The sequence below is a fragment of the Neofelis nebulosa genome, chromosome 6, assembly GCF_028018385.1.
Source record: "Neofelis nebulosa isolate mNeoNeb1 chromosome 6, mNeoNeb1.pri, whole genome shotgun sequence".
Taxonomy (NCBI): domain Eukaryota; kingdom Metazoa; phylum Chordata; class Mammalia; order Carnivora; family Felidae; genus Neofelis; species Neofelis nebulosa.
In genome coordinates this window covers 142,438,709-142,688,750 of record NC_080787.1, presented here as the reverse complement: position 1 = coordinate 142,688,750, position 250,042 = coordinate 142,438,709, and the positions used below count along the sequence as shown (strand labels likewise).

Here is a 250,042-nt window from a genome sequence, read left to right as displayed (position 1 = left end):
AAACATCTTCCTTTTAGAATGCCTCTGGTGGGGCTAAGGGGATTGCATTCAGTCCGGCTCTTTTCCTGTCGGCCACTGAGGGAGTTTCAGCAGAAGGAGGCTGAAATGTGTGATTCTGAGGCTTGGAATGTGTGATTCATTGGGTGCTTTAAATACAATGTAAGGGCCGAGCTCGGGGGTGCGGGAGGTCTGGTAACAGGGCTCTGGAGACTAGCAGGCAGCTATGGAAAAGGAGGAGCGCCAGCCCCGGCCCATTTTACCGTTAGCTTGGGCTGGCTTTATGCCCAGAGCAGGGGATGGCAACACTTCCTCTCCCTCCCTGGAGTTAGGAGGGTTCTTAGTGCTGAAGTGCAGCTGGGGAATGAGTTAAGTAAATTTTGGAGGTCTTAGCTGGAGGTTGGCCCCCTTTGGAGAAAATGCCACTTGTGATCAAATGACCATGCTCAAAATGCGTTTTTCAGAAGTCAGTCTTAACTATAGGCGGTGCCCAACTTCAATGACTGCACAGGTTTTTTGTTGTTGTTGTTCCCTCAAGCCCTGATGGAAGACCAAAGAAGTTTCTGGGTCCTCTACCTTCATTCAGTCAGATGCTACAGCCTCGTCTTTATTTTTATTTGGGGTTTTCCCCTGAATTGTGTTCGAGAAATAGATTAACTGCTTTAAAAAAAAAAAAAAAAAAAGTATGTATCTCTACTGCTGAGATACATAAACAGTAGTTTAATACTGATTTCTTAGAAATGACATGGAAACTGCTCACCTCAATAGTAATTTAATGGTGGACATGTGCCAGCAAATGAAAATGTGGAATGATACTTTTCGACATGAAACATTAAAATAGTGATTATTTTTTTTAACTCTACCAGACCCAACTCAACACCCAGCCCTTTTTGTAATAAATATCTTACAACATGACTACAGTCATCAACTAAGAATCATGGATGATAAAACCTATGTTCGCACATAAAAGCATCACCTGCATTCACTTTCACTATTCCAAAATGAAATTAATAGGTAATATAACCAGCCTCTATACACACATATCAATCTAATGTTCTAAATGAAACATAAACAGATATGAACATTTTATAGTGAAATAATTATTTTACTATGTAAATATTGTCACATGATTATATTACAACATGTGTGGAAATAATGAAACAAGGCACGTACCCGCGTCTTTAGATAATATCGCCGTGAATACGGCAGGTACGAATGGAGACTGGTAGCAGGTGTGCTGTGTTGGCGACTCAACACCAGGAACAGATTGATGTCAGTAATAGGATTTTCTAGAATGTGGCCAATTATTGATGAGGTTGTAGATGGAACAGAAGTCTGTGAGAGCTGCGCCCATGTAGTGCTTACTGGGTGCCCAGCATTGCTCTAAACACTTCCCTAACCACTTTATGAGGTGAGTGTCACTGTTCTTCCCATTTTACAAACGAGGGAGGCATCCGAGGGTAGACCGCCGATAGCCGCAGAGCTGGGATTAAAATCGAAGCAACCTAGCTCTGCCCAGCTTGTGCATAACCACTTCACTGGACAGGTTTCTCTCAATTTGTGGAGTAATTGCTGGAAATTCCAACGCCTATTCAAACTGGACTAAAAATTCCCTGTGTGGTTCTAGATAAAATGAGATTAGAGACCCAGATAATTCTAAACTGGGTTTCCATCTCCATGAACTGCTCGGTGGCACAGTCGAATGCTGTGCTGATGGGAAACTGGATCCAACCAGTAGGGCTCAGGCAGCACTGGGTCCCACCTGTTGTGGACGCCAGTAGTGAGGCTCCCCATCACATGTCCCAAACTGCCTCTAGGACAAGGTACTGTCCTCTTGAGAACAAGCGATTTAAAAGCAATTCTATTGTCATCATTGAGTGTTTCGGTCTTCATGCTATATCCTTGCCCGCTGTCTATCTCTGCTTCTTTCTCCTTGCTTCTCTACCCCCCAAACCTGAAGTTTAAGAATCAGTTTTATGGGGGTTATTTTTGTTTTTCTTTTCCTCCCCCCAAAAACCAAGCATTTGTTGCCACCTGTGGCCCAAAGACCATGAATGTTACCAAGTTTCAGTTTGTTGGCCCTCAGAAAACCCTAAGATACTTACACATAATTTTATCCCCTGAAGAACTTAAGTAAATTTCTTTGACATTTGAATACTATCGGCAAAGAATAAACATCATGCAGCTTTTTGTGCCACCAGGGGCATAAATGAGTTGGTCATTTGGCCTAACTTGGAGGTCTCCATGTGTCTGTGACTAGTCTTTGTGGACACACTTGTCCATTCACGTTTTGCTCCAGCCTTGTGACCGAATCTCTGCATTATTTCCTTTGATGAGACTACATACCACTACCTTAGAGATTATATGGAAGGTGAACTTTTTTATACATTCATGCTAATCACCTGGAAAGTGAGTATTTAAAAATCTATTGATTGAAAACTGGCTTAAATAGTACACAAAAACACTGACGTTTTTTAAAGTTTATTTATTTCTTTTGAGAGCGAGAAATGGGGAGGGGCAAAAAGAGGAAAGGAGAGAGAATGAATCCCAAGCTGGCTCTGCACCCTCCATGCAGAGCCTGCGGTTGGGCTCGATCTCACAAACCACGAACGAGATTACGAGCTGGAATGAAGAGTCGGGGGCTTAACCGACTGAGCCACCAAAAAACACCTTTCTGATGCTCCTTCAAATATGTGAAGGCTTTGTGTGATGAATCAAACCTAGTAGGACCATAGCACGTGGTTGGTGATCCCTAGAGGGACTTAAAAAAGAAGAAAAAAAAGATTTTATAACCTATAGGAAATGGGACTAGAAAAAATAGTAATCTTACCAAACTTACCTTATAATTTTTTGGAAATGTCTCAACTGCTAAGTTTTGCCCCAGGGGTTTTATTTTTGGCCACAATTATTGCTAGAGATATGCTGGTCTGACAAAGTTTTGACAAGTGTGAGGTTTAAGGTAACTAAAGGAAGAAGAGATATCATTCAGATTTGCTGGAGCACCATGTTTTTCTCCAGTTTCAGGGAGGCGAGTTCTGTCCGAACCCTTGCGTGTGTGTGAAAGAATTTTGTCCTCTTACAAAAGTCCTATGATAATGGGCTTTGGCTTACTGATTTGGAAAGAAGAGAGAAGATTTTGTTCACAGTCAACAAAATAACATCACTCAGCAGGAGACTGTCACACACCGTCTTTGAGAACCTTTGGGGCACTCCCCTTACAGAAATGCATGTGGTGTCGGGTTATTAAGGACAAGATTCTGATTGTACCCCGATCGTCTTAGGCATACTCTAAAATTCGATGACAACATTCTTGAAGTTCATTTTCACGTGCTGCCAATTGACAACAGACTTCAGGGGTCAAAACCTGTGAGGCTGTGGCCAAGATTGTGGGTTTTGATCCTACATTCTCCCCTGGATCCTGCCCACCGCTCTGCAGTCACTGCTCCTGGGAAGATGGGTGACAGTCTGGGCATTCATGACATGCTCACAACCAGATATTACACACAATGCTTCTTTATGGAGCTTCTTGTCTCTCCGAAAAACTGTGAAACTGAAGCTGTAGGAGAAAATTAAGAAGTAAATCTCAAAGGCATTTAAAAAAGAAGAGATGGGGCGCCTGGGTGGCTCAGTCAGTTGAGTGTCTGACTCTTGATTTCAGCTCAGGTCACGATCTCTCAGTAAGTGAGTTTGAGCCCCATGTCGGGCTCTGTGTTGACAGCTCAGAACCTGCTTGGGATTCTCTGTGTCCCTCTCCTCCCGCCCCTCTCCTGCTTGTGCTCCCTCTCTTTCCCAAAATAAATAAAGACACATTAAAAAAAAAAAAAAAGAATTCTTTTCCTGAATTCCAGGGATAGGGATATTCTCATCACTTTCTCTTCCCTTGTGCAGAACATTGTAAGTACTCAAATGTTTGTGAAGGAATGACTAAAAGGAGAGAAAGAAACCAGAAAACAAATTACTCTTTTCTTGTTCTTCCGCAGACCAGACCAGTTATAAGGGATCTACCCTGTAATTCTAATGTTAGGGTGACAGGGACCAGATTTTAAGACATCCCTTCACCATATGGACATATCTTGGTCTGAACATTTTGATTATTTTAGGGAAACATGAAAGAACTTTAAAAATAAATTTAATATAAGGTAATACAGTCTCTGAAGTTTAGAAATTGCCTTTTAATTTTTCTCACTCATAAATTGCTCTCGTCAATTCCGTCGGAGGCTGTGCCAGGATATGAGTGGAGAGATTGCGGGGAATTAGGGCTAATTTAGAAGTCTTTGACTTTTGGAAATTGGCTGTAGTTAGAAGCAGCTGGGGGCTCAGCTCTTGAGGTCAGACAATCCAGCTGTCCCCCTTTACCACTTACAACTTTGTGACTTGAAGGAAGTTACTTATCTCTCTGCTCCCCAGTTATCTACGAAATGCGGATAATAATAGAATCCACTTCATAGGCTTATGGGGGTTAAAGGAGATAACGTTCGTAAGGCCCTTGGTATCGTGTAGCACACAGCATTTAATAGATCTTGACTTTTGTTGGAATATTCTAGTAATAGTAGTGCATACACCATCTTAACCTCTAGTAAATAAGACATTCCAGAGCCGGTCTATGAGGAATTGCTCATTCTTTTGTCCACAAGCAGCAAAAGAATGCCTTTGTCACACTGTCAGAAAGCCGCTGTGCTGTGTGTTGCCTGTAAGTGTGGTTTTTCACTGGTACACATCTCAGGTGCTCAGAAGTTTTGGCTGAGTCAGAACTCAAGTGATAAAAGCCTGTCTCTGATGGGGCACATCCAGAACCACAGTCTGGCTTTAACAACCAGCTTGACTCATCACCAACATGCCTTCTCTCTTTACTTCCCGCAGCTTTCTTCAGCAAAACTGTGTAGGAAAACAAAATCTGCGCATTGGCCCGTGTCCTGTTTGGCTGAATGACTTCCGCCTCTCATCCCCAGTTTCAAGTGGTACCCCCAAACTATTTCTGTGTCTCATGTGGTTAGAAGAAAAGGAATCATGTAGAACGGTACCCATTTTGAAAATTTTCATGAGAAGGAACTCTTTACATAAATATGAAATGAGTAGATTGTGTGTTGCCTTTGCAGAAGCTGAAAAAGACTGTCCTTGGATGCCTTTTCCAACTAATGCTGTGGTCGCCGGGAGAAACCGTGGGAGGGACACCAGGGCTGGAAGATGATCTTTAGGCCTGGCTTTCATCTGTTTTATGGAGCTGTGTCTGACTTTCAGCCATCTGGGCATGTGCAGTGTATCAGCCAAAGGGTCAGCACACACACCAACAGATGCTTAGCCAATATAGACACAGTGGTCGTGGATATTGTTTCTGGAAGAACTTTTGTGAATTGCCCTGATTGCCCATGAGTCTCAGTTCATTTATCTGTGACGTGGGACTGGGGTGGGACTGTGAATTTTACACACACATTTCACAGTGAATTTCCCAGCCCCTTTGGTGTCTCTCTTGTGTTTGTGCCTCTCCTCTGTTAGGGGAACCATGTGAACGTATGGCTGTTTGCCCATGTTAAATAAAAACCTACATAATCAGCAGTCCACACAATTCAACTACTACTTTGCAAAAGCCCCAAGGAAAGAGATCATACTTTTCCCCCTTCTTTCTCTTTCTAGCAAAACTCAATTCTCTTCTGTACTCTGTGTCACAGCTGTATGTTGTACTAATTATCCCCCTCCCTGGAATTCTCACTACCCTGAACACCTAATGTTCACCCCCAACTGTGATTATACTCATCTGTTTATTTCCTAGGAAATAACCCATTGAATTCCTAGGAAAAAATATAAGACAATCATGGTGGATTGACTGAATTGGCATTTTATAGTATTTGTGCTCGTGGCAATGCCAGTGGATGGACAAGCATTGCCCATGGGCATTCAGATCAGATGAGCAGTTAAAAAAAAAAGAAAGAAAGCAAAACCAAAGCAAACAACAACAATAAAAACTGGAACCTGATCTTTGGAGAAAAGAATCAAATCAAGACCTTTCAAGCTTTGCTTCTCCTTTTGCTCTTAGGGCATTTAAATAAATGGAAGAACATTGAAGCAAATCTTGTTTAGAGTAGTACATTTTACTTGGAAGTGCCTTTTTCAGACTTCTCAATGAAGGGATGCCACTGAAATGCCCCCTTAGAGTGTATTCAATGATGTGAATTGAATTCTAGACTTTAGACAACATAAAATACACATGTCGAGGTGTAAGATTTGGTTTGTGTGTTGGTTTTAACTAACAACGAGTTAATTTTAGCTAAGACTCTTCTCACACCCCTTACTTAGCACTTACTTTCAGATTCTTAAATCCTGAGAATGGATTCATCCTTCCAGATCCAATCACTGGCGTGAGTCCCAAATTCATCCCTATGAGGCTCTCTTTGATCCTACTCTGGTCATAATTAATTGGTCTCTCCTGTTTTCTATAACATTGAATCATCCTGTTAGATGTTTGGCTCTCCAGATTGGATTATTATCCCTTCTAAAGCAGAGTCTGTCTAACTCACATGGTAGGCAGTAGAGCAAATATTATTGAAGTAACTAGATGGAAAAATTAATGACTGTAAAGTCAGAAAAAAATTAGGAAAAATTATTAAAATTTTCTGTAATGTAGAATTTCATTACATTGGCTCTCATTCTAAAGGAAAACATTATACCAGGTGTCAGAACTCAATCGTATTTATAGGAAGAATAAACCCAGGTTGTCAACAACAGCTTCTTTGGTTACAGGATTACAGGAACTGCTGAGAACGTAAGCTCTCAGAAGTCTACAGAGGACTCATTTAAGACTCATACAGGCAGTTTCAAATTAGGCATAGAAAAATGACTAGTTGGAGAGTAGGGGCCAAAGAACGCTCCTATAAACTTAGGTAAGGCCAGGGACCATTCCGGTTTTATGACGTTTTGTCGAAGGAGAGTATTTGGACCTGAGAAAGCCAAGTGTGTAAATAGGAAAGCTGTTGAGTAGACGGTGTATATTCCTAAGGGCCTTCATCTCGAGGGGGTGAGTGAAGCACTCCTGAGAACATTATTGCTGTGGTTTACAGACAACCACACGGTTGCTATCATCTGAGACTGTGGGAGTGTGGTTTTACAGTAACGTCCTTCGCTCATGGTGACACTGGGCTCGCCTGGGTCTGTGGGGTTCTACTTTACTGCTCTATGAAAACAAACAGGAATTCTGCTCCCCCAGGAACCTACACTGAAAAGATAGGTAGCAGGAGATGTTCAACTATGATGCAGTTCAACAAAGGAAAAAAAAAATGAAGAAATATCAGATACTTAAATAAATAAATAAATAAATAAATAAACAAGTCCTTTGCAAATCACAGTTAATGATGAGGATTACTGGGCCTCCTTCTGGTTGCATGTCCCCCGTGAATACATCTGGGCACTTTTTTTCAAAAGCACTCTCGCAGAATTAACTGAAAATGTGGACTACACTCATTATATGGGAAATGGGATTGAATTCTATTCTTGGCAATGGAAAATCCTTGGGGCACGCAAATGGCAATGCTCTGCTTTTGTTTTTTTCCCTTGCGTGGGGAGCCCTTGTCCTGAGCACCCCAGGAAACCCCGCCCCCCGCTCTGTGGGCCTTTCTTCTTCTTGCCCTTTTTACCTTTGGCCCCCGGCTCTGCTCTTTTGCCCTATGTTTCCCTGATGCAGCTGAAATGGGAGAAAACACAGCACATTTATTTGGCAGTTAGGGAAATGAGCAACCCAATCCAGCCCATGCAGCTTCATGCATGTGGAGTCTCAACACAGTCTTCTGAACAGTGTGGGGAGATGAAAACGCCCCGGCAAGGAGGTAAGAGCAGAGGTGAGCAGTTACCTGATGGCTTCCCCAGAGTTCGGGGAAGAACCATTGTGGAGACTTTCCGCTGCTTCTTTGTTTTCCATTTCATTGATTTCTGCTCTTTTATTTTCTCCGTCACTCCATTTCCTTTGGGTTTATTCTGGCTTGTTTTGTTCTTTAATGCTTAGGTTAGGTTCATGCTGAAACAGTTCAACTATTTCAGTGACTCAACACACGAAGAGTTTATGTGATCTTCATGCAGAGTCCACTGTGGATGCTCCAGGTTGGGCAGCTCTCCGTGACAGCCTTCCTTTGACCAGTGACTCAAGGACTCAGGCTACTCTTATGTTATGGATTCTCCAACTTGGGGCGTTATCTGCCTGGTAGGTTGAGGTGCAGGACCTGTGAAAGTGAAGCTGCATAAACCAACTTAGCCTAGAAATGATGATCACGGCCACCCTCGCTGTAAGTGAGGATGGGAAAGGGATATCGGTGAAGAGTAGTAGTTTCTGCCATGTTTCCTAAGTTGGCTACTTAGCTCATTAATATACAACTCCTAAAATACTAGTACTTAAGACTGTAAGTTTCCCTTGAAACATCACTTTTGCTGTATTTCACAAGGTTTGGCATGTAGTATTTTCATTATCATTTAGTTCATTAAATGATATTTAATTATCATTAAAAAACTAATTTTTAATTCCATTATGACTTGTTTTTCGGTCCATGCATCACTTTGAAGTCTATATATTTTTATGACATTGGGATGGGGAAGGATCTCTTACATAAGACAACAAAAGGACCAACAATAAGAGAAAAGGTTGATAGATTCAACTACATTAAAGTTAAGAACTTCTGTTTATCAAAAAGCACTGTAAATGAAATAAAAAGAAGGCTACCGATTGAGAGAGGATACATTCTAAGGATTAGTATTAAGAATATGTAAATACTTCCTACAAGTTGGTTAGAGAGAGACCACTCAGTACAAAAATTAGCAAAAAACATTTTTTGGAGGATCCGTGGGATCTTATGTGTATTGCTGGTGAGACGCTAAGTTAGCATGTAAATATTCATATATCACATGACCCAGCCATTTCATTCCCGGGGACGTCTTCTGGAGAATAAAATGGTTAACTACCTGAGAGGTAAATGCTAACATGTCAACGAATGATCCCCTACAAGCTGATATCCCCAAAAAGGAATGGGGCTCCTACAGAGCTCCATGGAAATCGGTTATGAACCATTATTTAGGACAATAAAATCTGATTCAATGCGAGGCTTAGATCCTATTTCCTTGGTGCTGCCAGGGGAAGAACTGGTTGCTCCTCACCGTGAGTGCTAATGAGGCAAATCCTGCCGCTAATTGGCAATATGTCAGCTGCAAACACAACCCCTAATCATGCCAGGGGAGGGCCCAGGCCTTTTTAACCATGCAGCTTAAAAGCCCCACGATGTGTAGGGACTCTCTTCTAGGCTCTGAGGTTGGCCTTCGTTAGACTTCGGTCTACTGCCCTAGATGAAACTGACAACAGGGACCTGCATTCCTTCCACGCTTTTCTGAGTGACCCCAACAAATGGTCTCAAGGGGCCCATTTGTGCCGCTTGGCCATTTGCTTTTGTTTGCACAATACAACCTAATGTCCACCCACAAAATAATGTGGACGTGGTGGTTTATTCGCACAATGGAATAATCTGCAGCAAGTGAAGATGAATGAATTCTAGCTCTTCACATCAAAGATGAACTTTACTAACATAACGTTCAATGGAAAAAGTAAGTGCCAGAATTCAACAAATAGGATAACACTCTTTATGACATTCTAAAACAGCTAAAATTGAAGAAAATATTATTTAGGTATGACATCTAAATGGAAAGTGAAAAGAAAGTAAATGAGTAACACCAAGCCCAGGATGTTATCTCTGCTGGGGTGGTAAGAGCATGTTATGGGCTAAACAGTGTCTTCCACACTCCAAATATATATGTTGAAGTCCTGAATCTCTGGCCCTCAGAATGCAATCATATTTGGGGATAAGGTATTTAAAGACGTAATGAGGTCTTTAGGATGGGCTCTAATTCAGTACGACTGGTGTCCTTATAAGAGGAAATTTGGACACAGACATGTGTGTGCCCAGAGGAAGGACCATGTGAAGGTACAGGGAGAAGATGGCCCCCTAGAAGCCAAGGAGAGAGGCCTTGGAAAAAACTGAACCCTGCTGACATCTTGACAGCAGACTTCCTGCGTCCCGGGATGTGAGAAAAAGAATGTCTGCTGTTTAAATCCGGTCTGTGCTACTTTGTTATGGCCGCCTGAGCAGACTCACACACAAAGGGCTGTGCAGCATTATTGGCTACCATTTCAAGATGAGTCATGAAGAGACACAGTGGGTCCCTATGGATTGTGTCCTGCTCACTGGAGCTTCTCTGGAAAGATGCAAGAAAGAACAGTGAAGAGGGAATTTGTCTTCCGGCTCCTCCCAGCTCCTTCGCCCGTCGGTCAGGGTCTGCCCATGGAAGTTAGAGTCCCTATACTTTCGTGTTGGGTCACTTAGCCTGTTTGGTGGCAGCTCAAGAAGCCAAAACCCATGCCACGCAGTGTGGCCTTTCATCTGGGTCCACTTAAAGGAGGAGCTAGAAATCTGTATGTGCAGGTGGCCAGCTTGGTTACGTGGTGATGGTCCAGGGGATGCCCTGCCCTTGGAAATGGGTGCGCAGGTGAGTTGGGCAGGTGTGGGCAGGGGCTTGAGCAAGTGGCAGGGGTCTGAGACCGGGTTGTCCCGAGAGGGTGGGGGAGGTGCACAAAGCTTGTGGCAGGTCAGTAATATTCTAGCTCTTGGTTAGCATAGTGGGTGCAAAGGTATGTAATGGGTACATAGGTATTCGTTTTATTATCTTTAAAATGAAATTTAAAAAAGTATGAGAAGGACAAGTACGGACCAATGATGATGATGTGATACAAAGAATCTAAGATCAAATGATGAATAATTCAATTCCGTGTTCCTGAGTTTGTTTTTCTATGTAAAAGACAATAGTTGTTTTGCAATTCTGAGAACCTCTTATTCTTCCTACACCCAAGAAATTAGTGGACTATTTTGAAAAGCTAATTTAAACCTATTTCAGGAAGAGAAAGAATCAAATCCAACTATGGTAAAAATCCAGCTATTGAGTCTGATTAGTTTTATTAATAAGCTATTTATTGTTCCAGATGTTAAAACACAATGTACAATACATTTGATTATAGAAACGTTTCTCTTTAAAGAAGGTCTAATAAAATAATTGAATACGTATGTGTCTAATTTTCAAGACTTGCAAATTCCTTATGTTTCATTAAAAGGAGAAGAATTGTTACATATGCACGTTCACATCCATTGTGAATGACTCACGTGGCTGCAACATGCAGCCATGTGTGGTTATCAAGGACCCTGAACTTGACAAACATTCCTGCTTTCCTTAACATTCCTTTCCTATTGCCTCAATTAAATAACACACAAAAAAAACATCTTTCTTTAATTTTCTTTGTGGCAATGCCTAAATTATTTTATTAGTTATGCAAAGTTGTGCACCCTGTGGTTGACTTTTTCTTTTCTTTTGTAATTTACTTTTCATTTGGAAAAGAGTGAAATGCTTGATACATTGAGATGAAGGCTAAAAAAAATCAGCCATGCACAGTACTAGTCACGGTCACTGCAGGAAACAGATGACACCCTCAAAAGGGGTCATCGACGAGAGTCTGATGAATGGGTTATTTACAGAAGTGTCATCAGATGCAGAGATTTCCTGAGAGACAGTTGAAGCATCCCAGCATCAGCAGGAGGGACCATAAGTTAAAGGAGGGAGAGGCCCCTGGAATCCAGTGAGAATGAGGCAGGAGAGGGGAGGGGATGTTCACTGGAAGCCATGATGTTTGGTAGAAGATCACTGCCAATGCAGAGGAGGAAGGGAGGGAATGAGAGAGAGAGAGACAGAGAGAGACAGAGAGAGACAGAGAGAACAGTGTTTCCCGACCTTCCTCTCCTTCTGTCAGTACCTCTGGCCATTGGCAGGATACAACCAGAAGTCAGAGGGCAGGAGAACCTGGTTGATGGAGTGGTTCACGGAGGGCAGCTTTCTGTGGCCCAAAGCAGGGGTCTTTGGGAAGAAGCACCTTTGGGAGAGTGAGAGACAGATGTGAAGGGATGATCAGAAAACATTTGACACACAGGGCAATTGCTACAGTAGTAAACATATTTTTAATAATTCTTTTGAAATGGCACACAAATTACCTTGCCCTTCATGTTTTGATAATTGCCATATTCGAAGACTTTTTCATTCTTCCCTTTAAAATTTTAGCTTTCGATAACTTAGTCCCATTTCAAAAATGAGGAGCTACATAGGGGAAACTTGTCCTTGGATTTCAGGAGACCATTGTCATTTTTGACCCTAGGGACTGATGGGGGAAAGGGCGGTGGAGGGAATGTGTGCTCCTCATGAGGAGGGCAGAATGCTAAGAAGCATGCACACAAGCAGGGGAGGAGCAGAGAGAGAGAGAGAGAGAGAGAGAATCCCAAGCAGGCTCCCTGCTGTCAGTGCAGAGCCCAATGCAGGGCTCCATCTCATGGTTCATGAGATCATGACCTGAGCCCAATCAAGAGTTGGACACTTAACCAACTGAGTCACCCAGAAGCCCCCTGTAATTCGTAAGTGCTTTAAGATTGCCTTTTAGTGGGAGGTTTCAAGATTGTTAATCTGTAATGTAGAAAGCTATCTTTAGCTAATAATGCATGATCTCACACGCGTGATCTCACGTACACGTGGAATCTTAAAAAAATAAATAAAAGCAAAATACTAGCTCATAGATCCAGAGATCAGATGAGTGGTTGCCAGTGGCAGGGATGGAGACTGGGCGAGATGGGTGAGGGGGGATCAGAAAGAACAAACTTCCAGTTACAAAATAAATCAATCCTGGGGATGTAATGTACGGCATTATAATAATAATTAGTACCAGAGAATAATACTGTACTTGCATATTTGGAAGCTGCTAAGAGGGTAGACCTTCAAAGTTTTCATTACAAGGAAAAAAAATTGTAATTGTGCGTGGCGATGAATGTTAACTAGGTTTACTGTGGTAATGATTTCATAATATATACAAATGAATCATTGTGTTGTACACCTGAAACTAACAGAATGTTTGCTATCTGTAAGTTATCCCCAACTAAAAAAAGAAAGATGTCTTTAGGAAACTTAGATATTTCAAGATGAAATAGACAAAGTGCTCTGCTTCATAAAGCTGGCTGCTTTTTCAATGTGCCTTTTCAAAGAATTCTCAGTGGTTTCAGGGATAGATAATAGAAGGAAAAGGAAAGCTGATACATATAAATAGGATAAAAAAAAATTGAGTGAGTCCTTAGCTTGGATGGAGCAAGATTACTTTTTTCTTCCCTGGGGAAAAGAAGGAAGCTCCTAGGGTGGATGTTAACTCAAAGAGTCCATTCAAAAAAGCCGTTGGCTCCCTTACTCCTATGCATCTTTCTTGGGAAGGTTATGGCCCTCTGTCACCAGGATTCCTGACTCTCCAGGCTGCGGTGGAGCCCTGGACACCCTCTTTCTGCATAAGTCACCGGGGGCTGAGATTTGCTTCCTGTAACACCAGCAGGACGGAAGGGTCTAAAATCTGAGAGTAATGCCTGAGCAGACCCACAGCGCATGTTGAATGGATGCGGAGAATATTTAGGTGGAATGAGGCTCCAAACATGTAAGATTTGGAGGGAGAAACATTCCTAGAGCCAGATGCTTCCTGGAGAGTCCTCTCCGGGTGTGCTCTTCCCAGGAAAGTAGGGGGTGTGGGGTAGAAGGGAAAAAGTAAGGAAGAGGTTTCCAAACCGAATCTCTGTATCACTGGATTTTATGTCTTATTACAAACTGATAAAGAGGAGGGGACATCCTGAAAACCTACACCGAGTCTAAGAGGTTTCCCACACTGAGCAAAGATCTGTTAGCTCCAGGAGGGCGAGGTCTTAGCTTTCCTGATAGTTCCTAGAATCTAGAAACACTTCTGGCATATTCCGGTGATGGATTCTCTTGTAAGTGTCTCTTGAATTTGATTATTCAGGAGGAGGAGAAAGCTTAGAAAACATTCCTTGGTCATATTGATGCACCTTGAAGAATCCTCCTCCTTCTTTAGGAGTTTGGCAGCTAAACAAAGTTTTATATAAATATTTTTAAGCCACTGCCTTGTTGAACTTCGCCAGATTTCTGGCTTGCTAACCTCGCAATGACAAGGCTAACATTGTTTTATAATTAGACTTATGGCTCTCTACCTCCTTAGAAGATTATAAGGAAATTCCAGAAACTCTGTGGGTGCTACCATATCAAGCATTCCAGAGAGCAAAGCAAAACAAAACAAAACAAAGCGTAGTCTGCCATTATTCTATGATGACAGTTACTGTCAGAAGCAGAAGGGCAAGAACATTTTTCATTGAATGGAACTTATTATTCGGTGGAAAATTACTGAACCAAAAGACTCTCCGGAGGAATACTGAGGAGCATTTGAGTAACAACTTTCTGCCATGACCCCTTGTTTTTCTCTGCTCTGTGGCTCCTTACTCTTTAATCATGAAATGTGATTTCATTTTTGGAATCTCAAAAAAGATGTAAGGCAATAAGCCACAAAGCTATGACATTTCTTGCAAAAATGTGCACAGCAAAGGTAAAAGCTTCCTTTCTGCTTTTTACTCGACGCACTGGAGTAGTTCACAAACTAACAAGCGTCAGGCTTTGCGGATCTTGGCTCTACACCTCTTTCCAAGGAAAAATATTTGCCAGGTATAATACTCAGCCTGCAGGAAGACCTCCACCGATCTCCTTCATCAAGTGTGTCATTTCCCCATCATCCCCATCAGTGTGTGAGTGTAATTTCCTCACACACTGAACAGAGAGGACGTGGGATACCAATGGTGATACTATGGAAATGACAGCCTGTGACTTCTGAGGTAGGTCATAGAGGATGTTGACGCTTCCACCTTGCTCTCTCTTGGACCACTAAATATGGGGGAATCCAGTTGCCATGTTGGAAGGGCACTTAAACAGTCCTTTGGAGAGGACCATGTGCTGAGAAACTGAAGTTTCCTGAAGCACAAATGACCAGTCCCAGATGCCATCCCAACAGTAACCTCACCTGAGATCCCTAGTCACCCAACAGACTCTCCCCAAATTTCCTTCTTTTCTAAGATTTTATTTTTTCAAGTAATCTGTACACCTAATATGTGACTTGAACTAACAACCCTGAGATCAAGAGTCACACACTCCACCGACTGAGCCAGCCAGGCACCCCCATCCCCAAACTTCTGATTAACAGACACTGGGTGGGAAAATAAACGTTTATTGCTTTTCCAAACTGTTAAATTTTAGAGGCTTTGTTATACAGCGACAGATAACTAATATACCAAGTGATGAGTATTAACCTGGAATTAGAATTAGCCATTATGAATGGTCAGAATAGACACACGTATTCAGATAATAAATTGTTTCTGCAGTGTATAATTTCTGCTAGGATTTAGGAGGTCAAGGGGATGCAAAGGAGCTTGAGTTTGGGGAGGCTGATTTACCAGCGGGGCATGGGTTAGAGTGGGGCGTGAATGATGAAGGATGAGATACAGAATGGGGTAGGAAGAGAAATGTTTGTCTTTAAAATTCCTACAACCTTAATAATGACTAGGTCTCCGAAGGTAGATCTAGATAATAAAGGCTAATCCTTGAAGAGTAAAAATAGACATTCATCCGAAAAATGCAGATGTTGAAATGTAGGCTGTCAAGGTTGAACTCTGGTGGGACCGTCACTCATCACATGCCTACTCACAGTAGAGACTGACCTTGCATTCCTGAAGTGCTTAGAAAACAAATCTCAATTCCTTGAAGACAGAATTTCAGGTAACCACTACCAACTATTTGAAACGGTCATAGGTGATAAAACTCTTAAGGGGGAGGGGCCCCTGAAATAGGATTTGCTATCATCCTTCCTTACAATATAAGGAAGGGAGATACTGTCTCAAGGCCAGAGGCAAGAACCGTGAACCGTAGTTCCACTCACAGCAGCTTGGGCTACTGGGTCCCAGGGAGAGCCCTGGTGCTACAGCACAGCTCGTTCCTGCACTAATCACGGTGAAGATGTTTTACAAAGCACTGTCGGATTTGTGAGAATGTGCGGGACCTGCCCACAGTGAGCTGAGAATGATGAGTGGAAAAAGGACAGGCAAGTGTTCCCAGGACAAATTCGCACTTCAGCCCTGGGATGCGGAGCCTCAGCCTCATCCGTACAATGCGGGCTCACCTGTTAGGACTAAAGGAAGCCAGAGTGGCCCCAGTGATCACCTAACTCTCAGCAAATGCAAACACACATCTTCTTCAGAAGAGGCTTCGGGGAGAGGAAGGAACTGGGGGAAGCAGCAACACCCAGGAAGCTTCAAGCCTATTGTCATATTCTGGTTCTTAAGGCTGCAGGCTGGGTCGTGCTTGTATTTACATGTGTATGTAGCACTTTTATTTAAACCAAATATAGATACACAGCTAAACAACACTATCTGCTTTCTTTACCTGTCCCCAGAAAACAGATGGAGGGGTTCAGGCAGGTGAGATCAGGTGTAGGAGTTGAGTTATCTGGTTCATCTTGCTAACCTGTTGAGCTGTCCTGACCACTTCTGCTTCAGAGAAAATTAGGACCCGAGGGTCTGGGGGGGAGCAAAAATGCATATGACAGGTCTCCCTAACTGAAAGTAAAGATCTGGAAAACGTCTGGGGCAGAAAAAAGGTTGTAGTTGTGAGATCCACTTGAATGGAAAAATGGAGTTGGGGAACGAAGGAAGCCTTTATTAGTAATAAGAGGTAATGTGCTGTTCATTCCTTCCACTACCGCTACCTGATAGGTAAGGACCTCCCGTGCCCCCTCCCCTGACAGTTTTCAGGAGAGGTGGTGTATTTGATTTGTTCTGTTGCGTGACAAGAGGTAGTAATAGTAAGAAGAAGGCTGTGTGTTCCTCTACACTACATTATCCGTTTAAATACATGTTCTGATTTTATGCTTCAGCCTCTACAGATCTGAGTTCCTAATACTTTATACTTTTGGACTTGTCCTTTCTCATGGATGCTGCTGGAGTACAGCTCTGAGACCAGGATTTTTACGTCACCTTTTTCTTCATCTTTCTAGAAATTGTCTTTTAGTTTCCTACCTTGCTAATGAGAATGCAAATGGCACAAACCCTACTGAGCACAATTTGGCAATGTTTAGCACCATGGTACCTCCCGTTACCCTTTGATCCGGCAACCACGCTTCTAGGGATTTTTTTCCCCAGGTTTAAACATGTTTAATTCCAGTATAGTTAACATACACACACTTTTAGGAATTCACCCCCAAGTTACAACTGGCGAAAATACAAAATGCAACAAATATGCACAATGGCATCCATTGCGGCATTACTTATGATAGCGGGTAATGGCGCGAGGAATATTAATGTGCACCGGTAGGGGACTGGCTGAACACACTAAGGGGCATCCACATAATGGGAAGCTACCGAGCAGTAAGGGGTGATGAAGCTCTGTATACTGCTGGGGCATCATCCCTCCATACAGTACGTCTCCTGATATATTCAGCACATGGAAACAAGGTATGCCCGCCCCCTTTCCTCTTCACCTTTCTTTGGTGGGCAGATTCCGACTCATCCTTAAAACAGTCCAAACAACTGCCTTCTCAGAGAAAAGCGCTCCTTTCCATTCATCCTCAAGATGGATCAGGTGCCCTTCCCCTCTGCTATCAAAATAACACTGTACACTCCCTTGTCACCGCACTCCCTGAATTGTGCCACAACATAATCTCTGCATCTGTCCGCCGGTCCATGTGGGTACCTCTTTGAGAAAAGGGTCCTCAACTGGTTCATAAAACACCCAGTGATGGATGAATCCTAGCTGAGTGAAGGAATGACTACAGGGAGAGCATCAACAAAGGAATTTGAACTTTAGGTGAGGTATCGAGGACCTGCAGAAGGATTAAAAAAAAAAAAAAAGACATTGAGGAGCGCTTGGGTGGCTCAGTCGGTTAGGCGTCTGACTTTGGCTCAGGTCATGATCTCACGGTTCGTGGGTTCGAGTCCCACATCTGGCTCTGCACTGACAGCTCGGAGCCTGGAGCCTGCTTCGGATTCTGTGTCTCCTTCTCTCTCTCTGCCCCTCCACTGCTCATGCTCTCTGGCTCAAAAATAAATAATAAAACATTAAAAAAATTTTTAAAAAGACATTGATTTCAACTTACTTTTGAAAGATAAGAAGGTATTTATTGATTGCCACAGAGATACAAAGGTACAAGTGCAGGGGAGAGAGTTGTCCAGTCAACAGTCCATTTGGTGGAGGAGGGGGAGGCTTCTCAGAGGAGGTGTTACCGGAGGTGAGACTTGAGGATTCATTCATTCATTCATTCATTCATAACAGAATTTACCAAATACTATTTGATAGGCACTGCGATAGAGACCAAGAGTATAAGATAAACAGGTTTCTGATTTGGGAATCAGACAGGGGGAGTGGAGAAGACGTTCCAAGACAGGAAATGACTCTGTGGATACCCTGGGCTGCGAGACAGTAAGGCTTTCAGGTTGGTTACTGAGCATAGAAGGATAATACGTGCAGCATGTCCCATGTGAGCTTAGACTGAAGGGACAAATGCTACGTATCCTTTGTTTTGAGATTGAAAACTGGCATGAGAATGGTAACTACACTCCAAGTACAGTGAGCTTGCTATGGGAAAAGGTGCTTGCTATGGGGAACACCCAGAATTTTAGAAATCTTTGAATTGCAGTATAATCACCATGGAGCAGTTACTAAAGTCTTCTTTATGTGTGAAATAATGATGATGATCCCTCAGAAAAAAGGCATTAATTCTGAGTTTAATAATACGTATGTTAACCTGGCTAAAGGCAGGATGATACCAAGACCATTCTTTTCGTTTTGGGGGGGGGACACGTGTCAATAAGAGGTAAGCAGAAGGCGATGTTGCCTTGGGAACTCACATAAAAGCATACATATTAGTGCTTTGAGCAGAGAGAGGTCAAAACCCTGGAATTCATGCTCCCGTTTTAAAATAGAGTAGATAGTCCTCGCTTTGCATGACAGTGCAGGACCATTAGTATGACCATATAAGCTGACACTTCTTATAATCAATGGGAAAAGTTCTTACTCTTCTGTGAACTTGGAAAAATTTTGTCAAAACATCAAATACTTTCTGTCAGCTATAAATATATAGGGAAACTTAAAAAATAGTAAAACTGATATATTTAATACTATATAATTTAGAACATTATAAACACTGAGAATTAAAGTGTTTTACTTCTTTGCAAAGCACTTATCGAAGGCGCCTGGGTGGCTCAGTTGGTTGAGCGTTGAATCTTGGTTTTGGCTCAGGTCACGATCTCCTGGTTCGTGGGACTGAGTCCCGTGTTGGGCTCCATGCTGACAGCGCGGAGCCTGCTTGGGATTCTCTCTCTCCCTCTCTCTCTGCTCCTTCCCTGTGTGTGCACTCTCTCTCTCTTTCTCAAAGTAAATAAATAAACACTTAAACTTATCAAGAATAACTTGTACAGTGCTTGCCTTCTTTGAATCTTTCCTATATCTTGAAGAATTGTCATGCTTCTTTCCTAAATTTGAATTAGCTTCCGACATTTTATCCTTTGTGCTTTAATGAAAAGTATCTCTGAGAGTTCTTTAATGCAATTTAATTTATTTATTTAGCCCACACCACTTCTTTTAGGACGTCTTCATGTTTTTTTGTCACAACTTTCGTCCTCACTTATGTGACTGACTTCACCTCATTCACTCTTTGTCTGCCTATCAATAGTCTCAGGACGAGAGCAGTGTCTACATTCCCATGGTTGGCTGTTTCTTCTAGAACTCCACTCACACTTATTTGACTGGAAATTTACTTCAGCCTTATTACTTTTTGTTTCTTTGCTTCCCTTTTGTTTTGATGCTTTTGATTATCCCTTTCTGTGCGCACCGTGCTGGCTGTGAGTGAACTGAATGACAGATGCAGTGATCGATCACTAATAGACATGGAAAAAGGGGTGCGATTGGTCACTGATCATGAGATGCACCCGTTATTATGTAGTGATTAGGGGACGGAGAAGCTACCAACAGCTTGTGCTCTGTGCAATTTCTCACAGTTAACATCCTTCGGTAACTGCAATTTGCACCATGTTATTGCACAATGGGGGTCATTTAAACCATAATACCTGAAATTCATGCATAATGGAAACTTACAAAGTGTGCACTACTTGTCTGTGAGGACAGTATCCAGATGGGTTTTTATATCTTAATTTCTGTGATGACAATCATACAATAAAGCCACCTACATATTATCATCCTAATACATTTTTAAGTTTATGTACAAAAAGCTACCATTGCTGATTGAGTTAATCCCGGATATAATTTCTCCCCAACCTTTTTCCTTCTCTGGGTCAAATATGATCCTAATAGCATTTGTCTTCCAGCATTCTTAATTTCAAAAACAGGTGAAACTTACTGATGTGATCTTGAATTCCACATTGACCTTATTGTTATGTTAACGGATCCCTCAATGCACTTGCTGCCAGTCATGGCCTTTTTTCCCCAAAATTAATTGATTAATTAAATATAATTTCTTGTCAAGTTAGCTAACATACAGTGTATACAGTGTGCTCTTTGTTTTGGGGGTAGATTCCCGTGATTCATCGCTTACATATGACACCCAGTGCTCGTCCCAACACGAGCCCTCCTCAATCAATGCCCATCACCCATTTCCCCCCTCCCCTATGTGCTCTGCCCCCCCCCCCCCCCCATCAACCCTCAGTTCATTCTCCTCCTAGTTTGGACTCAGTCTTTCAAACAGAGCTAGGGATTTCCCCCCTTCATCTTCCTTCTCCCAGTGTCTGTGAGAAGCTCTCTGTAAACTCCTGTCAGGGGTGGGATGTACAGATTCCAGAGAGAGAGAGATGCTGGGACCACCCTGTAGGAGGGCTGTTTGACATTCATTGCACAGACCTGGGGAGCTACTCTCCCTGTGGTGGGACCAGAAGTTCTGCCTCAGGCTCCTTGGTGATGCTCAGGGTGTGTTTTGTGAGTTTAGCACTGGTTCCTTCCTTGCTGTGTGGAAGAACATTAAAGCAGTGAGCCCAAGCGTCACACAAGGCTGAGAGCAGTGAGCCTTCAGGCAGAGGCTCTGGTGTTATTTTCCCCTTAAATGCAGAACTTAGAGCAATAGTCACATCTTAAGAAGAAAAAAGAAAAGAAAAAAGGGAAAAAGCGGGGTTAGATTGTCTTATTGCGAGGATGTGGATAATAAAAGGAGAAATTTGTTCTAAGGGAGATTTCATTATAGACTTGCTGACAATTAACTGGGGAGTTGTCTGACTCAGTCCTGGGTGTTTTCTGGGTGTTGTCCTTGCAGAGAGGAGAGCCCCTCCAGCCTTCCAGTCTCTTTGGGGTCCATGTTTCTCCTGTTCCTCTGCCCTCTTGGCTGGTGCAGCCTGGGGCCTAAAGCTGGATAGTTTGGCTCGGAGTCTCAAAATATTTTTACTGTTTATTATCAACATGTAAAAATCTTCTCCTCTTCACTTGGGTCTGCAAAATTTTAAATCAGAAATGTCATGTCCAAAAAAAAAGAAAAAAAAAACACAACAAAACCTCAGCTACACTTTAGCTCACTTCAATTTTGGCTGCTACATGCATTTCCTGGCTTCTTGGCAACCCACAAAATGGACATATTTGAGACAGTAACAGCATAATCATTGAGAGGTCATGGGTGAATATTTTAGGTTTCAGAAATTTCCTGAGATGTCCAGAAATTTCCTGAGTTGCTAGCTATGTGTGAACAAAATTGAAAGCTGGCATTTTACCAAGAATTATAACCCAAATATACCACATATTATTATAAATATTTTAAAAATCTCTAAATATAGACTCAAGCAAGAGAAAGGCAAAAGGCAAAAGATAATGGACCGTGCCTGTGCACCAGAGAAAATGAACCACGAGGTTATTCTGACAGGATGCCCCTCAGTGTAGTCAGTAAGGGGGGCGGTAGCAGCTCCTTCCCTTGGATACTTTCAAGAAGCTTAGAGAGGCTGCTCCATGACTACTTTTTTTCAAGAGTCACAATTCCCATCTTGATGAGCAGAATGAAGGCAAAAAAATGCAGATAAGATTAAATGTCCTTACAACTTGCGGCCCATTGGCAAATACCTGAGATGGGCAGAATGGGACATTTCTCAAGGGACCCAGGACTGTCATAATGTTAATGCTTTGCTAGAGGCAAAAAACAACGTTGGCTTTACAATAGCCAGACCTCCAGGATCCTGTAAATCTTTGGTAATGTATGAAAATCCCTTTGGAAACCTCCTGTATCCCTACCCCCTTCCCCAACTTAAAAGTATATAATCAACTCCTCACAACCCCAGTGCAGCTCCTTCTTCCCATGGGTCCTGTCCCCGGGCATTAATAAAAACACTTTGTTTTGCACTAGAAATGCCTCAAGAATTCTTTCCTGACCTTTTGTTCGTATGGAATCTTATCACTTTAAATGTCAGAATAAGTATTCGATGTAAACTAGGCATTAAAATATGGTATCAGAATTATTTAAAGTTTTCTAAACAGGACCCCTAAGCCTATCTTAAGAAACAATTGTTACATTCGTTTTGTTTTATTTTTAAGATAGGCAGACCTCCACATGCAGTGTTTTATTGGATGTGTCTAGAGTCTTGGAAGCCTGACTACCCCACCTTCTCCTACAAATGGACCTTGAGAGCTTGTTTCAAGGTTCTAATGGGAGAGCACAGCAACTCATATACCCTTGACCAAAGAAGATCCTCCCCTATCTGGAAACGTCATCCTCTTGTACAGAGCGCCCAGCTTGGGGACGGATGCACATGGCCGGGTGAGGGAGGAAGGGGACCCCCACAGGGCTAGCCAGATTAACTGAGTGAACCCTGGCAATCCGTGGGGTGACAAATGTTGCGGCCAGATCGCCCTCGCATCTGGCACATCAGTTTTATAACTGACCTCCAAAGACTTATTTATATTTGATGCCAGTGCACATAAGGAACAAAAAACAGAAAGGAAATGGTCAGAAATCTACACATCAAATACAGAGCTTATTTTTCAGTTCCTCATCCCTGCCTTCGTCACAAATTGCTACAAATCTTAGCTCATATATTCATAGTATAGGAGTCAATTCTAGGAGACCTGGCTACAGTTTTGGCTCTGCTCCAAATTCTTTGAATTTAATCAAGATGCTTAGTCTTTGGTTGCATTTCTCTGTTAATAATGTACCGTCTTTATCAATTCCTTAGTTGCTCCAGACCCACTTAAAAAAAAAAAGAAAGAAAAAGATTTTTTTTTTTTAAATTAGGCTCCACGCCCAACGCGGGGCTTGAACTCACAACCTTGAGATCAAGCGTTGCGTGCTTTACCGCTGAAACAGCCAGGCACCTCCTTCGTTGCTCTAGCCCCATTTCAATAGCTGTGATGTGGCTAGTGGCTACCATACTGGATGGCGCAAATCATAAAACATTTCCACCCTTGCGGGAAGTTGTACGGATAGTGCTGGGTCTAGGTGTAGACTTATCCTTAAGTGTAGTTGCATTCTGGGAGTTTTATTTCTTTCTGCCTCTGACCTATTTTTCTATTATGTCGGCTCGTTCTCAGTCCAGCAAGGTGGTCTTAGAAGCTCTAACCTTGCATTTTGACAAATTTAAAGTTCAGCATGAAAGAGAATCTTGTCTTGAGAGCTCCTGTACAAATGCTGGTATCTCTCTGATTGGGCCAGCTCAGAACAGGTGGAATCTTCTGACTGGCTTAGGGCCAGTCACATGCTCTAGCCCTGGACCCTGGAGCATCAGCTGAGCACAGACTAGCAGAAAACATGAAACAAGCTGACAAGAGAGCAGGTACAGCAGTTTTGACAAGCAGATACAAAATGTTAAAGTATGTTGTTTTTTTTTTAATTTTTTTTTTAACGTTTATTTACTTTTGAGACAGAGAGAGACAGAGCATGAATGGGGGAGGGTCAGAGAGAGAGGGAGACACAGAATCTGAAACAGGCTCCAGGCTCTGAGCTGTCAGCACAGAGCCCGACGCAGGGCTCGAACTCACGGACCGCGAGATCATGACCTGAGCCGGAGTCCGCTGCCCAACCGGCTGAGCCACCCAGGCGCCCCACCGTGTGTTGGGTTTCTTATCTCAAATGAACACCAACATCTGCTTTCAGGTTTTTGTATGTGACGTGGGTAGGATAAGTCAGCACCCCTGTGGCCAGGATACCCCAAAGCAGGGACAAAATGGAGTTTCTGTGCCGGCAAGGATTGGCCTGACCCTGGACAGCGGAGAATGTGACACAGCAGGAGCCCGCCCTCTCAGCAGCGACAGGCTGGTCACCGCTGCACCCAGAGAAACAAGCATATCATTTTGTTCTAACTTCTACCGCAGGGAGGCATTCAGACATACGCATTATAGATGGTTAAATTGTAAAAATAAGTATTAATGCTTAAAGGTGTAGCTTGAGTTTACTTTGAAAATAACCTTCCAGTGTATCATGTTCCCTTTCATGTCAAGTAAACAAGGTATTACTGTGTTTTGCAAGGCTGAATGTGGAACGGAAAGTAGAAGTTAAAAATAATTTCTATGGTGCAGCTCACAAGTATTTTTACTTCGTTTTTTCCCATTGGGAGATAAAAATCCTGCAAGCCACCGTTCTAAATGGCGCCTCACTGGGCCAATGAAGGTATGAAGTGTATTTCATGGCCTCCCTTGTGCATCCACCGCTTGCGACGGGAAGAATGAACAAGAGGCAGTCGACTGTGTCCGTGTGCTTGCTCGTTTCAATGACAACATTGGCCACTTGGTGGCAGTGATCAGTTTTGTCCAGGCTGAGGAGTCAGTCACAAAGTCGTGTGATTTATCTCCTCAATCTTAGAAAAGTAATGTTACCAATATGTGGCATCCACTCATGTGAATTACACATGAACCGACTGACCAGAGGAATGGGCTTCCTTACAAAACAGGGGAAACCCAATCAAAATCATCCCCCACAAATAAGGATGTAGCAGATCTTAGATTCTAGGATCTGTTTTTTGGACAATTTTATTTTTCCAGATCAACATATCTATTATCACTAGCTCTGTTTCATAAGTATTTCAGCAAATATTTCTCAAGGTCTGTGTGCAGCCCCTGGGGAGTGATACATCTGCATGTTTGAGAACTCAGAATTATGGAGGACAGCTTTAGGGAGGTCCACTGGAGGTCAGGAGTCTGGCTGGAAAGGTATTGTGAGTCTGCAGAGGATGAGGTCTGAAGGAGGAGTGAGGTAGCAGGCAGGGGTGGAAGAAGGACATGACTTTGGGAATTATGATAAATAATAGCGATAAAATTTGGTGATTTCCTTGTGGAGGTAGATAGGGATCTGGGGAAAACCTAACGACTCGACTCCCCTGCTTTGGCTCAGTTGGTGTCAATGACTGAGCTAGGTATTTTGGAGGACATTAACGTAGCTCCCATTCTGGGTGAGATCTAGCTGCTTGTGGAATATAAAACCAGCACATTACAAACTATTAGAATTAGGTGAGGGAAGGGGCGCCTGGCTGGCTCAGTCTGTGGAGCGTGAGACTCTTGATCTCAGGGTTGTGAGTTCAATCCTCACGTTGGGTGTATGGATTGCTTAAGAAAAAATCTTTAAAAAAAAGATTTAGGTGAGGGAAAAGGACTCTACCTCAGTCGACTGTTAGCAGGCTGAATAATGTCCATGTTCTAATCCCAGAACCTGTGGATGTGTTGTCTCACATGGCAAAGCAACTTTGCAGATGTGATTCAGCTAAGGATTTTAAGATTGGGAAATTATTTTGGATTATCCTGGTGGGCCCAGTGCAATCACAAGGGTCCTTAGAGGAGGGAGATAGGAAGGTCAGATTAAGAGAAAGAGCTGTGACAACAGACGCAGAGGTTGGAGTGATGTGGGGCAATGGGCTAAAGAATCAGGCAGATTCTAGAAGCTGGAAAAAGCAAGGAAATGGTTCTTTCTTAGAGCCTCCAGAAGGAATATTGCCTCACCAACCCATTTTGGACCTTTGCCTTCCTAAACTGTAAGATAATAGATCTGTGAGGCTTTATCCACCCAGTTCCTGGTAATTTGTTACAAGACCAATGGAAAACAAATACACCCACTCACAGTATTTCTTCACCTCATCTGTCCCTCACTTCTTCAACAAATATTTATGGAGTGCCTACTGCGTGCTAAGCATTGTGAGGTGTATCAGTGAATAAGATAGTGACCCTAGCTTCTAGGGATTTATAGTGTGGAGGGAACTGTAATCATAGAAGTACCTCAGCTTACAATCCATGGAATTTCTGGACCTGTAGAGGTTGAAGGAACTCTCAATAACTCCTTACTTCTCGAAGAATCTTTGCTCTATACACTTCTGACTTAGGCTATACCAACCCAGCTGCTAGCAATATCTTGAAAATTCAGCAGATAACATGTACTGGAAACGTTAGTGCAGGTATAGATTTTAAAGTATTTCCAGCACCTACCCCATTACCCACGTTTCCAATGCTTTCATCCTCCACTTTGTGAAAAATCTCTCATTTTGCCTCTACCGGGATTCATCTTTATGGGTTCCTGGGGTGTCTGCTGATTTATGGCACTCAGAGTCAAGAAGACCCAGTGAAGCTGAGACTCCATCTGGGCCAGGGCCAGGGACACAGTCACATCTGGAAATGTGGAGATGGGGAAAGAGTGCTTACAGAATTCTGCTACATGTGGTTGGAAGGGGTATTTTGGGTTAGAGATGAGACCCTTACTTGCCAAAGGCCTGGTTCACTAACATGTGACAGTCTGGTCGGGGCTCCTATGTCTGGGTTGGGTCCTGTCCTGGCCTCCCCTGGAGAATCTTGGCTCAATCCTGTTCTTAAGACCGAGGAAAAAGTGGCACAGATATTGCATTGTGTCCTAGGGGCGGTCTTCCTACGATCAGTGATTAAGGCTTGATTCCGAGATGCTAAAACAAGGATCTTAACCAACACTACTGCAGACTCCACAGGATTTGTCGGCGAGCCGCTATTTTTAGAGAAAATCCAGGCTAAAATGCCCCAAGTACGATCTCATTTACTGGCACAGGGAATGGCTGTTTTAAACTTTGGAATTCCTAGACCCAGGGGTATCTTAAGTGGATAAAAGAACCCATTAGGTAAGACGAATAATGGGGATCTTTGCTCGTTAAGAGGGCGACCCCAGAAGTGTCAGACTGGAACTGTTCATTTTGCTAATGAAGCAGGTGCCTTCCGGGTGGAGCACATTGAGAGAGAGAGAGAGAGAGAGAGAGAGAGAGAGAGGAAAAACTAAGTTTTTGCCTTCTAGTCCTTAATGCTAGAAAATATCATTAATTTGACCAACATTACTGGACCATAATGTGCCAGACATTGTACCTTGGGGATTAGAGTTAAAAAAAAAAAGGTTCCTGCCTTTGAGAATTCCGCATCTCTTAACGAGGGGATTTTCTGCATAGAAAAATGACAGAATGTGAGGAGAGTGCATTATATTCAGAATTTTTCCCGTGCAAGGGGGCAACGATCCTTCTAAATAACTCTGTCCGCATTCTTAAGCTTGCCTGGTGAGGAGAGCCTGTCTAACCACCCGCTATCCTTTGGGTTTTCTCACTGCTTGCTCCCTCACATAAATATTTAGCTGTACCAGTGGTTCTCATCCCTATCAGACTCCATACTTCCCTTTTCTTGTGAGAATATATATTCAAATGCCCTCTTTCCTACCTTGAAGTTAGATTCATAAATAATATAACCCACTTATACATAAACCTAGAAAGAACCAATGTGATGCAATATAGTAATTGGGCTAAGTAAACTCTCTATTAATTCTTAATCTCCTAAATGAAATATACAGGTAGCTTACGATCAAATAATATGTATTTTAATATATAAGTGCTCAGACATGATCACACTAGAAAAACAAATCAAATAGACCCTTGTTCCAATGTACAAGACACAAGTTTTGATTTAAGCCAAGTAAGACAGTTTTCAACTAAATCTTTTCGATAACTTTGTTAAAAATATCTGGCTTTGAAGGCATGCTTAACTAACCTTATTTCTATACACATTGTGAATGCCACAGTTATTGATGCAGATCGACACCAGCCTGATCTATAAACAGCCGGTGTTTCATGTATTTTTCTGAAATGGGGAGCAGTTCTCTGCAAATGTCCAAATAAAACAAATTTACAAGGTAAATTAGGACAGTAGCATATCCTAGATATGTCAATGGTATTAAAGCCAAGTAAAAAATATACTCTGTCTCGAGACTCAAGTGGCTAAAACCTACATACTGTTCATATTGATGAACACATGAGGACATCTGAAGCTTTGTGGGACACAGGATGATTCTTTGTTATGAGGGCTGCCTTTTGTTTCCGGAGCATCAAACTCCTTCCACCATGAGACCCACGCCCTGCCAGCTGAATGCCAGGAGCAACGCTTAGCAGTCACTGAGACGAACCAAAGCCCCTTCCAACCTCCAAAATGCTCCTCATGAGGCTATACCAGCTCATTGAGGACCACCAAGCTTGTCATCAACCTGCTGAACTCCTGAACTTTCACCCACTACACGGATTGTCATCTGACCCATCTGTGCCCTCAGCATCTCACCTGTACTTCAAGGATCAGCACGTGCGCTATCTTTTTTTGAGAAATTAGCTCCGGTAGATCCAGCCAGATTCTTTTCTTCCATCTCTGATCTCTCCTACTCCTCCTATTTGGCAATGTCTATCCCATGCTGTCTCAGATTCTCCTTGTCTACTGGGGTCTCTGACTCCTCCTCCTTTCCTAGCCGCACAGCCCTCAGGTTCTCACGCGTCCAGCACATCATCACTCCAGAGCACATTCTATGAATACGCTGAATAATCAATAAGCAGGTCAGGGTGTTTATATCTGATTGGTGGAAATGGTGAAAAAGTATTTCAGGCAGAAATTAGAGATGACGTTATGCTTGTTGGAGATAATGCATATCTTTCAGAAAAAAATCTTGAGTGTTGATATATTTGCACATGTAACATTGAAATGTTCACTTTCACTGCTCCGCAATGGCTGAAGCTCAGAAAGCTCTTTGGGTTATTTGTATACATGTTTTGCCAACATAGTCCACAACGGGTAACACAGGTCTCTGTGATGTGTCCAAAGTATGAACTGAAAGGTTCTGTCTGAAGGAATGTGACAAATTCATATTAGTTAAGGTTCATTAGTGAAACTTAAAGATTGCCTCTCCCAGAGACTTTTGACAGAGTCAAGAGGAGGAAACGCCTCCCCTCCCCCTCCCCCCCACCAAAAAAGGAGTGAAACTGTACTGTAATTTTGGCATTTCAGGCATCAGAGAATGAATCAGAGATATCTTACAGGTCGTGTTAGAGTGGCTCCATAGCTTTTCTGAGAGATGGATTATGTTCTTGGATGGTAGAATATAAAATTATGGTCCTCAGGGCACCTGGCTGGCTCAGTCAGTTAAGCCGCCAACTCGTGATTTCAGCCCAGGTCATGATCTCACAGTTTGTGGGTTTGAGCCCTGCATCAGGCTCTGCACTGGCCGCGTGGAGCCTGCTTGTGATTCTTTCTCTCGCCCCGCCTCTCTCTCTGCTCCTCCTCTGCTTGCATTGTCTCTCTCTCTCAAAATAAATAAAAATAAACTTAAAGAAATTATGGTCCTCAGAAGTAAAATATATATAAGTATCAGTTAGGCAAGCGCTCATTTACTGAAGGCTTTATACTGGTTCATGGGGATACAAATCTCAGAAAGGACCCATCCTTGCTTTCAAAGAGCTGACAGTCCGGTCAGGAGCCAAACATATAAATGGATGGCTGTATAATTTGCAGGGTGCAGTTCAAGATGAAAACGTGGTGCTCCTTGTTCACAGATTATTAAGCATTTCCAAAGGGTGACATCAGAGCATTAAACCAAGCCTGGGGTTCGTACTAAGAACGGGGATTTGAGAAGGTACATGTCACGTGTGCTGATAAGCATAATAAGATATGAGGAGCATGATGGGTGGTCTGAACCTTGAAGGATGGACAGCTGGAAGGGCTGGGGTGACCTGGGCCAGGGCAACTAAGGGAAGAGTAGATTCCCTGCCCCGCTGCAACCCTCACCTCCGCAACCTGACTGCAGTCTTCCGCCTTAGCTCCCCTGTTTTGCACTCCTTCTTGGGATTTCCGTATACTGTCTTCAGGCTCTTTGTTAATTTCAGACACTATTGACAAGCGATGACGGTTTGGCTTGCTTGAGAACTCCCTCATCTCCGTTAGCCTCGCATTAAAATTCAACCTCCATTTTTAGTGCTTCTGTCAGTTATTTGGGTGACTTTTTAAGCAATATGCTTACAGTTTCATTTCGTGCCTGTACAGCATCTCCTGACTCCTCATACCGTCAGCACCTCAAACTTCTCTCTCTACTCCCCAAATTCCCCTGTGCTGTCCAGTGGAATTTTCTGTATTAGTGGAAATGTTCTAGATCTGTGCGGTCCAAGATGGGGGCTAGTGGGACACAAGCAGTATTGAGCACTGGAAATGTGGCTAGGGTGGCCGTGGAACTGAATTTTTAATTAAGATTTAAATTTCAATAGTTAACAGCTACCATATTACATAGTCCAGCATATTTATATTGTCAAAGCTTTTTTGTAGTCTTTGAATTTTACATGCTTTCTCCATACCGCGGTTCTCAAAGTTGAAAATGTGTTGTATTGCATTGTTATGACTATTCTAATTATTATTTACTTTACAGCCAAATAATGTAGAGTAATTGCATTTCACTGTTTTATTGTTTTTATTTTTATTTTTTTGTTTTGGTGTTTTCTCTCTTTTTTCCCTTTTTTTCTTTTATTTATATTCAAATTAGCTAACGTATTGGGTTTCAGGAGTGGAATTCAGTGACTCATCACTGACATGTAACGCCCCGTACTCATCCCAACAAGTGCCCTCTTTAAAGCCCATCACCCATTTAGCCCATCCGCCAACGACTTCCCCTCCAATAACCCTCAGTTTGTTCTCTATATTTAAGAGTCTCTTGTGGTTTGCCTCCCTCTCTGCTTTTATCTTATTTTATTTTTCCTTCTCCATTATATGCATATATGCCACATCTTCTTTATCCATTCATCAGTTGATGGACACTGGGTTCTTCCCACAGTTTGGCTATTGTTGATAGCGCTGCTATAAATATCGGGATGCATGTGCCCCTTTGAATAAGCATTTTGGTATCCTTTGGATTAACACCTAGTAGTGCGATTGCTCAGTCGTAGGGTAGTACTATTTTTAACTTTTTGAGGAACCTACACACTGTTTTCCGGAGTGGCTGCACCAGTTTGCATTCCCTCCAATAGTGTAAGAGTGTTCTCCTTTCTCCACATCCTCCCCAACATCTATTGTCTCCTGAGTTGTTAATTTTAGTCATTCTGACAAGTGTGAGGTGGTATCTCATTGTGGTTTTGATTTGTTGTTTCCTGATGATGAGTGATGTTGAGCATCTTTTCACGTGTCTGTTAGCCATCTGGATGTCTTTTTTGGAAAAGTGTCTATTCATGTCCTCTAGCCATGACTTCACTGGATTATTTGACTTTTATGTGTTGAGTCTGGTAAGTTCTTTATAGATTTTGGATACTAACCCTTTATCTGATATGTCATTTGTAAATATCTTCTCCCATTCCGTTGGTTGCCTTTTAGTTTTGTTGGTTGTTTCCTTCACTGTGCAGAAGCTTTTTATCTTGATGAGGTCCCAATAGTTCAGTTTTGCTTTTGTTTCCCTTGCTTCTGGAGACATGTCTGGTAAGAAGTTATTGCGGCCGAGGTCAAAGAGGTTGCTGCCTGTTTTCTCCTCTAGGATTTTGATGGTTTCCTCTCTCACATTTAGATCTTTCATCCATTTTGAATTTATTTTTGTGTATTATGTAAGAAAGTGGTCCAGTTTCATTCTTCTTCATGTTGCTGTCCAGTTTTCCCAGAACCATTTGCTGAAGAGACTGTCTTTTTTCCATTGGATATTCTTTCCTGCTTTGTCAAAAATTAGTTGGCCATACATTTGTGGGTCCATTTCTGGGTTCTCTATTCTGTTCCACCGACCTATGTGTCTGTTTTTGTGCCAGTACCATACTGTCTTGATGACTACAGCTTTGTAATACAGCTTGAAATCCAGAATTGTGATGCCTCCAGCTTTGGTTTTCTTTTTCATGATTACTTTGGCTACTTGGGGTCTTTTCTGGTTCTATGCAAGTTTTAGAATTGTTTGTTCTACCTTCGTGCAGAATGCTGGTGTTATTTTGATAGGGATAGCACTGAATGTGTAGATTGTTTTTGGGTAATATAGACATTTTAACAATATTTATTCTTCCAATCCTTGAGCATGGAATGTTCTTCCATTTCTTTACATATTCTTCAATTTCTTTCTTATGTATTCTATAGTTTTAAGTGTACAGATATTTGACCTTGTTGGTTAGGCTTATTCCTAGGTATCTTATGGTTTTTGGTACAATTGTAAATGGGATCGATTCTTTGATTTCTCTTTCTGCTGCTTCATCATTGATGTATAGAAATGCAACTGATTTCTGTATATTGATTTTATATCCTGTGACTTGGCTGAATTCACTGCAATTTTTTTTGTTGAGCCTTTTGGGGTTTCCATGTAGAATATCATGAAAACATGACAGTCCAAAACCTTTGGGGTGCAGCAAACGCAGTGTTAGGAGGGAAGTATGCAGCAATCCAGGCCTTCCTACAGAAGGAAGAAATGTCTCAAATACACAACCTACTCTCACGCCTAAAGGAGCTGGAAAAAAAAAACAGCAAATGAAGTCCAAAACCAGCAAAAGAAGGGAAATAATAAAGATTAGAGCAGAAATAAATAATATCAAAATACAAAAATAGTAGAACAGATCAACAAAACTAGGAGATGATTCTTTGAAAGAATTAACAAAATTAATAAACCCCTAGCCAGACTTATCAAAAAGAAAAAGGAAAGGACCCACATAAGTAAAATCACGAATGAAAGAGGAGAGATCACAACCAACACTGCAGAAATAAATACAAGCAATTAGAGGATATTATGAGCAATTATATGCCAATCAATTGGGCAACCTGGAAGAAATGGTTAAATTCCCAGAAACATGTAAACTACCAAAACTAAAACAGGAAGAAATAGCAAATTTGAACAGGCCCATAACCGGTAAAGAAATTTAATTGGTAATCAAAAATCTCCTGACATACAAGAGTTCAGAGCTGGAAGGCTTTCCAGGGGAATTCTACCAAACATTTAAAGAAGAATTAACACCTATTCTTTTGAAACTGTTCCAAAATTAGAAATGGAAGGAAAACTTTCTAACTCATTCTATTAGGCCAGCATTACCTTGATTCCAAAACCAGGCAAAAAGGAGAATTACAGGTCAATTTCCCCTAATGAACATGGATGCAAAAATTCTCAGCAAGATACTAGCAAATTGAATGCAACAATACATTAAAAGAATTATTCACCACGATCAAGTGGGATTTATTCCTGGGCTTCAGGGGTGGTTCAATATCCACCAATCAATCAATGTGATTCATCACATTAATAAGAGAAAGGGTGAGAACCACGTGATCCTCTCAATAGATGTGAAAAAAGCATTCAACCAAACACAGCATCATTTCTTGCTAAAAACCTTCAAGAAAGTAGGGATAGAAGTAGCATCCCTCAACATCAGAAAGTCCGTACATGAAAGATCCACAGCTAACATCATCATCAATGGGGACAAACTTTGAGTTTTCTCCTTAAGGTCAGGAACACAACAGGGACGTCCACTCTCACCACTGTTGTTCAACGTAGTACTGGAAGTCCCAGCCTCAGCAATTAGACAATAAAAAGAAATAAAATCATACAAATTGGCGAGGAAGAAGTCAAACCTTCACTCTTCCCTGATGACGTGTTTTGGTGTTCTCTAATTGCTTTTCAATTTTTTATCTTTGTCTTTACTGCCCCCTTAAGTTACTCCGTATTTCCAAGGACAGTACCACACCCTATGACCCCATTCTTCCCCCTGGAAACTTTGTTTTGGGAATATTTTCCTCTCATGTTTCAGTCTGATGCTTTGTTGTCTAGGCCAGATGCTTGTCTCATCCTTTCTCTACATTTCTGGCCTGGGTCATCTCTTTCTTGGATTCTAGCTCTTCCATATCTTAGTTTATTCCTTTTTTTTGCTAGTGTACATCATCCAGGAACTTCCTAAGAAAGGGTGTGTAGGAGGTAGTCTTTCTGAATCCGTTCTTCTGTGTCTGAAAATAGACATGTTCTGTTTTCATTCTTAATTGATAATTTTGTTTGGGATCAGCCAACAACCGCCATGGCCAAATCTGGCTTGCTGCCTATTTTTTTTTGCACAGTTCATAAGTTATAGCATAGTATTTTTATATTTTTAAATGGATGAAGGAAAAAAAAATCAAAGGAGGAAGAATACTCTGGGACACAAGAAAATTATATATAATTCAAATTCTAATGACCATAAATAAAATTTTATCAGAACATAGCCTGTTCATTCATTTACATATTATCTATGGCTGCTCTCATGCTACAACAACAGAGTTGAATAATGGATTGTGACTATTTACTATTTAAATATACTATCTGGCCCATTTCAGAAGAAGTTTGCTGACTCCTGGTGTAGTTCATCAGAGTCAAAACCCCACGTACTCACTATGACCCCATGTGATCTAACCATAACTGTGCATTACCTGGCTTCTCTTACTTTTCTGACCCCTTCTCTTCAGTTACAGCCAAACCTACTTCCTTGCTTTTCTTCTAGTGTACCAGGGAAGCTCAGGAGGCCCCAGGACCTTAGCACTTGCTGTTCCCTCTCCATGTCATGGTCTTTCCTCAGGTATCAGCTGGCTCACTTACTTCCTTCAGACCATTACTCAGAGGTCATCTTTGTCAGTCATTCCCTGGCTACATCATCTAGTTTTTAGCCTAATTTTCTCCCTTGACTCAATATATTTCCTATCTTGCTTTTTTTTCCCTTCTGAAGCACTTATTACTACTGAACATATGATCAGACACTTATCTTGCTTCGAGAGCACCCCATCCTGACTGAAGAAGGACAGCATTTTCTTTATTGCTCATTTTCTGCTATATCTCCAGTGCCCAGAACGGTGCTCCAAAATTTGTGCTGAATGAGTGAATACAGAATTCTAGGGCAAAATTAAGGTCCTGCAGAACTTTGCTCATTTGCCTTCTAACTCTCAATGCTACTTAGAAGATATCTGGAATGCTTCAGTTCCTTGTGTCTGAGGAAGTGACTTGTTTTCTCTGTTGAGGAGATATTAGTATTTTCTCTTTGTCTTTGGAGTGTGGGACTTTTACAATAACTGAAAATTCTTCATCCTGAGCATTCAGTGAGAACTTTTAATCCAAATACATGTGGACTTTTATTATGGGAAATCTTTTATGTTATTGTTTTCATGAGGTCATTGAATAATATTTCCTGAAGGATTTACTTGAATTTATCATCTAGCCCTTCCATTAACATCTTTATTTGGCAATCATATTTACAATATCCAAAAGTTCTTTCTTGTTTTCAGGTTACTTATTTTTCTTAGCACCCTTTTCATTTTCACGGATACAATATTTTCATGACTCTCTGTGGGGAGGCCAATTAGAAGGCCACTTTCTCCACTTACCTACAACATTTTATGGTTACTCAACAGGGAGATGATGTGGTGCCCCAGCACATTCTGAGTGATGCTCTTATACCAGAATGTGGAGTTTTCACCCTGGGGTGTCCATATCTACATACATTGTCTGTACTCGTCACATAGTTTCAATATTTCTAGAGGTGAATCTTCCACCATATTGCCTGGGGCAGGGTAAAATGGCTTCCCACAGGCTAGTGCGTGCTTGCTGTGTAAAGGCTGGGCTGATAGACGTATTTGAAAGAGGAGCGTGGGTGGGGGTGCCAATGCTAGTTTCTTACAGGTTTTCAAGCTTTCCTTCTTTCAGCCCCAGCACTTACTTAGATTTTCTTTTTTAAAAATTTCTTGTAACGCTTCTTTATTTACTTTTGAGAGAGAGAGAGAGAGAGAGAATAAGTGGGGGAGAGACAGAGAGAGGGAGGGAGACACAGAATCCGAAGCAGGCTCCAGGCTCTGAGCTGTCAGTGTGGAGCCCTACACGGGGCTTGAACTCACAAACCATGAGATCATGACCTGAGTTTCAGTGGGATGCTTAACCGACTGAGCCACCCAGGCACCCCTAGCTTTTCAAACTTCTCTTGGATTTTCGTCTTAGTTTTTGTCTTCTTGTGAAATGATTATAAAGGAAATTAGGAGAGGTCTGAAACCAGAGACTGAAGTAGTTTTTCCACTATTTTCTATTTCCCAAAGGCAATCACTTTCACCAAATGGTAACTTTATTATATGTCCTTGCTTTCTCTGCTCCTCCAACAACATCACCTATTTTTAACAGTTTTTAATTGACATTTGGATTGTGAGGCATCGGGTATGTTGGGGTGTAGGCTATGTTTAATCTGTGAATTTAATAACTTCTGAAGAAGCAGAGACACAAAACATGACACACAGAGGATCTCCCCTTGGTTTTGGAAAATGTTGCCTTTAGTCTTTTGCCAGTTACACCGTGAATCAAAAGCTACTGGTTTCTGTCTGGAATGTGATCTGTTTTCTGCACATCTTCAATTTAGGAAGATCTAAGGTCAACTGAATTGCTTACTTCTCCACCCAGAATGACCATTTCCTCCTCGTCCCCATTGGATGTAGGCCAGGAAACAGCCCTTACAAATGCTTACAAAGGAAGATGGAAGGAACGGAATGCTTTTGCACCGATGCTGAGTTGCTGGGGCTACAGCAATGAAGTCCGGCCTGGTCGTTCTTCAGAGGGACTCACTGAGTGTCTTAGGAGGGACTTATTGAGTGTCAAGAGGAGAAAGGCCAGGTGTTGAGGAGTTCTGATCCCATTGAAATGGACGCTTAAGGAGATTATCTGAACCCACTAAGAAATCTCTGAGTTTGCCTGGAGGTTTCTCATGCTTGTGGTTAGGCGAAAAATTATTCTCTTGATTGAAATTGCAGAGTCTCAGCTAGTGGTATAGTTTATTGTAGAGTTTGCTTATCTGTTAATTTGTCTGTTTCTTGGAGACGGAATAATTAGGGTCATTGGGTTTTCAGGTCTGAGCAGTATGATCTTGGTATATCTTGGGCTGCTCGGGATATAATGCCTGGCTACAAGTCTCAGATTTTCTTGTAGCTGTGTGACCATGCTTACGATTTTATCTTCAGATGGGTTTTCCCTTTTGTTAACATTTGGCTGAACAGTGGTGATTCGAATTTGGGTAACATTTTACACGCTGTATCTAAATCTAAAAGATGGTCAACTATCATCCCTGCTGCCCCTGGAATTCACACTGCGTGACTCCCTCCTCTTTTTTTTTTTTTTTTAAATCTTTATTTATTTATTTTGAGAGAGAGAGAGCACGCACCTGCATGCATGCAAGTGGGGGAGGGGCAGAGACAGAGAGAGAGGGAGAGAGAGACTCTCAAGCAGACCCCATGCCATCAGCACAGGGCCTGACTCTGGGTTCGATCTCATGAACCAACCATGAGATCATGACCTGATCCGAAATCAAAAGTCAGACACTTAACTGACTAAGATACCCAGGTGCCCCACCTTCTCTTCTAACAAACATAATGTGGCAGAAGTGATGAGATATTACTTCTGAGGATAGATTACAAAAATTGTGACTTCTGTCTTGCTTCTGTTTTTCCTGTCAGGAGCTCAACTGACCTGGGAAAGGGAGAGCTGAGCTGTCAGGTAATGGGTAGCTGAGTAAAGCCACAAGACAAAAATGAAAGAACTAAGGCTTTAATCACTTACTGGGAGGGGCATAAGCAAGAGTCTAAAGCTGGAGGAAGCACTAATTTTTCCCCTGTTCCATTTCTCCCGTGGAATGGTGCACCAGTGGAGTCAGGTGGACGAGCACTGATGTGGGGGTTGTCTTGATGTTGAGGGAGCCCTGAACAAAAGGATCCAGCAGTTTTATGGACACTAGGGTGTGTGTGTGTATGTGTGTGTGTGTGTGTGTGTGTGTGTGTCGGGGGAGGGCTAGGAAGTACTGAGTGGTAGGAAAGATGTCTTCAAGTCTTCTCCTCCTCCATAAAGAGGCTTCAGCAAAAGCACCTGAAAAGGACCTTGGCTCAAAGACTCAGATAAAGAGACCTTGGAATGAAGGCACCTGCGACTGAGAATGTAACTATGTGAAAGAGCATGATGGTCTAGGGGACCCTTGAGACCTTCACGGCCATTCCCCTTGGAGATTGCAGTGCACTTACACCAAATCTGGTGTGGAGAGGCCAGCTTTCCCCAGGTGGCCTGACAGGGGAAGCCTTTGTAAGCGTCCATGGTAAGGCCTGAAGGACCAGACGTAGGATTTTAACGAGGAGCTGTACTCCTCACTCTCACTTGCTTTCACTGTTGCTTTTTCACTCTGGTGAAGCCAGCTGCCATGTTGTGAGCTGCCCATGTGGTAAACAACAGAGGGTGGCCTTGGTCCACAGCTCGCATGAACTGAGGCCCTCAGTCTCATAGCTGGGAGAAACTGAATCCTACCAACAACCGCATGAGTGAGCTTGGAAGAATTCACTGCTCCAGTCGAGCCTTGAGGGGGCTGCAGCCCCAGCTGTTGCTCTGCATTTATGGCCTGTGGGAGACCCTTAGTGGGAGAACCCAGCTAACCTGGGTCCAGACTCCTGACCCACGCAACCTTCGAGGTCACAGGTGTTTGTTATTTTCAGCCTCTAAGTATCAGCGTAATCAGATAACTAATACACATGCTAATGATGTAGCTCGCACATTCTGGAAGACTGCATTGGTCATGAGCTCAGTTCTAATGGTTTGTTTCCTTCTCTTTGGAAGAAGAATATAAATATAGTGAGATTGTATTCTTCCCAAGAAGGGCTAAAGAAACAAGACGCTGCTGTTGGAAAGGAGAGGTGGGAGGGCAGGAATTTATCGGTGGGGAGTTCAAATGTTTCTGACTCTCAGCCCGTCATTTCCTTGCCTGGTGTGGGAAAGACAAGTTTTGCTGTTGGAGAATTTATTATTTGTGCTGCAAAACAGGGGCAGGCTAAGACTTTTTTTTTTTTTTTTTTGACCCTAAGATGGTTTTACTCTCTATTTAGAAGAGCATTATGGACTATTAGGAAAAAGAAGAGAAATTTGAAGTAAGACCGGGCCTAAAAGAGGATGATGGTTACCAAGTGGCATCTCCACTAACCACACTGAGAACAGCTTGGCGAACGTTCCCACCCTCCACGCCTGTGCGTAAACATCTTTGCCTCCAAAACAGGAAAGTAGCACCAGGTAGTGTTTTGTACATGTGTCCTGGGAAATGAATCCACTGTGCAGCGTTTAGGGATACGTGAAGTCAGATAGATGGGACACACCCACTTTGTGTGCATGGTGCCCTGGATTTGGGAATCCAGGAAAGGATCAATAACAATAAGAGGGAAGAACAAGAAAATTGAGGAAGTAGAGATGATACTTCCTCTTCTTTTGAAAGAGCTTTACTCCGTGCTCAGCTTCTAATCTAGTCCTGCGTAGACTGAGTCTCCAGAGCTGTGGTTGCTTAGAGTGGAATCCTCAACCTTTGCCTCAGTGGATTATGAGTGTTCCGAATTCAGGGATAACTAGCCAGCTCTTGGATTTACCCTCTTTTTCTTGCATGTAAGTACCCTCTTTTCTTGCAAAGTCACTCCTTGGCTGATGTATCAGAAGTCATTGCTTGGCTTGTCAAGATGGCAAAGGAATTGCTATGCTAGCACTCTCTTCAGAATGGTGATGAGTTTTAAAATGTGACTTCGGGGGCACCTGGATGACTCAGTCGGTTAACAATCCGACTCTTGGTTTCCGCTCAGGTCATGATCTCATGGTTCATGAGATCGAAACCTGAATCAGGTTCTTGTGCTGACAGTGGGAAGCCTTCTTCGGATTCTCTCTCTCTCTCTCTCTCTGCCCCTCCCCTTCAAAATAAATTTTCAAAACTTTAAAAAAATTTAAAAAAATAAAATGTGACTCTCGGGATAAGATGTTTGCTCAGCTCTTCATAAACCTGCTGCTGGGAAGTCCGTGTTAAAGTCACTCTTTAGCTCTCTTAGAATTAGATAATGGTTGTAAGCTCATTCTTCTTTTCTCTTTCTTAAATGGATGTTGTATTGACGGTTGCTTGGACTGCAGATCAAGGGTTTGATTTAGAAAAGCACAATTCAGCATTTGTTTCGGTCCTGAGGAGTTTGCCTGGGGAAACACTCTGTGGCCACCCTCTTTTGTGAAGCTGTGTTCTCTGTAGAGAATCCCCCTTTTGTACGCGGGCAGCTAGAAGGGATTTTACTGTCAGTAAAGCTCACAGGCTTGAAAAAATACCTGTATAAAAATGAGAATTTAGGTAGTGTTGGTTCCCAGGTTTTTACCAAGTACATTTGGAGCATTTGCTTTTCTTTGATTGTGTATATGTGAAAGAAATTTAATTGCAGAAGCCAGAGTTGTCACTCTCCAAGGCATCTTTGACTGTAGTAGTAGATTTTATTTGTCTGTAGGGGCCTGGATGTTCCTAGTACTGTCCTAGGCATTGCATAGTCACATATAGAACCTGATTCCTCTACGCTAATAATTTTACATAGAAAATAGGAACAGAAAGAATATGGGTTTCTTTCACGCAAATGAGGAGGAATAGTACTTCAGTGTGTGTATTTGTTGAGGTACTCATTCTTTAATCGATGTTTGGATTTTCTTCCTTTCCTCTCCTTATATATCAAGGGTGTTTTGTGGAGAGGGTCTGTGTATAAACTATTGCAGGCAAGCTGCATTAAGCAAATACACATCAGCTGAGTATGGAAATAGGAAGTTCTTGCCTGCGGTAGTTTTCTGTGGCAATAAGCGATAAGAAATTACTTCATGACTATTGCCTGAGACTTTCCTTTTGACTCGCGTATCCTTCTCGAACGGCTCACTTCTGCTTTCCATCCAGCATGGACGGCTAGTCTGTGTGAACTGGTAACGCAAACACAGGTTGACAATTTGCACGCGCGTTTCATATGGTGAAAATGAAGAAAATCCTTAAAATATGAGCTCTTGGTGTTGAAAACAATCCTACAAATGGGGGAGTTACTATACTCTGAGCAGTCAAAACAGTGTGTACCACATAGTACGCTCTCAGTTTTTGTTGAATGGATAAATGATTGGGATTGTTCATACAATGATCGTCGTAGGGTTTTCCTTTGCTTTACCTCTGTTACCCTGATACTTAAGGAAATGCTTGTTGGAGGTCAAAGTGAAGCAGGAGAGGAGGAGAACATAAAGGTGAAGAGAGAAGGAAAGGTATGTAGGAATGGGATCAAAAGACATGGCGATGGAGATAAGAAACCCTAAGGGTGGAGATACAGTGGAGACTGGAAGTGGTGGTCATAAACATGGTGGTTGAGCGGAGTGGTTATGGGATAGCAGTATGACACAGCCAGGAGAATACATAAACTTGGGGTCAGACCCAGCTATTAAAAATCTGTATTTATCTCTTACTACCTCTGTGAACTCTGGACCCGTAGTGCAGTGGTTATAACACTCTGAGCTTTTTGGGTTGTACGTAAAGATCACAAATCCGACTGCACAGGGCCTGCTGCTTCGTGGATCTTCACGAAATGGCAGTTGTCAGGGTATTTTCTTCAGCTTTCAAATCATCACAGCTACGTTTAAAAATTTAACTACCAATTTATCTTTTCTTCTTTACAAATTACTATTTTTATTTGAGAGAGAGAGAGAGAGAGTGCAAGCAGGGGAGAGGGGCAGAGGGAGGGAGAGAGAGAATCCCAAGCGGGTTCCATACTCAGCGTGGAGCCCAAGGCGGAGCTCGATCTCACGACCGTGGGATCATGACCTGAGTCAAAATTAAGAGCCAGGTGTTCAACCAACTGAGCCATCCAGGAGCCCCTATCTTTTCTTCTTTTTGCTTTTCAGTATTTTCTAAATTACATAAAGAAGCATGATTCTTTTAAAAAATTATGTATTAAAAATAAATGTTATAAGCCTAATTATCAGGATAGTTAAGCTCATGGAAGTATATCTAAATAAAGGAATACCAGGGGCGCCTGGGTGGCTCAGTCAGTTGAGCATCCGACTTTGGCTCAGGTTGTGATCTCATGGTTTGTGAGTTCGAGCCCCACATTGGCTCTGTGCTGACAGCTCAGAGCCTGGAAACTGCTTCAGATTCTGTTTCTCTCTCTCTCTCTCTCTGCCCCTCCCCTACTCACGCTCTGTCTCTCTCTCTCAAAAATAAACATTAAAAAATATTTTTAAAAAATAAAAAATAATAAATAAATAAATAAAGGAATACCATCAATACAGTGATGCTTATGGAAGTATTGTCATTTATTAATGCTAAGCAAAAAACGCAGAAGCACAACCTTGTCAACTATGAAAAAATATCGTAGAGAAGCAAGATTGATGTAAATATGGTAAATGTTACTATATGATTAGTGGATTTATAGCTGATAGTTACATTTGTCTTTGTACTTTCCTATTGTTTTGCCACATTTTCCATTAGTGGAGGATATCTGGACTACCTTAGTCATCTGAATACAAAGTAAATGTTGAATTAAAATAAGTGAACAAAAATTTAACCCTCTTTTAATTTTCCACCAAAAACAAAACAAAAGCAGGGGTGCCTGGTTGGCTCAGTGGGTTGAGTGGCTGACTCTTTTTTTTTTATTTATTTATTTTTATTTTTTTAACGTTTATTTATTTTTGAGACAGAGAGAGACAGAGCATGAACAGGGGAGGAGCAGAGAGAGAGGGAGACACAGAATCTGAAACAGGCTCCAGGCTCTGACGCGGGGCTCGAACTCACGGACCGTGAGATCATGACCTGAGCCGAAGTCGGACGCTTAACCGACGAGCCACCCAGGCACCCCAAGTGTGGCTGACTCTTGATTTCAGCTCAGCTCATGATCCCAGAGTCATAAGCTCAAGCCCCTTGTTGGGCTCCACACTTAGCATGGAGTCTGCTTAAGATTCCCTCTCTCCCTCTGCCTCTCTCCCTGGCTCACACCCTCTCTTTCTAAAATAAATAAATAATTTAAAATAAACGAATGAATGAAACAAAAGTAGCTTCTTAGTTATAGTGTGCTGATGTTTGTGTTCATTGCAATCTAAGAAATGACACAATTTGTGTTGTTTAATCTTTGTATGGGGATTCCTTTTGAGATTAAGACTGGTATGGAGTAATGTGAAAGCTCTGAAGTGAGAATAAGCAAGTAAGATCTTACCTGGGACTGACTGGTCTCATTAGCGCCTATAATCACATAAGAATGGGTTATTTTCTTTGGATGATGTATAACTGCCTCTAAACCTGTATTTGATGACTTTCTGGCAAGTTCAACAGTGAATTCAATAGTTAATAGTTCTAAATTAAATTTAGACTTGACAGCATAAGAGTAGATTACTTAATTTTTTTAAATGTTTATTTATTTTTGAGAGAGAGAGAGAGAGAGAGAGAGGGAGAGAGAGAGAGGGAGGGAAAGGGAGGGAGAGACAGAGAGGATCACAGTGAGGTCCTGCACTAACAGTGCGGCTTGTTTGGCACAAGCTCAAACTTATGAACCAAGAGATCATGACCTGATCCAGAATCAAGAGTCGGATGCTTAACCACCTGAGCCACCCAGTTGCCCCAAGATAAATTAATTCTTTTAGGGCATATTGATTTATCTTTACCATCTTGCCATACATAGGGAGAGATCAGAAAAATGTTTTTGTGAAGTCAAGAAATAATTCTTGTTGTAGGGCCTTGGCCATCCCATCTCATGGTGCCAGCCTGTCACTATGCAGGAGTCGCCGATCAGAGACTAAACTGGAATCAAATATTTGGGTTTCTAGGTAGTGAGCAAACCTCCTTTGTCTCAGAAATGATCAAGTGAGAGATATTTGCCAAAGAGGCAAAAGATGAACGGTTGCAAGCCAAAGCCAGGGCTCCCAAACTGAATGACTGTTGAAATAGAAGCATTTGAAAAGTGAAATTCAGCTAGCTTAAATTCACCCAATTACTAGAATGTGGATAAACCCTTTCAAAAATGTCTGAATACATTAATGAAAATGAGTTAAGATTAGAAACGCAAGAATTAACCTAACAGACAAGAAACCTCATGTCCAAACAGCCCAGGGCGGAGTATGAACTGAACTAGAAACGGAGGCACAACAGACTTTTGAATTGAGTCCGTAGCATTTTCTGAACATTTCACGTGTGGAGCACTGAATAAAGACCAATGATATTACTGAACACTTGCTATGTGTTCCAGGCACTATAACTGGCACTTTCACTCTACATGAACAATTTCAGTCACTGCTCGAAACAACCCTAAGCGACAGCACCGTTGGCATCTCCGTGAACCTGAAGGCCAGAGAGGAAAAGTACTCTGTCTAAACCCCCACACGATGCAGGGGCAGAGACGGGGCTCAAACCCAGATCTCTGTGTGTCTCCCCTGTGGCCTGACCACTGTGCTACCGGGCCCTCTGTTGTTTTTATTCACACTAGAGATCTTCTTACATAAACTAGTGGTTCCAGGCCAAGAATTAGGAGGCTAAGCGTGGGTCTGAGCAGATGCATCGTTTACTTTGAAATCTCTTTAAGTGAACTTCCTTTCCATTTCCTGACTGAGGAGGTAATAAAAAGGAATTTTTCCTTTTTCTTCAGCTAATTTCCCATGCCCTGACACGATGGCATGTATGGTTGTCACCGTAGCCAACCTCTAGGCAGTCTGGTGGGATTATGTGGGGACCATCACCCAAACTGGCAGGCAGGAAGGAGGCCTGGGGGACAATGGCATTCAAGGTGCTCAGGACCATCCCCGGGCTATCCACAGCCCCAGTCAAGGTACACAGTTTCATCACCACAAGGATCCTTCTCGGGACCCTTTTATAATAATACCTTATCTGATTTGAAAACATTCAATTTGCATTTTGAGTGTCAGTGGACTCCTACTGGATGGGCCTTTATATTAGGCTCTATGTATTAGTGGGGACAGCTGAGAGCCAGAAGTGAGGAGACCCAGGCTGCCCGTGACGTGTAACAGTTGGGTGCTACCAACTGAGCCATTTAATGTGAGTCTTCTCATCTATAAAAACTGGGATAAAAATTCCCAACCAGCATGCTGTATGGTGTGGAAGAAAGCAAACACATTATAAACCAATGGGGACTTCTGCCCTCACTCCTATTCCAGTTTCTGACCATGTAGAGACTCATTTGGCATACAAGAGCTTTGTGGCAGAGGAGGATTAAAGGTATTAGGGGGTGTTATTGGCTCAGTTGTGCCTCCCTCCCCCCAAAAGATATGCTGGGGCCCTAACCCCCTGTACTTCAGAACGTGACCTTATTTGAAAATAAAGTAGTTGTGGTTGTCATTAGTTGAATTAAAGTGAGTTTCATCATGGATTGGACCCCTAATCCAATACGACTGGTGTCCTAATAAGAAGGCAGCCTTGTAAAGACAGCCGCACAGGGAGAATGCCGTGCGATGATGAAAACAGAGACTGGAGGTACAGAGCTGCAAGCCAACGAATGCCAATGAATAGCCACCCAACACCAGAAGTCTAGGAACAGGCAAGGAAGGACTCTCCCTTCCAGTTTAGGAGGGAGCAGGGCCCTGCCAACATCTTGATTTCAGACTTCTGGTCTCCAGAACTGTGAAGGCATAATTTCTTGTTGTTTTGAGCCACCCAGTTGGTAGGACTTTGTTACTACAGCCCTAGAAAACATTCAAGGGGAAAGAATAAAAGTCATTTTAAGTGCTAGTGATAAACTCATCCGTATTGCTGGCAAGCACTTTTAGGGAGCAGATCCGGCATGACTCATTTATCTGATTTAACCTGTGGCATTGGGCCTTTAACAGTAGAGTCACTTCATCATTGAATGCGGATGAATAAAGGCACTGAACAATGAAAGACATTTACAAAATGAAAATCAGGCGGTTGCGAAATCCATAAAAGGGCATCCTTTCATAAATTGAATCTAGCTAGGGATTCCAGATTATTGGATCAATGTGGTCATTTGCTAGACATGAAACGTTTGTGGCTACTTGGGAGGATATTTTCTTCCGCAAGTTGTATATTGGAAGAAAAGTTTAAATATTCTGATTTGGAAAATAATGTAATGTGATGGTACTTTGGGACCATCAGTATAAAATCTACAACTGCAATCTAAGCATCTAGCAAATGGAAACTCTCCAGTTAAAGAGATATCAGGTGATTATAGTGGGTTAATCTATAATTGTTGATCCCTTTGATACATAAAATTAATGCGGTTCCTGCATAGCTATTAATGACAGCACAAATAACCAGGATTTCAAGCATATTCTTGGGTTTCTCTGCAACATAAGAATCTCCTTAAAAAATCTCTTAAATCCCCTTTTCAATAGAGTTTAAATTACCCTAATTCTTATTACCATAATTACCCCTAGGAGAACAACATTCTTTTAGTAGGAAAACATCATTGTGTGAGGCTAATCACTTAATCTGCACAAAACTAAAAATATAGTTTTGCTTCCCTTTTTAATTGATCCATAGTTAGTTTTCTTTAGACTTGTTATTCATTTTATATACTCTCTTTGAAAATGCTCGGCAGAAATTTGTGAAATTTGATTTCAAATTTGAACAGGGTAGGAGTTCTTTTTTTCCTCTCATGGAGGAAAATGCTTTCTTAGGAGTCTCGTGCACTCTTCTGTAATGTCAGAGAGAAACAGAACACTTAACTACTTATGGGCAAATGTGTATATTGATACTGAACCTTGGTTTAAAATAGGAAAATACAGACCTCTCAGGAAAGAAATGAAGCTGACTCAGAATACTTCCCAGGAGCCTCAATTTAACATTGTTCATTCCTATAGATTAGAAGTGGTGAGCTTACACTAAATCACGTTTAATGTAAGACCTTTAATCTTTTCAAAAATTGAGCCAATGGCTTCCAACACAGAAACCATACTTTTTAGGCTACTTGTTTATGATTATTCTGTTTGGATACTGCAGAGTATAGCATAGTATTGGGGAGGTTTGCTTCTGGAACATATTTGACGATTCTGCTCATTTAGCAAATTAATGGTTGCAACAAGAACATGTTCTCAATTCATTTAAATTGCAGGTCAGTTATAACGACCTTGTTCTTTCCACCTGTTGAAAGTCTGAAGCAAATTTTGCTAGAAGCCTTATTTTCTGGTTCCTTGTTGGACCATAAATCCTACACTCTCTTGCCGTCCTGGCCAAAAAAAAAAAAAAAAAAAAAAAAAAAAAAGGCAAATGATTGTTCTCACTAGTGAGTCTGAATGTAAATCATATAATGTGATGGGAGCCTGTTTTTGAATATTCAACATTTACCACATGCCTATTGAATACCTAATATTTTCCAGGTGTTTTATTACAAGAGAACCAACAAGAATACCTTTTAAGTTCCCTTATATCATATGAATTAACGGTACCTTTTCTTGGTTAGATTTAGTTACAGCCATCTGTCAAAGAGAAGGATCTGAACTTGAAGTCTCTTGGTCAAATGTGGCCAAAGTTTTCCAGCTAGAACTAGATTTCACCCTGGAACACAAATTGCCGAGATTTCCTGTAGCTGGGTTTTCAACTTGATTAATCAAGTAGAGCCACTTTTGCGTAGGTAAAGGGGACTTGAGAGGGAATTGTCAAACAAGGTTTGAGCTAGGACAAGAGTACCATTTAGTTTCATTTTGTGAACACTCGTAAACGTTCCAAAGTTATGTACAAATAAATCCATTGCCTTGAGAGGAACGCCAGCTATTCGGAGCTGAGAAGCCAGCAAGCTAGTGCGAGGAGAGAGACACCAGAGCATTTACCAAAGCAGAGTAAGTGAGCAGAGCAAGTAAGCCTCAGGGATGCTCTCTGAGGTGACTTCGCTTTCAAGTTTTGGTATTCTTCCTAGCAGCAGCATTCTAGACATGGGGTGTGGTCATTTTTACTTTGCATTCAGTATCAACTCCTGTGTGCTTTGCGTTGGGAGCCAACCAGCAAGAGCTTCCCTTCCTGATCCTGGACCGACTTCGGGCATTGAGGACCTCTGTCTATGCCCCACAGGCTCGTGTTTCTTACCATTGCTCTCAAAGGCTCCACTTTGGTCAAATGTGGGGCCTTTCTCTGTACTCATCCTCCTGGATTCAGCTCTTTCAGGATGGATCATATATCCAAATTATCACTTCTATAAGACTTCAGGACTCAGGGCTTTCTACCACTTCTACCTTAAGGCATTATGCTCTATCTCTCTTAAATTTCTCCCTAAGCCTTTCAACTATAGCGTCTACTCTGATTTACTTCTTGGCTCTCTGTCTTGCTGCCTCCAGAGTTTCTCTCTTGGGAAATTCCCTGGCTTCAAATTTTTTCAACTGTTGTTCAACAAAATGATCAGAACACACATCCTTCCAGTCTTGATCTAACTCTGGTTCCCCACTCAGTTTCTTCTTGGCAGCAGGGTTACCCATATGCACTGACATTATTTATCGTCATGTTTAAAGTTGAATTTTTACCCAACATTCTTGGGATGTTTTTCTTATACTCTTCCAAAAATTCGTGGAAAGTTGATCAAAACAAATGAACTTGGTTAGGTGTCATGTTTAGAACAGCCATTAGATTCTCTTCTTCCCTCATTTAGGGGTTGACAGCATTTTGTCCGATCATACTGTCTTACACATTGATATTGTGTACTTGTGCTTGTCCCTGGGTCAAGTTAGCTTTGGTATCTAATACTTCTCTTCCTGGCCAGCTGGTCATTCAGGTAAGAAAAACTTTCTTCTTTTTTCCCCTGTTCACCCCAATCAATAGTCCCCAGGCAGTCTTGGCTGTGGCCAAATATCTTTTCTTTCCCCCTACCCCCAGATTCTGTACCTCTTCTTTATGATTACTCGGGTACCTTGGACTAATGTGTCCACTGACCTCTACCCTGTGCTTACCTCCTCGGCATGTGTCCGGTCTCCTGGAATAAAGGAAAGATCCTGTGATTCTTTGCTTGCATCCTCCGGGGCGTTGAGCAAGTACGACAAAGACTTAGGTTTAGCAGTCTTTTTATTATGGAGACCTTTCCATTGACAGTCTCCTCTATTCTCTTGGAGAGCCTGGAGAAGTTTCACCTATGGACGTTTCAGTGTCTATAGCTTAGGATTGGGCAAGTAGGAAGCTGCTTCTTCAAAAATGTTTTTCTAGCTTTTTTGTTTTTGTTCTGTTCTTTCACAGGGAGATGTCCTTCTAAATCCTAAATGCCTATTCACGTGGAAGCTCTGAGCTGTGGCTGCTTTACAATTAACTGAGCGTTGTGTATGTGCATTTTCTTATATTGATACAAAGACTTTGTGCTGTCCGTATGTGGGCCAGATAGTAACACATCCATTGAGGAAACTGAGGCTCAGAATGGTTCCATGGTGTGTCCAAGCCAGAAATGGCTGAGCTGAGTCTTGCACTCTAGTTTATTGTCTGCTACAGGAGGTTTTCCCCCTTTGGAGCATTTCTATTGGCTGGCCTTTATTAATAAGTTGTCTCTACTGATTTATCATCAAGGTGAAGTTTGAGTTCAAGTTTAATCATTTTCTACCCCTCAGTGGGTTATCCCGTCAGGCAAGTATTCTTAACCTTACACTTGCGTAGGTTGGGAGGCCCCTACTCGTCTGTCTCAGGTGCCTGGTGTCAATGTCACACCATAGAATCAGATGCCAAACCTATTTTAGCTAAGAGGGAATTTAGACCCCATTTACTCTAATGCTGCCACTTAATGGATAGAGAGCTGAAATCCAGAGAGATTTTGTGATTTCTGTGTATAGCTTGTTGTGATTGCTATGCATAGCTTGCTGGAAATAACACTCGGTTCACTGCCTAGATTTCTTTAGTCCTAGATGTTCTTCACTGTTATATCTGGGTTAAAATGGACACATTCTTAGAAGAGAAAGGTCTTTATGTTGTTATGAGTTACTAACACCAATGTGTGCATTAGCCAGTCAGATCTTTCCAACTGAGAGCTAATTCAGATCGCCAACCCAGTTGGCCTACATACCCAACCTTGAGGTGATGAATGCCTGATCTAGACCCTCTAAATATTAACTGCCCAACAGCAAAGACTGCATCACTTATTTTGTAAGGTTATTTCAGTTTTCCTCATTTTAAATGTCTTTCTGTCAAAGGCTTGATGATTTGGAAGTCTGCACAAGACGGAGGTGGAGAAGGGCACTCTTAACTGGCATAGGAGAGGTGGGAATTGCCTCAGAACTTCCACAAAATGCTTAAATCCCTGAAGGAGAAAATCTCTTCAAACTTTTTCAAGATTTTTAATCACAAAGTTTTTAAACATACACACAAAACAACGAATTTTATCTTCTTGATTTATTAAGCTTAGACTCTCAGATAACTACTTGTCATTCACAGGCTTTCCCCAGAAGTTGAATTTGCTTCATAAAAAGTTATCAGTAGGCCAAATGTCTGGCAGGGTATCAGGTATGAAAATGTCATGGTCCTTGATTGTTTAGTTGCATGTGTATAAATGTGAATTAATGAAATTGTAGCAGAATGTTCTTGGGGGGAGCTGTGTCTTTAAAACATGGAAACAAAAAATTCATTTATTAAGGTTCACCTTTAGCTAATAGACTGTGGAAAAAGCTGTGTCAAACTTCAGAACTAAGCAAGGCTATTTTTGCCCCTGGGAGTGTCGGAGGCAATGTATAGTGATACAAGTCAAGAGGTAAGCAGCACTTAGGAAACCTGGTTCCGTGGCTGAACATACTCGTGAAGGGCACTGTAAGGGAAAATTCTTGGATTGGTTTTAGAGTTGCAACCAGTAGAACTTTCTTGGGCAGAGTGTTAGTGGAAAGGGAGGCTATAATTTCAAATGTCCTGTTGGTATTCTATTAAAAAGGAAGGTTGTTTCCCATCATATTTTGTTCTGGGGGAGTGGTTTGAATTGGATCTCCTTTGTAGCATACTTAAAAAAAAATTGGATGCTGCATTTGTTGTTTTTGGTTATTGACGTGTTGTATCAGAGGGGATTATCCCTACGAGGAAGTATTCTGGTTGGTAATATGGAATTTCAGTTCTTCCCACCCCACACATACTGAGTCTTTTCATTTTCTTCTTGCCTGGGAAACAAGAGCGTGCTCCTTGAGACAGAGGTATGTTGTGCTGTAATTCGTACAGATGGAAACTTCGGGTTAGCTTTGAGCTAATACAAAATTTTAGCAGCATGGATTCCAGAGCAGGGCCAAAAAGTGCTCTAGAATTTGTGGAGAGGAAAACAAAGGTTCAAAACTGAAACTGGTCCTGATTTGAGCTGAGAATATAAATTCCTCTGATGTCAGGAGATGACTTAAGTAGCATAGACTTGTCCGGAAATCTATTCTTTTTATCATTTGTTTCTTCAGTCTTTGGAGGCATTTGACCTTTCATAACACAATGCTAGCATGGAACTATTTGGCACTCAAATGAGTAGAGAATCCTATTTTCTTTTTTGTATGACTGATCTAGGAAGTCATGACAAAGTTGTTCATGTGAATAGTTACTCATAAATATTACTCTTAGTTGTTTTTTCAAAAAGGTAACTTTAAACTTTTTTTCTGTTTCCCAGAAAAAATTAGATTATAAATGAATACTTTTTTGTGCCGCTTGGTGTCTAAGAGTGTTTCTTTTTTTTTTTTTTCAACATTTTTAATTTATTTTTGGGACAGAGAGAGACAGAGCATGAACGGGGGAGGGGCAGAGAGAGAGGGAGACACAGAATCAGAAACAGGCTCCAGGCTCCGAGCCATCAGCCCAGAGCCCGACGTGGGGCTCGAACTCACGGACCGCGAGATCGTGACCTGGCTGAAGTCGGACGCTTAACCGACTGCGCCACCCAGGCGCCCCTAAGAGTGTTTCTTTATGTCGTCTTCTGAGGTTATGCTTAGTAGCCTTCAAAAGAGCTTTAAACTATTTGGCTTGTTATTTATGATGCACCAGTCTGTGTTTTAGGTTGAGTATCACTCCCTATCACATTAACCAATCTTAAAGCATACATGGAATTCCCTAATAGCTGATAGTTTTTTACTTGACAGTGTTTTGAATAATTCAACAGCACTGAATGTCTAAGTTGCTTAATTTTTCTGAGGTGAAACCAAGAATCTAGAATGATAAAGTAGAATGGGAACCTCACACATCACCTGGCATCAACACTTAGAGTTTAGACATAGGAACCATGAGGGTGGAGAGAATCTGAGTCTTTCTTGAGGTCATATTGCTAACTCGTGGCAGAGAGAAGAGAGGAAGATAGGCTCAAAAATTAGGCAAACTTCTTCACTGAGGGATTTTTTTTTTAGGGCCACTGATATGCTGACATGTGTTATAAATCCCCAATGAGGAGAAAATGTTTAGTTGTAGGGAAATTTAATAAGCAGCTTTCCCCAATTTATTGGCCAAGGAACTACCTTCCTGGCAGAACAGAACAATCTTAGGGTTCATTAAACATGCTTTAGAAACATTGTTCTTTCACTTACTCCATCATTTAATCAAAATATGCATATTTTTTTTAACAAGTGAAACAGTCTTGACAGCCGCAATTTTACATTTTTGTTGGCCTAATTGTTTATATCTAGGGGAAAAGATATGGAGGTGCAATGGAAATGAGAATAGTAAGTGACTTTGGAATTGTCTTTGTTCTGAATCCTCAGGGCATAAATTAGATTTAAATCATAAAAAACCAAATTAAATGGCAAGGGAGTGAGAAGTTTCTTAACTCTCAATATGTAAACTGTAAAACAAAGAGAATGAGCAATGTTTTGTTGCAAGGAGCACAAAATTCTTAAACATTATGAATACATGTGGAGGCATAAAGGATGAACCTTGTCTTGCTTCTCCTAAGTCAGCAAAGTCTATCCAAATTATGACAATGACAGTTGTATCAATAAGAAACTATAGTAACTATGTTATATGAAATTGAATATATTCACTTAAATAAAACAAGGTGTTATGCCCAGAATTCGTGATCCCCAAAGACCGCCAGGGAGCCGAGTCTGATGCAAAAGCAAAGAGCCTTTATTTGAGCTAGCTCAAGCCCAATCCCCTACCTGCACCCACGCAGGGGTGAGATACCGGGGAGAGAGAGCGAGTTTCAAAAGGACAAAGGTTTTATTGGGGCCTAGGGGCAGTTGGTGAGGTAATGGCTGTGGCCTCAGCCGATTGGCTGGGAAAGGGTCAGAGTCCTGTTAGGCAGGTGAGTGGGAGGTTACTCAAGGGGAGGAGGCGTGGTCAAGGTGAAGGACACAGAACAAGATGGAGTCGGCTGGCGTAGGTCCACCCTTTCAAAGGGACGTCCAAAGGAAATGTTCATGAAATTGTGGTCAAAATTACTAGACTGAACAGAATTCAACAGAGACTTTTATTATTTTCCTCCCAGGAGCACATTAGAGCTCTGAGGACAGAGACTCACGTTTTTGTCCACTATCTGTACTCCCAGTGCTTAAAAGAGTGAGTGGTATAAAACAGATGCTCAGAAAATACTTGTTGAATAAAATAATTTAGTTTGTTTTATTAATTATACTTCACTGATAAGGTGATGCAGACATTCATTTAAAAATTTAAACATTACTTGGGCGCCTTGGTGGCTCAGTTGGTTAAGCATCTGACTTCGGCTCAGGTCATGATCTCATGGTTCGTGAGTTTGAGCCCAGCTTAGGGTGAGCTCATGCCTCACTTCAGTGAGCCCCGCTTCTCCCTCTCTCTCTCCCTCTCTTTCTCTGTCCCTTGCTCACTTGTGCCCTCCCCTCAAAAAAAATTTTAAACATTATGGAAAAACACAGGTTGAAAAGTTATATTTATTCTTCATCCAAAATTTCCAGACTCCCACCATGGAAGAAACCACAGTACCCAGTTTGCATAATGTTCTTCTAGAATGTTCTATGCAAATCTAAGCATGCATACATATATATGTATATACGCACATATATTTATTTTTTACTTTTTTTAGAGAGAGATCACATGCAAGTGGGAGAGGGGCAAGGGGAGAGAGAGAGAATCTTAGGTAGGCTCCATGCTCAGTGTGGAGGCCATGGTCGGGCTCACTCCCATGACCCCAGGATCCCGACCTGGGCCAAAATCAAGGGTCAGAACCTCAACTGACTGAGCCACCGAAGCGCCCCTACACACATATTTATAAATATAGTTGTTTTTAAACAGGTAGAGGCACACTGTATAGATTGGTCTATATCTTGTTTTTTTTTTTCACTTAAATATCTATCTTAATGACATAGATTTTAAGAATTGCTTCCAATAAATGAAAAACTGTATAACACTGACATTTTACTTTTCATTTCTTGATGATTTCATGTTATAAACCATTTGTGTTTCTTTTCTATGAACTGCCTCTAAGTTCTTTGTCATTTTTTCTGTTGGTTTAATGGCCTTTTATAACTGATTTGTAAGAGGTCTTTATATATGAAGGAAATGAGCTCATTGTCATATGTGTTGAAATATTTTTCCCAGTTGATCATTTGTATTTTGACTTTGGTATTTTTTTCTGTGCAGAAAAAAACATTTTTTTATACAGTCTTAACTCACTAATCTTTCTGGAATTTGGGTTTTGTGTATTGCTTAGGAAAGCGTTCTCCTCTCCAAAAAGGAAGAAATTGCCCTATATTTACTTCTCATAGTTTTATTACTTTATCTTATATATTTAAATCTTTGGCTTACCTCAAATTTTCTTTGATGAAAGCTTTGTTAGATGTTTTCCACATGGTTCATCAGTTGAATAAGCCACATTAATAAATTTCAATATATTTAAGCATTCATTAAAAATAATCTAACTTTGGGGGTACCTGGGTGGCTCAGTTGGTTGAGTGTCCTTCTCTCGGTCTTGGCCCCGGCCATGATCTCACAGTCGTGAGACTGAGCCCCACATTGGGTCCACGCTCACAGTGCAGAGCCTGCTTGGGATTCTCTCTCTCCCCATCTCTCTGCCCCTCACCTGCTCATGCTCTTTCTCTCTCAAAAAAAATTTACCTTTATTATTATGGAAAATTCCAAAACCTATGAAAGTAGATAGGGAAGAGTGGGGAAGATGACCTGATAGGCAGGATCTGGACATTTTTCACCTGATAAAAGACTGGAAATTTTCATTCCTTTCAGTTTAACAACTTCAGCTGCGTATGTGGGAATGATCCCTCACATTACTTTCAACAATTAAAACCAACAACCATTTCCCTAAAGGAAAACTTAAAAGTTTCCACAATTTTAAAATGCTGTAACAGTAATGATTGCTGGGAGCAAAGTATCAAATGATATAATTCTATTTCCCTTCTCATTATCTTTCTGTTACTCTTCACTCCGTGATCTCAAAGGGTGCCTACAATCACATGGAAAAATCTGACTCACTGAAGAACAACCTCAACAGAATTCATTTTGTCCATTTTCTAAGTCTAAGTGGATTTTTAACATTTTCTCAGCATAGAGAAAATATAGAAGCAAATGCTTGGATGACAGTATGTATTAGTGTATTTTGTTATTTTGTGTTCCTGGCAATATTTTTATTTTTATCTTATTTTTCAATATATACCTGGCTAAACTTGGTGAACCAAAGGCATAGCTAGTGTTAAAAGATGCTGCATTAAAATATATAACCATTGCCGGAGAATGAGGAGACAAGCCACAGACTTAGGAAACTATTTGCAAAAGGCATATCTGATAAAGGACTGCTATCCAAAATATACAAGGAATGCTTAAAACTCAACAAAAAGAAAACAAACAACACAATTAAAAAATGGGCAAAATATTTGCGTATATACCTCCTCAAAGATACAGAAGACAAATAAGCATATGAAAGATGCCTAGCATCTTGCTGTCGTTCAGGAAAATACAAATTAAAACAACCCGTTAGAATGGCCCAAACCCAGACCACCGACAACACCAAATGCCAGTGGGGGAGTGGAGCAACAGGAACTCTCATGCGTTGATGATGCGACTGAAAAAGAGCACCGCTATTTTAGAAGAGAGTTTGGCGGTTTCTTACAGAACAAAACCTATCCTTACCATACTATCCTTCAGTTGCACTCTGTGGTATTTATCCAAAGGACTTGACAACTTACGTCCACACAAAAATCTGCACAACAGATATTTATAGAAACTTTGTTCACAGTTGCCAAAACTTGGAAATAACCAAGATTTCCTTACTAGGGGAATGGATAAACAAACTGTGGCCTATCCAGACAATGGAATGTTATTAAGTGCTAAATGGATATGAGCTATCCAGCCATGAAAAATCATGGAGGAACCTTAAATGAATCTTCTAAGTTAAAGAAGCCAGTTTTGGAAAGGCTACTACTGTATGATTCTAATTGTATGACATTCTGGAAAACGCAAAACTATGAAGACAGTAAAAAATCAGAGGTTGATGGGTTGGGGTTAAGGAGAGGACTTTCAGGGCAATGAAAATATTCTGTATGTTACTCTACTGGTGGATACGTGCCATTATAGATTTTTCAAAACCCATAGAATGTACAGCACCAAGAGTGAACAGTCATGTAAACTATGGATTTTGGATGATAATGAGATGTTAGTTGTAACAAATGTATCACTGGTGGCAGCAGAGAAAGGCACTGAAATCTCTGACTGTAATGGTGAGTTTTCTATTTTTTTTTCTGGCAGTTTTTATCAGTTTTTGCTACACGTATTTTGAAGCTCTGTTACTATCTGTTTAAACTTGTAGGGCTTTAGGGTGCCTGGGTGGCTCAGTTGGTTAACCAGACTCTTGATTTTGGCTCAGCTCATGATTGGTGTGTCAATTCGAGTCCCTCATCAGGCTCTGTGGACAGTGTGGAGCATGCTTGGGATTCTCTCTCTCCCTCTCTCTCTGCCCCTCCCGGTTCTCACTCTCAAAATAAGTAAATAAACTTAAAAAAACCCAAACGTGTAGGGTTTTTGGATCTTCTTGATGAATCAACCCCTTTGGCATTATGAAATGCCCCTTTATGTCCCAGCTAATGTACTTTGCCCTAGGTACAATTTGTCTGATATTTAACATAGCTTTCTTTTGATTGTTACCATGGTTTATAATTTTTCTATCCTTTCTCTTAACCTATTTGCATCTTCATTTTTGATACATTTCTTGTAGGTCGCAGTTGAATATTGCTTATTTATATCCAGTTTGACAATCTCCATCTTTTAATGGAGTGTTAGAGCATTTACATTAAGTGTGATTATTTATGCAGTTGGTTTTAAACGTACCATATTGCTATTTGCTTTCTATTTGTCATGTTGATTTTTTTTGTCCTCTTTCCTTTAATTCTGTCTTCTTTGTTTTTTGTTCTTTTTGTTTGTTTGTTTTAGAGATAGCGTGAGGAGGGGTCAGGGGCAGCGGGTTGGGGGGAGAGAGAGAGAGAGAGAGACTCTAAGAATCTAAGAATCTAAGCAAGCCCCACACTTAGCATGGAGCCCAAAGTGGGGCTTGATCCTACCATGCTGGAATCATGACTTAAGCCGAAATCAAGAATCAGACACTCAACTAACTGAGTCATCCAGGTGCCCTTATTCTGTCTTCTTTGTGATTAATTGTATATTTTTTACAATTTTATTTTATGTCCTTTGTTGGCTTATTAACTATTACTCCTTGTGAATACTTAATGGAGATCCTCTGCAAATTTCTTGAAGTCTTTTCTCTGTATAGCTATCTTTTCTCTATTCCTCTGCCCTGTGAACTCTGCCTTGGTGTTCCCAGCAAAGTTTTCTCAACTCAGAAGGACCTCTACACTCTACCTAGTGTTCCCCCCACTTCTCTGGGGACTGAAAGCTTTCTCCATGCCCTAAACTGAAGTGATCATGAGGCTTACCTCACTGGTTTCCTATCTCTCAGGGACCACTGTCCTACATTTCCTGACTTCCAATGTCATGAAAGCCATTGTTTCATATAGTTTGTCCAATTTTTGTTGTTGTTTCAGGAAGGAGGGTGAATCCTGTATCTGTCACTCCATCTTGCCGGAAATGGAAGTACTTAGGAGGAGTTTTGCACCACTTGTTTCCTCTGCCTGTGATACTCTTCCGTTTGAACTTAACACGGCCAAATCTTTTTTAATCATTTAGATCTTAGTCAAGTGTCAGCCTCTTAGAGAATTTCTCCCTGATCCTCAATCCAAAAGAGCCACCCAGACACTATCACACTTTTCTATCCCTTTGTCCCTGATACTACTTTCTGATATTTTCCCCAGGTGATTTAATTATTAGGTTTTTTAAAAATATATATCTTTCTTTTTTTTTCCAGATTATAAACTTCAAGAGATTAGGGACGTTGTAGGTCATATTCACACTGATTCCCTATTGCCTGTGGCGGTACTCAACACATGGTAAGCATTTGACATGTATTTATTGAATGAATGAATGAATGAATGAATGAATGAAGTGAATTAATGAATCCTTCTCTTTCTTACATTGCAAACTGTATAATTCCTTCTCCAAATGTGGTCTGTGGGGGGGCGCCTGGGTGGCTCAGCTGGTTAAATGTCTGACTCTTGGTTTCGGCTCAGGACATGATCTCATGGTTTGTGGGTTCAAGCCCCACGTCGGGCTCTGAGCTGATAGTGTGGAGCTTGCTTGGGGTTCTCTCTCCCTCTCTCTCTGCCCCTCCCCTGCTTGTACACACACACACAAATAAATAAATAAGCTTAAAAAATAATGTGGTCTGTGGACCAGTGCCAGTTCACAAAATTACTGATCCATGATGAAATACATTCAGAAATTGAGAGTAACTTTAGAAATTTTCTACCAACTCAATACAGCAATTTTGTGTTTATTAAATCTAATGAAATTTTGAGTTCTTGTAGCTTATGTGCCTTTTAAAAATTTTATTTTTCTGGTAATTAATTTGTCTTTTATAGAAGTATCAGTCTGCAATGGATTAGAATTAAAAAGAAAAACTGGCCCCTTCAAACTGTAGATAGTTCATTTTTTTGGTTTCTTTTTTAAGTTTATTTACTTATTTTTGAGAGAGAAAGAGAGAGAGGGAAGGAGGAGGCATGCACAGGAACAGAGGAGGGACAGAGAGAGAGAGGGAGAGAGAGATTCCCAAGCAGGCTCCATGCTGCCTGCACAGAGCGTGATGTGGGGCTTGAATCCACTAACCATGAGATCTTGACTTGAGCCAAGATTAACAGTCAGACACTTAGCCAGGCGCCCTCAAACTGTAGATAGTTTGATAACCTCTGGATTATATGCCATGGGGAAAAGAGTATTGAACTTTTAAAGGAATCAAGTTTGGGGGCGCCTGGGTGGCTCAGTCCGTTGAGCATCTGACTTCAGCTCAGGTCATGATCTCACGGTTCGTGAGTTCAAGCCCCACGTTGGGCTCTGTGGTGACAGCTCGGGGCCTGGAGCCTGCTTCAGATTCTGTATCTCCCTCTCTCTCTGCTCCTCCCCTGCTCACACTCTGTGTCTCTTTCAAAAATAAATAGGGGCGCCTGGGTGGCTCAGTCGGTTAAGCGTCCGACTTCGGCTCAGGTCATGATCTCACGGTCCGTGAGTTCGAGCCCTGCGTCAGGCTCTGTGCTGGCAGCTCAGAGCCTGGAGCCTGCTTCTGATTCTGTGTCTCCCTCTCTCTCTGACCCTCCCCCGTTCATGCTCTGTCTCTCTTTGTCTCAAAAATAAATAAACATTAAAAAAATTAAAAAAAATAAATAAAGGTTAAAAAATTTAAAAAAATAAATAAAGGAATCAAGTTTCAGGAAAGTAATTTATTTTCCACTTAATTCTGGCTCAATATACATTATTTTGAGTTTTTCATATGCACAAGGAGGGTGATGAACCATATCAGGAGTTACTACTTTTCTTTTTTTCATACTCTCTTCTTTGGAAGCAAATTTAGCTTCACTTCTTGGAGGAAAGGTATCTATGTGTATTATTTGGAATTCTGTCATAAGGATTTGTCTCCTCTTCTTTATTTATTATTCAATCTTTTATTTATATTAGCAAGGACTCATGAATACGTCTGTTATATTTTCAGTTAGAATTCAATAATATGTTATTTATTTTGTTGTTTAAATTGTTCTGGTCTTGGCAATTGAGTTCTTTTCTGATTGGCTAATATGTCCCTTTGACCCATCTCTATCCTTTTGTTTTTTGAGCACTTCCTTATTAAGCATGCAATTTTAGATTTTATGAATGTATATATCTATATAACCTCCAGTCAGAAATTAGAACTTTTCCATTATTCCAGAAGGTTTCCTGAATTTCCTTCCTGTAAATTTCCACCCACTATATAGGCAACCACTGTTCTGATTTTTATCACTATAGATTAGTTTTCCTTTGATCTTGAACTTCATGTAGATGGAATCATATAGTAGGTACTCTTATGTGTTTCTAAGATGCTTCATGTTGTTTTGTGTGTCAGCGGTTCATTTTTTTTTTATTGCTGAATATAAGTACATTGTTTGGATATAAGGTAATATATTTATCCATTATTTTGTTGATGAATATTTGATTTTTTCAAACTTTTTGCTATTAGAGTTAAGTTGCTATGAATAGCTTTAAGGACATTTATTCTTTTTTCTTTGAGTAATTACTTGGAGTGGAATTAGGAGGGTAGGTGTAGTCAAACATTTCCCATAGTGTTTGTCATATCACGGTTATTCTACATATTCTCCGTATTCAGTGTTGTTAGCCCTGTTGATTTTAGTTACTCTGTTAAAGTAAAATTTGTGTTTCTTTGATGAAATATTGAGCACATTCTCATGTATTTATTAGCTATTTATATATCTTTTTTGTGAAGGGCTTGTTCAAATTTATTTTCTATTTTTTAATTGGATTGTTCTTTTTTTTTTTTCTATTTGTAAGACTTTTTATATATTCAGGCTACAATCTTTCTGTTACATATATGTATTATGAATATTTTCTCCCAGCCTATAAGTTGCTTTTTTATCTTATGATATCTTGATGAACAACAGTTTTTATTTTTTTATTTCATCTAATTTATCAAATTATTTTATGTTTTTTCCCTGTTTGTGTCACATCTAAGAAATCTTTCCTTACCCTGAGGCTGTAAAGATATTATCCTATGTTTTCATCCAGAAACAGCATTGTTATAGCTTTTACTTTTGATACATAAGGCATTTCACATTAAGTTTTGTTTGTGGAATGAGTAGAAGTTTATATTTACTTTTTCCCATATGAGTGAGTATACAAATTTCCAGATATGTTTAAGGAAGAAAAAGAAAAGGAAAAGAGAAAACACCTTCCATTTCCCTATTGAATTATTTTGGTTTCTTTGTTGAAAATAAATTGACTGATGTGAGTTTATTTCATATTAGTGATCTATTTGTCTTTTCTTGTATCAATGCCATATTGTCTGGATTCTCTAGCTTTGTAGTAAGTTGTGAAATTAAGAAGTACTATGAATCCTCCATCTTTCTTTTTCTTTTTCAAAATTATTTTTGCTACTGTAGGCATTTTCATTTCTACAAAAAATTTAGAATCAGCTTGTCAATTTCTACAGAAATATCTTGCTGGGATTTTGATTGGGAGTGAATGACCATACCAGCCAATTTGGTGAGAATTGACATCTGAACAATATTAAGTCTTATCCATGAACATAGTATATCTCTCTATTTATTTAGGTCTTCTTTAGATCTTCTTTCAGCAAGTCACAGTAGTCTTCAGTTTAAAGACTTTACATGCTTTTGTTAAAATTACCCCAAATTATTCTCTGATGATATTGTAAAGGGAATTGTTTTTCAAATGTTATTTCCCAATTTTTTGCTACTACACAGAAATATAATATAATTTTTATATTAATCTTTTATCCTGTGACCACGGTAAATTCAATGATTACTTTTAAGATTTTTTTTTAAAAGAATATTTATTAGGATTTTCTACGTGGATTTCTTAGGATTTTCTAAGCAATGTTATTAGGATTTTCTATGAGGATTTCTTAGGATTTTCTAAGCAATGTTTTGATTTTCCTTAAGATTTTCTTTAGGAAACAGTTTTGTCTTTTCTCTTCTAAACCTCTAAGTCTTTTATTATTTTTTTCTTCTTACCTTATTATACCACCTATCACTACCCACACAAGGATAGACAGAAGTAGCAAGATGAGAAATCCTTTGCTTTGTTCCTAACCATAGGGGAGTATTTAATATTTTACCATAAATATGATGTTAGCTGCAAGTTTTTTTCATAGATGGCATTTTATTAGATGGCGTTCCCTTCTATTACTTGCATACTTGGAGGTCTTTCATTTTGTAATCACAAATGGGTTTTGAATTTTGACAAACACATTTTCTGCATCTATTGAGATGATCATTGGTTTTCTCTCTGTATTTTGAAAATATGGTCATTTATATTGATATTCAAATGTTAAGTCTGGGATCAACTTCCCATAGTTATGATATAATATCATTTCTATATATTGCTGGATTCAACTGCCAATATTTTTTTTATAAACTTTTACATCTATGTCCATGAAAAATGCTGGTCTATAATTTTCTTATAATATCTGTGTCAGGTTGTGCTGTCATCACAAAAAGAATTGAGAACTATTCCCTCCTCTACCTTCTGAAAAGTTTTTTAAAGTTCCTTGGGGTTTTGGATGCTCATTATGTTTTACTTTTCCAAAAGTTGAAAATTTTATTTATTTATTTATTTATTTATTTATTTATTTATGTATCATTCATTCATTCATTCATTCATGTATAATGTTTATTTATTTTGAGAGAAAGAGATAGTGTGTGCACAAGGGTGGGAGAGAGGCAGAGAGAGAGAGGGAGAGAGAGAATCCCAAGCAGGCTCCATGCTGTCAGCACAGAGCCAGACCCAGGGCTGGATCTCACAGTTAGTTTGATCATGACCTGAGCCAAAATTAAGAGCCAGATACTTAACCAACTGACTGAGCCACCAGGCATGCTGAGAAAGAAATTTAAAGGTACATACTATTCCCTTTCCTGAAATGTTTATCTACTACATAGTGAAAGTTCATGAGGCAAAATTTTTTTGTGTCATCTGCAGGTCGTGTTTATCCACATATTGTAATTACTAACCTTCTTCTAGAACTATCATAAGTATTGAAATGTTATCATAAGTATCATAAGTACTTACTATCATAAGTATTTGAAATATTGGAACAGCAAACCAAAATTAATACTCATTTGTGTACGTGTACATGCATGCGTGTGTGTGTGTGCATATATTTGTTTGAGAAAAGATGTAGTATTCTAGCAAGTACTTCTCTGAATGTACAGTGTGAGAGCTGGATTTGAGCAACTTTTCATATTATTTAATAAAATAGAATGTCTACAAATAGTATGTCTAAAAATCTATTCTTATGTTTTGTAATCAGTATGACAGGAATTAAGAATATTGAAGATAATTTACATTCTCAGAGCACAAAAAGCTTTATTCGAGCCAGGTTTTCTAGGCTTCCTTAAAATAAAGCTTTTGCTCAGGGCTGTTGAGGCCAATTGCACTCATTTGAGTTTCATCTCATTTTATTTTATCCAATCTCTTTCTTTCCAGAGTGTAATGAGCTGTGAAGTGGCCAAAATATAATCAGGGAAGAGAAAAGAAAAAATGAAGCTCTTGAATTAGACACAGATTGGAAAAATAAAACTCAAAATAGTGGAAAATAATCATTCCTTATATTTTAGCTTCTTTGATATGTAAGAACTATAGTCACATTCTAGGATTTATAATTCACTCAGGAATTTTTGTTTTCATTTTACTTTGCTGTTGCATCTGGTCACAATATATGAATAGAAATAAGAAAACAGATATGTGGATTAAAATCCAAAACAACAGAATGAAATTCAGACAAGATCAATTTATCCCAAATTAGTGTTCTAAGAATACTCTCATAATTTAACTATGCTTTATATCTTTGGGAAAATGTATGAATTTAAAATATGATGCACTTTGTTAAGCAGACAGGGGAAGAATTTGAGCAGATGTTTGCGTTGTGGTTTAAAATTTGGGGGACTTAGAAATGATTACCTCTTGAAAGCCAAGAATTTTCTTTCCTTCTTCCTCTTCCCCTCCTCCTCCTCCTCCTCCCTCTCCTCCTCCTGCCCCTTCTCCTCCTCTCGCTCTTCCTCCTTCCCCTCCTCCTCTTGTTTGTTTTGTTCTTCTTCCTTTTGTTTTGTATTTGGAAATACCATGCTTGAGGTTGTACACTGGAAACATGAAACAGACTTCAGGCATTTTTATATCAGCAGGAACTTTATTCGAATGTAATCTTGCTAAACTTGGAGTACCGTAGCCAAAGCCAATTGTTGCTTTTGGTGTTTTGTTTTGTTTTGTTTTTTAAATCTAAATAGATTATTTTCCCCTTCATATCTCCATTTAATTTTGTGCTTTTCACATACTGATAAAAATAAGACACGACCCATATGGTTAGGCTTGGAAAGTAATGATTGATACCAAGAGAGGATCCTGAAGCCAGAGGAAGGGAATCGAGAAGGAAACAGTGCCTGAGAAGGGCCATTTTATCTTGTTTTCTTTACATAGAAATGTCTCAAGATGAGAGTAGAAACAATGTTTTGGACAACTGTATTAAAAAAATGTTTAGTAGGCACATTTTCCAGTCATGTTCTGATGAGAAACAGATGTAGATGCTGTTAAATCATGTCAAATATGAACTGCCTGTGTACCCTGTGAATATGTGTAAATATTTAACTAGAAAAACAGTCACATGAGAACGGCTCTGGAGTAATCTTGGATGCAGGAAGCCACAAATTATAGGTCTGAAATTTACCATGCATGGCTTATGAGTTCAGCTAAGTAAAACCAAATGAAGAGACTCTGAAAGTTTTATAAATAGTTCATGTTTTTTGGTAAGGGGAGGGAAAAGAAAGGATTAGGGAGAATTTTTAATGTACTTCAAGTACAATCAGTACAATTAATTATAACCAGAGCAGTAAGAATCATATGATAGGAATTCAGTTATGCATTTGAATCTATATTCATGATCTATGAATTCATAGAATTATGAATCTAGAGTCTTAATCTGCATTTATATTACTTACCATCTTACATAGGAACAATTACTGTGAAATCATAGCTTATTCTAATTAGGTTCTCAAGTCAGCACGTAAGGTAAAAATCATATGTATTCAGACTTACCCTGACCGTCTTTCTGGAAGGCATCCTGTTGGAGACAGAAATACCTAGTTCTACTAACACATCTAGTGTTGTGACTGATCCCGGTATCCTTGCAGGTTTTGGATGATGAGGATAGCTTTGGTTTATGGGCCAAATGTGGGGGGCTAACTATTTACATCAGGAGCATGTTTCATGGAAAATATGTATCTTTAAAACTAGAAGCGCACTGTGATTCTAGTCAGATGGAAATATGCCTTCCGTCTCAGTCTCATCCACAGCCTGGAGCTTATACTCCTCAAGGGGAGAAAGTGAAATGAATTTGCTCTATTTTATTGCTTTATTTGTTTTCACGTTTAATTTTCACTTCATCAAGATAATATTGTCTAATTACCTTCTGTGCTTTAAATTATTTTATTGGAGTGTAGTCTCCATATAGGGAAATGCACAACTAGTAAGTGTTATAGCTAGTTCTTGGAGTTATTTTTTTTTAATTTATTCATTTATTATTTCTGAGAGAGATATATAGAGAGAGAGAGCACAAGAGGGGTAGGAGCAGAGAGAGAGAAGGAGACATAGAATCCGAAGCAGGCTCCAGGCTCTGAGCTGTCAGCACATAGTCCAACACAGGACTCGAACTCACGAACAGTGAGATCATGACCTGAGCTAAAGTTGGACGCTTAACCGACTAAGCCACCCAGGCGCCCCTGTAGTTCTAGAAGTTTTAACAAATGCACATATCCATGTAACTCACACCGTTACCAAGATATGGAATATTTCTCTTCTTGCTCGATTACAGTAAATCCCACCTCTCTTGTCTCTCCAGCCACATTGTTCTAATTAGTTTTGTCTGTTCCAGAACTTCATATCAATCAATGGCATCACCTGCATGTACTCATGGATCTGGCTTCTTTTGTTCAGCACAATGTGTGTGAGATTAATTTATGCTGTTGTATGTGTCAGTAATAGTTCATTTCTGTTTCTTGCTGCCTATTGTATCATATAAATATATTGCAATTTGTTTACTTCTTTTCCTGTTTTTGGACATTGGGGTTGTTTCCAGCGGGAGACTTTATTATAAATAAAGTCACTGTGAATGTTCATATACCAATCTTGGTGCAGATGTATGCTTTCCTTTCTCTTGAGTAAATACTAAAGAGTAGAGTTGGTGGTCATAAGTTTCTGTTGTGCTTAGCTTTATGACGAAACTGCCAAATATTTTAAAAGAATGTTGTAGCTTTTTACACACTCATCAGTAACGACTGAGAGTTCTGGTTGTTTCCCATCTTGCCAAGGTCTTTCAATTGTCATTAGTTGTCTTATAGCTTGTTTCTCTTCCAGGTTTGAGGTGTTTTCCTAATGATTCAGTAAGTTGAGCACTAGTCCATGTGCTTCTTGGCCATTTGTAGATCTTTTGTAGATCAAGCCATTGCGCAGTTTTAATTGGTCTATATGTCATTGTATTAATGAGTTGGAAAAATTCTTCATATATTCTTGATATGGGTCCTTTGCCTGATAGATATTTTGTGAATACTTTCTCTCATCCGTAGCTTGCTTATTTTATTAATGTCAACTTTAATGAGCAGACATTTTAAATATTTTCTTTTATACTTTCTGCATCCTGGATAAGAAATCTTGGCCTACCTCAAGATTTTGAAAATACTTCTTTGTATTTTCTTCTGCAAACTTTATAGTGCTAACATTTATATTTAGGTCTATGAGGTACGAACCAAAGTTAATTTTTTTATAAAGATATCCACTTGTTCCGGGAGTATTAATGAAATGGCTTTTCTTTCTGCATTGATTTGCTCTGGGGCTTTTGTTGACAATTGATTGACTACAAAAGTGTCTCTATTTCTCAGCCCCCTTTTCTGTCCCAGGGTCAATGTGTATATCCTTATACCAGGACCATGCTCTCTTAATTGCCATAGCTTTATTATAGATCTCTTTTAGTTTTTCTTAGCCATGTTTTGAATATTTACTTATTTTTAAGAGAGAGGGAGAGAGAGTGTGGGGAAAGGGTTAAGAGGGAGGGCGACACAGAATCTGAAGTAGGCTCGAGCTGTCAGCACAGAGACCAAGGCGGGATTTGAACCCATAAACTGTGAGATCATGACCTGAGCCGAAGTCAGACTCTTAACCTACTGAGCCACCCAGGTGCCCCATTCTTAGCCATGTTTTGTAGTTTTTAGTGTAGAAGAGTTAGATATGTTTTGCTATATTTATCCTTTTTTTTTTTTTTTTTGCTTTTTGGTGCTTTATGAAGCGTATTATTTATAATTTTCCATTTTTCATTACTGTTACATAGAAATACTATTGTTTTTGTATGTTGGCTATGTTTCCTGAGGCATTGCTAATTCAATTAGCTATAGAAGAGTTGTCTTGTAGATTTCTTTGGATTTTTCTGTGTATACAACCATGCTGTTTGTGAATGGAAGCAGTTTTATTTCTTTTTATTTCTTCTTTTTTAAGATTTATACTTTCTGTTTATGCTTCCTGCATTATTATACTGACTAAACCTACCAGAACAATTCTGAATAGAAATGGTAAGAGTGAATATCCTGGTGTTGTTCTTGATCTTAATTGGTAAGTGGTCAGCCTTTCACCGTTAAGTATGGTATTAACTGTAGCTTTTTATGTATGTCATTTTTCATATTGAAGAAATTCTTCCATTATTAATTTGCTGACAGTATTTTATTGTGATGGAGTGCTGAATTTTGTCAAATGTTTTTTATGAATCGACTAAGGTGTATGATTCTTCACTTTTGTCAGTGTGCAGAATTATATTGATTGGTTTTTAAAAGTGAAAACAAACTAGTATTCCTGGGATATATTTTGTGTTTTATATACAGCAGATATTTTAAAGGCATTTTGTGTTTGTGTGCATGTAGGATGCTTGTTTATAATATTCTTTGGGGCACCTGTGTGGCTCAGTCGGTTGAGTGTCTGACTTTGGCTCAGGTTATGATCTCATGGTTTGTGGATTCGAGCCCTGCATCAGGCTCTGTGCTGACAGCTCAGAGCCTGGAGCCTGCTTTAGATTCTGTGTCTTCCTCCCTCTGCCCTTACATATGGTATACTATACACACAAAATATTATTTTATCTTTTTGTTAATATTACATTACTGTACCACATATGCGTCTCTTAAATGAAATGCTACCTTCCGACATTTCCAAGTTGTGGCAATATCATTTTTTAACTTATTTGACATACTTAATTGGAAAACAGTATATTTAGCTCCAGGGTTATAAAAAAAATAAATCAGATATGGTCTACTTTTTATTAGATCTTCCTTATAATTATGAGTAGACACATTATTAAATCCAAAGTTCATTCTGAAATATCAAATGTATCTCCAATATGGTTTTGTATTAATATTTAAATGTATCCTAGTTTTTGAAATTGGTGAATCATGTATGGAGGAATTCATAGTAATTATCCACCAACACATTATTATACCCCCTCATAGTTCTCCCCTCTCTTGATCTTGTTGGCAAGTAGAATTCGTCCTAGCTATATGGTTAGAAGATATATATTTGATTATATACATACATGTCTTCTGAAAATATTCGGGGTCATCCTTACTCTTTCGAAAAGATGATAAAGTAGAATTTTATTTGAAAGCCAATAAACATATCACTTTTGACATGTAAGCCACCCTCATTTTATTTATTTATTTATTTATTTAATTTTTTAATATAATTTATTGTCAAATTGGTTTCCATACAACATCCAGTGCTCATCCCAACAAGTGCCCTCCTCAGTGGCCATCACCCACTTTCCCCTCTCCCCCAACCTCCCATCAACCCTCAGTTTGTTCTCAGTATTTAAGAGTCTCTTATGGTTTGCCCCCCTCCCTCTCTGTAACTTTTTTTCCCCTTCCCCTACCCCATGGTCTTCTGTTAAGTTTCTCAAGATCCTCATATGAGTGAAAACATATGATATCTGTCTTTCTCTGACTGACTTATTTCACTTAGCATAATACCCTCCAGTTCCATCCACGTTGCTGCAAATGGCCAGATTTCATTCTTTCTCATTGCCAAGTAGTATTCCATTGTATATATAAACCACATCTTCTTTATCCATTCATCAGTTGATGGACATTTAGGCTCTTTCTGTAGTTTGGCTATTGTTGAAAGTGCCTCTATAAACATTGGGGTACAAGTGCCCCTATGCATCAGCACTCCTCAATCCCTTGGGTAAATTCCCAGCAGTGCTATTACTGGGTCATAGGGTAGGTCTATTTTTAATTTTTTGAGGAACCTCCACACTGTTTTCCAGAGCGGCTGCACCAGTTTGCATAACCACCAACAGTGCAAGAGGGTTCCGGTTTCTCCACATCCTCTCCAGCATCTATAGTCTCCTGATTTGTTCATTTTGGCCACTCTGACAGGCATGAGGTGATATCTGAGTGTGGTTTTGATTTGTATTTCCCTGATGAGCGGCATCGAGCATCCTTTTATGTGCCTGTTGGCCATCTGGATGTCTTCTTTGGAAAAGTGTCTATTCATGTCTTCTGCTCATTTCTTCACTGGATTATTTGTTTTTCTACCCTCATTTTAATAAAATAAAAATTATTTTGAAATAAAGTGTAGCAGGGCACGTGGCTGGTGCAGTCAATAGAGCATGTGACTCTTGATCTCAGGGTTGTGAGTTTGACCCCACATTGGGTGTAGAGATTACTTTTAAAAAAATGAATAAAATGTAGCTTCTTAAAGAAAAAAAATTATTTTGTTAGAGATTATGCAGGAATTTTCACAGAGGGTGAGTTGGGGGAAGAGAGGATTGTGTTTGTACCCAAGTGTCTGAAATGCAAATATATACTTACAAAATTATTTCTTTCTTCCTCTAGAGACACCTTTGTGTCACTTAACAATCTGTTGTTTTACTTGACTGAGGTCACAATTCTTGTCCAAATGTGGAGGCATCTGAAAAAGAAGGAAGGGACCTGCCAAAGAGCCAATGGGTGGTGCTTCCCTTGAAGCAGGAGAGCCCAACATCGGGGCAACCCAACCAGTATTTTACTGAGTGCTACCTGAAGTGCGAGTTAAGAATTTACACATTTAATCTTGATTCTATGTTTCTGTGTCTTGATTTTCTTTACCTTCCCAACAAATATTTATGTTAAAGACTTTAGCTTGACTCTGTGTTCCCTATCTGAAGACAGACATTCCGTGGCTACATACAGAGGCCCTGGCGGGCCTGGATTATTAGCTCCTGAGCTTGGTGTAGATCCACAGCACTGAGAGAGAAAATACGAGACTTGGACACTGTCACCATCAGTGTGGTGGATACCAGCCATTGCCATCTGCAATCCTTGCCACAAAGAAGATTAACTTAAGCCTCTGACCCTTTTTCTTCACTCTGCCTTATGCCTTATATTATAACCATGTTTGAAGTAAAGATCTTCCCACTGATCTCTGCACTAGGGATCTGGGCTACTTATAATTCATCTTATTCATGTTAACCAAAAGCTATTATTAGAGAAATCCCTTGGCTTTGTGGTATTTAAAAGATCTCCAACTTTCTGGTACTTTATACTTTTTGCGGGCCCTCTCTCTCCCTATGTAAATGTCATACACACATGAATGATTTGTCTTGTGTCCCACAGAGGTGCCCTACAAATATTTGTTGAACACAAAGACAATTGAGTGCTTAGGGTACAAGGGCAAGCAAAAACATTCACTCCACCCGTTCTCCGAAGGCTTTCAGTCTGATGTGGAGACAGAGGTTAATGAAATAATTGTGCTAATATAGGTATAATTACAAAGTAGATGGGGCCTTGAAGGAAAAGGAACCCACTTGTATGAGAGTTTATCCCTGAGACTGTTAGAGAGAAAAGGTATATTCAAGGACTTCTTTCATGGTCCTGATCTTATCTCAGTTTGTGTTTTACAAAACTGAGAAGTTTTTCAGAATGTTGTATTTTTCATGTCAAGACGTGAGATCAGCTAGTGAGATGACCCGTGTGTGTGGAGAATTCGGTTAGAACCACAACAATCAATGTATTTCTGAGTGTTCTTTTACCGTGGGGAGGGGTCAAAGAATTCTTAGGATCCTAGGAAAGAAACATGAGAGAAAGAAGAGGTTTAAGAAAGCGAGATATGGAAATGTTTTCCAGGTAGATAGTTTTGATCTTTGATTGGTTTGTCCTTAGTATCTTAGTTGGTAATATGCAGATATGTATATTTGTATATTCCTTCATTTCTACTGTTTGGATCAAACTTACATATATACTACATCTCATTCACCTTTCCAGTCTGCTGGGCATTCTTTTGGAAGATCTGTTGGGCACAGGGTCATAATGCCTGATTTAATTTTTCTGCCGTCATCACCTTAAGCAGGTTCCCTTGACTCTGCTCAGTTTCTGCATCTATATGTTTTTATGATAAAAATAAAATCAGGTCAACTAGAAAGAGAACTCAAGTGTAAGTGACATGATTATAAGCCACGGAGTGAGGTAAGCTTCCTTCTTAAAGTCAGAGGAAATGTCAGGGTGACATGGCAGAGGCCCATCTGTGGAGCAGAGTCAGAAACAGGAACAGAAGACGGAGTTTCAGCTCCTTAGGGCTTTCTGCCTCTTTTATATGTGCGTGGGTCCAGTTACACATCATTTTGGAATGTATTTGCTTAAATAATAATTCAGAAAAGCCTTATTAATTGGAACAAAGATAGGGCTAACAGGTACTAGAGTGAACTAAAAATATCTCTGCTTAACTGATACAATAGTATAGACAAATAACAAAGGAAAACGTTTCAAGTGTTCACTAGAATTGACTTCTCAAGCCCCTTAAAGCATCTTGGAAGCCTAATTTATGTAGCATTAATCAGAAATACTTTCGATCTATTTCTTAGGTTCTCTAAGACATATGTGTAGCATTGATTTGTTGTCATAAAGTAAATAAAAATATAACTTAAAAATACTTTAGATATAATTTTTCACGATGTAGTTGAATAATAAGTTATTTTTTATATTTACAAGTTAATACAGTAATTCATTTATTGATAATGTGAAAATAGAGAATATAAGTAGATATTAGACTGGAGGACAGAGGAGATGGGTAGTGGCATTCATCAAGGTGAGAATGGAGAGCACATTTTTAAAAGAAAGGTGATAAGTTCGGGGTACCTGGGTCCAGCTTTGGCTCAGGTCAGGATTTTGCACTCATGGGTTCAAGCCTCACATCAGGCTCTGTGCTGACAGCTCGGAGCCTGGAGTCTGCTTTGGATTCTGGGTCTCCCTCTCTCTCTGCCGCTCCTCTGATTGTACTGTGTCTTTCCTTGTCTCTCAAAAAATAAAATAAAACGTTAAAAATTAAAAAAAAAGAAATATGGTAAATTCCTTGTTTTGCGCATTTAGGAAACTATATAGTACTTGGGAATGTGGGGTGCCAATGGGCAATCTGATAGACATCTGAGGAGTTCGGAATGTGACTCTAGCTTGAAATATGGATTTGTAATCCATTGGCATTGGTGACAGTTAAATAAAAATGTAATATGAGAAGCAAAGCACATGAACAGGACCCTCGGGAACACCAATATTTAAGAGATGAGAAGAGACAAGAGAGAATAAGGAGTCTGAGGAGAGATGACAGGGAGGTAGAAAGAAGAGTGGGAGTCCTGAGAGCCAAGAGAGGAAAATATTGAGACAGCATCCTGTGCTGTGGGGAGGTTAGTAAGAAAGGTGAGCAAGAAAGTTGAAAAGTGCCCACTGAATGCAGCAAAAAAATGCCTGCCAGTTTTGATGTGAGTATTCTGATACAGCTGTGCCTGAGGTTCACTTGCAGGGTTTGAGAACCAAGTGCCTGGTGAGAACTAGAGCGGTAAAAGGAAATTTCTCTCAAGCACCTTGAGTGGAGGTTAAAAAACAAGCAGTGACTAAGAGTAGGGCTTTCGCAGGAGGGATTTTTTTTTAGAGGTAGGAGGGATTTAAAACTTGTTGTGCACTGAGAGGAAAGAAAAGAGAAAGGGATTCTCTGAAGATACAAGAGATAGAAGGGGTGATAAATGTGCTTTCTTTGAAGGACTGGGAGGGGGTGGCCCCCAAACATGGTGTAGGGATTGGTCTTCATATAGGACAAGAAAGGCAGCGAGAATAAACAATGGTCCTCACCCCTCTGGGACATAGAAGGTGAGATGGCTGAGTGAGAGATGGAAGAAGGAAAGATCAGTTGGAAGCGCAGGTAGAAAACTGTTGTTTTCTTCTGTCAGTCAAGAAGTCATTAGCCACATGTCCTGAGCTCCTGTTATGTAATGGGGATGAACTGATGAAGCAAAACAAATATGATTCCTGTCAACACACAGTGTGTGTGTGTGGGGGGGGAAGCAGACATTAATCTTGTATTGTTTTTATTTTGCATTTTCCAGGAGAAGGTCAGCAGCTTCATCATATTTTCAATGCATTCAAGGAAGACCCATAAACCGGTAGTGAAAGATTAAAATAAAAATTCTAAAGGTGGTCGATTTTTTATCTTCATTTTTAATACTGGCATATAATGGACATAATAGTGTATTAGTTTCAGGTGTATAACATAATGATTTGGTATATATATTGCAAAATGATCTCCGCAGTAAATCTGGCTAACATTTATCACCACACAGAGTTACAAATTTTTTTTTCTTGTGATCAAACCTTTTAAGATCTACTCTCTTAGCAACTGTCAAATATTCAGTACAGGATTATTACTTATGGTCACCATGCTGTACATCACATTCCAAGAACTTATTCATAGTATAAATGGAAGTTTGTTATCTTTTGACCACTTTCACCCATCTTGCCACCCCTCCCCCCACCAGCTCTGGCAACCACCCACCTGTTCTCCTTATCTGTGAGCTTGGTTTTGGTTTTTGTTTTTGTTCCTTTTTAAAGATTACATACATAAATGAGATCATATTGTATTTGTCTTTCTCTGTCTTTTTTTTTTTTTTTTTAATTTTTTTTTTCAACACTTTTTTATTTATTTTTGGGACAGAGAGAGACAGAGCATGAATGGGGGAGGGGCAGAGAGAGAGGGAGACACAGAATCGGAAACAGGCTCCAGGCTCCGAGCCATCAGCCCAGAGCCTGACGCGGGGCTCGAACTCACGGACCGCGAGATCGTGACCTGGCTGAAGTCGGACGCTTAACCGACTGCGCCACCCAGGCGCCCCTGTCTTTCTCTGTCTTAATTTCACTTAGCAAAATGCCTTTGAAGCCTATTTTTGTTGTCACATATGACAGGATTTTCTTCTTTTTTATGATTGGCTAATATTCCATTTGTGTGTGTGTGTGTGTGTGTGTGTGCACACACACATGAATGTGTGTGCATGTGTGTGCACCATATTTTCTTTATCCATTCATCAATCAATGGACACTTCGGTCTTGGCTATTGTAAATAATGTTGCAATGAACATAGTGGTACAGAAATCTTTTCTAGTTAATGTCTCATTTCATTCAGATAAATACCCAGTGTAGGATTACTGAATCATAAGGTAGGTGTATTTTTAATTTTATGAGGAGCCTCCATACTGTTTTCCATAGAACACACCAATAAATACAAATTTTTGGTATCAATAAGAGCTCGGAGTTCTGGGTATTTTGATGGAGTCAGAGAGCTGAGGGAGGGTTACTTGACAGATTTTTGGAAAATAGGAAGAGAACCCTAGATACATAATATTTAATAAATGTTAGTTATTCTTTTTGAAAATCATACCACTTGGAAGAGACAGTATGTTTTAGCATGCATTAATCTTCTTCCCCATATGTCCCTTTACAAAACTTTCCTCATCTAAGATGGTTTGACATACTTGTAAGGGATTTCCTTATTTAAAAAAAATAAATGTACATGTTTACACTTTTAAAATGAGAGCCATGAAGGACTGTATCACCCATTTTTAATGGCCTGTGTTCCTGGGTTGCACATATCACAACTAATCTTAAGCTGAGAAGAATTCTCATCCTGTAAGACTGACAACACATTAAAGCATTCAAAATATTACAGCCTTCTGGATAATGTAGAAATTAAAAGAGCACATTACCATCCTCTGTATTGCAATATGGCCGGTGTATTTATAATTCTTTTACTGTCTTTTCTCAGGAAATCTGAAATTAATATGAAGTGTGAGGCTGATTTCTGGTTCAGTTTTTTAAAAAATGAATTAAGTGGTAACATTTTAAATTTTGGACAATCATTAATATATTTCAGAAAGGAGGGGTGCCTGGGTGGCTCAGTTGGTTGAGCACCTGACTCTTGATTTCAGCTCAGGTCGTGATCCCAGGGTCATAGGATCAAGCCCTGCGATGGGCTCTGTGCAGAGGGTGGAGCCCACTTGGGATTCTCTCTTTCTCCTCTGCCGCTCCCTGGCTCACACGTGTGCATACTCTCTCTCTTTCTCTCTCTCTCAAAAAAATTATTTTTTCCAGAAAGGAATAAAGCACATTTATCATATATTTGGCCCCTTCTCACTCTGTTCTTACTTCTTTCTACAATCGCCATCCTTACTTCTCTTGTTTAAATTCAAGTACAATTAGCATACAGTGTTATATTAATTTCAGGTGTACGATGAAGTGATTCAATAGTTCTACACATGATTCAGTGCTCCTCACAATAAGTGTACTCCTAATCCCCTTTACCTACTTCACCCATCCCCCCCAGCCACCTCTCCTCTGGCAACCAGTTTGTTAATTATATTTAAGAGTCTTTTTTTTGGTCTTTATTTTTCTGTGTTCATTTGTTTTGTTTCTTAAATTCCACATGAGTGAAATCATGTGGTATTTGTCTTTCTCTCTTTTTAAAAATGTTTATTTATTTCCTTAGAGAGAGAGAGAGGGACAGAGAGAGAGAGAATCCTAAGCAGGCCCTGCACTGTCAGCACAGAGCCCCACGAGGGACTCCAACCCATGAATCATGAGATCATGACTTGAGCTGAAACCAAGAGTCAGGTGCTTAACCAACTGAGCCACCCAGGTGCCCTGGTATTTGTCTTTCTCTGACTGACTTATTTTGCTTAGCATAATACACTCTACCTCCATCCATCTTGCCAATGGAAAGATTTCATTCTTTTTGATGGCTGAGTAATATTCCTGTGTGTGTGTGTGTGTGTGTGTGTGTGTGTATACATACACAGATGTGTATATATACCACATCTATATATATATTTTGCATGTCATATATGATCTATATGTATATATAGGTATATATATATTATCTATACCTATCATGTATATATTATCTATATGTATATCATGTATATATTATCATGTATATATTATCTATATGTATATTTTACATGTCCATCAACTGATGAATGGATAAGGAAGATGTGGTGTATATATATACATATGTGTATATGTATATATATATATATACATATATATATATGTGGGTATATATATATACCCATGTGTATATACACCACATCTTCCTTATCCATTCATCAGTTGATGGACATATAAAATTGCTGGATCTTAGGATAGTTATATTTTTAACTTTTTGAGGAAACTCCATACTGTTTTCCACAGTGGCTGTATGAGTTTGCATTCCCATTCCCAGTGCAAGAGGGTTCCCCTTTCTCTACGTCCTTGCCAACACCTGTTGTTTCTTGTATTGTTGATTTTAGCCATTCTGACAGGTGTGAGGTGATATCTTATAATATTGATTTGTATTTCTCTGATGATGAGTGATGTTGAGCATATAGTTTATATGTTTACATGTTTGTAGGAATTTATCCATTTCCTCCATGTTGTCTAATTTGTTGGCATATAACTTTTTATAATATACTTTTATAATTGTTTGTATTTCTGTGGTGTTGGTTGTTATTTTTCCTTTCTCATTGGTGATTTTATTTATTTTGGTCCTTTCTATTTTCTTTTTGATAAATCTGGCCAGAGGTTTATCAATTTTATTAGTTTTTTCCAAAGAACAAGCTCTGGTTTCATTGATCTGTTCGATAGTTTATTTTAGTTTTTATAACATTTAACTCTGCTCTAATCTTTATTATTTCATTATTCTATTTTGTGATTGGGATGTTAACGTCCCCTACTACTATTGTTTTATTAACAATTAGTTCCTTTATGTTTGTTATTACTTTTTTAATGTATTTGGGTGTTCTCATTTTATGTGCATAAATATTTACAGTTGTTAGATATTCTTGTTGAGTTGTCTCCTTTATGATTATATAATGCCCTTCTTTCTCTCTTTGTACAGTCTTTGTTTTGAAGTCTAGTTTGTCTGATCTAAGTATTGCTACTCAGGATTTCTTTTGACATCCACTTGCATGATAGACGTATCTCCATCCTACCACTTTAGCACAGAGCCAGATGTGGGACTTGATCTCACTAATTGAGAGACCATGACCTGAGCCAAAATCAAGAGTTGATTGCTTAACTGACTGAACCACCAGGTGCTCCTGCCCTCACTTTCAATCTGCAAGTGTCTTTAGGTCTAAAATGAATCTCTTGTAGGCAGCATATTGATGGGCATTGTTTTCAATTTATTCTGAACCTAAGTCTTTTGACTGGAGCATTTAGTTCAATTACATTCAAAATAATTATTGATAGGTATTTAGTGCCATTTTATTACTTGTTTTTTCATTGCTTCTGGAAATTTTCTCTTTTTTTTGTCTTTGTCATTTTTGGTCTCTCCTTTGCATTCAAAGAGTTCTCTTTAAAAACAAAACAAAACAAAACAAAAAACCAAAACAAAACAAAAGAGTCCCATTTAATATTTCTTGCAGGTCTGGTTTAGTGGTCATGAACTCCTTTAGTTTTTATTTGTCTGGAAAACTCTTTATCTCTCCTCCTATTCTGAATGATAGCCTTGTTGGATAGAGTATTCTTGGTTGCAGCTTTTCCCCCTTTAGCACTTTGAATATATCATGCCACTCCCTTCTGGTTTGTCAAGTTTCTGTTGAGAAATCTCCAGCTAGTCTTATGGCTTTTCCCTTATAAATTAAGGACTTCTTTTGTCTTTCTGCTTTTAAGAATTTTTCTTTATCATTAAATTTTGCAAATTTAATTGCAATATGACTTGGTGTTGGGCTGCTTTGTTGATTTTGATGGGTGTTCTCTGTGCCTCCTGGATCTGGATATCTGTTTCCTCCCCCAGATTAGGGAAGTTTTCTGCTATTATTTCTTGAAATAAATATTCTTCCCCCTTTACTCTCTCCTCTTCTGGGACTCCTGTAATACAAATGTCATTATGTTTGATGGAGTCACTGAGTTCCCTAAGTCTATTCTTGTGTCGCATAATTCTTCTTTCTCTCTTTTGTTCAGCATCATTGTTTTTCATTATTTTGTCTTCTAGGTCACAAATTCATTCCTCTGCTTTATCCAGCCTACTGTTCATTGCATCAAGCATGCTTCCAATCTTGTTTATTGCATCCTCCATCGTTGACTGAATCTCTTTTAACTCTTCTATCACTGTGGTAAGGGTCTCATTGATGTCTTCTATTCTTTTCTCAAGCCCAGTGAGTATTCTTATGATTATTGCTTTAAGTTCTCCATCAGGCATGTTATTTATATTTGTTTTGCTTAGGTCTCTGACCATGGCCTTATCTTGTTCTTTCATTTGGGATAAATTGCTCCATCTTGACATTTTGTCTAAGTCTCTACCTTCTACTGTGTGTTAGAAAAGCCAGTTATCTCTCCTGCTCCGGAAAGTAATGGCCTTATGAAGAAGAGGTCAAGTAGTTCCCAGGGCTTGGTGCTTCAGGGAGTATCTCTGGTGTGTGCTACATGCGCTCTGCTATTGTGTTTTGGCTCCTCTCTCCTTCAGGCCAGTTGTCTGCAGAGGCTCTCTTTGCCTGCTGAGGGCAGTGTTTGGTCCCTGACCTGAATGTGGTGAGTTTTAATTAGGTGTGCTGTGGTCTGCTTGTGAAATGAGACCTGATAGCAACTCCACCAGAACTGAGGCCCTGCAGAACTCTCTGGTTGGGATATGTGGTGTAGGCAGAGGTTTGTGCTGGTCTCATGGGGGAGAAGCCTGCGGCACTCGGACTGAAGCCAGCTTGTCTGAGGAGGGCAGTCCTAGCAGAGTACAGGGGGCTTGGGCATGGTGTAAGCAAGTTAGGCAGCCAGGATTGGTGCTGTACTGCTTCTTGCAGGTGGGTCTGTGTTTACACTGAAGGGCCAGAAAGAGAAATGGTGCCATCTATTTCCTTTGTTCCCAGAAAGTCACCTTCACAAACATTGCTTCTTAGGGACATACTTGGAGAAGAGTGAATATTCTCCTCCTGTGTACCCAGGCCTTCTTCAGATCTGCCCTTTCCATGCTGTCTGCCCCTGGGTTTTTTGCCTGGCCTCTCTCTAGCAGTGCAGTGCCTTCTGGGCTGTATGCCAACCAAGCCTCCTGACCTTTAAAACTCCAGGCTGTAAGCCTCACTGATTGCAAGAACTCATGAAATTCAGTCTGTCTCGTTTTCTAAGCCAGTGGCTTTGAGGAAATATTTTCCCTGTGCATTTCCCTGTGTCCTTCTCTCTCTCTCTCTTTCTCTCTCTCGTGCCCTTCTTCATGATCATGGCTCCCTCCCCTCCACAGCACCTGCAATCCATTTTTCCCCTAAACCATGTATCCACACTCCCTCCCTTCTTTGATGTGGCCTCTTCTCTCCTGTTAGTTGTGGAGCTTGTTCTGTCAGTCTGCAGGTCAATTTCCGGGGTCTTTAGGATGATGTGAAAGTTACCTTGTGTTCTTGGGGTGAGATGAGCCTGTCTGCCTACTCTACCATCATCCTTCCTCCCCTCACTGTTTGACCTTTGCGAGCTTCAGATTTGTCTCACATAAAATGGGTTCATTGTGAGGATCACATAAGCACATGTGAAAGTGCTTAGAATAGAGCTGGTGGGTGTCCCATAGTATTCATCCCCCTGCCTCTTTCTTGCCATGTAAGTGCTTTCCTCAGAGGAGCTGATAAAGTTTGGTGTGTTGATCCTGAGAGCTTTCTGACAGATGGACGTCACAAACCATCTTTGGGTGTTAGTTTCTTGACTGCAAAAAAAAAGGGGGGGGGGATTGCGCTGCACTGTTGGACAGTAACTGAAGGCCTTTTATTTTTTTACTCTAAAATGTTATGGTTTTAAGGAATTGAAGGAATTTTAAGGAATTGAGAAGGTAAGGAAGGGGATTCTCAATAAAGATACAGTATTACTAAAATATTATAAAATATGAGAAAACAAGCACCGATGGGGCTAATTTTACTTCCATGGAGAGTTTCCTAGAATTAGATCACAAGAGTCAGGTAGACCATAAGAGTCCTTCACAAGGGGGAAGAAGGAAGTTGGGGGTGATTTCATTGGTTGCAAAGGAAAGCTAGAGGTAGAGAACTGTTATTGATTTTTTTAAACCAGTGAGATGTCATTTTTGTGAAAGATTATTCTGATAAGTATATATAGGATGGACACTCGCAGAAAGAGGCAGAAGGCAGAAATTTAGAGAGAAGCATAAAGATAGGTGAGCCTAGTGATTATCGTGGAAATGGAAAAATTCCTGGAGAGGAATGCACAGGAGAAAATTACCACGGGGGTGAAGGAGAAGGGAGGTCTAAACTGCAAGGCAAGTGTGATGAACCAGGCTGTTTAGCTGCAGCTTTTTTTTCCTTTCCTAAGAAAGACACCTGGCTGAATAAACATTGATATAGAGAGAGCTGAGTGGACAGCCGGAGGCACCAGCCTTCTCACTTATTTTCCTATGATTTAAAATAGACAGACTATTTTAGGCATAGCAGACTGACTCTGTCTAGAAATGCAGATGAAGATTTGTTTCCTTTCCTAAATTGAAGATATGGTTGGAAATTTCCCAGGTTAATGTTATGAACCAGGTGTGGTGGTAGGAGGTCAGTGGAAAGCCATGGGTAGGTCACGTCTATGGATTTGGTCATCTTTGCTTCCTGTTTTTCAGGACCTCTGGCTTCTGATCCAAATTTTATGATACCAGACTAGGAATCTCCTAATATATGCAAACTTTTAGTCAAGATATCTAAATAGTGATTCATGCTTTTACTTATCTATTAAATGTTTGCAGATGTCCTAGGTAATGGGCTAAGAGTTGGGAATACAATGGTGCATGGGATGCCAACCCTCCCTTCTAGAAACTCCTGGTCTGAGGGCTGACAGGCGTGTTCATGCACATGTTCATAAGACACCGTGAAAAGCGCTCTCATACAGCTATATTCCAAATCTGACCGGGACTCAGGAAGAGTTACTGAAGATAAGAACTATGTATTTTGAAGGCCATCTATCTATCTGGGCGCCACAAAGTCAATAAACGGGAAAGTAAAGGAACATGGCAAAGGATAGGAAACAAATAGTGCTTACGCATATACTTAAATGCCCGACACTACCTGGGTAAATGTTTGGAAATTATGTCATTTCATCCTCACAAGCACCGTGGGTCCCAAGTTATATTATATTCACTTTACAGATGAAAACACTGCGACTTGAGAAAAACTGGTTTCCACAAAGCTCCATAGCTAGTTGGAGGCAGAAGCAGGATCTCAATATATGTCCACAGCATTTCCACCACATTGTGTGGTTACAACTAAATGAGACAAATAAAGGCTCAGGTGAAAGAGGAAGTGGGAACACTTGGTTTTGCTGCCTCTGTGAAAATGTGGATATGACTCAGAGATTTCAGACACTGGGACCTGGTGGTTTGGGTTGTCAAGGTCTGTAAATGTTTCAGTTACTGAATTCAGGATGCTAACTCAACAACAGAAGCTTGCTGTCAGTCAGAAACCAGGATAAGCTTTGTTTTGAGTTCGTATAGAGACAAGTATCTGGAACAATGAGACCTCTCTGGGTGATTTTCACAGAAAAGCAAGTAGTATTGAATCTCACTTATTTGGAAGTTATGCTACAATCTCACACATCTAGCTCTCATCAAGGAATCAGCAAATAAGTGAAACTCTGTGAATACTCAAATAGATGTCATAAACAACAAACACATCTCATGTATTGTACTTTTTATTCAATTCAAAATGTTCAAGCCCTCTATCTATTCATTATAGCGTATCTGGTTTCCAAATCTACTTTGAGGGTAAAAGTAATGTCTGACAAGAAAGCATTAGACAAAAATAGAAGAAGCAGCTTCAAGAATGCAAAGATCTCAGCATCAGTTCAGATAATGGTCAAAGACCCCTGTATAGATCCTGGAAATGATAAGGAAATTACCCTTGTAATATGCCCATGTAAGAAAGCAGATGTTCTCAGTGTTGACCCTGAGTCATTAGTATAAGATTAAGCTAATTTCAGGCTACTTTTCCAAGTATGTAGGGGGTATACAGTACATTTATAATACATTCAATTTTTTTTTTAATGTTTATTTATTTTTGAGACAGAGAGGGACAGAGCATGAACGGGGGAGGGGCAGAGAGAGAGGGAGACACAGAATCCGAAACAGGCTCCAGGCTCTGAGCGGTCAGCACAGAGCCCGACGCGGGGCTCGAACCCAAGGACCGCGAGATCGTGACCTGAGCCGAAGTCGGCCGCTTAACCGACTGAGCCACCCAGGCGCCCCTATAATACATTCAGTTGTCTAAGATAACTAACATGAAAAAGGTGTTGCTGGAAAGGATAAGAAGTCAGCCGTCTGAAAAACTGATCAGTTACACAAAGTGATGTATACTCAGAGGATTTTAGATAATCGGGTGCCTTATTCATTTATAAACTCCAATTTCCAACTACATCTTTCACTGGAATAGGGCAGGTGGCCCATGGATAATATCCTTCTGATGGCCCAGAGGAGAGAGGAAGAAACTCCACTGTCCCCCAGATCCACCATACCTCCTTACTCTGGGTTCCTGATGGAGTTGCAGTGTGGTGGGGAGGGGGAATTTCCCTAATTGGTCCATAATCCCTTAATGATCTTAGATCCATGGACATGGGAAGTGGGGGCAAAGGCCTTTGCCCATGGCCTTTTGGGGGTGGTCTTACCACATGTATACCCTTCCCCTCAACAAACCCACACAGACACGCATACTTCTTTGTACCTCATTGTGAATGTCACAACAGTAACTAAAAATAATTCTGAAGTGTGTGTTAAGTAATCCTACTGACAGCCTTTTGTTTTACTTCCTTATTCTTGCCCTATTCCAATTGTGCTAAAAGTGCCAAGGTGTCTGGTAAAAATTCAAAAGAGGGTTGACATGCAAGGGAGGAAAAAAATGAAAGGAAGGGCCTCAGGTAATTTGCAAAATAGATAATGAGTCTTTACATGATTGAGTCAAAGGTACTGCTTCTTAGTAGAGGTTTTAAATGTTAAATCAATTGTTTTTTTTTCTCTCTTAGCAACTGAAATGCTGACCCAAAGTTTCACAGAGCTGTTATATGTTTTTTCAGAAGTTGCAAGTGCAGACCTAAAAAAAGGGGGGCTGACTCTGACCTTATCTTGTCAAGGGAATAGGAAGACCCAGGCAACTTCTATTATTCCCTTTTACTGAAAAAACGATGTCGCTGTTTTCCAATCAAGGGAAACCAGCATTACCTAATTATGGCACAGATCTCAGTGAGGTATCTGCACACATTCTGTAAAGATGCTACCTAAATACAGTTTGTGTTTGTCAGTTTTAAATTCTTTTATACCCTGGACACCCTTGGTCATCTTAGGAAGCCTATGGACCCCTTCTCAGAGTACTGTATTTAAATGTATGAAGCAAAATACAAAGAGTTACAAGGAAACCAAATATATAAAAATATGATTACAAAAAAAATTGTGATATAGTAATAATATGTGTGTCTTTACCAATGCATTAATTAACGTGATCTAACAGCACGTCTAGTGACATTTGAAGGTGATGATGAGTGTAAGTGATATTTTCAGAGAGCTGCAACAACCCACATGGGCGATGGGGACACCTGGGATTTCTACCGGAAACAAATTCACAGGTACTGCTAATACTTCCGTGGTTTGTTGCCAATATTTATATTTGAAGGAAATGTTCAATTTCACTGAGGGATCAGTGAAAATGAAGATCAGTTTCCCCATCTAAGCGTATAGACTCCCTGAATTCTGTCCACGGATCCTCTGGAGGGTCTACAAGCCCTAAGATAAAAACCCCTGGACCACGTCAATCCTTTTCATAGGTTTATGAGCATGGCTGAGATAAATTGAATTTCTTCAAGTAAATATTTTTATATAATTCCAAATGCAGTACTGAACGTTTGGTTTTTTTACTTCTCAAATGGAAATGCCTTCATTCATTTATTCAATCCTATTCTTCCTTACAATCTGCCTTGTTTGTTAAAGGATTTGAGGCAACTTCCATAAATGCATACAGCAAAATAGAATACGATTACCAGTAAGTGGATGAGAGAGAAGGAACAGAAGAAAAGTTTGTGTGAAAAGTTAAGAGGTGTCTCCCAGGGAAGTTAAGGTGGGAAAGTGTATGTGGGAAGGCTCTAGATCTTTGTACTAGAGTACAATGACATATTGATTCTAAGTTCCATGATAAGCAATTCAAAGGGTAAGAGACAATTAGTTATAGACTCATGATCACATCTCCTGTAAAATAAAATGAGATGCCCCACTTTCTGGCTACTGAAACTAAAGAGAAATTTCTTCCATAGACCTTGTCTCATAATGACTGTCATAGTCAGCTTGAGTGGCTATAGCGAAAAACCATAGACTAAATCGCCTAAACAACAGACATTTATTTCTCACAGTTCTGGAGGTGGGACGTCCTAGATCAGGGTGCCCAGATGGTCAGGTTCTGGTGACACCTCTCTATCCAGCTTGCAGATGGCCATCTTGCTGCTTTGTCTTCCTAGGGAGGAGAGAGTGTGCTCTCTTGTCTCTTCTTCTCTAGGAGGACTAAGCCCATTATGAGGTCTACACGCTTGTGACCCATTTACCTCTGAAAGGCCCATCTCAAAACATCTTCATACTGGGGGCTGAGAGCTTTAAACTATGAATTTTGAGGGGAACTCAATTCAGTCCATAGCGATGATACAGTGTGTAATGAAATTAATAGTACTTTTAAAAGCTTCCTTTATTTCTTTGGGCTGTCTCTTATCATTTCTCAGTGTAAATCAATGACATATGTTTCTGCTGGCCCAGCTTAATATAGAAATGGATTGAAAAATATCTAGTGTAGGGGTGCCTGAGTGGCCCAGTTGGTTGAGCATCCAGCTCTTGATTTCTGTTCAAGTCACGATCCCAGAGTTGTGGGATCGAGCCTGTCATTGGGCTCCTTGCTGGGCATGGGGCCTGCTTGAGATTCTCTCTCTCTTTGTCTCTCTCTCTCTCTCCCTCTGCCCCTCTCCCCACTCACTCACATGCTCTCTCTCTCTCTAAAACAAAAAAAATTTTTTTAACTCTAGTGTAGTTTTTAATACCATTTTGGAGGTATAAAGTATCATTATGACTTTTTTTGGTAGCACCCCCTTGGAGGTACTTATTCTTGAAATGCAGATTATTCATTTTTACATGTCACAGACCAATTTGAGAGTCTGAGGAGAGCTACAAATACAGACACACATTAAATTCTGCCTACCATTTTAAGGAATCACAGACCTCTTAAAGCCTCAGCACTTTGAGTAGTAAATAACTCTGGGATATAGAGTAATGGATATGCCTTTAGGCATATTATATAAGTGCTGCTTATTGTAACTGAGTGTTTGACATGGGTTGAGAACCAGCCAGTTGGGTTTAAGGCTCTTGGCAAGCAGGGGAATGCAGCTCTTCTATGCGCAGATTAACCAAATGCTTCCCCAGCTTGGAGAACAAGAAACCTGCAGGCACGTTTAACAACACAACATACAATGCTAATATTTCAAGGTTGGAGGGATGCCTGGATCAGAGACAGCCTCAAATCTTGTGCCTGAAATTCTCATGCTCCTTGGAGGACATCACAAATCTCTGATGACCACGATGGCATCTATATACCCTCTAAGGAGATGACCACCCAAATGTGGGTACAGCTTCCAGGCCCCTCCCCAACCTCCTCCACCACCACCTCGTCATTTGCCAGAGTCCATCTGAGACCAAGCTCTCCTGTGAGGAATTGGATTGCCGGGGTGGATCTAGACTGTGTGGGGCCTGAATCTTATACAACTTGGAGAGTCTTCTGTGGGAGAAATAATACAAAATTACAAAGAGAGAGTTGTGAGAAACTTAATATTTAAGAGACAGACAGAAATGAGAATAAATTTCAGATTTTAAAAAGCTGACAAAATACCAAAAGCGACACATTATTCAGAAAAATAAGATAATTTTAAAATTACCTATCTGACATATCTTAAAACACATTCTCCTACATTTTTGGCTGTGGGATATTTGGCTGCTTCTTCATATAATGATTTTGTAAAGACATTTTGTCTAGAGAACATAGAAAATAGAACGTAGAACATAGAAAATCCAGTCTGTCATCTAGCATGAGTTGATCAGAATTGTTCTGTTTTGTTTTTGTTTTTTTGTTTTTGATTGATTGTTTAGAAAACCTCTGGCTTCCCAGTTGATTACTGGGAATGTAAGTTTTAGGATTTCTGTCTTATGTTTCTTTCAGCTATGAGCTTTACAATTTGGAAGAATTCTCATAAACTTGTTTCTGGTTCTGTGCATTAGAAGCCTTATTTGTCTCCACCTTCCATAGACACAGGGAGACAAGGGACTAGTTTATACTGTAATATGACCTCTGGCCCTGAGCCAGCATGTCACCATACCAGGGGAATTGGCCAGTGGGAAGTAGAGTGTTCCTGGAAGTTATCACCATACTTGAACTACTAGTAATAACTATACATGGAAGAGAGTATGAGCAACATAAGTATATCCCATTAACTACAAAACGAGTATGTCCATCTCTAGAAATGCCTGCTCTCAGCACTGGTAGGCCACAGCTCACCCTCATGAGAGTTTTTTCACTTTCCTCTCTCTCAGCCCACTCAAAAGACTGCCTCCATGAGGCTGCAGCCGTCTTTATAGCACCTCCATAGAGTCCTCTAGTAAGATTCCTTAGGGTATAGGCTCACGAGAGCAAGGCCAAGACAGAAAAGAAGAGGGACATTTTCTTACCGTGTCTCAGAGTCCAAATCTTTCCAAGTTTTTTGACACTGGGAATGTATACTCTCTTCTGGAAAGACTCCATTCCCAATTGCAGAATAATCTTACCGTAGGTTCCAATAAGACAAATACCTTAGAACATACCAGTCTAAGAGCAGCATGAGAAAAGGCTACTTGGAACAGTTTGGGATTTATTTCCATTCATAGATACGAGGGTATTTAAGGCCACAGACACATGCATCACAATATGACTACAGTGATTTTTATGACGGAAAATTTAAGCCTGATAGGACCGTACGCTCATTTCAACTATAAAACGCAGTATAGCACACATGGAATATTTTAACTGATTAATATAACTTTCTGGCAAATGCCCCAAGGTAACTGGCTGTAAAATATATGCTTTGGAAAGTGGCTGAGTTAACTTATTTTATAGTTTTACTGATTACAAGCCAGTTAAATGTGGAGTTAAGTGTAACAAAGAAATTTACTTTGGGTTTAGAATAGTTGGTCTGTAGCTCTTCTTTTCAGGGTTCAAGTACCAAGGTAACTTCTCCAAAGCCAGCTAGGGTTTAACACTCCTGGCTGGCAACCATAAAAGCTATTGTTTTTGAATATAATAATTATAATTGTATTACCTATGGAAGGGGAGTGTCTGTTGATTTCATCAAAAAGCAGAATAAATTGCTAAGGTACATGAAATGTCTGCTTCTTCAAAGCCCACGGGAAGTACAGTGTTTATTTGTTTGAATATATTTTGGATGGGATGTATCTACTTTGCTTGCTTGTTAAAGAAAAAAAATCCATTTCTCTCAATGCCTACATTCAAATAAATTGAAAACAAAAATGTTCAGAGATTCAGAATAAGTGAGAATCCTCTTAGTATAATGATTTAACCTAAAATTTCCTCTTTTTTGGTCTTTATCCACAAAGAGGCCAAACCTGCATTTTATTTTTAATGGAGATGGAGAGAATCTGTCCTTTCCTTCTGGAAGGAGATGTGAACACCATATACAGTAGTGGGAAACATTTCCTCCTTTGTACACAAGGGCTCAGAAAATGAGCGATGAGGTGGTGGACTGGATGTGGTAATATGTCTATGTTAGCTTCAAATGGTTTATAACAATTCTAAAAATGGGTTTTCATTTTCTGTGTACTAATCCAATGATGGATCTTATAGATTATTTAGGCATAGAATGTCTGAATTTTGGAAAAATAAATTAGATAAAATAAATTAGAGGAAGGATATAGAGTCCCAATTTCTAAAGAGTTTTTTTTTAAGTCATAGAACTCTTTCTTTGGAGACAAGTATGCTCTGGAGTCCAAGGTGAAACCAACAAGTGCAGAGACGTCCATCCTGCCCAGGCACTCAGCAGCCCTTCCCGAGGCTCTTCTTTTGCCCACACAGAACTGTCACGTGGTTGGGCACAGAGCACATACCCAACTTCATGAAGCACTTGCTGGGGACTGACTATTCAGAGTTTCAGGAGGCTAACCATTGATGACAGCATTTTAAGTCATGGATGAGTCACAACCTTTCTGTGATATTTGCTGAGAGCTTCTGGGTGAAGTACCCCAACAAATAGAAATACAGGTGTCCTTTATTCCTTTGATATTGTGTGTGTGTGTATGTGTGTGTGTGTGTGTGTGTGTGTGTGTGTGTGAGAGAGAGAGAGAGAGAGAGAGAGAGAGAGGGAGAGAGAAAGAATGGAGGGAAGGAGGGAGAGAGGAGAAAAGGAGAAATGTTGATGCTGGTGATCTAAATAGGAGTTGCTCGTACTCCATTGAAAGGAGAGGAGACCCTTAACAGTTTTTCATTTTTTAAAGGAAGGCTACTCTCCACTTCCTTTGCTTTCTTTTGGGTTTGCATCATTTTTCAGTTGAATTAACTTGGCACATTCTCAACAAATAAAAATGTCCTCTTGATTTGAGATTATATAATTGATTATATAATAACTCATGAAGTGTTTGGGAAGTTAAAGTTAAGCGGCTGGCTTAAATTTAGCTTGAGTTATTATTAAGTTTTCTACAAACCAATTCTAAAAAGACACTTGAGGGACAACTTGAGAAATTGTTAAGGTGGTGTGTATGTGAAATATCACGCCAATATATTTTCTAATGTGTCCTTAAATTTTTTTAAGGAAATTATTTTAAGGTTCTCTAAAATTGGGCCGGATGATCCTGAATCTCATGCTTTCCTTTAACAGTGAATTTGAGGTAAACAATCTTTGCATTCTGCTGTTTATGTGGCTCTTTCCCTAAAAGCAAACACCTTTAAACCATGAAATATTTGAGGTTGCTCTGACCATTGAGCCTTAAAAATGTTACTGATCTTGTTCTCAAAGGCACTTTTGTGCTTTATGTGCTGGTTTTCAAACACTGAAAAGGTACATGTGGACTTTCAGATTATTCTGCACCCTAGGATCTCCTGCTCAACAACTGAGAGCAGAAAAGAATGCTCTTCAGAACATTACGGCTCATTAGGGTGCTGCCTAAAAATCTCATACATGCCTGACAAAGTTAGTGGAATGTCACGGCCTCTGCTGTGATTAAAGTTTCTAAATGTGTGTTGTCAAGCAGCTCAAATATTAGCTGTAATCCACATCCATGCCGAGCTCTACGATTAGGCCTTGTAGACAGAGAGCTATATGTACAGAATAACTCTGGTTGCGTTATAAATTTTCCAGATGAATGGAAAGAAAACGGGGCAGGAAATACACATTAAGAATGGGTGTCTCTGGGCTTTGAGATTATAGGTGATTTTCGTTTTTTAGTAACTTTTCCATTGCGTTTTAAAGTTTATAACAAGGCAGACAATTTTTTTTTTTCTGGTATCAAAAGTTTTATTTCTAAGAAGTGGAATAGATGCTGTAATTACTGGCAGAGCCAACCTTGTGGTAAGGACATGCTGAACACGGGTCCTGAAAATGTGCCTTCCGACAACACTCAATAGAAGACACCATTGTCAGACGTGCATATCAACTATGGGTTTAATCAAGCCATGGTGATGATCAAGAGGCAGCTCTAGGCAAGAAGGACCAAACAGCTAGAAATGTAGTGACTTTAGACCAATAGGGAAGAGAAGAGAAGGGGAAAGATGTACTGTGTAATAAACATTTAGCATCTGCAGGCTACTCCTGCAGCTACTCCTCCCTCCCACCACAGGAAGTTGGGCGTGGGCAGCTCCTGTCAGTCTCTTTCTCTTTAGTGTGTTCTTTGCCTTTACCCAAAACTCGGGACACTGATATCCAGGCAAACAGCATTTTATGTGGAATACACACACAGTTTGGTCAGAGAGAGGTACAGAAGGAGAATTTTCCTCCCTGGAGGAAGTTGACACAGATGCGTCTCTACTCAGGGGAGTGCCTAGGGAAGGTGGCAGCACTTTGGGGGTGGACTAATAAGGTTAAAAGATGTGATTTTGGCCTCTGGGAGAAGCAGAGTAGGGAGTGGCAAAGCTCAGAAGTGAATTTTGTTCTTAGAATTCTCCTGCCTTCTTTATGTCCCCCTTCTGGGGCAGCTCCCTTCCCGGCCTCATGCCGCTTTCTGGCGGTCAAAGTCCCTACAATAATACACCCTTGAAATTCCTCACCCCCGCGGCCTCCTTTCCTTCAACTTCCTCTTCGTCCTTTTCTTGTTCCCAGTGCTTTGACTTCATCGTCATCAAATGTATCACAGAGCTCACAGTATATCAAGGGTCAAACGTGGATAAGTTTGAGAGTCATGCATTTTGCCTCCTACGCGTAGCTAATAATTTGGAATAATTCATATTTGTTTGTTATAGTTTATAATTATTCCAAATTATTGAAAGTAACACTTTCTTGAACCGCGTCCGGGTGAGAGTCGGCCAGCAAGATCGGTGAGGTTAGGCTGCAGCCAGCCCACTGCTAATGCGCACGCGCGTCAAAGCAGGTGGCCTCGCGCAGGCAGAGAGCGCTGGGTGAGCAGCTGGACCGCTTCAGAAAGGACTCGGGCTGAATCAGGTGCACCGCACGGGGTCCCAAGCCCTGGGGAAGAGGGGCTACACTTTTCCGCAGTTGAGATTTAGACATTACGCACGTGACTGAAGCCCGGGTCCCTAAAAGGAGCTGGACGGGGAGAGCCTTGGGAACCCTGGTAAAAGCCTAGATGGGTGAGGAAGTCTGGCCGCGTGGCAGGAAGCGTTGCTCTGGCCTTGACCCGCCATAGCCCCCCTCTCTCTTCTAGAGTGTCTGTGGATTCCTAAGGGCGAGAGCTGTGGCCAAAGGAAGGCATGTATCACTGTGGAGAGTCCTCGTCAAAGTAATGGTCAGAAACAGGGGCACCAGGGTGGCTCAGTGAGTTAAGTGTCCCACTTCGGCTCAGGTCATGATCTCCCGGTCTGTCAGTCCCAAGTCGGACTCTGTGCTGACAACTTTCGATTCTGTATCTCCCCCTCTCTCTGCCCCTCCTCGGCTCACGCTCTGTCTCTCTCTCTCTCAAAAATAAACAAAAAAAAAATTTTTTTTTTTAAAAAGTAATGGTCAGAAACAGGTGTGTGTGTGTGTGGGGGGGGTGGTGGTCTGGCAGAGGTTGGGGGCTCACAGCAGCCACCTGTGAGCAGGAAACACCAGCCAGAGCAGAAGTCTTCATCTGTAAAATGGGAATAAAACCAGGACCAGCTTCATTGGGGTTGTTGTGAAAACGAAATGATCATACAGCATTTAGCACATGCCTGCACAAATTGAGTAACAATCAGCGTCCAGTAAGTGTTGCCTATTTTTATCTTCATCGTTGTTTCTGGGAGATCCCTTCTCCTTACTTATTTTCAAGTGGTTATGTAAGTTGATTTTATGTGATCCAATGTAATGAATTTTGGCTGTGTTTTTGTTTTTAAGCAGAGAAATTGCTTCCCAGGATGTATTAGAAAAAGGTTAGATTAAACCTTAGGCTGATTGAACTTGAGCAAAGTTTTAAAAATAATTGTGGCATCTCCAAGTTGAATTTTTACCGAATAAAAAAACCGGCAGCAATGTCATTTTTTGCTCCAGGAAGATCGTGAGAATAACTAATAACACTTGGTGGAGGTTAATATAGTATTGAAAGTAGTAATTTTAACAATTTTGAACTCATTTTCAAAGACATAATTGGAATAATTTTCAGTAGACATCAGTCTTTGTTTGGGAGGAAATTACAGTGATTAAATTAACTGCAGGCAGCCTCTCATTGTTATTTGAAGATAATAGTCTGTTGAGGATTGGTGGAAAAAAATGAATGATACATGTTCTATTAAAGACTGTATAGCTGAAGAAATTTTCATCACTCGTTCTGTCTGGCTACAATTTATGTACTGAAGCCATAATTGTCAGATGCAACTTCCTTTACTGTATTTGGCCTAGAACACTAATCCAAATGAAGAATGAGAATAATGCTTTTCCTAGGATTAAAATATAGATTTTTCTTTTAAGGAGATGAATAATATGCCAGTTCACAAGAAAATAATATGCTTGCAGAACTCTGTACAAGTTGAAAAAAAAAAAGAGATTTATTCCTTCGTTAAGTATTTTCAGGTTTCTGTCTCTGCTTCCATATGAAATTGAACACTGGACAAAGACAGTAATATCACAACCACTATTTAGGCATTTGAAATTACTCTTTTACTTTGGAATGAGGCATTCAGATCACTGAGTGCTGATAAATTGTCCCTGGATGAAAGAGTAAGTGGACCTTGATCTGTCGTCTCAGCTTCAGGCTCCTTGGAGGTGGCAAAGTGGCTTTCATCAGTGGAAGATGTCGCCCAGCTTCCTCAAGGTCTTTCCAATCTCCGTATGATTTAGATAGTATGTCTGAGGGTAAATACCACCCAGATAGACCTGGTGGTCTGAGTGTAATACCACCCAGGCACCTTCCCTGGACATGAGTGATACTGCTTTTTAAATTTCGGTATTACTATAAAAGTTGTCTGGCTTTTACTCCCATGACAACCCGTGACTCAGAAGAAAACCTGTTTGTGTTCTTTCTGGCTGGAATGTCTACTTAAGGATCTATGCATTGGTTGTGAATCAAATTACATATACTGATAACCAAAACTTTTCTTAATTTGATCCTAAACTAAACAATATTGGGACTGTGTGGTCCAAAAGTAAAAGGAAAATTAAAAAGTAATTAATTTCATATGCTTAGAAGTTCTTGTCCCAATACTGATTACTATGCTATGAGACAATGCTGTTTTCATGTGTTGGGAAGCAGAAGGAATTGACAAAAAGTAAATAAATAAAGTCTTGCCCTGGGGAGAAAAGAAGAGCTGGTGAATTACCAGTTGCACCAAACGCAGACATAAAAGTGAACAAAAGCCAATTACTTGGCATTCAATACAGCTAACATTCATCTCCTTTTATATTGTTTCTGACTTGATTATTGTAATTTCAAATCACAATAGTTAGAAAATGTTTTGATAAGGCATAATATTACATTGCCTTGTAATTTAACATAGTAGAACTGTAAGGTACAAAGTTAGGACAATGGCGAATGCAGGTTGTAAAAGAGAAAAATTGTCTAGATTTATTTGGTATGAAAGCACAGGGCTTCTTACTGAGGATGAGATTTACAGTATGACTATGCTTAAATTTTGGCCACAGATATAGTCTTCGTAGTTCTATAAACTTGGATACATTTTCATTCAAACAGAAAAGGTGATTAAAAATACCTACCTAGTGGAGTTGTGCAAATTGAGTAAATGAATCCATGTCAAAGCGTTTTGTAAATTGCAAACTGTGACACTAATTTACTTTGCAGGAGACAATCATGAAGTGTTATTGATTGAAAGAAAATATTAATCCAACCTATTTTGTACTTTTTCTAATGTATAAAAAGAAGAAAAGCATTCCAACTTCACATGTGTGCCTCTGCTAAAATTGTCACCTGAATGTAATTGTGAGGAGACAATTAGATAAACTTAATTTGAGGGACATTACACAAAAAATAACTGGTGTGGACTCTACAAAAGTGTCAATTGTCAAAGACAAAGGAAATATATACATATGACAATATATACAATAGTGATCCTTGATTGAATCCTGGATTTAAAATAAAATATAATAAATACCCAGACTGAGACAATTGGGAAAATATGAACTGCATATTAGATAATAATATCACATCAAACTTCCTGTGTGTTTATTATTTTGTAATTATGGTGTAGGATATTTGTTCTTAGGAGGTACATACTAAAGTTGTGCTTTTTAGTTTTTATTTAAATTCCAGTTAGTTAATGGGGCGCCTGGGTGGCTCAGTCAGTTAAGCGTCTGACTTGGGCTCAGGTCATGATCTCGTGGTTCATGAGTTCAAGCCCCGCGTCAGGCTCTGGGCTGATGGCTCAGAGCCTGGAGCCTGTTTCAGATTCTGTGTCTCCCTCTCTCTCTGACCCTCCCCCGTTCATGGTCTGTCTCTCTCTGTCTCAAAAATAAATACACATTAAAAAAAAATTAAAAAAAAATTCTAGTTAGTTAACGTACACTGTGATGTTAGTTTCAGGTATACAATATAGTGATTCAACACTTCCTTTACATCACCCGGTGCTCATCTCATCACAAGTGCACTCCTTAATATCCATCACTTATTTAACCCATCCCCCCAACCATCTCCCTTTGGTAACTATCATTTTGTTCTCTAGAGTTAAGATTTGTTTCTTGGTTTGCCTCCCCTGTCTCTTTTTTCCCCCTCTTTGTTTGCTTTGTTTCTTAAATTCCACATATGAGTGAAATCATAGGGTATTTGTTTTTCTCTGACTTACTTCGCTTAGTTAATACTCTCTAGCTCCATCCATGTCATTCCAAATGGCAAGATTTCATTCTTTTTTATGGCTGAGTAGCATTCCATCACACACACACACACACACACACACAGACACACACACCACCTCTTCCGCTTGGGTTGTTTCATCTCACACACACACACACACACACACACACACACACACATATCACCTCTTTTGCTTGAGTTGTTTCCATAATTTGGCTATCGTAGATAAAGCTGCTATAAAACATTGGGGTATATGTATCCCTTTGGGTTAGTAATTTAGTATTCTTTGGATAAACACCCAGTAGTGCAATTGCTGATTCATAGGGTAGTTAGATTTCTAACTTTTTGAGGAACTTTCATACTGTTTTCCAGAGTGGCTGCACCAGTTTGCATTCCCATCAACAGTGCAAAACAGTTCCCTTTTCTCCACATCCTTGACAACACCTATTGTTTCTTGTGTTGTTGATTTTAGCCATTCTGACAGGTTTGGGGTGATAGCCAGGCTAGAGTTCTTAGGGATGAACCATCTTTGTAAGTAATTCTCAAATGGTTTGGTAAAATATTTACATATATAGACAGAGAAATAAAGCAAATGTGGCAAAATGATAATCACTCTGGAATCTAGTGAAGGCTTTCCAGGTGTTCATTGTTAAATATTCCCACAGCTTTTCTGTAGTTTAAAATTTTTTTCAAAATGAAAACTTGGAGGAAAATTTATAAAGTTAAAAAACCTAAATCCTCAAAACACTTGAGTCATTAAAAAACAGATCTTCCTGAAATATATCTGTCCTTTACAGATCATGTTTTTCTACCATCTCATCGTACTGTGAGATATAAATATATAGGCTTAAAAAAGAAGAATCTTGCAGCAAAAGTGGTGCTTGAAGGAAATTTATAGAATGGAATGCATATATTAGAAAAGAAGAAAGATCTAAAATCAATAACCTAAGTTTCCATTTTGGGAATTTAGAAGAACAAATTAAGTCCAAAGTAAGAAAAGAAAGAATAATATTAGCAAAAGTCAATGAAATGGAAAACAGGCAATTAATCAGCTTCCGTGGAAGCTGTAGTCATATCACCTCTTTCATTTCTGATATTAGTAACTTGTGTCTTCTCTCATTTTTTTTCTCAGTTAGCCTGGCTTGAGGTTAATTGATTTTATTGATCTTTTCAAAGAACCAGCTTTTGGTTTCATTGATTTTCCCTATTGAAAACTTATGTCCACCCAAAAATCTGCACATGGATGTTTACAGCAGCTTATTCACAACTGCTAAAACTTGGAAGCAACCAAGATGCCCTTCAGTAGGTGAAGGGATAAAGAAACTGATACATTTAGAAAATGGAATATTAGTAAGTGCTAAAAAGAAATATGTTATTGAGCCATGAAAAGACACGGAGGAAACTTTAACGCGTATTACTAGGTGAAAGGAGTCCGTATGAGAAGGCTACATACATACTATATGATTACAGCTATGTGATGTTCTGGAAAAGGCAAAACTATGGAGACAATAAAAGTTCAGTGGTTGTAGGGGTGGGAGAAATGAATGAATACACAGGGTGATGAAAATGCTATAATATTATATCATATGATATTATAACATGATATAATGATAGATACAGGTCATTGTACATTTTTCTATAAACATAGAGTATACAACACAAATAGTGAACTGTACGGTAATCTATGGACTTTAGCTAATTATGATGTGTCAGTGTAGGTTCATCCTTGGTAAAAAAATATATATACTGTTCTGGCGAATGATGTTAATAATGGGGGAGACTATGCACATGTGCGGGCAGGGGACATAGGGGACATCTCTGTGCCCTCCTCTCAGTTTTACTGTAAACCTAAAACTGCTCTAAAAAATGAAGTCTTACAAAAACCTGTACTTTTAAAAACTTATGATTTGGGCAATGAGTGGGATGATTATTACTAATATGAAACATTTTCCCACTGACAGAATTCCAGGAAAACAGATGGAAGTTCTAAATTCATGTGCACATCTTTCAAGATACTTAAAAGCAAAGTAAAAATATATCTTGAGGAGTGTTTAAAGGGATTTGAACATTATTTTCACTTTATCTTTTAGAAAACATTCAGTTCCAGGGGATCTCAGTTTAATGATTTTCCTGCTAGTTTACTACCTAGGTCTTGTTCTTTTTGGGGAGATAGAACTTTTTGTCTCATTTTTTATTTGGATAGTTATTATGATGAGTGAGTTCTTATTTTGTTACCTCTTCTTGGATGTAATAGGATTCTGACTTCCTCCTAGGCAGTTGGGTCCAGGCAGAAATATTATGACCCCTTTCTTGTCCTTTTCTTGTACAGATCAGAGGCAAGAGAGCTGGAACGAGGACACTCACAGCTTTTTGGTATGTAATTGAAAATTCCTCAAAACGAATTCTTTCTTTTAGTGACTTTTATGAACTGAAGGGCCTGTACTCTACTTTGTTATTCTAATTTGTGAACCAAACTGTAATAGTCTGTGTTTATTTTCCTGTAACAGCCAATATTTATGCTTTGCCTAATATTAATGCAGAGGGAAGCTAATAGTATTAATGAATAACCACTCATCTTTGGTCCTCTGGATTTCCCTTGAAAAGTGGATTCATGGTGGTAATTGCTTTTCAGTGGGAGGGTTTTTGTTTTATTAAAAATTTTTTTTTAATGTTTTTATTTATTTTTGAGGCAGAGAGAGACAGAGCATGAGCAGGGGAGGGGCAGAGAGAGAGGGAGACACAGAATCTGAAGCAGGCTCCAGGCTCTGAGCGGTCAGCACAGAGCCCGACACGGGGCTCGAACTCACAGAGTGTGAGATCATGACCTGAGCTGAAGTTGGACACTTAACCAACTGAGCCACCCAGGCGCCCCTCAGTGGGAGGATTTTTTAGTAAAGCAGTTTATATATGGAATGATATTTTTTGATCTCCTTGGTGGTCAGGAACATACCATAACTACCAAAGTACCATAGATGTATAATTGTGTGAATAACCTACTTTATAAGCACGTATGTGTTTAGATGCTCAAGTGCAAGTTGAATGATCTAAAAAATGAGGCATTTACTGATCTAAATTTACTATTGATTCAAATAAAATATTTATATTTAATAATTATAAAAGTAAGATAATCTTAAGGTGTTCTTGCCTTTAAAGTTCATCACTAATGGATCTAGGCACTAATGGATCTCGTTTTTTGAATATGTGTGTAGTTCTCATTTTTCCTTTGATTTTATATTTATAAAATAATTTTAAAAGAATTCTTGTATTTCTTTGCTCCTGACTAAGACATCCATCTCTTGTTTGGTTTAATTCCTTTTTAAATTTTTTTTTTAACGCTTATTTATTTTTGAGACAGAGAGAGACAGAGCATGAATGGGGGGAGGGGCAGAGAGAGAGGGAGACACAGAATCGGAAGCAGGCTCCAGGCTCTGAGCCATCAGCCCAGAGCCCGACGCGGGGCTCAAACTCACGGACCACGAGATCGTGACCTGAGCTGAAGTTGGCCGCTTAACCGACTGAGCCACCCAGGCGCCCCAGTTTAATTCCTTTTTAAAGATGAAATACAATTCTAAACTTGCTGGGGAATGCATGGGAAGCATTCTTTTCAGAGCTATCTATCAAGGACACATTGTTTTGGTGTGTGACTCTATGGATATAACTGAAAGTCTGGCAATTTTTCAGAAAATATTAATATATGAATTTAACTATTATTTTTCTATTAGCCAAACCTTAACAAGAATGATCACTATTGACCGTGGTATGTATTTTCTACCACTCCCAATTATATTGCAACTGTCTTTGAAACATTGCTACCCATGACCCATTAGTCACCATCATTCATTTTGGTGACCATCTCCCTCTCTTTTCCTTCTTTAATTGTTAAAATCCTCGGGGCGCCTGGGTGGCGCAGTCGGTTAAGCGTCCGACTTCAGCCAGGTCACGATCTCGCGGTCCGTGAGTTCGAGCCCCGCGTCGGGCTCTGGGCCGATGGCTCGGAGCCTGGAGCCTGTTTCCGATTCTGTGTCTCCCTCTCTCTCTGCCCCTCCCCCGTTCATGCTCTGTCTCTCTCTGTCCCAAAAATAAATAAAAAATGTTGAAAAAAAAAAAATTTAAAATATAATTGTTAAAATCCATTGTTCTTGTTGTCCAAGTCACTGACAAAAAGTTAGTTTTGGTGCACATGTTTACTGTTTAGATGTCTTCAAACACATAAAGTCTTATTGTTTCAACTTGTGTGTATTTGAGATATATATTTATTCATGAGACACATTATGTGATTCAGGTCAAGAAAACTCTCACGTTGCCTTCTACGGTAAAGAATGCTTTATTGGCCATCATTCAATATTTTGTTGAGGAATTTTAAGGGATACTTTTTATGCATACATTTTTCATTGATGATTTACAAACTAGTTACCAGAAGGTATTGAAAAAATATGGTGGATTTTACCATCTCTAGAAGTTGTCAATTACCAAGTACTTTTTCTAGCAAAACATTTCTGATCCTTAGATCAGGGGCCTCCTCATTATGAAAGGTAACCGGAAAGAGCCCAGCTTGTTATCAGAAAAAGGTATGTTATGAGGGAACCCTGTGTTGGTAGAAAGACCAGGTTAGATGAACTCTCTGGTCTCTTGTAATGTAAAATTTGATAATTCTTATGGATGATGATACTTAGCCAATGACCACATTAGATAATCTCAGTTTTGCTAAGGATTATAGAAATTCTTGCTCTGAACAAAATCAGAGACAGGGTATAGTGGTGAAAATGATAGTCTCTGAACTCAGACGGCCTGGGTTTGATCTCGTCTCTGACACGACCTATGTGACCTTGGTCATTTTACTTAACATTTAGCTGCCTCACTTTCCTCACGTGTTGAACGGAGACAGTAATAGTACCTCATAAAGCTGATGCAAGGATTTAATGAGTTAATATGACTATAGCTCTTGGAACAACAGATAGTATATAGACATTCAACAAATATTAGTTGATAGTAACGAATGAATGATACTGTCATCAGCTGGGGCATCTGTGCCTCTTGGAGATACTTACACAGTTGTCACTAATCCCCCAAATTTATGATGCATAAGAGTACAGTACATCTGACAATGATTTCTAGGAGTTTCTAGCAACCAACCTCTTCAAGTTTCTTGATGCTGTCTTGGTTCTACCTGAAGCCAACGTGAAGACAAAGCTCAGACTGTTGATTAATTTCTACTTACCCCAACATTGTGGATGTCACTTCCGCCACACCATTTTTCTTCATTTTCTGGGCCCAATTTTCCATCTTCCTCTCATTGCCTTACATAGGCCTTTCTGCGTGCATTTAAACACTTCTGGATGTAACATTTTACAACAAAGGGGCTTATTAATAATAGAAAAATTATTATTTCTCTAGCAAAGCTAGATGTTTACCTAAGAGAAAGTCTTGAACAGCTACTAGGGTAATACAATGTCTTCCAACTTGATGCAAAAGCATAGTAATAATTTTCATCTTTACTATCGTCATTAAGCAATTTTATAGTCACTCAGATATATTAAAGGCATAATTCTCAGTCCAAGTGTGTAATGAGAGTAGGCAGTTCACATTTCATTCTCATTTACACATACCTACATTTCTGGTTCCGTGATTATTTTTAGTTCTTCATAGAATTTTTCTTCACTTTTTAAAATTGTGGTAAAATACCCATACCATAAAATTTACTGTGTGAGCCATAAGATTTACTGTGTGAACCATACGATTTACTGTGTGAGCCATTTTTAAAGTTTGTTTATTTTGAGAGAGAGAGAGAGAGAGAGAGAGCGCGCGCGCAGGGGAGGGGCTGAGGTGGGGGGGGGGAGAGAGAATCCCAAGTAGCCTCCATGCTGGATGGAGATCATGACCTGAGCCAAAACCAAGAGTTGGATGCTTAACTGACTGAGCCACCCAGGCACCCCCCCGTGTGAGCCATTGTTAAGTGTAAAATTGAGTGGTATTAAACACATTCACGTTACCATGCGACCATCACCACCATCCATCCCTGCAACTCTTTTCATCTTGTAGAACTAAAACTTTACACCCGTTAAACAATAACTCTCTTCCCCTCTTTTCCCTTCCCCTCAGCCCCTGGCAACCATCATTATATTTTTTTGTCTTTAGATTTTGACGTGCTAGGAAGTCCTTCCTGCAAGTGGAATTGTACAGTATTTTTCTTTTTGTGCTTGGCTCATTTCACTTAGCCTAATGCCCTCAGGGCTCATCCATGCTTTGGCACATGTCAACATTTCCTTCCTTTAAAAGGCTAAATAATATTCCCTTGTGTGTATATACCACATTTTGCTTATCCATTTATCTATTGATAGACACTTGGGTTGCTTCCACATTTTAGCTATTGTGAATAATGTTGCTGTGAGCATAGATGTATAAATATCTCATTGCGACCCTGCTTTTAAAATACTTATGGGTAAATACCCAGAAGTGGAATTGGTGGATCATATGTTAATTCTACTTTAAATTTTAAATTGTTTTTCACAACAGCTGTACCATTTTACATTCCAACCAACACTTTTCATGGAATTGTTAAGTACAGAATGCTTGTCTAATTATTTTGACATATTCCTACTGGGCAGCGAATATTGTGAAGTTTGAAGTGAATACATTTTGAATGTAAGGTTATATTTTTCCAATTCATTTTTTTTCCTGCTGTGCCTATGAAGGCTATGTTCTAAGACCTACTTAATGTTAATTTATGTTACCAGGTGATTCAGAGCGTCAGTGGACTTTTTCCAGAACAGAAACATGTGGGGCCAAGTTTCATACCTCTAATGGAAAAACAACTTGGACTCCAAGGATTTATTGGCTTAGTTTAAAATAAACTCTATATTAAATTCCTATGCGCTGGCAGTTAAGGAATAGATGACCACATATGTTTTCTTCTGAAGGCTTGTAATTTTTTTTTGCACAAAATACACCAATGTGACCAGGAATGGGGACACTGGATTACAAAGAAAGAATTGGCTAGCTGAAAAAATACTTATGTAGAGGATTGAAACAGAATCTACAAGCTTTTCAAATTATCAAGAGAACAGGCTAACATTTGTGGTGTTATTATTTCTGGTTAAATAATATTTGTGCTTTTTAATATTTTGGTTCAAAAATACAGATACAGCTTTCTAAGGGACAGAACCCAACTCCCAAACTGAGAAGTTATTAGCTGAAAATCTCACAGTCTTTTGAGGTTATTTCCACAAATTAGTGGGTCACTTTCTCAGAAAATCTTCTGCATTTATTGTTTATGGACAGTGAGCGTAGAAAGGAGGAGGAATAAGCTTACTTATGGAACAAAAGTATTCTGGTTGCCAGAGATTTCATTTGTTTATTAGTTCATTTGTTTACTATGCTCCATTGAAATATCAATGTCTTCCCTAAGAAAACCACTTTCCAACTAAAGTGTTCATAAAAGGGACTGACAACCTTGGGTATATGTCAGTTTACTTTATACAGGAATTTAAATAGAACTTAAAAAATGTAGCAAAGACTTTTGTAAATGATTAGTAAGGCACAAGGAGCGCTTGTCAGGGGCGCCTAGGCCATGCTGTGGTAGCAAATTAACCTTGAAGCCTCAGTGGCTTACCACAAGGAATTTTTATTTCTTATTCACGCTATATGTTCAATGCCAGTCCCATGAGAAGGGGAAGGCCCTTCTTCTCCACATGGTCTCTTAGAGGGGTGAGCTGATGGAAGTCCCATCTCCTTGTGGCACCACCATGGCAGCAGATGGCTTCAGGGTTTGCCACGACAGGGAAAAGGAATGTGGAGCACTCATACTCTTCTCCAAACTGGAAGTGATGCACATCACCTCCACTCAGAACCCATGGGCCAGAGGTAGTCGCACTGCCTTTCCCAACAACCTGGGGCTGGTGGTCTTCCTGGGGTGCGAGGGAGGAGAGAGAACCTAGATTTAATAAGCACCAATAACTTTCTCTTTGATGAATTCTGCTGGAGTTTTGGATTAGGCATCTCTATAAAACAATTTTCTGTTTGAAATCAGTCACATTCATGATTCTTTATGTTTTTCTATATAGGTAAGTAATTTTCATCTTTTTATTAATTTAATAATTAATTTCACATTTTTAATGTGGTAATTCTAGGCAGGAATAAATAAAATAAGGATTATTGAGAAGGAATTAGTAAAGGTATAGATGTAATCAACCATGAAAAAAATGCCTATGGGAAAAATGGCCATCATATGTCAATGTATCTATAGGCTTCATTTGTATTATCAATCATACTTCATTATTTCTTTTTCTTTTCTATAAAACCATAACTAGAACTTAAATGAGACTCCAAATGTAGTAAGGGTTGATTGCAAAATCAGCGCAAGGTATATTGTATGGAAATAAGGAACTATACTTTAGATCAGTTTTAATAGATTGTCCTTAATTTATTTTATACTGTTTCCCTCCATTATATGCTCATCTTTTCCTGAATCTTAATGTCATGTTTTTTTTTCCTTTCTTATATCTCATTTTTCTCCTTAAGTTTCTTTTTCCATTTATCAAAGTATTTTATCAAGCAATATTTTCATATTGGGTACACGGGGAATAAACATGTCTGCAAATGTATTTTACCCTCATGACTGATTGTGTGTCTGAATTATAGAATTTTATGTACACATTTATTTTGATTGAGAACTTAGAAGGCATTGCTCCAATACCCTTTAACATTCCATGCTGCCTGTTGGAAATCTGATGTTATTCTTATTCTTGCTTCTTTGTAGATAATACCATTTTATCCTGTCTGTAAACTTTTAGAATTCTTCGTATGCCTTTGCAATTCTGAAATTCCACAAGCCATATTCATCATGTTCAGCTGTACATCTTCTTAAAAATGTCTGGTTCAGCATTTTGTGGATCAGGAAGATTTCTTTTTTCCCCATCTCTGGAAGCTCTCTTCCCATTTATTCTTCCCACCAGGTCACCAAGATGGCCACTGCTAACTCCAGGCTTGCACGGTCCTCATGGCTCAAACCCCAGAAAAAATGACAAGCGACTTTCCCAACGCTGCAGGCAGGATTTCCTGGCTAACCTTAGTTCATTTACTCTTTTCTGAATTGGCCCTTGCGGCAAAGGTGTTAAATACTTTGGCCCGTTTACTTCTTGCCACCTCTACTCCCTTCACTGAGGTCCAAGGCATTCTCCTATCTTCCCTGGATTACCGCAGTAGCCTCTTAATTGACCTCTCCGTTTATGTCTTTGCTTCTTTCAGTCTCTTCTCAGTGCTGGAGTCAGAGCTGTTCACGTGTGTGTCAGATCAAACTTTGTAAAGCTTGCCTGTTTCACTTCAAGAGAAGCCAAAGTCTTCAACGGTAGCTTGAAATACCACCCACGATCCACAGGAACTGGCCTCCCATAATCCCTACACCCCTATCTCCTACCACCCTCCCCCCATCTTACGCTATGTCTCTGCCATGCTGGCCTCCTTATGTCTGGCCTTACACATGCCAGACGCCCTTTCAATCCCGATTCAGTGCTCTGGTTGCTCTGCTCTTGGATTCCCACAGGTTGTTTCCTTATCTCATTCTGGTCTTCACTCAAATGTCACCTATTTAGGGAGACCATTCCCATCCATGCATTCAAAATTACATCCCTCTATAATACTCGTGTCTATTTTGCTTTTCTTCATTTATTTCCATCTATTATACTATTTATTTTACTGATTTATCCTGTTAATTGTCTAACCCCACGAAATGTAAACCCTGTGAAGGCAAGGGGCTTTTATCTACTCTGTGCTGTATCTTTGGGCTCTAAAACTGCACGTGCTACATAGTTAGCCACGAAGTATTCGATAAATGAGTGAATGAGTGGCAAACCTAAGCCATATGCTTGCTCCTGTTTGGGGGATGTGGGGCCACACGGCGGGGGGAAGAGGCAGTTCCAACTGGTCAGACAAGCGTTAATAAATGTCAAAAACAAACAAAAGATCCGTCTGGTGAACTTTGAGAAATGGGGTCTGTGTTGAAAGGGGATAAGATGAGTAGGCGGAAGAAAGCCACAGACTATGAAACAGTACAGTAGTTTCCTAATTTGTTTGATTTTGAATTTTGAGTGTATATAATCGTCCTTATATGTTATAATAAGTTTTAAATGTTAGGTAATTTTGCCTGGAGAAAAAGTATGGGGAAAATAATTTTTTTCTGATTTTCTGTATAATTTGTTTCCATCTTAATTAGATTTTTACTCCTGCTGACCAATGAATGAACGAATAAGCTAGGTTTGGGCAAAGAAATATTTTATTGTTTTCAAGAGAGCAGGTTGCAAGCCGGGTTGTCAGGCAATCTCTCTATATTAGATTTCTTCTTAACTGTTTGCCTGTGTCCAAATGAAATTTTTGAAGTTAATTTCAGGCTGGATAATTAACAGGTTGATAGCTGTCGCTCAAAAGTTTGTTTTTTTTTTTTTTAAATTTTTTTTTAACATTTATTTATTTTTGAGATAGAGAGAGACAGAGCATGAACGGGGGAGGGTCAGAGAGAGAGGGAGGCACAGAATCTGAAACGGGCTCCAGGCTCTGAGCAGTCAGCACAGAGCCCGATGCGGGGCTCGAACTCACATACCGCGAGATCGTGACCTGAGCCGAAGTCGGACGCTTAACCGACTGAGCCACCCAGGCGCCCCTCAAAAGTTTTTATTTGTATCTAATACCCTCTACCCCTTTAATCCGTCTCACTGGAGTTCTATTACTTTCTGTCCAAAGAACTAGCTTTGTGTTTTACTGATCTTCTCCATATTTTTCTACTTCATTGAGTTCTGCCTTTATTTTCGCTATTTCTTCCTTGGTTTGCTATTTTGCTATTTTTCTAGTTTCATGTGTTGAGCCCTTAGCTCATTTGTTTTCATTCCTTCTTGTGTTCTGATAAATGCATTTAAGGTGTCAGTTTTCCTCTAAAAATGCCTCAGTTGTGTCTCCTAAAGATTTTGATGTGTAGTGTTTTCAGTGGTGATAAATTCTAAGTATTTCCCATTTGATTTCCTTCTTGATTCAAATTGTTTTTAGAAGTAGTGTGAGATTTTGTTTTCAGACACATAGACATTTTATTTATTTATTTATCTATTTAGAGATTTGATATCTCATCTTATTTATTTGTTGCTCTTAGAAAATCTCATTTTTGACTAGAGTCAGACTTAGAATGTAGAAGCTGTCAGAGAGGACAGCAGTCTGTTCCCTGGCAATCTGTTCCTGGCATTTTGTTTGGCCTCCTTCATTCTCTTGGCCAAAAATTTAGCATATTCTGCAGCCTCTTCTTTATTTTTCTCAGTACGCTATTTCTTAAAAGCAATACACCCACATTTGTGTTGTAGGACACGTGGAATAACAAGACCCTGAATCTTGAGTGCTTTGGTTCCAGGTTTCTTACTTTCCTTGTTTAGGGGCTTTCTCATAACATAGTTGCAGACATCGTCTTTTTTTTAATGTTTATTTATTTTTTGAGAAAAAAGAGTGTGAGCGGGGGACGGGGGTGAAAACAGAGAGGGGGGCAGTGGATCTGAAGTGGGCTCTGTGAGAAGAGCAGTGAGCCGGATGTGGGGCTCAAACTCACGAACTGTGAGATCATGACCTGAGCCGAAGTCGGACGCTTAACTGACTGAGCCACCCTACCACTCCCACTTCATCTTCTTTACAGAGATTGAAAAGGGTGTGGATTCTGCTTGCTCTTTTGGGTCCCAGGTGACAAGGCACCGTAGTGTCAGTGAGTCCGGGAATATTGTCCTTCCCTTTTTATACAATGACCAAGTTGAGAACAGTGAGCTTGGCATCCACAATGCAACCCAGACAGATTTGCACTTTTCTTTCTCCAGTCTTCCTTGGTCTGGAGCAGGAATGCCCCTTACTCAGCAGTAGGAGGTCAGAGCCATGGATCAAGATACCCCGCTTCTTGGGGAAGCCTTGTTTGTCCTTGTCACCACTGATTCAGGCCACATAATCCTTCCATTCTTCACCCAGAGCATCAGCAGCAAGTTCTTTGGCCATACGCTTCTCATAAAAGGTACAAAGTTTGCATTCATTGCAAACTTCAATGAGTTTCTGGCAGTCAGTAGCTGGGAAAGAGATGTTCAACTTCATCCTGAAGCAGCTTACCACCTCCAAAGCACCACGAAAAAAAGCAGACATACAGATATCCTAAAGCTACGTTTTCACTATTAATTTCTACAATTAATGTGTTATAGTCAGAGAACATAATCTGTGTTAAATCGATTCTGTGAAATTTATAAAGACCTCTGTTGTAATACATCACTTTGTCAGTTTTTGATAATATACCATGTGTGAAGGAAATGAGTGTGCGTATTCTGTTCCTCAAGTACAGAGTTCTGTGTATCTGAAAATTGCTAATTTACAAATTTACTAATTTGAAATTTACATCTGCTTTTCTGTTTACCTATTGTCTGTATAAGCCACTGACTGCTGAGAGATTTGTGCTGTAATCTTCAACGACATAATTGCCAAATTATTTGCTTCTTTTTTTCCAGTTCTATGAGTTGTGGTTGCTCGATGTATTTTGAGGCAATATATGTTTATGAAGGTTATATATTCCATTTTTGGTTTTTTTATTAGTCTGTAACGTCTTTCTCCATTCAACATATGTACATATGTTTAACAATGCCTGGTAAACATATTATATATGTGTGTAAATATTTCGGTAATTTCTCCCAAAGCATAAATTCTAGACTACTTGAGTCAAGAAATAGAATTACTGTCAGAAGCCTAGAATGCTCTCTTGTGCCCCTTCCAATAAATCTCTGCCATCCCCCCAAAGGTAACCACTCTCCTGCCATTTGTGGTAACTCATACTTCCTTACGTTCCCTTACAATTTTATGGCCCACTAAGCACTATGCTAAACACAATGGCCTAGTTTTGCCTGATTATATTATTTTGTGTCTGGCTTCTTTCCCTCAGTATTATGTGACTGAGTGTAGAAGTAGTTTTTTCTTTTCTTTTCTTCTTATTGCTAAGGAGTGTTCCATTGTATGATTATAACACAATTTATCCACTTTCCTGTTGATGGACATGTGGGTCATTTTCCGCATTTTGGCTATTTTAATAAGCCCGCTAGAAGCATTGTTATCCGTGTTTAGCGTACCTCTGCTTGCACATCTGGCACGTGTGCCCCTCACCGTAAAATTTATGGATCAAAGACCGTGCATGTGATCAACTTCGGCAGATATTGCTAAACAGCTTTCCAGTTGGTCGCCCCAATTTGTACTCCCAATAGCAGTGTTTCAGAGTTTTTTCATTGGCTTTACAATGTTGATACATGGTATCGTCAGTCTTAAAATTTCATTATTTGGGTGGTTTTACCTTGCATTGGCCTGATTGTTAATGAGGTTAAACACCTTTTCATATGTATTTGGCTGATTGATATACTTTTTTGTAAAATGGCTATTAAGTCTTTCCCATTTTTTCCTTGGGTTTTTTTTTTTTTTTTTTTTTTTTTTTGCTTGTTTCTTACTGATTAATAGGACTTCTTTACACATGCTGGTATGGGGTTGTAGGGGTTATACGTATTGCACTCTGTTCTCATTCATTTGCTTTTACAATCCCTAATGTTGCCTTTGGGTGAGTGGAAATTCTTAATTTCAGTGTGTTCCCACTTATGAAGCTTTTCCTTTATGGTTGGAGCCAATGGGGAATGCCAGTATTGTCAATAAATGATAATGAGCCAATTGGTTATTAATTTTAAAAATGAAACTTTACTTTTATTTGAAATATAATCAAAAATTAATTGCAAGTAGATTGTATATCTAATATGAAAGGCAGACAAAGAAAGTTCTAGAATAAAAGGTAGGATAATATCCTTATGACCATAAAAGAGTAAAATTAAGAGCAAATAAAAAAACACTAACCATAGTCATCTTTCCATTCTCAAACATTGTAAACTAATTAATGAACATAGCACATCCTTCCAATTATTTAATTATTCTTTAAAAAATTTTTTTAAATGTTTATTTTATTTTATTTTTGAGAGAGAGAGAGAGAGAGAGAGGGTGAGAGAAGAGCACGGGAGGGACAGAGAGAGAGGGAGACACAGAATCCGAAGCAGGCTCCAGGCTCCGAGCTGCCAGCACAGAGCCCGATGCAGGGCCTGAACTCATGAAGTGAGATCATGACCCGAGCTTAAGTCATAAGCTTAACTTATGCAGGTTAAGTTAACCATGCAGGTACCCCTATTTAGCTCTTCTTTAATTTATTTCAATAATGTTTTATAGATTTATAGATTTCTTCATAGAAGTATTACACAACTTCTGTTAGGTTCATTCTAATGTATTTGAAATTTGATGATGTTGCTGTATATGTATCTTCTTAAAAATTTTATTTTCATGCTATTTATCACTGGCATATGAAAATTTTATTGAGCTTTACATATTGGCCTTGTATCTATTAACCCTTCTATGTCCACTCTGTAGTCTTAATAACTCATGTGCAGGTTCTTTTCCACATGTAATATCGTATCATCTGAGAATACTGAGTCTTAATTTTTAATTTTAATCATTATAATTCTTACAATTTTTTGTTTTATTTAATGTTTATTTATTTTTTGAAGGAGACAGAGGCAGAGTGTGAGTGGGGGATGGGCAGAGAGAGAGGGAGACACAGAATCCGAAATAAGCTCCAGGCTCTGAGCTGTCAGCACAGAGCCTGACATGGGGCTCGAACTGATGAGTCTTGAGATCATGACCTGAGCTGAAGTCAGATGCTTAACTAACTGAGCCACTCAGGTGCCCCTTAACTCTTACGATTTTTAAATGAGGCCTGCTAATACAGTGTTGTTGGTGGTGAGCATCTTTGGTTTATTCCTAATGTTAAAGGAAAAGTTTTCTACATTTCACCATCAAATATGTGATGGAGGAAATAAGGACCATTTTACTCATTGAAAACGGTGCAGTAAGAACCTCTTTGTTTTGCCCATGATAGGATTTGGGAAGGACTTGGTCTGGCAGTTCATCTCTGATCCACCTGCTTTTAGCTGGACTGGTTGGGAGGAGAATCCACTTCCAAGATCACTTTTGCCTCTACACATCTAGAGCCTTGGTATTCTTTGTTTTTTTTTCTTTTCCGTGTGGCGTTTCATCCTCCTGGGACTACCAACATGGGTTTTTACAGCATGGCCAGAGTAATTGGACTTTATAAATGTCATTTGGCCCCCCTAGGACAAGTCTATTTCTTTCAGATCTAAAATCCTATGAATCTGAGTCCCTGAGGTCATAGCAATTGCAATTAAACATACCTATTTACTGAAAAACAATTTCTAATCTCAACTTTGGGCATGACCAAATTTTAGTACTATGGGGCAAAGAAAAAATAGATGATTCCCTTGGCTTTTGTGATGACAGACTTTTACTTTTGAGGTTAGATGATGTTATCTAGGGTGCTGGAAGAGTGGCAGGTGCACATGTAAGTTGACTGTGAGGAGGTGGGGACAAAACCGTGTAGGTGAGGTGTGAGTGAGAAAGAGAGTGTGAAGCGACAAAGTTGGGCGGGCCACAGGAAGCTGGGCGGACCACAGGAGGCTGGCTGGAAAATAAAAAGTCTCTGGCTTTACTTAAAAGCAAGAACAAAATAACCCAAAGACAAATGGAAAATCTCACACACAAAGTCTAGAAAGGGATGGAAACAAAAATACTCACACAAGTGCTCGGGGTAAGGTGAGCTGAAGTGTCTGGCCAATTACAATCTACCCTGTAATTTTTGTATTACTTTGCAGGACTTTATGCAGTACAGTAGTGTATTTAAAAAACAAATAGAGGAGCAAACACTTCATTTAGAAATAACCACAGAGCTTCTTTTGTAAAACTTAAATTTCTGGGTTTATAACTCCAGCAGATGAAAAAAAATGCTCTATTGAAACCTAAAGAATGTTAAATTGGGGAGTCAAATAATGTTTTGGTCTTTGGTCTCAAGCTAAATAGTATACTTACATGTTGGTCCACTAGGTGTCTCTTTGCATACATGTTATGATTCCAGCCAGAGGCAGCTACTCTATTCTTGAAGGAAACAGTTTACATGGATTGTGCCAACAAATGCGTTAATTTGAGAGTGTTTAAGAATGACTTTAATTTACAGTTCTTCCTACAGGATAAAGAGATGTGTCTTGGCTACATCTCTCACTCCTGCATTAGAAGTTTTGGAAGCATTGACCCAGAATTGTCAGTAGCTGCAGAATTCAGGTACTTGCACTGGGGTTGTTGACAGGCTGGTATTGCGCAATAGTTGCCCATTTGGGATTATGAGCAGGAAGCCAGCCCCACATGATTTCTGAATGAAGCCTTGGCAAGGATACTCAATTCCAAAACAAGCTGTGTTTGGCTTTCCACTGTCTCTTTCTAGGAGCCCTATGCCTTCCTGATCAGATCCTTCAAAATTACCCATGGGCGCACATGTAGCCCTTTGTGTACAAGGTATCACTTTGAGTCACATAAGGTCCCTTTGAATTGTCCAAATTTGGTAAATAATTTACCCACACTAACTTATCCTAAAATAAAGGCAGGGCCAATATAAGTGAATAAATATTCATTAGGTGCCTGCTGATCGTATGTCTGTAGTATCTATGAGAATTATTATACTCTTTCATCCTGTAAGAATGTGATGAGATTTACTGTTTGCAGAAAAATTAAGCATATTGCTGAGGAGAAGTTGAAAAGGCAAAGATTATTTGGACACTGCTGATGTCCAAAGGGCCCCGGGCTTAGAGTATGAAGACCTGAATTCAAATTCTGAATTTATAACTTGCTAGCTGTGTAAAGTAGGTGGTCTGCCTGCTCTGTATGTCAGTTTATTCATTTCTAAATGTGTAGGTAATACTACTTTACAGAGTTGGCATGCAAGCTACAGTGAGCACCAATTCTGCCAAATATCATTATAAGAGCCTCCTAGAGAAGTCACCGTATTCTTAAAAATTTTTTTCCATTTTTTTTTGAGAAATAAATGACAACGTCACTGTATAAATTTGAGGTGTGCAATGTGGCGTTTTTCTTTTTTTTTAATTGAAATATGGCTGAAGTATACTGTATTAGTTCCAGGTGTACAACATAGTAATTCAACTCATGTACAGTATGAAATGATCAGTGGGATGTGTAGTTAACCATCAGTCACCATACAAAGTTATTACAATATTATTGACTATGTTCCCTGACAGCCTAATGGTTTGATTTATGTATTTTGTGAAATGATTCACCACTTTGGTTCAGCAAACATCTATCTTCTTATATAAATACAGTAAAAAGAAAAGAAAACGAGACTAAAAGAAACCATTTTATCCTTGTGAAGAGAACTTGTTAGAATTTACTCTTAACAACTTTCCTTTATGTCCCACGACGGTGTTAGCTAGTCATCGTGTTTGTTACACTTCTCGTACTTATTTGTGTTGTAACCTGAAGTTTGCACCCTTTAAGAGAATGTTTATTTACTTTCGAGAGAGAGACAGAGAGAGTGTGAGTACACATGCCAGCAGAGGAGGGGCAGAGAGAGAGAGAGGGAGAGAGAGAATCCTAAGCAGGCTCTACACTGCCAGTGCAGAGCCTCACGTGGGGCTCCATCCCATGAACTGTTAGATCATTAACTGAGCTGAAATCAAGAGTCAGACACTTAACCTACTGAGCCACCCTGGCACCCCAGAAGTTTGTGTTTTTGACCACTTGCTTCCAATTCCTCCTCCCCCAGTCCCTGCTTCTGGTACCCACAAGTCTGATCTCTTTCTCTAGAGTTTGCTTTTTTTTTTTTTTAATTTTTTTTTTTTAGTCTTATTTTTGAGAGAGAGAGAGAGAGAGAGCGTGTGAGCAGGGGAGGAGCAGAGAGAGAGGGAGACACAGAATCCGAAGCAGGCTCCAGCCTCCGAGCTGTCAGCACAGAGCCCGACGTGGGGCTTGAACTCACGAACTGTGAGATCATGACCTGAGCTGAAGTCAGACGCTTAACTGACTGAGCGACCCAGGTGCCCCCTTTTTTTTTTTTTTAAATAATGTTTATTTATTTGTGAGAGAGAAGGAAGACACGCATGAGTGGGGGAGGGGCAGAGAGCGAGGGAGGCAGAGGCTCTGCGTTGACAGCACAGACCCTGATGTAGGGCTCGACCCATGAACTGTGAGACCATGACCCGAGCCAAAGTCAGATGCTTAACTGACTGAGCCACCCAGGCGCCCCTGTTTATTTTAGATTCACTTATAAGTGAGATCTTGTCTTTCTCTGTCTGACTTATTTCACTTAGTATAATTCCTTCAAGGTCCATCCATGTTGTCCCAAATGGTAGGATTTCCTTGTTTTTGGTTTTTGGGTTTTTTTTTTTTTTTGGTTGAACAATATTTTATTGTGTGTATATGCACCCAAACTTCTTTAGCCATCCATCAAGAGATAGACACTTAGGTTGTTTCTGCATCATGGTTATTGTGAATAATACTATGATCATGGGGGTGCAGATATCTCTTCAAGTTACTGTTTTCATTTCCTGCAGATAAATACTCAGAAGTAGAATTACTGGGTCATGGGGTAGTTCTATTTTTTATTTTTTGAGGATCCTCCATACTGTTTTCCACAATGGCTGCACCAATTTACATGCTCACCAGCAATACACACGGTTCCCTTTTCTCCACATCTTTACAGCTTTTGTCGTCTCTTATCTTTTTGCTGATGGATGGCTATTCTAACAGGGATGAGGTGATATCTCATTGGGGTTTTAATTTGCATTTCCCTAGTGACCAGTGATGTTGAGCATCTTTTCATGTACCCATTGGCCTTTTATATATCTTCTTTAGAGAAATGTCTGTTCAGGTACTATGCCCATTTTTGATTGGATTATTCGTTTTTTTTTTTTTGCTCTTGAGTTGTATAAGTTCTTTATATGTTTTGGATGTTAACTCTTTATCAGATATATGGTTTGGATGTATTTTTTTCCCATTCTGTAGGTTTGTCTTTTTACTTTGTTGATGGGTTCATTTTTTACAAGTTAATTTATTTTGAGAGAGAGAGGGAGAGCAAGTGAGCGAGAGAGCAGGGGAAGAGCAGAGAGAAAGAATCCTAAGCAGGCTGTACAGTGTCAATGCAGAGCCTGATGTAGGGCTCGATCTCATGAACCATGAGATCATGACCTGAACTGAAATCAGGGGCTGGACGCTTCACTAACTAAGTCACCCAGGTGCCCCTGTTGATGGGTTCTTTTGCTGTGCAAAAGCTTTTTTAGTTTGATTTGGTCCCACATATATTTTTAATTTTGTTGCTTGTGTTTTAGATGTCATATCCAAGAAATCATTACTAAGACTCATGTCAAGAAGGTTTTTTCCTTATGTTTTCTTCTACGAGTTTCATGGTTTTAGGTATTACTAAAACTTACACAACTCAAGAGCAGAAAAACCACAAATAATCCAATCAAAAATGGGTCTTTAATCTATTTCAAATTAATTTTTGTGGGTGGTAAAAGATACAGCGTAGGAGTGCTGACAATACTGAATCCATCTTTGGCCCTCCATCTTGTACTTTTCTGCACAATGACCTCCCTCAGGGCTATGTGTTCCAGGCCCTTTGGAGGTTAATGTATGTCTTGACCAGAAGGCAGAAAGGCTTGTTTTGAGCTTCTCTCTAGCACACAGATGGCATCACTTTAGATAACTAGTAGAGATCCTTTAGCACACAGATGGCACAGCTTTAGTTAACTACCCTTTGACCTCATCACAATGCCCCTCTATAAAACCTGTGGATTAAGGTCTGAGCTTTGTGGAGAATAGCTCCATAATGCCTGGGTCATCACAGATGACCGATCCCACTGGCAGTAAGTTACTCTGAAAAAACTCTGTAAACAGTATGTAGTGGCTTACTTTGGTTTTTGGTCTCAAAGTGCCTTCTTAATTTGGAAGATACTTACTGTCCCTCCTCCACCTTCTAACATATGGGTTCAGTTTCATCCTTTTGTATGTGAATATCTAATTATCTAGCAACATTTATTGAAGAGACTTTCTTTTCTCTTCTGAGTATCCTTGGCTCCTTTGTCAAATATTAGTTGACCATGGGGTGCCTGGGTGGCTCAGTTGGTTAAGCATCTGACTTTGGCTCAGGCCATGGTCTGATGGTTTGTGGGTTCGAGCCCCACGTTGAGATCTGTGCTGACAGCCTGGAGTCTGCTTCAGATTTTGTGTCTCCCTCTCTCTCTACCCCTCCCCCACTTGTGTGCGCTCTCTCTCTCTCTCTCTCTAAGAAATAATAATTATAAAATATTAGTTGGCCATATATGCTTGGGTTTATTTCTGGGCTCTCTATTCTAGTGGTCTATTTGTCTCTTTTTATGCCATTACCATCCTGTTTTGATGAGTATAGCTTATAGTACAGCTTGAAGTTAGGAAGTATGATACCTCCTGTTTAGGTCTTTCTCAAGATTTCTTTGGCTAGGTAGAGTCTTTTGAGTTTCCATATAAATTTTAGGAGTGTTTTTTTCTACTGTAAAAATTTTGATAGGGATTGAATTGAATCTATAGATGGCTTTGGTAGTACTGATTATTTTAACAATACTAGTTCTTCCAATCCATAAGCACAGAATACCTTTCCATTTATTTGTGTCTCCTTCAATTTCTTTTTTCAAAGTTGTGTAGTTTTTAGTTTACCTCCTTAGGTAAACTTATTTCTAAGTATTTTATTGTAAAGGGGATTAATTTCTTTCCTAGAAATGTTGTCATCAGTTTATAGAAACACTACTAATTTTGTATCCTGCAACTTTACCGAATTCATTGATTAGATCCACAGTTTTTTGGTTGAGCCTTTAGGATTTTCTATACGTAAAAGTATGTTGTCCACAAATACAGATAGTTTTACTTGTTCTTTTCCAATTCTGATACCTTTTATTTCTTTTTCCTGACTGATTGCTCTAGCTAGGGCTTCCAGTAGTTTGTTGAATAGGAGTGGTGAGAGTGGGCACAATTGTCCAATTCCTGATCTTAGAGAAAAAGCTTTCATCTTTTTATCACTGAGTATGATGTTAGCTGTGGGCTTGCCATTTATGGCCTTTATTATTTTGACATATGTTCCTTCTATGCATAATGTGTTGAGTTTTTATGATGAATGGATGCTGAATTTTGTTTGCTCTTTCTGTGTGTATTGAGATGATCAAATGATCCTGTTCTTTAATTAATGTGACATATCACACTGATTTGTACACTGCTGATTTAAACTATCCTTGCATCCCAGGGATAAATTCCACTTGATCATGGTGAATAATCCTTTTCATGTGCTGGTGAATTTGGTTTGCTAGCACTTTATTGGGAATTTTTGTATCCCAATTCATCAGGGATATTAGCTTGTTGTTTTCTTTTCTAGTAGTGTCCTTTTTATGGTTCGGTATCAGGATAATGCTGGCCTTGTGAAAGCAGTTTGAGATTCTTCCCTCCTTTTTAACTGTTTTGGAAGAGTTTGAGAAAGATTGGTGTTCATTCTTTAAGTGTTTGGTGAAAGTCACAAGTGAAGCCCTCTGGTCCTGGGCTTCTCTTTGTTGAGATCTATATTTTTTATGATTGACCCAGTATCCTTACTGGCAACTATTCTATTCAGATTTTCTACTTATTCCTGATTCAGTCTTGGTAAGTAGTATGTTTTAAGAATTTTTCCATTTCTTCTAAGTTGTCCAGTTTATTGGTTTACAGCCTCTTCATAATACCCCTTATTATCCTTAGAATTTCTGTGGTATCAATTGTAATGTCTCCTTTTTTATTTATAATTTTGTTGATTTAAGTATTTTCTCTTTTTTTCTTGGTTAGTCTAGCTCAGGGTTTGTCAATTTTATCTTTTCAAACTCTAAGTTTGGTTAATATTTTCTATTGTTTTTCTCTTCTCTATTTCACTTTTTTCTTCTATAATTATTATTTCCTATATTCTGCTAACTTTCTGCTCAGTTTGTCCTTTTTCTAGTTCTTTAAAGTGTAGAGTTAGATTCTTTATTTGGGATTTTTCTTGCTTTGTTTCATAGGTGTTTATTGCTATGAACTTTCCTCTTAGAACTGTTTTTGCTGCATCCCATTAAGTTCTGGCATGTTGTATTTCCATTTTTGTTTGTCCCAAGAAAAAATGTTTAAATGTTTGTTTATTTATTGTGAGAGAGCAAGCAACAGTATATGAGCAGGGGAGGGGCAGAGAGAGAGAGAGAGAGAGAGAGAGAGAGAGAGAGAGAGAAAATCCCAAGCAGGCAGTGCACTGTCAGCGCAGAGCCCAATGTGGGATTCCATCTCCTGAACCATGAGATCATGACCTGAGCCAAAAGAGTTGGATGCTTAACCGACTAAGTCACCCAGGCACCCTGTGTCTCAAGAAAATTTTTATTTCCCCTTTAATTTCTTCTTTGGTTCATTTGTTGTTCAAGAGAGTTCTGTTTAATTTCCATGTGTTTGTGAATTTTCCCATTTTCCTCTTGTTATTGATTTCTAGTTTCATGACATTGTGGTCAGAGAAGATAGTTGATATCCTTTCAATCTTCTTGAGTATGCTAAGATTTGTTTTGTGACCTAACATATTGTCTATCCTAGAAAATGTTCTATGTGTGCTTGAGAAGAATATGTACTGCTATTGTTGAACAGAATGTCTGTTAGGTCCATTTGGTCGATAGTGTTGTTCCAGTCTGCTGTTTCCTTATTGATTCTCTGTCTGGATGACCTATATACTGTAGAGAGTGGGGTATTAAAGTCCCCAACTATTATTGCATTACTGTTTATTCCTTCTTTTAGCTCTGTCAGTTTTTGCTTTATGTGTTTAGGTGCTCTAATGTTGGGTATATAAGTATTTACAATTGTTATGTTGTCTTGATGTATCGACACGTTAATTGTTATATAATGACCTTTGTCTCTTTTAACTATTTTTAAAGTATATTTTGTCTGATACAAGTATAGCTACCCTTGCTTTTTGTGGTTACCTTTTACTTGAAAGGTCTTTTTCCATCCCTTTACTCTCAGTGTATGTGTGTCTTTAAGGCCAACGTGAGTATCTTGTAGGCAGTATATTATTGGATCTTGTTTTATACATTCAGCTATTCTATGTCTTTTGATTGAAGAATTTAATCCTTTTGCGTTTAAAATAATTATTGATAGGTAAAGACTTACTATTGTCATTTTGTTAATTGTTTTCCAGTTGCTTTGTAGATCCATTGTTCCTTGTTTCTTATCCCTTTGTGTGTGCTTTTTTTTTTTTTTTTTTTGGAGAGAGAGAGAGAGAGAGGGTGCAAGTGAGCAGGGGGGCAGAGAGAGAGTGGGAGAAGATCCCAGGAGGGGCAGAGAGAGAGCGAGTGAGGGCGGGGGGAGCGGGGTTCACCCAGGGCAGGGCTCGTGCTCACCTGAAGAAGGGGCTCGTGCTTACCCAGCATGGGAGTCGAACTCATGGACCATGAGATCGTGACCTGAGCCAAAGTTAGATGGCTAACTGACTGAGCCATCCGGGCACCCCTGCGAATGCTTTGATATCTTTTGGTACCCATATGCTTTAACATCTTTATCATGTCCTTTTGCATAATTATTACAAGATTTCCCCTTGTGGTTACCATGAGGCTTATGTAAAATATCTTACACTTCTAACACCCTTTTTAAAATTTGATAATGAATTAATTTCAATAGAATTTTCATACTTTACATTTTTACCTCTTATCCCCCTCACATTTAGGCTATTGCTATTATAATTTACATGTTTTTATATTGTGTAACTAATAACGGTTTATTGTATTTATGGTCATTTTGCTACATTCATTTAACTTTTAAACTAGAGTAATGAGTTATGCACCATTATTACCATATTGCAAAATCTAACTATGACTATATATGTACTATTACCAGTGAAATCTACACTACCTTTTTGTATTTTTATGCTGTTAAATTAGCATTATTCTACTTCCACTCAAAGAGCTCCCTTTAGCATTTCTTGCAAGGCAGGTTGGTTGTAATGAACTCCCTCAGCTTTTATTTTTTCAGGGAAGTCTTTATCCCTCCTTCATGTTTGTAATTAAAAAAAATAATGTTTATTTACTTTTGAGAGAGAGAGTGAGGGAGGGGCAGAGGAAGAGAGAGGGAAACACAGAATCTGAAGCAGGCTCCAAGCTCTGAGCTGTCAGCACAGAGCCTGACACAGGGCTCGAACTCACAAACCATGAGATTATGACCTGAGCCAAAGTTGGACGCTTAACCGACTGAGCCATCCAGGTGGTCCAGTGATACCCATTTCTTTGGGGCCAGTTATTAGAGCTTTATCAGTTTCTTTGGTGGTGTCATATTTACCTGATTTTTATATGATCCTTCTTTCCTTTTGTTGGTATCAGTGCATTTGAATCATGGGCCTTCTTTTCTGAACTTTATAGGTTTGCTTTGGCAGAGGCAGTTTTTCACCAGTTAGCTCAGTTTGGGTTTCTGGGTGTGTCTGCTGGTAATGTCTTTGGGCAGGTGAGACCTGCTATTGTCTATTTTTGGCTGAGGCAACTGTTTGAGCTCTGATGATGGAGATAGGGCTGTGCCACTGGTTGAGAATAGTTGGATGGGACTACTGGCTTGGTTCGTTACCCAAGTGAGGCTGTAAGATTGGCTCCACAGTGGCGGGAATTCTTTGGCCAGGCTTACTAGACGGTTGGGACTGGGTACTGTCTTTAGTAGTAGCTGAAGCTATGAATGAGCTTCCCTACCCTGGAAGGGCAGTAGGCCAGGGCCCAGACCTCGTACAGCTTGTTGTTTGGGGACCTGAATCCGGCCTGAGTGTGTCCTGAATTTCCCAGTCAGGTGAATCCCCCCATTTTGCTCTGCAGATGGGGGAAGCCATGGGCTGTGCTCTTGGTTCAAGTGGCACTGTACGTAGGGCTGTGGGATATACTGTGCAGCTTCATGTGTGCTTTGGTTACGTTTTCTTGTCAGACAGGCTGAAGGCTGTGTTCAGTGATGAGTAGGGCTATGAATTAGATTCCCTGCCCAAGCATAGTGCAAGCAGCTCTAAAGCCAATAAAGCTCTTTGTTCATTGTCTTAACTCAAGCTGACCTGTCTGACTTTGCTGTGCAAACCACTGGCTCTGTCTGCTCTGCTCTTGACTCAAGCACCACTAGGTTGCGTACCTTTCAGGTGTTTTCTCCAGCCCTTCTGATTTGATGGGTCCAGAAGACACTCTCTGCAGTTGGTGGGGCCAAATCTTAGCCCCTTGCCTGGGTGGGAGGGGAGGAGCCACCCCAGGCCATTGTCAATTTCCCAAATGGGTTGTCTATTTGGGAGGAGCCGGGAGCTACCTTCAGCCTTGGCTATGAATTAATTCATCCGCCAGCGTATAGCCCGGGAAGCCTTCACACTTGGTACTGGCTTTGCCTTGGGGGAGATCAGCTCTGTCCACCTGCCTCTTGGCTCCAGTGCCACTGGGCTGCACAGCGTCCAGGAGTTCATCAGCCTTTTTCGTCAGATGGGGCTGGAAGGCACTCTCCACAGCAGGTGGGGCTATGACTCGGCATCTTGCCTGGACGTGGGCCACACAGCTCTGTGGCTGACAAAATTTGTTGGAGGATCTGAAACAGACAGATCTGCACCCCTCCTTCCCGCCCCCGCCACCCCAGAGTTCCCTGGTCAGAGCGCGACCCCAACTTGGTTCTGTAGATGAACAAAGCTCTGGTTGAGTTTACTACTTGGGCACTGCAGGCATGAACTTGGTCTCCCAAGATCTGTGTGCTGCTTGTTGCCAGCCCAACCTTCCTTCTCCGTCATGGTCAGATTTTGGGAGCTGGGCCCTACAGATTCCTCTGCAATCCCTGCGGTACGATGTTAGGGTAGAGTCTCCTAGAAAGTGACTCACAGCGCTGGGAAGCTGGGTTCTCAGGGGAGATCTCTGCACATGGTGCTGCCCTGTCTTGGGGGAGAGGCGATGTAGTCAACATGTAGCCATTTCTCTTACCCTTCTGAGGTATCATCTTGGGCTTTGAGGTGCAGGGAGCTACTTCAGCCTCACCCTTATGCTCTAGAATTCTCTCAATGGTGTTTTGTTCTTGAATAGATGTTACTTGTTCTTCTTGTGAGAGGCAGCAAAGTAAGAAGCAACTTACATCCGGGTGCACGGGTGGCTCAGTCGGTTAAGTGTCTGACTTTTGGTTTTGGCTCAGGTCATGATCTCACGGTTTGTGACTTTGAGCCCCTGCATCAGGCTCTGTGCTGTCAGTGCAAAGCCTGCTTTGGATCCTCTGTTCTCCTCTCTCTCTGCCCCTCCTCCAGCCTGCACCCTCTGTCTCTCTCAAAATAAATAAATAAACTTTGGAAAAAAAAAAAGCAAACACTTCTGTCACCATGTTGGTAATGTTACTCCAGTCACCTTGTTCTTGAAAAAGGAAGCCTTTCCATTATTATGCGTAACAGTTTAGCTCCCTATGGTCTCTCTATTCTCTACTCATCCTCTCTGACAAGGCCTTGGGCACTACCTTTGCAAAATCATAAGGCCTGTTAAAGTGATATTTCCCAATGAAAGAGCTAGCCAGACAAAAGAGGAATTTTGGCCCCAATTCCACCTCAATAGGTGCAAACAGCAGGCAGCTTTTGTAATAGGTTTTCTTTCTCTGGCTTTCTTGCAGCCAGCAATGGTCCCGTGGTAGAGACCACTGCTCCATAGGGTATACTTTATTCACTCTGGTGGAACACGTTCAGTGGAAGGCCATTTGGCAAAGCTGAATTAGAACGACTGGCTGTCTCAGAGCAGTGTGTGTACAGTCCGGATCACACACGCTGAAAGTGTGCTATCTTCCACGCAGAGAAAATAGGATTATGATTCTTGCCGAATAAAGAACAATAAAGTGGAGAAATTGAGGGATGCGAATTGCAGAAAGGTAAGGGCCATCACTTGCTGTTCATGCCCGGTCCACCTTAGAGCACTGCATCTTCTCTCACCACAAACAGGGGTGTGGGGGGGAAGGAGTCAGCTGCTGTTACTCAAGGGCTGCCATTGGAGAGACCCAGGGTGAGCTCCTGGGTCAGACTGTAGTGGACTTTGAGACTTGGCCTGGGGGCTCCTAGTGTTTCCTGTGGCCTCACCAGAGGCCTAGTGGCCCTTTCCCTACTTGATGTGGTGTCTTGGTGCTACTATCAACCTTTGAGAAGATTCCTTGAGTTTCAGCCACAAATGTCCTAGATCAGACCTAAGCACACAGCTAGATTGAACCTTAGAAGGACTGGCTCCTAGAAATTCCTGGGATCTGTCACCGCCTGGAAGAGGAAGTAGGTACCGTGCAGGTTTTATCTGCATCACTGTACAAGGCTGCTGTTAGGATGTGTGTGTGTGTGTGTGTGTGTGTGTGTGTGTGTGTGTGTGTTTAGAGGGGTGTGCAAATATGTTTTGCAGGGCCCTTGCCTATATAAATAATTCGAAGAGCTGAAAGCGTGCTAGCCTAATTCTGGAAGGCCTGTGGGAGCAATCACTTATAGGGCTGGCATGATGGAATTTAAGACAATCAGGGGAACAGAATCAGCCCCATGGGGTTGAGTCTCTTCCAGCATCTAGTGAACCCTATGAGCTGGGGAAGGAGAGCGCCTCAAAAGGAGCAATGGGCACAGGGTGAGATGCATAGGGCATGGCCCACTTACCTGAGCCCTAAGGGCAGGCATGCGGGGGTGCAGACCGCAATCTTTGGACTTTGGGGTTCTGGAGGCTCACAGAAGGGCCAGAGACCCCTCCAGTCCAGGGACACAAAGGAGTTTCGTGCCTTCCCAAGGGGGCGTGGTCAAGAGCCTCGTGCACCTGGTGGTGCAGGTTCTTCCGGGAGGTAGAAGAGGCAGGTTGTTCAAGATGTCTTGCAGTTTGCCACCTGCTTGTTACCATAGTAAAATAGTCGATTGGGAGCAGACATTGACATGATTGGCTGACAGAGGAACTATCCTCGCTTAGAATTGTAAATTTTTCTGTCCGAGTCTTTACTGTCAGGGCTGGCAGCTTCTGTGGGAATGTAAGAATGGACAAGCGAGGGAGAGGTCTGCCAGTCTCTTCGGATGATGTATCACAGCATTTCGGTGGTGTTGAAAATAAAGTAATTTTAATCATCATAGTTTGTTTAAAAAAGCTGTGGCTCTGAAAACCATCTGTCAGTTCATCCTCAAAGTGGAGAGACGGCAGAAAAGAAATGTAACAAAACGACTGGGAAACTTCACAATAAAAAGAGAAAAGAATGAGAGAGAAAAGAAAAAAACTGAGGATTTTTAAAAGCATGCAGGGAATGGATTGGAATCAGAATGACAACGGAGCTTAAATTTAAAAGAAAAAACGTTTGAGATAATTTGGAAAAGGATTTTTCCTTTTTTGAATTTCCTGGACAAAGTAACAGCTCCAGCCCATCCCCATGCCATACATCATGGTATTTGTGCTCAAAAGGGAATCATCTTGTATTTTGCTTGCTTCTCTCCTGCTCTGCCTTAACAAGGGATCTTCTGCTAATTGGCAACACTAATGGATTATCTCATGCCCTATGCTTTTATATATGAGCAAAGATGAGTCTTCTCTCTTGCTTCCCATGGCATTGCTATGACGGAGTACCATGTAACAGAGGATGCTTGCTTACTGTTCTCATTGCTAGTTAAATGCTCACTTTGTTGCCACATGTATTTCATGCTTTTGGACGATGGAGACTTCTGCCTCTAAGAGTGACCAGCATTTTCTATTTCCTCTTTCGCTCTAGTTCCTGGACTAACAGTAATGCACGTGGTTTGCTTATGTTCATGGACTTTCTATAAATCCATTTGTTGCTCTGCGAATATCTTGTCAAATGCGAGCATTGTCATTTTAAAGGGTAAGCATGTTGTGAATTAGTATGTGGGTTTTTAGAATTTTGGTTCAGTGTTGTCTTGCTCTGTGAGAAAAGAAAAAAGGAAGCAGCTTAGGCCACGGTTTATTTCGCTTGAAAAACTGTCTTTAAATCACAATAAATTGCCTTTTCTCAAAAAGTTTTTATTTAAATTCCAGTTAGTTAACATACAATGTACTGTTAGTTTCAGGTGTACAATATAATGATTCAACACTTCCATACAATGCCCCGTGCTCATCTAAATCGTCTTCTTTTTGAAAACCTTTATTACAGTAGGCTCGTACTGGTTTTGCTGCACCATTCCAAAGAATATAAGGTTTAGGGGGGAAAAATCATCAAGGGGGCTACTTTTGGACCAGTTGAACTAATAACTACCTTTAGTGAATTTTTCTTTGCTCTTAAAAAAAAAAACCCAACCAATTATACTAGCAACTGCCTGTATAGCATTGGTTGCCATGTTGATATTCTTGGTTTATTTTCTGGTTCCAAAGTGACATAAGACCAGAGTCCATAGTTTTGACTTAACTAATTTGCTAAATAGTTTCTAAAATGAGTTGCCAGAATAAACTTGCATTTTGTTTGTGTCTAAAACAAAACAGAATGCTTCTTCACTAGCGTCTTAGTCAGCTTGGGCTTCTAGAACAAAATACATAACTGGGTAACATGTCAACAACACAGATTTATCTGTCCTAGTTCTGGAGACTGGGAGTTCAAGATCATGGTGCCATCATGGTTGGGTTCTGGTAGGAGCTTCTGGGTTGCAGACTGGCGACTCTTCTCCTTGTCTGTTCGCGTGGTAGAAAGAGGGTGAACTAGCTCTCCAGCCTCTTTAACGGCCTTAATCCGATTTATGGCGACTCCACTGTCATGACCTAATCAGCTCCCAAAGGCCCCACCTCCAAACACATCACATGGGGATGAAAGGTCAACATACGAATTTGGGGGGGGGGGGGGTTGGTGGGACACAAACATTCAGTCCATGACAACCAGTATACATTAAGGAATTTTTCTTCTTTGAAATTAACTTTATTATTCATTTGGTAATGAAATGTGTTTTCCACTTTTTCAGTTACAGAACTTATCAGGAATACATTTTATTTCATTTCGCAAACGTAAAAATATATTTACGACCTTACTGTTTTGGCTGTGATGTGTTAAGGAATTGTGTTTTTAAAGAAGATAACTGTCTTCAATGTGACTGAGAAAACTATCCCCTGAAACCGCTAAACTCTGAAACAAGGCACCCAAAATGTCTCTAGGAGGGTAGGTTAGGAAGTTTAATCAACCTTGAAGAGTAAACGCTATTTTATTTGATGAAACCTGTTATCACACTTGCTCACATCCTTCTAGTTGTGCTAATTCCATCAGGAGGAATAGTTTTCTATAGCTAAACCATTTCTAAGTAATTGCTCCCATTCAAGGTAATTGTTCCCATTTAGTGAGCCTGCATAAAGTCCTGCAAATTCCTCATGTGATATTTCATCTAATTCTCACGAAATCCCTGAGCTGGTTGTTAGTATTTCTCTTTCACTATTCGGGGAAATTAAGTGATTTTAATAGGTTTCCACATTTAAGGAGTGGCGGAGTGAAATGTTTGACCCTAACCCATGTGGGTGTGTAGTAGTTTTGAAACGTGTTATTTTGGCCGTGTACCCAGAAAGTAATTTGGAAGCCTGATATATTCCCTGACACTTTACATTGTCACCTAGAATTTTCATTGTATGTTTAAATGGTTGCAAAAGATGTCACTTCTGGCGTATGATAAGTCTTGATAGTAAAAAGATTATATTTAAATATATATAAAAATATATAAAAGGTTATACTTAAATATAACCTAGGCGATCTAAATAACACAGAGATTTTATATGTTTCATTAATTATTTTTTAAAAGTCATCTTTAGAGTTTTAATTTTACATTGTTTTATTTACCCCCATGCCCCCCAAAACTCATATTTTCATTCTACTACTCCATGGATTTTTGCACAATTGTATAATTTATTTTTTGCTTCAAAAACTTTCATTGATGACATTATGCATTTCAGCAAAAAAAAAATACATATTTAAACTGAAATTAATTTAATTTTTTGTGTGTCATAATTCTTTAAGCCAATAAGATTTCATTTGGAGTGGGTTATATCATAATTGTTAGTAGTATATAATTTGACAACATGAATATGTTATTTTGACAAATAATGATTAATACAAGAGGTACATGGTTTTATTGAAAATGAACCATTTAATGAGATAGATGAGGCTTTTCCTCTAATTATGGAACGACTTCTAGGTAAATATTATTTATTGCTAGAATGAGAGAGAGTTCAGAGAAAATTTTAATCCTATTGTTGGCTTTTATATATGTGAGCACTTAAAACTGTTTTTCACATAAATAAATAGATGGAAATGAAGAAGCACTTTTGAATTCTTTCCAAGTATATGCCAAGTATATGTGATCTGTCACAACTCCTTTTAATAATTAACAAACCATTAAAATAGATTTTCCTTCAATTTTGTTGACAGCAAAGAACTGAAACCTCTTGATTTATGAAAGTTATTTGTTGTCTTGTCATTGGGTTCTTACACATTTTTAAGTCCTGGGAATTATACAAAAATCCTTTAGCAAAAAAACTCCTTTGTCAAGACATGTCAAAAAACTCCTTCCTTTTAACTCTTTTTACTTATGGGCACCTTGCTTAAACTAATATTCTCATGAAGGGTTGGGAATAAGGCAAAATTACTACTTTCAAAACACTTTTGTCAGTGTCATTCTTATTTTTCATAAACTCCTTTGTGTGCTTTATAAGTATTTTTATCAAAATCTTGGACCTATATATTCAGTGTGTCAATATGTAGATAACATGTGTGCTGTAACAGGGTTAGCTGAGCTGGTTCTCTTTGTCGAAACAATAAGCAAATGTGTTTACATTAGTCTCCGTGACCACCATTTCACTTCTTAATTCTTCTGGGTTATGCCATGTGCTTTGTTACGGAAGAGGAGAAGCCAGAGTTGGGCTTAAATTGTTTTGATGATTCTTCTGTCCCAAATTATCTTTGAATAATTTTGGTGAAATTTTAGATTTCATGTATGTTCACTATTTTAAGAAGTGCTGAAACTCTAAAATTATTGAGTAAACTGTTTACTTAATATACATAGCCTCTGCACTGCAACATCCATGCCTAGGTCTCCCCACTTATTCCTCCCTGCCCCCACCCCTGAGCACATATTGTTTCTACCCATCAGCTCTTTGAATTAGGGAAGTCTGACATCAACACAGTTTCATCACCACATCCTGCAGATTGGGAAGGATAATTCTAGTGGGATATTCCTGACCGCACCATTCCCCTAAACAAACAAACAAACAAAATTAGAATTTATAGGTTTTCCTTATGGAAACTCATCCAAAGTTGAGTACTTTTATCGTTTGTGTTTTTAATTCATTTACTCCCCAAATGTCTTTTGAATCCCTGTGTGTACTAAGACTAGGGATACAGCAGTAAACAAGTGAACAAGAGAAGATATAGTGCCTGTCCTTCGGTCAGTTATACTATAGTGGGGAGTCAGATGTTAAAGAACCAATTGTAACATTAATAATTCAGTACAATTATGAGAACTTCTATGTCTAAAAGATAACGTGCTGGGGCGCCTAGGTGGCTCAGCCAGTTAAGCATCTAACTTTGGCTCAGGTCATGATTTCATGGTTCGTGAGTTTGAGCCCCACGTCAGGCTCCCTGCTGTCAGCGCAGAGCCTGCTTCAGATCCTCTGTCTCTCTCCCTTTGCTCCTCCCACCCTGTCTGTCTCTCTCTCAAAAAAAAAAAACATAAAAAATTATTAAAAAATTAAAAAAAAAAGATAACATGCCAGGAGAGAATGCAAAAGGGGATTGATCTCTCAGAGGAACTGGGGAAAGCTTTCTTGACTAAATGACCTTTGGTCTACAGGCTTAAATGGTAGGTATAGGTAAAGATTAAATGATAGGGATAAACCATCTTGGGTGCGGGCTGTGGAAGAGCATGCATAAAGCTCCTGAGATTAGTAGAAACATGCTTAAGGAATTAAAAAAAAAAAACTAGTGAGTCAGGAAAGAAAGAGACATGGAAATGATCCAAGATGGGACTGGAGAGGAGGCAGAGGCCAGGCAAAGCCTTCCTTGTAGATTTTCATGATATTGGTCTTTACCTCATGTTTCAATGGCCATGGTAGAGATTTAAGGAGAGAGAGGATAGTTAAACGTGCATTGAAAAAACATCACTCTGGGTAAGAAGTAAAGCTAGGACATCAGCTGGGATGTTTCTGCGGTGGTTCAGGAAAGAGGTACCTTTGACTATGGTGGTTGCAATGGGTGTAGACACAGTGAACACACCCAAGAGATTGTTAGGAGTTTAAGGAATACAATATGTATAAGAGACATATTCTGCATGATCAAAGGAAGGCTTAATATCAGTGACAACAAACTCCAATGCTTAATGGAAGAATCAGCGCTGAATTTTTTCTCTCTGTCTTCTATCCTCTTCTGTCAGTTCTGCTTATTTTGCTATTAGAAATCTGGCCGAGTGAAGACATTCAGAATTCCACTGAAATAATAAGGTATTCTGATGGTGGGATCTATTAGTTAAAAAAACCATTCTGACAACTCTTGCCTAAGCTGTGTGCTTCCCTGGGATAGGCTCAGGGGCATGAAGATGTATGGGTCTTGCCTCTACCTTTGATATTCTCATTGTCCAATCAGGTAGACCTGCCCACAGCATCGTGGTATGTAAAATGCCATGGCTATTGAACGGTTAATTATGAACACTGTCCTGTTGGGGGGAGCGAAGGTTAAGAGAATTAAGAGAGCAGGCTGTGGAGCCTGGGTTTGAATCTGGAAATATCCGGATTCTAAGTTTCCGAGTTGCCTCTTCTGAGACATGGGAGTAATAATAGTGGATTATTCATAGGTGATTGTAAAATCAGATGGCATGAGACATGAAAATCATCAACTGGTAGAGGATGTAGGAATGGCTCAATAAATACAACAAATGTAGCCATTATGTTATTCTAGGGGAGGGGCTGGTGATCCCTCCGAATCAGGAAAGTTTACACAGCAATGCTTTACATCATATTTAAAGGGTATATATAGTTGACCTTTAATAAGTGTGTGCTTAAGGCATAAATATGTTTTATGATGGTAAAAGAATTTATTGAATATTTTTAACATGTCAGGTACTGCTATGAGTATTATAACGATACTTTCTCACTTCATTTTTGTCTGACCCTAAGAAAGAAATACTACTACAATGCCCAGTCATTTGCATATTCATAATATCAGTCATTTGCCCAATATTACACAGTAAATTGGCAAACTGAGATTTAAATCCAGTCCAGACCATTCCAAAGCTTTGCTCTTAACTTCTGCAAGTTTACAACCTTCGTTGTCTAAAAGTGCTGCTGAATGTAAACCAGCTTTTGCTTATTATGTATTTGCTCAATCAACGGATATTAAAAATACATTGCTATAAAGAGCCAATAAAATATTTATAGCATTTTATCCGAACATTTTTGTTTTATAAATAAATGCTTATGGTAGGAAATAAATACATTGGGGAGCAAACAATACATTATGTGGTTATTCCAGTTCTCAGAGATGATTACTGCACACATTCTGCTACAAATATCTTCAGACTTTCCCCCCCAATGCACTGATGTATGAGATGTATTTTCAGTAAGAATACATTATAAAACTCTTTGCATGTTTAGGATGGTAGTATATAGCATGGTTGATAGCAAATAGCGACGACTCCGCAAATGTTGGTGGTCGCTGATTGTCATCGCCGTCATCTCGGAAAACCACCCTCCAGCGAGGCTGTAATAATTTGACATTCCAACAACACGAAATTATTCTTTGCAGCACACCTTCACCAAATGTGGCTTCTACCACTTAATTTGTGTGTGTGTACTAATCTTGAAGAGTAAAGATGAAATCATGTTGTTCCATTTTGCACTTATTGCTAATGAGGTTAAACATCAGTCATTTGTATTTTTATTTTTGAATTTTCTTCACTTGTTATTCTATTAGTTTGCTTATGATTTTCCTATCGGTATTTAAGAACTCTTTATAATGATGATTTTTAAAAGGTTTTTATTTCAATTGCAGTTAAGATAACAGTGTTATAGGGACGCCTGGGTGGCTCGGTCGGTTAAGCGTCCGACTTCGGCTCAGGTCATGATCTCACGGTCCGTGAGTTCGAGCCCCGCGTCGGGCTCTGTGCTGACAGCTCGGAGCCTGGAGCCTGTTTCAGATTCTGTGTGTGTCTCTCTCTCTCTCTCTGCCCCTCCCCTGTTCATGCTCTGTCTCTCTCTGTCTCAAAAATAAATAAACATTTTTAAAAAATTTAGAAAAAAACCCCCAAAACATACAGTGTTATATTAGTTTTAGGTGTACAATATAGTGATTCTACACTTCCATACAACACCCTGTGCTCATCACAGCAAGTGCAATCCTTAATCCCCACCACCGATTTCACCCGCCCCTCACCCTTCACCTCTCTCCACTCTCCTAACCATCAGTTTGTTCTCTATAGTCAAGAATCTGTTTCTTGGTCTGCCTCCCTCTATTTTTTCCCTTTGCTTGTTTGTTTTGTTTCTTAAATTCCACTGATGAGTGAAATCATACGATATTTTTCTCTGACTTAGTTGGCTTTGCATATTACTCTTTAGCTCCTTCCACATTGTTGCAAATGGCAAGATTTCATTCTTTTTTTTTTTATGGCTGAGTGGTTTCCCATTGTATATATACACCACCTCTTTGTTATCCATTCATCAGTCGATGGACACTTGGTCTGTTTCCATAAATTGGCTATTGCAGGAAATGCTGCTATAAACAGCAGGGTGCGTGTATCCCTCTGAATCAGTATTTTTGTATTGTTTGGGTAAACACCTAGTAGTGTGGTTGCTGAATTGTAGGGCAGTTCTGTTTTTATCTTTTTGAGGACACCCCTCCATACTGTTTTCCACAGTGGCTGCACCAGTTTGCATTCCCACCAAGAATGCAGGAGGGTTCCCCTTTCTCCACATCCTCACCAACACCTGTTGTTTGTGGTGTTGTTGATTTTAGCCATTCTGACAGGCGTGAGGTGACATAGTTTTGGGTAGCTTTTTTTTTCTTCATTTGTAGTTTTGATCTGCATTTCCCCGATGATCAGTGAGGTTGAGCATCTTGTCATGTGTCTGTTGTCCTAAGTATGTCTTCTTTGGATAAATGGCTACTTAGGTCTTCCGCCCATTTTTTAATTGATTATTATGTATTAAGTATATATTGCAGATATTATCAGCAGCTTGTGTTTTTATTTAGGTTTTAGTCTATTTTTTTAAAATAAATAAAAATTAAGTAATTAAATTTGCCAATCATTTTTACTATGGTTTTTTTCATTTGGCATTTTCCAAATAAATGTTTTATTCATATCTACGTAATATAGATATGGTGTTTTTGACATTAAAAAGGGGTATGCATTCTTTGAGATTTGGGAACCATGGTGTAAGGCATAAAGTCATGCAGATTATGAGTCTGTATCTCTGGTGGTAAGGAGAACGAGATTGAAAGGCTCTCTGTTTTGGAAGAGTTTCAGTGGCTGGAGCATGTTTAGTAAGTTTCTTGCTGATCAAAGTCTGAAAATACGGGTTTTCTTTCTTTTTGTTTTCATCCACTTTTCTTGAAACCACAGAGCATGTTGTCTTTCAGGTCATCCACTACAAAGTGTAATACATCAAAAGCAGCTCATCTTCATACTAAAGTTGGGATTTCTGAGGCACAGGGATTAGTTACATTTTTGAAATTGCTTAGTGAATATAATCAGAATAGTATTCGAGCAAATATTTCCCCATCTTACACTGTGTTGTTCATCATAAAGAGGAAAATATTTTCATTTTTCAGATATTTGTTTATATACAACACAATATTAAGTATGTAAATAACATGCATGTCTTGCTGTAGATGTGAAAGGATACTGACCCATGTACAAATAAACTTCTGGCTTATTTTACGAACTTGGTTTTAAATGTTGCCGTATAGCTCTGTGTTAAAAGGCCACTGAGTTAATTGCTTTTATTGTGAAATTCATCAGTCAAATTAGAAATGCCTCCCCCTGTATCAAAGAGATAATATCCTTTTTGTTTTTAATTTTTTAAATGTTTATTCATTTTCTTGATAGAGAGAGTGAGAGCAGGGGAGGGGCAGAGAGAGAGACACACATATACAGAATCCAAAACAGGCTCCAGGCTCTGAGCTGTCCGCACAGAGCCTGATGCACGGGGCTCCAACCCACGAACTGCGAGATTATGACCTGAGCTGAAGTCGGACGCTTAACTGACTGAGCCACCAGGCGCCCCGAGATAATATGCTTTTATGAACACTTTAATCCCACATTTAACTGAGACTCTTTTTTTTCTCTTCTAGCTTTTGTTTCTACCAATTTGACATCATACATGGCTACTGATGGCAATGCTCTTGTGAGTACTGTTTGGGACACTGCAGACTTAAATACTGTCAGTTTGATGAATGAATAAAAAATAAACAAATTGATCTTGAGTTTGGCTAGCTAGTTACTGTCCTCCATTTCATTAGCCACGATGGGATTAAATGATCCTTTTGTTAGGTTTCAGGAGGTTTCTTATGATCACCAAGCATTTAAGACTGCTAGCTATTTGCTTTTAAAGATCAAAAACATAACCATGATTTTAATATACGATACATAAATTGCCTCTGTGTTTTAGGTCAACGATGGTAATAGCACAACCTCTCATGCAACGTCTATGGGAAAAATTCTGCTAATTATTATGTTGAAATTTTAGGCTTTTTTGAAAATACTTTTACAGCTATAAATTTGCCTATTTAGGTAAATCCACTGAGCAAGTATGTTATCTCTATTAGACAAGGACACTTAGCAGAGAAAATTAAATAGTTGATAAAATTAACATGATATTTCTAATAGGAGGGGGTGTGGGGTAGTGTGGGACTGTATAGTGTGTATCTTTGGCTAATCTAATGACCTCATGATGGATGCATAGGATAGTTTTCGGAGTAGAGCCAAAAGCAGAACCAGAAATGGGGTATGGAGAGAATACAGTATAGACTTCCTGCAAAATAGGGGGCATGGACCATAATTTCCTGATGCAAATTAGGAAATGGATGTCAAGGCAGGTTGTAGGAATCATGATGGAGAAATGGAATGAACTAGAAAGCTCCTGGAAGGGACACCTTACTAAAAAGCAAGGCAGCTGATTAATTCTCTGCTTTGTTAACAATTTCCTATTCCAGAAATAGAGAAAGCAATGAGAGTACTTTAATTCTGATGCTAATTCTAAATGAGAAGGAAAAGCTTGCTAGTGATGAAAATGGTGGAAACTTTGGGAGACAGGACTGCAGAAAACTAAAAATGAAAACACAAATTATAGTTCATTATTTACCCTGGGAAATTTGCCATCTAAAACTTGCAGAAAAGGCAAATGTGATCCCTTGGACACAAACGAGTAGGTGTTGTTTGATCATAGAAATGTGAATAATCATGATGAAGATAAAGAAGGGGGGAACACCTAAGAGGATAAATGAGGCCGCAGTGGGAGACTTGGCCAAGATTAAATATGAAGGCATATGTTTAGGGTGTTCAAGGAAGGTCCTGTGGTCAAGGGCAAAAGACAGGCATCACAGATTTGTAAAATAGTCAGGAACACTAAAGCTTAGAGTTCCCAACGTTTATAAAAATGTTTAAAAAGAAAAAGTGCATATGATGATCAGGACACGTTATACAGAGCAAAGAAATGGAAAGGAAGAACTGGAATGGTTAGATCCTTGAGAAAAGTAATGGAGGGTTTGATTTTTTTTACATTATTTCCCTTTTCTACTGAAAGAATGTAGCGTTCCGACTGGAAGGAGTTGATCTTATATGTTTAAGAAGAAATGGAAACTAAGATAGTAAGAGAGCAGTTAAGCACTTTAAGAAATTCATTCACCCATTCAAACATTCATTTAAAGTTCACTGATTACCTGTCCGGACCCTATCATTTGTCACCCACTGTACTAGGTAGGAACTGGAGATTTAAGTATGACCTGAAACATGTTTCAATCTCCACATCTTAAGTAGAGTATAACCCTGACTACTGGTGCACACTGAAGATTTGATTACCAAAGGACTAACCTACCACCCACACAATCCGCAATCGACAGCCAGCACCGCTGCAGTATGTAACCTGCCCTTGGACCCGGGCGCAGGTGGATTCCACCCTCATTGGTGGGAACTCTGGCTGTTTATGGGTCTTTCTCATTTCATGAGCCACCCTCCACTCCCAGACTTAATCAGCTCAGCTCTCCTCGTGTGCCTATTTACCTGTTATTTTTAATCTCCCGGCCATCAGTGTCTAGGTGGTACGGCTAAACATCTCTCTTAAGCATTTCTTCCAGTTGCTTTTCAGTGGTTACCCTGCTTTATATTTCCATTCAGAAAATTAGTTCAATTTTCTGCTGTCATTTGTTCTCTAAATAAAATGTAGCACAGGAGACCTATTTTTATGCTAGGTAGTTTCAGTAGGCCTGACACATTTGACCTAATCACATCCCAAATCACACTTCATTTCCACTAACCTAACGTTTATTGAGCTATATGTGCTGAGCCTTCTGTTTGGTGCTTATGATGGGGAACTTACCATAGCAGGGGTGAAGGCCAGTACTTTTAAGGCACTTTTGTTGATCGTGACCTGATAGTTACTGAGGTTGGCATGGTAAATTGTGCCAGTAAAACTGCCCAAGAAACTAGATTCTAAGCATCTGAGATTTTATTATGTGTGTGGTAGAATAGCGTTTTTCTGGTTAAGCTGAGTTGTTCATTATCTGATAGTAGCCTTTTCTCTCCTCTGAAAAAAACAGAATTTTTAGAGCTAAGGCTTCCCAGAGAACCAAAGGTATTCACTCACCAAGTTCCATTGGTTTCACCTTCTTGGTATTTCCCTGTCTTCACAGGCACAACACTTGCCCTTCCCTATCCCTGCTGGGATCCTTGCCTCTGCACCTGCCCCCCCCCCCACCCCCTTTGCCCCTCCAATCCACCTGCCATGCAACAGACTGAGTGAACTTTCTTAAACGCAAATAACATTGTGTCCCTTGCCTGCTGACATCTGTTCAGCGGCTTCCCATTGACTTTTGGGTAAACCTCATACTTTCAAATGTAACTTACAAGGTTCTGTGTGATGTTGGCTTTACTACTCAGTGTGGTTATTCCCCAACACTCTGTGGTGGGTGGCTTCTGGTTCACACCTGCATTCCTGTATTAGAGCCTTTCATGCTCCGGCCTTCATCCTTGGGACCTTTGTTTTTATAAACCCGCGGGGTGATTCCCCTGACTCCCCTGACTCCCTGATCCTGGGTAATGGCACTTCCATATGGACCTCATTATCCTTGTTCAATTCTTTCTTTTCTGCATTTGACTGGAAGCTGTGTAAGAGCTTGCTTGCCTCTGAATCTTGGGTCCTTGGCACGGAGTAATTGTGCAAGAACTGGTGGTTGAATAAATAAAAGCCACAATTTACCAAATTGTGGCCTGAAATAAAGAATTAGCATAATCATCTCTAGGATCTGGGTCATAGCTTGTTGGGAAATCTACAACATAATCATTAGATTTGGTACAATCCCGAAACATTTCTAAGAATCCACTTGTGTAGTCCTCCATATTTATAAGGCTTTCCATGCATCATGCTGTGGTGATAACACAGTATTATACACTAAATGAGTATTGCTTATTTTTCTGATATGACTAGTTTCTCACTAAAATAAAGAAATAGATGAATAAGCAAACAAACAAATCACAATTAGCATACACGGATCTTAAAGGCTTGATTAAGAAAGTTCTCTGTTCTCAGATTTTAGTAACAATGTTTTAGCTGAGAAAGGAAAACAGCCTTACCTTGAAGACGACAAGGGTTAGAGGGAATGCTACACATCATCTCTTGTATCGTCATATTTAGTTCTTTCACCTAAAGCTTCTGAGAATTCTTACTTTCAGGGATGCTCTTGTGGGCAGGAAATGGTCAGATTCATCTTAGATAAGAACCTTATTACAGTGGTTTCCCAAGAATTCTTTTAAATAAAATTGTTTTATTAAATATTGCCTAAATGTCAAGTGAAAACTTTTTCCTGAAACAGAAAACTCTGCATATGAATCATGGTAACTTTGCTCAGTTTTCATGCTCCATGAGGACAGCAGGCTCATTGAATGGGAAGGGACATTTACTTCTGGTGCCGTGGCTGGGTTCATCTGCTGCTTCCTGGACTGTCATCTGTGGGATGATTTGTCTAACAGCAAACCGGTATTTGTTGTGTTTACTTCACAATAAAGCTCTGCATTCATCACTTATGGAACACTTGTTGCCTGGGTGTTGTGTTCTGTGTGTGGTGAACAGTCTAGACATGATTCTGGTCCCCATGGGGAACTGCCTGCCCCTCACTTGAACTCTGTGCTCATCGTGTGTGCCTCAGGGCTGGGGTGATATTCGGGGATGAAGTGAGGAATTTAGTTTTCACATTTTTGATTTACTAAAAAGAGCTCACATTTTGGCAGCTTGTTCATTTAGGCCACATGAACATAACTCTGTTATGCCAACGCTGCTGTGCACAGGCCTTGTGCACAGATCAAACTTGGGAGGCTGTTTCACATATTTGCTGTTCCAAGTAGGACTTCCAGTGGAACAGTGCCTGACAGCTGTCTGGGGAGCAGATTACCGGGTAGGGTCTTGTTAACTACCACTGGAAAACTTCTGTCCCCCTTTCCAGTGCTCTTCTTTTGTCCCCTGCATTCTTATTTCTTTGGTTTCAGATTCTTACTATTTGTAGGACATGGTTAAAACAGGATGCTGGAGAAAGCTGCGATAGTTTTTGAGGAAACGGTATTTTAGATAAAAGTAGAGATTTGTTGAGCACAAGGTTATTTTACCTTCAAAGAAATAGCAAGGGTCAACACTTCAGGTGGGTTCAAATTTAGTGTCAGTTAATACCAGAAACTTTTCTCTATGCATGTGCTGCTTTGGGGGTGAGAAAGGTATTGGGGCAATCTTCATGTTGCTTAACTGTGCTGATGTTATTTAGTGGGGGCATTTCTCAGCTCTGCGTAATCAAGCAGTAGATGGCTTTCCAGGTATTTGTTAAATCTCCACATGTGCCAGGACTACTAGTAAGGCATCATGTGAAGTACAAATTGACATAGGACATAGTCTTTTGGCAAATATTTATTGAGTGTCCTTTCTGTGTCAGGCATTGGGCTAGGTGCTAGATTTTGAAGTCATGACATGATCAAGAACATCAATTATGTCTTGAAGTCTTGGCCAGTCATTGAGTCTGCGGAGAGTTATAGTCATTCAAGCACGGAGCTGATAAGAGATAAGAAAACTTGAAGAATCAAATGAAGAGGGGTAATGATTGAATAAACATGTGAACTAGAGGAAAGGCCTGAGATTACTCACAGGTTCTGAGTTGGACCATCTGGTGGATAGGGTTACCATCATGTATGCACCACACAGATATATAAACATAAATTATAATATCTGTTGCCGAGCCATCAGCAAAGTATGGTGGGATATAGAAGACAGAATAGGCCAAGTAACATAGAGGTAAACAATAGGCTTAGGAGTCCTACTGGCTTGGGGTCCAGTCTTGGCTCTGCTTCTCGTTATGTGTGATCTAAGGAGACGTTACTTAACTTCACCGAGATCAAGTTCCTCATTTGTGGAAAGGAGGATAAAAATAGTACGTATCATGAGGATTTTGGGGAGATAATATGAGGCAATTATTACAGTGACTACAAATAAATGTCACTGCATGAATGTACGATTATCATAGGAGCTAACTGCCTTCTAAAGTCAGAGAACACTTCATGGACGAGGTGGCATTTGACTTGGGTCAGAAAGATGAGTAAGCATTAACCAGATGAAAAATGGCGTAGGGAATAAAGTATTCAAAAGTATGGACTTGTCAAAATACTTGAAATTTCTGCATAATAGAATAAAGTTTAAGGTGCCAGGAAAGGAAATGAATAGATGTCTTGGTGGCATAGTGAGGCTACTATGAAAAGGGAATTTCTTGTCATTCAAACTGTGATTTCAAGATAGAATCTTATCAATGAAATGACTGGTTTCCTTTCAGTAATGGTCCTATATGTTCATACTCTGATACTATACTATGTTGTAAACATAGAACAATGCTAGACAAAGAGAAATAGGGAAAACCAAAAAAGCGAAGATAGGTTAAAAATACAGTGATAGCTCTGAGGATCAGAAATGAAAAGCAGCAAGCAAGACTGAAGCTATGGGACTGATGGGTACCTTGTCCGGAGGGAGAAAGTAGTTTGCCTCCTGGACCAGTTGAAGGGGATTAAAAACTGCTCCTAAATATGATGAGAGCTACATTCATTTCTTGGTGACAAGTAAACAGGGGCTCCCCGACTTGAGAAAGGTGCTAAAGATGAAAAGAAAACAATCGTCAAACCACTGCCTGGGCTTAGGCAATTAATCCCCTAAAGGTTAGGGAGTGGGAGACAGGAACACAGCCTCAAAATCAGACACTGAACCTAGTCACCAGCTAGATTAGTGACTGGGTATGCAAGGTTCATTATGATCACCTCAATACATGATTGTAGGACTGATTCTACACCCAGTAGAGGCAATCTGCAAACTAATAAGAAGGGAGCCATGGGCACAATAGGGGAAGGGGGGGGGGGGGGAGAGAGAGAGAGAGAGAGAGAGAGAGAGAGAAGAGAAGAGAAAAGAGAATGGATAAACAAAACCTCTCTACTCATATTCTGTAAACTTAAATTACAAAACAGATTTTTAAAATGCCAAGAAAGATAGACTATACAATAAAAATTCAAGGGAGACTTTATTTTACATGAAATCAATTAAAAAAAATTTTTTTTTAAACGTTTATTTATTTTTGAGACAGAGAGAGACAGAGCATGAACGGGGGAGGGTCAGAGAGAGAGGGAGACACAGAATCCAAAACAGGCTCCAGGCTCTGAGTGGTCAGCACAGAGCCCGACGCGGGGCTTGAACCCACGGACAGTGAGATCGTGACCTGAGCCGAAGTCGGACGCTTAGCCGACTGAGCCACCCAGGCGCCCCTGAAATAAATTTTTAAAAGCCTGACAGAAAAATTTAAGTGTGAAACTCAAAATATCTTTGAAAAATTTTTGAAAGATTATCAGGCACAAATAAAAAATATGAAAAATAAGTGGGTTTTAAACATATCTAGAAGTATTAGAAGTGAAAATATATTCTTTGAAATAGAATGTGCAACAAATGGTATTAACTCAACATTGGATCCTTTCAAAAAGAATATTGGCAAATTAAAAAACATACAGAACATATGTGGTACTGAGACAGAAACAGATTAAATATTAAGAAAAAGAAACTAATATATATTTGATAGTAGTGGCAAAAGAGGAGAATGAAAAGAAATGTAGGAAAGCATTATTGAATATTTCTGCTAATTTTCCATGCTTAAAAAAGGATACAAATGCTGTTATCAAAAGTTCACTCTAAGGATTGAGCAGTATAAAAAAGAATAAGTCCATAACTAGATACACTGTAATAAACTACAGAATATCAAGGATGATAATTATGTCTTAAAAGAGTGAAAAGATCACATACAAAGAATTACAGACTGATAGCAATTTCATCAGTACAATAAATGATAGACAAATGATTAAATGCTCCAAAGTGCCAGGTGAAAAGAATTGTATACTCAGCTAAACTATCATTCAATTTTGATGGCAAAATAAAGACATTACTGTTTAGATAAACATTCAGAATTTACTACCTGTAAATCCTCATTAAATGGACTGTTAGAGGAGGTACTCCAGAAAAAGAAAAGTGAACCCAACAGACAGATATTTGATAGAGGAAACAAAGGTGATCACAGAAATTGATAACATATGGCACTAAATTTAATTGTCTATTGATGAGTAATGATGATAATAATAACATTTTAACAGAAAAATAAAAATCTAGAGTATAGTACCAAGAGAGAAGGCATCGAAGCAGGAGTTAAAATGTGCTGAATTATGTGACATATTCATGATGAATTTAGAAATACTAAATTAAGATAGTAAATTGAGCATCAGAGGAATACCATGTAAGGAAATGGAAGAAAGGGAGAAAATAAAATAAATGTAAACTGAAAACACAAAATGAAACTACAGTAAATGTTAGTAGATTAAACACCTATCAAGAGGCATATATAATCATATTAAAAAAAATAAAAATCTGATTATGTTTATAAAAGAAATAGAAAAAGTAAACAAAAACCGTACACACAGAAATACCACACAGAAAGATTGAAAATAATAGAAATACTAATAAAGTTATAGCTCCAGCAACAAAATTTACATAGGGATAGGAGATATTTGGAAAACAAAATTAGCAACTTTGAGGTTTACATTGAATGCTTACAAAACTTGACTATGTAGCAAGTCACAAATGTTAGCATATTTCAAGAAATTGATACCATAAAGATTGTGTTTTCTGAACAGAAAGCAATGACATTAGGACTCAAAAAGAAAAAGATTAGTAGAAAGTTCCCATAAGTTAGGAAACTTACAAGTACATTCTAGAATATCTCACTGGGTGGAGAGAACTGACTTAGAATTGAAAACCAGGGAGATTCAGGTAGAATTTAGATGTAAATTTATAGCTCTAAATATATTATTAAAAGCAAAGAATGATAATAAATGAGAAATCACCTGCAGGAATTAGAACAAGAATAACACAGTAAATATAAAGAAATTTAAAGATATAGGGATAATGAATTAAGAGCAGAAACTAGTGGAATAGTTTAAAAAAAAAGAAGCAAGTGGAAGGATTTCTGAAATTCTGAAATAGGACCCCAAAATATACTCTAGATTGCAGAGAACTGAACATATATTGCAGGAGATTCTAAGTAGGATTCTTGAAAGCAATTTGGAATATATCCACAAAGTTAAAGAATATTCATATTATAACTCATGGAGTATATATTTCTTCCTTTTCTTTGTTACTTTTTATTATTTTTAAAGGAATATAATGCAAATACAGTCGTGTTTACCTATTGACGCCTTGCTTTTTCCATGAAATGAGAGGGAATCATTCACCCCAAGTTACATCGTGATGTTTATCATTCCCATGCAGCTTTAGTATTTACACGCAATATTTAACAATCTTATAAACAATAGCATTATTACAGGCATTTAATTTTCAACTTGGTGTTTTTGAGATTTGTTTTGCCCAGGTAGCGCTAGTTCTGACAGAGCATGGCACTAAAGGAAAAGGGCGCTGTTTATCCACCCACATACGAAACACATAAGCATTCTACAGTTGTGTATTACCAGTACAATGGTGCAATTAACAAACTGTCTGTGATCTCCACTGTGCATAGGGGCATGTGTTTCTCTGGGCTGGAATATTTATCTGAGAGTGGATCTTTCTTTTTTTTACACTGGCAGCACTTGATGTTTTGGACTCCCCTTTCTTTCAAATCTCTTGGTCAAGGGGCATCTGGGTAGCTCATTCAGTTAAGCATCCCTGCTTTGGCTCAGGTCATGATCTCACAGTCTGTGGGTTCAAGCCCCACATCTGGCTGTGTGCTGATAGCTCAGAGCCTGGAGCCTGTTTTGGATTCTGTCTCCCTCTTTCTCTGCCCCTCCCCTGCTCATGCTCTGTCTCTCTCTTTCTCAAATATAAACAAAAACAAAAAAAAATTAAAGACCCCCCACAAATCTCCTGGTCAATTCCAGGACAACGCCTCCTCTGATTTTCTGTATCTTTTCATTAGCTGTTATGTTCAGTCTCCTTGATTGTTTCTCTGTTGCTACTGTGTAACGTATTGGGCCTCCTTCAGATTTCTGACTTCTGAGTCTTTGTCTTTCTGCACACATGGCTGATCTTATCCTAGCTCAAGTTTTGTACTCTCTATACGTTGATGGTTCCCAGTTCTATATCTTGTTCCAGATTTTCTCCAAATCCCTAGACCCTTAAGTACAATGTATACAGAGCATTTCCACTTAGAGGCCTCATATGTACATCAAATTTGCTGTTTACTACTGAATGTGTATATTTAAAACTATGCTGTCTATATTGCTGTCATTTATCCAATTGTCTAGGCTAGAAACTCCAGAATTTCCCTGGCATTTCACTCTCCCTCACTTTCTACATTCTCTCCCTCCTCCTCACTCTCCCCTTCTGGCCCCTCCTCCCTTTTCCAGCTCCTCTCTTTGGCTCCTTCTCTCCTCTCCTTCTCCCCCTTCTTCCTAGTCTTCCCACTTTATTCCTTCTTCTGTCTCTTCTATGCCTCCAGCTTCCCCTCACATTCTAGTCCCACTCACATTCCCTGTCCTACTCCTTTATCATCAGCAACAGCAAGCGCAAATATCGTAAGAAGCTGCCACTAGTTTTGTTCTTGAAATAAACTTTTGCACATTACCATTTATTTCTATGACTTTGGGCAAAACACTGGACCTCCATTTGCTTCAGTTTTCTTCTTCTGTAAGATGGGGAGCACCGAGGCCATAATTATTGTGAAGATTCAATCCAGGTATTTGTGAAAAGATTCAGGGCAGTGCCTAGCACATGGCAAACGTTCTACAAGTTTTATATATATTTTCTAGCTGTCATTATCTCCTATTCCTATTATTATTAGGATGTCTATTATTTGACTCCAGTTTTTACTACTAGAGTTTTTTTTTCATATGAATTATTGAGTAATATTTAAGGTAGGTTAGTCTTCTGAAAAAAAGTAAGTGAATTTTTCATGTATTTTCTCTGGTAAGATTTTAATAGTTAAAAACTTTAAAACTCCCTATAGAAAGTTGAGTTTACTTTTCCAGGAAGGAGACACAATCTTTGTGGGAGAAAGGTGTTCATGGAGAAACGTTGCTAACAACACAGTCAGTTGGAATTGGTTTGACTAAAATACTTAGGACTTTTGTACCTTGGTTAAAGTATTGGTAGCTTGAAATTGACAATGATGTGAGACTTTACACCATGAAAACTGGTAAGTGCCACAGATCATGGTGCATTTACTAGCATATCATTGTACAATTTTGCTAAAGACCAGAAGAATCATTATGAAGTTTCATGAAGTGACAAACCACTTTACTGTGAATTTCAATATATCATGGAGGTAAATGGTGCCCACAGGATTTAACAATTACTATATAGATTGGAAGTCGCTAGACTAATTACTCTGTAACCTGAGTGTTAGCACCATCATTAGGCATCAGAGGAAGGTCCCTTTGTATATTTTGTTCTGGTTCCTTTGTATGTTTATGTGTGTTTTGAATGATTAATAACCACATGAATTTCTGTAACCGTTTTGTAAAATTAAAGTACTGCTTTCCAGTAAAAAGGGAATATATATTTAAAAGAAAAATTTCCCCCCAATTTTAGAACCAAGTTAGTGCAAACTCAGAATTTAGGATAATTCTTCACTTTTACCCACAGCATCCCAACGGGAAGATCTTATCAGGCTTTGGACACTTGTTCTGATAACAAGTTATAATTCCACTATTGAAAAACTATCTCATAAATTGCTTAACTGGTTGCTCGGCTTTTTTTTTTTTCACTTACCTAGTGAAAAAAAAAAAAACCCACATGTAACATCTTCTTAAAACTGACTAGTTAGTGGGTTCCACTTCCTGTTGTGAGGAGTAAAATGTATCTTAAACTCACTGAAGTTCTGAAGATTGTTTTCATTCTCTCATCTAAACCAATTTAGGTTTCAAATTCACATATTCAGGTGAAACTGAAACTCCCTAAAATTTGTTATTTCTATAATATATGCTCTGTTTCTGGTTGGGGGAAAACAGTTTTAACAGTTAATACAGATTTTATAATAATTTGCCTTAGGGGAAGTATTGTCAGAGGAGAGTGTCCTCAATGACTAAACTCCTTTACCCCCCTTAAAAAAGGTCTAAATTCTTTCTTGGTGTTGAGTGTTCACTCTCTTTGAGGTATTGTCCTGCTTGCAACTCCCGATCTCACCCAGCCCAGACACAAGATTCTAGCAAACACCAAGGGCTGGGTCTTGGGCAAAATTGAGGTAAAACCTATAGATTCATTTGGGCATTCTCTAGAGCCGGCCCTAGGGTTGGATGGATGAGCTGGAGAGTTCCCAGTCCCATTGGGGCTCAAAATGGGTGGATGGAGGAGATTCACTAGTGGTCACTCAGGAGAGATGGACCCAATGGTGCCCACCTTTACAGACTCTACAGTTGTCTTCTTGTGACTTTCCCATGCTTTGTTCTTCTTAGAGCTGCTCTTTTTCTATGAACTAAATGTGACTGACCTTGGTCATCTGGGGCCAGAACCTTATAGGAAAGCCTCTGTTCCCACATCTAAATTTACCTACTCTCTCCTTTGTCTTTAGTCCTGACTCACCTAAGTTTTAACTATTCAAATGATACACATATTTGGGCTAATCTATATATATATATATATATATATATATATATATATATATATATATATATTTTTTTTTTTTTTTTTTTTTTTGTTTGTTTCCCTGATCTCAGATAATTGCTTAGTAAAAAGACCCCAGGACACCATTGGAGGGAATGGTGGGAATTTCAGACCAAGATGCAGGTCAGGGTGGGAGATATCTGTTGCAGAGGCGCTGAGATGACCTTGTCACAATACGCCTAGATTTTTGTCACGTGTCAGGACTGTAATAAATCTATTCTTGCCTAAAACTTAGGGCAGTCACTGCTTTTGTTATGCCCTTTTCTCACAAGGATGATTGATTCCTGCCCGACTAAAATTTTATTCTAACATTTGTAAAATAAAAAGTCAGTATGAGATTTCCCAGGAAAAATAATTTAAGCACATTGACTTCATCATCGTCGCTGAAGGAAATACAAGTCCCATTTATCCTAAAAATGCTGCAATTTTTATTAGTATAAAGTATTTGCTTATATCAGTAATAGTGTAATATGATATTATATATAGTCATATAATGTTTTTTGGTTTTCAGATAATTTTCACATACAACCTTGTTAAAAAATCTGTAAGACCTTTATATTGGGATTATTAGAAATATCTTGAGTTTACAAACAAGGAAACGGGTTCTGAGTGGTCAACTGACTTTTTCCTGGTAACACAGCTACCCAGGCAGGAGCTGATTTCAGGCCCCTGGATTTTTTAAATCCTACCCTCTTTCCCCTGTATCATATTCCCTCTTGAAACATATAGTAGTACCATGCACAATAGCTATTAGGTCAATAGTTAGGTATGCAGAATACTAGCCAGGAACATCTATATTATCAAATGTTGTGGTAAGATTGTATGTCAACCATTAGAGCTGCTTTGCGATTATGTACAATATTTTTAAATTCTCCACTTGTTAACATAAAAGATTAAATCTTTTATATATGAGTAAATTCAGCTTAGATAATGTGCAACTTCTTTAATCTAAAACGTCTCTCCACACACACACACACACACACACACACACACACGGCCATTTGAAAGCTTTTTTCTTTTTTTTTTTATTATCTGTGTTTGCTGATAGTCTGATCTTACACATATTGTTTAAAATGTATTGTGGGGGTGCCTGGGTGGCTCAGTCAGTTAAGCGGCCGACTTCGGCTCAGGTCATGATCTCGCAGTTCATGAGTTCAAGCCCTGCATCAGGCTCTGCACTGACAGTGCGGAGCCTGCTTAGAATTATTTCTCTCTCCCTCTCTCTACTCCTCCCCTGCTTGCTCTCTCTCAAAATAAACAAACTTTTAAAAAAATCTTTAAGGGGCGCCTTCGTGGCTCAGTCGGTTAAGCGGCCGACTTCGGCTCAGGTCATGATCTCGCAGTCCGTGAGTTCGAGCCCCGCATCGGGCTCTGTGCTGACAGCTCAGAGCCTGGAGCCTGTTTCAGATTCTGTGTCTCCCTCTCTCTGACCCTCCCCCGTTCATGCTCTGTCTCTCTGTCTCAAAAATAAATAAACGTTAAAAAAAAAAAAATTAAAAAAAAAAATCTTAAAAAAAAAAAAATAGATGATTGAGGAATATGAGGCTTCATTTACTAACTGCATTGGGGTAGTCTGAAAGTCCTGCCCCTGCAGTGGCCAAAATGGGCAAGTCTCAAAATTAAAACTGATAAATAATTGATCAAGCCATTTCCCCCCAGAATTTACATATATAAGATTGTAAAAGATTGAAAAGATTCCATTTTATTGAAATATACCAGATAAACCCAGGACTTGTGCTTCAGTGCACCTAAATGTTAGGGTTGAGTAATCAAGTTTTAACACTCCATTTGACCTGATAGAAGTGATATTCAATTAGTGTAATGTCTTCTAAGAAGTACTTAGTAAATGGCTGATGACTAAAATTAACCACAAAAGACGGCGCCTGGGTGGCTCAGTCGGTTAAACGTCTAACTTCAGCTCAGGTCATGATTGCGCGGTCCCTGAGTTCGAGCCCCGCATGGGGCTCTGTGCTGACTGCTCAGAGCCTGGAGCCTGTTTCAGATTCTGTGTCTCCCTCTCGCTGACCCTCCCCCGTTCATGCTCTGTCTCTCTCTGTCTCAAAAATAAATAAACGTTATAAAAATAAATAAAATAAAATGTATTGTGAAAGATGTGTATTTCAGATATATTATCTTATGTCTGATTTGAATATTTGAAGAGCTGGTATAAAATAGAAGTTGAAATTAACTTATCTTCTGTGAAACATGTGAGAAACATTCAGAGATGCTTAAAGACAGAATGAGTAATTTGAGTCTGGCTGTAGATAAGAATTTCCTGATAAGGAGGATAGATACTTAGATGTCACCAAAAGAGGTTGTGGGACTTCTTTTTCTGGGATATTGAATTCATGTGGTGTAGGTGTAACCCTAGATGGGGGCAGGGCCACAGGTTTAACAATCTGATACGAACCGGTAGCATTGTGAGATCGCAGTTAGCTTCCCGGTTTATTTAATTAATTGGTGTTATTTAAAAAATTGCCAGAGAAGAAGCAGGATCTGTTTTTTGATTCTCTCCGACACCCACAAAAAAGTCAAAGGGGAAATATTTCATTATTTTTAAGAACTTCAGTGCACACTGTCCTGCCCTAACAGAAGTGGTAGCATTAAAACTGTCTGTGGTGGAAACAGGAAACATTAGTGATAAACGCCGAGCTACGCATCTTTGTATCTTTCTTCAGGTTCAGCTCAACGTATACGATTCTAATTAGCACATTTTGTGCCTCAGCGAGTAGCTCCCCTTTAGCTCTGCTTGGAGAGTTTTTTTTAGCTTCCATCCTGCTCATAAACATTGCCACCCCCTCCCTCCTTCTCTCTTTACAAATGTTACAACACAATCAGAAATTTCCTCTTTTCTTTCCTTCCTGCATTATCAGCAGGTTCCCTTGCGTCAGAAGCAGAGAAAGAAAACTCAAGGTAATTAGATCTCTTTTGTTTCTTTATCCCCTTTTTGTGTGCGTGAGTGTGGGTTGTCTCTCGGATGCCTTCTATGGGATCAGATTTATTTATTTTTTTGTCTGTCTTAATGCTCATATCAGAAGGTGGATGGCAGATTAAATTTTTGGTTATTTTTGGCTCGATTTTAAGAAATGACGGCATGCTGTTCATTTGGATTAATCCCTCGTGGTATGTCAATAAAGCTTAGAAAAGCTGGCACCCGAGTCGGGAAGTAGCTGTGTTTAGGTGGGCATTAACCCTTCTCTATCTATTGCATAATGACTGCTATTATTTTGAAAGGAGCTGTGTTAGTACAACGATATGCCTGCCAGGCTCATGATTTGAATTTTTTCAATTTATTCTTGTTGAATAATATTCTTAGACTAACACTTGCATATTAGCCTCCCTCTTTCTTTGGTCATATCTTGTACCTTCTAAGCACCAAATGAATGCTTAAAAATAAAATAAATATTAATTCTTTTCTTTTTTTTTTGCATTTACTTTGCATAGATTTTAGTAAAAAAAAAAATCAGCTCTCAAGAGGTAAACAATTAACAGTTACCTTTCACTTGGTCATGTAAATCAGGGTACTGTGTTATTTACCTTCTCATATAATTGCTGCAGGTTTTTTCACGATGAGTCGGAGGAGGATATCATGTAAAGACCTGGGACATGCTGACTGCCAAGGGTGGCTGTATAAGAAAAAAGAAAAAGGAACTTTCCTAAGCAACAAATGGAAAAAGTTCTGGGTGGTGCTGAAGGGAACGTCGCTCTACTGGTACAGCCACCAAATGGTGAGTCTACAATATTCCTCTCCTTTCAGCTGCTTTGACAAGGGTGGCTTAAACATCACTGAGGACCAGGTGGTTCCTATGGGAAAGTTCATTTTTATTTCTGGAACTTGGAACAGAGCAGATAAGTAAGTTCTAGAAACCTTTTCTGATCCAATAGGTAGGAAGGCTGTTGCACTCTATTTTACGGAAGACAGAAATCATCCTGCTTGACTCATCTTTGGTTGGAGAGGGCTGTCCAAACTTATATCTGTCTATGAATGTTACTACTCTTCCATGAGAAATTGTACTCATTTCAAGACTTATATGGACAGACAGCACTTTACATGGAAACTTTTTGTTATTAAGCTTTCTAGTAAAACGGGGAATCGGCTTTAAGACCTATCAGGGGTGTAAACTGATTCAGTCCACAGAATGTATTTTGATTTCTTCTCCTTAACTATTTTTTCCTCTGCCCTTTATTGGGTGGGTTGGTTTTAGAGTCGCTAATCCGCGTACCAGCACTGCGTTGCTGACTGTTGTCTCCTGTTCCCTGGCATGCTTGGTGATGGCATTCAAGTACGATGATCAGACAACACTTGAAAAGAAAGTTACCTGATTTGTCCTTAATCAGCGGTACACTTCTGTGGTCTGCTTCACAGGCTAGTTTTCTGTTGGGAAGGGCTGGAAATAAAGTTATTATGAGAAGCGTTCCTGGCTAGCAACATTTTTGAAGACAGCGATGTTGTTGAATATTGAATGAGTAGAGGCTTTTCATATAGGAATTCTCTCCATTAACCCCCAGTGGCCAATTGCTGATCTCAGGAGAGCTGGAGTTTCTTTTGGGGTCTAATGAAGTTCAGCAATGGATGTCCTTTAAGCAGTTAAGGGGAAATTACTTAGGAATTGCCCCTAAGCAAGAGCCATCCTTTCTGTATGACGCCATTCTTCTAAAATGGCTTGTGGATCCCCATCACTCAAGTAACAGAGCTTTAGAGCATGTAACTTCATAACTGTAATAGAGGTGCTGTATATAGTTTGTGGATTTTAGTGGATCAACTTACACTCATTGGGCATTAATATGAAATTTGTTACCCATATGCCCCTAGGCAGCTGTTATGTAAAGACTGGGTAAAACTGGACCCAAATCCAACTCCAGTGCTCTGGAATAAGCATTTGCGCCACCCTCCCCAACCCATCCAGCCCGCCATGCTTCTTTCTCTACAACCCCTCTCCAGCCCCCTGTTCTCAGGCTAATTGCTTGGGTTTCACCCCATGCAAAACATGGTACAAAGTCCTTTATTGAGTTCCGTAAAATATATATTTATTTAAGGCTTCAGTGAGCTGTAACAACTTTATCAAAGATTTGGGAGGGTTTCAAGAAAGAATCACCTTGTGGAGTATGCAGGTACCCACTATCTCCCTTCTCTCGTCTCCCCTTCTGGGTATATCCGTCATCTCTTGTTTAACATGGAATAGTTTTACCCAAATTAAGGCAACCTAGGGCTGGGGCTGCACCCTCTGTCTTCGGGGATTTTTCCTAAATGAACACAGCTTTTTTTCTTAGGAGGAAGTAAGGTCATTACAGGTTTTTTCCTCCTGTTTCATATTATTTTTGGCTCTTGCTTTTGGGTAGTTGTGGCCAGTGATAATCTGCATCTTTTGTAAGTTGAGAGGACTTACTGACACACCTTTCAATAGCTCTCTGGGAATTTCCAGAGGCTGTTGGAAGGATTGGGTATTGATCAAGCCTGGCACATCCGTGGGAAGTAACAAGCTCAGATAGAGGCATGGCATTAATTTCCTCGGTGAAATTATTGAGCAAGTATGTTCTTGGTGCTGTCCCCGTCTTCATAGAATTTAAAGGAAGCCCCTTCTGAATCACACATAGTTACAGATTTGGCTGTTTTGGTTCACTGGCTCATTTGGCTTAAGCTTCTCTTACAGCAGCAACTTAGAGGACAGTTACCTGTTTTAGGTATTAGGAATCTCATGCTTCCACAGGGAGCAGAAATGTCATCTGAGATGAGATTGGAAAGAGGTAAAGGAGAGAGCCATCTGGCACTCTCAAGCGCCCTATCCTCGTTTGCTTTCATGCAGATGTATAAAGCAATATTCAGGGAGCAAATCATGTACCTGAATAGAGTTAGGTTAGCGATATTGAATGGAGAATGAGTTTACTGTTGTCTGGCCTTGGAGTTACCCTGATAAACGAGTGATATGTAACAGAGGGACCTCCAGCTCCCTAATTTTATGACTTTATTATAGAGAAATTCTCACTTTCTCTCTTTCCATGCACACACGCATGCATACACCCACATGAGTGGGCGTGCGTGCATACCCTGACATCTTAATTATATGTTTGTGATGAGGAAAAAAGGCTACTCAATGAGTACTTAATTAGCAGTCATATTCCTGGTATCCATGTGAATGTCAACTGTGAAATAAGAACCAAACACATGTCCTCAAGCTAAGAACATTTATTGACTTTCTGCCACACAAGGAATTCAGATTCAACAAAGTAGTTCCCAAGGCACTTAATGCCTAATGAGCAAACCTCTTATTCTCTCCTCTATTCTTTCTTCCTTGGCCTGATGCTGGGAGGTAATGGAGCCAATAGCATCCCAGCAAGAACCACTTCTTACTGAATGCCTACTATGATGCCAAGGGATATTCTAGGTACCCTTCACACATGCTCTTTCTTACTGCTCAAAAACACCCTCTGAGGTAGTAATTGTCACCACATTTGGAAAGTTGGGAAGGCTGAGACCCAGGGAGATTGTGTGTCTAGCCCTGTGATGCAAGTAGTAAGCGGGGAAAACATCACCTTCCGCCCCTTTGACTCTGTAGCCAGAATCGTTGCCATCTGCCGGCCTGACCCCATGCCGACTCGAGGATAAATGACAGTCTTCAGTAGGGTTCTGAGAGAAGAGCTCTAGAGATGGAGTCTAGGGCAATTCTCATACGAAAGTATGGTGATCTATCTCATGGGATCCCTTTGTTGGTCTCTCTGTCGCTCTCTGACACATCACCCTCACCATCCTGGGCACCTTTTTTGTCATATTATTACCCAGTAATTGATTCATGGTGTACCTTCTCCCTTCATGACACTTTGCTGCTTCAAACAGCACTACCCGGATTTCCTTGAGAAAGGTCAAGTCCAGATACTCATCTGCCATTTTCACACCCCATGTTCTGTGCTTAGAATGTGCTACAGCACACAAGAATGTGTGTACCAGGTCTTAACAAAACCACATTCAAGTGTAACAGCCATAAAAACCCAGGCTGTTTACAATCTTGAAATCCACACAGTTGTTTTCCCTTTCCACTTGGATAAAGTACAAATCGCTTTCCTCGCTTGTGAGAGTCTCCTGACCTCTATCTCTCTTATTGCACCACCCTCCCCTTCACCATCCAGCCTCCAACTACAGAATTTCTTTTAATTCCTTCTTAGCATCACATATGCTGGCACTCTCTTTGAGCCTTTCTGCACATGCTGTTTCTCTGCCCAGAAAAAGCTTTGTCTCCATGCCCAAAAGTCTTCTTCCCACACAATCCCAATGACCTGAGTCCTCCTTAGAAGTCAGATTTTAGCTTAAGTAGCCTTCCTTCCGACCTTATCCTGGCCTTATCCTCTGACCTAAATCAGGACGCCTCTGCCTGTACCCATAGAAGCTTGTACTTTTCTTAGTTTTATACCTTTCCTCCCCTTTGTACATGTTTGTTAGGCTTGCTGTTTTCTATAATTGAAGATAATCTCTGTAGGGCAGGATCACAAGTATATTTTAGTGCAGTGGCTGACACAGGCATTCAATTAATATTTGCTGATTTCATGAAATAAATGAAGGTTAGGAATCATCAACATTTACGTTTCCCGTGGGGATCTTGAGAAATGGTAGGGATAAGGACTGCTTTTACTGGAAAATATTTTTCCAGTAGGGTTTCATGGTCCCAAGTAGGTGCCACACAGCCACTCCCATTTGGTAACATTGTATTAGGGGCTATTATTTTAAGATTATTTCTAGGGGCACCCGCGGGGATCAGTTGGTGAAGTATCTGACTTTGGCTCAGGTCATGATTTCACGGTTCATAAGTTCGAGCCCAGCGTCAGGCTCTGTGCTGACAGCTCGGAGCCTGGAGCCTGCTTTGGATTCTGTGTCTCCCTCTCTCTCTGCCCCTCCCCTGTTCCCTCTCCTCCTCTCTCTCCCTCTCAAAGCTAAATAAAACATTAAAAAAAATAAAAAATCAAAGATTATTTCTAACCATGGCCACTGGCTGTACGCAAGGGTCTGGTGATCTTGATCAACTTGATCTTGATCCGACTGGGGGTGGAAAATGTTGAAAGGGAGGCAGACGTTTCCCAGGGAGCCTCTGGCACTCTCACACTTCACCTGGACACCAGGCACAGCTGGAGAAGTTTGGGACCAACATCTTCTCTCTGGTGAGGAAGCAAAGTTCTGAATTACTGTTTTCCTTCAGGTGTGTTACTATGAAATAGTGACAAGTCCTTAAGATGTTATTAGTCATTAAAAGTATCTTTTATTTTTAAGGTCTTAGATTTTTCTGCTTTTGCTATAACTAATTTCACTTTTCTAAGAATTCTTTTTCTTGATTCTTTTTTTTCTTTTTCTTTTTTTAATGTTTTTATTTATTTTTGAGACAGAGAGAGAGAGAGAGAACATGAGCAGGGGAGGGGCAGAGAGAGAGGGAGACACAGAATCCGGAGCAGGCTCCAGGCTCCGAGCTGTCAGCACAGAGCCTGATGCGGGCTCGAACTCACAGACTGTGAGATCATGACCTGAGCTGAAGTCGGATGCTTAATCGACTGAGCCACCCAGGCGCCCCATTTTTTTTTTTTTTTTTAAAGAGAGCAGCACACGGGTCATGATCTCCCGGTTTGTGAGTTCGAGCCCCGTGTCGGGCTCTGTGCTGACAGTGCAGAGCCTGCTTCTGATTCTGCATCTCTCTCTCTCTCTCTCTCTCTCTCTCTCCCTGCCCCTCCCTTGCTCATGCGTGCATGTGCTCTCCACCCCCCTCTCAAAATACATAAATGAACTTAAAAAAAAAAAAAAAAGAAAAAAAAAAATAAAGAGAGCAGCACAGGTGGCGGAAAGGTACAGAGGGAGGGAGAGAGAGAGAGAGAGAGGAGAATCTCAAGCAGGCTGCAGGCTCCAGGCTCAGCATGGAGACCAACAGAGGGCTGTATCCCAGGACCTTGGGGTTGTGACCTGAGCCGAAATCAAGAGTCAGACACTCAACTGACTGAGCCACCCAGGCGCCCCTCTTTTCTAAGAATTTAAAAAAAATTTTTTTAACGTTTATTCATTTTTGAGAGACAGAACGCAATTGGTGGAGGGGCGGAGAGAGAGGGAGAGACAGAATCCAAAACAGGCTCCGGGTTCTGAGCTGTCAGCACAGAGCCCGACAAGGGGCTAGAACCCGCGAGCTGTGAGATCATGACCTGAGCTGAAGTCTGACGCCTAACCAACTGAGCCACCCAGGCACCCCAAGAATTCTTAATTAAAATCTTGCTTAGTTCCTTGAGAAATATATGGTGGATTTTATTTATACCCAAGACCTATTATAAAGTAAAGTGTATTATATAACTCATTTGAAATTCTTAAATGTTTCTGTTCAGAGAGCATTTAATCATCTCGCTGATGTATTTTCTTATATTATCTAGGAGTGTATGTGGACTATCAAAATCCATCAAGGGAACATATGCATTATGGTGATAATCAACTTGGAGCCATTGCCTAAACAATTTAGGCTTTAATTACAAAGCACAGTTTAATGTTACTTATAGAGGAGAGATTGAAAATACGTTCTTTTTAGGTGAACCCCGCATGAAAAGCTCATCGTCCCCCCAACCTATTCATCCTCCTCCCCACCCGCATGCATATCCTCCTACCAGTATTAGTGCGGTCTTAATAATTTGGGCCAACAGTTGTAAATGTCAGTACAGGATTAAAAAAATAAGGGACTGCATTTCTTCTTTCTATTAATGGCTTCTAGATGGGCAGAGGAGAGAGAGCTATGTAAGTGACATAATCAAAGAAAGATTTGTGAAAAAAAGCGGCTCTGAGATTGACAGTACAGATCAATTCTGTAAATTCTGGGAAGAAGGAAAATATTTTGGGCCAAATGTGAAGGACTTCTGCCCCAGTGATTATTTTTTAAATCTCTCTTTTTTTCCTCTCTTTCTTCCCCCTCTCTCTTTTTTTCCTATCTAAGAAGGTGTTTTTTTTTTTTTTTTAATTATTTTTTCCAAAGCTGTGTGATTTTCCTGGTCAAAGATTTCCTTTACTAGGTAAACATAGTTTTCACCAATCAGAAAACATTATTTCTGTGCATTTCAGTGACTGTAGAATATCTTCAGGGAGAAGATTCTCTTAAGATCCATCTTGGAAGACAGTTTCCCCTCCCCCGACCCCTACCCCCAGGGACAGTAGGGGGATGGGCATTCCAGTCCAAGGGAATATGTGAACAAAGGAATGAAAATATAAATGAACTGTACCAACCCACTGTTAGGTATTATATTGAATTCCCATAACCTAGCAAGATAGATTTTATTATTCCCATATTTCAAGGAAGTTTACTGAAGCTTAGGGAATTTAGGTAACTTGCTTAGAGTCAATAAGGAGTAAGTGGCAGAGCTGAGATTAAAAATAAGATCTACCAATACCAAAGCCAGGCACTTTTCCCCAGGCTGCTTGGTGTCCACATTTAGAGGTAGGCCAGGGACAGTAAATGGGGGCATCAAATGCATGGTGCAGGAATGTGGACTTGATCCAGTAGGCAATAGGGAGCCACTGCAGGTTCATTAGCAAGTGAAAGTACTCACCTAGCAGTAATAAATGAATATACTGGAGCAGAAAGGAGTTTTCAGAAGCTACTTTTCAGGAGTAGATATAACAAAATGCAGGCATGAGACATGGACTCCCGGATTGGAGTGGACATAATGAAAGCGGGCGGCACATTTAACAGTAAGAAATGGCAAACTATGTTGAGTGCTCGAATATAAGACACAAAACATTTGAGCCTAAGATAAGAATGATTCCAAGTTTTGGAGCCTGGGAGACTGAGAAAATAATGTGTAAACTGAGGGAGGAAGAGTGTGGCTAAAAATGTGAATTTCCTTTAGACCCACTCTCTTTTACTGTTTTGGTTTCTTTTAGTTTTGTACATTCTGTCATCTTTGTAGAAAATTACTAGAAACCTGCATTGTTCAGCAGGTAAGTAACTGTTGATTGATTTCATTTGATCTATTGCATCCACAATTCATTTGATCTATTGCATCAACAATTCAGGGGAGCCTCGGGGCCCCTCGGCCTCGCATAGAAAAGGTGAATCCAGCAACTCTTTATTTCATGAGAACTGATGAGGTTTGAGGTTAATATCTGGCTTAATATATATTATGCAGACTTTTCAGTTCTTTGAGAATCCAGTCTGCCTGCCTGAATGTGACCCCGTTTTTTCACTCCCTGGCTAAATGGTTCCACGTGTCTGTGAGTTCAAGTAACTATGTCTGTATCATATGTTTTTGGTCTTTCCTTGCGTGTGCGAATTTCAGAGGAAGGGTTTTTTTCTGGGAATCAATTTCATGAGAATCTCTACAGCAAAGATCTAAGCAGGTTTTAGATTAGGCAAAATTTACTTTTTCAGAAAATGATACTTGAAAGCCAGAATTTCTCTTTTTGTGGGACAACGTCCTTGAAAATTTCAGTAAATATAAAATGTGTTTCAGCATGAGAAAAATAAAGAATTAGTTCATTTTCCCTTGGGAAGAGACGTTTAAGTCTTCTGACCCTTTTATTAGTAATCACCTCTTAGCACAGATTTTGGAAAAATGTCTGCATGAGTTTACCATAGATTGGAAAAAATTTGTGAGGAATTTATGAATCCTTCAATCAGAACTTTTTATATGATTTTTTTCTTCTTTTACCCACTACAGTGTCAACAGCTGAGGGTATATTCTTTACCTCTCTGGTTTAAACTGTGTCCCTAGAGCCTAGAGCTTGTAGGCACAGAGGAGGCACCAGTGTTTTTTGAGTGAATTACTTATTATATTGCATAATTATCCATTAGTTATGTAATTCAATTAGTCAAAGAATAATTGAGCACCTACATGTTCCCAGAGTTCTACCAAAATGAGATGCTTTGGAATAATGGGCTCTAATTTATGTAAACTTCATATTCATTGTTTTTAGTCAACAGCCAACTTCTGAGCATATCCCAAACAAAATTCCAATATTTAAAAATGTTTCTTCAGAGAAGAAAATTCAGACTAATTATGTAAAATCGAGGAACCCTTTGCCAACATATGTCGCTAGACTTTGTACCAGAAAGGGGAAAACGGGAGATGCAATGCTGATAGATCTACACGGGGCAAAATAGGATGTGTTAGCAGCTTCAACTGAGCAAGTGAACTCAGGGTGACGACTGATGGATGAAAGGGGTGAAAAGGACTATTTAGGTACCACTTGAAATGTGAATGTAAGAATAATTGAGGACTTTTTGAATTCTGTTACTTCCCTTATTATAATTTCAAGTAAGTGGAAATGATCTTTAAAGGGGACGCTTGTGGGGCACCTGGGTGGCTCAGTCGGTTAAGCGTCCGACTTCAGCTCAGGTCACGATCTCGCGGTCCGTGAGTTCGAGCCCCGCGTCGGGCTCTGTGCCGACAGCTCGGAGCCTGGAGCCTGCTTTGGATTCTGTGACTCCCTCTCTCTCTTCCCCTCCCTGCCCCCCAAATAAAATAAACATTAAAAAAAATTTAAAGGGAACATTCAGCCTAATTTATTTATTTTCTCTGATGCTGTCTACCTACCACTGTGCCCTAACATTTGTTTTCCTTGCGAGGTCCCAGAATGAATTTCCAGAATAATGGTTCACCACCAAAGCTTTATGATCAGCTCAGTTTATAGTTGGGTCAGGCTGTTTTCAATAATTTCTTGTTGCTAAATTCATAACCGGTGACAACAGTGGCTTATATTGCCAATACTATTTTTCTTTAAAATCTTTCCAAACTTTACATAATCAATTGTGAAACACCAAGACTATGAAATCCTTTGTTTCTATTATCTTGTTCTCAGGAGGCAGTGAAATGCTCCGTCACTGCTGATTTGGAAGAGGATGTCAGAGTGAATGACGTAGGTTGGGCTGTAGGAGAGGACAGTCCTCTAGGCTCACAGCAGTGACTGGCATGTGCATTCAGGGCCATGGTGAGCAGGGCACTGTGCTTTTGCTGGTGTTTCCACACCTTCTTTCTGTTTTACTTTATCTTTTTTTGGTAGAATCTATTTTCTTGCTTGTTGGAAATTTAATTTTGAAAGTGCTTGAAAATCGTATAAAATAATGATGCGTTCATTTACAAAAATTAGAAAATAAAATTAAGCAAAATAAAAAAAATAAGATGTGGCAAACAGAAAGAAGTCAATGAATTCTGATCACTTATTTATTTAAATGAATCACAGTCTTACCAGCTTGATGTGATCACTGTAAACATTTTGGTGTGTATATTCCCATTTTCTTCTACGTTTTCCAAAAATAAAATACTATGTATTTTTTTGTAACTTGATTTTCTCACTAACCAATATATTATCAATATATTTTCACATCAACACATATATATCATTTCTAATAGCTATGTGTGTAGTACATATAGTTATGTATGTGTAATACCAAAGTTATTTATACCACATAGTTATACCATAGTTTAATTATCAATCTATAGACTTCAAAACCAGAAATTCCTTTTATTCTAAAATTTCTTAAAATTGCTAACAGATGATAGAATACATAAGCACACATACACTAACTTAAAAATAAAGTGACACATACTTAACTTACATGTATGAATATATGTATGTTTGTATAACTATTAGTGTGTGTATACATATTGTTGCTATGTGTGTATAAATATATTGATCTGTGTATGTGTATATAACTTACACATTCTTTTTATTTTAGAGAGAGAGACAGGGAGAGTACAAGTGGGGAAGAGGGGCAGACGGAGAGAGAGAATCTTAAGCAGGCTCCATGCTCAGTGTGGAGCCCCACGTGGGTCCGGATCTCATGACCGTGAGATCACGACCTGAGCAGAAATCAAGAGTCGGACACTCAACTGACTGAGCTACCCAGGCGCCCCCTAACTTACAAATCCTTTTAAGCAAGCAGGCAGGAAGGTGGATTTCACCCACATGGTATAAAGGAGAAATAGCACCTGCATTCTAGTCTTGTAGTTCCTTACAAATTGAGTATCCCTGGCTCAGGGATGTAAGTCTCTATGCATCCATTTTCTTACAAGCGTAATCTGACCAAGAACAATATCTTTACATAGTTCAGAGCAACTTTGAGAAGATCAAATGTACCTGAAAACAATAGAAAAAAATCAAGGCAATACACAAAGAAACACAATTTTATGTATGCATAAGGTGAAATGTGCTCACATGATACTGTGCAGAAGAATTGCGCTAAGGGTTTTTAGACTCCAGAAGTGGTTTCTTTTGGCAAGAATGGCCTATCCTGTGCTAGAGGTTCTGAAACATGCACCTAATAACCCTGTGTAAAGGTTGATTTTAAGCTATGAAACAGGGAAGTGCACCAGAAAGCCCTGGAGGAGTCTTCAGCTCCGTAGTTCCTGACCTGGAAGAATTCAGGGAACCCGTGATTTTGTGGTGAGGCTTTCTGTGCACATTTCCCAAGCAATAGAATGCCACGTGGCCCATGGGATGAACTGAACTTTTGGTTAGAGCTGAGGATTTTCCTGCGAAGTCATTATTTGCTGATTCATCATCCCTCTGGAGCAAGCTTTTTTAAGGGCCAAGGGCCCACCTGCTTCTACAGAAAAGCTAACCGATGAACACATTTGTCATTGTGCTGCTGTGTTTGGCCTCCCATAGAGCGTGTTTCAAGAACATTTCAAAAGGAAACTATGCAGTGGGAATGATAAACACCACCACCACCAAAAGCACTGAATATTTTTTAAAGGAGCCAGAATTCAGGAGACTATGTTTGAAACAATGTCTTCGAAAAAGACATCAGGAAATAATGTGGTAGGGTCAAAGATGATCCCTGTGTTCAGAATCAGGAGGACAGTTTCTCCCCTGCTGCTGCGGCTACTTAAGGCTTTAGGCAAACTGCCTGCCCTCTTCCTTATCTCTGTAGCAGATGCATACATGGATGGCTCTTACCTGTGAAAGAGATGATGCTCGCTAACAGCACGTTAGCCACGATTTTCGAACTTTCAGTCTTAAAAAAATTACTGTCGTAAATGCATTTTCATCCTTGACAATTTTTATCCTTTAATAATGAGCGTTGCAGTAGTATCTTGAAAAATGTTTTAAATTTATTTTTTTATTTTTGGGGCACCTGGGTGGCTCAGTCGGTTAAGCATCCAGCTCCTGATTTTGGCTCAGGTCATGATCTCACAGTCATGAATGAGATCTGAGTCCCACCTGGGGCTGGCTCCACGCTGACCTTGGAGCCTGCTTAAGATTCTCCCTCCCTCTCTCTTTCTGCCCCTCCCCCACTCACTCATTCTCTCTTTAAAATAAAAAACAAAAAAAAATTTAAAAAATTATTTTTTATTTTTGAAAACTTGTAATGAAATACATGTAACGTGAAATTTCCCATTAACCGCTTTTGAGGATATAGGTCAGTGGCAAGAAGTATATTCACATTATTGTACAACAGTCTCTGGAACTCTCTTTGTCTTATGAAACCAAAACTCTGTACTTATTAAACAGTTAACTCCCCATTTCTTCCCTCCTGCATCCCTGACAGTCACCATTCTATCTTCTCTGTGTGAATTTGGCTATCCCAAGTACCTCGCGTGAGTGGAATCACACAGTGTTTGCCCTTTTGGGTCTGGTTTATTTCACTCAGTGTTCTTCAAGGTCCATCCGTGTGGTAGTGTGGGTCAGATTTTCCTTCTTTCTAAGGATGAATAACATTCCTTGTATGTGCAGACCACATTTTTTTTTTATACATTCCTATCTGTTGATGGACACTTTGGGTCGTGCCCACCTTTTGCCCATTGTGACTAATGCTGCGATGAACATTAGTGTGCAATATCTGTTTGAAACCCTGCTTTCGACTGTTTTTTTCTTTTGTTTTTGTTTTCGTTTTTGTTATGGGCCCAGGAGTGGCATTGCTGGGTCATGTGGTAATTCTATTTTTAAGTTTTTGAGGAACTGCCGTTATGTTTGCCATAGAGGCTGCACCATTTTATATTTACCCCAAAAGGGTACAAGCGTTCTAATTTTTCCACATCCTAAATAACACTTGTTATTTTCTGTTAGTTTTTTTATTTGTATTTTTTTGATAGTAGCCATTCTAATGTGGTGAGGTATTATCTCATTGGGGTTTGGGTTTGCATTTCTCTAACGATTATTAACCCTGAGCGTCCTTTCATGTGTTTTTGGGCATTTGTGCATCGTCTTTGGAGAAATGTCTTTTCCCATTTTTGTTGGGGTTGAGTCATACCTTAGTGGCACTCATGAAACTCGTGAAAACGATTTGAAGATATTTGAAGTCTCATGAACTATTGGACGATTTCATATACATTGTGTGAAGACAAGATTATGTATTATACTGGGATTCTAAAAGAAATAACTTTATTTTTTATTTCTCCTAAATTTCTAATATTGAAAGAGAATGCATCAGATTTTTAATTTTCCTAAATGGTATTCTTTACTCTTCCCCCACTCCTGCTCTAACAATGGATGGTAGATAAAGTTTATTAGGTAGCAAGATATGCAATTTATTCTGTAATAGTGAGATTTCATCAAGTTTATTCCTATTTATTTGAAACCTTTCCTTCCTATTTAGTGCTTTATTTTCCTTCCTCCCTCCCTCCAGCTTTCTCACTGTCTCTTCCCCTTCCCTCCCTCCCTCCCACCTGTCTTTCTTTCCTTCTTTCTTTTTCTTTCTTTCTTCTTTCTCTTTTATTTCTTTCTGTTTCTTTCTCTCTTTCTTTCTTTCTTTCTTTCTTTCTTTCTTTCTTTCTTTCTTTCTTTCTTTCTTTCTTTCTTTCTTTCTTTCTTTCACCAACACTGTGTAGGTGAAAATTATCTCTAGGGTTTTAAAGTTTCTAAAACAATAGTTGGGAGATGATATTGGACAGAACCAGATCACCAAGGGCCTTGTGTACTCAGGATTTTATATTACAGAGAACAGTGACACAAGACTCTTTTGCATTGTGAGGTTTCCATCTTAATTGTTTCTGGAAATGATGTTTCAGAAAGCAAGGACTATCTTATGTCAGACTACCAGAAAGTTTGCTAGTAACTTAATTTCATATAAAATATGATTCCATAGAAAGAGAATGGAAGAATACCAAAAATGACTAATGAGTAGAGCTGATTTACAAATCATAGAATAGGATGCCAGTCACTTCTTGGTCACCGCTTAAATATGACCTAATGTGATAGTGAGGTAGTCACGGCCTTGGTTGATACTTAGGAGGAAATAATGAGGAAGATTATGGTGTGAGGAGTTGTGCTATTCATGAGTAGGAACCATGAGGAGATACATTTCTGTGAGAGAAATGGCATCTTGGTTGAGGTGTTCCAGAAACAGACCCTGAGAAGAGGATTTGGGTACAAGTAGTGTATTTAGGAAGTGAAACCAGAAATACTTGGAAAGGGAATGGGGAAGTGAGAATGGGTAGAAAATTAGCTAAAGAAATTCTCCTTCACAGGCAAATTATGACTGTGGGGAGCTGAGGCCCAACTGTGCTAGGGAACCCTGAGAGCCTTTGGAAAACATGTACCGCAGGGTTTCCCTCCCAAGGGGCAGGGAGCTGGGGTATTTAAATATCAAGTCCCGTCAGTCATTGCTTGAGGGCTCATCTTGGGGCCAGTGAGTGCTGAGCACCTCCGCACAGGTGGAGAAGTGGAATCTGGCAGGTTGAGAAGCTCACCCACAAAGAGGTGCAGGTGCTGTTAGTAGAAGTCTGGCTGGTCTGGCCTGGTGGTAAGGATGGGAGGTGGGTGGCGGGTTTAGGGGCGGCATCACTACAAGTGGTCTGCTTCCTTCAGGTGTCTTTTTCTCCCCCGTGCTGGAGCCTCAGAACCCTCAGAACCATCGTGATTATTATCCCCAGCAGCACCTTCAGTCCATTTTTATAATTAATGTCAGGAACGTGTGGATTCTGTAGGAAATTGTGCTTTGCTATTTATTAGTTAAAAGGTTTTGCTTAGGGGCATCTGGGTGGCTCAGTCAGTTAAGCGTCCAACTTCGGCTCAGGTCATGATCTCACGGCTCGTGAGTTCGAGCCCCGCATCAGGCTCTGTGCTGACGGCTCAGAGCCTGGAGCCTGTTTCAGATTCTGTGTCTCCCTCTCTCTATCTCTGACCCTCCTCCGTTTATGCTCTGTCTCTCTCTGTCTCAAAAGTAAATAAACGTTAAAAAAAAAGTTAAAAAAAAATAAAAGCTTTTGCTTAATACTTTCTATGTGGCATATCTATTCCTAGGCATTTGTAAGGAGAATCTCTTTGGATCAAAATCTCATTCTACTCATAACGTTAGATAATCTCAAATGCAACACTATTTGAACAAAAACATGCGCTAGGTAACGTGTGAAGGATATAGTGAGCTTGCCAGCTTTATAATTGTTGTCCAAAAAACTTAAAATATTTTTTACAGCGATTAATCTCGTGCAAAGACGACAAGAGAGCTGAGACATAGAAACAGCTCTTCAGAGGGCTCCACTGACAATGGACAGAATAAAAACTTACTTTACTTCGTCTTTTTCTTTTCTTCATCTTTTTTTCTTTTCCTTCATCTTTTTCTTCGTTCTTTCTCTTTTCTTTCTATTCCTTTCCCCCATTCTTACGATTGGTTCCTTGTAATTGATGTCAATAAAATCCTAAATTTTTTATAACGTTAACAATTTTAGAGTACCACATGCATCCATGTTAAGTCTAGTTTGTCTCAAGATGCTGGTTATATCTGCTTTTTCCCTGTGTGGACACTGGCCTGAGTGCTCTGATTAAGATCACACAGTAAGGGGCTTGCAGTGAAATATTCTTTAAAAAAAATCTTTTTTAGGGGCGCCTGGGTGGCGCAGTCGGTTAAGCGTCCGACTTCAGCCAGGTCACGATCTCGCGGTCCGTGAGTTCGAGCCCCGCGTCAGGCTCTGGGCTGATGGCTCGGAGCCTGGAGCCTGTTTCCGATTCTGTGTCTCCCTCTCTCTCTGCCCCTCCCCCGTTCATGCTCTGTCTCTCTCTGTCCCAAAAATAAATAAAAAACGTTGAAAAAAAAAATTAAAAAAAAAATATTTTTTAATGTTTACTTGTTTTTGAGAGAGAGAGAGAGAGAGAGAGACAGCGCATGAGTGGGAGAGAGGCAGAGAGAGAGAGAGAGAGAGAGAGAGAGAGAGAGAGAGAGAGAGAGAGGAGACACAGAATCTGAAGCAGGCTCCGGGCTCTGAGCTGTCAGCACAGAGTCCGACGTGGGGCTTGAACTCATGAACCGTGAGATGATGTCAGACACTTAACTGCTGAGCCACCTGGGTGTCCCTGCATTGAAATATACTGATTCCAAATCTAGGGTTGTTCTTCTGTGCTGTCCAATGACTGTAGATACTCTTCTATGTTAGTGCCTGGATGAGACCATTTGGTCTTAGAATTATTTAACCGATTTCTGGGTTCCGGTCTGAGTTCTGTTTCTTTAATGTCAAAGAGCTCCATAACTTTCCTGTTTTATGATGCCAATCTAGTTTGGTGTCAAGGTTAAAAAATGGATCAGTTTCATGAATTCTGGGGCTGAGATATGATTAATTTCCCCTGAAGGCTAAGATGATAGAACCTCAATGACCCATGCTTAGCACTCAGTAAGCGTTAGCTATTGTTAGATGTTTCTCAAGTTTATCATGTTTCTTAACGGATTTCAGGCCTTATCACTGTCAGGCCTGCTTCTGATATCTAGGAGAGAGGAAGACAAAACAAAGGCAAACATCATTTTTTCTTGCTTCCTTGCAGGGCTTGTCACGGCCCAGTGCTAATAAGCTCAGCTGTCTGCCCGCAGGTCCAGGTATATTTGCAGAATGTACACGCATTTCCTTTTCTGAAAGGAAGAGGGAGATGAGTTGCTTATCAGAACAAAGCAGCATCCTGGCCTGTAGCGCAGGCAGGCAGACAACGAGGGGGCCTTTAGGTTGCTTGCAATTCTTTTCCGTGGGGAGGAAAGCCGTAAAAAACTACTAAAACTGTCTAAAAAAATAACGATGTTGCTCCTAAAAGTCCTCAGCCTGTATTCCACCAACGACGTACAGTCAAAATTCTGTGCTGTAAGGTCTCTGGGAGTAGTTATGACTTGTGTGGGGCGACATCGCCATGTCGTAACCCGTTACGTTCATTTGCTTCTATTTGTTTTTAATTTTATGGATTGCTTCTTTTTTTTTTTTTTTTTTTTAGTTTTTGAAAAATGTAAATCATTGACTTCATTCCAAAGTCAAGATTGTAAAACAAATTACAAACAGATAAATCTTGTTCCCGTTCCTATTTCTCTACCCTCTTTTCTCCTTTCTTTTATGTTTGCACTTCCCCCATGGTCTCCTTCACAAATACAACCAAGTATGTGTGCGGAGGCATATCCGATCTCTTTTTGTACATATAATTTGCGTATTATATCTACTGTCCTGTATCTTATTTTTCTCTTACTGTGCCTGGGAGGTTACTCTATATGTATATATGCCGTGTTTTATAGTTACTCGCTGCATGTGGATGCTGTAGTTTATTCAAGGGTCTGCTGATGCTACACATTTGGATTCTTTTGCCATGGCAAATAATGTTGCAATGCACATGTTATTACACGTATTTATATTTAGGACAGGTCCTAGAAGTTGGATTTCTGGGTCAAAGGGCAAATGCATTTTTGCTAGTTACTGCCCAGTTTCCTTCCATTGGGTTCCATCCTGCACCATGTATGAGAATGATTGTTCTCTGTAAAACTAGAGTTTTCCCCATTGATTGTACATTCTCTTTTCTTCCCTATAAGTTTGTATTTCAGAGAATATAATTCAGATTTCTGTAGGGGTCACAAGTGTGTGTGATCTGTGAGGACTTAGTAACAAGTGTTTAAGATCATGTGAGAAAGGATGGCTCTTAGAGCTTAGACCCTGCCTGTTTCCAGCATGTTGGGGGTTTCTCGGCAGAACTGAGCAAACCACAAGTTTATCTGGAGACAATGGAGTTTTTGCAGCTTCTCCTGATTCTGGTATTCATTGGGTAATCTCACTTACGTTTGTTTGTTTATTGGGGGGCTGGGAAGCAGGGAGGGGCAGAGGGAAGGGGAGAGAGAGAATCTTAAACATTAATCTTAATCTTAAACCCTGAGATGGGGCTCTCTCTAACAACCCTGAGATCATGACCTGAGCCGAAATCAAGAGTCAAATGCTTAACTGACTGAGCCACCCAGGCAACCCCCTCACTATGTTTATTTCATGTAATTGCAAGAACGTTAAATCCATATTCACATGTACACAGAAAGGTGTCTTACAAAGAAATATATGTTTTGTTTTTTAAACTATTTTCCCCTCAAATTTAAAATTCTATTCATTTTAAGACCTACAATATATTTAATATCAGGTTTTGGGGGAAAATGCAGCACTAAAAATATATAATGATTCTTTTTTTTCAACGTTTTTTTTTTTTTATTTATTTTTTTTTTATTTTTGGGACAGAGAGAGACAGAGCATGAACGGGGGAGGGGCAGAGAGAGAGGGAGACACAGAATCGGAAACAGGCTCCAGGCTCCGAGCCATCGGCCCAGAGCCTGACGCGGGGCTCGAACTCACGGACCGCGAGATCGTGACCTGGCTGAAGTCGGCCGCTCAACCGACTGCGCCACCCAGGCGCCCCCAAAAAATATATAATGATTCTAAAATGCCTCTTGATTTCAGCATTATTTGAAGTATAAAAAAATCAGGTTTCTTAGAATCAGAGAACTATGATTCCACTGAGAATAGAGAGATAATTATACTTTTTATTTTTAACTATGAAATATGTAACAATTTCCTATATCACACATATCCTTTGTTTCTGGTTTTGTCTTCTTTAGCCTACTTAGTCTTTGGAATATATATATATCAGTCTTATTTTTCTAGGTCTACCTTTGTACCTTTCAGATATATGTAGATACTTATAAAATAATTTTGTGTATTTTGCAACGTATTAGTAGAATGAAAGCCAAACATTATCGCTGGGAATGGACACTGATGTTTGCATTTAAATATTAAAACTTGATGTCGTATTTTAATTAACTTTCAAAAATATGTCTGAAGTGTGGCAAATTCTATATAAAATATCTTTGTCTCTAAAATTCCTGTAGTCCAAAATGGAAGCCACGGTTTAGTTTAAACCACAGAATGCAGGAAATATTAAACCAATTGTGTCTCAAATTTGAACAAGCCATATTGAGTCACCAGTGGGAGCATCTGAGACCTCATATTTTACATTCTTTCAAGTCTTACTGATAACCCAAAGAGGTTTTATATTTTCCCAAGCTTTCTTTGAATCATATATACACATACATATATGTATATATATACGTGTATGTATGTATATGTATATGTACATATATATGTATATATATGTATGTATGTATATGCATGTATATATGTATGTGTATATATGATTATATATGTATGTGTATATATGTATATGTATGTATATATGTATACATATATATGTATATATATGTATACATATATATATATATATATATACTTTAATTTTCTTTTAATGTTTATTTTTGAGAGAGAGAAAAAGAGACAGAGTGCAAGCAGGGGAGGGGCAGAGGGAGAGGGAGACACAGAATCCAAAACAGGCACCAGGCTCTGTTAGCACAGAGCCCAATACGGGGCTGGAACCCATGAATGGTGAGACCGTGACCTGAGCCACAGTTGGATGCTTAACTGACTGACCCACCCAGATGCCCCTGGATCTTATATATTTAAAATATATTTTAAAGTTCTATTGGAATATATTCTACAAATCATAAAATTCACCCTATTAAAATTTACAATCCAGTAATTTTTGGTAAGTGCACTGAGTGATGAAGCCATTATAAGGATCAGTTTTAAACGGTTTTCATGATATCCATCAAATCCTTCATGCCCACTTACAGTTAATCTTCATTTTCACCCCCAACTCCAGGCAACCCCGCTATTTTCCTTGCTGACTCCATAGGTTACCTTTTCTCTACAGTTAATATAGAGGAATCATACGTAATATGTGACTTCTTTTATCTGGCTTTCACTCAGCACAATGTTTTCAAGTTTCATCCATGTTTCAGCGCATGTTGATAGTTCACTAAACAATATTCCATTGTATGAATATACCACACTATTTACCAGTTGGTAGATATTTAAATTGTTTCCAGTTTTTGGCTTGTGGGAATAATGCAGCTATAAATATTTGCATGCAAATCTTTGCGTGGGCATAAGCTTTCAATTCTCTTGTGTAGATACCTGGGAATGGAATTGCTGGGTACTATGGTAATTATATGTTTGTGTTTTTTAGAAATTGCTGAACAGTTTTCCAAAGTGTCTTCTGCATCTCATTTTAGCACTTTTTTTATTGCCAGAGGAAAAAGAGAGTGATCCTTTCTTTCTTTCTTTCTTTCTTTCTTTCTTTCTTTCTTTCTTTCTTTCTTTCTTTCTTTCTTTCTTCCTTTCTTTCACATGTATTGAATGCCGATGTTGTCCTGAGTATTAATGATATGACAATAAATGACAAGATTATTTCCTTCGAGAAATAATCATAGTCTACGGGAGAAACAGAGATCTAACCGGATAACTAACTACAGTAAGAGAAGTCTGGAAGTAAAGCCTACCCTTGGCACAAAGAGGAGAGTACCAATTCCAGGCTTAGAGGAACAGGGAAAGGTTTTGGAGAAGGTCAGAGCTGAATTGATTTGTGGTGCTGTATCCAGGGGAGTGAGCTTGGAAGGGATTGTAAGTCTTAAAGCAGAAGGGTAGCCTGTCCTGCTTACAGCCAGAACCCCTTTGCTCTGATCAACTCTTCTTTTTTCCACTGCAGTTATTGCCTGCAATGGGTTATGTGTTTATTTGTTGAACTACTGTCTCTTTTCCCCTCAATGGTAGAGATCTCTGTCTGTTTCATCCATGGATATATCCTAAATCTCTGCCACAGTACCTGACCCAAAGAAGGTACTTAAATATTTGTTGGATAAATGAATGCGTAACATGAACAGATTTCATAAAACTGTGTGTGTAATGCTGCCTCATACAGCACCTACAGATGAGATCCCACTGGGATGAACAAGATCAGAGTTGCTGGGAACGTGGATGGACTCACATGTGAGGAAGAACGCCTTTGAGATTGTTGAACAGCAGACCAGAAATTGAAAAGCCTTGTCTCACTCCAGAATTTAAGATACACTTGGTGAGGCAAGGTTGCACAATGGCCAGAGGATGATTTGATGGCTCTGGCAAGAGAAGATTTTATTACGTTCGGACACAGAGGGAAAATTGCAGGTACCAATGCAGAACTTTCAAGTAACTTTTTGGAAAGTTAGGCGTTACTGAGGAGGAAGGATACGTTTGAGACAGTTATTTTGGTTAATGTAACAAGGAACAAGGGATGTGAAGGGGTAGGAGGAGGAGAAGGAGGAGGAAGAGGAGAAAACTGTCATTCCTTTAGGATTTTCCCAAAGTGATTGTCATTTTTAAGGCATTTTTGCAAGTCAAATAAGCAAAGGCAGTTTCTGACACAGTTATCTGTGATTTCTGAATACAGCTTGAGTGTCTTCAGTACAATGGAAAGCTGCTTTTGCTAATGAAGGACTTACTGAGGAAACACAAAGGTATCTTTTACTCAAATTCATTTCGGTCTTAGCTGAAGGACTAAGCCATTTCAGTTGTGCAGGAAAAAAAAATCCACCTAATTGAAAATTTACTATATATATATGTATATGTATATATATACATATACATATACATATATACATATACACATATATATGCACACACACATATTACAGTATTTATTACAATATATATTACAGTATTACTATATATATATATATATATATATACACACACACACACACACACACACACACACACACACATATATATTTTGGTTTTCGTTGATTGACTTTGTATTATTATCTAAGATGGGCTCTTTGTGCCAAAAATAAATTGCCTAGAGAATAACAATGCCATAAATTGGAGGCCAATTCTAATTCAGCTCAAATGGAAGTATGGTTCTTTGTTTGAATTGTTTGTTTAATTTGGTAGAGTCAGGGGCCAGGGACATTGGAGGAGATGAAATTGTGTCATTAAGCAGGCCTTGATCATGACGGTCTCTCCTCCTCTTGCTGAGGCACTCGGACTTTGTCTAAGAGCCACTGGGAACTGTGCAGGACTTTAATGAGAGAAGTGACAGCAAGTCAAGACTTGCTGTGACTGTGATTTGGACACCAAATGAGGGGAAAGGATAGAAGTGGAGGGAGGGAGGGTGGTTTGCGAGACTTCGCGGTAAGTGAGGTGAGAATTGGTGGTGAGCGGAGGAAGGAGCGAGGTGATGCAGGCACAGAAGAGCTGGGACAGAGGCAGCGGTGAGGTGGTACATCTCAGTGATTACTTGCACACAGGCTGAGAAGGGGATCAACGATGTGTCCCCCATTTCCCTTTTTGACATCAGGATGGAAAGTGGTATCATCCAGTGAGGTAGAGAACACAGGAGAAAGAGGACCAGGTGTTTTGTGGCATAAAGTGATAAGTTTGGTGTTGGATTTGTCACTCTTGGGAGTGTCTTAGTTTGTACGGCTATGACACAATGCCTTCAACGGGTGGCTTAAACAGCAGTCATTTACTCCCCATGGTTCTGAGGCTGGGAAGTCTAAGATCAAGATGCTGATAGGCTCTGTGTCTGGTGAGGGCCTTCTTCCTGGATTGTAGATGCCTGCTTTGTTTGCTGTAACGTTACTTGGAGGGTGGGGGGCACTGGTCTCTTCCTCTTTTTATAAGGGCTTAATCTCATCATGGGGGTACTTATCCTCAAGACTTCATTTAAAACCCAAAGGCCGGCGCCTGGGTGGCTCAGTCGGTTGAGCGTGTCCGACTTCGGCTCAGGTCACGATCTCGTGGTATGCGAGTTCGAGCCCCGCGTCGGGCTCTGTGCTGACCTCTCAGAGCCTGGAGCCTGTTTCAGATTCTGTGTCTCCCTCTCTCTCTGCCCCTCCCCCGTTCATGCTCTGTCTCTCTCTGTCTCAAAAATAAATAAACGTTAAAAAAAAAAAACAAACCCAAAGGCCCCCACCTCCAAATGCCGTTACACTGGGGCTTAGAGCTTCAAAATTAGAATTTGGGGTTGGCGGATACAAATGTTCAGTCTATAATCGGGAGCCTGTGTGTGGACAGTTATGCTAGGCAGTTGGATCTCTGGGAGTGGAGCTCAGGATTAAATCCCAGTTTGACGTATAGATTTTGATTTGGAATTGTTTAAAATTTTATTTTAAGTAGGTTCCACCCCCAGTGTGGGGCTTGAACTCATGACCCTGAGATTAACAGTCGCATGCTCTACCGACTGAGCCAGCCAGGCGCCCCTTGAGGTATGGATTTTGAATGTGTGTGTACCATGGGGGTATGTGCAGTCATGGTGGTATCTGTGGTGCCCCCACAGAGGGTACTGGAACGAGAAGGGATTAGGTTTGTGGTCACAAGTCTGGGGAACACTGCCATTTAAGACACAGGCAGGAGAAAAGGACCTCAGGAAAGCGAGCACAGAGAGTTGGTGGAGAAGGGGAGCAGCAGGAATATGTTGTCAGAAGAGCAAGAAATGAGGCATTTCTAGAGGGAAACTGTGAGCTTTAGGATCAATTACTAGAGTTCAGTTGAGTGAGGACCACGAAAGTTTGATGGGACTTATCGGCATGAAAGTCACCGGGGGTTCATGCAACTCTAGCTTCTGGGGAACAGCGGGTGTAGAAGTGAATGAGGGGAGGAAATAGAAACAAATGGAGAATGCAGGTGGTTTTCTTTCTAAAGCCATTATAGAAATCAGCATGGAAATACTTCCGCCTAATGTAGGTTATGGTTTTTAAATTGAGGTGAAGTTCACATAAGAGGATCCATTTTAAAATGAGGCATTCAGTGGCATTAGGTGCATTGAAGATATTGCGCAACCCCCACCTCTGTCTAGTTGCGAACGTTTTCAACCCACCGAAAGGAAAACCCGTACCCATTAAGCAGTTTCTGTCTATTCCCCACTTTCTCCAGCCCCTGGCAACCACTCATCTGTGTTTTGTCTCTGGATTTATCGATTCTGGATATTTCATGTAAACGGAATCGTATAACGTGTGATGCTTTGTGTGTGGCATGTATCAGGGCTTTACAGTTGCGTCGTATTCCATTCTGTGGCTATACTGCGGTTTGTTTCTTCCTCTGTTGATGGGACTGTTTCTGTCTTCTGGCTACTGTGAGTAATGTTTCTGTGGAGGACATGTATGTATATACGTATACGTGTATATGTATATATACGTATATATATATATATATATATATATATACGTATATATACATACACATACACACACACACACACACACACACACACACACTAAACACATATATATGTTTATTGCTGGAGCCTAACAATTTTCCAAAATTATACTTTTATATAATGCTGATGAGAGTTCACAGGAAGCGTTGTGGATTGTAGAAACAGTTGATCTACACTCTCTGTTTTTTAAGTACTTTGCATTCTTTTTGAGATAGGATTGGTGAAACCATCATCTGGTAAGCACACAGTTCATGAAGAGATCAATAAGTTGAGGGATGCCTGGGTAGCTCAGTCAGTGAAGCTTCTGACTTGGTTTTGGCTCAGGTCATGATCTCATGGTTTGTGAGTTCGAGCCCCGCGTTGGGCTCTGCGCAGACAGCCCGGAGCCTGCTTGGGATTCTGTCTCCCTCTCTCTCCGCCCCTTCATCACTCTGTCTCTCTCAGAAATAAATAAATAAGCATTAAAAACAAGAGATAATCTGAATGGAAAAAATATATACATCATTTGATAAGAAGGAATTTCCCTTTAGAATTGAGTTTTGAGGCTTATATGAAAACATTTCAAGCAGAGAGTTTGGATAGATTAACTCCTGTAGGAGCGGGAAGGTTGGATAGGCAGAGGTTCAAATGTTTCACAGTTTCATGTTGCCGAAGAAAAAGTAGGAGCTGCACTCTGGTTGCAGATAAAGGAAAGGTGCAGGATGATAAAATGAAGGGGGAGGAACCATGGTGCTAATAAGTTAATAGCTAGTGGATTTTTACATTTAAGATTGGATTTTCAAAATCAAGTTTTTTACTTCTCTGCCAATAAGCACTGATTGACTTACGATTAATCTTGTGGACTGTATTTCCGTACTCAGAGATATGAGCATAGATGGAAGAAGATGTGGGATCCATCTGGGACCAGCAGTCTAGCTTCCTATTGTTGTTACAGTTTGTTCATAGAGATTAACAAATTCTCAGAGAGGTGGAACAATAATTACGTGTCGTATACGATTTTTGGTGTTTGGAGGTGACATTCAGGCAATGTTCAGAAGGGCCATTTTTTTTCCTGCAGTCTTTCCTTTGTAGAAAGGCCTCCTAAGAATGGATTACCGAACTGAGATTTTCCAAGGAATGGCTCTGTGGTTTAATTCTGTGGAACAGCCTATAGACATGGGAGAGGAACTAATGTTTGTTGAGTAACTGTTAAGCGTTTTATTTATCTGAGCTTCTTTAAGTCTTAGAACCACCAGTGAGTCGTAGCTCCATGATATGAAGCCCGGTTTGCTAACTCCCAAGTCAGGCCTCTGTCCCCCATAAGCTAGAATGCTAATTACGTTCTACCTTCTGTGCTTGTGGCTTACTGGAGTTTGAGAACTGGCTTACTGGGATGCCTACTAACTCAGCAGGGAGTGGAGCTCTGACTGGTTAGCTGGCATTTTCCAGGAAGACGGGAAAGGGGTGGGCGAGGTCCTGTGCATGCCATACGTTGGCCATACCTAAGCTGTATCATGTTACTTCTCGTGGAACAATTTGCAATGACTTACCAAGAGAATATTACTTTCTCTCATAAAATATGTATCTGGGTAAGTCCAGTGCTGATTTAGGGAGGTATCTTTTGATTGCCTTTCTTTGCATTTATACGATCTCTATTCAATGTATGTGATCTCCATAAACTTACTAGGATTGATGCATTTATTTGTATCTGTTGTATGTGTTTTTCTCAGGCAGAGAAGGCCGATGGATTTGTCAACCTGCCCGATTTCACTGTGGAGAGAGCTTCTGAATGCAAGAAAAAGCAGTAAGTTGTCTGTCATTTCCTATAAGACTCTGAACCAGAGTAACTTCCTTTAATAATTTTCATTTCTCGAGTGATGTGGTGACTTGGAAGTTAGCAACGGTAACACCCAATGTCTTGAGAATTTTGAATTTCATGGGTTGGCATCCTAAACAGTGGTCTAAGCTTTTAACCCCTTGTTGTCTGGAATTTCATTTTGTGGAACAGATGGATTTTAAAACCCCACAGAGCTTTGGCACGGCATGTTTTTGACACCTGTGTTGGAGATGGAATGAAAAACAAGCTCCCATCCAGGTTTAGCTGGGAGATCAAATGTCAAGATTTTGTCTTTCTAAAGAGAATGACCAGATCAACAGGACTGGCCAGAGCTGCAGATAATGATCCCAAGAGCAGTTTCTTTTTCTTAGTTCTTCACATTGGCATCCTGGATTTTGAATTCTCTGAGATATTTTCGACTTTGGGATTGTACCCTAATATAATTTAAGTCCAAAAGATTGAGAACAGACAGGAACCAAGAAAGTCACCAGCTTATGGTCCTTGTTGTGCTGACAAGGGAACAGCACAGAGTCAGGGCTTGCCTAGATTACAGGAGAGCTGGCTCCAGACCAGCTAACCATGCTCCCGTCCACGTGCTTTTTCCGTGGTAGCATCCCAATGCATTTTGCAAATGTGCCCCCTTCACCTTTTTCTTGTTCTTATTCCTTATCCTACCTTTGACATCTTTTTCTGTCTTATCAGAAAAAGCATTTCCCTACTGACCTATGTTACAAGTGGTGGCAATTGACTAGATTTTTCTAAGAAAATGAATAAAATTATTAGCTTTAAGCCCTGCCAGTCTCGTCTTGCTGCACGTATCCAGTGATACATGAGGTCGTGTTGATTCTCGTGGTTTTGACTGAACTGGTTATTTACCCAAACCCTGGCCTCTACTGCAGGACTTCCGGTCTAATGGTAAAGGGGATATATTTCATTGTTTGCTGATCTCCAATGTTTTATACTTTTCTTTTAAACTGGAAAAATATACCTTATATTTTTCTTTTACCCAAAGATGGTGGCTTGGGTTAAGATTTTTGATGTGTTGTCACAGTATAGAAGTTCTGTACTTGATTATTATGTATAAAATTCTTGTATGTATTTGATCGAATTTGAATTAAGTATTTTGCTTTAAGGAGTTGATCTGAGTATTTTGAAGTGACACTTCTAAGACTGTAAATTTTAATTTATTGTCTTTATAGCAAAGCAGTTAGCAATCAAAAATAAAAGAATATGCCCGTATGTTTTAGATAGAAACTATGGGCTGGCCAAGACTCAGTCCCATTCTGGATATTTCAACATGATAAATTAATTCTCTGCTCTCTACATGAAAGAGGTTAGACAGTGGGCACTTAATGTAATTAAATTATTTTTTGCGAATTTACAAAGAAAGCAGATGAATTGACCATATTTATATTTAATTTCATTTCAAACCCATTGACAACTACACTAATTTTTTCTTAATGTTTCTGTGCTTTCCCCCCTTCAAGTGCTTTTAAGATCAGCCATCCACAAATCAAGACCTTTTATTTTGCAGCTGAAAATACACAGGAAATGAGTGTGTAAGTAGAGAAAATTGCTAAATCCAATCTTTATGGGAATAGATTTCTTTGGTCAGGTGTTCGAATTTTTTTTTTTATTTAAAAAAAAATTTTTTTTTAACGTTTATTTATTTTTGAGACAGAGAGAGACAGAGTGTGAACGGGGGAGGGGCAGAGAGAGAGGGAGACACAGAATGGGAAGCAGGCTCCAGGCTCTGAGCCATCAGCCCAGAGCCTGATGCGGGGCTCGAACCCACGGACCGCGAGATCGTGACCTGAGCTGAAGTCGGACGCTCAACCGACTGAGCCACCCAGGCGCCCCAGGTGTTCAAATTTTAAGCCTATGTTCATATTAATTCTTGTTTTATTTATTTCTGCTGCTTTAAAAATTAATTTCCTTGGCACTTAAAGTGTTCTTGCTTTCTTCCCTGACTTGGAAGCGTTTCGGAGAACCACATATATCAAAATGGCTATTTTAGGAAGAAGTAATAAGATTCTTCAGAGGGAACCACTAAGTTGAGAAAGGAAAAGACAGAAGTCATTATAAGAAAATGTTACAGTGAGAATCAGCATCACGGCGATAAAGTCTTAAAAGTACTGTGACCGATCTCACAGCTTTTAGAATTCTATGTGAAAAATATCTATAACATTTCTTATGAGCTGTGTGATTATCATCATGATCCCGTGCTTATCACTAAGCATGTTCTAGCCTGAAAATTTTGCAAAGTGTCCTTGCTCGGAGTACATCTAACATAACATTTTATATCTCTGACACCATTTCCTGTTTTTTTTTCTGTTTAAATAAGTGGAATATATGCATTGAGGACTACCAGCCCCACTCCATCCCCTACTGGTTTAGATTATGCTGTGATCACAATGGCTGCTAATTGAATGAGGCTATATATACTTGAGGTGCTTGAGGCATCAGTGGGCCTTCTATTTAACTTAAGCCCTATTCTCAGAATTCTGTGTTCCTTATTACCTTTACATAACTAATAAAATGTGTCAATGGAATACCTACTATATGTCCCATTGCAGCAGATCCTGAGCAAGAGAATTAAAAGAATACATACATAATTCATTCAAAGAGCTTATGGTTTAATCTGTTTTGTTTAGTTATACATAATGATTTTTTGAGCAATCTGCTCTATATAATTTCTCTTCACCCTCTTGCTCTAGAAACCTAAAGAAAAAAGGCTGCTTTTCACCAAATGTTAAGCATACGTGCGCGCGCGCACACACACAAATACACACACACACACACACACACACACACACACACACACACACACACGCCCTTCTTGCGGGATATCCCTGGCAGGCTCATCTATAGAAACATTCTCACCTGTTCCCTAAGCTGCTGCCACAACCTTCAGATGAAGGCAGAATGGCTCTTTATAGACCTTTGGGAAAGCCCATGTTAAATAGCAAGGCAAGGAATTGACAAATTAATTCTTTCAGACAAGACTTGTATTTACTTAAATGAAGAGAGACGTTTGTTTCTACCCTCTGATTTTAGCTTTCTCCGCCTAGCTTTCCCAAGCGCCTGAGAAGGAGAAAAGCAGATGCCCACAAGAAGATAAAAAAACCTCACAAAGCTCTTTATTTCTCTTTTTATTTGTATTGGTAACTAAATCCTACTGATTAGCAAGCCTTAGGTGTGTCAGTGGTGTGTGAAAGGCTTAACGTCTTACCCAGCAGTACTTGGAGCCCCATGATACTGAGGGTCAGTCTGGAGCTGAGCCATTGATTAATCCCCAGTGGTTCTTTCTGGCCTCTGGTGGCATTAATAGCCATCAGTGTGGAATCTCTTTGGGCCTCCACGTTAACGCTCTTCTCCCACAAGATTATGCACATGGCATTTAAAGATTTTTTTTCCACAGCGGCACCTGAAGAGCACCCTTACTTACTGATATGGCCAGTTTAAGCCAGTAAATACTGTAGCTGGGTATTTCTTTGTGAGATGCAGAGAATCTGGGGGAGGGAGTGGAGAATCTGGACGCGTGCGGAGACCAGCGTCCTGTTTTAGAAGTTTGCTTCCTTGGGAAACTGCATTTTTGGGTGGTGACATTTCGCTCAGGGACGATGAAGGCAAAGGTAATTATGTTTAATAGAAACGCTGTGTTCTGCAGGGACCCTCAATTTACAAGCACAGGGGTAAGTAATTAGGGTCATGGACGAGTTGGTTTCTAAACCAAGACTGGTTGGTAGCTGCCTTTCTCAGACAGTGTTTGTGGGAAGAACCTTCTTGTTTTGTATATCAATTTCTTAACACTTGTGCTCCTCCAACACATCAAGTTAATATACAACAAACTCCCAGGAAACATCTGTCATCTTCATTTATGTAAATATAAGTCTTTTTGTGCATCCATCTATTTAGCCACAAATAGAAATTTTCTTACTGCCTTGATGTTTTTAAAAAACGTTCTTAGCAAAGGAGATACGGGAAGCCAGTGGGTTCTAGAAGGAAAACAGTCAAATAAGATTCTAAACAATCACGTTTTCCATAGCAAGTAGCTAATGACGGCAATTAAAAGGACATGAGTTTTGGGTAAGTGCTGAGAGGAATCTTTATTGTCAATATTCGTGTGTTTTGCCATATTTCTGTGTTTCTGTGTTCTGGAAAGGAACTTAGAAATGCCTTTTCAGGCATTCTGAGCTCAAAACTATTTTTGTCTTGATATGTTAAAAAAATTTATCTTTTTCACTTTTAGATGCTTTTTTTTGGAGGGGGGGAGAGGATCAGTATACAATTATGAAATCCGGTATAAACTAAGAATAGTTTATGTTGGTATTTTAAAAGTGAGCCATTACATTCATTGTGGTTTGCCTGACCAGTTTTTAAAAGTGTACTTTAAAATGTTTCTTTAGTTAGATGACACCTAAGATATATTCTTGTAAAAAATTCTATAATACAGAAGGATGTAAAGTGAAATCCTTCCCATACCCCCACCTTCACCCTCCAATTCAATTTCTGTCCCCAGGATTAACCACTTTAAACAGTATGACTGACCTATATCTTTCCTGATGCTTTTCTTTGCATACCAATTTGTGTACATGTACAAATATATAGTTTTAAAAGTACATTGAATCTGGCTGATCATATTGTTTTGTACTTGTTTTTTTTTAATTAACAATGTTAGGATTTTTCCAGGTCATCACAAAGCCTTTGTTACCTTCATTTATAACATTGATTTTAATGATGAAATTACTGCCATACTTTATCCATTTTCCTATTAATAGATGATTATATTGTATCAGTGTTTTTTCTTTTTGCCATTGCAAATCTTACTGAGTTAACATTCTTCAACATCTATTTGTAGTCTTCAGGATAGACATTTATAATTAAAATTGTTGGGTTCAGGGTGTGGATATTTACATTTTGATTAGTATCATCAAATTGCCTGCTTAAAATCGACTGTCTCAATTTTGATGTTCAACTCAACAAAGGATCAGAATGTTTCCTCCTAAATTCTGGAAATCGATGGCATTTTAAAGTTTTGCCAGTCTGGTGGTGAATATTTTCCCGTGTTTGAATGTGCATTTCCCAAAATACTATTGAGGCTGATAAGTTTTTTCTATTTCTTTATTAGCCATTTGTGTTTTTTTCTGTGATTTACTGTTTTTTTTTGTTTTTTGGGTTTTTTTTTGGTTGTTTATTATTCTATCAGGTCTTGATGAACACTTTGTGGTTCCTGTGGCCTGATCTGGGCCTGTGTATCAGTCTGGTTTTAAGTGGCCATTGAAGAACTCATGTCTTTCATGGTGTCCAAGGGGCTCTTAAATGAGGCGAAAGTTCAGCTTCCTTCTTATAGAAAGGCCTATTTTATTTGTTTCTAAAAATCAAATTTATATATTTCCTGTCAATAGAAAATAAATATGGCAAGACCATGGCAGATGGAGGGTTGGGTAAGGATTCCTAATTTGTTGAAATTTGCAGACTTGGGAGTGTGTGGTGTTGAAGCAATGGTGGGGGTGTAGCATGCTGAATAGTCACGAGGCAGTACAGGACTAGAAGAAAGGAAAGCAAGAGTGAGTCAGTAAGTGCACCACATTCTTGCTGTTATTTCGTTGATATTGGTTGACTTAAGCCTCTATCGAGTGCACTGGTTTCTCCAAAAAAGATGTGAATGTAAAATATGGAATACTTTCTAAACATCTAGGAGACTGGGAACAACTGGGAAATCAATCATATTATCACTACCCTAAAGTAATATTTTCCCTTTAAATAGAAGGTTAGATAGCTAGGAACATACGAAGTTGACCCATTTTGTGACTTTTAAGAATTTGTGTCATATAGTATGTTCCTGGCTAACCCCTTGAGATGGACCTCCAGTGGCCTGAAATCATGAGCCAAGTTTGAGTTCCTGAAGGTTTATCTAGTTCTATTTTTATTATTGACGTTTTGTTGAAATTTATTGCCAGTAAAATGATAAGTCGATAAGAAGATAGGACGTGGTCAATTTTTGCCTAATATAAAATTTTTCAAGGAATTAGAAATTTCCCCAGCTTAGGAATGCCTGTCAAACTCTGGCCAGATCTTTTATTGAGTAATATAAAAATCCTGGCTTGAAAATGGATCATCTTTTGTTTCTTCCTTTATTTTTGTGTGGAATAAAATTACACTTTAAGAATTATAGAGATGGAACTTTAATGGTCAATTTAACTAAATTCAATGCTACAGGTTTTGTTTTTACATTTTTTAATGTTTATTTGTTTTTGAAGGAGAGAGAGACAGAGTGTGAGTGGGGGAGGGGCAGAGAGAGCGAGGGAGACACAGAATCTGAAGCAGGCTCCAGGCTCTGAGCTGTCAGCACGGAGCCCTACATGGGGCTTGAACTCACGAACTATGAGATCATGACCTGAGCCAAAGATGGAAGATTAACCCACTGAGCCACCCAGGCGCTTGATACGGGTTTTGATGGTTGCTAAAAATTTCAAATGCACAATGGCAAAAGTTATATTTGTTTATATATTTAGAATATTTAATGTAGTTGCCCACATTAGCCAGCTGGATAATGGGCCATCTTGTTTCTTGCCTTACAAAGAATGCCCTGGGTAAGGAAAATATTGAGGCTATAGGTTTCAATCTAAAGACTTAAACTGTTTCTGCAAATGTTTAGACTGACTGTAAATTATGACAGTTGCATTATAATGTCTGGCACAAGATGTTCCTTCAGGGTCTAGGAGGAAGGTAGATAGGTAGGGGACCAGTGTCTTTGGTCAAGCATTTATTTGCTATTTGAATTTTAGGTGGTTAAACAAGCTTGGATTAGCTGTAATCCATCATGAAACTGTTACAAAGGATGAAGGTATGTTCTGTTTTAAATTTCTGAAAATTTAGCAAGAATATTTGGATGAGATAGAATGGAAATACAATGTCAAGTTCTGTGCATAGTCTTGTCCTAATGAAACCTACTTTGGCATTTAAAATCATCTGAAAATTTGTTGAGGCAGACGTATTCACACGGACGCACCAACATGGAATAGAGCTTCCCATGCTGGCTAAGAATGCTTTTTACACTTCACCCACACGTTAGCAGCTGTAGGCTTCGCTGACATCTCCAACAGCTGCCAATGCAAATGTTTTATTGCCCCACTCACTGAATTCTTACTCAGAGACATGATCTTGTCATGATCTAGACGGATAACTTTCATCCCACTATTTCCTCTCAGATGTTTTAATATTTCCACCAGGTGTGTGCTGAGGCTAATTACTCTAAGTTTGTGCTAGGAACCTGAATGTCAGATGGGGACACAGGCCATATTTTTAGCTCCGTCTGTAGCTCTCTGGGTTCAAAAGCTACAGGAGTTGAAATCTTCTTAATGATGAAATTACTCCTGAGTATTGGGAAGAGGGAAGCTGTAGGTGTCAGGGTCACAGAGTTGATACTATTTCTGAAACGCTTAGACCATATAAAACTTGGCAGTTGAAATGTAGGGAGTTGTATCCTTGGATAACAAAAATTACAAAAGCTTAAATTCAGAAATGGGAAAGCGGCAACTTGATTTAAAACAATAAAGAACTACAACATAAGAGTGTGAAATCAGTATCCTAACCATCTCCTTGGTCCTCTTTTCCATGACATAAATACCCATTGTATATTTGAAGTGCGTTTATAAATTGTGAGGAGAAAAATCACTACATGAAAACCTTCTCCTTAATTCTGGTATGTAAGGCTTTCTGTGATACGGCCTCATGCAAACTTTCAGCTTTGATTTTCACCACATCCCTGAGAACTCCATATACTTGGTTTAGCCTGCACCCTCCACATGGTATTCCCATTACTCTGTGTGCACCATTGATGGTTTACTTATCCAGCCCTTTCTAGCTCATTATGGCTCCCATGATCAAAATTACTCACTACTGATTTTACGCTTAGTATATGACTCAACGCGTCTTTTGAGGAATTATTGAGGACAGCTATGGCCAGTCCTCTTCCTATGTATTGGACCCTCTTAAGGGCAGAAATCCTAACATGGCTGTTCGTGTTTTCCCCTCTTATGTAATCCCCTGGCACCAGGTAGCTCAGTAGATGAGTCCTTTCTGAATCGATTGGAATTGCAATAGCCAGATGGAAAAAAACCTCTGCTCATGCATTTTGGAATCGGTGACAACAGTGTTGAAACATTAAGCATTTTCATTTTTGTATAGAATGCTACAGTGAGAGTGAACAGGAAGACCCTGAAATAGCTGTGGAGACACCACCCCCTCCTTATTCTGCGGAGACTTTCTCTCCTTTGGTACGTACCAGCGTGATTAGTCTGTTGGTCATGATGAAATGTGTGGATGTCGTTCTTCCCGTTGCGTAGAATGTACTTTGACCGGTAAATTTTAAGAATGGGCTAAATTCAAGTGCCTGCCAAAGAGCAAGTACTGTTCTCGGGGTGCTGATCTGGAGCCTTCTCCATAGCACCCCCCAGGTATGACAAACTCAGTGGATTTTTGTGTGACCCACAGATGTGTCATGCTGACAGGACTCATGGTAATGCAAAGGGCGTCTAGGTGATGGGCCAAAGCTTGCAAAGATTTATTTGTTCTGTAATGTTTATTTATACCCTTCTGGTCTTCGGAAAGAAGAAAAGTGCCTGTCCTGGGTGCATGCACTATATCCATGTGAAATGAACATAAAAAGGATGAAGACTAGATGAAGAGAAAGCTGGATTCAGAAAGGTCTCAGGAGGCCAGGAGTGGGGTCAGTGCATTCAATCTGCACATGGAATGATTCTGTGTATTCACTAGAGAGAAGTTCAAGTTTGATTCTTATCTTTGGAAGCATCCAACATAAGTTCAGGTTATTAGTGGATGTTAAAACTATGTCATGCTGCTTTGTATTTGGATGCTCATTGGCATTGTATTGATGGCCCCTAGAAGGATTCAAGCAGGGATCTTTGAGGAGGTTTATTTATGGTTCTTCTAACTATCATGTGGCAGGACTGAAGTAGATGCATTAAATATATTTACCCTTCAAATAATCCTGAAAAGTAGTATTATTTAATCAGCATTTCACTCATTACTAATGAGGCCAAGCATCTCTTCATATCTGTTGGCCTTTTGGATTTTCTGTTTAGTCTGTTAAAATCTTCAGTACAGTTTTAGCTGTCTTACTATTACTATTTTGTATTTATAAAGTTTCTTTATTATTCTATATATTGGTCCTTAGTTAGAAGTAAGGCACATCTCCTTTTCTGCTACATGGCTTTTTTTTCTTTTTGACTCTGTTTCATGGTTTCTTTTCATAGACAGATATTCTTGATTTCAGTGTGTCAGGTTTATCCATTATTTCTGTTGTGGTTTGTGCTTTTGTTTCCGATTTTAAAAATTGCTTCCTATTGCTAGGTCATGAGGAAGTAGATATTGTTATCTTCATTTCATGGATGAGGAAACCGAGGTTCAGAGAAGTAGAATGACCTGGTCACATTTGCAGTATACGGAGCACCTGAGATGGGAGCCCTGGTCTGTCTAGCTTTATAGCATATGCTCTTTCCACCTTACTACTGCACTTGTCCATCCATGCACCCAAGTAATTATAGGTGCTGATAGATTACAGCCTCTCCTTCACTTGCCAGACCTCTTTTGCCAGAATTTTCTATGTTGTGTGATGAAGTTTTCATCTTTATTTGTATCTTGCCAGTTTCTGGATGTAGGCTATTAAATAGCTTTTAAATAATGACTTCTATGGTTTTCACCTACTGTCAGTGGAGAATTGTGGTCCCTTTTCTAGTTTATTTGGCTAACAACCAAGTCCAGAAAGAAGTATTTGTTGAATGAGTATGTTTCTTAAAATTTCTATGAAATAGGGCTAGCTAAAATTAAGCAAGATATAAATAAATTTACACTTGGGTAAAATTTAGACTGATTTCTGAACAAGACTTACAATATATCCTATGTTAACATATTCATCACTTTTCCTTAGTGCCGTCTTTCTCTTCTTTTAAAATCACTTTCTAAATTTGGAAAAGACTAAATAGCTGTGGCTTTCTGGTTTAACAGAGTAGCATGTATATTTGTTTAGTTTCTCTCTGCTTCAGTCTCTCTTCTTTCTGTCTCTGTCTGTCTATCTCTGCCTATTCAGCCTTCTCTCTCTTTCCTATTTTAACCTGTAACACACGGTAATTTGGCTGGTCCTCCAACCTTCTCTTCCTGAAATTCTCTCTGCCTCCTACTGTCCCCCCCACATATGACTCTGACATGATTTATTTCAGTTCTAAAATACTGTGATTTTCATTTTTATAGTGGCACACTAGCATCACAGATTACTAAGAGCATTGTCAACCATCTAGAACTCGCCTTGATGGAAGTAAAAACAACCAGATTGTCTTCGTAGATGAGGGATCAGGACTCCATTGCATTACACAATGATGGTCTTGATGTTATAGTAGAAACGCAGAGAATGCTTGTTTCAAAACAAAGAAATGAAGGGGTGCAGAGGGGGCTGCCAGAAAGCGAGGTCGTTGAAGTGGGAAGTCTTTAGAATTTTCTGAGCCCTCAATCAAATAGTATTTCTTACAGTTTTAAGTTGAGCATTTTCTGGAAGGCCACTAAGGCTAACATTTTTTTTTTATGAAGAAATATATTGGAAATAGATAAATGTTGAACAGTTAGATTTTATTTTCCTTAGAAACAGAATATGTTCCTCCTGTTCACATATTTTCCAGGCAGATTTTGTTTTTGTTTCCTCTTGTTTCTGAAAAACAGACATGCAAGACACTTGGTTAAAATACCATTTAAGCTTTTTATTTAAACAGATGAAAATTCAAAAATTTCATGGTAACTTTGATCCAGAGCATGAATCAACTCATTTTGTTTTGGCTCAGTCTGGCATAGGCTAGCCATGACTGCGTTATATAAGCCACGGTGGAAAAACCTTTTTTCTCTAAGTTCTTGCTTTAAAAAAAATATTTTGGGTAATGAACTTTCATTTTGGAATGATGACTCAAAAGTGTAAAATAATACTTTCCTGGAAAATTATCTCCCCAAATTAGACTCTTGAATTAAAATTTTAATTCAGTGTCCAATAATTCTAATTGCTTGCTGCAAACAGTAAGATTTCAGCACCAGACCAATTTGGACCTGTGCTTCTAATGGGTGGGACCACATTCCACAAGACAGTAAAGAACACTTCGGGATTGTCCCTGAGTGAACAAGAGGTTTCTGTTTCTGTTGCTTCTCCTTGAGAAGACTTCACGGGATGGATAGGCATCCATCCAGAGAAATGAGAAATGGGGACCTTTTGATAAGCTTACTAAAAAAACTGAAAATAGATGGGACTCTGTAGATTGCATTTAGGAAGATGCTTTGTAGAAATCAGTCTCCACGATTCCTTGAGATTTATGATTCCTTGAAACCCACAAAAGGGCAGAAAAGGAATTGACTTCATTCACTTTTTAAACTCAATAAGGTTGTAAGTTACAAAGTGACTTAAGAGCTTAACCATCATTAAAACTTTGTTATACATATTTTTCCTCTAAGTTTAATTTTTAAAAGCATTGGTAACCTAACCTATGCTCATATGCTTATTCATTCATTTAACAAATTTTGTTGAGAGTCACTGTTCTAAATACTTGGGACATGAGTGAATAAAAAAGACAATGATTTATTTCTTCATGGAGTCAAACTTTCAGTTGAGAGAAACTGCTAATAAATAGTGAACATAATAAGTAAATTATCTGCTGTGTCAGTAGGAGTGGAGCATGGTGGATGAGGGGAGATAAGAGTGCTGGAAGTTGGGCTCTGTTGTGACTGGAACAGCCAGGATAGGCCTGAGTGAGAGCTGAGGTTTGAGCAAAACCACAGAAACGTGGTGTGAGAGGCAGCTAGGTGTTCGGGGAAGGGGTCTTCCAAGCAAAGATCTCCTTGGTGCATAGGTGGCAGCGCATGGAAGTCAGTGTCCCTGGAGCAGGGTGAGCCAAGGTAAGAATAGCAGGAAGTAAGGTTGGAGGGTAGTGGTGGCCGTACCATGCAGGGCCCGAGGGCCAGTTAAGGACTTTGATGCTTTGGGTTACTTAGGGAGCCTTTGGGAGTTTTGAGCAGAGGAGTGACGTGATCAGTTTCCATCTTGAAAGGACCACTCGGGCTACTATGTGGGGGGAGACTCTGGGAGGCAGGGAGTAGGATAGAAGCAAAGAAAAGGGAGGGTTGCAGTGGTGTAGTGTGAGAGACGGTGGGGATGCAGGTCATGGCATAATTGAAAAATGGAATGGGTGGATTTTGAACTTGGCAGACCACCCAATAGGTGGATCAGATAGGCGGACAAACGGAGAGGATAAATGTTTATCTTCAACTTCAAACAGCTTCAAACAGCTCCTGCAGATCATTTTAACATGAGGGTCCTCACATTTGATGCTTTTTCGAAGTACACTTCCTTTTGCTCCAAATGATGAGAAAAAAAATCTAAAGCAAACCAAAGAAGCAGTGAGTAAAAACAAACCCTGTAAACTGCGGCTTCTTGGTCAGTGGCAGAGGAAGAAGTCAAAGATTAGACACTGAGAGGGGTTAAGTCAGTTTTAGAAACTCACACTTAATCTTGGTAGGATGAAACTCGCACAGTTGTTTACAAAACGTCACTTGATCTTTCGCTGCATGTACTCTATAAAATAATAGAAATGCTTGCAAGTGAGATCGTTGTATGAAAAGTTATCAGTGACTTCAAAAACAAGCCAGGTAAAGGTAGAAAGAAAAGTCGTCCTCTCTCCTGAAGATACAGTTACCGCAAGCTCTCTGGTTGACCATTTAACTGACTTCAAGACTTCTGAAGTTAGCGTTTGCATCTCTGCTTCAGCAGTCTAATTCAGGCACCTCCTCTGGCAGTCCCTCACAAGGCATGGGGCTGCCCCTGACGCCTTACATTCCCAAGGCTGCTGCCCTCGTTGGGGCCTGGAGTAGCTCCTGCCCGAGTCATAGAGATAGCGGGCTATTTTTCTTCCTTGTCTCTAATGTCCCCCTCCTCTTAAAAACCACTTCCAAGTTAGTCTTCCCAAAGCGAGGTTCTGATGGTCTTGATTCACCTGCACAGGACCTTCCAGTGGCTCTTCATGGCTTATCAAATTAATTCTCCACTTGTTGGCATGGCATTTAAGGCCCTTGGGTTTACCTCAGGCTGCCATTCCAGTCTTGTTGCTGATTCCTCCTGTGTCAGCAGCCCAGTAAACTGCCCGCTGTCTCCCCAGAACTTTCCAGACTTTCCTGCTCTTGCGCCGTATTGATAAACTTTCTCTGCTTGTGGGAACTGTTTCTTCCACCCTATTCCACTTTCTCCCATTCAGATATGACTTCCCTCAGTAAAGCTTCCCTGGCCCTTTAAGTCAGGTTAATCTTGCCCTCTTCTGAACTCTTTATGTTCCTAGTGCTTTTTTTTTTTTTTTTGGAGGGAAGAGGCACCTTTTTTCATAACACATATTTGAAATGAAATAAATATTTTTTTATTGGACCGATAAATGGGCAAGTGGATGATTGTAACTTCATCCGTGTTCTCTGCAGATTTGTTACTCTACAGGTATTTCCCCATGTGAATTAGAACGTCCCTACTTTACACGTCTCTAGCACTTTCACGTGGCTTTGAGGAGGATGGTTTCATTAGACTTTCACATTCTGCATTTAACAAATGAGGAAGCCGAAGAGAAATAAATAGACCTGTCACAGGTAGCCTTTGCAAGCTGAAGTTCACCTTTTATTAAGAATATCCTTGGGGCGCCTGGGTGGCGCAGTCGGTTAAGCGTCCGACTTCAGCCAGGTCACGATCTCGTGGTCCGTGAGTTCGAGCCCCGCGTCAGGCTCTGGGCTGATGGCTCGGAGCCTGGAGCCTGTTTCCGATTCTGTGTCTCCCTCTCTCTCTGCCCCTCCCCCGTTCATGCTCTGTCTCTCTCTGTCCCAAAAATAAAAAATTAAAAACGTTGAAAAAAAAAAAAAAATTTAAAAAAAAAAAAAAAAAAAAAAAAAAAAAAAAGAATATCCTTTCCTGGTATCCCATGTGCTCCTTGTGATGAATCTGAGTCAGGCAGGCAGGCAGCTAATGCATTTTTGTGTGTGTGTCGACCATGTACGAGGTACTGTTGTAGATAAGGGAATGCTGGATTGAACTAGACTGTATCTTTTCCCCAGAGCATCTTAAGTTCTAAGTTGAGGAAGAGGCACAATAAACTTGTGATTCAGACAGATAGTCTTGAGTAACGATAAATACTATGAAGAAGCTAAAATGGGGTGATGTGTTAGGCAGTGACCGGAGTCAAGTTGGGAGGGCATTGCTTTGCCTGTGACAATCAGGGAAGAGCCTGCTGATGTTTGAACTGACACCAAAATGGTGAGAAGGAAGCAGCCAACCAGAAGTCCACAGAGAGGGCCTCTCAGGCAGAAGGCACCTGTTCTCAAGGGATAGAAAGAAACTTGATGGGACTGGACGGGGAGGTGGAAGGAGATGTAGCTGGGGGGTGGGGTAGATAGGGAGTCCACATAGGCCTTCTCAGCCATAATGAAGACTGTGGCTATTTTTCTACTTGTGATGGGCAGTTCTTAGAGGATTCTCAGCAGGGGAATATTGTGATCTGTTTTATGTTTGAGAAACACTCTTAATTGTTTGGAAGATGGCCTGGGATAGAGAGGGGGGTGGGTAATGGTGGGAGGAGGAAGTCAAAGGAATAGGACGTAGAGATAAAGTGTCCTCTGCAAGGTCACTTGGATGGCAGGGATTGGAGTGAGGAACAGGTCCTCTGTCACCTCATGGCCCAAGGTCATGCAGGAGGCCGGAGGATGGAGGGGGGTGTGCTCTGCAAAGTCTTTGAGCTTTCAGAGAAATGCTTCCTGCTAGGATACAGTAGAAATACAAACAATACTTCCTAGGGTTTAGCAGCAATTGACTGATCTGTTTTTATTCATGTGGCCAATAAAAGAAAAGAAACCCTGTATACATTCTTTTTTTTTTCTCACTTGATTTTATTATGTTTAGTCCTAAGTAATTGCTGTATTTTCTTTCTTTTTTTTTTTTAAATATACTTCGACTAATGTTGCTTAAAATTTATAGGCTGACTCACGTCTTCCTAATTACAGGCTTTTGGTGGCTGTCTCAGACTATTTTTCCCTATGTCAAACTTGTGTTTTTAAACAATTCAAAGAAAAATATTGTAGAGCTGATGAGCATTTAAACTAAGCTTCTTTGATAAATAAAACTATGTAAGTATTGAATCACTGAATTCTACACCTGAAGCTGATATTACGATGTATGTTAACTAACTGGAATTTAAATAAAAATAATCTACAGAAAATGGGAAAAAGTGTGCTGGCTTCGGCAGCACATATCATAAAATAGGAATGGTACGGAGAAGATTAGCATGGCCCCTGTGCAAGGATGATGCGCGAATTTGTGAAGAATATGAGAAAAAGCAGTATTGACTTTTTAATTTAGTTATATATAGTCTCTTCATTAAAACTTAGATTTTTAAAATGTCTTTAATTTTCTCATGAAAAAGTAAAATATTTAAAACCCAAATGTTCTGAAATGGGTGAACCACCATGCAATTATTAACTTCTAATAGATAACACAATAATTTTGTTTAAGATTATGAGAACATCTTGTGGGGGTGTTTGCAGTGCAGTCAGTAACAGTCACCATAGATCCTGGGATTAAGGTAAATGCTTTGTAGCAAGTCTGCAGAGAATGTCAGGGTGCTCCTCAGAAAGAGACTGAACTGTTCTGGGCTGTTTTTCTTCTAGACCACTTTGTAATGGTATTAATTCGTTAGCAACTGTAGGTCGGGTATAGATGTAAAACACAGAGATGCAAAAATAACTACAAAACAGCCTATTCTCAAGTAGCTCACCAAAAAAGAGATGAACGAGTCAATCGGCGATTACGGTATGAGCTGACAAATAAACTGACTTCCGCCTGGTGCGACAGAAGTAAGCCCGGGAGCACCAGGCAGAGGTAGCCATCTTGCCCTGAGGCCACCGAAGGATGTGGAGCCAGTCCTTGAACTGATACTGAAGGATGGGCTCGTGTTCATCACACAGGGGTGGGGTGAAGAGGAGGGACTGTCGTTTCTTTCTACCTTCATCTGATTTGCTGTGAGAAGTTTTAGGAGTATAGTACATGGATGGCTCATAGAAGGCACTGAGCTAAATGTTCTCTGTTTGACTTGTGGCTTTTGGTTCCTACAGAATGGTAGAAATACTGAAGCGTGATGTAGCACCACAGTATCTACTTATAAAGTACATTTTCATGTTCCTTCCTCTGTCACAGCATTCCAGGTTCACGTTGATTCATATTTTGTTCATCGCTCTTCTGATAAAAACTCGTTCTGACCTGATACACATCGTTTTTTTTTTCTCGTTTTCTTTTCCCTTCTCTCTTGTTCTTCCTTTTTTCCCCTTGCTCACTCTTTCCTCCCTTTAAAAATCAATTTTGTAGTTGTTACGCGGAGCAAGAGCAAAGACAGTGGATTGAAAGCGTTTGAGTTGTGTGTGTTGGGAGTCGTACCTCAAAAAGGCATATACTTCCCCAAAGTTTCTGATGCTCAATGAACATGTCTTTCCTTGGTCCTCAAGGACCTTTCCTTGAGGTCCAAAAAAGTTTGTGGAAAGTGCCACAGCAGTGATGTGTGCAGGCTTTTGCTTAAACAGCCCATTTGCTATAATCAAATTACAGTAGTATCAGCAAGGGCAACAGGAAAAGCTTGCACATGCTCTCTTTTCAGAAAAGGAGGCTGACTCCACCAAAGCCAAGTTTTACTAAAATAGCTCACAATAGGGGAACGTGTCAGGACTAGGCCTGAATGGTATTTTTGTTAATATGTATTTTGTAGCTCATTCTAATGAGTAAGCCAGTCTTGGCATTTATTCGGACAGCTTGGGGGGTGGCAGTGTGCACTCTGTCCTCTAGATAACTAAGGTTTTATTTAGTGAATTGCAAATCTTTGATCTCTTAGTTGTTAAATCGTCTCCGTGATTTAAGGCAACCGATTCCCCAACTCACTGACACATTCTTGAATGGAAAGTTTTATGTCTGTGCAAATACATTGTTAATAAGATGTACGTGGTTAGTATCTCAAGTGGCTATTTTAATGTCATGCTACTAAAAAGTGGATCTATCGATTGTTTGACAACGTATGTCTAGTATTCAGCAAAGTGGGCACACGTTGGGTAAACACTGGCTGTTCCCATCAGAACACAGAGTTTAGAATCTGCAAAATGTCCCCAATATGTTCTTGGGGACATCCTGGTTGGGAACAAAATCAACCATTCTGAGTTAGTTGCAATGATTCTGAGATTTGGGGGAGAAAATCCTAGTTTGTTCTCTGGCTTCTTCTCACTAGCAATTTTTTTTTCCTACCACTTCTTTGGACTTTTGAATGCTTGAGATTGACATAGTATCCCACAGGATGACATAATAAAACTGAACTATAAGATGCCTTTTCTGTCTCATCTGCCATTGGAGATACAGGGTGACCCATAGGGCACTGTTGTCTCTGTTGTCTAGATTTTTGGATTTTATTGACCAATAAAATTAAAAATGAAGGAACAACATATGGTTGCCAGATCTTTATTTAGTATGTAGGACATTAAAAAAACTTAAAAAAGACAAAAGTAATATCTACCATCACCATTTTCCAAAAAGGAAGGCCTATATTTTACCATCAAAATGAATCAAGGGTAAAATCTCAGAATAAATGGAGTCCTTTCCAACGCAGTCATTGGCGATGCTGCGTTGATGTTTTCTCCGTGGACGGATGAGTATTTTGCCAAAGAATGTTATTCACTCTTGCATTGTGTGTTAGGAACTGCTTTCAGAAGATCCTATATCATCAACCCACTTCTCATAGTCTAGGTACAGTGTTTGGTTTCTTTTTAATGAATGAAGAGCTTGCAAATGGATTCTTGTCTTTTTTGGTGAAAGTTTATTAAAGGTTTTAAATTATTAAAGAGCTAGTGAGTTAACTTGATTTCATCTATGTAGTTATGAGTGGTTGCTGGGCATGTACTAAAGAATGTGATTCTCCATGATATTGGAGGGCTTAAATATATGTACTTTGTCTGCATCCATGGTCTTCACTCAGTATTTTGCTTCCTGTCTGGTGTCTGCTTTTGCTGAAACTTTTCTTTCTCTGAATTCTTTTTCTTAATTACCTTTGTCAAGACTTTTTTGCTCAATCAGTGAGAATACAGTGATAGATTACAATCTACTCTTTGCTCAAAATATCCTTCAGTATTTCAAAGAATTCCCCAAAGAGGCTTTTTACATTTCTAGGGAGCATTGAAGATAGGGTAAATTGTGTTATGGAGATCTTTCAGATCCTAAAACAGAGAATTCAAAGTTCTACAAGTCGGTTTTGGAAAATGGCATCATGGTTCTTGGTTCTTGTCACATGGATATAAATATCATACATTTTTCTTTCGATTCTTTTTTTAGACTAGTTTAGTTTTTTTAATATCTTCTTTAAGAAGACATTACAGCATACAACTGAACCCCCAGCATGTTAGTTAAACATGGGCTATAGATCCATAAGTAGTAGAATGGAATTTAAATTTAAATTTAATCTTGGGGCGCCTGGGTGGCTCAGTTGGTTAAGCGTCCAACTTCGGCTCAGGTCATGATCTCACAGTTTGTGAGTTCAAGCCCCATGTCAGGCTCTGTGCTGACAGCTCAGAGCCCGGAGCCTGCTTCAGATTCTGTATCTCCCTCTCTCTCTCTGCTCCTCCCTGCTCACACGCTGTCTGTCTCTCAAAAATAAATCAAGATTAAAAAAAAAATTAAAAAAAATTAATCTTAACCCCACTCCTTTTGGCAACTAATGGAAATACAGAATAGAAACAGATGAATTATCTGTCAGTGTATTTTATCAAGTCTTTGTAACAGTTTCATAATGAACTTTGCTGTGATCTGTTAAAGAGTCTTCAAATTAAATAATGAGGAAGCTTAAAAATTGTAATTTTTCCCTTACAGCAAACTTAACTCAAACAGAACAAAAAGGGATTGTACTAATAATCCTCACATGAAGTCTGAGAATGAATGTCTTGTGCAAGGTCATCGCAGCTATTTCTGTATCACCGAGATATAAAGTTAAATGTGGTGTCTTCAGCTGTTTGAATAAAAAAGGGGGGGTTTATTTTTATTTTTTTATTAATATGAAATTTATTATCAGATTGGTTTCCATACAACACCAAGTGCTCATCCCAATAGGTGCCCTCCTCAATACCCATCACCCACTTTCCCCTCCCTCCCACCCCCCATCAACCCTTAGTTTATTCTCAGTTTTTAAGAGTCTCTTATGGTTTGGCTCCCTCCCTCTCTAACCTCTTTTTTTTTTTTTTCCGTCCCCTCCCCATGGTCTTCTGGTAAGTTTCTCAGGATCCACATAAGAGTGAAAACATATGGTATCTGTCTTTCTCTGTATGACTTATTTCACTTAGCATCACGCTCTCCAGTTCCATCCACGTTGCTACAAAAGGCCATATCTCATTCTTTCTCATTGCCACGTAGTATTCCATTGTGTATATAAACCACAATTCCTTTATCCATTCATCAGTTGATGGACATTTAGGCTCTTTCTGTAGTTTGGCTATTGTTGAAAGTGCCGCTATAAACATTGGGGTACATGTGCCCCTATGCATCAGCACTCCTGTATCAGAAAGGGGGGTTTTAAATACAAGAACAAAAAAGCTTTTATTCTGAATCATAGTTGGTAAGACAAATGAAAAAAAACCAAAAACCAAAACCCAAAACGTGTGAATGGTTTTTTAAAATGATTTGTTACTAATAATTTGTTTTTGACACACTGGGGTACCTTCACTGAGAATGGAGAGTAGAGAGTGCTGGTTGAATCATGATTTATTTTATTCACTTTTGGTTTTATTTGTGAAACAGGCTACACAGCAGGCATCTTCGTCTTCACCCAAACTGAGCGACACGTCACGTTCTTCCCCTTCCTTGGAAAATACAGAAAAGACACACAGCAGTTTGGCCTCCTCCTTATCTAGAGAAAGACAGTCCTGGATCGACATAGTTAATAGTTCTGCTGCTGCTGACGATGAGGGACAGTCTATAACACTTGCCGTGAATGTTCACTCACCTGCACCGTCAGAGGCAAACAGTCGCAAAGCCCCGGAAAACAGCTGTGCCACATCGGAAAGTGAATTTTTGAACTCTTTGTCTAGTGATGACACTTCTTCATTGAGTAGCAACCTGGACCATCTTACTGTCCCAGACAAGCCCACTGGATCAAAGATGGCGGACAGAGGTAAACCAAGAAGTTGGTTACTCTTCTCTAGAGAGTGAATATTTGTGTATAGATGTGGAACTCGAAGGTTAATTTGTAAAAAGAACATTTAAAGGCATGAATGATACTTCAATAGTTAAACAGTCAGGTGGGGCTAAGCGCAGGGGTTACTTCTGAAAAGGAGTGTATGTGGAAGATTCCAGCTTCAAGGCCATTAATCGCCCACTGTAAGTGTTACTGGCCAAATGCTTACAGGTATGAGACATGCGATTTCCCACCAATCTGAGGAAACCCTTGACTCCTTTTTGGTCCCACGTCCTATGCTCTGGAGCCTGTGGTGATTAGATCAGGATTTTGTAAATTGATACTTATAACATTGTCTTTGTGGCTCCAAACAAATGGAGAGCCACCTTCCCTGGACCATGACCACAGTCAAGGTCTGGGTCCTTGCTGGTTGGCTTCTGAAGGTGCCCGTGTGGTTGAAAGGAAGACAGACAACTTTCATGCACTTTGGAAGGCAGCACTAGAACTTTCAAACACAAAGGTGAGCACAGTTTATGCTTTTGAAATAAAATAATTTAAGTCTTAGCAAAGGAAAGAGTTAATGGAGTATAGAAATTAATAATGCGAACTTTCTTTTTTTAAAAAATTTTTTAATGGTTATTTTATTTTTGAGAGAGAGAGATACAGAATGCAAGCAGGGGAGGGGCAGAGAGGGAGGGAGACACAGAATCTGAAGCAGGTTCCAGGTTCTGAACGCTCAGCACAGAGCCCGACGTGGGCCTTGAACTCACAAACCGTGAGATCATGACCTGAGCTGAAGTCAGATGCTTAACTGACTGAGCCACCCAGGCGTCCCTATAATGTGAACTTCCTTAATACTCTGTGATAATTGGTCTTTATCTTTTGTTCAGACAAGCTTTTTGTTTGTTTGTTTTCAATCATGATGCATCTTTTTGGATAGTCTGTACCTTATTTATTTATTCAGGTATAAAACAAGCTTACCTGATCAAAAGATACTGAGCAATGAGAGAATGTTGAGCTTGGTTTGTATTTTTTTCAGTGTACTAGTGAGAAAAAGTGGACCAGTGAAATTCTCAGGATAACATTTCTAGAGTGGCCCGAAAACACAGATGGCTGCTCTCGCCTCTTCCCTAGCCTGATCAGGGAAAGTTTCTTTCAGTCCTCAAATCTCCAGATAATACCCTATTAATTTAACGTTTGGTGTCAGGGTAATTTGAGCCAAGTATCACAACTGCAGGCCCAGTTGTGTGTGTGTGTATGTGTACACAGTATTTGGAAAAATACGAATTGGATCGCTCAGGCTGGGGACTCCACTCGGCAAGTCACCATGGTTGTCACCACTCCCTGTGGCCTTATCCAAAGATACTTCACGCAGTTGAGTTACCTGCCTGGCTACTCATGGCATTTTTTGCTTAATACCCCTAATTTTAGGCCTGTGATCTACTTTACATTTAAAGAAGTGGAGTGAACGAAGTAATTGGTGAAATAACTTATGTCTATAGGCGAAAGAAGTGAGACAAGGAGGAGAATGGAAACAACAATGAGGAGTATAGGGGGAGTCACAAGTGAACTCTGAAGAATGGAAACCAGTAGACACAAGCTGGCCTCTGGTTTCAGAGGTGCTGTTGTGTAGAAGAAATGTTGGGCGTAATCTCTGTCTCCTTGGAAGTAAAAACCGATGCAGTTTGTGCGGCTAGTGGTGCAAGTAAAAAGGAGGTAGTTTGAAATGGAGCGTAAGAAACTTCTTTTTAGTTGGGGCACCTGGGTGACTCAGTTGGTTGAGAGTCTTGATTTTAGCTCAGATCATGATCCAGAGTCATGGGATCAAGCCCGCGTGGGGCTCCGTGCAGAGTGTGGAACCTGCTTAAGATTCTCTCTCTCTCTCTGTCTCTGTCTCTGTCTCTCTCTCTCTGCTCCTCTTCCTCCCCAGCCCCAACCCAGCTTGCATGCACGTGTGCCCCCCTCTCTAAAAAAAAATAAAAAAATAAGCTGCTTTTTTATGTTGAAAACAGTTCAAGATTGAATGGGTTTCTTGGAAAGTAGTGCATTCCTTGTCGTTGGAGGTTTTTCCTCATTCTGAGACAACCATTTTCATTGGGTTTTAATTGCATATCACCTATTGATCACAATTTTTCTTCTTACAAAGATATGCTGAAGAGAGGATTTAAGTATCTTGAACTGGATGGTCTCTAACTTGATACTTGGAAGAGGCTTCCAGATACAAGGCTGCTTGAACTAAAGAAAATCATGCAAAGTAGCACATCTGTTATTTTCTAGGTGAAAACTCTTACTTTACTCATGGGGCCATGCGTAGAACTAAAACCTGTCATGTATGCACACGTGCACGCGTGCTCTGTCTCTCTCTGTCTCTTACACACACACACACACACACACACACACACACCACCCCCAAATGAGGATGGCTTTAAAAGCAAAATAGAGAATAAAATTCCATTTGCATTCTTTGCTAAGAGATGACCCTGCGGATTAAGTTTTTCTTTAGGACGAATAACCTGTGAGTCATGAGAAGATGTGTGCAGCTCTTGTCCACGTCATTCTGGGAGTGCAGGGGGTGCAGAGCTGGCTGGGGACCAATGTCTCTTTTAGTCTAAGGAAGAAGAAACCTGGAATTTTTAAATTTTGAGTTAAGTGCAGATTGACTGACAATATCTCTGTGCTTCCTCAGGCTGCTTGACATGAAGGTATTCCTCTCAGTAGAAAGGAGGAGAAAATAAGTATTTTTCCCTCACCGATGTGTTGGCAGTTGCCATATGTTACAAAATTTTTGCTGATGATCTTCCCCTGCTGCTGGGGATTTGGTTAAATTCCCAGAAGAGTTAAACCACATAAAGTCATCGCTATGGAAACAGAGACCAGGTCTTTTTTTGCGTTTGTGATGATTTGCTGTTGAGTAATCAGTCTGCATATTATGCTTTTTTTTTTTTTTAACGTGTGTTGGAGAATAAGGTAGCTTTTCACTTCTGTGGCTTCTAAAAATTATTCTTTTTAGCTGCCAATTAAAAAAGGAAAAGCCCTGAAGTTGCTGTGTCTGAAATATTGTTCAGGGTGTTTTTATGACAGGGATTGGAATGTCAACACAGTCCAAAACAGGAGTTAGGATTTTAGATTAAGTCGCAGTCTCAAGATGCATTTGCTGGAGAATGAGGCTTGTATCCTAGAAAAGATTCTTATAGGTTACTGCATCCTGAAACAAGCAGACAGCGTGCATTGCAGCCTTCTTTTTATTTTGACAATGAGAGAAATATTTTGCAGTTATGCAATTACAATTGTGGTCGCTAGAATTTTATACTGAATTTAAGTGGCTTTTTAGACATCTCTTCCCTGTGGTGTGAGCTAATAAAAAAATGCAGGGTGTTAATTGCATCCTACTGCCTTTCTGCATTGGGAGTTCCAGAGTTCCAGAGCTATCCAGATTCCTCACAGAGTCTTTCCACAAAGCACAGTGGGAAAAGAGGTGATGGGGTCAGTGGAATAGTCCTCTCAGCTTGGTTTTACACTGTATCGTTTCCTTCTTTTGTGAGACGTTACTTGGCCTGTTACTTATGCCTCTGTGATAATGACTCACATGTATGTCTCTATTTACTTTATGCTGACAGTGTGGAGACGATTTTATGTATGCTTACATTAAAGGGTATGGAGTGACCACACCCTGGATGCTGAAAAGCTGAATAACCACTAATAAGACTAACGCTCAATTTATGTAAATAAATGGTCAAGTAAAAGGCCGGTCAGAATCAATCTGGGCATCATGTTGACGTAAAAGAATTTTTAGTGAAGAGACAGGCATACTAGAGCATGCATGACATCTCAAGAATGGGACATAAATGAACCAGATTTTAAGAGTTAGTAAACATTACCAAAATTTTTACACAATCTGAGTGCAGACAGGATGGATGCTACATTATTTTAGTTAGCTACTTCAGATGTTGCTGTAGAAATGATGTGGCATGTCTCTTTAGGAAGCAAGAGGATAATTAAAAAAGCGTTGGATACTGAAGTCCATTCAATTTAGCCTTCTTTTTTTGACTACCTAACATGTACTCATGACCGTGTCCTACCAGGAAGACACAGATGAAGAAGATAAAACTTCTGGCCTAAAAATTTTAACATCTGATGGGAGAGTGGGAGGAATAAGACTTATTTAACAAAAGAAAGCAAAGTAAGTGCCACAGAGAGGTAGAAGGTACTCGAGGGATTTAAAGGAGAGCAGGCGTTCAAAATAGAGAAGGTCACATCTAAGTAATCTGTGATCCAGGTGGGAGGGTCTGCACACGGGGGGGGGGGCATAAGAAAGAGGGATGGAAAAGAAATTTGGATGATGTTGAATGCTGGGCTGGTCGTTAATTTCAGTAGATCGTGGATAATTGTTTCTGGTCAGCGTACTCATATAATGAAAACAATACTTTAGAAAAATTATGTCTACTTTAGAATGTGGGGTAGAAACATAAGGGGACACAGGAAATTGGAAGAGTGGGGAAACTTTTAGAGTAGCTGGGGTGGCAGTGGAAATGGGAAGCAAAGGAGAAACTAAAGGGTTTCTATAGTACGCCTGTCAAGGTGAAGAGCGCTTGTTCTTTGTATCTCCATTACTTAATTCGGTCCCTGGATTTCCCAGGGATCCCATTTTTTGAACTGTAATTTGAGAAGTGATCCCAAAATAGGGATAAATATTTACGATAGGATAAATCATGAATCTATGTCTCTCTCTCTCTCTAGGCTTATTTCTGCAGCTCTCTAGTCTTTTACTGACGTTTTATCTTCTGCTTTGATGGTAGAGGAGTTAGATTCTCCCTTTATGGCATGCTTTATTATTCCGTAGAACATTACTCTCCTTTGCATGATCTTCCAGGTAAACTTTTGGATTTAATTTTCAAGTTTAATTTAAAAAATCACATTTGGATTTTGATTAAAATTTTCTTGAACTTTTTAGATTAATTTGCTATCTTTAAATCATCGAGGCATTTCATCTATGAACATGGTATATTTCTCCATTCAGGTCATTTTATGATTTTAAGTACAGGGTTTTTCTTATAAGTCTAGCATATATCTTACTGAGTTTGTTCTTAGACCTTTTATAATTTTTCTTGCATTTGTGAATGGAATCCTTTTATTCCATTTTTTTTTTATTAAAAAAATTTTTTTTTTCAACGTTTTTTATTTATTTTTGGGACAGAGAGAGACAGAGCATGAACGGGGGAGGGGCAGAGAGAGAGGGAGACACAGAATCGGAAACAGGCTCCAGGCTCCGAGCCATCAGCCCAGAGCCTGACGCGGGGCTCGAACTCACGGACCGCGAGATCGTGACCTGGCTGAAGTCGGACGCTTAACCGACTGCGCCACCCAGGCGCCCCCTTTTATTCCATTTTTAAAATAATTATTATTGCTGTTGTGGAAATAAAAGGTTTTTAATTACATGTTTGTCTTATACTAGTCTCCCTACCTTACAGTTGGAAGTTGTTTTGTTTCTAGATAAATTATCCTATCTTTATGTGATGACCACTTTAGCTGGTCCTCTCTAATAGTTATGCTTCGTTTCTTTTTGTTACTTGTGTGATCGGAATTTTCCTGAAGTTTATTTGCTCTATTACTTTAAAAAAGTCTGTGGCATTATTGATTGCATATTATTTTTATTACCCAGTTAATTAAATTCTGCTTTATCTTTACGAGTTTTCTTTTAATTTTCTTTAGAATTATTTTGTTTGACCTTTGCTAGCTCCTTAACTGCCTAGTTGGTTCACTTTCACATCTTTCTTCCTAGTAAATATATGCAGGTCCTGAGTACCTCTTTGACTAGACCATGCGGTTTGTATAATGTAGTACTTTCACTGTTGGCTATTTGCAAACAGTCCATTTTAAGAGTAATTTAACTTAATTTCTTCTGCAACCAAACATATTTTTAGCAGAGTGCTTTTAAAATTCAGAGTGAGTGCTTCAGCAGCACGTGTACTAAACTTGGAACAATACAGAGAAGATTAGTATGATCCCTGCACAGGGATGGCGCATAAATTCATGAAACGTTCCATATTTTTGTTGACCAGAATTAAAATAAAAACTTACGCACACACAAAATATTTTTGAAAATTTCAAAGTGAATATGTTTTTGGCTGTCTGGATGGGATTCACAAAAGATCAGTGACAAAAGGTCAGTGACATAATTTGAGGAACCATGGTCTTTATAGAAAAAGATGGTAGGTTTCTTAATGACAATGGCCGTGGCAATCTTTCTTAGGGATATGTTTGCACAGTGCTGAACATGACTTCCCCTGATCTACACGTCTTCTTGAGAACATATACCTGCAGATACACTATTTGCTCTGAGAAGAATCCTTGGTAGTTCTTTGAAATGCTTCTTACCTCATGGTCTCGGATTCATGTTTTGTCTTTATAATTATATTCCTAGCCCATTTTTGCTATCCTGGAGACCCTTGAATACATTTCTCTCTACTTAGCAATAGCAAGAAACTGTGATGATACCAGCACGTGTCTGAATTTGCAGCTTGGGCAAATCGAAGGTCAGTTTTCCAGGCAGACCTTTTCATCAGGATAATATCTTAAGCCTTTGAGATCTATTCCTGCACTATCCTTCTGTTGTTAATTTCTAATTTTTCTCCTTACAATGTTATGCTTTCCTAATTAAAGCCAAAGCAAATAAGGTTCTATCTTCCTCAAACTACACAAGCTATAGTAAGTATAAGATTGAAAAATATTTTTTTAGTAGACTTATATCTTTTTTTAAAGCAATTTTAGGTTCAAACCAAAATTGAGCAGAACATACTGAGATTTCCCATCTGGCCCCATCCCTACACATGCATAGTCTCCTCCATTATCAACATTACCTCCACCAAAGTAGGATATTGTTACATCTGACGAGCCCACATTGACACATCATTATCAGCCAAAGTTCATAGTTTATGTTAGGGTTCCCTCTTGGTTGTGCATTCTGTGGGTTTGGACAAATGTATAATGACATGTATCCATCACTGTGGTATCATATACAGTATTTTCACTGCTACAAGAATCTTCTGTATCCCACCTATCCACCCCTCACTCTCCTTACCTCATTGGCAGTCACCGATTTTTTTTACTATCTTCAGTTTTGCCTTTTCAGAATGTCATGTACTATAATTTGCAAACAAAGTTTTATTTCTTCCATCCCAATCTTTACATCTTTTATTTCCTTTCCTTGTGTTGCATTAGCTAGGACTTTCAGTACAGTGTTGAAAAGGAGTGGTGAGAAGGGAAATCCTGGCCTTGTTACTGATCTTAGTGGGAAAACTTCAAGTTAAGTTAGCTGTAGGTTTTTTGTAGATCTTCTATATCAAGTTGAGAAATTTTACTTCCTTTTTACTGAGAGTTTTTTTTTTTTATCATAAATGGGTCATAGATTTTTGAAGTGCTTTTTTTAAATATATGTTGATAGGATCATGTGATTTTTTTCCCCTCTTTTAATCTGTTGATGTGATGGATTACATTAATTTTTGGGTATTGAATTAGCCCCACATACCTGGGATAAATCCCATTTGATTGTGTTATATAATTCTTTTTATACATTGTTGGGTTCAATTCGCTCATATTTTGTTGAGGACTTTTATATCTTATGTTCATGAGGCATGTTGGTCTGTAGTCTTCTTTTTTATAATGTATTTGGTTTTGGTATGAGAGTAAATCTGGCCTCACAGAATGAGTCAGGAAGTATTCCATCTGCTTGCTTCTATCTTCTGAAAGAAATTGTAGAGAATTGGTATAATTTGTTCCTTAAATGTTTGGTAGATTCACCAATGAATCCATCTGGGCCTGTGCTGTTTCAGAAGGTTATTATTATTTCAATTAAAAAAAAATTTTTTTTAACGTTTATTTTTGAGACAGAGAGAGACAGAGCATGAATGGGGGAGGGGCAGAGAGAGAGGGAGACACAGAATCTGAAACAGGCTCCAGGCTCTGAGCTGTCAGCACAGAGCCCGACGTGGGGCTCGAACTCACGGACCGTGAGATCGTGACCTGAGCTGAAGTCGGACGCTTAACCGACCAAGCCACCCAGGAGCCCCATCAATTTTAAAAATAGAGACAGGTCTATTCATATTATCTATTTCTTCTCATGTTAGTTATGATAGATTGTGTCTTTCAGGGGACTAGTCCATTTCACCTAGGTTATCGAATTTCTGGACATAGAGTTGTTCATAGTATTTCTTCATTATCTGTTTGGTGTCCAGTGGGATCTATAGTGATGTCCTCCTTTTTCATTTCTGATGTTGGTGACTTGTGTCCTCTCTTTTTTTTGCTTAACTAGCTGAAAAATATTTTTACTTTTGGCGTATTTAGATACTTGGAATTTAGTAGGTATAATTTACTTACTGAGTTTTTAAGAATCCAATTTCAAAATTAGCTCATTGTGTTTATTTGATTGAAGGATAGGTGAAGGGGATACTAATGAGATCAAGAATGAAAATTTTGGCCAAATAATGCTTAACAAATATTTATTGAGAACCTACTGTCCTCCTGGCACAATTGGCCTTTGGAAGTACTTTAGTGAATTATAATAAAGACAATAGTCCTCTTGGGTAGAATTTACAATCTCGTGAATGTGTCTATCATGGCAGGGTAGGGAGATAATTAGGTAAATATAAGAAGATAATTTCAGGTGGTGAATAAGTTCTGTTCAGGAAATAAAGTAGGAGTATATAGGGTTGGAGGAAGGACCTTGATTTAGATGACTGGTCGGGGAGGACCTCCCTGAAGAGGTGATCTGAAAGCCAAATGGGACAAAGGAACCTCTCTGGCAAAGTGCCCCAGACAGAGAGAAAATAAAATTCAAGGGCTCTAGCAATAGAATAAATTATGTGGTTCAAGAAACAGAAAGAAATCCAGTGTGACTGGAACAGAGTGAGCAGGGGAAGCATAGGAAGGGATTGGAGAAGTCAACAGCAACTGGCTTATGTGACGACTAGTGGGTCCTGTAAGGTGTTTGGATTTTGTTCTAAGTGCAATGGGATGATTTTGGAGGAACTGAGCCTAGGGAGTGTTATGGGTGTGGCTTATGTTTTAAAAAGATTACTTCATTATATGGAAAATGGCTATTAGGAAGCTGCAGTACACCCAGTATGTAGTTGTTGAAATATGTAAACAGTGAAATGATGGTGGTCTGGTCTAAGTTGGTAGCAATGGAGTGGTGGGGGGTGGGGGGGTCAGAAAAAATTATACATGTGGGGTATATTGTGCACATAAAATATAAGAATATAAAATTCATAAAAGATTCTTGCCTAGTCTATCCCTAGTCTCTAAAATGCACTGCCTTAGCACAGAGTGAACATTCAAAGAGTATTTGATGAATTGGGTAAATGAATGGATCAGAAGTGGAAGGGAAAAAGTGGAATGAAGGTTGAGTTACAAGTTTTCCAGCACATTCCATCTCTTGTATAACTAAGTGTAATTGCAATTCTTTAGAATTGGTATCATTTCCTGGGAAAATGTTTGCTGGGAGGGATTTAACTCCATATTTAAATACATAACTCTAAATATGTACACTGGATTTCCTCTAAGGCCAAAAGAAGGATGTTACACAAGTAATTATAGATCACGCTAGACTGTAATCATCGAGATAAAGAAAAGAGAGCTCCATCTTTTTTTTTTTTTTTTTTTGAGAGCTCCATCTTAAAAAAGGTAAGAGCATTTATCTGCTCCAAACCTTCAGTTTTGCTTAGTGAAATTAAAATAGGGTAACTTCTTTTATCTTGCCCCACTACCCTCCCATTTTTGTATTTTGTGCTCACTTGTCTCCATCATGGATCCACATGGTTGATGGACTCTGCAGTTTTTGGAGCCAAGGTTGACATATTTACCTATGGTACACTGGATTTATATCCTTGATTTTAGGCAATTTCCAGCTATTTTCCCCTTTTATTTCCCATTCAACCTCTATCTTGCAAATATATTTAAAAAAGAAAAAAAAACCCAAGGAAATGCCTTTTTTGTGTGCATGCCAATATGTTTTGTTTTCTTAGGATGTGAGCAGATACAAAAATTTGATGTCTGCTTTAAGTATTTCACCTAATCCTGAGTGCTCTTATGATTGGAAGGTACATTTCAGAAATAAATGGAATATTTGTTTCAAGAATGTAGAGCTACATGGACTCAATCTTAAGATTATTTCTAAAAATCACTGCCACAAGATGCTATAATAATAAAAAAGAACAACATTAAAGATCGCCCAGTAGACTAGGTTTGTCTTTTCAATAAAAACAATAATAGGGTAAAAGAGTATTGAGTCACCTAACTTAATAGAAACATCACATACCCAAGAGAAGAAAAGGTGAGAGGCTTTGAAGGGGACAAGTAAAAATACCCGTTTTCTACTTGGATGCTCTTTCCCAGTCTGATTTCTCTATTTAAAAATTTATCTCACCTGCGATCGTTTTTGTTTTGTTTTGTTTTAACCACCTCTTTCCTAACTCGCCTTCTTCCAATGTTCTTTTCTCCATGTCTATGCTTTTCTCTTTATTGTACACAGAACCAGACCACCAGAACCATGATTCAGCTTCGGGCTCCTGATTGGAACTGGATTATCCCCAGGTGCTCAGTTCAAATGCCTGAGCAGAGAATCTGATTATACAGCCTGTCTCCTACATTGCTGAGCAGCTTAGGAATTTCCTGGTCTGGCGCCCTGTGGCCCTGTGAGAACAGTGTTAGCTGTTTAAATCCTGGCTACTACCTCAGAGGCTCTGCGTGGGGATTTTTCGCTTGGAAGACAGAATAGTGGGACCAGGGATCTGAGCCTTGGTCTGCCTGGTCCAGATGGCTGTCATCTCATTGACTGTATATTGCCTGATTTGAAATCTTTCTTCATTGGGCTTTATTCAAAAGGAAGTTCATGAAATATATTTAGCCTAGCATAGTGTTTCAGGCTACGGATTTGGGGTCATAACCTATGTCTGTCTCTTTGTGGCTTTGGTCAGAGTTTTCATATCTTGACAGTCCTTCATATCAGGGCTAATTTTTTTTTTTCATAGGGTCCTTACAAAGTTAATGAGATAATGTTGGTATAGTAGGTAATATAGTGCCTTTTACATACTAAAAACTCAATACATGATGGCTGTCTCCACCAGCAGCAACAGCTGTGGAAATAGGCAGTCTGTCTCTCAAAATTATACCGTGGTAATGTTCTTGGTTAGCAGTGTCCTTACTGTTAAAATGAGTTATCCAGATGTATCTTAGTTACATAATTCAAATTTGTCTGTCAGTGTTATTTTAAGTCTTTTGCTATGATGTAGAGTTGTCAGAATCACTAATTAGAAGAAGCCTATGAGTTTTTGAATCTGTTCGCATCCATAGGTGTTCTGTTAAATAACATTTGCAGTCTTAATAGCTACACATAATGTCAAAAGAAGCATGTAGTTGCTCTCTTTGTAACAAGTGTCTTCCATGGCCTAGCTCAAACACTTGGAACATAGTGGAACATAGCACATGAAGCAGGGAATACCGTTTTCTACGTAAACCTTTCCAGGCATTTCGTGGTGGGGAGCTAACATTGTCTTCCTTGAGACATCATATAGACTTTTTCAGTCTCAAACAGGCTTGCTTTCAAATTCTGATATGAAATATGGCATATGAATTTCCTTGAGCACGTATGTTCCAAATAGAAAAATAAAAACCACACTCTAGAAAGCACAAGGAAACACCAAAAATAAGATAGTGGGGGAGGCAAAGTTGAAAATACTGCATTTAAAGGGATAATCTGCATACAGTGTTCTCGACAGCCAAATTCTGGGCCTCCAGGAGCCTGCCTGTCCTGTCAGAGGCAGACAATAGGCCGGGAAAAGTGGGAGGATGGGGAGAGAGCAGCGCATTCATCTGGCATAATCTTGGAAAGGAGCAAACTTCTAACCATTAGTTAAGATGTTGTTTTGTCTCATCTGCTGATGTCACCAAGAAAGATCTTATTTAAAAAAAATCCTATTTCTTTCTAGAGTTTAAACCTCTGCATTACTTGGACCTCCGTTGAGAGAGTTGCTAGTTGGATCCCCTGAGACATTTTGAGCTAGTCTAACAGGTGTAAAGGGTCCCGGAGAAAAAGTAGGTGAGCTGCTTTCTGGATGAGTCCCTACTTTTCAACTGTAACTCTAGTCCCTTTCTCTTCCAGTGAGTTGAAGCTGGGATTGCATGACAAATTTGTGACAGTCTCGCCTTGCTGCACAGAGCACAGTCCATGGGCCAGCAGTTTGAGCATCACCTGAGAGCTTGTTAATAATTGAGAGTCTCGGGGCGCCTGGGTGGCGCAGTCGGTTAAGCGTCCGACTTCAGCCAGGTCACGATCTCGCGGTCCGTGAGTTCGAGCCCCGCGTCGGGCTCTGGGCTGGTGGCTCGGAGCCTGGAGCCTGTTTCCGATTCTGTGTCTCCCTCTCTCTCTCTGCCCCTCCCCCGTTCATGCTCGGTCTCTCTCTGTCCCAAAAATAAACAAAAAACGTTGAAAAAAAATTAAAAAAAAAAAAAATAATTGAGAGTCTCAAAGCCATGCTAGACTGGCTGAGTCAGATTCTGCATTTTAACAGAAGCCCTGGGTGATTGTTTGCCTATTAAAGTTTGAGAAGACTGGTCTAGAAACTCACGGGCCTGCACAGTGTGGAATTGAACTTCTGTTCTTAATTCCATCGCTGATTTACATTTTGGAAAGATCACTTACTGTTTTTCGAGACTCTCCATTTTTCCCCCCCCCATAAAATAAAAATAGTTATCATCTTCCTTGGCAAAGCCTTGTGAGCTGGATGAGATAGACTGTCAAGTGCCGTATGTGGTGAAGGGAGTTGAAGTTCTGTTATTTTGTGTAAGAAGGACTGAGCTCTTGAGGGGAAGGCTGGCAATTGCGTGAACACTGGACTGTCAGAAAAAATTCACTTATTTTGCTGCAAAAGATAAGGGATGTAGAAATGATAAAGGTGACTTCTGCTTCCAATGTGAGATAGACCAGCGGTCTTTGCCGGCAGTCTTTTTCCTTGGTCCTTCTACAGTCTGGTTAAAATAAGACAAATAATCTAATATCTCTTAATATGGAATTATAATTTAGAAAAGTATTTACATGAAAACATGAAAGGGAGAATTTATTTTAAAGTTTATTCATTTTTGAGAGAGAGCGTGCAGGGGAAGGTCAGGGAGAGAGGGGGACAGAGGATCTGAAGCATGCTCTGTGCTGACAGCAGAGACCCTGATGCGGGGTTTGAACCCACGAACCGTCAGATCATGACCTGAGGTGAAGTTGGGCGCTCAACTGACTGAGCCACCCGGGTGCCCCTGAAAGGGAGATTTTAAACATTACTTCATGCAGTAGCCCCTTCGAGGCACAGGATTAACACACCAGCACTACTCACCTGTGCTCTGGGGTCAGGTGTAAGTTGTATTTTGTTGTGCTTATACCTGTTGTGTCTTTAGTTGTCCTGTGAACCCTGTTTATCATCTGCTTCCATTTATTATTGGCTGTTCATCTTACGGCCCCGTGAAGACCCAAGCACCAGCCATTAGTGGCAGTAAAAACAAGACAGAGCTCCCAGCTGGGTCACGGGAGGGGTTGGATCATAGGTTTGTCCCCTGAGTATTTAGCGATATGCTGTACATCTCTCAGATTATGACCCAAAAGAGCCAGTAGAGATATTTTCTTGACTCTTAATGTCACCATTTGTTATTGTATTGTCCTTATGCTTGTGGGCAATTCTGGAATCTGGTTCTTAGAGGTCAGATGCACATCTAATCTTTCGGTTTCAGGTTTCCTCCGAGAAGGGGGTGCTGGATGGCTGGGAGGCGAGAGCACAGCAGGAACATTCACCTGTCAGGTTCCCCCTTTTGCCCCAGCAGTGTTGGCCTTATCTGAGCACACTTGCAGCTTCCTATTACCTCAGCTTCTAAGTGAATTCAAATAGAGAGTGTCTTTTGAACATTATTTGGTCATATTTTAGGGGAATTCTGTATTAACTTTCGGTAATCCCAACAGGTCCGCTTTACCTATGGGTTTATTTCTGGAGGATCAAGTTGCACACGCATCGCACACACATGCACACCCCCCTACATACCTACAGACCACACACAGACCCCACACATCACACCCATACCACACCCCCCATTCTACACACTTACACCACACACTGCACACACACACCCCACACTGCACACACATGCACCACACCCCCCGTACTACACACACCATACACGCTACCCACGCCCAGGCACCGCATCCATAATGCACACACATACACACCCATATGCTCATGATTAATGCCCCCAAATTTCAGTCAGGGAAAGGAATGTGTGTGGGGAAGAAAGATAATTCCTGATATTTTTAACATAAAGATGAAATATATCTATATAAATATATTAAATAATGATAAAACTATCCAAAGGCAGCCCTGTTTATTTTCATTTCATTTATACCACCTTATTCTAAGTTTCTAAAGTTATTTTTAGCTTTACCAGTTTCCTATCTTTTGATTTAGATATGTGGTCTTAACATAATCATCTTACCCTGACTTAATTATGAAGTAATGTACTAGTCACAAGTAAATTTATTTTCGATCACCATCTTTAATGGTACAACTGAGGTGCTTCATGAACACAGAGAAATTTAAAGTAACCATTTTATTTTCTTTGTTAAATACTTATTTGGTTTACTTCCTGAAGTTTGTTAAATAGATAGTACTTAAATCCTGTGGCACTGAAAGCTGTGTGTTTAGGCTTTATTCAGAGTCGAGTCTCACTTGCCTTGCTGTAGAAAAAAGGACATATAAAAACTGTCGTATCCTTGTATGTCTGAAATGCCCCAGGGTCCTCAATCCTAATGTCCCCTCTGAGAGTCTGATATCTGTTAATTTCGTTTTCTTGAGACTTTCTAGTATCTACAGCTTAACTACAGGACTGTTACCATGCTTAGTATTCCTGCTGTGCAAGTATCGTCAGTTATCAGGACAATCTCCTAAAAACCTACTTTCTCAGAGTTTTATTGATATATATTCCACATACCATATAATTCATGTATAAAAATGGTTCAGTGGTTTTTTCGTATATTTATAGAGCTGGACAACCATCTCCACAATTGAATTTGACAACATTTTCAATACCACACACACACACACACACACACACACACACACACACACCTATACACATTGGCTGTTGTTCCCCATTTCTGCCTGTCCCTTCCCCAGCCCCATGCAGCCACTAAATCTACTTTCTGTTTCTATGAATTTGCCTGTTCTGACATTTCATGTAAATGGGACACAGTGTGTGGTCTTTTGTGACTGACTTCTTTTAGTTAGCAGAATGTTTTCAAGGTTCATCTATCTTGTAATATGTATCAGTACTTCGTTGCTTTCAGTTACGGAATAATATTCCATTGTGTGCGTATACCACATTTGGTTTATCCATTCCTCAGTTGATGAACATTTAAGCTGTTCCCACCTTTTGTGTATGATGAACTGTACTGCTATGAACAGTTGGTACAAGTTTGTGTTAGCATGCCGTTTTTATTCTCTTGAGTATGTACCTGGGAGTGGAATTGTCGGGTCATATGGTAACTCTTTGTTTAGCTTTTGAGGAAGTGCCAAACCTTTTCCTAAAGTGGTGACTTTGTTTTATATCCTTACCAGTAATGTATAAGGGTTTCAGCTTCTCCGCATCCTTTTCTACACTTGCTCTGTCTGTCTTTTTGATTTTAGTCATCCTGGCAGGTGCGAGGTAGTATCTCATTGTGGTTGTGATTTGGATTCTCTGTAATGACTAATGATGCCGAGCATCTTTTCATGTGCTTATTGAGAAAAACTCACTTTTGATGTCTGCACACAGTCTGAGCCGGAAGTTCTAATTGTGTTCAAATGCAGTTTTGAATATTTCCCCCCTTTTTGGAGTCTGTTTTGGTAGAGAGCAAAGAGGTTTACTGACCGATACTTGACGTCGGTTGCAAAGTTAGTTCAACATCTTTACCCTCCATTTTATGAAAAAACATTGGCAACACCTTGTGGTGGCTTTCTGGTAGTAGATGAGGAAAAGTTATTGCTTAAAGATGTCTAATCTTACAAAAATAAACTGTAAAGTAAATCAATTTTGCTTGATTTTGAAGCTCCTATATTAATATTGTATGCTTTTCTCTACCCTTTGGAGAGACCTCTTTTGTTTCAGTTCTTCCTAATGCCATGCCTTTGATATGGCCCTCTATCAAGCTTATTCTCAGAGTAAGATGTGAAACACCTAGAGACTAAAAAGTACATTGTGGACAAAGAAATATTGCTGTGTGTCTTTCCCAAAATTATTTTCAGGGAATGAAGGAATAAAGGACCAAAGTTCTAGTGGGTATTAAAGCAATATCCAGAGATGAAGATTTTCTTTGGGTAACCTATATCATTTGGGGTCCTTTCAGTTGCGTGTGATTGATAACTACACTGACAGTTGCTTAACGAAGGCAATGTATTGGCTTCCAGAACTGCAAGGGCTCCAGTAGAGTGACCGAGATCCATATTTCAGCTGTATCCTATAGATTGGCTCCATTCTCACGATTCTTGGGGTGATCTGTGGAAGCCTCCAACTCATATTATCACATGTTTAGGAAAACAAGAGAGATTGATTCCCTGATATCCCACCCAAGTCTCAGAACTGAGTCTTCCTGGCCCCAGGTGTTCTGACCTGAGACATCTGCTTATCCCTGAATCAATAACTCTGGCCAGTATGTGGAACTGTCATTGACTTAGCCTAGTTCATGTGGTCCCCCACTAGATCCCATGCAGAGTCACGTCACTGGAAGCATTTGGGCTGAGGTTAGCAAGTTGTGGTTAAGAAGGGGGGTTGGAGGTATGTGGCAGCATGAGAAATGATCATTATCTGCTCAAAGCCACATATCACATGGGGATTCCTTCTCTCAAAGGGCAGTTTTAGGAAGGACATTAAAAACTTATCAGGAGCAATGGTTCTCAAGCTTTAGATTATATATTAGTTTGCTAGAGTTTGCTTGTCCCATCAGTGTATTTTAGAAGCAGATAACTTGTTTCACAGATTCACAGATGGAGAGGAATTTTGCCACAGGATGAATCATTCTCTGAGTCTCACCAATACCACATTTAGATGCTATTTGGATTAGATTTTGGACTTAGAATTGATGTTGGAATGGGTTAAGACTCTTGGAGATGTTGGGATTGGGTGAATGCATTTGGCATGTGAGAAGGACGTGAATTTGGAGGGAGCTAGCTGGTGGACTATCACGAGTTCAGTTTTGTCCTTCCAAAATTTCTATGTTGAAATTCTAGTTCAAAAGTATCTTAGAATGTGCCCTTATTAGAAATGAGGCTGTTGCAGATTTAATTAGTTAAGATGAGGTCAGGAGGGGGAGCCCCAAGTCCAATGTGACCAACATCCTTCTGAAAGGAGGAAATTTGGACACAGAGACATACATAGAGGGAAAACACCCCATGAAGACTGGAATTCTGCCACAAGCCAAGGAACTGGCAGAATCAGAGAGGCCTGGAACAGAGCCTTCCCTAGTGCCTTCGAAGGGAACATGGCAGTGTCATTACAAAGTACCATAAACTGAATGGCTTAGACAACAAAAACTTACCGTCTCATAGTTCTGGAAGTTAGAAGTGCGAGCAGGGCCTGGTGTTCAGACCACAGTGTCTCATGTTCTCAATTTGACTTTAACTGGGTTTCTTGTTACTGCTTTTTAAAAAAATTTTATTTTAATAGAGGAAACAAAGGTGTCTGAAGATGACGAAATGGAGAGACTCTACAAATCGTTGGAGCAAGCTAGTCTCTCTCCTCTCGGGGACCGACGGCCTTCAACCAAAAAGGAGCTGAGAAAGTCCTTTGTGAAGCGATGTAAGAATCCATCCATAAATGAGAAACTTCACAAAATCCGAACCTTGAACAGCACATTGAAGGTAAAAAATTTCAGATTGTGGATAAACTCTGGGTGTGGGGCAAGGAATGGCTGCTTCTGCAGAGATTCATGCCCACCGGTGTGTGTGTTTGGGTGGAGGGGAGGGCAGTAAAAGTAACTATAATCTCTGTAGGTTGGGATGACCTTTGGCCTCCTTAAAGCACTAGAACATTCGCACAGTAGCACCAAATGCACTTTTCTACAATAGGCCTTGATTTTTACATTCACTGTGGTATAAAAGTTCAAATGTCAAGCTCCTAGAAGATAAGGACCACGTGTAATTTTTTTTGTACCCTCTACTTAGCACAGTAAATGTTGATGAAGGCTTGGGATAGTCAACTTGTGAGAATAAACAGTGAGATTCATAAGATTTTGGAATTTCATTGGATTCATTAAAGAGTGCCATTCTTCTTCTCTCCTACTTCCAGAAGAAAATATGTAGATTTCAGATAGAGCCAAGACTTCATGATTCTCAGACCTAGGCTCTGGAGTGAAGAAACCCATGAGAGACAGGCAATGGAAAAGGTACACTCGATGGTAATAGACTAAGCAGGTGTTTTCACAATGGGAATGAGGCACAGGGCGCAAAACGTACTGAGGCTATTTCCAGGTCCTCTTCAACTAAAATGGTTCTTCCCAACAAAAGCATCCTGCTTTCACGTGTAGATTATAGCATGAACAGGAGGAGGCCAGGATACTTTGTAAAATAGTCCCAAATCAGCAGAAGATTTATAGATGCTGAAAAGCCTTGATAGATTCTGCAGTTTCATTCTGGGTTGTATATGTCCTTTTGCATCAAGAATTTGAGTCTCTTTCCAGGAAGAAATAGCAATCAAAAGCCAAGGCTACAAAGAAACGGCTGAGGGACTCTTCGTCAGATGTCCCTGTTAGTAGAATAGCTAAGCATCCTAAGAGGCTGCAAAAATGAGGCTGAAGAAGAAAAGGAAGAGGAGTATTTTAATAATACAAAGAAAAACAAAGTGTAGAGAAATTCTCTAACGTTTAATGATAGACATTAGTAGCACTCCTTTCAGAGCCAAAAATGTTCTATTCCGTGGTATGTATGAAATTGATAAACATGTTTGGTCATTCAGTGTAGTATTTTACGATCTTATTTGTGATAACTGATGTGAGTGAATACATTTTTCATTAGACCAATATTTCCTGAATCTTACTGTGTACCAGGCTCTATTCTTGGGCACTGGGGCCACTGAGTGCACCACACTGGATGGTGGAAACAGAGAGGAAAATAGAATGCGGTCTGCTGAGCGGTGTAGCTGATACAAGCTTGGGTGCTTTGGTAGCCCCAGAGGAGGGACATGGCTGCCTATCTGAAGCCATTAGGGACAAAGTCATGAAGATGCTGACAACTGGTCCGTGAGTAAGAGATGAAGAATATTAGGGTTAGAAGGAAAGACATTCATGGAGGAGGAAATGTATGTCAATGGATGATATATTGCAGTCCATGTTGGGAGAAACAAGGAACATGCTAAGGAGAGGATGGACAGTTCAGGCCATTTCTAGAAGGAGAAAGACTATGGTCTTAGGAGAATAGCTAAGAACAGAATAGCAACTCAGGACTCTAGATGGTCACAGGACCATGCCCTGACCTGGCCACAGGGAGGCCAGGTTTGTACAAAGAATTCAAAGCTTTTATTGGCCCATAATATGATTCTCTGTGACCTCTTGCTCTCCATGCACTGTGGCCACGGAATTTATGAATTCAGCTTTTTCTTTTCTCCCTGTGTATTTGTTATCTATTGTGAGGTAACAGCCCCAAATTTACCAACTACAGATAATGAACATTTGTCTTTTCACGGTTTCTGTGGGTCAGGAATCTTGGCATGGAGCTAGATGCTTCTCTTCCAGGTCTCTCACAGACTACAATCCCGGCATCAGCTGGGACTTTGTTCATTCCTCCACTGGGGAAGGTGTGTTATTGGTCGTTTCCATTTCCTCAAAAAAAAAAAAAAAATAGAAAACAAGGTCTTCAGCTGCAAAGGAGGGTGGGGGAGGGAAGGAGATTTGGGAAGAGATGGAAGGTTTTGAAATAGTAATTTGGGAGATTGGGAGAAAAAAGGGGTAGGAAAATATGACTCATGGATAGTAGTGAAAGGCACTTAGTGGCAGTGGTCATAAATTTGAACTACAACTCCTGATTCTGGTTGTGAATTTTTAGCTACACGCATGGTGGCCTGGGGATAGGCAGAAAGATTGGTTTAAAATAAACATGTATTGACTGTCTCCCTGGCACTTGGCATTGTGTTACGTGCAAGACACACAGGAATGAATAAAATGTCGATTTTCTTAAGAAGCTTTAGAATACGGGGTGCGTGGGTGGCTCAGTTGGTTAAGCGTCTGACTTCTGCTCAGGTCATGATCTCACAGTTCGTGAATTTGAGCCCTGCATTGGACTCTGTGCTGACAGCTTGGAGCCTGGAGCCTGCTTCGGATTCTGTGTCTCCCCATCTCTCGGCCCTTCCCCCACTCATGCTCCGTCTCTCTCTCTCTCTCTCTCTCTCTCTCTCTTTCTCTCTCTCTCTCAAAAATAAAAAAAACATTTAAAAAAACTAAAAAAGAAGCTTAAGAGTAGGTGGCGGGATAGATCCATGAACATCTAAGTATAACATGTTAAGTTCTAACCATTGGAAGGCATGAGAGCATAAATAAAGCTTCTCAGTGCATTTAGGGGCTCAGAGAAAATTTTCTGGAGAACAGGATGCCTGAAGTGTGTATAGATTTATGAGTTATAGTAAAATCCGGTAAAGAAAGATTGGAAAGTGTTCCATGTGAAGGCAACTCCAGGAAGTAGAGTTCACCAGAAGAAAGATATGGAAGGTCCTGCCTGTGGCACAACATCGCGGAGTGTGGACTGGCATTGTGTGGGGTAGGGGGGCGGGAATGCACATCAACACAGAGCAGGAAATGAGAAGGGCATGGGGATCAACAGATAGAGCTCAAATCCTTAGGACCTTGGACATGAAGGAGGACCATTCAGAGGACTCGGCATTCTGGGTGGATGTCCTGCACGGCCCGTGGAGGGTGGATTTAAAGTGAGGATTAGGGGCAGGGACACATCAGGTGTGATGAATTGGATTAGGATTATGGTCAGATGGATGGTGGAAACAAGAATAGATTTGAGATAAAATTGTCAGGACTGAGCGACCATTATTGAACGTGGAGGCTGTTACACCTCATTTTTCTCTCATTCCTTGGCTAAAGAACACTCCCTTCACCTGACCCAGGCATTTCAGACGTGTGTGTTACTGGTTACAGAGGAGGCAGGGTAAAACAATGCAGATAGATCGTTTGTTCCATTAGTATCATCGAAACACACACTGTTTTGATGGGAGGCTAGTAGTCTTTTCTTTGAATAAAAAGGTAGCCTATATATTTATTCAGTGTGTGTTAACTAAATACATGCACGTGAGTTATTAAAAATGAAGATAATTTAATAAAGATATATTTTGTGCCATCTTGTGTCTTAGGGAATGTACTACATCCCAGTTTTACTTAGTGAAGTTTGGGTGGTCAATGAAATGATCATACAGTTGTAAGTTGTAGAAGAAATAATGGTCACTCTGAGATAGAAACATTACTGAGGTGTGGAATAAGGGTCGGTGAGGGAAGATCCATGTGGAAGATCCTGGCTACGTTCTTCTACTGGCCCTTGGGTAGGAGAACTTAACGTCTTCTTGGCAAATGTATGCAAATGGATGTCCTGTCATATCTCTTAGGCTTCCGGATTAGAATATTAACGTGTAAAAACACTTTGATAATTTTATGGCGAATGTATATGTGTATTTGTAAAAGATTTGAAGAGGGTTTATTGAAATTAAAATACTCACTACATCTCCCCACCCCCCTCCTTTTTTTTTTCCTTCTTGGGCAGTGTAAAGAACATGACCTGGCCATGATTAACCAGTTGCTGGATGATCCGAAGTTGACAGCCAGAAAATACAGGGAGTGGAAGTTGATGAACACCCTGCTGATCCAGGATATCTATCAGCAGCAGCGGGCCCCCACGTCTGCCCACGAGGGCACCCCCCAGGGACTCGAGAAACCACCTTCCTCTGCCCATGTTGGAAATTCTATCTGAGAACAAGCCAACATTCTCTCCCCTTTTATCGTACCCCGAGCAGCAATTCAAGATGTTGCGAGAGCTGTCCTTAAAAGGAAAACTGAAACCAATTCCTCAAGCAGTGGCTACTCCTCTAAAGACGCGACTTAGGTGAGGACCTACTGTGTTGGCAACAGGAGCCCTCCTTCCGGTGGCAGTGCTTACATGGAGACTGGAGGGATTGAGCTCAGTTGAACAAACACCGTGTCCCTCCTAGGAGCTCATGGTTATGCTAGGCTTTAGGTGGGATGTGAGAAATGTGTATTCTGTTCTTTGCCCTCAAGAGAACGACAGCGGGACGAAGATTCTAATGGACAAAGATCACGTTCTACCAAGGATCATTATTCATAGAAGTGTTGTGTTTTCCAAAAGAAGACTGTAAGGATGTACATATTCCACTGGGTTGGGTAGTTGAATTCTTCGAATCATTTATGTTTTGAGTGGAGGAATGTGTTTTACGGCAGCAACTGGAACGAGACAGTTGTGGTGTTGTGGAACCAAAATCTCTTGCCTTTGGTCCAGAATGGTGGTGCCTTTTCCGTGAGCTGAGAAATACTTCAGAGCGAGTGGTGTGTGGGAGAGCCCGAGGAGGAGGTGTGCCCTGTCTTCCCACTCTCTCAAAGGACAGCTTGATGTTTCCACACTCTACCCAGGTGGGGGGGATCTGATTAAAGTTTCCTTTCCACAGAGCAGCTACAGAAATACGTTTCATTACACTTTGAGACCTCCACTCCCTCCTAGCCTTTCTAAACCACTGTAGGAGATAGAAATAAGTCCAGCAGGGAATGTTTGCTGCGTTCGTCCCCGGGTGTGGTGCCTCTGCACAGTGTCAATTTATGTCCAGTTTCCCCAGGATCAAGATTGACAAGACGATTCTGGTGTCTGAATGGTTTTGATATCCTGACTCCAGAAAACCCAATGAAAACAAAAGAGTTAAAATATGATTATTTTATTTTTGTATGTTTATGTCTCACTTTGGGTCCTCTGTGAATAGCTCTCTATAATGTTTGTTATTTAAGTATATTTATAGAAGGTCAAATTACTAGTGTTGTAAAAGATGGTAATTATACATTTTGCTCAATGTATATTCTCTAAGTATATACTTTTTTGCTTGAGAAAGTAGGAATGCTGTTGATTCACTGGAGTTACTATGTTGCACTATGCTGTATGAGGAATGCTCAGGATATCTTGTGGGATAAATATGGAGGCATGCGTTAAGAATCTTCCATTTTCTGGCTTCTTTCTCTTTCTCTCTCTCTCGTTCTCAACCCAGAGTGCTCAGATTTCTCTGTCTGTGGTCAGGCATTCTTTTAACCAGAAAAGGATTTTCATCTTAGGTTATTTCTTGTAGTGAATAAACTTTGTAAGCTTTATGCCATTTATGCCCACAAGCCCTAAACCAAATGAAACACAGCTAATATGGTCTTTTGTCTAAGGTCTAATAGAAATTTTGGGGTCTGTTAAAGAGAACTCGTTTTATTACTAATTATGAATATTTCCCAGAAGAATAACCACAACCCAGCAAAAACCCAGTTTGGCCTTACCCCTAGCAAATGGCCAGGCTAACACAGTGTGCTTTATAGAGTCAAAGTGTGGCTTGACATTCAAGTGGAAATAACCATCTTTTTTTATCCGCAAACTAGATGGAAATAGTTGTTGAATATTTCCTCAAGCTTTACTCAGAAGTGTTAATACTTTGTAAACAACAACAACCCTCGTATTAAGAAAGAAAAAAAACAGGAAACAAGTCAGAGTACTAGAAGCTTTTGTAAGATAAGAGTGACATAAGATTATGTCAGTCCCTATGGCCCAGTAAACATTTAAGGGGACCTATCCCAAGTGGAGTGTGCTGGGCCAAGGACTCCCCGGAAGAGGGGGCCTGGCCCCCGGTGAATGTTCTGTTGGCCCCAGCTCTGGACGCAACCATACAGGTCCTCAGATTAGACCCCGAAGCTCCTGCTTTGAGAGGCCAGTGCTTTACTGTCTTTACTCTGGGAATCATCACTGATTATTTCTACAATTAGCAGCTATTAGAAGGTTAATTGTTTAGGATTCACAGTGTAAACAGATTGTTGAGAGGAGGAGACATAATAATGGACATAATAATTAATAATTCCACCTTCTTTCCTTTGGCTTGAAATACTAACCTATAAACTTCAAAACAATTTTTCTAAATTGAGGTGCCCCAGAAGCTTTTGGCCCGGGCTTGTGAATACACCTCAGTGCTCTACTTTGGCTTTGGCTTTTCATGAATACACGCTTAGGTGACCGTGTAGGGTAAATTCCTTAGGAGCACTCCAAATTAAAGGCAAAAGAGGTCCATGAGATTGCTGAATTAAACCTTTTAGTTACTTTTCAAAGTCAGGTTAGTCTAGAAGCTTTGGCTTTTGTTAAAGCACATACTGTGCAGAATGTCCCCCAATGAAAGTGAGATCCAACTGCCCCGTCCTGCCCCCTCTCTTCTAGATCAGGCTCACCTTCTGGTTAGTGTTTCACCCTCTGAAAACACTTTCACTCTGCATTACTTTGTGTTAGGAAGTAAGGGGCTGCTTCTGTGAGGTCCCAGCTTCAGCTGTGGCCACTAAGAGAAAGTGGAGGGTAGTGGGAAGTGACAGGAAGAGTGGGTGACACTTTCCCTGACACTCAGTTTAGGAATAACTCAGCCTTTTTGTTGTTGTAGTTGTTGTTTTAGAGGATATTAGGAAAACTGGATTACTTCCAGTTTATTCCTGAGGGTTAGGTCATCTCTGAAATGGATTTTGGGTAGTTTCATGGGGTTCACAGGGTAACTCTTTTGCCCATTCCTGTAGATGTAGGGTCTGAAGGCTGTGAAATGACCCAGAGCCATGCCAGCTCAGGAAGCAGAGAACCTGAGTGTAATCAGGTCCAAACCTGTGGCACCTGCTGTGGATTAGGATCTGGATGGGACTCCTCTTTGGGGTTGTGTGGAGGACCATTTCTCTCTATTGTTAGCCTGTAGACCCAAACTAGTGCCTGATAGGATACCTCCGTGGCTGGAACATTGCAGCACGCACTGAATCAAATGGTCCCACACTTGAAGGGCGTCTATTACTTTTAATAAGTCTTTGTTCCGGCACAATCTCAGCTTGGCATCAAAGACCTAAGAAGAATCTGAAGGTATATATTACTGCCAAGACTCCCAGAAGCCTAAGAAAGATTATGTTTGGAGTCAGATTTCAGTGTGAAACCTAAGCCTTATATTTACGTAGCACTTTGTTGTTTGCACGTGTGCGTGTTTCAGGCTTCCCTCCCTTTCCCTCCCCAGTGGTCTTGGTGGGATGGCTGTGGATTATCACTCCTCCTTTTTTGACAGGGAGGAAAGAAACTCCTCCCATTTCTCTCATTCTTCTCTCTCCCGGTTCCTTGCTCAGTCACTGTTGGGCCCCAGCTCTGTGACGTGCAGTGTGCATGCATTGCCGGGGTGGCCGGGGTGGCTTTTGTGAAGTCGTCGGCTGGGAGCCTGAGGGGAGGCTCTTTTAGTTGAGCACGGTCTCTTCCCCAGGGCTGAGGGGCTGCCCTTCCTGCAGCAACCGACTGCTGGGTTGACCATGAGTTGGGGTGTGACCCAATCACTGTGCTTCCTTTTCCTTCCTTCTGTAACTTCCATGCTTGTTGGGTGCTGTGAGATCCGTGGATGAAAGCGGTGGTTGAAGAAATGGAGATCATTTGTTTTCCTTTAAAAGCCAGTCGGAGATGGAGTCTGGTGACTCGGGGTTAGGCCCTCAGCCTTCCTCTCCCAATTTCTTCTCCTGCAGCATTTTGATACAAAGCCATGCAGAAGATGTGGGTAATTTAGGTCCAGAGGATGCCCATCCAAAACAGGCCAGTGTGTTAAAAATAACCAATAACTTTTGGTTCGTTTTAGGGTATATCTCTTCTTCAGTCTATTAGAATATGATATTTGAGAGTCCAATTTATTTTCCTTCTAATTTTTTGTGTACTTACCTCGCAAGAGAAATCGAGTCCTAGAAATGTCAGGTGGCCGCCCTGCTAGGGTTTTGTAATATGTAATGAAAAAGGAAAGCCCCTGAAACTGATTTTTAACAACCCATATGAAGCGGGTTAGGGAGCAGGAATAATTCCAGCCGTCACAGAAAGCTCCTCTCTCTGAACAGGATTTTGACAGCTCTCTGTCCTTCTAGGTTGTGAGACAGGAAGCAATTTCCCTGCTTCCTCTGCACATTTTTACTCTTCCCCATTCTACCATAGACCACAGAAGACATTAAAAATGATTCTCCGTTAAAAAACAAAGTTTGTCCGTATCTCTTCCTGTGAGACTTAACTGCACTATATTGCTACTTCTTCATGTTGCGTCCAAAGGGGAAGCATGCCCCGTGGACACATTTAGCATCCCATAATAAAAACCAGAATTTTTAGTCACCGTAGACTTTAATGTCCTTGCATGATGGGGATGTGACTGTTAGTGCTGCATGGTGTTTGGGGCAAGATGATAATGTGGAAATGACACCTTCAATGTCATTGTGCTTTCCTTCTCTGTCACCTATCCTCTTTGAACACAAAAAAAGAGGCACGGCTCATTTCTTCTGCTTTGTTTTTTGAGAGTGACTTGTAAGATACAAATAAAAACAAGAGAAAATATATCTAGTAAAATGACATGGGAAAAATATCGAAATCTACTACTGTGTTCATTTTCCGCCCTGCTGTGCTGCTTCCTCCAAGAACAAGCTCCCCTGGAAGGGTTTGAGGACTGGGCTTTTAGTTTCTGTAAAGGTTATAGTGCCCTCTGGTGGCCATCATAAGAATAACTGATTCTAGACTATTCTTATTTTCAAAGCATTTAATTGTGTTGGAAAGTCTGTTTCAGTAATAACAGATGTGGTTATTCTCCAGTGGTCCTTACCTTACAGGCTTGTTAGTAAAAATATGTATTTTTTCAAAATTGTTGGTCCACAAAAAAACGTTACATTGTTAGGCACTCACACTTTATTCAGAGAATTTTTAAAATTTGCAGATCATAAAAATTAAGACCTGTGGCACTTATGTTCCCTAAAACATGTAAGCTGTTTTTGGGAGAAATGAACAAATATTGAAATAGCATAATAAATTGCCTTTAGTTTGGATCACTGAAGGGAGGAAGTTCACCTGTGTTCGAACTGGATTCACACATCTTTAATTGCTGTCTACACAAAGGGTTATTACCCCCCCCCCCCGCCCCCACTCTCCCAGTTCTCACTTCGCATGTTCAGCCCTACCCTCTGTTTTCTCCATTGGGCTACCACCATTATGTCTAGGCTCCCACATAGAAGTGGGAAAAATTATTCTAGACCAAAGGGATGAGCAAAAGGCATATGTACGGTGTGTTCTTGATTTCTAGAACAATCTTATAGTTTTCTATTGCTGCTGTAACAGATTATTACAAATTTAGCAGCTTCAAAGAATGTGTTTTCTTATGGTTCTGGAGGTCAGATTTTAGCTTTCTTGGACTAAAATCAAGGTGTTGGCAACATTATGTTTCTCTGGAGGCCCAGGGGAGAATACATTCCCTTCCCTCTTCAGGTCCCCCACATTCTTTGCTTCTTGGCTCCCTTCGTCCATCTCCAAAGTCAGCAATATCGTATCTCTGTGCACGCTTCTTCCTAGTCACACCTGCTTCTAAGGACCCTTGTGATTACATTGGGTCCATTTGATTGATCCAGGAGACTCTTTCCATTTTAATGCCAGCTGATTAGCAACGTGACTTCAATCTGCAACCTTGATTCCCCCTTTGGGGTGCACACACAATTTCCAGTGATTGGGAGACGACCATTCTGCCTACTGCAAGCCTCCATTTTCAAATAGCCTGTGTAGTCCCATCAATTTCTGAACCATTGATTTCTCCCAGAAATTCTAGATTTCCAAGTTTTAAGCACAGGCATGAAAGTTCTTTGTCATACTATGCGACTTGAATTTGATTTCATCAAAATATGTTCACATAAGAAAGGTAATTCCATTTTTATGAGCAGAAAACAAAAGTCTTAGCTTTTTTTAAAAAAATGTTTCTTTAGGGGCACCTGGTGGCTCAGTCAGTTGAGCCTCTGACTTTGGCTCAGGTCATGATCTCGTGGTCTGTGAGTTCGAGCCCCGTGTGGGGCTCTGTGCTGACAGCTCAGAGCCTGGAGCCTGCTTCAGATTCTGTGTCTCCCTCTCTCTCTGATGCTCCCCCGTTCATGCTCTGTCTCAAAAATAAATAAACATTAAAAAAAAATTTTTTTTTTTTAATGTTTATTTTTGAGAGAGAGAGAGAGACCGAGCACTAGTTGGGGGTGGGGGGTGGGGGTGGGCAGAGAGAGAGACAATTCAAAGCAGGCTCCAGGCTCCAAGCTGTTGGCACAGAACCCAACGTGGGGCTCAAACTCATGGACCCGAACCGCGAGACATGACCTGAGCTGAAGTTGGCGGCTTAACCAACTGAGCCATCCAGGGGTCTCAGCCTGCCCCCCCCCCCCCAAAGTCTTAGCTTTTAAAATCACATGTACTCAGATGTAACAGGTAACAGTATTTTAACAATCAGATCAGGGTTTAATAATGCCTGCATTTAAGACAAAGCATTAGTCACTTTTGAGCAACAAGAATCATAAAGCAAAAGATATCTAGACTTCATATTCTTGGGTTTGTGAGCTGCCCTGTGCCATGTCAGATTGACCGAGGGCTTGGCCAAGTCACAGGATAAAGAGACTCTTGTGAGTGCAGATGTTCAAACGTATTTTTGATGTTCAAATGTTCTGACAAGCACAGAGTTTTTAGAGGTCCTGGCCCTTGTAAATCACAATCTGACCATTCATCTTTTCTCTTAAACAAAAACCAAATGAACAAACAAGGAAACCTGTATTTATAGGTAATTCTAGGATGCTGGTCTGTTAGTTTTTCTAGTCATATGTTTTAGGAAGTAGTAAACACTCTACCAACACTGAAATCTCCACTCAGTCTGTCTTGGCAATTCTGTCTAGAGTGGGAGGTGTAGAGAAGGGACAAAATTCCCAGGAAAACAGCGCGCTTGGGTATTTAGCTAGTTGTTATCCTAATGCCAGAGGTTATTGTTGTGGACGCAGCGGATGCCTGCCCAGGACGCTTCACCTGGCCAGATCTTTCCTTCCCCAGTTGCTATGAGGTTTTGTAGCTAACAGCATCCCCCATTTCCAGAGAACTGTTCTCAGCTCAATGAGAGCTGCCTAAGCCAGGAGGTTATTTTCCCCATCCCCAACCGGGGTGGCCCTGGCCCATGACTAGCTGGGGCCAGATGGCAGCACTTAACAGTCATCAGCAAGGTAGTCAGAATTACTGTCATGGGCAGCAAGGTCAGAATGACAGCCTGGAACTGGTGCTGACCAGATCTTTGGAGATTGCTGATAGAAAATGGCTTTTCTATAGAAGAGACAAGATACACAGGAAGCCAACAATATACAGTACGTATGTTTTCAAAGGAAATTGGATATGGGACCTAACTTGTTGCTGATTCTTAGGAACCATCCCCAAATATTATGGCCACTGTGTTAGGGTAGGGTAGGGGAATATACAAGTCAAGTGATGAATGGCCTTTATCTTTTGTTTTCTGAATATATAATTGGAATGGCCATACTTAGTGGCTGGAAGAACTCTTATGCTGGTTCTAAAAGCTATTGTGGTAAGAGAGGCCAAATAAAAGGCTTGAAGCTACCTCCTTTAGGAAAGATAGTAAATAAAAACCAATATTTTATGCAATGGGAATGACAGATTAGTGTCACCCTAAAAGACTTTAAGAATACAAGGTGGCTCAATTGGTTAAGCATCTGACTTTGGCTCAGGTCATGATCTTGCAGTTCATGAGCTCAGAGCCTGGAAACTGCTTCTGATTCTGTGTCTCCCTCTCTCTCTGCCCCTCCCCCACTCATGCTCTCTCTCTCTCTCAAAAATAAATAAAAACATTAAAAAGAATTTGAAATAAAAAGAATATAAGGTGAGTGGTCCCAACTCATACCAATTTACCAGTTTGACTCCTGAAGAACCATGATGGATCATGACAAATTATACTGGATTCTTGCAAACTTAACCAGACTAGAACCCCAATTGTAGCTGCTGTGTTGTATGTGGTATCTTTCCTAGGGCAGATTACAGCCTCAAGTACATGGACTTTGGTTAGGTAAGTATGTTTTTTTTCAACATCCATCATGAAGGAGGGTCAGAGGCACTTCATGTTTTTATGTGATGAATGACCATACACACTTATGGCCTTGCTCTAGGTCTATATTAATTCTGCTGCTCTATGTCACAAAACAGTAAAAAAGTTAAGGCATTTTCTTCCCTCCTCTGACAGTGGACCATTGAAACAGGACATAACATGATGTTCCATAGAACAACACATCAGTCCACTCTATTGATAATATCATGTACTAAATGGTAAGGACTTGATGAGCAAGAGGTAGCAAGTGCTCTGGAGGCTATGATTAGAGACAAGGATTCAGAGAGTGAGAGATAAACCCTACAGAGATTCAGGAGCCTACCAAATATGCAAACTCTTTAGGGGCCTGATAGCCTGGGGAAAGCAAGGACATGTCATGTAAAGTAGAGGAAAAGTTATTGTATCTTGTACTTCTATCAGTAAGAAGAAAACATTATGCTTGGTGGGCCTGTTTCAGTTTTTAAGGCAAAATATTCTATACTTGTGAAGATTGTTCTGGCCTTGTTCGGTGACTGACATGGGAAGTTTCTAGTTTTGAGTGTGGCCCAGAACGAGAATGGTCTCTGTAGCAGGAAGAGGCCGTGGTAATATGAGAGTCACTGGACCAAGGCCCTGCCATTTGCAATAAAGAGTCACCATTAAAAAAAAAAATAGTTTCTGGAATGGTATTTAGCCCTCATAGATCCTAACTGTGGTAGAGTGTCTAACCATGGAGTATCAGCTAGCTTTGCAGCCAGAACTAAACATTATGAAGTGGGTACTAATAGACCTAAGTTAGGGTGGTGCAGAAGTAATTCACTGCATGAACAAACGACTCAGGCACGGAAGCCACTTGCCAGTATTGATTGCATCATTACCTCTCACTCTGTTCCACGCATTTGACTTCCTGGGGGAGTTCTCTGTCAGATAGAAGAAGAAAAAGCTTGAACTTAGGTCATTAATGGGTTGAGTTGACATGTGAATTCTAGCCAGAAATGACTGTTCCTGCCCAAAGTTTCACTTTCTAAACGCCACTGGTGAGTGGAAAACCTCCCAGGAGTCTGAGCTTCAGGCAATGCACCAGGTCATCTACTTTGTGTGGAGAGAGAAGTGGCCCAAGGAAAATCAAGGACAAGGAGGTCTGGGGGCGAGACTTGAGAATCTACCCATAAGAGTGGACGTAATATGTGAAGATCTGATCTTTGCCTTAAATGTTAATACCCATCAAAGAGCATCATTTCAGAAGAAGCACTAAGCAGGGGCGCCTGGGTGGCTCAGTGGGTTGGGCAGCCGACTTTGGCTCAGGTCATGATCTTGTGCTTCATGGGTTCGAGCCCCGTGTGAGACTCTGTGCTGACAGCTCAGAGCCTGGAGCCTGCTTCAGATTCTGTGTCTCCCTCTCTCTGCCCCTTCCCCTCTTGCAATCTGTCTCTCAAAAATAAACATTTAATAAAAAAAAAATGAAGAAAAGAAGTACTAGGTAACCAAGGGGACAATGTGAGTCAGCCAGTTGATGTGTACTAGCCTCTGTCATTGACTACTCCAGAGCTTGTGCAGTGAGCTCATGAGCAGAGAAACAATGGTTACAGAGATGGAGGCTAATCATGGGCCCCAGAACATGCATTTTGTCATCAAGCTGAAAGCTGCTGCTGCTGCTGCTGAATATCTAGTCCATTAGTAACAAAAACCAATGCTGAGTCCCCAAAATGTACCAGGATCTGAGGAAACCTAACAAATACTTGTTGGTAAGTTGATAAGGTTGGACCCCTTCAACCTGGGAAAAGGCAACGTTTCATTCCAACTTGGAATGACGAGTATCCACACGTGGATTTGCCTTTCTACAGTTCCTCAGCCAACACTACCGTTCCATGGCTCATAGAATGTTTGATTGATGTATGGGGTCCCACATAACATCACTAAGGTGGACTGAACGTTTCATATAGATTTAGCAACATAGATGAAATGGACAAATTCCTCAAAAATCGTAACCTATCCATATGTTGAAATCTAGTCCCCAATGTGGTGATGACAAGAGGTGGCGCCTTTGAGAAATAATGGAGTCATGAAGGTGGAGTCCTCATGAGTGGGATTAGTGTTCTAAGAAGAGTCCAGGGCAGTAGCTCACTCTCTTTCCAATATGTGATGAGAAATCAAGAAGTCAGGAGTGTGTAGTCAGGAAGAGGGCTCTCACCTGAACCATGCTCATTCCCTCATCTTGAAATTCCAGCATCTGGAACTATGGGAAAGAAATTTCTGTTGTTTAGAAGTCTCCCACTTTATGGCATTTTGTTATGAAGCAATTTGGGGGGCATATATATTTATAATTTTTATATTCTCTTGACGGATTGACACTTTATCGTTATATACTGACTTCTTTGTCTTTTTTTGATGGTTTTTAACTTAAACTCTATTTCGTCTTGAGGTAAGTATATCCATACATACTCTCTTCTGGTTACCATTTGCATGGAATATGTATTTTCATCCCTTCACTTTCAACTGTGTAGCTAAACTATATCCTTAAAGCTAAAGTGAGTCTTTTGTAGACACCATGAAGTTGGATCTTATTATTTCCCCATTAGCTACTCTGTAGACTGGACAATTTAATCCACTTATATTTACAGTGATCGTAGGTAAGCAAATTGGGAAATATTCTCTTCTATTTTCTAGAAGAGATTGTGTGGCATTGGTGTTATTTATTCTTTAAAAGTTTGGTAGAATTCTTTAGTGAAACTATCTGGGCTTGGAGACATCTTTTTTGGGGGGGGGGATTTTTATTATTTTTTTTTTTTAATTTTTTTTTTTTCAACGTTTTTTATTTATTTTTGGGACAGAGAGAGAGACAGAGCATGAACGGGGGAGGGGCAGAGAGAGAGGGAGACACAGAGTCGGAAACAGGCTCCAGGCTCCGAGCCATCAGCCCAGAGCCTGACGCGGGGCTCGAACTCACGGACCGCGAGATCGTGACCTGGCTGAAGTCGGACGCTTAACCGACTGCGCCACCCAGGCGCCCCAAGGGGGGGGGATTTTTAAATAACAAATTCTGTTTTCTACAAATTCTGTAGCATATACAAATTATTCATATTGGACAAGTCGTGATAGTTTATCATTTTTGAGGAATTTGTCCATTTCATTTATGTTGCTAAATTTATTTAGGTTGAGTTGTTCATAATATCTCCTTATCATCTTTTTGATGTCTGCAGGGTTTATACTGATAACTCCTGTTTAATTCCTGATATTGATAATTTGTCTTCTCTTTTTTTCTTTGTCAGCCTTGGTAGACATTTGTCAATTTTATGGATCTTTTCACTAATGCCTTTTAACTTAATAACTTTCTCTATTGTTTTTCTGTTTTCAATATTTAGTTGTATTTTATCGAAAAAAGAGCAGGAAGTACATTTATTCAATTTTCTTAGAAATGAAAATAGCCGATGAATGCCTACTAGTAGGTCATCAGGCCCTCCCAGACTCAAGTGCAATTCATTTGCCTCTTTTTCAAAAAAAATTTTTTTAATGTTTATTTATTTTTGAGACAGAGGGAGACAGAGTGTGAGTGGGGGAGGGGCAGAGAGAGAGGGAGACACAGAATCCGAAGCAGGCTCCGGGCTCCGGGCTCCGAGCTGTCAGCCCAGAGCCCGACGCGGGGCTCGAACCCACGGACCGCGAGATCGTGACCTGAGCCGAAGTTGGACGCTCAACCGACTGAGCCACCCGGGCGCCCCTCATCTGCCTCTTTAAAAGATACTCTCAGCATTTTATTCAAACTGCCCTTCAGGGGCTGATACAAGTGAAGATAGTGGTGTTAGTCTTTCTTATTAATCTTTGCCTCCTGTCCCGGAGAAGAATAAATTCACTGTCAAATATATATCACAGACAATAGTTATAAAAGGTGCAGATGGAGAAGAGAAAACTATGTCCTGGAGCAGTGAAGGAGGGCTGTAGAAGGGAGGGGAGGTTTGAGCTGGATTTTGAAGTATGATTATAGATGGAGCAGAACAGAGGGACCAGGTATTGCTAGTCTGAGACACAAAGGGACAGCATTAAGTCAGAAAAATACAAGCTGTATTAATGAAACAGGCAATTTGGCTGCCTGTAGAAAAGTCATCAAAATAAATACCAACGTACTTTCCATTGAACATATATTATACCTGTGGGTATATATGCATATGTGTACTTACATATTAATGACCAGGTGTTCTGCTCTGTTCGAAATGTGACTGTGTTATTCTGGCTGCAAGTTTTCCACTCTGGGCAGAGTAAGTTCAGGGAATTTAAACCCACCACTTAATTGAACAGAACTTAAAAACACATGAAAAAGAACTGGCTCACAATTGGGGTTGAGATAAGGTCACACTTAGTTGATAGCTCAAAGGACCTCAGATGAGGCTCGTGTAAAGAACAAGCAAAGTAACAGGGCCTGTGGGACTGTTAGGATTGAAGTTTGGCGGAGAGAGCCAAAAGTTGGAGGGAACAGGTTGCTTTCTGAGACTGCTGTCACACTACTACCAAAACCAGATAAAATTGGGAGAAAAAAAATAGACCAATATCTTTCGTAAATGTAGATTTGAAATTCTTGCAATAATAAAGTTCAGCAATATATAAAGAGAAGTATGTACGATGACCAAGTGGAGTTTATTCTAGGGATGCAAGGCTGGTTCAATATTTAAAATCAATCAAGAAATCTATCATATCAATGAGCTAAAGAAGACTCACATGATTATGTTAACTGATACAGAAAATTCATTTGACAAGTTCAACACCTATTCATAATAAAACTCTCAACAAAATAAGAATAGATGGGAACCTCCTCAACTTGAGAGAGTCTTCAACCAAAAATCTATAGCTAATATTATTATTATTAAAATTTTTTTTTATGTTTATCTCTGAGAGAGAGAGAGTGTGAGTGGGGAGGGGCAGAGAGAGAGTGAGACACGGAATCCGAAGCAGGCTCCAGGCTCTGAGCTGTCTGCACAGAGCCCGACACAGGGCTCAATCCCGTGAACTGGGAGATCATGACCTGAGTTGAAGTTGGACGCTTATTCGACTGAGCCACGCAGGTACGCCCATAGCTAATATTATATTAATGGTGGAAGACTGAATGCTTTTCCTCCAAGACTGGGAAAAAGACAAAGATGTTCACTCTCACCACTCTTATTCCCAACTGCTGGAGGTGCTAGCCAGTGTGATAAGACAAAAGAAGGAAATAAAAGTCCTACAGATCACATGGGAAAAAATACAGTTTCCCCTTTTTGCAGATGACATGACTGTCTGTGTAGAAAATCCCAAAGAATCTTAAGAAAAAAAAAAAGACAAAAAGACAAACACAAACCTCCTGGAACCAGTAAGGGAGTTCAGCAAAATCACAGGGTTTAGGATAGATGAACACACACGAAATCAGTTGTATTTCCATATCCTTGCAATGGACACATGGATATGAAAATTAAAAATAGGATACCATCTATAATCATTCAAAAAATGAAATACTTAGGTGTTTATCTGACAAAAATGTATAGATAGGACTTATATGCTCGAAAGTAAAAAACACTGAAGAAAGAAATCAAAGAAATCTAAATAACTGGAGAGACATACCTTGTTCACAAGTTAGAAATCTCAACATAGCAAAGATGTCGCTTTTCCCCAAATTGACACACGTTTTAATGAAATTCCTATGAAAGTCCAAGTAAGGGGAGAGGTGTCAGCAAAACAGTAGAACAGGAGTTCCCAGCACTTGTTCCCTCAAAGAAACATCAGTTTGAGCAACGATCCCTATTTGAAAATAGTTTCTGAGGGAATAATTCGGGAGGGAATTAAGGGGAAGGGCTGGCCTTTCAGGTTATGATGGACCTGAGGGATGTAGGCGGAGGTTTCGGGGGCAGGGTTGACCATTAGAATATTCATACTTAACAGCTGGTAAAGGCTGAGACAAACTGGTAACTTCTGACGCTTAATACATGTTGCCTACATATTTTGCATGAGGCAGTGGGCTTGATACACGGTGTCTCTTTTACGTGAGGTAGGTTTTATCCTTTTGATAAATGAGGAAACTGCACTAAAAAGCTCAGAGTGGCAAATGCTTTGCCCCAAATTGTGCATCCAGTAAGAGCTGTAGGTGGATTCAATTTTATTCCCGGTTGGCTTTGGCTCCATTACTGAAGCTCTGAGATGATATACATGGGTCATTTGCTCACTCTTGCTTCTACAGCGTCTGGTGCTGGCCTGTAACTGGAAGGTGGCAAATAATGATTGATCTGACCACATGACAAGAGCAGCTGGGTGGTCAGGGTGTGACACAGTGGAAGCGGTCCTCAGGAGGTGTGCGGAAAGGGTAGTCTCTCCCAGAAGGTGGTCAGTAGGGTGGGGAGTGTGGAGACGGTGCTCCCCCTGTGGCTTGCCATTAAATCTGTGTTTAATAGTCTCTCAGAGCTTTCTGGGGGCTGCAGGTGACTCTTGGGAGGAACATCTGTAAGCAGCTCTTCATAAATAAGTGGCTGAACTTCATATTATTTTAAGGTTGTTGATGCAATAAATCATAGGTCTGGGAAGAGAGGGAACTTGAAAGTTGGAGTTCTTCAAATCTTACTTCCTCTGGGGAGGATGAAAGCCGTGGTTCTTTTGTCGTGATAATGACGGACTGTCAGCGTCTGCCTGAATCCTGCTCTCTGAATAAATGTTGGTAATTGCTAATCGCTTTGAGAAGAAAACTGACTCACAGCCCGAGAGTGACTTGCATATCAATGTTTTGGGCCCTCGTGCTGGTTTTCTGTTGAAAGCTGGGAATGTGTTACTACTGCCGTCAGAACCCTTGCTTCCTCTTCTTCCTGTGGGGTAGGCCATTCAAATGGGAGGTACCCACGTGAAGAAATGGAATTGTAGGTAAAGGGATCATGCTCTGTTCCTGGCCCTTTTGGTCTGCAGATCATGTCCTTCATTTCATATGCAGGGGAGAAAATGAAGAGCATTTGATGAAATTTCTAGCAAGCTAGGCGATAGGGGCTGATATAAGAGGCCACCCACACGTGCCTGGGTCTTTTAAGTGTCTTTCACCCTGATGGCTTCTCTGAAAATGTATTATGAGCCTGCTACAGATTTATGGCTTTGCGAGACCCAGCTGCAGCCACAGTGACACCCTTCCTTTTCTTAAGGACAGTTCTAAACTAAAAAGAATGTCCCAGTGACCCTCATGTCAGGGACTCTTTCTTATGTGCCCAGTGACCAGATTAGAGGGCGTGATTAGGTCAGGGTGAATGAGGGCATGGGACCACTTGAAGGGGACTACTATTGATTGCTGTCCCTTCCCCTGCAGTTGGTCAACAGTGTGTATTTTCTGGTTTGTGGTTTGCTGCAGGTTGAAAGAACATTTAAAAACAAGAGATTATAAGGGGGGAACTCAAGGAGTTTGAGATGCACCATATTTTCTTAATGTTTATTTTTGAGAGAAAGAGAGAGAGAAAGGACAAGCAGGGGAGGGGCAGACACACACACACACACACACACACACACACACACACACAGAATCTGAAGCAGGCTCCAGGCTCTGAGCTGTCAGCACAGAGCTCGATGCAGTGTTGGAACTCATGAACTGCAAGATCATGACCTGAGCCAAAGTCGGATGCTTAAGCGACTGAGCCCCCCGGGAACCCCGAGGGGAACCATTTTTAAGTCCCCAAAGGACTGCTCCTGACCTCTCCCACACGTGGTACAACACATCTCCTTTTCCCATCTTTTCCCCTGGATTCTGATACCTCTCAGCATAAAATGAACAAATCTTTTAGAATCTCTAAAGGTGAGAAAGAGAGTTTTATTTGAGCCCAAGTTAGGATAGCTTCCCGGGAAACACACTCTTCATGGGGAAGAAGGTACTCTGGAGAATGAACAGTTTTTTACAGGCTTACATGCTTTTTACGTCTTGTAAAAGCTCAAAAGATTATGATTATAGATTAGCATATAGACAAGAATCATGAGTTCTAGCACAAAGGAATGCAGGGTGTAGGAGCATTGATTGGTATCTCAAGGACAAGATGGTTTTTCTTTAGGCTACTTGTTCACAAAGCAGAGTACAACGCATGCATGTCAGCCATGAATCAGGCTTTTGGTTTAAACAAAGCTTATACACAGTCATGTTGACTTAGAGATCTAAACTGGCTTCCCTCATCTATCAGGCCTTCAGAGAGTCTTTTTCTCATCATACCTACTGCCCAGGTCAGGAGTCATCAGTCCCAAGACATCTCCTTGGCTGTCTCCCCTCCCTGCCTTATCCCTTCTGCGTGTTCAACTCACAGGCACATCTGTGAGAATTACCTGCAGAACTTTTAAAAAATCCTGATCACCAGGCCCTACCTCCAGACACTACTGATATAATCCATCTGGAACAGGGCCCAGACATTGGCATTTTTTATTTATTTTATTTATTTGCTTTTTTTAAGTTTATTAATTTATTTTGGGAGACAGAAAGTGTGTGGACAGGGGAGGACAGAGAGAGAGCAAGTGAGAGAATCCCAAGCATGATCCACACTGTCAGTGCGGAGCCTGACACAGGGCTCGTTGTCACGAACCATGAGATCATGACCTGAGCCAAAATCGAGTCAGATGCTTAACCAACTGAGCCACCCGGGTGCACCCCAGGCACTGGCAGTTTTTAGACCAATCAGATAACTTAAGTAAATAATGGGGTGAGAATCACTTCTATGTGAAGGCATTCTAAAATATTAACATTATTATAAAACCACATACCTGTCATTTTCATTTTTACTGAAAGCTTTCTATAGACTAATTTAATCCTCATTTCAGTTATTAGTAATTTTGCAGTGGTAGAAACAGGCTCAGAGAGGTTGAGAATATGTTAGTGAATAGAAGGGACCAGGGGTTAAGCCTGGTCAGTGGGGCGATAAAGCTCAGAATTTTAATGAGGTACTACACTATTGCAGATGCTCCTTTAATTTTTCTTTTGTTTTACTCTGGGGTCTGAGCCCCATAAAGACAAAAGCTATGTCTTTTCCTTTCTCTTTTCCTAGCACTTAGCATTGTTCCCAATGCTTGGGATGAGATGAATTTTAAATGTTGTGCGTGAATTCCAGGGCCGTTGAGCAGAGAGGTGAGTCTCAGCACTGACCTCTGGGTCTTTAGTGCTAAAAAATAAAATTCAACTGAGCAAACATCTTATTGGCTTCATTCAGCAATTCATGAATCAGGCAGTGTCCAACATAGCAGATAGAAAGGTGCCCTGAAAAGCTATACTCAAAGAGAGATTTTTATCGGCAGAAGGGAGCAGGAACAAGGAAGTGGTATTAGGCAAAACAGGGGGTTGAGGAATTGCAGGTTACTTTTGTTATAGGGGAGGGCGGGAGTCCATCAGGAAGACTGCATCATAGTGCTGGCCAGGAGATTCCTGGTTGACTGGTTGAAGATGCCATTTCTGGGAAAGCCGAAATTGTAATGAAATTCAAGCTCCATGTGGTGATATGTGGCTTATCATAAACAACTCCATTTTGGGTCTGTTGCCTTGTTTTTAACAAGAGTCATTCCTTTTCTTGTCCAAATCCCTCCTGTGAATCTCTCTGCCTCCAATGTCCATCATCCTACCTGCTGACCTCCATTTCATACTTCCTTCATCTTACATACTTCATCCCACTTACTTTTCCAGTCTAACTTGGCTGGAATGGCTTTACTTTCTCTGAACATGAAACATGTATTATATTATATGATTGATGACTGAATCTAATCCCTTTTCTTTTTTCTTTTAAATTTTCTTTTTTTAATTTACATCCAAATTAGTTCGCGTATAGTGCAACAATGATTTCAGGAGTAGGTTCCTTAATGTCCCTTACCCATTTAGCCCATCCCTCCACCCACACCCCCACCAGTAACCCTCTGCTTATTCTCCATATTTATGAGTCTCTTATGCTTTGTCCCCCTACCTGTTTTTATATTATTTTTATTTCCCTTCCCTTATGTTCATCTGTTGTCTCTCTTAAAGTCCTCACTTAGCATAATACCCTCCAGTTCCATCCACATAGTTGCAAATGGCAAGATTTCATTCTTTTTGATTGCCGAGTAATACTCCATTGTATATCTATACCACATCCTCTTTATCCATTCATCCATCGATGGACTTTTGGGCTCTTTCCATACTTTGGCTATTGTTGATAGTGCTGCTATAAACATGGGGGTGCATATGTTGTTTTGAAACAGCACACCTGTATCCCTTGGATAAATAACTAGTAGTGCAATTGCTGGGTCATAAGGTAGTTCTATTTTTAATTTTTTGAGGAACGTCCATACTGTTATCCAGAGTGGCTGAACCAGCTTGCGTTCCCACTAGCAATGCAAAAGAGATCCTCTTTCTCCGTATCCTCACCAGCATCTGTTGTTGCCTGAGTTGTTAATGTTAGCCATTCTGACTAGTGTAAGGTGGTATTTCACTGTGGTTTTGATATGTATTTCCCTGATGAATGATGTTGAGCATTTTTTCATGTGTTGGTTGGCCATCTGGATGTCTTCTTTGGAGAAGTGTCTATTCATGTCTTTTGCCCATTTCTTCACTGGATTATTTGTTTTTTGGGTGTTGAGTTTGAGAAGTTCTTTATAGATTTTGCATACTAACTCTTTATCTATCTGATAGGTCATTTGCAAATATCTTCTCCCATCATGTTGGTTGCCTTTTAGTTCTGCTGATTGTTTCCTTCTCTGTGCAGAAGACTTTTATTTTGATGAGGTCCCAGTAGTTCATTTTTGCTTTTGTTTCCCTTGCTTCTGGAGACGTGTTGAGTAAGAAGTTGCTGTGGGCAAGATCAAAGAGGTTTTTGCCTGCTTTCTCCTCAAGGATTTTGATGGCTTTCTGTCTTACATTTAGGTCTTTCATCTATTTTGAGTTTATTTTTGTGTCTGGTGTAAGAAAGTGGTCCAGGTTTATTCTTCTGCATGTCGCTGTCCAGTTTTCCCAGCACCACTTGCTGAAGAGACTGTCCTTATTCCATTGGATATTGTTTCCTGCTTTGGCAAAGATTAGTTGGCCATACGTTTGTGGGTCCATTTCCGGGTTCTCTATTCTGTTCCGTTGATCTGAGTGTCTGCTTTTGTGCCAGTACCATACTGTCTTCATGATTACAGCTTTGTAGTATAGCTTGAGGTCTGGGATTGTGATGGCTCCTGCTTTGGTTTTCTTTTTCAAGATTGCTTTGGCTGTTCGGGGTCTTTTCTGGTTCCATTCAAATTTTAGGATTATTTGTTCTAGCTCTGTGAAGAATGCTGGTGTTATTTTGATAGGGATTGCATTGCATATGTAGATTGCTTTGGGTAGTATTGACATTTTAACAATATTTGTTCTTCCTATCCAGGAGCATGGAATCTTTTTCCATTTTTTTGTGTTCTTCAATTTCTTTCATAAGCTTTCTATAGTTTTCAGTGTATAGACTTTTCACCTCTTTGGTAGATTTATTCCTAGGTCTTTTATGGTTTTTTTGGGCAACTGTAAATGGGATCGATAACTTGGTTTCTCTTTCTGTCGCTTCATTGTTGGTGTATAGGAATGCAACTGACTTCTGTGCGTTGATTTTATATCCTGCAACTTTGCTGAATTCATGAATCAATTCTAGCAGTTTTTTGGTGGAATCGTTAGGGTTTTCCATATAGGGTATCATGTCATCTGCAAAGAGTGAAAGTTTGACCTCCGACTGGCTGATTTGGATGCCTTTTATCTTTGTGTTTTCTGATTGCAGAGGCTAAGACTTCCAATACTACCTTGAATAACAGTGGCGAGAGTGGACATCCCTGTCTTGTTCCTGACCTTAGGGGGAAAGCTCTCAGTTTTTCCCCATTGAGGATGATATCAGTGTTGGGTCGTTCATATATGGCCTTTATGATCTTGAGTTATGATCCTTCTATCCCTACTTTCTTGAGGGTTTTTATCAAGAAAGTATGTTGTATTTTGTCAAATGCTTCATCTGCATCTATTGAGAAGATCATATGGTTCTTGTCCTTTTTTTTATTGATGTGATGAATCACATTAATTGTTTTGCGGATATTGAACCAGCCCTGAATCCCAGGTATAAATTCCACTTGGTCGTGGTGAATAATTTTTGCAATGTATTGTTGGATCCGGTTGGCTAATATCTTGTTGAAGATTTTTGCATCCATGTTCATCAGGGAAATTGGTCTATAGTTCTCCTTTTTAGTGGGGTTTCTGTCTGGTTTTGGAACCAAGGTAATGCTGCCTTCATAGAATGAGTTTGGAAGTTTTCCTTCCATTTCTATTTTTTGGAACAGCTTCAAGAGAATAGGTGTTAACTCTTCCTTAAATGTTTAGTAGAATTGCCCCAGAAAGCCATCTGGCCCTGGACTCTTGTTTTTTGGGAGATTTTTGATTACTAATTTGATTTCCTTACTGGTTATGGGCCTGTTCAAATTTTCTATTTCTTACTGTTTCAGTTTTGATAGTATATATGTTTCTAGGAATTCGTCCATTTCTTGCAGATTGTCCATTTTATTGGCATATAACTGCTCATAACATTTTCTTTTTATTGTTTTTATTTCTGCTGTATTGGTTGTGATCTCTCCTGTTTCATTCTTGATTTTATTTATTTGGGTCCTTTCCTTTTTCTTTTTGATCAAACTGGCTAGTGGTTTATCAATTTTGTTAATTCTTTCAAAGAACCAGATTCTGGTTTCATTTATCTGTTCTATTTTTTTTTTGGTTTCAGTAGCATTGATTTCTGCTCTAATCTTTATTATTTCCTGTCTTCTACTGGTTTTGGGTTTTATTTGCTGTTCTTTCTCCAGCTCCTTAAGGGGTAAGGTTAGGTTGCGTATCTGAGATCTTTCTTCCTTCTTTAGGAAGGCCTGGATTGCTATATACTTTCCTCTTATGACTGCCTTTGCTGCCTCCCAGAGGTTTTGGGTTGTGGTGTTATTGTTTTCATTGGCTTCCATATACTTTTTTTTTTACTTTTTTTTTTTTTAACGTTTATTTATTTTTGAGACAGAGAGAGACAGAGCATGAACGGGGGAGGGTCAGAGAGAGGGAGACACAGAATCTCAAACAGGCTCCAGGCTCTGAGCTGTTAGCACAGAGCCTGACGCGGGGCTCGAACTCACAGACCGCAAGATCATGACCTGAGCCGAAGTCGGGCGCTTAACCGACTGAGCCACCCAGGCGCCCCATCTTCCATATACTTTTTAATTTCTTCTTTAACTTCTTGGTTGGCCCATTCATTCTTTCATAGGATGTTCTTCAATCTCCAAGTATTTGTTACCTTTCCAAATTTTTTCTTGTAGTTGATTTCATGTTTTATATAGTTGTGGTCTGAAAATATGCACGGTACGCTCTCGACCTTTTTGTACTTGCTGAGGGCTGATTTGTGTCCCAGTATGTGGTCTATTCTAGAGAATGTTCCATGTGCACTGGAGAAGAATGTATATTCTGCTGCTTTAGGATGAAATGTTCTGAATATATCTGTTAAGTCCATCTGGTCCAGTGTGTCATTCGAAGCCATTGTTACCGTGTTGGTTTTTTTTTTTTTTTTTTTAATTTTTTTTTTCAACATTTTTTATTTATTTTTGGGACAGAGAGAGACAGAGCATGAACGGGGGAGGGGCAGAGAGAGAGGGAGACACAGAATTGGAAACAGGCTCCAGGCTCCGAGCCATCGGCCCAGAGCCTGACGCGGGGCTCGAACCCACGGACCGCGAGATCGTGACCTGGCTGAAGTCGGACGCTTAACCGACTGCGCCACCCAGGTGCCCCAGCCGTGTTGGTTTTTTGATTAGATGATCTGTCCATTGCTGTGAGTGGGGTGTTGAAGTCTCCTACTATTATGATATTATTATTGGTGAGTTTCTTTATGTTTGTGATTGATTAACATATTTGGGTGCTTCCACATTTGGCACATAGTTTACAATTGTTAGGTCTTCTTGGTGGATAGACCCCTTGATTATGATATAATGCCCTTCTGCATCTCTTGATACAGTCTTTATTGTAAAGTCTAGATTGTCTGATATAAGTATGGCTACTCCGGCTTTCTTTTGTTGACCATTAGCATGATAGATGGTTCTCCATCTCTTTATTTTCAATCTGAAGGTGTTTTTAGGTCTATAGTGGGTCTCTTGTAAACAGCATATAGATGGATCTTATTTTCTTATCCATTCTGTTACCTTATGTCTTTTGATTGGAGCATTGACCCCATTGATGTTTAGAGTGAGTACTGAAAGATATGAATTTGTTGCCATTATGTTGCTTGCAGAGTTGGAGTTTCTGGTGGTGTTCTCTGGTCCTTTCTAATCTTTGTTGCTTTTGGTATTTATTTATTTACTTATATTTTCATCTTTTTCCCTTAGAGAGTCCCCCTTAAAATTTCTTGCAGGGCTGGTTTAGTTGTCACAAACTCCTTTAATTTTTGTCTGGGAAACTTTTTATCTCTCCTTCTATTTTGAAAGACAGCCTTGCTGGGTAGAGAATTCATGGCTGCATATTTTTCTGATTCAGTGCATTGAATATATCCTGCCACTCCTTTCTGGCCTGCCAAGTTTCTGTGGATAGGTCTGCTGCAAACCTGATCTGTCTTCCCTTGTAGGTTAGGGACTTTTTTTCCCTTGCTGATTTCATGATTCTCTCCTTGCCTATTTTGTGAATTTGACTATGATATGCCTTGTTGGTATGGCCGGTTTTTGTTGAATCTAATGGGAGTCCTCTGTGCTTCCTGGATGTTGATGTCTGTGTCTTTCCCCAGGTTAGGAAAGTTTTCTGCTATGATTTGCTCACATAACCCTTCTACCCCTATTTCTCCCTCTTCCTCTTCTGGGACCCCTATGATTCTGATGTCCCTTTTTAATGAGTCACTGATTTCTCTAATTTTTAAATCATGCTCTTTTGCCTTAATCTCGCTCTTTTATTCTGCTTTGTTATTCTCTATAAGTTTGTCCTCTATATTGCTGATTCTCTGTTCTGCCTCATCGATCTTTGCCACCGAGGCAACCATTTATGATTGCAGCTCAGTTCTAGCATTTTTTTAAATTTCATTCTGTATTTTTTACTTCTTTTATCTCTGCAGAAAGGGATTCTAATCTATTTTCGACTACATCTAGTATTCTTATTATTGTGATTCTAAATTCTGGTTCAGACATCTTGCGTGTATCTGTGTTGGTTAAGTCCCTGGCTGTCGTTTCTTCCTGCTCTTTCTTTTGGGGTGAAGTCCTTCGTTTTGTCATTTTAAAGGGAGAAAAGGAATTAATGAGGTAGAAAAAATTAAAATACAAAATAGTAAAATTAAAAAATTAAAAATACACACACACACACACACAAAATCGAATAAATGATGCTAGATCCTAGGTGTGTTTTGGTCTGGGTGTTGAAAGTGGCTTGATAGAGTAGAGAAAAAGGGAAAGAAGAAAAAAAAAGGAAATCGTTTGAAAATTTGAAAAAGTGAATACACTGAAATAGACTAAAATAAAATGATGGAAGTAAACTAGAATTTGAGAAAATTTACACAAAAGTAAAAAGTATAGTAGAAAAAATAAAGAAAAATATTTTTAATAAAAATTAAAAATAAAAATGAATTTTTTCTTTCTGTATTCAAGAAAAATAAATGAAAAAGAAAAAAGAAAAAACAGGAAATCATTTGAAAATTTGAAAAAATGAAAAGACCGAAGTAAACTAAAATAAAATGATGGAAGTAAAATAGCATTTGAAAAAATTTATAGAAAAGTAAAAAATATGTAAAAAAAATAACGAAAAATATTTTTAATACAAATTGAAAGTAAAAATGAATTTTTTCTCTTTATTCAAGAAAAAGAATAGAAATGTAAAGGAGAAAAGAAAAAAGAAAAGGAAAGAAAGAAAGAAAATTGAATAAATGGACCTACTAACAGACGGAAATACGACTGAAATTACTTCGTTTTTCCCCTAGAAGTCAGACTATGAAGCACTTTATAGTCCATAAACTAAGCAGGCGGTGAGACTTCTGTTCTTGAAGAGCGGGGTTGGCCCAGTTAAACGGGGCTTAGTGTAATGGCTCCATTCTCCACCAGATGGCGCTGCTAGCCTACTGGGGTGGGTCGTTGTGATGCTTGTAGGTGCGTATGCGTATGCGCATGCGCAGCATCGGTGAAAATGGCGTCACCTAGCTGCTCAGTCTCTAGTATATGAACTCCGTTCTCCACGATCAGCAATCGCGCACCTGTTTTCGTCTTCAGCTTTCGTCCACTCCCCGCTTTTACACTGTCCGTGACCGAGCCCCGCGTAGTACCTCTCTCCCAAGTTTTGTCTCAGATGCGGCTGTTTTCCCCGGTCCCTTACTTCCGAAGGACTGCGGCTTTGACCCGTTCCGCCCCTCTGTGGGAGGGTCTCACCGAGCAAGGCCGAATGCCGGCAGCACCCAGGAAAGTTTGGGTTACTGTGCTGCTGCCGATGCCCAGAGACTGCGGCCAGGTGCCTGCCCGCCCCAGAAAATGTTTGCAAGTTAGTGCAGCAGCAGCGCCTCAGGGATTATGGAAAATCACAACACGCATCTGGCACCAGTCTTCACCCTTAACGACCTTGTTCCAGCACCGGCCAATGTGGCTGACTTCTGGGGTCTGCTGGGACCAGGTGGCCTCAACAGTCTCTACCAAATGTCCTTCCAGCCGTGGAACTGCTTTTCCCCGTGTGGTCCGAGAACCTCCCGGACCCCACTCTGTTCCCGGGGATTCATCCTTCCCACCCGAGCACCGCCAGGTAGGGAGCTTCGGAGTTGCAGCCTTTGCGTCCCCCTTGTTTACAGTCTTAATGGAATTTAAACCCTCTCCTTTCGCCTTTCTCCCTTTTTAGTTCAGTCCCTGCGGCTGTTTCTAATTTTCCGCTTTCTCCCCAGCTGCTTTTGGGGAGGGGTGCTTTTCCCATATTCTACCCCCCCCCCCCCGCCCCCCGTCTCCATCCTCTCTCTGCACGCAAAAGCATCTTCCCACCCTTTGCGGCTTCTCTCTCCCCAAGTTCACCTCTCTGCGCCGCATAACTGCTGAAATCTGTGGTTCAGGTTGTGCAGATTATTGTGTTAATCCTCCAATCAGTTTCTAGGTGTGCAGGATGGTTTAGTGTTGGTCTGGCTGTATTTCGTGGATGCGAGAGACACAAAAAACTTCCATGCTGTTCTGCCATCTTGGCTCCTTCCTATACCTTTTTCTGTTTTATGTAAGGTGTAGGCGCTTCTTCTATTTTGAATTTCCAATAACCCGTGATACTCCAGGTATAAAGCACTTGCTGATTAATTTCGGTTTAGATAACTGTCCAAATGATAGACGCAATTTTTCTACCATTAGAAAGTAAAATTGCTGGCATCAAGAACTGAGTATATAAAGGCTTATTTCTTTATCATAAAATAATTTGTTGATATTGCATAAATCATGCCATGGATAATAAGCAAATTCAGAGACAACAAATACATTTTATTTTATTTTATTTTATTTAAAATTTTTTTTTAACGTTTATTTAGTTTTGAGACAGAGAAAGACACAGCATGAACGGGGGAGGGGCAGAGAGAGAGGGAGACACAGAATCGGAAGCAGGCCCCAGGCTCTGAGCCATCAGCCCAGAGCCCGACGCGGGGCTCGAACTCACGGACCGCGAGATCGTGACCTGAGCTGAAGTCGGACGCTTAACCGACTGAGCCACCCAGGCGCCCCAACAAATACATTTTAAAGAGTAAATATATTCCTATCTATCCTTTCTTTTTATCAGCATGCATATCTGTAATCTTCTCTTTACCATAAACTCACCTCTAGCTTTATTTTTCTGATTATGGGCTTTTATTTATATTTTATTTGCATGTCACCTATATGCTTGGGGAATAAGTTCTGGAAGAATTAGTATAATGTAGAAGTTAAGAGCACAGTTTTTTTTTTTAACATAAATTTTTGTTTTAATGTTTATTTATTTTTGATAAAGAGAGAGGCAGAGTGTGAGCCAGGGAGGGGCAGAGAGAGAAGAGAGGGAGACACTGAATCTGAAGCAGGCTCCAGGCTCTGAGCTGTCATCACAGAGCCCGACTTGGGGCTCGAACTCAATGAACCGTGAGATCATGACCTGAGCCGAAGTCGGAGGCTCAACCGACTGAGCCACCCAGGCGGCCCAGGAGCACAGTTTTGAAATAACTTACTACCTGGGTTACAGGGAGAGTATAATCTCTCGGCCTTTATTTCCTCATCTGTAAAATGGGACGCTAGTAGTACTGCCTGATAAAGTTGTTATGGCGAGTAAGTGAGATAATAATTGTAAAGCACTTAGTGGGAAACTGTAGATAGTTCGGGTTTGATGAATGTTCACAATATCCCTTTATATCTTGTCAGTCACAGGATCATAAAGTGAGCATCTTCTTTCAAAGACTCTTACATTCCCCACTAGTGGAAGAGATTTTTTCCGGCAGGTAGGTGTGGGCAGCTGACTACCACTCTGCCTACTTCACTCGTTCGCCTTTCCACTGCAAGTGAACAGGTTGGAATCCCTCAGAGTCTAGATCCGTCCACGTCGTACGGGTAGATCATGGAAAATAGCTGCCAGTTTCCACTGCACTCTCCACATATTTGAATTTAAGGAGCTGTAAGTTTTTGTTGTGACTGCATTTCAGAATGTGGCTTTGTGACTGTCTCCTGGGATGTGGTGCCAGTGAGGGAAGACAGTTCAGGAAAGGGACTGAGGGCTAAAGTTAGAGTGGGTCATGAAGTCCCTTAGGCAACCTAGAGAGGGAGTATAACGTGGGCATGAGGGATATAGGAGAACTTGGTCTGCGTGGAGTCACTTGGCCATATCTAGCATTCGTTTCTACGTGATTCCTTGGAAATTTGGTGCCGTCACTTTACTAGAAGAATCAAGGAGAGCTGAATATCATAAATTCCATAGGGGTTTCCTCTCACTTCTTCTTCTCTCCTGTACCTTAGGCAGAATAGTCTTTATATTAACCATTTAGCTTCAGAATGGGGCTCTGGGGCAGTGAAGAATGGGAGGAATGGGGGAGTAGCAGCAGCGGTGATGAAGTAGCAGGGTAGGAAGTGACAGGTTGTGACACACGTAGGATTGTTCATGTGGTCCTTTTGATATGGCTTCTTAATTTTTTATGATAGTTCCAACCCGACAGATTCATTCAGCCATCCATGTGACCAACCAGGACTCCCTGAGACATGTCTCAGGCTTTCTGGATGGGCAGAGCTGAATTATGTCTTTATAGGTCCTAAACACTCAAAAGACAATGGTTCACCTACCCTCCCTATGCAAACAAAAAGGTGAAGATACTCAATACTAAAAAAAGAAAAGTCCAAAAGGTTTTGGACTTTTCTATTATGATTATATTGATGTTTCTTTTCTTTTTTTCCCCCCAGTGTTCATTTATTTTTGAGAGAGAGAGAGAAAGAGAGAGAGATAGAGTATAAGCAGGGGAGGGGCAGAGAGATAGGGAGACACGGAATTGGAAATAGGCTCCGGGCTCCAAGTTGTCAGCCCAGAGCTGGATGTGGGGCTCAAACTCATGAACTGGGAGATCATGACCTGAGCTGAAGTTGGGGACGCTTAACCAACTGAGCCACCCAGGAGCCCCACGTTGGTGTTTCTTTAGGTAATATTCAAAATCAAATTCTTTCAACTTGCTTCCTAGCTTGGTGTTCTTAGTATATGTCTGCTTTGATTTTTCTCTAAGCAAAGGCATGTCTAGTTTCAAGGGGAGAGCCTGAGCACTGCTGCCAGCGTTGGGCTGTGCAAGGAAAGTCATAAAAGGAGCCGCACTACTGCTCTCTAGCGGGAGCCCCTGTGTCTCCTTGATGAGTTGGAGAGGCTGGAGAGGCCTGGATAAGAGGCCCCGGGTAGCTCAGAGAGGTTGGGCACTGCGGCTGACTCAGCCTTCCTATGTGGAGCCTGTCACTAGGCAGAGGATAAAATTAAAAAAAGAAGATCCCCCTGGATCTGGACAGAGATGAAGTCCATTAATATTCTGTAGGATGGGTACACAGACTTAGTAAGGGAAGACATATACTCTCATAGACTTCCAGTTATTCTGGTCTAGTTTGTTTTTGCAAAAGACAGATCCAAGTAATTCCATGAACAAAGCTTTGTCAGGATGCAGACTATAGATCTGACCTACAGAAATGGTCCAAGGCTGAGCTGGCCACCTGACTGCCCTGAAAGCCCCATGACCTTGTAGGAAATGGGCAAGAAGCAAAGAAGGGCCATGAGATCTTCTCTTCTCGGCATTAAATCTAATTTAAATAGACAGTTCCTGTCATCTATTTTTGATAAGTGGGTTAACTACGATTCCCATTTCCTCTTCTTGAATAGCATTTTTCTTTGACTCTTGTCCTAAAAATGCATACGAATTTTTAAATAAGCTGCTCAGTCAGCCAGTTTCTGGAAGAGAACGGTCTGTACTTTTGCAGGACTGTCTGATTGCTCCTGCAGTCTGGATCAGAAGTGGGAATGCAAGGAGTCTGAGTCATGGATGAAGATCTTTTAACAAGTTGCCGCTTTGTGTGTATTTTATGGTACATAGTGTATGTGTTGTTCTGCCTGTGTTGTATGTCTAGCACGTCTTAGTGATGAGTGTGTTCTCTGCCTCAGGGAACCTGGGGGTTAGAGGAAGGGGGAGCAAGAGAGTGGGAGGCAGGGTGGGTCATTTGGGCACAGCTCCAGAACAGAGCCATTATATCTGCTCTCGTCACCTTGACATCCCAGAGAAGTACACATCTTTCCTGGAGACATGAACTGGTTGAGAGAGGGTGGCACTCTCCTGTTTCTCAAAACAAGACTTGGACTGAACTTTGGTGCGTTAGAAAGAAGCACATTGCGGGCTGTGTTTATTCTAACACCTGGGGAGATCTCTTCCCACCCAATCCTAGGCATGAAACAGCTTCTTCTCTGCTTTGAGGTTCCAGGGGGAATAGTCCATTGCTCAGCATGTGGGTATAAACACGACTCTACTTTTAAGGCAGGTATATGGGAATTTAGATGGATAGATTTGGCATGGATGCTGCTTCCTGGTGATGTTTCAAAAATGCAAATTTAATCATCTTAGTTTCCTGCTTAAAGATCTCTGATGGTTTCCCACTGTCCACTGAAGAAAGTATACATTCCTTAAATAACATTCAAAGCCCTTTAAAATTTGGTTTCAACCAGACTTAAAGCTGCTTCCATTGTTCAGCTCTCAAACAGTATGCCCCAAAGTCCTTCCCAGCAGGCAATACTTTGCATTAATCAAAATCTCTTTGGCCTTTTCTGTAGAGATCAACAAGCTGATTCTAAAATTTGTATGGAAAAATAAAGGGCCAAGGATAGCAAAGTCAATCTTGAGGGCAAAGAAAAAAGTTAGAGGCCTTATGCTCTTAGATAATCAAGAGTCCTTGTAAAATTTCTGTATCTAAAACAGTGCAATAGAACAGATTAAAGAGAAACAGATGGATTAGGGCTCTGGGTGGCTCAGTCAGTTGAGCATTTGACTTCGGCTCAGGTCATGATCTCATGGTTCATGGGTTTGAGCCCCACGTCAGGCTCTGTGCTGACAGCTCGGAGCCTGGAGCTTGCTTCGGATTCTGTCTCCATCTCTCTCTCTCTCTCTCTGCCCCTCCCCCACTCAAGTTCTGTCTCTCTCCCTCTCAAAATAAATAAAAATTAAAAAAAGTTAAAAAAAAGAGAACCAGATGCAGATATATAAGGCTAAGTGAGTTATAACATGGGGGTTCTACTAGGCAGAAGGGATGCTCTTTTTTCGATAGCGGTGGTGGGTTAATTGAATGTCCATATGGAAAATCCTTCTTAATTTCATACCCATTAATAATTGTGTATTGTGAAAGGGTTATGGACTGTGAAAGGTAAAAGATTCTAGAACAAAACATAGAATATCTTCTTCATTTTGTTGTCAGCAAAGATGTCTTAAACAGGATGTAAAAACCACTATCATTGATAAGTTAGAGTGTTTTACAATCCAGAATTTCATTCAATTATTCATTCATTCAAATATGCCTGTGAAAGAGTAAAATGTCAAGCCATAAAGTGGGAAAAGATATTTTCAATGAATACCAACAAGAAACTTCCAAACAAAAAAAAAATCCAAACGAAAAACCCCACAGAATGTAAAGAGTTATAAGTCAACAGAAAATGACATACAACCCAATAAAGAATAGCCAAAAACTTACATAGGCGTTTCACAAAAAAGAATTTGCAAATGTCAATGAAGACCTGACAAGATGTTTAACATAATTATTATCGAGAAATACAACTTAACCCCCTAATAAAATATCATTATATACCACTGAGGTGGCTAAAATTGTTAAAAACTGACAAGATGAAATATTGGCTAGGAGGTATAGCACTGGAAGTCTCTCACACACTGCTGGAAGAAGCATAATTTAATGAAACCAATTTAGGAAATCATTTGATATTATTTCCTAAGCAATTTCACCCTCAGGTATGTATCCAAGAGAAGTATATATGTGTGTGTGTATAGGCACACACACACATACACACACACACACAGACCAGACTATAGATGTAGTAGCATTGTTTATGACAGCCTAACATTGGTAATAACCCAACTATTCATTAATAGTGAGATGAATAAATTGTGGTATGTTCACACAAAATATGAAGATTCTTGCACTCCATGGAGGCATTAGACTTTAACAGATAGGTAATGGAACATCATTCAGAGGTTTTGAGCAGAAGAACAAGCTGTGCTTCAGGAAGTTCCTCTGGTACTACTAGGCAGAGAAAACATTTGCATATATTGGGATCTGGGCCTAGGTTTTTCTTTTCAGAAGTTTCATGTTTATATCTTTTTAAAATATGTAATCTGGAGTTATCCAATATTATTTTACACTAGTTTTTTCTTGCCATAAAGTGTTTTTGCGTGGAGACAGCTTCCCCATTTAAAAAATTATGCTGAACAACTTAAAGTATGCTCTAAAATTTACCCCATTGAACTTCTTGTTTCTTGCAAAGAATTTCACTGCTTATGATACCAAATTTATTTTTGAAAAGAAGACTAGAAGTGCCTACATTTATTTTCAACAATGGACTTTATAGCAGAGGATTATTTCCCTATATAGTTGGATTGGCAGTTCTAATTGAAGGAGTCACGGTTGTCAAGGTTTAGGGACATTTTGATTTTAAAAGTAGAAACAATCAAAGAGAAAAAGCCCACTTACTTCATTTATTTTAAGTACTTATTCAATATAGAAAACAGGAGAGACTCCACCAAAAAACTGATAGGACCGATAAATGAATTCAGTAAAATCATAGGATACAAAAATCAATGTACACACATCTGTGGCATTTCTATACACCAGTGATGAAGAAGCATAAAGAGAGATTAAGGAATTGATGCCATTTACAATTGCACCCAAAACAATAAGACACTTAGGAATAAACCTAACCAAAGAGGTGAGAGACCTGTATTCTGAAAACTATAAAACACTGATGAAAGAAATTGAAGACAACACACAGAAATGGAAAGGCATTCCATGTTCATGGATTGGAAGAACAAATATTGTTAAAATGTCTATACTACCCAAAACAATGTACAGATTAAAAAAAATTTTTTTTAATCTTCATGTATTTTTGAGAGAGAGAGAGACAGAGACAGAGAAGGAGTGTGAGCAGGGGAGGGAGACACAGAATCTGAAGCAGGCTCCAGGTTCTGAGCTATTAACACAGCCCAATGTGGGGCTTGAACTCATGGACCGTGAGATCATGACCTGAGCCAAAGTTGGATGCTTAATGGACAGAGCCACCCAGGTGCCCTGCAGTCTACAGATTTAATGCAATCCCTATCAAAATACCAACAGCATTTTTCACAGAGCTAGAAAAAACAATTTTGAAATTTGTATGGAACCACAAAAGACCCCGAATAGCCAAAGCAAACTTGAAAAAGAAAGTAAAGCTTGGAGGTGTCACAATTCTGGACTTCAGGTTATATTGCAAAACTCTAATGATCCAAACACTATGGAACTGGCACAAAAATAGACACATATCAATGAGACAGAATAGAAAACCTATAAGTAAACCCACAACTATATAGTCAATCAATTAATTTTTTAGAATGCAGGAAAGAATATCCAGTGGGAAAAAGACAGTTTCTTCAATAAACGGTATTGGGAAAACTGAACGGCAACATGCAAAAGAATGAAACTGGACCACTTTCTCACACCAAACACAAAAATAAATCCAAACTGGATTAAAGATCTAAATGTAAGACTTCAAAACATGAAAATCCTGGAGAAGAGGGGTGCCTGGGTGGCTCAGGTGGTTAGGAATCTCACTCCTGCTTTTGGCTCAGGTCATGATCTCACAGTTTGTGAGTTCAAGTCCCATGTCAGGCTCTGTGCTGTTGATGTGGAGCCTACTTGGGATTCTCTCTCTCTCTCTCTCTCTCTCTCTCTCTCTGCCCCTCACCTACTTCCTCTCTCTCTCTCTCTCAAAATAAATAAATAAATAAGAACTTTAAAAAAGTCCTAGAGGAGAGTACAGGCAGTAACTTCTTTGACATTGGCCATAGCAATTTCTTTCTAGATATGTTTACAGAGGCAAGAGAAACAAAAGCAAAAATGAACCATTGGGACTTCATCAGAATAAAAAGCTTCTGCACAGCAAAGGAAACAATCAACAAAACTAAAAAGATTAACCTACAGAATAGGAACAGATATTTGCAAATGACATACTGATAAAGGGCTAGTATCCAAAATATATAAAGAACTTATAAAACTCAACATTCAAAAAACAAACAATCCAATTAAAAATGAGAAAAAAATAAATAGAAAATTTTCCAAAGAAGACATATAGATGGGCAACAGACACATGAAAATCAATAATTGTCAGGGAAATAAAAATCAAAACTACAATGAGATAATACCTCACACCTGTCAGAATGGCTATAATCAACAACACAAGAAACAAATGTTGGTAAGGATGTGGGGAAGTGGGAACCTTCTTGCACTGTTGGTGGGAATGCAAATTGGTGCAGCTACTGTGGAAAACAGTATGGAGTGTCCTCAAAAAGTTAAAAATAGAACTACTCTAAGATCCAGCAATTGCACTACCTGGTATTTACCCATAGAATACAAAAATACTAATTCAAAAATAGCATCATTGTCTACAATAGCCAAATGATGGAAACAGGCCAAGTGCTCATCGACTGATGAATGGATAAAGAAGAAGTGGTATAGATGTACAATGGAATATTATTCAGCCACAAAAAAGAATGAAATCTTGTCATTTGGAAAGACATGGATGGAGCTAGAGAGTATTATGCTAAGCAAAATAAATCAATCAGAGAAAGACAAAACCATACGATTTCACTTATATGTGGAATTTAATAAACCAAACAAGCTAAGGGGGAAAAAACAGAGAGTGAGGCAAGCCAAGAAACAGACACTTAACTATAGAAAACAAACTGATGGTTATCAGAAGGGAAGTGGGCGGGGGGTATGGGTTAAATAGGTAATGGGTATTAAGGAGTGCACTTGCTGTGACGAGCACAGGGTGTTGTATGGAAGTGTAGAATCACTATATTGTATACCTGAAACTAATACTATGTTGTATGTTAACTAAGTGGAATTTAAGCAAAAACTTAAAAAATAAAGTACTTATTCAGTGCCAAAGTCATCTGTTAGTTAATCCTTAGACTCCTGACAGGCAACATTCACCTGGAGAATATCCTTTTTAAACAGGTAGGTTATGATGTGCAAATGAGAAAGATGAGGAAAATCTATATATCGCTATCAGATTTTCTTTATTAGTCATATATATCATTGTACATTACATGCAAGACAATCACAATATAGCCCAAATGGTTATGTATTCTGGCACAATAAGAGTAATACAGTCAAAAGTTTATATTTTTACATACAATTATGCTCAACAGTCAAATAGGAATAATGTAAAAATAATATACTGTTGTGCTCACTGTTTGATGTACAAGTCAGCATTTTGATCTGCCCATGAGACCACTGGGATCTGGCAGCTCATTCTTTTGAAAGCTAAAGCTGACTATCCTCTCCTATCTGGAAATATGCATAAAGTGTAAAATGATAGCTTAGTCTTTACTGAAAATGGAAATATTTATTTTTCTATAATGAAAAAGACATTCTGATGGGACCAAGACATTAATTAAAACCAGAAAACAAACAAAAAACTAAAGAAAAACTACCAGACCATCAACATGAAAAGAATGTTATATATTTTTAAACATTTCTCTTTGGTGTTACCACAACCAAAACTATATAGTTGATCCTTGAACGACGTGGGGGGGCAGGGATGAGGGGGTTGGAGGAACTGACCAATCCCCCCCCCCAGCATGCAGTTGACAATCTGCATAAAACTTTTGATTCCCCAAAAGCTTAACTATAGCCTATTGTTGACTGGAAGCCTTAGAGATAGCATAGTCAATTAACACATATTTTATATGTTATACATATTATGTACGGTATTCTTACAATAAAGTAAGTTAGAGAAATAAAATGTTATTAGAAAATCATAAGGAAGAGAAAATACATTTACAAGACTACACTGTATTTATTGAAAAAGAACCCAGTTATAAATAGACCTGTGCAGTTTAAAT

General features: G+C 39.9%; 1 protein-coding gene, 1 long non-coding RNA gene, 2 other non-coding genes and 1 pseudogene across 13 annotated transcripts; 4 read left to right on the top strand and 1 right to left on the bottom strand.

Annotated features, from left to right (window-relative positions):
• Positions 1 to 39,427: 39,427 nt before the first annotated feature.
• On the top strand, positions 39,428 to 219,983 carry IPCEF1 (interaction protein for cytohesin exchange factors 1). 10 transcript variants are annotated; one of them, XM_058735733.1, is made up of 14 exons: positions 39,433 to 39,571; positions 58,150 to 58,231; positions 97,024 to 97,067; positions 131,901 to 131,953; positions 146,848 to 146,884; positions 147,530 to 147,699; positions 154,854 to 154,910; positions 172,925 to 172,998; positions 174,519 to 174,590; positions 179,823 to 179,881; positions 181,225 to 181,313; positions 192,923 to 193,295; positions 211,023 to 211,216; positions 215,108 to 219,983. In XM_058735733.1, exons 4-14 carry the CDS (start codon positions 131,930 to 131,932, stop codon positions 215,312 to 215,314), a joined length of 1,356 nt encoding a protein of 451 aa, XP_058591716.1. In that variant the 5' UTR covers positions 39,433 to 39,571; positions 58,150 to 58,231; positions 97,024 to 97,067; positions 131,901 to 131,929; the 3' UTR covers positions 215,315 to 219,983. The 10 variants fall into 10 exon arrangements, with proteins under 10 accessions (XP_058591712.1, XP_058591716.1, XP_058591713.1 ...); XM_058735730.1 differs by having other exon boundaries at positions 146,845 to 146,884; XM_058735731.1 differs by lacking the exon at positions 39,433 to 39,571 and adding an exon at positions 46,424 to 47,746 and having other exon boundaries at positions 146,845 to 146,884.
• LOC131515074 (uncharacterized) lies at positions 78,376 to 94,390 on the top strand. The gene is made up of 2 exons (XR_009263415.1): positions 78,376 to 82,223; positions 82,451 to 94,390. It is a non-coding gene; the product is annotated as an uncharacterized LOC131515074 (long non-coding RNA).
• Positions 105,832 to 106,793, bottom strand: LOC131515073 (small ribosomal subunit protein eS6-like; annotated as a pseudogene).
• LOC131515570 (U6 spliceosomal RNA) lies at positions 188,339 to 188,445 on the top strand. The gene has a single exon (XR_009263638.1). It is a non-coding gene; the product is annotated as a U6 spliceosomal RNA (small nuclear RNA).
• On the top strand, positions 199,246 to 199,348 carry LOC131515542 (U6 spliceosomal RNA). The gene has a single exon (XR_009263613.1). It is a non-coding gene; the product is annotated as a U6 spliceosomal RNA (small nuclear RNA).
• Positions 219,984 to 250,042: the final 30,059 nt, after the last annotated feature.

Coding starts and splice junctions, on each gene's coding strand:
- IPCEF1 (XM_058735729.1), top strand. CDS start 39,510: ATGAGTGTTCCGAATTCAGGGATAACTAGCCAGCTCTTGGATTTACCC. Junction 179,882..181,224: donor AACTGTTACAAAGGATGAAG/GTATGTTCTGTT, acceptor ATTTTTGTATAG/AATGCTACAGTGAGAGTGAA. Junction 193,296..211,022: donor ATCAAAGATGGCGGACAGAG/GTAAACCAAGAA, acceptor TTATTTTAATAG/AGGAAACAAAGGTGTCTGAA.